Genomic DNA, 259,668 nt, shown 5'->3' with positions numbered 1-259,668 from the left:
GAGCAAGAGGCTAAATGCATATTAAATATTAAATATTTTTTTCTTTCTACACTTGATTTGCTGAGTTTGAGCCTCTGGGGAATATTTAGCTGTTTTTCTAAGTCTATCATCACAAGGGATGACAATTTCATTATTATTATTATTACCGTTATTACTATTAACATCAAAAGTCCACCTGAAGAACTCTGAGGATATTATGGCTCTAATAGTGGCATCAATAACACTTAATAAAGTACTGAGAGGTCATGAGGTTCTAAAGTGAGTGAGACTGAAAAGAAATGCTTGCCCTCAGCTTGCTTGTAGTCATTCTTCCTGAAGATAAATTGCCTAAGCAGGAAAATAGAGATTTGCTAAATTATTTCAGTATAAAATGTGTGGGGAAAATTACTGACACAGTATAGTTAAATACCCTATCAAGCAAGCGTAAGGACTTCAAGCCACCCTTCAACTGCAGAAATATCTTGGCTGGTGTTAGTCCAGTATAGCTGGGTTTTTGGTCAATAAAATTTTAAATGTTTCTTTTCTCTTTCTGCCACTCATGGTGCTAATACACAATAAGGATTAATGAGAATTATGTAATCTTCAAGAATTGAAAATGCCTCAAGGAAAGTATAATTCTGTTTCTTGGCTACATTCAGCTTTCTGTTGTGTGAGGGAGCCTAGGATTCTCCGTTCTGGTAGCATTACTGCCGTGTTCAGGTATTAGTAAATGAGAAGGGAGAGATTTTCAGAGGCATAAATAACAGTGGTAGATCCATTTCCCATGGGAGTTAAAACTACTCTTACCTCCTCATTTAAATAGCAAGCAGTTTAAAAGAAATCCATCTCCAAAACCAAATTTTTCCTATTTCAGATTTTAGAGATTTTATAGAGACGTCTCATGCTTTAGTTTTCCTAAATAAAAATCTTTTAATAGTTAGAAACACAATTTTAGCTGCCTTTCTACAATGTATAACATTTTCTTAACTGCTGCTAATATCTTCATCTTAAGCACAGGTCTTGGTAAGTCCAGTTCCCTGTCATTCTGTTAGAGCCCTGCACCCTCTGAGAGGGTTTGTCAGTCTTTTCTTCCAGCCTGGCACATTCTTCAGAGTGCCCCAAGCAGAAAGTGCTCTTGACTGAGACACAGAGTGATTCCCCAATACTGGTCACCAAAGCTCAAAGGTGAAAGCAGATGCAAATAAATCTAACATTAACATTCCTAGAGAATAGTATTCTCACATGTTTATCATAGCCCTCAGGTACCCTGCACTATCTGAGTGCCAATAATTGAAATTAAGTCATCAAATAGTTATTAAAAAAATGTAGAGCTACCATGCAAGAGAGGGTGGAGAGGTAAACTTCTTAGTACATGTATGACTTGAGCTGCTTTTCAGGGGCTCTTGCAGCTTTATTATTATTATAATTATTATAATTATAATAATAATTATTATTATTATTACTTTTTCCCCAGGTAGGTTGTACTTAAGTAATTAAAAATCTAGTGGTTACCCAGAAGATTGTCAAAGGAGACTCCAAGCAGAATGCATTCTCCAGAGCAGTAGTATGTACATGTACTCTCCATAGCTAAGCTTGGACATCCTCCAGAAATTCAAAGTGATGCACATGAAGATTTTTAGGCAGAAAGGCCTTTCTGACATTCACATTAGAGGAAATGTTTCGCCATCAATGTCATGTTCTTCACTCCCTTAACATGGCTGCTGATGTGCTCCTTACAGCAGCGTGCTTCTTCTAACAGTTCTTAATTATGCTAGGGGAGGGAGGGGGACAGTTGGTGTTGTTCATGAACAGCCACTTGCATCAGTGAGCCTGTGGTGATATACTGCCTTGAGTGACAGAGAGGAACTACACAGGGGTATGAATTTCCAAATTTTTAAACTACCTAGCTAACAAAACTCTCTGTAGAGTTGATCAATATTTTTTAATGTATTCTTGGTATTTCCTTGCAGTTCATTGAGGTTTTGGGGAGCAATGTTGAACCTTTGGACCAAAGCAAAGGAATGACAATGTGACTGAGTGAGTAAACTGGTGAATAGTCTTGTAAGCCTTTTCTCAGATTGAGCTTTGATGTGCATTCAACAGAAATCCCCCCAACAATTGTGGTGAAACACAGATTTCAGCTGCAACAGTTTCCAGATCTGGTTTGTGCTTGTGCTGCTGATGGAGACGAGGCAAAAGAGGGAAACAAGATGAACAGGTATGGGGTTAAGCAGTGCAGGGCTGGAGGGATTGTTATTTTTTTTATTTTGTATTTTTTGGTGGAGACCTTCCGTAACACCTGGTAAGCTACAGCCTCTGTTTTAGCTAGTGCTGTAGGGAGGGCTACTCTTCAGAGGGGACTCCGAAGAGAAGATACAGGCAGTTTTGAGCCAGTTATCCCCAGGAGACACACCAGTCAGGTCATGGTGGTCCTTGGGTGACCTCTGGCAGCCTGGCTTAGAAACTGGACAGAAACCAGGTCCTGAGACTGGAGCCTGACATCTGCGAGGATGCAGTCATGCCTGAGGATTGCATAGCTGAATTTAACTCACTCCTATAATTCCAGTGGTAAGGACTGGTGAGAAGTCTCTGCTCCTGACGCTTCCCACAGACTGTTTCTTGGCTGATCCTCTGGCAGTGGCCCAAAACCAACAGTGTATTCTAACACGTCGCCAGGGTTTGTCAGCAGAAATTTAGGGAAAAAAAAATAACCACCAGTGTTGCTCATTTTAATCTTTCAGAAGATTTCAGAGTGCTGAGCAATGAGGCTTAAAGAGTTAGACAAGGAGCAATAAGGAAAGAGTGATTATTAACCACGTCTGATGAGAATAACATTGCAGATTCTGTTCCGAGTTTCATGGATTTGTAGTAAGTCCCTGGCCTCATGGTTTTGCATATCATACTATTTCAAAATTCATGAGACCATTATTTTTTCTTCACTAAGCCCTATTTTTCATGGTGTCTACCACACAAACCACCCAGAAGCAGCTCATAATTTCCCAGGTCTCTGTGGTGACTAGGTCATGTAACCACACCTGCCTTCACTGCTACTCTCTGTCACTTTTCCTGTCTCTGCATTTGGCTTCTGCCTCTTTGCTGTATCTCAGATCATAAAATCTGTGGGGGAAAGTCAACTTCCATGTGAGCGATACACTGCTATTTGCCATGAGATTTACTTCTGGATGGGGTCTGCACACTATCCTATAACATTAGGGAAAAGAAAAGCACTATATAGGTCTATCTGAAGGGTTTAGGGACTATTAACACTTCCTAAAAGGTGAGCAGTACAGCCTGAAAGTCTGAAAATCTCCTTTATCTGCTCAGACAGCACTGCAAACTGTTTCAGAGTGGCTGGACCGTGGGGAGCAAGGACCTGGAAAGCAAAGCAGTCTCCCGTGTGTAGAGCCTGTACTGAGACCTTTATGCAATAAAGCAGGAGACTAAGCAAAAACCTATGCAGAGACCTAGCAGTAGTGCTGTAAGGGTGTATAATTCATATTCTGAGTTAAAACTGTGTAAGTAACCTTAAGTAACCTGGTTAAGAGCCATTGACAAAGCTGCTTTGAGAGTTACCATACATGGGTCTACAGCGTTGCCTAAGTAAACCAGACAGGAAAGAGCAATTGGACTCGGTCCTACCCCCTCAATGTCTTTCTTGGGGATGAGACTTATTCCTATCTTCTTTTGACTCCATGAGGTGAAAGGCCAAGTTGTGTGCCTGTCTTGGAGACATACGTCCTTGCTCCAGTGCCCTTGTGGTGGTTCTCAGAAAAGCCAACGCGTGATTTACTAGAAGGCATACTCTCTTTTCAGAGGGATCTTCCCCTAAAAACACCACAGAGGGTTGTGATGAGACAAGGTTTTCTTCCTCACATTTATTTTTCCTGTGGAAAAACAGAGGATCCAGGTTTGTGTTATTCTGGATTTATACGAGTGTGTATGCCCAAGGGCTCCTCTATTGTTGACCATCCTGTTTTGCTGGGAACACACCACAGGAGATGCTGTAGAAGATCAGCGCCAAAAAACACCTCACAAAAAGGGAAATAATGTCATCCAGTACTTTTATTTGTACCGTGCAGTCTGAATCCATGCTGACTACACAACACAGTGCGAGCTCTCTCGTTACCTGTGTAAGCCACTGCCTTGTTCCCAGGTGCATGTGTTATTAAATGAAGACTAAAGTGTTGGGTGAAGGGTGAGGGCAGCAGCCCAAATTCCAACTTTCCCTGACTCACTGCTACATCCCAGCCATGTTCTCATGTGGCTTCCAAGCAAGTAACTTTTTCTGCTGACTCACGGTCTTACAAAGTATTTTCATCTCATGATTAATCCTTTATTTATTTATTTATTTATTAATCCAGAAAAGAAATGGCAAACTCTCTTCTGATTTCTGCTCTCCTTTGCCCTGGGGAAAGTTGCTGGGTCATAGAAAATGTGGATTCTGCTCTGCTTTATATCACTTCCTGCTTTTTCTTAATTTCCTTTCATACCCAGTGTTATCTCTGGGATATGAGAACCTCCACAGCTGCCTTGGGGAACCTCCAGCTGTCTCACTTATTCTCTGTCCTGTTAACCACCCGTTACCCTGCCAGAGGACAGCTGTCAGTGCCTTTCGGGGATTTCATTCAGCACAAACTGCTGCAGTAAAAAGGCACTTGTAATATTCCTGCTGCCTTTCCTGCTCTTACTGTAAGTTGCAACAGCTTGCACAGCCTGTTTCCACACACAGTCACATGTTAAATCCCTCGTGACATCAGCGGATAAGCTTTCCAGAGCCTGCAGCCCAGCCCCAGCAGAGCTGGTGCAGGAACCCAGGACCTGAGCTGGGTTTTCTTGCCCCAGTGTTAGGGAACTCCTGGGATTTGTAGCACTTCTGGGGCAACCCCACTTCATCTGCAGAATGAAGCCTCTGAGATTTGCAGCTTGCTGCAGAGGCACCGTGCAAGAGGAATGTATTTTTGGCAGCATCAAACAGTATGCACTGAGGTAGGTTTGCATCAAAAACAAACTTTGAGGCTCAAATCCCACATATAATAATCCAGGTGCCCACATTGGGCAGTGATTTATTTTTCTATTTATCATGTGTTTCAAAGAGAAAAGTTGTTTTTACATCCAAAATTCTGTGGAAAGCCTCTCCAGCTAAACCCATGAGATTCCCCACAATAAAATAATGTAACTAATGCCACAGCACATCAGCTGTCAGCCACCTGAAGGTGCCACAGGTTGGCCAAGTGTTTAAGTCCAGAAGTCTGTATATGGAAGGTGTTGTCACTTTTTACGCTGGAGGGGGAAGGAAAAGTTACTTTTGGTTTTAGGCATGTGACTACATCTTGATTAAAAGTTAAAAAAAAAAAAAGCAAAACAATATGAGTACAAAACCACACTGCTATTGAAAAACAGGAGTTCGTATACATGCTGAGGAGCCATCACATTATAACTGTACTTGAAACACAATCCCTAATTTCCTCTGTACAAAGCTGGTGTCACAACTGCCTTTTGTCGTCTTTACTTCACCCCCCTCCTCCCTGCTCTCTGCCCAACCAGCCAGTCCTGACACAGCCCACAGCTGACACAACACTTATGCAAACAGAATATTCAGAAGAATGGGTGTCTTGATGTGAGCCCAATCTACTGTATGTTAGGTTGAGAGTAAAGCTGGCTGGTCAGGAAGGTGGGAGGAATGTGAATGGAATTTGGCAATTGTTGTTGTGTAATTTCCAAATACCCTAAACATGGACAGAAGAAGAAACTGACTTGATTTTTGGATTTTTTTTTCCTTCAGTTTAGATCACCCTTGCCAAACATTTGACGTCAGAAGCAATAACTTCAAAGCGGTGCACTAAGGTGAGGTGTCATTGGAAGAGGCGTGCGGGATGAGCAGAAGTTCCCTGGGCAGTGTGGCATTGCAGCAAGATGCGTGTTCACTCCTTGTGGAGCCCTGCACAAAGCACTGCTGTTTTCACATCCTGTTACATTTCAGGAAGCCTCTCTCAGTCTCCCTGAAAGAGAATGAAGTGGTTTCATTCTCATTGCTTTGCAGATGCCAACGGTTTGCTTGGTTTCAATGGAAAAAGGGAAGAGCAAGCACCATCCGTTGACTAGAAATCAGATGTACCTGCTGAGACAGAAAAGAAGCTGCAAGTCTTGCTGGCTGAAATAAGTTTACCTTATTTCCTGGGAAACCTGTGAGGAGAAAAAAAGGAATGTTAACCCCCTTATCTCTTCCCAAGTTCCTAAGCCCTATTATCTGATTTTCACAGTCTCAGGATGACTCACTCATCTGAAGCTTAGTGTTCAGTGCCTCTTGAGAGCCATGGTCAGTATAGCATAAGTGTGCTAAAGGAGATATGCAAGAGGGAATGGTTGTGATTTCTCGAGAGCGAGAGCTGGAGCTGTTGTTCAAAGCTTTCCAAGATTGTGCAGGGTCCTCTCCTGCTTCCTTTTTCTATGAAAGAAACTGTGATGAGCTGTGCTGAATCCTGAGCATGAAGAAGCAGTGATCCCTGGCTGACTCAGTGGCTGCTAGCAGTAGCAATATCACTGTAATTAATCAAACAGGCAGTCCCCAGTAGATTAGCTACAGTCATTCTCTTTGTTGTGCAGGCAGGGAATTCAAAGTGCAGGGAAGCTGCTTTGTCCAAAGACATAAGGAATGAATGTCAAAGCCCCCATGAAAATCCTTGAGGCCAAATGTTATTTTCAAAAGTACACATTACAAGTTATTTACATCTTAGAAATTATTTAACTGATGTTTCACGCTCATCTTTACTGATTTTTCAAGCCATGTGACAATTTAAATTTTGATGTCTAATGTCAGAATTAAAGGTAAGAAAACACGAGGCCTGGAAGTTAATCATAAAGTGCAATGAACCTGAACCGAAGGGTAACTTGCTGCCTGCTTTCTACAAATGGTGTTTCAATGACTAGAGTTTCTTAAAGAAATAACCATACTCTGATGTTTCATCTGCTAGATGAATAAGTAGATTTTGCCCTGGTAGCACAGACTAAGAGAGACCCCAGCTCGCTCTAATCAGAGGAAAATCAGAGCACATTGCCACTACATATCAGATTTTTCTCAGCATCACCAAAAGCTGGACTCATTACAACTGTCTTGTTACAAAACCACTCTTCTTAATATTCACTCTATTACAATTGAGTGACAGGTGTTTGGAGTTTAAACACATATTCATTTGGACTGTAATAAGCCTTTTGTCACAGAACTAAATTGTTATGCTCCATTCTTCCAACTCTAGAATTTGCTACAAGCCACACTTCATGCCTACAGCTTTTAAAGGATACCAAGCTTTGTGAATTTTCTCTGTTAGCATAGACTCTATCTCAAACAAATGGAATTTTAATATTTATTGTTTACAGGTCTTGTGGGCTAGAGCAGAAGTGGAGATGGCACTCTCTGAAAGATGTTATAGGAGTTACAGTTGGAAGATATTTAGGCTATACTGCAGCCTGCAAGTACCATATATATTCTTCCCTACAGCTGTGTTTTCAGAAGCCTGTCAGCACAGCTCTGATCTTCCCTTTAAAAAAAAGTAATAATATTTTGCAGCAATTTAACAGACAGCAACTGAAACTGGACAGGACCCTAATACAGTTGTTTTTTTTTTTGTTTTTTTTTTTTAAGAAGGTGCAATATGGCTATTTCCTATGAGTGTGGCTGATGGCTTCATCCCAATACCACTTCACCCTGCACATTAGGTAACCACGGCTTTTGAGACTGGTTTTGGGGCTTTGGGACATTCAAAAGGAAAGTTGTCCTGTTTCTTCATATTTTTCCATGCAGCCAGGAGTGCCACATGTTTACACTGGCTGATCTCATGTCACACTGCTGGTCTTTGCTGCTGAATTCTTAACATTTCGGTCTTTGCTGCTGAATTCTTAACATTTATGCCCTAGTGGGAAATTATCATTGAGAAAAACCAAGCTTCTCTGTCATGTCCAACAGCAAGGGTTAACTGAAAAATAATTTCAGAAAGGCATGTTCTGGATTGAGAATGATGGGATCATGCTGGTTCCCTAGCACTGTGTGGTGGTGTTAAACTCCCCCAGTTCTCATGTTGGCTTGGCCACGCTCAGCCAGGGTTTTGATAGCTCTGCGGGCACCACCAGCAAAAATTTCTGAGGAAAACTGGCCTGGCTTGCTGCCACCTCTTCGTCTGTTGATGTTGTTTCTGAATTTCCTTAGTCAGTGAGATCACAGCCTCTAAACACTACAGCTTCCCAGCAGTATGCTGGAGGAAAGGACCCGGTCACTAATTATTTTATAATGTTTGGCTTAATATCTGTTGAAATTAAAAACAAATTCCATCTATCATCATCCCCTCTGAAATAGGATGACCTTTTTCTTCAGCGCTCCAGAAGCTGGGTATGCTTGTCACAGCTCCCTGTTTGACATCTGTGTTTGTTTTTTGGTAGCGATGTGGACTGCATTTTGGTGTCCTTACAAGTATCCTGTACATATATCTCAGGTATTGCTCTTGCTTTTTAGCGTTCTGACTCTGAAATAATAGTGCAAAATTTAGTGCACAAGATATGGTAACTCTCCCCTGGGATCTAGGTTTTGTGTAAGATTTATTATGCCAAAGAATATAACTGGCATAATGGACTTCAGTTTTGAAAACCTCACAGTGTCTCTTCCAGTGAATCCTACCCCTCAGAAATCATGTTTTCAGTGGCTCACTAAATTACCATGGAGTCACCCTCTTAGGAAAGACTTTCTCATTCCATTCTTCTGGAAATGGAGCCTTCAAATACTCTTCTGGAAATGGTAACCTACCAGAAGCAGATGTTACTGGTTCTCTGGACTCTCCCTAACAAGCAAGTCTTTTCACTCCTCAATGTGTTACAGTTTTTCTCTAGATTAAATTACACTCAGCTATTCCTGCTCAGTGTAACAGACATTGAGACAGCTGGCTGGTTTTGGCACCCAGCAAGCAGGTGAGTACGGCTGTATGCTGATAGGAAGCAAGTTGCTCCATCAGACACAGTGGAACAAATTGTGCACTGAGTCAGCACGTGGCCTAGAAGGACTTGTGAGCATTAGTAGAGTCCTCTTCTCACAAAGAGTAAAGTCTCAGTTACAGAGACAAGAAAATGCTGTCTAACAATGCTTGGTGGGTACCTTAGTCCCTGCATGTGTGCACTGTCTTTATTCTAAACTGTTTTATTTATTCTAAACTTTTTTTTTTTAATTTTCTTTCTCTTTTTTTCTTTTTCTTTTTCTTTCTTTTTCTTTTTCTTTTTCTTTTTCTTTTTCTTTTTCTTTTTCTTTTTCTTTTTCTTTTTCTTTTTCTTTTTCTTTTTCTTTTTTTTCTTTTTCTTTCTTTTTCTTTTTCTTTTTCTTTTTTTCTTTTTCTTTTTCTTTTTCTTTTTCTTTTTCTTTTTCTTTTTCTTTTTCTTTTTCTTTTTCTTTTTCTCTTTCTCTTTCTCTTTCTCTTTCTTTTTTTTTCTTTTTCTTTTTCTTTTTCTTTTTCTCTTTTTCTTTTTCTTTTTCTTTTTCTTTTTCTTTTTCTTTTTCTTTTTCTTTTTCTTTTTCTTTTTCTTTTTCTTTTTCTTTTTCTTTTTATTTTTCTCTTTTCCTTTTCCTTTTCCTTTTCCTTTTCCTTTTCCTTTTCCTTTTCCTTTTCCTTTTCCTTTTCCTTTTCCTTTTCCTTTTCCTTTCCTTTTTCTTTTTTTTTCTTTTCCTTTTCCTTTTCCTTTTCCTTTTCCTTTTCCTTTTCCTTTTCCTTTTCCTTTTCCTTTTCCTTTTCCTTTTCCTTTTCCTTTTCCTTTTCCTTTTCCTTTTCCTTTTTCTTTTTCTTTGTGTACCAGAATCAAATTGTAGCAAATAGTCTCTCTTTGACGGCCAAAAGTTTATGGGGGTAGCGAATGCTGTGATCTTTCTCTCTGCTTGTAGCCTTCCCCTGGGATTCACCACCCTGGGCCATGCTGGCAACAGGGGCAATGTGGGTGTGAATGCTCTGGTGCTTTTTTGCTGGCTCATCACAGTATTTTGGCTTCTGATGAATGATATAGTTGTATTCTGACGCTTATTCATTTATTTATTTAGTATTCTCTCTTCTAGTACTCTAAATATTGATGAAACTGTGACATAAAGTTGTGTGCTCAACTATCTGTCGCTCTTCCATGATTCATGTGCTAATGGTGTTCTGGTCATCCTGCACTGGCTGTGTCAGGCTGTGAAGTCAGATGTGAGCTATTTCCCAGAGAACAGTTTAAAGTGCTTCTAAAAGATCTGCATGTACTATCTGTGAGCAGCCTGACTCACCCTTTTCTTTGGCAAAAAAAATAATTTCCATGGCTTTAGAAAACAGACTCTTGAAAAGTATCTCCTCTTTTTAAAAGGAAAAAAGGCAACCCCCCCAAAAAAAAGTTGTTGGTGAGTGATATTGTTGCTACACTATCCCATGTCTGTGAGATAAAATAGAAAAAAAAAATCACTCCTGAGCTGACTGTGGAAAAATAATGAGAATAGAATAAAGAAATAGAAAAATTTGCATCACTGAACACAATAGTAGTCATCTAAAAGCATGCCGTGTGCATGCATGTTCTGGAAGGGGAGTTAGGCACTTTTTGTGAGGAACATGGGGGCTAAGGAGGCTGAAAGTTCACACACTAACCTATGGGCAGGCCAGGAGAGCACCAGACTGACCCCCTTTAACCTACATAGCACAGGTAAAAATCTGACAGTTCTTTGTCTTCAAGGTCTTGGAGATGTGAGGTTACGGGAAGCTGAAGGCAGTGACAAAAGAATTCCACCAGGACCCCATAGTAGTGATTTTTGGAGTAAATGTAGTGAGTGAGGTCATTGCCCCCTGAACTAGCTATCTTGTGCATCTTCTGGCAGCATATTCATGGTAACAGATGGTTCAGTATAGAATGCAAAGCTTTCCCAGGAAATTGGGGAGTTAATTGAGTGCTTATCCTAAACTTGGTATTGCCATGACTGGTTTAAAGCTTGGGTGTAGTTAGATACAGTGATCTAAACATAAGGACACTACCTTGCTGGGATTTAATGTCCAACTCTTGTCCTATACCTTGTGTTAAGAAAAAGCTGCTAGAACATAATAGCAGTACTGTACACAGCCTTGCCATTGAGCAGGGAAAGGAGAAGAACGTAGCAACATCCTTTTTGTGGGAATTTACAGTTGGTCTTCGAACTATAAGTACTTTGCATTCATGGACAAAATAAATGGATATGAAATGCACCAAAAAATAAACTGCTGTACAGAAAGACTACTGAAACCAGTAACCATCTTTGCACATAGCCTCCACACATTTAGTTTATACCTCTAGTAGAGAGGTGGGCAAATTGTCTTTGCAAGCAGTTTAGTTTCAGTTTCCGACAGAAAGGTATGGGGACCCATGGGAGATGGTGGCAATTTTGGGGGGCATGGGAAAGCTGTAGAAGGCTGCAGTAGACAAAGGGCATGGGATTAGAGTTCCAGTTTGGGGTAATGGTAAAACACCTGTAAGGTGGTGAGATTCCTAGCTGTACAAGAGTTGTACCTACAAGCACTAGGTAGCCTGTTAGGACCATCTGGAGTACAAGGAGTACAAAATGATCTCTGATATAATGCAAAAACAACTATCCTCAAATGAATTACTTGGAGTGAAAAATTACTTATTTTTTTTGGCAGTGGAAAACTGTTTGGAGAAAAACTCTCCCTCCCCCCCCCCCTCAAAAGTTTTATCAGGCTTTCAGAGTATTTTTCATTTCTTAGGAATGGTGTGGGTTTTTTGGATCAATGTAGAATTTTAAAAATAGCAACATGAACTCCTACCACTTTTAAAAAGCTAATCAGTAGTTTTTATGCCAGGATAAATTCTTCTTATCTAACTTATATGAAGTCCTCTTTGGCTGCTGAGATAACTGCCTAGGAAGTCCTAAGAATAAAGAAAACGTCCTGAGTCTTATTTAAATAGCAGAACTCTTTGTAGGCCAAAAATGGTAAAAACGTTTTTCTTACCTTAAGATATTTATGTTATTTTTACTCTTTTACCTTGTATAACATTGCTACAAAAGAGTCTTCAGTAAATATTCTTTAAAAATCTTGTGAATTCAGTGGCTGCTGCAAGATACATATATCTCACACTTACTCAGTCTTCATGCAAAGCCCTGCATATACATTTGTGCTTTGTTGTCCACCATTAGGTTCCAAGTTTAATAGACCTCTTATTACTCTTTCTGCTGCAACACCCACAAAAATCTTATGATGTCTCTAGAATAAGGTTCTCCAACTGATATATCATATTTCAAAGGTGTGATACTGTATATAGTAAATGCAGTCTCCAGCTTATGTTTCAAAAATAGTTTGATGTCCTTCTTAAGTTTTGTATAATATTCTCTCAAAACCTAGTTTAGACTGATCTTGGGTCTAATCCCTAAAATCTTACTAGCTGTGCCCTGACATAATTAAGGATATGATTTAGGAAGCATCAGAAAGCTGCTGCTTAATTTTAATTTATGCAAGCACTGCTGCAAACTAACAGGAAATGCACAGTGCTATGAGGATAACTTTGGATGCACTCCTATTTAGAGGTCAAAAAGAGTCCAGAGCAGAGGAGAAGGGGAAAATTCAGCCATTATTTGAGCCAGTGTAGTAACTGGTTAGTCTAGAAAGTTATGCAGAGATCAGTTTTAAGGTAGACATGGCAGCTGTGAATTGGATATTTGTTACCTATGTTCTTACTCTAGGGTGTGCGTTATTAGTCTTGTTCATCAGCTTGGAAAGTTAATAACTTGCGTAATCCATGCAATTTGTTCTTTTTAAATTCCCTCCCTTCAAGTCCTGATGATAGTGTGTTCCAGTAAATCAACAGCAAAGAATTTTTTCCTTCCTGGTATTTGTCTGAAACTTCAAATAATGTTGTTTTATCCCTTACAAATTGAGAGCGACCAATAAGAGTTGGACACATCTCTCATTTCAAAGTTGGCAGGAGACTCTGTGAAATCCCACACACATACCTCTGCCAAGTGGAAAGGGAAAGCAAAATGAGGGAAGGAGAGCCACCGCTGTACTGTACAGTCGGCTGACAGGAGGTGCGTCAGCAGAATGACTCTGGCTTGACATAGTCAAATAGGAGATCGTGGGGGGCCACGTACAAATAATTAGGTTTATTTCTCCTCAGGGTTTTATTCATTGCTGGAAATGAAACATAAAACGGATGAAATAGATTAGGAATGAAGTCTGAGAGGACGATGTTCAAAAGCGTGCTTTTACTGTAACTATCTTCACTGGAAAAGAGGTCCCTAATGGTGGGTTTGCTTCTGTAGATTGGTCTCAGTCTTTTTAAAAACAATGACACAATGTTGGAAACTCTTCTTTTTTTCCCTTCTTTATTATTTTGGTCTTCAAACTTCACCTTCCATGAAGTACTTTATAATCATTTCCATGCTAATTATACACTGCATATTAACGATGCAGCAGGTGTAGCGCATAAAATGAAGATATTCAAAATTAGCCCCTCCCAATCAAACTCTAAACCTAATTTTGAGAGAGATATTTAGCTCAAAGTGAAAAATAAATAAAATAATTTAGTCTGAAAAACTTGTAGAGACACATTAATTCCTGAAATTGCTCAAAGACTGTTTTTCTTTGCACTGGAAGTCACCACCAGTAGGGAAGGATTCAGGCATGGTCCTTTTCTTGCATACCATGCTACAGATGGTGAGCCACTGGCAATTTTTTGATGGCCATAAGCTCCTGTAGTCCACTGTTAAGCATCTGCCTTTAAAAGCTGAAACGCCAGTAATGTTCTTCATTTTCTAGATACCTAAAGCCAAAGCCATTGCAGCATTCATCATCTTAGCAAGGAATTTGTGATATCTGAAGGAATGGAGATAGCATTAGAAATGAGGAAGACCTGAGTCCCCTGACATCAGTTAATTTCTGAACTGAGGAAGCTATCTAGCTGAAGCTAAGTGTATGAAGCTATCTTGAAATGATTTTGAAAAAAATAATTCACAAATGAAACAACTTTTGTGAATGAAACATTGTTATGGAAAATGTCGCTATCTTTTTATCTGGTCTGTGGATAGCCTCAGGAAAATCTCTGTCTTCCAATGGTAGTAATATTAATGTCATCCTTTCCCTCAGATAAGTTCATACCTCTGATATGTTAGATGTCTGTGGTAGAAATCCTGTTGAGGTTAACACCTTTCCACTGTTCCTGGGGCAGAAAGTTTCAGGAAAGACCCAGAAGGTGATGGGTGAAAGAGGGATCATCTGTTGAACAAAGAGTGAAAATGCTGAGTGACTGTCTCCTCCCCTGAGCAGAACGCATCCTGGACACCCCATGAGGTGAGAATCTCTTGAAAATAGTTCATATTCCTGGAAGTAAAGACAATCTTACAGGGTCTGTATCCAGAAGGAAACAGTATGATCCCGGCCTGTTCATGTGCTTCATTGTAAGCAATTTCCTCCTAACCCACTTATTTTTAAAAGATATGTAATATTCATCAGGGAGAGTAACCACAGACTTGAAGCGGATGGACAATTATAATACCTCTATAAAGTACTTTCTAAAGGGTACATATGCATGTAATTCCACTTGAATAATCAAAGTCCTTTTACAAGTAAAGAAAGTGTTTTAAAAGCAGCTGATGCCTTTCCTTTCCTTTCCTTTCCTTTCCTTTCCTTTCCTTTCCTTTCCTTTCCTTTCCTTTCCTTTCCTTTCCTTTCCTTTCCTTTCCTTTCCTTTCCTTGCCTTGCCTTGCCTTGCCTTGCCTTGCCTTGCCTTGCCTTGCCTTGCCTTGCCTTGCCTTGCCTTGCCTTGCCTTTCAGAATCACAGAATCGTCTAGGTTGGAAGAGACCTCCAAGATCATCTAGTCCAACCTCTGTCCTAACACTAACAAGACCTCCACTAAACCATATCACTAAGGGCTACATCTAAACGTCTTTTAAAGACCTCCAGGGATGGCGACTCAACCACTTCCCTGGGCAGTCCATTCCAATGCCTAACAACCCTTTCAGTAAAGAAGTTCTTCCTGATATCCAACCTAAACCTCCCCTGGCGCAACTTTCGCCCGTTCCCCCTCGTCCTGTCACCAGGCACGTGGGAGAATAGACCAACCCCCACCTCTCTACAGCCTCCTTTAAGGTACCTATAGAGAGTGATGAGGTCTCCCCTGAGCCTCCTCTTCTCCAGGCTAAACAACCCTAGCTCCCTCAGCCGCTCCTCGTAAGACTTGTTCTCCAGACCCCACACCAGCTTCGTTGCCCTTCTCTGGACTCGCTCGAGCACCTCCATGTCCTTCTTGTAGCGAGGGGCCCAAACCTGAACACAGTACTCGAGGTGCGGCCTCACCAGAGCCGAGTACAGGGGGACAATCACCTCCCTAGACCTGCTGGCCACGCTGTTTCCGATACAAGCCAGGATGCTGTTGGCCTTCTTGGCCACCTGAGCACACTGCTGGCTCATATTCAGCTGCCTATATACAACCAGTATTTCCAGGTTCTTCTCTGCCAGGCAGCTTTCCAACCACTCATCTCCCAGCCTGTAGTGCTGCTTGGGGTTGTTGTGCCCCAGATGCAGGACCCGGCACTTGGCCTTGTTGAACTTCATACAGTTGACCTCAGCCCATCAGTCCAGCCTATCCAGATCCTCCTGCAGAGCCTTCCTGCCCTTGAGCAGATCGACACATGCACCTAACTTGGTGTCATCTGCCAACTTACTGAGGATGGACTTGATCCCCTCATTCAGATCATCGATAAAGAGATTAAAGAGGACTGGCCCCATTACTGAGCCCTGGGGGACTCCACTAGTAACCAGCCTCCAACTGGATTTGGCTCCATTCACCACAACTCTTTGGGCCCCGGCCATCCAGCCAGTTTTTAACCCAACGAAGCGTACACCAGTCCAAGCCACGAGCAGCCAGTTTCTTGAGGAGAATGTTGTGGGAAACGGTGTCAAAAGCCTTACTGAGGTCAAGGTAGACCACATCCACAGCCTTCCCGTCATCCACCAAGCGCGTCACTTGGTCATAGAAGGAGATCAGGTTCGTCAAGCAGAACCTACCTTTCCTAAACCATTTTCTTTCCTAAACCCTTTCCTTTCCTTGCCTTGCCTTGCCTTGCCTTGCCTTGCCTTGCCTTTCCTGCCTTGCCTTGCCTTGCCTTGCCTTGCCTTTTCCTTATAGAAAAAAATATTTCTGTTCAAATACTTCCATTTTAATCTGACTTCTTACCTTAACTCTATGAAGCAGGTTGGCCAGGATTTTTCCCATTTGATGGAGAATCTATTGATTGTCCCTGAGATCAGGCTTTGCAAGCTCTCACACCTCAGTTGAAGGGACGGAGATGCTGATTCATTGACCAAGATCACAGAATCACAGAATCATCTAGGTTGGGAGAGACCTCCAAGAGGTCTTGTTGAACTTGTTGAACAAGGCCTTGTTGAACTTCATACAGTTGGCCTCAGCCCATCAGTCCAGCCTATCCAGATCCTCCTGCAGAGCCTTCCTGCCCTTGAGCAGGTTGACACATGCACCTAACTTGGTGTCATCTGCAAACTTACTGAGGATGCACTTGATCCCCTCATTCAGATCATTGATAAAGATATTAAAGAGAACTGGTGATATTAAAGAGAACTGAATATGTTAAAGAGAACTGAAGATCTTTCTGTGCTTCTTCTAGACAAAAAGCTATCTAGCTAGTGAAGCTAAAAAGTTGGTATAATGAAAATTGCAAAATGAAAATCAAACTATCTCGAAGAGTCTTAGTTGCTCAACTTTCACTTGCAGTTCACTTGCAGTTGCTTTCAACTTTGCAGTGTCAGAACTTAGTTCCCTATATTAGTTCTTATCATAGTGGATTTTCCTAGAGCAAACAGGTCCTAAAATTCTACTCTGGGCACTTCCTTCCTTCCAAAATAAAACTATAATTTTGAATTGAAAATTGTTAAGAAATGAATATGTATACCAATTTTGTCACAGTAAGTCAGATATAACTGAAAAATCTCCTCAACAAAACAAAATTATTTTATAGCTCTCTCCATGATTTTTAGTCCATTTTTGTTACTAAAGACAATCCAACATAAACATTGAACTGTTAGCATTTTCTTTAAAATAGAAACTACTGTACTTCACTAACACACTTCTCATACTCTTTGCATGGATGACGCGAGGGTAGTCTGCCTAGTGGCACAGGAATAGGGGCACCCACAGCAGGTTTACAGGCTGGTTAAATCTGCTCTCACTAAAACTGAGTGTCACGGCAAAATGAGATAAAGTAAACAGTGTAATACTTATTATTTCTGCTGCTCTTCCTTTAAACTTAAACATATGACATCAAAGTAAGGGGAAGTAGGAAGTCCCACATTAGTCAACAAAAGCTTTATCCTCTTGCAATACAAAAGCTGCGAACTTCCTTTGACCACAATGTAATTTGCTGAATGCTTGTGCTCTTACCACATACAAATGAATGGTATTGCAAAAGGTAGGACAGAAATTCTGAAAGATGGATATCCTGTTTTACTTGGGGCAAGAAAAAACATGCTCATATAAGAAAATGAAAGCAAGCTATGTGGTAATGAATTCAGCCATTAGTTCAATAAAGCACTAGCAAATTAAAACCACAAGTCAGTCTAAAAAAGTTCTCTGCATTTTTTTTTGTTTGTTAAGATGTCTTATTGTAAATGTTTTCTTTCTTTCTCTCTTTTTATTTTTTTTTATTTTTTTATTTTTAATGTATAGTGTCTTGTTGCATACTTTATTATGGCTCAGTAGGTATACTGGTTTGACAGAATACGCTGGCTATCTCTAAGACTCCTAAACAAAACTGGATATTTTTCCAAGAATTTTGGCTGTCCTAATCTTTATGCTGTTTTAAAAATCTTTCACCATGAAACATTGTTTTAAAGTGCTTTTTCCTCTATTTTGGCCAATGGCATGATCCCCTGAAGTAAATTTTCTAATCCTGTGAAAATACAACTTTTTCATTTGCCATTCTGAGACAAGATTTTGATAGATCAGCCATAGTTAGAGGAACAATTTCTGTCTGCATCAGTGTAAAAATGGCACCAAGTGTTTGTGGAAGTATGCATAGGTACCGGAGACAGATTTCTCTGTATGGCAAACTCACAGTCATTGCAGTCTTCCCTTGGTGCGCTCTGTGCAGTGATAGCTTTGTGCATGATCTCTAGAAAACCTTCAGCATCTGTAGTCTCACAAGTCTCACTGGATTTGCACTAAACCATGTAGCAGAAGGAAGGGTTATTAGGTAGCATGTAAGAAGAGCCCAAGCATACATCCACGGTTCCCTGAGATATTCCTTCAGGTTCCAATGATCTTTGGCTCAGTGACTTCAGGAACCTGCTGTTTTGTCAAACTGAGAACCCTTGATGATCAAATTAATGAGAAAAAGATATTCAAACATATTTTGAATCCATCTAAGCTTTTAGCTGCCACAGCATCCTGTGGAAAGGAGTATCACAACCTCAGTATGTACTGTTTATTTTTAACTTTCAGCTTATTATTGTCTTTTTAAACTCTCCTCCCTTCTGAGTTTGTATGAAAAGAGACAATTTTTCACCTTTTCTGCACCATTGTATGGTTCTATAGACCTCTGAAGTTCCCTTTTCAACTATCCCCTCCCCAGGCTGAACAGTCCTAACATTTTTAATAATTTCATATTTAGAAGCTATCCCATACATTTGATTGTCCCTGTTAGTCCTTGCAGTACTCCTTTTTGGTTATTTCATCTCTTTTTAAAAATACTTGACTATGAAAGAATTTAAAATGCAGGCACACTTTAAATTTAATTGGTGAGATAATAATAGTTTCTGTCATACTCTTCTTGACGATTTTTTAAAAAAATTATTTTTATTTAACGCAGTCCTACTGGGTATTTAATGGATGTTTTCATAGCCCTTTCTGTTATAACCCCAAGATCTCATTCCTGAGCAATAATGTTTAGTTCAAAGCTCATCATTCTGTTTGTGAATTTAGGATTTTTATTCAAACAAATTTATCCACAAGCACTTTAATCTCCCAGCAATTCAGGACTGCTTCTGTAGTTTTTCATAATTAACCCATGTCTTTATTACTCTTAAAAAGTGTACATAAAATATATAGAAATGCTTTACTAAGTCAGAGAAATGGTCTGCCTAGTTCAGTGTTCCGTCTCTAACAAGGAATCTAGGTGATGACATGTCATTGCCTTGTCAATTCCCCTGTTGATTTAGAGATATATTGTCCCTGGATTTGCCTGACCCTTTTCTGCACCTGCTGATGCTCTCTGCCTCAGCAATTTTTCATGCCAACAATTTCCAGAGTGTCACTACTTTCAGCACGAAGAGTTAGAATAGTGTCATCAGCAAATATTGCTACTGAAGTATTTTGAAGCATTTGACCTTTTCCCCATAATGCTGGAATATATGACAAAGCGAAGGCTCTAACACAAATGAGTGGGATTCATTGGTGATTTCCTCCACTGAGAAAAAGACTATTCTTTGTGGTTTCTTATTGTTTAATCATTGCTTACCCATGCAGAATCCTTTATTTTTACCTTATTGAAACTTTGTTCCTTTAAAAGACCATGTCAAATGCCCTTTGGAAATGTAAGTGGACTATATCAACTGGATCTGCCTAGTTAGTCTACCTGCTCATAGACTTCTTCAAAGAACCCCAATAGATTTGTGAAGCATAACTTTCAATTTGGAAAGCATTTGTTGAGTCTTTCTTGGCATGACATATGTATCTGTTTTTACCCATTTATTTGACTTTTTTTTTTTATACCAGTTTCCCTAGCATGTGGATACTGTGACTTAAACTGACATTGCTCCAAATAATGTGGCTTCAAGAGATCAATGATAAACTGTACTGTATACGGATACATGATGTACATACACACACTACTACATACATATATATACATCAAATTGAATTCATTTTTATATACTTATATATACAAAATATATAAGAAAAATATTATACGTTATTATAGTTATTATAAAATATATGATATAATAATTATATATCTGTATAAATATATGTATTTTAACAAGGCATTTCCCCCTTTCTACTGTAACCAGATATCCTGCAATTGCAAAGATGATTTTAGAGAGTGACATGATTGACAATTTTATGAAACTTTTCATGGAATTATGAAATTCATACTGGAATAATTCTGATTTGGGGATTTCCCTAGGAAACATCAACTCTTAGTAAAACCCACTGGAGAATTTGCATACAGTTGTAGAGGAAGGAATAGTACCATGCAACAAGTATGACTCCAATGGCATTTCCATCATCACAATTTCCTTTTTTCCACAACTCATTAAAAAAACAACAACGAAGAGACTCTTTTTCACTGAACTGCCTCTAATCATTCATGAAGTTGAAATAGGCTTGTGTGTAAGGCATGTTTTAGCATTGATGAGGAGTACAGATGGATCATGTAGCACATGAACCCTTCCTGGCTAGCACATGTTCCCAGGAGCATTGGTATCTTAGAGTCCTCTGTTTTTTGTTGGAGGTGATGCCAGCACAGAACCTGTCCCCACATCACAGCTGAAAACAACGGGAGTGCCCACTTACAGTAATGCCGTAATATTAAGGACACACGTAACTCTCAGGAGGATCCAAGGCCACAGACTTTGTGAGGAAGAACATTTGGACGATAACAACTGCTCACACAAGAAGTAACAAGAGCATGTCCAGGAATCAGACGATCAACTGTATAGCACTGAATCTCAACTGAATCATGCTGGAACTTTGCAAGGAATGGTGTGCATGTCTTCAGTTTTAGATACAGCCTTATTATTTCTGTTCTGTAAAGTAGTGTATGTGTGAAACATTTTTCTTTGATAAGATTATCACTTACAAAATTAATTATAACTGTTTCCAATCCATTGAAATTTATCATTTTTGTTATTTAAATCATTTGCCATTTTGACGTGTATTGACTCTCACGTTTATGACGTGAATGTAAAAGAAATGTCACCATTTGAAATATTAACAAGAGGACTTTGTATTTTCTCCATTTTAGAGGATGTTGAAGCAAATACATAAGAAACTATAGTCTTTACAGTTTGAATAACGTTGTGGTTTGTGAAGAAAAAGATTTCATCACACTTGAGGAGTTGAGAAATGGTAGTATGTGAATAAGAAAAATAGTGTCTAGACATTACTTTTTTCTCCCTCAATGTAGTTATTCCATTAACCTAATTTATTTGTGTTTTATTTAGTGAATGCAGATCCCATTCCTTTAGCAAGGAGGCCACCCAACTTCATTGTTCATATGCACACTTTACAAAGGCACTTCTTGCATCCTCTTTTAACACATGGCTCCACTAAAGCTGCTCTAACATTGACCAGCATGCGCTAGAAGAGCAATTTAACTTGTTGATTTAATGCACTGTTTACCTCCAACAGATTTGGATCTGTGATGTAGTGGTCAGATTTAGAAATAGGTCTGGGAAAAGCTTCAGTACTCAGCGCAAAGCTGTGTGTAACAAAGAGGAACTTTGCTCTTGGAATCCCATTTGGGCTCATTCTGATGAGGGACTCCTTTGCTCATCAGTAGACCTGGACTCGTGGTCTAATCACCTGCTTCTGGGTACTTGTGTCTATCCAACTGACTTCAGTACTCCTTAGCTGTACCCTCCTCTCCTGTAGGTAACACTACATTCTGCCTAGGCCCTGAAGGCTCTAATAGGCTTAAATTACCTTGACAACCCTCATCTGGACCTCCACCCCACACACCCACTGCCCATGGGCCCAGGAGATCTATTTAAGCTCAGGCCCAGGCTTTCAATCCCTATCTTGAGCTATGTTGTGCTTTCAGGATATTTTTTTCAGTACTCTTTTTTTTGGTTATTTTTTGGATTTCTTGGTTTAACCTTGGATTTGACTTTCTACCTTGCCTTTGCCTGATGGTTGCTGGTGGGACCTGTGGCGGTCATGGCTCCTGCTCATAGGTCTGTGCTCTCTTGGTAAGTTCTCTGCCTGTGCTGACCTTACCCTTGACTCATGCTTCATGATAGAGCAGCTCTCTTCTTGCTGCCTCCCACAGACTAGGAGGCTTAGGAAAATGGGAGACCAGATAGCAGACCTTACTGGTGAAAGCTAAGGACAAAATAAAAGCCACTGAGTACTTCAGTCTACTTCATGTCTTCTGTAACTGGTTTCCTTGCCTCATTATGCAGCATGGCTGTGTCTTCCTTAGACTTCATTTTGTTACCAACGTGCTATAGAACTCCTTATTACTGACCTACATATGCCCTGCAAGTTCCAACCCAGAGGAGCTTTGGCCTTTCAACTTCACTCCTGTGAATTGAAGCAATATTCGTATATTCCTCCTGGGCAGCCTGTTTCTGCTTCAACCTTCTGCGTGCTTTTATTTTGCATTTGTGCTCAGCCAGGAATGGACTGAACTTTCTATGGGGCCTTTCTCCCACACTTGCTTTCTGCATGTCAGAATGGGCTGTGCTTTACTTTGAGGAGGCTGTTCTTGAAGACCAGCCATTTGTCCTTGCATCCTTTTTCCTTTAGGGTAGTCTCTCATGGAATGCTGACAAGATCCCTGAATAAACCGAAATCTGCTCTTCTGAAGTTAAGAGTTCTGATTCCACCACTTGTCTTGCACAATCTTTTCAGGATCTTAAACTGCAAAATCTCATGTCCTTTGTAAACTCCAATTGTATAATGTATCCTCTGTAACCCTAACGAGGCTGTATCTCTGGGTACTTGCACAGACTTGTGTTTATTTTCTAAGCTGTGTGGATCTGTATACAGACACCTGAAATTGTATGGGGTTAACCCTGCCACCAGAGATGTGGAGAATGGCACCACCTGCAGAAGTCCTGCTTGAGCTGAGATCTCTGCACTGGGTGCCAGGTGCTGCTTCTGTAGATGGTGAAGGTTGCCTCCAGTGGTGCATCACCACTACTGCTGCACAGTCCTGAGGGATCCTGAGCTTTTCTACACCTCTGCTCTGCCTGGTCTCGCTGACAAGGTGCTGGGGCTCTTGGACTAGAAGTCAGCTGGAGGCAGAGGTGTAGAGAGTCTCCAGCCAGGAAGCAGTCCGAGAATCCTGGCTGCTAGAGGTGACAAAAGGAAAAGGATTCAGAAACTACTAGCATCAGTAAGCTATCAAAAGATGATCCTAAATTGCTCTGAGTAGTCTTCATTTAAAGGTAAACTTAAAGCTTTGGGAGAAATAGCTTTATTATTTCAAGTGGCAGAAATTGTTTTACATCAGCAAAAAACACTAATACAAATGCAACATTCATTTGAAAAGTTATTTTTAATAAATGCCCTGCTTTTTCCCTCAAAGAGATCAAGTGCCTGTGAGCCACAGTGCCTTGTGTGGCTGCAGTCTGCATTTCTTCTGTGCATTAGAAGTCTGTTGATAGTTCTTACCAAAGACTGGGAAAGCTGGCTGTTACCATGTAGGAATGGGACACAGCTAACTTCTGGGATGGACTGTGCTAGCTCCAAACTCTCCTCCCCTGTTGCACCATTTCAGTGTAAATCAAATTTATTTCCAGGCTCTCCTGCAAAGCAGACGCTCCTTGCTGAGCAGAAACTGCAGCTTTTGAGACATCAGCTCACTGTAGGAGATATCCTAAGGGGGTAATGGAGTTAGCACTGGACAGAAATATGAATACCAAGTCAAAGTAGTATGTACTTCCAGTGTGAATCTACAGTTAAAATGTCAGTCCCTCACAGTGGTGCTGCCTCTTCTGATCTGTAAACAGAGCTTCAGTGTATGTTTTTATCTGCAGGAAAGATTGTAGGTTTTCAATATTTTAGTCCACTCATTTTCTAATGCAAAGCCAAATTCTATGAAATGGCCGTTAGCTACTATTCCTGCTTGGACATGAGCAGCGTTTTTGTCCTAGAATTCAGTCCTGGTCCCTGCTGTGCCATTGTGGGCCATGGTTTGCTGGACCACACCTCAGATGTCAGTTAGGTTGAACTGGGAATACTAAGAAGTTTTATAAGGCAGGTTTTGTGTGTGGAAGATAGATGATAAAGCAGCTGAAAATAAGGATAAAATAGCCCTAACTTCACAGAAGTAAAGTCCAAAATGCTTTAATTTGCCTTTGGTGAATTCCAGGAAAATATTTTTTTCATTTGGTGTTAACCTGACTTACGTGAATAACAGCTAAATAAAGAAAAAAACATAAACAGTCTTATAATAATCTAATAAAATAAAACAACATCCCCACAGCTCTCAGGAGATTTAAAGTACTAATATGTGTTTAATGGAGGGGCTAAAAAACATAGTTGCGTGTAATTATGGCAGGAAAACAATCCCAAAGCTGAATTGCAGAGCTTCCCTAAGGTGGCAGTCAGTATGGTATGCCTAGGGAGAAAGAGGAGAGCAGGCTTTGCACTGCATTCTTCATATGCCTTCTGACAGAACCTTTCCAGCCCCACCTCGCTTGGGGCCATAGGCTCTTTGAGCCCCGGCTATCCAGGTTACGAGGATCCCCAGAGGCTGCCCCTGAGCCAGAGCAGATGGTAAGTGCAGCCGGCATTTCCACTTACTGTCAGCACTGGCTCCCTGTGGCAGCTGCTTTCCAGCCCCAATTCACCTGGAGCTCTAGGCTTCTTCCCTCACCCTGAAGCTGTACAGTTGTCAAAGCCATCAGTCTTTCAATTAATTGCTTGGGGATTTCTTGCAAGTATTTTCCTCACGTCCCAGTTCTAAAAACATTTTTTTTCCTTTCACTTTAAGCATCTTAAAGCCAGTTTACTTCTCATCTGAAGTTTTTAAAAAACAATTTAAATAATGAATGTACGGGAAAAATCTCTGCGGTTTGAAGCTGCATCTTTGTGCTCCCCTGAGCTGCTCGTGTCGGAATGCCCCACAGCTGGCCCTGCCTAGGGCGAGCATCCTTCCCCTGCCCCTTCTCCCGGGAGCGCACACACGGCGTGCAGAGGCACCGGAGCCGCGGCGGACGCTAGGTGGTGCCAGATGCCCGAGCATCCCCGGCTCCGCTCTTCTCCGGGCTCCTCTCGGCCGCTGCAGGCGTTTCTGGTAGCGCCTTGGGAGCCCGTGGTTTGCTCCTCCAGCAGCGGGGGTCCGAGGAGTTTAATTAAAGCCAGAGCATGCCACTTATCACTCTCGCTTACCTTCAGCAATAAATGCTTAGGTCACAGGAAAGCAGATAGTGAGGTCACGGTAAGGAGATAGGAATCTAAATATTGATTAGTTATAAATAATCCTTTAGATACTATTATTGAAGTACTACCACAGCCCACAGCTGAATTTTTCATGGCAGCAAACTTTCAATAGCAGCGAATTGAGTTACTCGGCCAAACGTACCCTCAGGGTCAGCTTTGCAGAGGATGGCTGCTCAGTGGTGCAAAATACGTCCCCTTTAACCTGTTTAAGGTCAGGAACCAGAATCACATGTCTCATCAAAACAGGTTATCAAAGGTGATTAGTACAGCACAAGCATGGATTCCCAGAGTGAGCAGTAAGCAAGATAGCTCTCTGGTCCCATCCTGAAACACGAATGGGCCTTGGAAATCTTTCTCCTGGGAGACATCACTGGGTGACAAAATCTAGGCCAAAGCTCTTTACGCAAATAGGTAGAGGGGAGAGGAATTGATGGGGGTTGCAAGAAACCTTCTGGATTAATTTAAAACCATTTTTAGGAATAAGAAGATTCACTTGCCAAAAATGCCAAGTGGGCTGCATTAACAGAGACCAGTAGAAAGGCACAATGCAAATTAAATTAAGCAGAGAAAAATGCTAAGTTCCTCTTTTTCAGTCATGCCCTTTGGTCAAATAGTGAATCATTTTATGATTAGAGTTTGTGCTTTATTCTGTGGAGCACTCTGAGACGCTGAGCTCCCTGCATCACCATCAGCTAGGAGAAATTGCTAGAACTGGTGAGGAAAAAGAAAAGAATTTCAGATAGAGTATTAAAAAGTTCTGCATGAAATGCTATTTCTGTGTTAAAATGGAAAACTCCAAATACATTGGAGTATTATTGAGAATGCATCTGGTTTGTTCCTTTTGTGGCTGTGGATGGCAGAACCCCTGCCTTGTTGTCTGGCTCGGCCACCAAAGGAGTCCTATGTTGGCTGTGCTTGATGACAGGTGAAGTCTTGTGGCAATTTAAATTCAGCCACCCAAGCTATAAATCCTGCTTGGTATTGCAGCAAAGTTTTAACAACAGTTCTGTCTACCTCTTGGATTTGCTTCTTAGTTACATAATTCATTCTGTGCAAAAACTTAGGGAGAAAACATGAAATTACAGTATTTTCAAAGTTAGCTAAAACTGGAACAAGTCCATAGGTGACAGTAAAACAGATAATGTGTTTGAATTTAAATTAGCAAAACACAAAATGACACAATTATTTAACATTATTGCTAATTTAGTGTGTATACATATATTTATAAAAGATTGGCTAGGAGGGTGCAAAGCAGACAGTAAGGCTGGAATGGGGGCTGTAGGTTCTTGGGTGACTCAGGACAAGACTCCTTCCCTATCACAGCTAATAGGTGTGACTGTAAAAGATGACTGCTACAAACTGTAGCTGATCCATTGATTCCAGATGTGCTCAACAATTAGTAGGTAGATATGTTATTTACAATATACTACTCAAACTAAAGGAAATTGTTATGATACACTAATAGTTCCGAAAGATTGTTTTCTAGTTAGCAAAAAGGACAAAGTCAGACATTCAGTAGTGGCAAAGCTTTATTCGTCTGTAGTTTTGTGATGGTTCTGTAACAATTCTGTATTAATTTGAAATGGTTTATAATCCACCAGGACAAGATTTGAATAACCACGTGTCAAGGCAAAAATATTGTGGTGAAGCAACGAGCAAGCCAAATTAGGCACAAACTGTGAAGACGACCATGCAGGATATGAAGAAAAGAAATTAAGGTATGTTGGAAAGCTAAAGTGAGCAGTGGTAGGGGTTTAAGCGAATGCTTTAACTGGCAATTTGCAGTTGGAGCATGGGAAATGCCAGAATACTTCATAACGTAATGTTGCATAGTATAGTAATTAGTACGTATATTATATTGCATGTTATAATTATGCAACATTATGATACCAATTTTATGTAATGTAATATGGCTGTAACTCTATAATTGCAGTAAATTATAATATTCCATACACTAACACATAAGTCAATAAGATTCTAAAGCATGTGGAGCAGGGCTGCACAAATGTGTTTTTCCTTTCTAATGGGCTTCTTGGAATATTTGGGCGATCCCAAAGTAATGGGACCAAAATCCAAAAATGAATTCCTTGTCACTTCACCTCACATTTCTCATCAGTTTTACATCAGCTTCTATCTGTGGCAATGTTTAGCAGTAGATGTACATCACAGAATGATCTGCTGCCGAAGCTGCCAGCTAATGCCACTAGTTACCCATGATAGTCTCACATACCTAGTATTTACAGGCCTGAGCTCCAGACACAAGGCTGCGTCTAGACTGGCTGAAAGGGCAGAAAAAAAGAGGCATTTTGTTACTATGTCCCATTATTTTTCAGAGCTGGTAAACTCTTGGTTCTTAGCTCCAGTAAGCCTCCTCCTAAGGAAAGTATGCTTTGCTCTAGGCACTTTGAATGCATGAATCACTTTTACTGTATGCCTTACATGTAAAAATATTATTATTTAAATCTAAGATGGCTTATTAGTAAAATTGTTCAATAAACACTGCTGCATAATTCATTTCATACACTGGAAGCTTTTAAGTCTAATGTGCTACACAATGTACTGCGTGCCTTCAGTGGAATACAAATACAGGCAGTTGTTCTTGTCTTCAGTAGTGTTGGGCAGGTCTTTAAAACATCACAGTTACTGCTGTCCCAAGCTCTCAGCTCTTGGTGTGCAGTTACCCACCTGCAGTTCCCTGCCAGGCTCTCAAATATCTGGAGAAAATGCAGGTGGAAGTTTGCAGCTGTCAGAAATGCTTACTCAGAGCATCATTATGTCTATGAGGTCCTTGGTTGGGTTCTACTGATGTGTTTACAGATCCTGAAAGAATGTTTGTCATTGGCATCATTTGCTTTCAATAAATGTTCTTAAGGTTATATGTTGAGCTGTTTCAGGAAATAATTAAATTTTTATGTTTCTTACGTAAGTTGGCAGCTACCTCTCCTACATCCCTCCTCATCAAATACAATAAAATAGAGATTGTTTCTGCTTTCTCCATATTTTGTGTCGTCTTTCAGATAATTCTTAAAGGTTAGAAGCTTAAATGGTGTGTGATTGTGCTAGAACTTATTTTGATATTGAGATGACAATACTGAGTAAATGAGGATTTACATCAGCAATGTTACTGATGGTCACTGCATTACAAAAGGGAGTTGCTGTACATGATTTTTTTAAAAAAACAATTTTGACATGGAGAGTATATTCATTTTTTCAGATGTCAAAACTGGCACACCTTGCCCTCTGCAGACTGGAATGCTCATTTTCTTTTTGCAGGTGCCCATTTTTATACATGGTAATACAGACAAAGTGCGGGAACAAGAATAACTCAGCACTTACTAGTCTGTGCAACTGAGGAATTCAATTACTAGGAATGTTGATTAACAACACTCCTACAAAGTTCCTTAATTCTTGGTCTTGCTCAGCATCTGCATAGCCTGTACCAGGTAGTTTCACAGCTTAATCATGCTTTGCTTTGCACCCATTATCTCCTCTTATTTTTCAGGTAGTCACTTCTTCTTGTGTTGGAAGACTGTGAGCAACCATTCACTTTCTTTATGCCACTTATGATTTTAGAGGGTTTATCTCATTGTTTATGAGTCCTTTCTCTTCCAGACTGAGGAATACAAAGACATCAGATCAAGATCTCTGACTTTTTTTTAATGCATGTGCCTGTAACTTGCAGCTGTGTGAGGCAAGCACTGAAGAGAACTCACTCTGTCAAGATATCACAAAAAAACAAACTATGAACAGCATTGGAAAAACATCTCTGGAATATTAGAATTTTGCAGTAAATTTCATAAGAAGTCTGATCTTGGGAAACTGACTTAACTTTGATTAGAATTAAATGAGCAATTTCATGCTGATGGGATGTAGGCAATGGTTATTAATTATTCATTTGATCTGTTTCAGAGTGCTTTGATCCTTGCAGAAGCAGAGTTGCATCAGTAAGGCCTCAGCCATATAGGTATTGGATATTTATGATATTCTGTGGTGTTGGATAGTTACGGCTGCATTACTGAATACTGATTTCTTAGTTAAGTATGTTGCTGCTTCAGCTGCATACAGGGAAAGAGAGCCAGACTGCAGCCTTTTGTATTTTGGTTCAATTTCTTTGATTGCCTCTCTTCACCTTTCAGAAGAGCAATGCGTTGGCTGAATGACTTGTATTTGAAATCTGTCTTTATGTTGTTGCTAAAGAACCTAAGCTGCTGCTGTGCTGAAACCTGGCAGTCTTACATTTGTCAGCAGCATGAGGAAAGACATGAGAGAGGCATGGAGAACAAGGTGGAACTGGAGCCTGTGGTAGAAACAGTCACTGTCCTCTTCAATAATTGGAAAGGGATGAGGTCCTACAAAAGCAAAAAGACAGATTCAAATGATGTTCAATGGCTGTCAAGTTTTATAGCCTTAAGAGCAGTTAATGGATCCCTCCTGCTTTGCCTTTGATTGATCTCTGCATGGTCCACACTTGTTCCAGGCATTGGCACCTCCAACGCCTTTGGGTTCTGTTGGGGAACCTTGCCATAGCAGCTCTGCTACTCAGAATCTTGCTCCCTTTTCCTTGTCTCTCCTATACTTGGTTTAGTGTCTCCTACACTTGGTTTATATCCATTATTTTTAAAACATCACCAGTTTAAAACCTTTGTCAGTGCTTTCATTTTAGATGTCCTGATGTTAACTTGGTACAACACCCAGAAGAGCACACTGAGCAAACTCTGCTCTATGTGCATGGTTGCTTAAAGCAAGCATAACATGGCACAGCTATCAGAGGTGGTGATTTCACCCTCCTTTTTCATTCCTTTCATGGCAGCAGTATTCCCCTGACACGAGCAAAAGCCATTTGTGTGGTCACACTGTGCTGGAGGGGGGAACTGGTTACTGGTCTGATTGTTTTAGCTAATTTTCAGCTGGATCAGTTTTTCATCCTGATTCTCTATAAGCAACAGAGAGGCAAGGATGTGGGCCAAGAACAGTGCCCCAGGAGGTGGAGAATTTGACTTTCCTTTCATGGAGATCCAACTTATGTCACGATAAAGAGTTTGTGAGCCTGTAAGAGTATGCTTCTGACGGTCACAGGCAAGCTAACCTTGCATTAAAAACATTACATATGCCCTGCCAAGTCATTGTAGTATCTAACTACATATAATGACTCTGTACCTAATTACAACAGCACAACTGTGTATTCAGAAAGGTAGTAATTGAAATAGGCTATGGTAAGAATTGTTCAGATTTATTTTCTAAATTTCCTTTTCACCTCTTATACAGAGTGGAGAATCACTTTAATCTGATATTGCTTTTTACAGGAGTAAAGGTGCCCAAGAAGGTCTGAAAAAGGAAAATACTAATTTTCTCCCTATGCTTTGACAAATGAATTAAAGTGGAAATACCATTTGGAGGTCAAACATAAGAACTAACTGACATTTTTTAACTGCTTTGGAAAATGCAAAACAGCAGTACAGCAGTTCAGGAATCTTCCCTCTTGCAACCTTCCTCCCCCAAAAAAGTTCCAATAGGTTTTGGAGGGTTGGGAAGAATTTCTATGGTCAGACAAAAATGATTTAGGTGCCTTAAAGAATTGCCTACCTTGTCTGTACTGTTGGTGCATTTTGCTTGAATGGTATTTTTTTATGCTCCTGTTTTTATTATGGCATTTCCTACTGAGTTCATTCTAGACTGTAGAAGTTGTTTAGCCCATAACTGCAGGTTTTAGGGGTGTTTTTAGATATCATTAGCCTATACTAAGGACTGCTTTCAAGGTAAACATAAAATTCTTGTAGTCGGCTGAATAGCCTTTGGGGCTTGTTATAAAGAAATTTCTGTTTAAAGACTGGTACTCTATATTTTAATAACCAGGTCAAGCAGAAGTAAAACAGTGTGTTTTTTTTTCTTGGATGTTTTTTAAACCACAGTTGTGATATCACTCATTATTCACTTGAGATGACATTAGAATAAGTTAATATTAAAATATTTAAATGTAGAAAAAAGAGTTTGAAAATTTACAAAAATTGATCACCCAAGATACAACGTTGGTGTTTCATTATTCACAGATCTCTGAGTTGCTGGACTGAGGTACCTCATTACCAATTTTTCTTTAATGCTGACTGGACTGTATTCAGGCAGCATTGTGTACAAACTATTTAATAACAACTTTTATCAATAGCCTAAGTTGCATGTGCAAACTGGAATACCCTTCACCTGCAAACTATAGCAATTTAGGCTTCCTAGAGATGTGGTTGATGCCCTAAGCCTGGCAGTGTTTAAGAGGCATTTAGGTAACAATCTTAATATGCTCTACCTTTTGGTTAGCTCCGAAGTGATAAGGTAGGTGGACTTGATTTTTCTAGGTCCTTTAAAACTGGAACCAATCTGTTCTAGAATTTTATTAAGAAACCAAACAAACATAGAAGAGAGAGGATCAGTTTTTCTTGAAATGTGTGACCTGAAGAGTGATCGCAAGTGTAATAAAAAGGATATTTAATTTTTTTCAGCATTTTTTGGTGTTGACCTCAGCCCATATGCAGAGGGAGGTTTCTCAGCCCCTTGAGGAGCTTGACTCATCCTGAATAAATAAATGGTGCCCCAGCCAGTTCCCCTTGCTCACAGCCCTGAGGTGTGGGGTAGAGAAATCCCTTTGCAACCAGGGATGTGCCCTGCTCCAGCATGCAGTGGCTGAGCTGGGTTATGGACAGGCACAGAACGGGTGCCGATAGCCCAGCAGATGGCTGAAAGTCTTTAATCTGAGCAATAATGCTAACACAGCCATATGGTCCAGAGCTGTAGGAGAAATCATTTTTCTAATAGCAGGCAATATCCAGAATTTAGCTGGGGGGGAAAAATGGAAAGCTTTCTAGTGATTTAAGTCCATTGACAACTGCAGCATGGAGGAAGAGCTGTGCAGCTATTCTGGACCATTTACATCTTGACAAGAACAAATCCATCAGCTCAATTACAGACAATTGTGCTTTTTGTGCAGAAATCTTGGTCTCCATCTAATCTGGGCAATGTTGTCCTGTAGATGGCTGTCAAAAGCAGACCTTGTTCGGTGCAGACAAGGCAGGGAAGTGCTCAGCCCATAGGGTATGTTAGCTGGGCAGGGATCCCAGCATCACTGTACAGAGGGTGAGAGAGTTCCGAAGGGGAATGTGGTCCTAATGCTGTCAGGGGTGGTGTCACCCAAGCCAGATTTCAGCAAAAGACAACACAGGAGAACTAAAGCCCCTTGATGATGGGCTGAGAGCTGGGGAGGGCAGGGGTCTTTGGTGGTGATATGGCACAGGTTGATGTGTGTTGGCCTAACCAATGTTGCTCTTACAAGTGTTTGGAGTTTCCCCTTATTCTTAGGACCACTTGATCTTTGGTCTGTAAGTGCTTTTAGAATATAAGTCTCAAAAAATACCCTTACCTTTGTTTTTTAAAAAAATCTTCTGTATTAGGAATTGTCGCATCCATTATATTTATTTACTTACCCTCTTTAAATCCCTAGCAGAGAAGCTTAAGATTTTGCATTTGCAACTGTGTTATGTTAATGAAAAGACAGCTTTAAAATGGATTAAAAGCAGGCAGAAGATTGAATGACCTTTAGTGCACAGACACTAAAGAGATGTAGGTTTCAGCAAGTGGGCCTGATTTTGCGTGTGTAGGCCTCACGGGGTTCATGGTGTTGTAAGGTACTGCAGGTGCTGTAGGCCCATTTTAACTCCTGTCTGATGCAATGCATCGAGGGTGCTCGAATCTACCAATACAACAGCACAGCACGTGCCCTCCTGGTTCATGAAATGCTCCTGTGGCCTCTGTATTGTACTGGAAAGTGCAAGGTAAAGCTGGGGTTGGCACATCAAGCCAGGGAATTCAGTAGGTTAATGATTTGTGTGGTACTAAGGATTAAGATAAAGAGGAGGAAGGCGCCTTTCTGGGGTTCCAGGCGTGTGGTCTCAGATCTGAGCCTGTGAGGGAAAAAAAACCTTACTGGAAAGTGGTATCTCATGGGAAAAGTCTTCTGTTCCACACAGCTCCGTGGTCTAACGGGAATAGAACCAAATCTTTGGTATTAGCTACTGCCCAAGAAACAGTTTGATGCTGTCTCAGTGGACTCTGTCACCCAGACATTAAAAAGACAATTTAAAATGAGCTTTAACTACTTTTTTCCTTTTTTTTTTTCCCTCTCCTTTTCCCCCCTGGGGAAAGTTTCCTATTCCCAGGCATCAGTTCAGCCAATGCAGAATTGCCTGGGGGATTAATGAATGCAGGGAGAGCAGCAAGATTTAGAGAAGACGCAGGTGGGCGGAGGAGAACTGCTGAGATGAATGTTTCTAGGGGACAAACTATGTTAAATTTTCTGCTTGCATGAGGGAAAGCTTGTACTGGTTGCACAGGCATGGTGGTGGAGATCACAGGAGTAGCGGGAGTGACCCAGGATCAAGCTGTGAAGCCAAAAGGAAACGTGCTTGAGGGGAGGAGGGAGTCTTCAGATCCTTCCAGCATGACAATGTCTTCACATATGTTCCTTATCAACCCCCTGAATGAGCAGTATGGGGTCAGTACACTCTGTGTGCGTGCACTTGTCTGTCTTAGGTATCCTGCAGGCTAACTTGATTCAGATACTCTGCTTTTCCACACCCCTGGGGACAGAGTAAAAGTATTTCATGCCTTAAATGTGACAACAACAAACCTGAGAGTCATCTTGCATAGACTCCTATGTGTCCGTTTTGTGCCATGGTCTTATCAAAGTCTCATGGGTAACGTTTGTTTGGGAGACATGCTAAAAAAAAATTGGCAGCATGTTACTGACTAATTGCTTCATTTAAACTGGTGAAACAAAGAAGCTCAAATTCAAAGCAGAGGGACTCTCAAAGAGCTGCAGGTGTTTCCCTCTGACAGCCTGCTGGTTTGTTTTTTTTTCTTTAAATTTATGCTAGTTGGCAGAAGTAATAAGTATAGAATAAAAATCCAGTTGGTTTCTACACCATCCCCTTCACCCCTCATTTATCAAGGTTTTTCACAGATTCATTGTACTGTATCCTTATTTCCTGAGCTGCTAACCAAAGTCCTGCAGGGCAGAACATGCTGCTCTGGACAAGGAAGACCCTGGAAAAGCTGCAGCTGAAAGCCCTTCAAGCCTCTTCCTGAGAAGTGGATCTGAAGTACATTGCTACCCCCCTCCTGTCTTTCTCTTCAACACTGAAAACATTTGGAAACTTTTCTTGTAATGTCAATTAAAAAGGTTTGATAGCCTGTTCCAGATCTTCCTTTGGCAGTTGTGAGAGGGCTTCCCTGTTCCTCAGGATGGGGTCTGTATCTTGCCAGCATCTTTAGGGAATGTAGTAGAAATGCTAAGCACATTGGAGGACATGGGAAAGTGGGAGCGTGCAGGTCATTGCATAAAGGTTGCAAATAAGCTGCAGAGGGGCTGAAAGACAGCCGGTTTCAAGTACACTAGTCCTAGACTGGGGTATGGAGTAGGACAGGAGGAAGTTATCTGTGGTCATCTCTTCACATTCCTAGGTAAAGGCCAAAATGTTATTTGCTGAGGCAGTAGCTGGAGAGGAGATGTGGAAGGGCTGGGAGGGTGCAGCCTGAAGTCAGAGATTGTCTGTGGAAGCGCCCTCTGTGCTAAGCTGCTCCACCTCGAGAAAATCTGGAAATATTTCACTTGTCTTGCACTGATACTGTGTATTTAACACTCTTTTCTTGCTGCGAATGGGCCCAGTCTTGCCTAAGGATAGATTAAATCCATGAGACTCCCTGGATAAGATGCTGTTTTGCAAGCACCAGTGTCAGTCTTGGGAGTTTAGCAGCCTTCCTATATGAACACAATGTTTAAAAAAAAAAGTCTTGAATTACTGGAAGTGTCCCCAAAGGATGCAAGGGGAGAGCTGTCGTATGGCAGAGGACAGATTTTCTCTAGAAGCTTTCCTTAACAAAACAAATGATTTGGGTTTCTGCTAAACCATGGGATTTGCCCTCTTTTCACCTCTACTATGATTTCTGGCTGGCAGGAATCAGCAGAGGCTTGGCTCAGGCTGGGGGCCACCATCCTGCCAAGAGGAGCATTGTGGCACTCAGAAAGTCCAAAGATTGCTGGCAGTGTCTGGAAATTGATGTGCACTGCCACAGTGCTGGGGCTTTACAGCATGGGAAAGGCTTGAATGGAATGGAAGTGAGTGCTGGTGTTGAAGGAGAGACACCAAACTATGGGAGGAGGTGGTAGAAAAGCCTAGAGGCTGAGGGCTAAAAAGCACCCTCTGCAGGAATTAGTCCAAAATATCACCTAAATCATTTTGTCAAATCTGGGAGGGAAGTCTCTTAAGAAAAGCAAAAAAAAAATTTAAGCAAGCTAGTATTTCTTTAACAAACCTCAGGAAAAAAGAAAAAGCCAGTAGAAGAAAATGCATAACAAACTTGCTCCCCCTCCCCTCCCCCCTTTTTTTCCCTTCTCCAAAATTGAGAGTGCTGAATTTTGGGTCATTTTTAGAGTTTCAAAGTCTCATCTTACCTAAGACAACTTGAGCACAGATGATGAGGCTGATTTTTATCTAAATGTGCATTGTTTATTGTTGCGTGCTTCACTATCCAAAAAACTTTTAAAACCATACTGAAGGAAAATAACTGCTTTCGTTTTGTGAATATCTACAAGTTTGTGAGAACTTCATCTGAATGAGTCCTGAAGAATCACATTTGTACACTGTAAACGCTCTGGATCAAACAATTCTTTACACTATGGGTGCTTTTTGTTGTAAGATTAAGGTTTATGCTTTTATTTTTAGTCACAGGCCTGACCTAGAACTAAGGATCTCTGAACTTTGGGGCTGTTTCCACCTGAATCTCTAGACCGAGAAATGCCTATGTGGCCTTGCATGTCCATGGAAAAGAGCATGCTCTGTTCTTCCACTGTAAGCAGGTAAATGTACCTGTTTTAAGAACTGGTTTGGAGTTTAATTATTAATAATCTTTCTGTTTAGGATACACCTTTACCATAAAGCCTGGGCATTATGCAGAAATTATTCAGCAGGGATCTGAACAAGGTCATTAGGTGTCTGTGTGTGCTTTTAAAGGAATTAAAGCTGTATTGAGCCCCATATGTGGAGAGCAAACTTGAAAATGTGTATAATGCAGAGCTCTTTTAGAGGATCTTAACAGCTGATGACAAAAGGCACAGAGGAGTTATGTTGCTCTGCACAGAGGATGTGATACTGCTGTGTTCTGATCGTGCAAAGCAGACAATGACCACTGCCCATCAGCCTCTGCAGTGCAGTCCCAGTGTTTGCTGGTATTCCCAGAGTCCCTCAGCCACTGCTGGCTTGTGTAGTCCCTCAGCTCGCACGTTCTCTGGCCCTGGTCTGGACCAGGGCACGGAGAAAGCCTTGGGGCTGCCAGGGGCAGCTCTGCACTTGCCTCTTGCCACAGGATGGGTTGGTCTGTGGGACAAAGGCTGGCTTTTTAACTTCAGAGGTGCTCACGGGATGGGGTGTTTTGGTAGCCAGTCTAGCTATCATCACACAAGATGGGTGTTGCCAGCTATGGATGGCTCTCCTCCTCATCTGCTTTTGCCACAGAAGCATTGCAATGTTTTGGCTATTTTCATTATTACTTTACAGAGGAGAGATGCCCTGTAACGAGTATGGTAGCATCCACAGTTCTTCCTTTCTTTTTGTCCTTGATTATTTCCTTGCAGGGTCTAATTGGGAAGGGAAAACTTCAGGAGATCAAGCTGTACAGTAATTAAACTCATGCTAAAGATTAAATGAAAGTGTTTAACCCTTTTTGAATGCAATATTCTAAATTTTGTGGGACTAAATTTTCATTTGGGAAGGAAACTCGATGAGATTTGTTGAAGCCTTTGGGCTCTGTAAGAACAGCAGGGACCTGACTCCAGGCTCACATAAAGCAAATAAATCCAGGAAAACATTTTCACCATGTCTTTGATGGTAGCAATATGTACTAGACCTATTTTGTTAAACTGTATTTAAAAATGCATTTATCTTAACTTGCTTATCAAGACGCATTTCACATGCTTCATCATGGTGATCGGACTTTAACAGGAATTTCTCAGTTGATAATCTGCTGTGCCACAGGAATGGCAGGTTAGAAGTCAAGACTCTGGGGACTAAATTGTGGTCCCTTTGAAATCAGTAGGCATCTTGCCAATCATGTTGGATTCTGCTCTGTTTTGCTGTTTCACATAGATTCTGTTCTTGATTCTTATCAGCAACTTGCTCTGGGACCTCAGCAAGTTATTTAACTCTTCCAGTCTCTTACTTGCTCCAGCAGCATTTTACAACCCTTCATTTTATTTGTAATATAGCGTGATCAACACATAAATACATTAGAGAGGTGTGTGATACTCAAAACAGAAGGATGATCAAATATTCCTCATGTTATCACTGATTTCCTGTTCAGGAAAGGCCAAAGATATTTCCTATGTTGAGAATTAAAAATTGTGTAGGAGAATATTTTCCATTCTGTGGGTAACTTTCTGATCCCCTATCTCCATATGTCTTCCAGGCAAAACTGCTTTCGAGGTAAGTGGCAGGGCTGTGTGAGTGGAGTTGAAAGATTTTATTTGGCACTTGGCACGCATGTAGGCAGGGTGCTGATGGAGCAAGTGGGAGTGATGAAGCTATACAGGGGCATGTTTTCTCCAGTGTTGTAGGGACACAGCAAGCAACACTGGTGCAGAGAAGAGAAGCAGCCATATTATTCCTCAGAAACTGCAAATCTCAATATTTCTCTAGTTTAACTTCTTACACCTGAAATAATTAATCTTTCACCTGCTGCAGAAAGGAGAATCCTATCTGTGGCTGTGTGCCATGTTGCTTCCATGGCTGGGCCCACAGTGATCAGGCCATTGCTCAGTGAGTTGATTGGCATGATGGAAAACCAAGCCACCAAACAGGCAGAGGATGGGGCAAGGGTGGAGAACACTAAATCATGCTCCTAGCATTATGGTAGAATTCAGCCTCTATTTACTAAGGTATTTTTGTGCCTGAAATCAAAGGAAACTGAGCTCTTGAATACTTTTGGCTACATCTATGCTGCTAGAGACATCTACCTGCAGGAACAACCCCTTTTCCCAGGTGAAGTGTCTCATGTCCAGAAAACAGCACCAGGGGATATCTCCTCTAACACTTGCGTGGTGACCCTGCTGGGCAAATAAAATGGGCCAGGTCCCGGCCACCCTGAGGGGATGCTACACAGCTGATGTCTATGGATAAGCTCTCTTCCTCTCCAGAACAAGGCAGTCTTGACCATCTTCTTTGTTAAGAACAGTCACCAGCTCATGGTGTTCTCTGAAGTCAGCCTGGACAGTGCCTGGGAGGTGAAACCAGGCCAGGCAGCCTGTTAGAGATTCAGCAGTGTGGGCAGTGCTCAAGTGGGTGTCCTGGCCCCATTTAGCTCGCTAGTATGTGTGTTTCGTTTGTGACCCAAGACCTCATTTTTATTTTGTGGTACTTCTGCAGTTGTCTGTGTGAGCGCTGGGTCTCAACCTCCCAGATGTTTTTGCAGCATGACACTAGGCTGTATGGCAAGAGGGCATCTGTGAGGTGTCTTCAGTTTGCAAAGCCAGCTAAGGTAGTCTTGAAAGATTGATGTAGGTGGAAGGAGCCAAATTGGTGATGGTCTCTTATTCTTTCAGTGGGGAGTGGACTGTGGGATGAATGTCAGCTGGACAGAGCCAACTTTTGATGCAGTTATCAGAAGATCAAAGAAGTGAGCCATAAAATGACATTACCTGCAGCATAGGTGCCCCCAGCTTTGTGTTGCTGGGTCTCGGGTGCTTTGGGATCCCTGGGTGGGCAGAAAGAGCTATGGTAAGGGCAAGGTACTAAGGTGTAAGGAAGCGGGACCGCCTGCTCTGCCATAAGGTCGTGGGGCTGCCCGTGGCCATCTGCTTGCTCGCCTGACCTATTTGGCTCCCTTTGTTCAAACCGAGCCGTGCCGCCCTCTGCCAGGCCCTGCAGGTGCTGCTCTGAAACCCAGACCGGGGAAAGAAGTATGCATTTACGGAAAGTCCTCTTCCCTCCCTTTCCTTTCCCTTTTAAGGCTCTTGGCCAAGCTGTGTGATTCTTATCTGGTCTCTGCAGGGCCGTTAAGTGAGGTCATTCAGGAAGTTTAATCCTGTACAATTGTCGCTACATCCTTGGCTGCACATTGTACTAGGGCCCAGCCCACTACTACAATGCATCTTACGACAGCTGAACATCTGTTTAAAAACTGATTGCCAAGATGAGGTACTTGCTAAGACTAGTTTTCCCTCCGGCTGTATGTATGCGGCTCAACACAATGTTGTGTAACATCGTTAAAAGAAAAAACAGAATTTCCCTCTGCTCGCAGGATCAACTGGTAAAGCAAACTAAAATAATCTGGGAAACGTCAGTTCCGAAATATCCATGGCAAAGAAATGGGCTGTCTGTTCATCTTCTTTCCCAGGCTGGTGCCATCTGGGGTGCTGGGTTGTGAGTGGGCACTGCACTACAAGGGTTTGTTGGGATGTTGGGGCAGATTCCCTGGGGGCTTCAGCCCCCGGCTGCTGCTGTCCCCCTGCCTCAGTCCTGTGGAGTACATTCTTCCATGCCATGCCCCCTTGGGCTGCAGGGAGGGATGATGCCTTTCTGATGCTCCTGAGAGCAGGGTGATGTTACACGCATGTGTAAGAACACATCTCAGTGCTTCTCAGTGCTTCCCAGCCTCCCAGGACAGCTTCAAGACGATGAAACTTTAGAAGAGGAAGCAAAGAAGAAACAGAATGATAATGAAAGGGGGGAATTGCAAGCCCTTTGCATGGGAGATGGAGAATGATAGCTGCTGGGAGAGAGGGAGCAGGGTGTCTGGGCACAGGCAGAAATGTGGGGCAAGCAGCACCTGAGGCCATAGGGCTGTAAGGAGGTTGGGACACATAAAGGCTTGGTGTCAGGATGTCCTCTTATCTGACAGAATAGTAAAGTATCCTTGCAGTCTTTTAATGTCCTTTTCCTTTATTTATTCCTATCCCTCACTGAGTTTGCTCCAAACATCCTAGTGAGACAAGAATATGAAGAAGTCTAGGCGAAAGTCCCACAAGGAATTGCTTTGTGTATAGGCAGACGTGTGCTGAACCTGAAACACGGTGACCAAGAGGCCACTAACTGGGATAACTGAGCTGGTTCAAGCAAAGTGCAGCCCCTCATCCCCAGCACAAACCAGTGCTGAGTGAGTCACCCTGTCCCCTGGCTGCTACAGCTTTTCCAGGAGCAACCTGACACCAAAAATGGCTAATTTGGCATCCTTGTTAAATAATGGATGGAGATAGCTAGTGCAGTAAAAGAAAGACTTTTTGAGTCTCCCAAGGTAATTAACCATGCTTCCAATTTCCTGAACAGTGCTGCCTTTTTGTTCAGTAACTAAATCTGGTTTTCATAGTTTGGCCTTTTTTGAATTGTTTGATTGGTTTAACTCTTTACATTGGTTTAAAATTAAAAAAAAAAATAAAGGGCATTTTGCTTTTTTTGAGGTTTTGCTGTGATTACACTGTTGGATGGACAGAGGTGTATTTAGGTGAATGTAGCATCTTCAGGATTATTGATCCAGGGATATTCCATATGTGGCCGGTCTTTTATTCTGGAATCAGCACACTGGTTTTTCTTGAAATAAATTCTTCTTTCTCCAATATCAGATTGTCCTTTCTTGGTGTTATCGGGGAATAGAATTTAAAACTTGCAACCTATCCTAATTAATTTTCTTAATTTAAGTACACATATTTTAAACACAGGCAAGCTTTAAGCAGTAAACTGTTGACATAACCTTCAAGATATTCGCTATAATTGTGGTATTTTTGTCACCTCAGAAGAGCTGAGGTCCATACTGAGTTTACTCACAGATGCATGCCACACAGAAATGTCAGAGGGCTGAGCTTTCTGAACGTTGTCTGCACGTGCTAAAAAGATGGCTTAGGAGGTGCTCTCTTCAGATGAATTGCAAAGCCTCTCTGCAGGGTAGGGGCAGAATTGTATGCCCCAGGATTGCTGCAGGGGAAACTGTGTTTGCCATTGGGAGGAATCTGTTCCCATCCCTACAACACCTTTCTGGGGGACAAAATCAATCCCTCTAGGGATGTATTACCTCTTTTGGACTTCAGGCATCCTGCTGTTTGGATATACTGGAGAGAGTTTTATACTCAAGTTTTTGTCTAAGAAACCTGTGAAAACCAACTTAAAGGAGGGCATAAATACTAAGGAGGACCAGAGGTGATATCTAACGTTCTCTCTCAAGGAGGGTTTAATTTATTGATAGCTTTCTAGACAGTATTTTCCTGCCTCAACACAATCCTCTCAAGTACACTTATGAGACTGTGTGCGTTGCATTTTAGGGTGTTTATCTGTCTTGTTTTTTTGACATTGGCACAGATGTGTCTAACTCTGAATTTTGTGAAGTACTGTTAAGAGCTGGGATAGCTGGTTATCCTGCTTTCATGGTGTAATAGCTCCCTGGTTGTCCATGCCTCTACTACAAAGTACTTCTGTTGTTTTTATGCTCTGCGTTTCTCAGAGCTGCCTGAGCTTTCTTCCCTCTCCAGGCACGGTGTGTTGGTTTATGACTTGTGAGGAAATTGTAAGCAAGGGAGAGCTGATTTCTGTGGGTGTAACATACCTCTCATTTGTGTAAGAATAGTTTATTTTATCTGTAGTGGGGTAGAATTTAAAGTCTGGAGAAGGTGGTAGATGGTAAAGGCAATGTTTTTAAAAATTAAAGGCTGGATTCTGTCCTGATCTTGCACCTCTTTATTCAGATCTCATGGCTGAAGCCAAAGGGGATTGTCACAGTTAGATGCAGAATATCCCCTGCTACCTCTCAAATAAATAACAGCTGGCACTGATATATACAATACCATATTTCTTCAAAAGGCTTAGCAGACATTAACTAATTAATCCAGTAGTGCTTTTATATAATAAGGTCTGAGTACCAGCATGCTCACGGAAGATGCCTATTCTTGAAACTGCCCTCGGAAGAATACGGCCTTTTGTTTTGAGCACCACATGCAGTAGTATTTTATTGATTACTGCTTTTCTCCTACAGTGCCGTAGGGTTTTCACGTAACAACATGCTGGAGAATCGGCTTCGTGCTGTATTGTTACATGGCATAATGCAGTTTGCAAGTATTGGAAATCTACATTTAAAGAGATTTGGAAACTCTGTGAATTCTCACAGAAATAAAAAAAAAAAAAAAAAAAGGAAAATAAGGAAAACATCAGCTCCATAAAATGTCCTGTCTCAGCTTGGATCGGTTTGCTACAGTTTGTCAGGTGTGTTAGCATGGTGTCATGTCTGCTTGAAATTCAGCTGGATTTAGCCCAGCTTTTGTTCCAGGTAGGATTTTTGTGCCTTCTTGGTGCTGCCCAGACCTGCGATGTTTGCACTTTACTGCACACAGCCCTGCTCAGCCCTGAAAATCACCACCCGTACCTGCCTGCAGCTCCCAATGCTAAGCGTACACCGCGCATCGCTGCTTGGGAGCATCACCTTGCTCGGGTGACAGTTTCATCCAGGCAAGAATCAGGCACAGCATATGCAGAAGGAGAAGCTTCTCCATGGGCATCCTATTTTAAGGACCTCTTGGAGGTGCATTTTTGTCTGGTATTTAGCTAGAGTTATCAGTAGTCTCCTCCAAGTAACTTGGGAGCAAGACAAATGAGAGGTTTCCACCAGGCAAATTAAATGGTGCGTCAGATCAGCTGGGATCCCATCATTTAGCAGTCAAGGTTTGGTTTACGAGGTTGCAGTGCCACTGACACACCTTGTGATTTATAGTTACAAAAGAATGTTTATTTATTTATTTATTTTTCCATCAATGAACTGCTAAGCATTTTAAAAGCTTTATAAATGTGTAATATAAGAGAGATTGATTAAAATGTTTCTGGATGCAAGCAGCATCGCATTCTCTGATAACACATTAGCTAATTATTGTTTATCCTTATTTCCCTTGTCTGTCATATCATGAATTCTCAAGCACGCTTCTCTGATATACCAAATGTATTGTCAGGGCTTGTTTTGCCTCCAGCAGTTGTGTTTTTATTTCATGGTTTCAGACTTTTCCCTAAGTGCCTTAGCAGCAGTGTTTACAGGATGCAACAGGTCCTACTTTGTGTCGCTAATCCCTCCTCCTTTTTGCTTGTTTTACTCTGAATTATGTGCCTTTGCAAGCCTTAAAGCACACTTTCTCTCTGCATTCCTGGCTCACAGCATCTGGTTGTTTCCTCTGAAAGCAACCTCCTCTATGCCAACCAAAACCCTTCCCCAAACACCACTGAAATGCACTATGTGAGGATGAGTGCAGGGCTGCACTGCTGCTCTGCATTCTGACCAAGGCCAAAACATGGATATACGTGCAGATCTAGCCAAGAGGGGCTGAATGATACTGCTTTTATGCTCAATACAAGCAGCAGGTTTCCTCAAGCTGAGGATAAAGTTGGCCTGAAATCACCAACCCATTTCTGCTGGACTAACCCCCACATCTCCCAGATCTCTGTGCTGTCATTTCTCCTCTCATAAAGGCTTCTTCCTCAAGCGTGAAGCGGATGTGTTAAGAATGAGATTTCTAAATGAATATTTGGAGAGAAAACAGGGGAACTGGAGGAGACATTGCTTCCTGCTTGTGTTGGAGAGCTGTGCCTCCTGCTCCTTCAGCCCACAGGGACAGCCCATGCCCCTGACCAATGGGCAGCGTTTCCCTGCTGAACATGCCTCTTCCGTTTTTTTGCCGGGTTGTGAGCTGGACATAAAAATATCCTAAACCACTTAGCAGAAACATAGCGGTTTCTCCACTGTCAGGGCCTGTTGGTCCTTCATCATCTCTGTGCCACCATCTGGTGGCCTTGAGAAGTCTTAAGATAGCCCCAGTCCTTCGCTGCATGGCAGAGACATGACCTGCCTTGGGAAGGAAGTGATCACTCGACCTGCTCTGCCCTTGTCTGGTCTGGAGCCAAAGACGTCATTTCACCACAAAGCCGGGAGGAAGGGGGAATGACCTCACCGGGATGCAGCACAGAGCACAAAGGCTGTGGGGCTGTTGGGGGCCAGCTTGGATGTTCTGGGAACTTCCCTTCCCCAGCATTTCTGGAGGCATCATCAGTATCTCCAACCCACCAGGCAATATTCTGCCAGATGCCTCCTGTCTGTGTCCACTCACCCACCTGTATGGCCTGGTCTAGCCTGCACAATGCATCTCCCAGGCTTCTTCCCCACTGCTCCTCTTCCATGGTCCGATACCGGCTGCCTTTGCTGCATCCCCCTGCATGCACGAGCCTTTGCTATGTCTGCTGCTGCTCTGCCCAGGCACAGCTCAGGGTCTTTGGGATGTGAGTAGGTCTTGGGATTGTCATGGGCCCATCCACCTGTGTTTTTTTGTTGTTGTTGTTATTGCTGTTTTTTGTTGCTGTCAGTGTTTTTAGTTTTTATTTTATTTTTTGGTTGGAAGGTGAAAGTTATCTTGGGGAAAGGTTGATGTAAAACAGTCAGTATCACACACACATTACTGGAGATAAGACAGCTCCCAGAATCCAGATGTTCTATGCTTTTTTTCTTTTTTTCAGTTGACCACTAAGAAATTAATGAAAACTATACTTATGACATTAAATTTTTAAGAACTTTCAGTCTACTTTGATGTAGGAAAAAAAAATAAAGGAAAGGCTTGGTTTTGGTAAAAATATTATCAGAACAATACATTCTACATCCAAAGGAATTAGAATCAAAGAGCTAATAGGTGAGCTATGGGACATATACGTGCTTTAGATGTAAAGGAGATCATCCCTTTTGATGTTTACTGCCTATTTTATGCCCATGGGTTTCCCAATTCCTTGATTCTGTTAACTTCCTTGGGTTTGTGAATGTTGGCAGGCTATCAGGTGTGCAAGTACCAAGAGATGAGCTCAGTTTTAACTGGGGGAACAAACAGTGGTAAGCAAATTTACCTTTTCTCTCTCTCTTTTTTTTTTTTTTTTTTTTTTCTGCAGTGGTGAAAAGGTTTGGGTTCTATTTTACTGGAACTAATTAACTTGGCTAATTGAAGACTGGGTTCATATTGTCCTGCTTGTGCATTAGTCAGCCAATGGGAATCAGAGCAGAGAGCCCTGGGCACAGAAAGGCTTATCAAATTCTTTCGTAATATCTCAATTGGCTTTTCTCTAATGCAAGGTGTGCAACAAGGTATAGTGACAACAAAAGTTTGAGGAAGTATGGTCAGTGATCTAAGACTCAGGAGTCATTTGCAAATTGCAGTTACTATGTCTTTGGGGGTACACGTTCTGGTTTCAGAAAATACTAAGATAAATTCAGGTACAGATTCCAAGGTATTCTTATTCTGTGAGATCAGATACCTCAACTTGCATCATTACAGCTGTCTATTTTTCTTCCTCCATCCTTTCCTTACTGCAGAAGAAAATTCTTTTTGAAGTCTCAGGACGTGGGGCTTCAAAGCAAAATTATAACTTTAAACATAAAGTTCCTGCAACTTGAATAGCCCTGTGTCTTCTCAAGGTGATGAATTCTAATGCTATCGTCACTAAAAGGATGATAAAAAAATAATAATGAGCTGTCGCTCTCATCAGCTCTTCTAGGGAAGTGATGAGATCAAGTGTAGAGTGCAGCGGTTAAAAGTTGGAATAAAAATACATTTATAACCTTTTTGAAATCAATGCATGCTCCACAAATGTACAGCAATAGACAACGTACTTTGGACAGAGCACTCTGCTGTTAGATTTCTGGCCCACTGAACTGGAATTTAAAGGTGAATATCTGTGTGGTAGGCTCCAGTAGGTGCCTGTAACAGCTAGGAAGGAATTGCTAGTGCTCATCTTCAAACATCACAAAAACCTGATCTGTATTTTCCTAAACGCTGATCCAGACCATTTGTGTGGTTTGATTCAGCATCTGTGGAGGCTTCTTCTCCTAAGAGGTGACGGAGAGAGTTAAAACAAATGATGGAATGCATTCATTCATCAGCAAAAATATTTGGAGCATAAGAATCCAAACCTCTTGCTCCCAATCAGTGCTTTAACACTGCTGTTTTGCTGTTCTAATTTTGATTCCAGCTTCCCCATTTAGATTATGTCAAAAGATGAAATTTCATACAACCTTTCTCCAGGCCATGTGTCTCTCTCCCTCATCTTGCCTAGCCCTCATGTAAGGACATATACACTGGACACCAGAAAGCTTGTGTTTTACTTCAAAATTTGTTTAATTCTCTGTTCACTAATGCTGAAAATTCACAGAGCCTCTATAGATCCCTTGGGTTCCAGATTCCATGTTTACATTTCCATGAAGGTAAAGTAAAATTGATGGGAAATACTCAGGAAAATAAGGTATTTTCTCTGCCATAAAAAATACCTTCCTCTGATAGCTGTAGAATCCCTGATTAGTCCGTCTTTCATGCCTTTTTTTTTTTTTTTTTTTGGGTGGGGGGGGGGATGTTATACATGCCTCTGTTGTGTATTTGTAGCAAGCTCTAGCCAGTGATTTATTTCCCACTGACTGTCACAAAGGAAGGATTATACCAAAGCACTGATTGCTGAAAGGTCCTGATTGCTTCATTACTGTGGTTTTGGAGAGAGCTGGGAGAGGAAGCCTGTGTGAGGGTAGCTTCAGGATTGACGCTCTCAAAACATCCTGAAAAGAACCGGGGAGAGAGAGGGACTTTCTTCCAGCAGGACAGGAAATGGGCAGTTCCTCTGGCAGCAAGCTGCTGCTGCAGACAAACTAGCAGGGCTTCCAGCATCTGCAGGACTTGCAAAAGGAGAAAGCCCTCTTGCAAGTTCTGCCTTCTCGCCAAGCTCATCTAAAGCTATTTTTGCTAGCTGGGTGACCACTTGAGAGCAGGCATGGCATTATAACTCAAGAGACCCCAGTGGGGGGCCTAGCTTGCAGTAGCCTGGATGTTGTTTCACCTCAGAGATGTTTAGTGCTGCTGAGAATTTTAGTGCTGCAAAATATCTCTAGAGGCAATAAGGTCCCAGTTACCCAGGAAAAGTCTGTTACTTGCAGCGAGGAAGATGTTGGTCTCTTTTCTCAGGTGATAAGTGATAGGATGCAAGGTCTCAGGTTGTGCCAGGGGAGGTTTAGATTTGACATTAGGAAGAATTTCTTCATGAAGATGGTGGATAACATTGGAACAGGCTGCCCAGTGAAATGGTGGAGTCCCCATCCCTGGAGGTATTTGAGATGTGTGGACGTGGCACTAAGCGACATGGTTTAGTGATGGGACTCGGTAGCTCAGTTTGGTGGTTGGACTCGATGTTGAAGGTCTTTTCCAGCCTAGATAATTCTGTGTACATGAGGCATGACTTGAGCCCTGCTGAACTACTGCAAGTGGGTGGAAGTAATGGCTTTGTGGAGGCCTGTGCCGACACAAATTGTGCCCACTGAAGGATGAGGAAAGCTTCCCTGTTTGTCACCAGCCTGGGTGAGTGCATGGGCTTTTCGCCTGCCATCTGCTGAACGTGGGAGCTGTGATCCATTACCTCCTTGCTCACACAATGGTGGCTCAAAATCTGCTTCTCTGCATAGGGTTGAGTTTCTCCTCAGTGTGTGTGGTCTGGAAATAAAAAAGCAGACACATATCAGTGTTATTCCTTATTACTATGCAAATAAACCACCTGATTTTTTGGACACTCTCCAGGGCTTAATTCTAAAGCTAAACCTGGCCAGTATGGGGGAGCAGGGCATGTGTGGGTAGGGCTAATCATGGGGGCAGAAGGCAAGATCTCCTTTTTGGGCCTGGGGAGGTGGGAGAAGAGCTGTCTAAGGAGTATAACACTGATGGAACAGTTCCCACAGTGTGGGCAGCCATGGAGGGAAGAAGAGCCTGCTGGGTTTTTGACATCTATTTTGGGAACTGGCTGTAATTTTAGCTGCCTTTAACGCAGCCCAGACTCCCGTCTTGAACGATCTGTTCCTTCACAACAGGAGGAAGGGATTGCTCTGCCTGATATGAAAAATATATCTTGTGCAAAGTTTTTTGGATGTAGCATTTTGATTAGTTGCAACCACTATGGGTAAATTGGCTTAAAATTGAAAATGGTGGATGTAGGTGTAATTGAATCTCTCTTTTCTTTGACATGAGATATGTAAACGTACATGATATCCAACTAGAACTGATCTGGGGTTGTTCAGATGAGGGTTATTAATGTTGTGCTATCTCTTAAGTCTAGCAATACCTGTAGCAACACAGCCATGGCTCAGCATCAACATTCCCTCTCTAAACACACCTATTTTCAGGCATTTATATAACTGCTGCTGGAATTTCCTCCTGACTGGTTGTCACTTGTCAGATGTATTGAAACCATTTCAGTAAATCAGGAGAAAAATGTTTTGTGTTGCCTAGAATGTGAAAGATTTGAGGCCTTTTTTTTTTTTTTTTTTTTTTAAAAGAGGAAAACTGAAAACAGTTATAGCTGAAGAGTTGCCTAGAGAAGCTGTGGAATCTGTGCCACTGAAAGTTTTCAGGACTTGACTGGGCAAAACCACGAGAAACTTCAGCAGGAGGCTGTCTAGGTGTCTCCTGAGGCCCCTTCCAGCCTCCATGGTTCTGTGATTCAATGAACTGTGAACACTGACAGTGTGCTGGCAATGTGCTTTTGAAAAATTGCTTTAAAAATACAGCACTGCGGATAACAATGCCTGCTCGAGATTGACAGTATGTCAAATGCTTGAGGTGAGAAGGGTTATTTATTTCCAACTTCTACACCATGTTGGAAAGAGTTGTTTTTTGATGGTAGTGCTGTTCACCTATGAAAGAAATACCACCATGTTGTTTACTGAATGTACGCTGCAGTACATCTGTAAAATGTATATTCGTGGTCTTAACAGAGTAATGTTCCTTTAGGCATTATCTGAACTCATCCTGATGTGGTAAGCTGCCCTGCGAAGCTGTGGCTCTCCCTCTGCCTACCCCTCCAGCAGAGCCTGCAGGATGCCGCAGAGATGTCAGGGGCCGTTCTCTCAATGGACAAAGTTCTACTTTTTCAGAAGAATTGCACCCGTGTTTGCCAGGATTCAATTTGTCAAAAGCTGTAGTAAATAATAGATGACATGATGGCTGTCTACTGGGTAATATGCAGAGGGAGACAGTAAAAGCTCTGCATACAGAATGAGCAAGCCTTTGTGCAAGTCAGTACATGGCAGCACACGCGCCAAGAGTTGATGCTGAGGTTAGTCCCTGCCAGCCTTAGCCCCGTGGCTTGGCTCTGTGGACCTTCCGATTTCAGCTGCTTCATCTCTCTATCAAAAACCTTCTTCAGTGTGTGGTGTTTGTCCACCAAGAATTAGTAGTGTGAGGAAAGGTTCCCCTGTGCCCATCTTCCCATTGCAAGGCACCTCACCGCATTCTTGGCTCCGGCTTCTTTGGAAACGTGTCATCCTCCTAGTGGTGGTGTGCCTTGCTGGTGATTGCTGCTGGAACAGCTGCTCTCAAGCACCCCTGCGACCAAGATTTCATTTCTGTGCATGTTCCTGCCATATCTGCCTGTAATTAAAACTGAGCAGGCAGAGCATCAGCATAAGTCTGTGAATACCAGTGCTGCAATATTCAGTTCCCTAAGTGAGGTGAAACAATAATTTTGAATATGTGAACCTTCTCCTGTGGTTTACTCGACACAGCATCAGTATCAGCTTGACTCTGTTGTTATCTCCTTCTAACATAATTCTGTTCCATGTGAAACTATGCAGCCTGGTCTGCAGAGTAGAGCCCCAGCAGCAGGTATTTGTAAGACCACGTCCCAGATAAACCCCCCAAATTCTGTTCTGTTTCTTCTCTTCCTCTTTCACTTGGCCTTCCCACACAACTTCTTGTCTACCCTCTCAGGACAGGAAATGTATCCTGTACTATCCTGTTTTGTGCTGTTCTAATATTTCTTTATTCCATTCTTATTCTTATGCCACCCACATCAGTTTAGTGTCTAACTATGTCATACAGTTTCAGGGGAGAAGATTAAAAAAATGGAAAAAAAGAAAAAACAAACCAAAAAAACAAAAACAAAAACAAAAAACAGCCCGGCTACTTAGCATTCCTCTAGTGGTGGGAGAGAAATTGTTCTGTTAGCATTTAATTTTTGAAAAGTGTTCAGTGTAAAGGTTTTGGGAGGAACTTTCTAAATACTTTGCTTAATAAAGCAGCAATTATGTGAAGATGAGAATAGACAATGATTGCAGAGACAATGGAATGTGATTTCAGGGGGAAAAAAAGCAACATGCCACACTACAAACTCAAGTCTTCTAACGACAAAGAGAATGGCATTGATGAACTACACTCAAAGAAAGTAAGATACTTGGTAATGGCTATCTGCCAGTCACTGCAGATTAAAAGATACATTTTGTTGTCTTTTGAAGTTGGAACAGAAAGGTGCTTTACTGAACAAGATTATAGAAGAACACACCCCAGGTAGTGAGACCTTAATGTGGTAGATATGGAAAGCAAAAGATATGTGGGTGAGCCATCCATCTATCTGTCTGCCTGTATGGTAGTCACTACTCAGCTGTGCGGTCAGAGTTTGTAGTAAATTAGCATGAGAAAATGAGAATGATTGTGGCATGAAGCTTCCAAAAATCATGTGGAGGTTCTTCATTATTTTCTGGAGAAGAAAATGAGATTTCAGGGATTTGGCAGGAACTAGATAGGCAAGATTAAAAACAAATGGTAAAACGAGATATTCAGTGCCACTCCTAAAGGCCTTTCTTGTGTCTCATTTTTATATTCCAAATAATTGTGGACAGAGGAAGAGAGAAAATATCTTTTCTCTCATTACAAACCTCCTGAAATTATCAGTAGCAGAACAAATAATTCATTTCAGGAGCACCTAGAAAGCATGAATGAACTCTGATCTTAGCTGTGTACTAATGTAAAAGTTTTCACAAGAACAGCCAGTACTGATACACTACAGAAATTGCTTCTGAACCCAGAGAAACAGGATGAAATAAAATAGGATACAGTGTGTACCAAGGCAGCATGGGAAGAAATGTAACATACTAGAACATGACATTGAACAATTTTTATCATCGGTTGTACATTTAGTTCTCTTTCCTTAAACTTGTATTTAGAAAACTGATTAGATTCAATGACTTCTGGTTCAGACAAAAAGCACTGGTATTACTTTTTCAGGTTTAATAAACTCACTGGCAGATACCTACAAGAAGCAATGATGAAAAATTATTCTAAGCACAATTTATATCTCATATGTGATGCCAGGTAAAAACAAAGCAACAACTGAGACACTGAAATACACTGAGTTACAGTATAAGGAAATGAGGGCTTTTCCCTGCTCTACCCATGAGTTTGTAATTGAAGTTTATACCTAAACAGTACAGGGAAGGGTTTATTTGAGGTAGAACAGGTATTTATAAAACTGAAAAATGTGTAAGGAAGGATTCCACGCTGGAAGTGTACAGTAAAGCAGGATTTGACTGTTGAACAGAGCCAGGCTTGCCTGCACAGGGATAAAAACAAATATTTGGATGATGGTACTGCAGCTTCTGTATTATCAAACATACCTACCATTTAGAAAAAATCTCTCTTCCATGGTGAAAGAGTCTGTTCTTCCTAGGGAATCCAGCTGAGTTTACTTCAATGTCTTCCTTGAACCTTGTTAGGGCAGATTTTTCTGTTACTACTGTTTGCAGTGAGCCTGGGACATTATGTTGTGGAGGGGGTAGACAGATCCTTTGAAGCCTCCTTTTTTGTTGTTTTTGGGCTTGAGGGGGTTGCTTTGAAGGCTGGTGCTAAATGCGTTTGCAAGCACGCACCCTTGTGAGCTGCATTGATCTGAGCTAGTCTTGCCTGGGCTGTATGAAAGTCAACAACTTAAGGAAAGAATGAAGCAATTCTTTCAGTGCTCAGACATCTGCACGACGGTGAGGAGCTGCAGAGATGCCTCCTATGGTATAGAGGATATTGTGCAAGATTTGGGGAAACAAGGTAGTACTTGTATATCCTCTGCCTTGTGGTTAGTGGGGGGCTCTTGTGCAGGTGGCAAATAGCTGGGGAGAAGGAAAAGGGCTGAGGAAGGAACATGCCCAATGTCAGGGAATCCGCTCATCTGTGGCTAGACAAATTGGTGCACGTCCATAAGCAACATCACATCAAATTTCCCCCATTTCCTAGAGCCATGAGAGGGGTACGCTATAGGGCTGAGGAAACTCCAGGAGGTGTTCATCCGAGGAGGACAGTCATGTCTTCCCAGGGGCACTTCCACTCACTCGTTGGGAGAGTGCGGGCACACAGCTGGGTCCTTGGGCCCAGCAATGCTGACCTTGGCCAACCATGCTGGCTTACTTCCCACCATGGCTAGTGATTTGGGTTGCTTCACTCTACCCACACTATTATGTGCCTGCTGCAGGATGAGTGATGTTACAGATGGTAGGCATAGGAGCTATGTGTGGAATACATATAGGGGTCTCATGGACCTCAAGAGGTACATGTTTTCTACCCTTACAGGACCATAGGGACCTTCAGGTCTTGTGGCCCATAAGAACATAGCATAAAGGACACTAACACAAATTCTTGTACCCTTCCATAAGTCCCATATTCAGCCCAAATATCGTGTGCAGCAGGGAGTAGAGAGCCATAACTGCAGAATTATTTCCTTCTGCCATTAAAAGAAATTTTAATGCACAGCAAGCTCTATTGAAGTGCAAGTGAAGGGCCCATTTCATAAAAGATTTAGGCACCATCTCGGTGCATACTTTTGATTTGTACAGCAGGGAGCTTGCACTTGGGAAGAAAAAGGAGGTGGTAGTGGGGGAGGAATTTGCTTTAAATGACAGCTTTTTTTCTCACTCATTTTGTATTCAAAAGCCCAAATATATTTTCTCTCTCACTAGCCTTGATTTATGACCTTATAAAAATGAGATAGAATCAACCCAGAAAGAAACAAAGGTTAGGTCTTCCCAGAGCCTGAAGCCTTTGTATAAGTCCCTGAAGAACAGCTGTGCAAATTACATTTGCGGCTATCAGATAAAGTGGAGACAGAGAGCAGTTTCTTTAGCAGGATCTGGACAAGATTCCATTTTATTTTGTCATTTTGAATGCAGGTTTGATTTTGTTTGTTGGTAATTGCAGCCTTTAATGTTACCTTGCTAAAAATGGCTATTGCAGGAGAACTCGCATCAATAGGATATCAGTACAGGCAGAAAGAGAAACATCCTGTTTATGTGAATGTCCCTAACAAAAGGAGTCAAGATCTAAATAGATAGAAGGGAATGCCAGTAACCATGAAACAAACTACATGCCAGATGTTATGCTGCTCAGAGCACTCCTAGAAGTTGATCAGATGTCATGTTGATAAGCACAGCTTAAGAACCTGTATAGAAGGAAAACACAGATGACATTTGCATGATTAAAGGCTCATGTAGTACTTCCACATTAAATCATAAATAAATTCATTTTACTTGATTGTATGAATTAAAAGGTTACATTTCAAGGATTTCACTTTCCTTTCTTTATAAATTCATACAAAGCATTTCACAGAACTGCTGAAAAGGACTTCTGGAGGTTGCCTGGTCCAAGTCCCTGCTCACCTCTGAAAAGAGGCTGGCCCCATCTTTGTAATTCCCCAAAGGCCCTGGCAAGCTGCTGTTAGGTCTGTCTCCATGAAGCCATATAATCTCTGGGCTGAATAAGCCCAGCTCCCTCAGCCTCTCCTCACTGGGCAAGTGCTCCAGCCCCTGTCATCTCAGTGGCTCTCTGTTGAGCTCACTCCAGTGTTTTGAGCTCACTGGGCAATGTAAAACTGGCCACAGTGGCTTCACAAACATCAATATGAAAAATTGTTTCTTTCAACTTGCTGACCATATTGGCTTGATCTATGCATTTCTTGAGAGTGTGCTCCACCCCACCATCCAGGTTGCTGATGAAAATGCTTCACAGTGCTAACATTGGTACTGCCATTCCTAACCAAATGCCAGTTAGACCAAATGTTGAATGCTGTCTTTTGAATCCAATGGTCCAGCTTTTCATCCATCTAGTATTCTGCCTCTCCAACCTGTAAATTCTCAGCTTGGGTACAAGGATACTGTGGGATGCCCTGTCAAAAGTCAAACTGAACAAAATCCATATTTGTACAGGAATATTCATGCATCTGTGACACTTCTTTCTTTTCTTTTTTTTTTTTTCAGTTAACATGGTATGATGTTTTCATCATCAGTGAGATTTCTCTTTTATTTTTTCTAATTCAGAACTACAAATAAGTTCTACTACTGATCCTCTCTCCTGTGATGTAGATAACTTGGAGCAGAATATTCAGGACTTGCAGAAGATAACAAGCTCTCTGAATAAAGACCAAATTCTGATTATTCAGCCTGTTTTCCACTTTGATATTCCTTGGAAAATAGTTGTGTTTCTCAAAGAGTAATAAAAGTTTATTTTTCTTGTTTAAATCTCTTTTGGGTTTCAAGACAACTCTGAGGAAGTGGAGTGTGGGAAAGACTAAGGCCTGAAGAGAAGGGACACAAGCCAAGACCAGCAAGACCACTGTGGATTTTTACAGAGGTGAGACCTGTATCATCACAAATGTATCTGTAGCTAGCAGATGCTCTAAGCACTGTTACTACTCAATATATATATTTTCACTCTTTGACTAAAGGAGGAGACAGTTCCCCTGCAGCAGTGCATTGATTTTTTTCAAATATTTTTTTCTTCTCAGAAACCTTCTCATTTTGATATAGCTTTTGATCTTGTTGAAAAACATTACCTGTCTTTGCTTGTTTCATCAAAATTAGGTATTTTTTCATCAAATAACTTGGTTCACTAAGTGAGTAAATGAACATTGGTTTTGTTTGTATTAAAGAATGCCAGGAAATATAGTAGTAGCAGCTTTACTGTAATCTAAAATCATAGTGTTTGATAAGCAGGGTCTGTATTCAAAATGGAACAATTTTACAATGTGGAAGCAAAAAGTAAAAAGTGGCGTTTCATGTTGGTCTTTTCAAAAGTCAAATTTCTGTTTCAGCCTTAAAACTTTCTGAAACTGCTGAGAGTTGTGGTGGACCGTGTACTTCTCAGACTCACAATTCATGACGGAGATTTCACTGCTCCACCCAGCCCAGGGTGGTGGAGATGCATTATGTCTCATTCCTTGTAGCAACATTTATGGGCAGTTCTTGATCCCTGCTCTTTTTCTGTACCTTAACCTAATGCAAATGAACAGCTCTTCTGGCTCCTTACAACGTGGCATGTGACAGTGGAAGATTTCAGGTTACACCAAGGGGACAATTAAGCCTGTCCTAAGATGTGGTAAGGTCTCCAGTAGCCACGTTGCAGCCTATTGACTATTTGAGGGTGGGGGCACCTTCACAGTGGTTTAAACTAACACATTTCACTCTGCAATTGGGGCATGCTAAGAACATGCTCATGGTCAATTATTGTCATTCAGCCGATGGACTGCCTGTGCCACAGGAGCTCAGTTGTTTTTAACTTAGTGTGTCTCTCCATACCAATTTGTACATAAAGCTTTGCAATGGACCACCTTTTAAAAAAAAGTTACTTGTAACAGAAGATTAATTGGATCCAATGACTTAATACAGCTTAATGCATATATAAGAGGCAGTGTCTTTATATAGTCTGTAGACACTTTATAGGGGCAGTAATGGGTAGTCTGCTCAGTGATTTAGAGACACTGCTGAGGAAGATACTCAATACCACTGCAAACTTGTATATATATGCACAATAGTGAGTTTACATAAAGGGACTTGCAAAAAACAAAACAAAACAAAAAAACAACCACAAAACAAGTAAGATTATGTAAATTTTAATGCACTACAATATGCATATGTTATGTGAGTGCATCTGTGCATTATCAGTGTGCACATTGCACGTTTTTCTCAGAAACTTCAGCCTCAAGAGCAAAGGTAAGGTGACATTGTAGTATAGCATGCTTTTCTAAATGCCTATCAATGAAGGTTTAGATTTTAACTCTTCTCCAAGTTGAAACTCACTTGAATACAAAATGGTTCCTGGCTGGGCTGTTTAAAAGATGCGTAAGGGAAGCCACATTCTTGTTGGTGATTCATTTATAAAATTTCAGGCAAGGGAAACAACAGCCTGTAAAGAATTTCCAGCAAGAAAGTGTATGTGAAAGGGTTAGAAAACTATTTCCTGTATTGACCAAAGCCTTCTGCATAGATGAGTGTAAATACTACAGCAGTACTCTGCACTGACTCGTGATCTGGTGTTTTACTACTGGCCGTATATTCAATAGAGCAGGCAAATGGTCAACATTGTGAACTTTATTTTTATTTATTTATTTATTTGAAAACCAGGATGTAGTATTCAATCTTTCAGAAAGCAAAACATTATCATTAAAAGGCAGTGATTGTGCTTTACGCCACCTGGGAACAGAGCAAGAACACATGCTCAATCACTCAGAAAGCCAAGACAGCCCCACTTTGTTCTGCTTCTGATTTTGTCAGTGGGATGTGAAACTGAAACGGTTGTGTTGTCTTTGGTACAGAGTAAAACCAAACAGTTGATTCATGGTGACTCCGAAAGCTTGCTCTGCCACTGAGGTCATTCTACCCAGTCCATTTTCTTCTGCTGAGCCTCATGCTGGAATAAAAGAAAATGACAAGGGAAAGGGAAGAGGGACCCAGCCATTACAGCAAGGTGGGAATCTCAGCAGCTTTTGAATGTCTCCTGGCTTGCCCAAGCATGCCAGCACAAGCTAGTGTTATGCTGCTAGGAGAAGATAGAAGCATCACACTTCTGGAGAGCAGTCTGTAAATCTGTCCCCGAATTGCACGTCACTGGATACGCTGGAGAACAGCTACAGGAAAGAACACAGCCCAGGTTTTATGCCTGGAAGAGTAGCCGCTGAAGTCAGTAGATGATGAATGTGAAACAAATATTTTGTAACACTAACTTTTGTCATGCAATAGTAGAGAGAAAATGAAGGATATGGGGATTTTGGTTGGTTGGATAGTTGTTTTGTTTTGCTTTTTAATCCAACACTCCTGATTGAGAGAAACTCTGGGAAAAGTGAATCAAACAAAGCCACTTGAACTCATTGCCCTGGAAGATGTGTTGGCACAGAAGTGGGAAAGATGTTTGTGACCCTTCCAAATGTTCCAGGAAACAAGGAATATTCTGAGGAAATCTGAGAAGCTGGAAATCCTCACACGGATGCGTGCCAGAGTCAAAAGCATTGTTATAACAGCTGAGATCTGTTTCTGCAGGCCCCATTGAGCAGGACATAAGTACGTACTTAAGCCTATCACAAGCTAGCAAAGTGCAGAAGTGTGGGCTGAAGTTCCAGCTGTGCTACTGATTGCATGTTGCCGTGTTATGATTCTCACTGCATTCACAGGCGGATTTGCTCTGCCTTAATGTTTCTCTGCTATATCAAAAGTAATTATGTGAAGGCGACGAACCTGAACTAGAACATGGCTTTAGGTTATCTTAAACTAACAAAGGCGAAGATAGATATTCACACTGTGTGATTTCGTGCATCTATTCAGGTGCTCTGAGCCATGTGCTCATATCTGTACCTTTCCCTTTGGACGTGCAGTCAACTTAGGCTCCCAGACTTACATATTCTGAATCACAGTTCAATTAGATGACTAAAATACTTGTTATAAATATCTTTCCGAAGAGCAAAGTTTTAACTGTGAGGGTAATTAACTGCTGGAATCAATTTCAAAAGTATTTTCTATGTGTCATCACTTGCAGTCTTTCAGCTGAGTGTGGATGTTCATAAATACACACGGCTCCCCACCTGCGTGGGGCTCTTACAGCGCAACTGCACTGCGCTTTCTTGCAAAGTGCTGAGAAAAACTAGTCAGGCCCATGGTGTGCTTTTGGTGTGTGTTATTCCAGAGGGGAGAGCTGTGTACAACAGAGCAGCTGCTTGTGGTAGCAAGGTTTGGCATGTTTGTGTTTCTGAGAAGATACTCAGCAGAATTTTATAGTAATTGCAGCCTCCTGCCAAGACATACTGCATGCTATAATCAGAAGGTGAATGATCAAGGCATGACTTACTAAAATCAATTATCATCTACCAGGAAGAAGTTTCCTAGCCAGCCAGGAATGACTATTAGGTGATGCTATGCAAGATCTTGATTTCAGCAAGATAACACAAGTGACTTTCCAAGTAACAAGTCTGCTTTGATGAAGTGTACGTGCTCCTCCAGCCACAGCTACTGAGCTGTGGCTGCAAACTCTCCAAATGCTTTCTCTTGCTCTCCCTTATCATCTCTGCCTTGCTTGTGTGCCATTTCCATGGGTCATTCTTCATTTATAAAGAGATCTCATCCAAGTACTGGTGGCTTTGGGGGTATCTGCTGGAGAATATGTAAAAGCTATGTGTCATTTATGTATTGTGGGAACTTAAGTCCTGGTTTTCCTACTGCTGTTATTTAGTGATTGATTATAGGTGTTGAAGAAAAGCTGTGTGAAAATTTGTGATAAAACTGCAGTTTTCTCACAGTACTTTTGGGTACTCTGCTCCAGAAAGAGCTCAGACCATCTCAGACAATCACTCTGGACCTTTCCTTTCTTACGGAAAGGGGCTGAGTGTCTGAGACATCAAATGCTTAAGGCAGCTCCAGGAGTCTGAGAAAGGATGTTTACTGTCTATCCACTGACTAGAGGAGATTTTGCATCTACTATAATGGTTTCACGTCTGTGTCCTGAATCTAAATATAGGCATTAAGATTTGATTATGTATTTGGTTATTTTCTTTGTGAGCTTGCTCAGAAATAGAGCGGAGAAGAGTTGACCATAGCCAATAGCAGGCCACTACCCATGCACCCGGGACACTTTGCATGCCAAATCATGCCTCTGAAGATGAGAGGTTTCTCCTATAGTTTCCACATCAGCTATTTTTTTCAAGTGGCACCTGCTTACCACGGTGGAGGAGAAGCAACTGTAGAGTTCATTGTTCTTGTCTCATGTCCTCTCCTGAGCATATGAAACTTTGTTCTGGTTGAAAGTACTGGGCCCTAGCAGCCTTGATGGGCTGCTGGGTATGGTTGTTACCTTTTCTCTGTGCCTTCCTTTTCTGGTGCTCATTCAGTCACAAGATCTATCTGTACAGGGCTGATTAAACCATCTGTGAATCACAGAGAGGTTTGGGGTGAGATTTGGCAGCGTCAGTAGAGGGAGGTGGGCAGGAAGGTTTTGTGGGAGTGTGGGACAGCCTCAGCTTTTATTTTCTTCCATTTGGCACTCATGTTTCGTGTCTCTGATAGCGGAACACATGCAGTGCCAGAAAGCTAGGGAGGTGTATGTAGATGGTAGGAAGACAGGGCCATATGGCAGTCAGTGTGCTGACTGTCAGAAGTGTCACTGGTAACGTCCCACGAGGCCCACAGACTTTCTTCCGGGGAAGAGAACACATGTATTTTGGCAACCCTTGGTGCCCCTTGAAGTCTTTGTGTTAAAGACAGAGGCCCTGGACTTATGCTCAGTGTCCTAACGAAACGATGATCTGTCAGTGTGATGGTTATGATGTCCATAATTTTGATAGTTGGGCTGCCAAGCAGGATCTGACCAGGTACATTGGCCAGAGATGATCTGTGACAGTCCCAAAGCAGAAAGAGGGAAGAATTTGGCAGCTTTACTTCAGCAGTCTCACCACAGTGTTGATGAAACTGGATGAACTGTTTGAACCATTTCATTGTCTTCAAAATCTCAGTGACTTCCTTCACGCACTCTGGAGTGCAAATGCATGACATATCCCCCCTTCCTCGCCTCCTCAGCTCTGTCCTTGGCTGCCTGTGCTTGGAAAATGCAGTGAGTCCGGGCACTGCCCTCAGACTGCACCCTGTTTATTCATCCATAGAAACACAGCCCTTGGGGAACAGATTAACCAGCACATAGCCTGCTTGTATATGGCTTTCCTGAGAGTTACTGTTTTCCCTGTGACAAAGAGGACGAGGGGTTCAGATCCGAGCCTGTCTTGTGGGTCCTACCAAAACCAAACAGTTTGCAGGCAGGTATTCTTGTGGTGTAACAAGAGATAAAGCCTGTTTTTTTAATTCAGGCATGCAACTGATATCCAAGATGATGAACTGGTAGGGCATGCATAGCATACATTTACCTGAGAGGTTTGTTTACTTTGGCTGAAGTTATTCAAACACTTTTTTTTTCATAAATAAGTCAATGACTGCTATCCTGATAAACTGGCAATCACAAGTATTGTACAATTTATATGAAATAAATACAGCTATTATTAGAAATAAATATTTGCGTATGTGTTTGTATTATGGAACACTCAGTGACAGGGAATTTGAGATATTATAAAGAAAAAAATCCCCAAAAAATAAAACAGCAGCACAGTTGGCTTCTGCTCTTTATACACCTGTGCAGCTTTAGGTAAGAATTGAATTACTCTAGAGCAGCCTATAATGCTCAGTTTTCAATTTTCTTGTACTGTATGTGATCAATCTGTATTTCCATAGGTAATGTAAATGTTCTGTCCCGGCTTAGTTACATTTTATGCCCATTTGCAGAAGTGTGAATAAAAACCCAGAGCAAAATTTAGGTGTCTGCAGTGCAGCTGTCTAGATTTGAGCTGCTTGCCTAAATTTGGTTTATAGTCAGTGGAGAAAAACAGTCATTTGGAAGACAGGCTCCATCCAAAATACAGTGGCTGAATCCAAACCTACAAACACCTGTTTCTCTGCATTGACAGTAAAGGGAGCCTGGCTGATCTCTTCACATGCAGACACACTGTAGATAAACAAAAACCAAAGGTGAAAAATCAATATAAGAAACATGGGAGGTCTCTGAAAATCAGGGGTGATCTGCAGGTGCCCTCCATGGATCAGGAGAGAGGTGTTAGGTGACATCATGTCATGAAGATATCAAATTGCATGTCAAAAACTGTTCCCTTCCTTCCCCCAGTAGTGTTGACAGGAAGGTTGTTCCTGTGCCCCTCTTTTTTAACGGTTACCTCCAGAGTGATCATTAGATTTCCTGCCTGAGAAATGGGGGCTTGGACATTTTTCTGCGTAGCTCTGAATGTTTGCATCCCTGGCTGCTCGGTCCTGTCCTTGTGCTATAAATAATTGAACTGATCCAGGGTAGAAATAACAGAAATAACTCACAATAAAATAAATAAATAAATAAATGTGTGTGTGTGTGTGTGTGTAGGAACTTAATCTCTGAAAGTTTTTCTCCATTGGGTGCAAATAGGAACTATCTGAAATACAGACTGGTTCTGTTCCGTTTTCCGTCACTTTTGAAATGCGTTGTGTATTTTTATTTTTATTTTTTTTTTAATGAGATCTGATGTGCTTAGAAGTTCTCAGAGTGAGAAGTTCTCAGACACTCTCAAAGTTGGCTCAGCTTTGTGGAGCTCACAGGACAAGTTGTGTGATTTTACATGACCCGTTTAGTTTTAATAACTTTGCATTCAGACAGCATTCTCACTTGCCAAAATAGAATTTTTCATGAATTACTTCATCAGTAATCAGTACTTACTGACTGGCAGCATCGGTGAAGTCTGATAGGAAGATTTTCTTAGTTTGCAGTGGAGGCCTAATATAAGTTTAGAGGGATGAGCTATATTTCATCGTGTTTTTGTCAGATTTCTTGAGGCACTTACATTCCTTTTTTTTTTTTTTTTTTTTTTTTTTTCCACCTCTTTCTTATTTTGTTGTATTTACTTGCTGAAAAATTGTGGGAAGAGAGACACTTGAACCTTTGAAAGATTCAAACAAGGTATTTACTCTTCTTTTCTAGCAAGTGGAACAACCAAACAATGCTAGAAACAGAACCACTGCAAGCCAGTAAGAGTAGTTTATTAGTCCATTAGTTTATCATTACCAGAAAGCTACCTATATCTTAACTAAACACTAAGTCAGTCTTCCTGAGATAAATGCTGTTTGGCAAGAACCAGGAAGCAGAAACTTAAATGTCTAATTAAATAATTTTCTGTTTGCTTTCTTCATGTCTGTTAGGGTTTTTTCAGGATCACTGCTGAGGACAATGTTTAACGGTAAGTGTCTGGCTGTAAACGTCTGATTATGTTGAGGAGGTCACATAAATGTACTTATCACATAAATGGGGAACTAACGTATTATTCTTGATTATTGTCTTGAAGTTTTGAGTGTTAATTGTGATGTAGGGTGCTAAGCTGGCTTTCAAGTTATATTCTTCACAAATTGTGTTGCCAATGAGTAAAAATACTAGAACAAAAGGCAAGAATTGCTATTGTCTAACCACAACAGTCTAGGCGGGCTGCCATAAGAGTATTGAAGCTCTATTTCAAAAATTAATCTCAGCTACAAATTTATTAGTTTAGCCAAGTCCTCTAGTCGGCAGAATGTCTATCTTGAATTTGCTTTGATACACACTGTTGTTTGGTCTATTAGCTAAATGCATCATTAGGTAGTCTAGGAATTGCTTGTCCATAAGCTAATAAGTTCAATGTCAACTTGTTAATTAGACTAATTTTATTTGGTATTTTCTTAGAAATAGTTTAACCTTTACATGACTTTATAATTTTATTTCATTACAATTACAGATATAACACTGTTTACAATGGTAGTGCTTCCAAGTCTCAGAAAACACTGTAAATGTCTTGCAGGCAGAGTACAAAAAAGGTCTTTTTTTCTGCAGCTTCAGTGACACTGAACATTTTTTTCTCATGGGCATAGAAAAATCATCTTATGTGTTTCTTGTGTGTAGGTCCAGAAAAATGCTGTGAGTTTGTTGTGAGTCTCCTCTGGCTGGTTTTGCAAGGCTGCTGATGTGGTTTTGTCAGGGGGCTGGCCTGTAGGTGTCCTCTTGTACAGTGCTGGGTGCTCCCAGGTGACCTGTGTACATTTCAGGCAGCTAAACCTGTGCACACCCCAGAGCTCAGTACTGTTGTGACATAGAAATACACCTGGCAAAATTGAAAATCATAAACATTTTCAGCCTCTGTAGCTGATGTTCTCACTGAAACCTGTCCCCCTTTACAAGCCAACATCCGTAACCTTCCATGAATGGTCTTTCTGTACTGGACTAACCAGTGTACATACTAGATCACACTGGTTTGCCACCATAATTTCTTTAACTCCCTGACTCCTTCTGCCTTTTCAGAAGTTTCCAGGCATGTCTGTAAGCAGTCAGAGCCTAAAAGACTGGAGAGACCAGGTTAACCAGGACAAAGCCAATTTCTTCTTTTTTCCCGGGTGTCCTGGATGTCTCGGCATGGGGAGAGCTGTTCTGGTCCATCACCTCTCCTTCCCTGCACCATCCATCTACTGCTTCCTTGAATAGGTCATTACAAAAATGATGAAAGATTATCCCACAAGGAAGCATTTTCCCCTACGGAGAGCTGAACAGTTGGAGCTTATGGGGAATGCTAGGAGAGCTGTTGGACTGAGACTTGAGGGAGCATCAAGGTGTAACTGTAGACACAGAGTTCAAAATGTCCTTTTGGGGTTCCATTCAAAAGCCACTTGTTAGACTACGGGTACACATGCACCTTGTGAGTGCTTGGCCTTCCTGAAGGTCTTACTGCCCCCCTGCTGTGCTGTAGCACTGGCAAATGTGGAGGACAAACATGATCATGGTTTGGCTGTGGACAGATAAGGACAGAGCCAGGGCCATTGCCACCTCGTCCCTGACTCCTGGTCACCAGGAGTGCCCAACCTCCTCGAAGCCACCACCCACTGACACCTGACAGCAGATTTGTTGAGGTGATCCCTCCTTCTCTACCACTGCCCAAAGGGAAAGGGCAAAGCTGCCTGGATTTCTCCATAGCCTTTTTACCTCTGCTGGTGCCACTCTGTCTGTATCTGTCCACCTCTACCAGGAGGAAATGTTATCCTTAATAAAACCAAAGAAGCCTATAAGGTCATTGAGCAAACCTACGGCATCCCTTGTACAGATGCAGACTCCTGTCTGAAGCCCCATCAGAGATTTTCTGTTCCAGTCATCTGCCTCACTGTTTCTGTTCAACAGCTGCTGTGCTCTTATTCAGCAGGAAAAATCAGGCACATTTAAAAGAAAACAAAAAACAGAATACAATGCAAACAAAGTAAATTAAAGAAAATTTTTGAAGCATTTCATTACTCACAAGATGTTGTGAGATGGCCTGGTGTTTAAAATTGCAATATTATTTCTGGCAACTGGTCTCATGCAATCCTTTTGTTGATTTTTCCAGCCTCTCAAGAAACTGGAATGAAAATATTTTACTGTTATTACTGTTCCTGGGAACAACTTGTCAACAGGGACCCAGGTTAATGCAGAAAACTCAAAATATTTGGCATGTGGCTTTGTATTTTTCCTTCATCAAAGAGATTATACGGGGTGAAGGCCTGTTCACATGAAGGCAGTGAGAGATACTGACACTGTACTTAGCAAAACAAGAGAGGCCCTTGCATAAATATGTGTGCATATAAGCAAATATCCTTTTGCAAACGACAATAGAATCATGAGAAAGTCATTACTGTTACACTAAGGTAGCTGGCTCATGTGAAAGCTGAGTGGATGCTGTAGGGATGCAAATACTGTGGGAACAAGTACATATACATCACAGCTCTGTAGCAGTGCTGTGAGCAGGGGAATCAATGAAGCCTGATTTTCTATGGATTTGTGTCCTGAGGTTATAACCCTATCTGGATTTTCTAATGTCTCATACGAGGTGCTGCACTTTTTACCTCAGTGAAGCATTAACCACAGCTCTTAACTGGCTGCCTACCTTCAGAATACTTTTATGACATGAGTGTTTTTTTTTGATTTCTATACTTCTCTCAAATGTGCTCAATATGGGCCTAAGCATTCAAAGATTCATAGAGGGCTGTCAGATGTACAGAGGCTGTGTCTTAAACCCAGTTTCTGCAAAATCAGGCTAAACATCCTCACACTTACAGCTATGGAAAAGAAAGAAACAAACAAACAAAAATAAATAAAATACAATACATGATTTTAAACATAAATATGGAATTTAAGAGCTCAGGAAGAAAAGATAAATATGCAGATTAACCATCAATCACACAGGAGATCTTCCACTGACTTTCAATGAGAATTTGGCTCCTAACTGCAATCTGTTTCTTTCAAAATTTCCTACACAATCTCTGCAGTAAATGTATGTGAAGCTTCTCACATTGGACATTAATAAATAAATAAATATCATGCATATGCTCAGGTGCCTGGGGGTAAATGAACCTGAATTTTGGTGGCAGCTGTCAGAAAAACTCCCAGCTTCCACGGGTCCATTTATAAGTGGTGGTTGTTTTTTTTTTGTTGTTGGTGGTGTTGGTGTTTTTTTTTTTTTTCAAATTTAAATTAAAAGGTACTGATTTGTCATTTTGAGATTTGTGTTTGGTTAAATAAAGAAAGAAATAAATAAACATTGAACAAACTCCTTTGAGAATCTTATTGGCTTTGGAGTTTAATTTTGTCCTGTAAGAGAAAGAGCAATAGCTCAATGACAACATTGTTTTGACAGAAAAGGCCAGACATGAGAGCTATAAGAGTTTTAATTTCCCTGAGGGGTCATAAGGTCCCCTGCTTCCAAGTATGCTAAAAGACAAATCAAACTGAAGAGTCGAGTCAGGTTCATTAGCTCTGACAATCACAATTACCAATGCAAACTCATTGCTCTTTTTATTCATACTAAAACAAAAGTTCGCTGTGTACCAAACAATGCTTTGGGTTGTATTTACATTAGCGTTGCCCCTGTCACCATGGTCCGGAGATTCTTAAAAAGAATGAAACAACTAAAGTAAATGCCAGCAGATATCTCTTTAGGATTGCCAACATCCCCACACCCCAGCCACCCATTCCCGTGGACAGAGCAGTAACTGGTTCCAACCACGGCAGGGACAAACCTCATGGCTCAGGATGCTCTGGAGCTCTCTCATTTTTGAGCGTTGAAGGGCTGCTAGCGGTGAGTATGGCCTGATTCCCTGTTTGATGACTGGCAGGACACAGGCTGAGCTGACATCTGAAGGCGCCTCGGGTTTTCAAGCCTGAACAAGGCACTGGGGGCAGAGGGGCAGGCAGCTGGCGGTGCAGAGTGGGAGAGGGTTGGATGCTGCGGTGAAGATGTTCACAGGCCATCAAGAGAAAGCTGGGGGTTGTATAAATGCCTTTCCAGCTCTGAGTCATCCAAATCATGAAACTACTTGAAATGTTTCACCTACTCATATGTCTCCTTTATCTTTCACCTCTTCCCTCCTTTTTTATGGTTATTCTCCTGTTCTGTTGTCTTTCAAGTCACACCCTGCACTGATCTCCTGCTTCCTCATCCCCCATTCCCATTTTGGTATCTTTCCATTGCTGAATGTTATGATTTGCAGGCCTTTCACATCTCTGAAATGCAGCAAGCAGTGATTCTGAGCTGAATTCACCAAATATTTGCTCTATGTGATAACAGGGCACTAAACGAAGTGGAAATTTGCTTTCCAAAAACAAAAACGCACTTTAGAAACTAAATCAAAGACTTCCAAACAAAACGTATACATGACCCACACACATGCCATTGATGCATACGGTTCTGATAATCAATTGTTGCTATTTATATCCACAGTAAGTATGCAATACAACCAACATTTAAAACATCACTGAGATCCCACTGATCAGGTGAAAGGGAGCTAGCAACTCAAAAGCCTGCAGCAAATTATTCAGAGAGGATTCCTAGTGGCCCTCAGTGATGAACAGCTTGGTTTTGAAGTCAGATGAACCAATGAAGGCTTTCCAAAGCAGAAGAGCGTGTTTCAGCGAGAGGTGTCCGGCCTCCTGCAGTGCATGTTCACAGCCTGCAATGCAGTGCTTGGATGCCCACCTGCCCACTTGTGCGGTGGGTGGAGAGGTGCACACATGCCTCAGAGGTGTTACGAGGAAAAGACTGCTGGCTTGCTTTGTGAAGAGATGGGAAGAAGAAAATGGACTCATTCTCTGCAATGGTAGAAAAGCATTGCCCCCCTCCAGCAGGAGCGACCGCCTGGGGAAGAGGAAGTGATGCTTGGCTGGTTATACAGCGGATGTTGTTGCTTTGGAAAATTTGCTTTCTTTTGAATGGCTCCCGACAGGTCAGGGAGAGCAAATATTCAGAAGACACTGCTGCAAGCAGCTGGCTCAGGATTGCTGTCTGTTGTGTGTGTTGCGTGGCTCCCTCACATCCAGCCCCTGTGCACTGATACTCCCCAGCTCTGCTTCTGCACTGTCTGCATGGCCGTAGGCAAAAACCTAAGTGGCACCCACTGCTTGTTGTGATGGGGTCAGGAACTCACTACACTTAAAGTCCAAAGTAAGTGTTTATTATGCTTCATTACAACCTGATTATACATTATTCTTTTTGTTATTATCCACTCAAAAAAAAAATGATATTAAACACATACAGGCATGAAACGGCTTGTATTGTTTTCACTGCATTTCTTTTGATTGTGCTAGACCATGAAAGAAAAACAAACATCCAAAAAAAGCAGACACTCCCAGGCCCCACATCTGTTAAGCTTCAGTAGATTTGCTTAGGTCTCCAGAGTCCATCCTGTACTGATTTAAACATACATGTTCCTAAATTTATGTGAAGTCTCTTGCAAGTGAGAGAACAAAACCCTATTCAGACTCTACTCTGGAAGGTATATCCATATATTCACTGAAATCAAGGTACTTTGAACACAATATTTTGGATACAACATATTGTCTTTTTTTTTTTTTTTAATAAAATGGTTTGTCAAATACTTCCTGACCAGATCTAGTTTTGATCTACCGTCCCCCTTTCCTGTAAGGAAAAAGAACAGGTATCAGGCTCATTCTCCAAGCTAAATCGTCTATGACATAACAAAAAAAGTGATGTAAGGTTTAATTTTAGAAAATTCCTATCATGATCTTCCAAAAAGATGGAATAATCCAAACTAGAAATAGAAAGACCTAACTACTATCCAGTCCACTTTAGTGACCATTGTTAGTCCAAATTATGTTACCCAGTAGATTATTGTTTTAAAATGTGCTGCAGAGCATATTAATTTCTATTCAGACACTGTAGACAAGGTACACTTACCTTGCTTGGTTTTAAAACAAAACAACAACTTCTGAGCATTGGCATAATTTTATCCTTTCTTTGCATAAACAAATTACTTCTGGTTATACCTCAGTCTGTCACATTAAGTCACACTTCACTGAGTTGTCTTATTGCTGTTTGCATTATAGCAGTGCCTAAAGACTTGGACAAAGACCATGGGCCTTTTGTGAAGGATGCATTATTCTTTTGGGTGCAGATACACCTCTCCTAGTAATTACATCCTGAGCTGTGACAGAGTGGCTGCCAGGCAACACAGCTGTCAAAAACACATTGCAGGGCAGTTGGAGAGCACAAGTCAGATGAAATAATAGAAGTGTTTGGGACACGAGGGGTTGCACAGAACAGCCAGTGCTCTTCATGTTCCTCATATCTGATTACACAGCACAGCCTTGGCTACAACATGTTTATGGCATAATCCCACTTGCCCTTTCAAAAGGGCTGGAGTTGATGTTGCAAACTGGGGCTCACAAATCTCCCTGGCATTTTGGGGTTGAGACATCTACAGGGCACTTGACCCAGTTAGAACTGTCACTGCATAGCACATTCCTGTCCCTTTTCTGTCTTTTGTGTCAGCTATAGGTTTTGTGTGATGGGCTGCATCAGCCAGCTAAAACAGCTGAACATTTTTTACAGTTACCTTTCAGGTGAATTAGTTCTGATTTGGCTCATGTCATGGCCAGCGACTGTTGGTACTAGCAGGAAAGAGGTGGCAGCAGAATGTGGCTGGACAAAACCAGCCCTTTTCAGGAGTACCTGGCTCAGCCTGCTTTGCACTGCTCATGAAGTCACATGCAGAGGATGCAGATGAGCTGATTTAATGATGGATGGCTGCAGAAAGGAGTAATTCTGCTTTCCCTCACTTCCAGGATGCTGCCTGCCCCAATCCTGCAGCTGTGTGGTCACAAGGTGGATCAATTCAGCTCTCTGGCCAATGGAAAACTCATTATTCTCTGAAGTGTAATTTTTCCACCAGATTGACCAGCTGACTAGAGTCAGATGGGTACCAGATCCAGTGTAAGGGGTGTGAGGGGAGTACAATTCTAGTGGCTGCGGGCAGGATCACCTTTCTCCAGCAGCCTGCTGTCAGGTCAGTGTAGGCAAAAGGCCAGGCTGCTGCTGTTGCATACAGAGGACAGACAACCCAATGCCACACTGGTGCCGGAAGTGGCTGTTATGCACCTCTGCACCCTGACATGGGCTGTGCACGTCTGCACATCTACTACCTCTGTGATCCCAGCTGAGTTGGTTTAAGAAGCACAAGTGAGGAAAAAAATATTTTATTTTTCTGTAAGGTTAGTTACATGGTTAAGACAGCTCCTTGTGAGGGTGGATGAGTGGTGGAGCTGGTCCCTGAGACATCTGGACCTCACAGGTGGGACAGGGGGACAGCTTTCTGCAATGTCTCCGTGAGAGTGGCTTGGCTATAATGCCATTTATTGAGACTTTTAGGCACTGGTGAATTCAACCTGGAAGAGCAGGTCAGCGTTTTTTGTAGCTCTGAGGCAGAAGATGTGTGCAAGCGGAGCCCCACCTTACACTGAGGGCTCTGAAGGACACAGACAAGAAGAGTCTGGCAGCAAGGGAGCGACACCTGCACCACTGTGAGGGATCAGGCAGGGGTGAAACACAGCGCCAGTAATTGAAGGCGCTGGGTTCTCGATGCCTGCCTCCTCCCTGCACCAAGAGTGAACGGATCGGCTTCTGGCACCGAAGGCTCCCTCCTCAGCTCTTCCAGGGATTACCTGAAGGACTGCAAGCCAGCCGCCCCCCGGGACGTGCCGCCTGCTCAGCAGCGCGGAGGCGAAGGGACGGCCACCTCGGCCACCTCGGGTCCCCCGGCAGGACGTGAGGGGACCCCCTGGCCCCTCGCAGCCCACCTCCGACCCCAGCCGGTCCCAACCCGGCGCCGGACCTGAGCGCAAAGGAGTTAACAGGACTTTCTGCCTCTTCCTGCCCGCTCCTCCTCCTCCTCCTCCCCATTACCTGCACTTTATCACCGCCGGAGCCGCGGCGCGGGGCGGGGGCGGTGAAGGTGGAGGGGGGCCGGCGGCTCCCCCAGCTCCTGCCGGGGCTTTGCCGCCCGGCCGGCGGGGCCGAGGCGTGCGGGGGCCGCGGGGCTCCGCGCTCCGCTCCGCTCGGTGGGCGGGGGGCAGGCGGAGCGGGGCTGCGCGCCGTGAGCCCGGCCGGGATGCGGCATGGCTGGGGGCTCCGTGAGGATGCCGCCGCCCCCGCCGTGTGAGGCTGCGGAGCCGGCCCGCGGCTGGAGGAGCCCCGGCGGGGGAGCCCCCGACCCGCCGCCGCCGCCGCCGCCCGTGCAGCTGCGGCAGAAGCTGCGGGAGCTGCCGGCGCTGCTGCGGAGCGGGCTGACGCTGCGCAGGAAGAGCGCGGCCGCCGCCGGCCACCGGGTGAGCGGCTGAGGGAGGATGGAGGGAGGGATGCGGGGAGGAAGGGAGGGATGGAGGGAGCCCGCGGGGTGCGCCCCCGCCGCGGCCTGCCCACCGGGGCCGGCCCGTGGGGCCCGGGGCGGTGCCGTGCCCGCGGGGCCCCGGCGGGGCCGTGGGGATGCGGCGGGGGCGCTCCGCGGGGGGATGCGGGGGGTCCCCGGGCGGCGGTGACGGCCCCCTGCCGATAAACGGAGTAGCGCCCGCCGCTGCCCCCCGCGGCCGTGCTCGTCCCTCCTTCCCCTCCCGGCCTGGCAGGACTCGCGTGGGCCGGGCACGTGTGGGAGCCTCGGGGCTGAGGTCGTGGCCTCGAGCGCTCGAAGCTCGGGTGGGTTCTGGGCCCCCACTGGCAGTGAGCGGGGCCGTGGGGATGGGGGCTGCGTGGGGATCCCCGGTGTGGGCTCATTTGGTTTGGGGAAGGCTGATGGAACGGCTTTACTGGGCTGTAAAACCAACCCGCTTGTGCTTGGAGATCTATTGGGTGGGACTGGCGTCAAGTCACCGCAAAACTTACACAAACCTGGCCTCAACCCCCCCGTCTGGTAGCCGAACTGAAGGGGTTGGCGTCATCCCCACGGCCTTGGCTTCATCTGCGTGGAGAAGCGGGCGAGCTGCCGTGGGGCTGCGGTGCACCAACAGCCACCTCTGTAGGCAGCGGGGAGAAGTCATTACGATGTGTGTCTGCACCCGAATCAACATTGCAGCACTCTACCCGTGTAAATAAATGCTTTCTCTGCACGGGGAAGTTGTGAAATCTAGCAGGGTGTGAATTTAAAATGAAACTTGCTGTGTGACTGCTTTGTTGTAAGAAGATGTATGTGTAGGGAAGATAAACAGGATTAAGATAGTACGTATTTTTACAGGAAAAGAACTATTTCTGAGCAATGTTTTGTTTCAGAGCCTTCTTCTAGAGTAAGTTTCTTTCCTCAGGTGAGTTTAACCCACAGAATAAAGACTAGTCTGTATGGAGATGCCTGATGATTTTTATTGTTCGGGTTAAATTTTAATCCACTTGGCAAGTGTCCATCCAAACACAGGGCTAAGGGGATTCAGTGAATGTTACATGGCCAAGTCCTTTCTGCCCTAACAGGAAGTTTACTACAGGTGTCCATCTTCCAGAGAAGATGAGACCTTTTCTGAATTCTGCGTTGAGCTTAATTTATTCTAAAGGACCCCAGGAGAGCAGTGGAGTGAGCCCTCCTGTGAGGAGAAGAGAAGCAGTGCCCAGCAGCTGTGCTCATTTGGAGCAGGTCTAAAACACCTTTTTAGCACAAGGGATTTGTACCACTTCAGGGAGATGTCGTGCAGAGCAGGCCTAGGCTGATCATCGTGGTTACTCTTCACTGCTACCGAAAGCATTTGATAAGTGATCACTATGAGCATTTGCTCTGTAAATATTTGGAGTGGGTGAGCTAACACCTCCATGAGAAGCTTGGGTGGCTCCTGGGTCATGCAGTTCCTCAGTTGTCCTTGATGAAGCCTTGCTCCTGCCTTGCTTCCTAACAGCTGAGGTTCTGCCCTTCTGTGCTGATGTGCCCTGTTATGGGCTGGCAAATTTACTGGTGGTATCATCCGTAGGTTTGCTTTGCCCCGTGGTTCACCTTGCAAAGTTTTTCTTCACCTGTCTATCCTGACAGGAGGATAGCTGGAGAGAGTATGGCAAGTTTGTGAGCTTGCCTGGAGTCAATCCAGCAGATCTTGGATCAGTGGGCAGTGCTGCACGGAGATCCCGCGTGGCTCCAGCGGGACCTTCTGGCTGGTGGCTTAGTGCCATGTGGAGGACAGGACTGCTGTGCTCTGCCAGCTCTGGGCTTCCAGGGATTCTCCTACCTCTCCCCAGGACTCAGCTGGAATTACTCAGTGATGCAGGTCTCTAGTGGTGTGTCATGGGGTGCAGGCAGGGCTGGCAGCCCAGTAGGGGATGTCAGTGTTGCTTGTTCCCTTCTGAAACAGGGTGAACACTTGTGGTGCACGGACGATCTCTTCCACACACGTGATTCCCCAGGGAGAAGTCTGGCTCCGTTAGTAGTGCCCGTGTTGATTCCTGCCTAAACCCTTCTCCACGTGCCTTTTCCCCCCAGAGATGAAATTTTAGGGGGATGGCACTTTCCATGTATTTCCACTTCATTTGGAGAATAAGTTCAACCCTGAAAATGTCAATATTTGGGACAGGGAATAGATATGTTAAATTAATAAAATAAAGCGCTTTTTTTTTTCTTTTTTCTTTTTTTTTTTTTTAATTATTCTTTTCCTTTTAAACCTGACTGTCAAATTGGAAAAGCCTTAAAATAAGGTTGGGAAAGGGTTGAATAAAACAAACATGCAACAAAGATTTATAATTCCACCTCAGCAAAGTATTCCAGGTTAATCCAAAGTTCATTTTCAGAGGGTTTTCTTTTGCTTGTTTATGAAATATCCATTCTTCCCCCACCCCCAAAAATTTTTTTTTAGTCTGATCTTAGTCTCTCGTGACTTTTTCTTTGTGCCTTTTTTTTTGTTTGCTCAACCACCAAGCTGAGAGTCTTATTTGTCCAGCTGGATTCATCAGGAATGTTGCTCACTTAGGTGAGCTGTTTTCAAATAAATGCTGACCAGCTGAAATTCTGGTTTGTTTAATTTCCTAGAAAAATATTATGACCTGAAGAGGGGGGGTCTCTTTCTGATGCTGACTTGCTGAGGGACCGCCTGCAGTGCAGTTTGCTTCCTCATCTATAACACAAGGATAATCTACATGCATGCATGCTTGAAGGGCATGGATAATAAAGTATAATGGAAGTGTTAAGGGTGCTATAATTATTTTAAGGATGTACTTCACTGCATGCTGTTAGAATACTTCCTGTGGTGCAGGGGAGGGGGAGAGCGCTGAGTAGTGTACAAAAAATGGAATAAATTTTGCAAACCAGTATGGGGTGGAATAGCATTTTTTAAATCTGTTTAGGCCTCTCAGTCCTTGGCACCAGGCTGTTTGACAACTTGTGACCAGAGATGGGGATAATTGAACAATGTGGAATAAAATAGAGATAAAATAAAGCAGGCATTCTTCTCTCAGTTCAGTGAACCCCAAAACCAAAGTACAGGAGGGCGTTTTTGGCTTTCTGTGTCAGAATGTGTCCGATTTTAATACACTTGAAGAACTTTGAGGTGGAAAAGCACCTTGTAGAAAAGCTGCAGCAACCATCCTGCTTGCACTTTCCCAGGTAAATGGGAAATGTGGACCCAGGTAAACACCAATGCTCTATAGTACTCTAGTCATTTAGATAAAGCTAACCTCGAATCCCTCTGTTGGGGAAGCCCAATGCTTGTTTTAAAGCTCCTGAACTTTGCAGTGGATGTTGGCGTTGTCCTTGACTGTGGATGTTGTTAAATTAGGTCTAAGGGCAGGTCTAGCACAGATGTCTGAGATGGCATTGGAGGTTTGGTTGCAGTTTCACGGGGAGCTGAAAGAGGGGTGGGTTTTACTCCTCTTCCTCTGCTTGGTGCTTTGTTGTTTCTGCTGGATAAAATGGCAGAAAATCGTCCAGTCTTTTGCTGTGTTAGTTTTATTCCTATATATATATATATATATGAATATTTATTTATTTATTTATTTATTTATTTTTTGGTGGGGTGGGTGGATTCAGCTGGGTTCCTTGCCTAGTAGACACGTTGCAACACACCAGAGCTTGTGCAGAGGCAGAGGAGGGATGCGTTATGTTGGCTCAGTGTGTCCTACGGAGCTGTTTCCCTCTGCCACATGCTTTCTGAAAATCTTTGGTAAGGAGGAGCCTTCTGTTTTTCCAGTTTGCCTCCTTCAAGCATGTGTTACGTGTACAAGCAGTAAGCATGCGTACACAAGTCATGAACTGGCCTTGCTGTCTTTTCTGGTGCTCAGAAGTCAGAGGGATAGTTACCCTGCACACATACACAGACACATACACATTTTAAATGACCTCTTCTGCTTTCTAGGTTTACATTCACACACAACCAAAACAGCATTGTTATATGTGAGTGGTGTAGATGTTTTTTGTCACAGTAGTGCTGCTGGAAAATCTTCTGTACATCATGGTGCTACTCTGATACAGTGTTTCTTTGATACTGCGAAATTTTCACCATGGACCATGCTGTTTGACTTGCTTGAAATTGAAGAAACACCATGACTATTTCCTCTTCTGAGATCCTGTAATGACTTTTGTGAGGTTCCCAGAGGTCTTCAGCCAGGCATATGTTCTCAGATGCCCCTCACATTAAGAGACCCTAGCTCTGTTCTGAGTGACAGCTTTGCCCTATGTGTATATCAACATGTAAACTGGATGTAAGGCTACAGATTGAAAATAAACTAAGGAGTTAGGGTATGAAAGCTAAGAGTTTACAAGAGTTCAGGGGAGACTAGGGAAGCTCATCGAAGTTTATTGAACATAAATAATCCTCATCAGGCACAGAAAGTTCCCAAGCTGAAAATAGTTGGAGGTTTGGAGGGTATTAGAGAGATCTGTCATATATTCTGGCACTGGCAGCTGTCGTGCTATTGCAGAGAACTCTTCTTTGGCAGGGAAAAACATCAAATTATATGCAATCTGTTTTAATTAAGTGAAGTATCCTAACCCCTCTTAGCCTACATTTTCGTAAACTTTTATTTGTCTCTTGTAAGAAGCTTTCAGTTGCTTACCTCATTCAAGTTATTTTCCTTGAATCAGTTCATGCTGCAATTGGGGAAACCATAATGTTGTAAATGGGGTTTTGCTAGGACATTAGAAATCCCCTGCTGGAAATATTCAGAATTTCCAGTGCTTCTTTTCGTGGTTACATTGTATTGGTAGTTCATAGTTACCCTTTGATTGAGACAAGCATACAGATTTGCCTCGTATTCAGTTAATCTCTCATCAATGACTGACATTTATAGCAGTCCATATTCTTCTTCTTTGAAGCTCTTCATCTTGTTATTGCCAGTGACCTTGTATCTCAGGCTGCTGAAGTATATCCTTCTCCTAATATTTTGGTCCTCAAAGTCACCTCATCTACCTGTATGCCATCCTGTTTACATTTGTTTTGACAACGCCTCCTGTTTTATGTGATCAACACATTTCATTAGAACATTTATCCTTGTTTGACCAGGCTTGTTAATGAGAAGAGTAGGAAAAAATTAGGAGAACAATTGTGCTGGTACCTATATTTACACGTGCTACAGATGCTTTACTTTTGGAGTTTCTCCTGCATTAAAAAGATGTGGTGTTGTGGTACTGATTGAAATCAGTGCACAGAAATAATGAATTGGCTCAGTGAATCGAAAGTTTTACTGTCACAGCTATTATTGAAGTGGGCTGATTGATATTGGTGACATTTTGCTTTAAAGCCTGCCATAAGAGTTCTACTCAGTAGCTTAATACCCTGATCATTTTGGCAGTTATTATGGGGCTAAAAATAGTTTCAGTAAGTAGTCTTGAATTTTTTCTATTGTAATCAGGCTTATTATGTATTCCTACTAAATGTATTTGATTAAGATAACTGTCTTTCACAGTATCCTTTAGCCTGTCAGGTCTGTGACTGGTGACACATGAAATGTTGAGTAATGAGTAAAACATCTTAGCGACAGTGACCACAGTAGCTGACAGGGAATTTCAGTGTCTCTTGTGTTTATTTGCATAGTAATTTGTTTCATAGTCACTGTTCAGTGAATTACTAAATTGAGAATACTTCTTAATTAGCCCATGTGTTATGACGTGAGAAATTGCGCCTGGCCTTTATTAACTACAGCTGAATGAGACCTAAGGCAAGCCCGTTCCTCTGCCCTACAGAGTAACCCAGGAAGCTTTGCAGAACCCAAAGTTATGCTGCCTGTGGCTGCCCTGGTACTGGAGGTGCAGCTGGGAGTGTCAGGGCTGGCATTTCAGCTGCTTTCTGGCACCCCTGATGGGTGCAGGTGCTGCTGCCCACATACAGGGAAGAGGTGCCATCGTGTGGCTTTTGCTCGTGGAAGATGCGCAAAATTTCTGCTGAAGCAGAAAATGCATCAGCTTGTTATAGGGTAGGTTCCTACCTAGTTTCCTTTCTCTGTTTTGGCCAGATTGTATTCTGGCGAGTCCCTCTTTGATCCATAGTCAGCTGCTATAAAACATGGTCTTGTCTTTAACCCCTGCTGCAAATCGAACTCAAGCTGAAAGCACCTGGAGTAAATTTTGCCCATGCTCAGTCTTTAAGTGCTGCTTTTTTGTGTTAGTAATAAATTTTTCAGTCAGGGACTGATGAAAGTATGGATTGGTCATGCATGTTTTTGTAATTCTGGTTCAACAAGGATATCCCTACTTTTACTTTCAGCTTTGCCCCTGTTTCTGCAGGACATGGCCTGTAGATTCTCGTGTGGGATGCTGCATTGTGTGGCTTGCAAATCCATCACGAAAATTTCTGTATAAAATAAGATCAGCTCAGTTGAAATTAAAAGGAAAGTATTCAAGTATTTGGAAAATTTCCATTAGTGTTGCATCTTGAAGAGAGGAAGATTTGATTTATAAGTGAGCCGACTCTCCTCTTACTTATATATTTAAACAGAACTAAACAAAATTCACTTTGTGGAATAGTATACTTTAGTTTGCTTGGTTGCAAACCTGCATTATTGGATAATCCACACTAGATTTCCTAGACAGTGAGGTGAGTGAACAAGCACAGCACTGTACAATTATGACAAACTATGTTAAGGTTTGTATTCAACTGTTGTTACTTGTGGCCCCAGTGATTTGAATGCCTTTCTGTACCGGGAGAAAATAACAAAACAAGCCATGCATTTCATTTTTATGCTAATGAAAATGCTGAAAATAGGAGGCAATGGCTTTTTAGAAGGGGAAAATAACAGAAAAGCAGAATATGCCATCTTTTCAACATAACTCATGGAAAGCCATTGCAATAAAACAGATGTTTTATCCTTAATGTGAAATGTTACTGTAATTTTTTACATACTGGAAAGGAAGTCGATCACTTTTTATGTAAACTTATACTTAAGATTCCATATCTCTAAGATGGTTTATGTTTTCCTTTTGTGCTCATTAAACCCAGTTTTCTCAGAGAAACTTGTAAAGCTGGCCATCAAGAGGTGGAGTACTTACTGCTGCAGAGTTACTGCGCCAGTAGGCCCAAGAAGTGGACAGAGGTTGCCTACGTGGCTATATCTGAAGTGTTCCTGTCCATCCATGGTTTCTGACCTTTCCTCAGGCAGGTAATGAGCGTTGCAGTCACAGTATGAAACAATGGGGTTCAGAACATGGACTTCTGGCCTGATTCCTCCCAACTCCTCAAGACCCTAGATGGGTTCTCTCCATGTTTCTGTGTTGGATCCCCAGGCCAACAGATGTTGTAGTCACTTGGGGATGGGAGACACAAGTATTGGTTGGGGCTCAGGATGGTGCTGTAGTACAGGAAATAAAATGGTGCACCCTCTAACCCTGGGCACTGTGAGACTGCCCTGTTTTCAGTAGACCTAGGGCTGTCTTAGGCAGGTTGCCCATGACCTTGCTCTGCCGAAGGTGGCTGATTGCAATTCTTCATGCACAAAACCTAAAACCTCTTTTTCCTTAAGTCTTGCAGATCTCTTAGGATCCATACACATGGATTGATTTCACTGGAGTGTTTTATGTTAGTTTTTAGTATTTGCTGCATAAATGTTATCTATGGACCACCTTTTGATTTAAATATTTTTCATTGTATCTGTGCTTTTGGCAAGAGTTTAAGGATAAAAATGAAGTCACCGAGGCTCTAAAATTAAAAGCCATGGAAGCAGGATCTGAATATTATCCTTTCAATTTTCCAGGTGTAAAAGACAGTGCCTATTCATAATTGTCATGATGTCTTTTATCTTGGTTAACTTACAGTTTGACTTGGGTTAGTCTGACCTTGTAAAATGATCTACATATGGCTGTTGTATTAAGCTATGGTCAATTATTAGTATTTAAATCCTATGGTATACTTTTTATTTTGATGAATTCCTTTTTCACGAGATATTTTCCTGGAGAGGACACAGCAGGCTAACTGATTAAAAGTCAATATATTTTTTTTATAGTGCTAAAAGAAAATATCCTGCTGATTTAGGAGAAAATCCTTCAGTATATATAAATATACACCAGTAGAGATGCATTCATAGTATCAGTAATGATTTTTTGAGTTCAGTTTTTAGAACTGAATTAACCCAATAAATCTTAAAGTACAGAACAATTTCTAGTTTGCCCTTTTAATTGGTTGGTTATGAGGAATGAAACTTTCTTTTTCTCCCCCTTAATTTGGCTTCTGACTTGAACTCTTCACACTTACCATGCATCACCAGAACACAACAGTTGGATTTTTTTGAGCACAAATATCTAATAATAATTTTATTTTCAAAATAATTTTATTAGTTAATATTTATTGTAATGCTAATAACTTATACATCTATAACTTAACTTCCTGATTGCTTATGCATATTTTTTAACAAATCAGAATGGAGTTGTCAATGTGTGAAAATACTTGGAATGCTACCAAAAAAGTCATGACAACACACCAAGATTAAGATGCCACAGCTTGTGTTGTGCAGTTTAGATACTCTCTCAGTAAACTGAATGCTAAGTACTCCATCCTTCTTGGATTTCTGTTCACTCTGTACATCTAATTCCTTTTCAGAAGCAGTCTGTTTCTCCATGGATTGTACTATCTAAGCAGGTAGATGCTGGAAAGATGGCATCAGATGTTTGGAGAGGAAGAGAGAGGCTGTCCAGTTTTGAGAGTGCTCTTTGGTTTCCTTTGATCAAAGTGGGCTGCCTTTCTGTCCTTGCTTCCTGAATCTCCTACCGCAGCCCTTGCATGACTGTGAGACAGATGGATTGGGAGAAGTAAGGAAAGAAATAGTTCAGAGGCCAGAAGCTTCATTGATGCTTCATTATGGAGTGAGTTTTATATTTGTGTGTGCTTCATCTGCTGGTAGCTTCTCCTACTGCTGTTTTTTCTGAGCATCTCTGCAGGTTGCTTGTCAGCATTGTTACTGGGACAGTGGAACAAGCAGCACCAAGGAAAGGGCAGTGGCTGTTTGCAAAGATATTACTGTATGTATGGCAAACCATAGCCTTGCAGTAGATAGTATGGGGTCCACAGGTCAGTGATGAGGAGCAGCCAATCAGTGGAAGTACTGCATTTCTTTGAATTAAAAACAAACAGAAAATTAAGGTCCAGACCACTTTTGAGCATTAAGAGTTTTTGATGTTGCTTTGTTGGTGGAGAGGGAAGCAGAGCAGGTGTTTGGGTTTTGCTTGTTTACTTTTTTTAAGAAGTTAAGCATTTAATTGTGGTTTTCTGGCCAAGTCTGGCTTAGGTAGTTACTCAGTGATCCTAAAACACTTTGTGATTTCAGTTGAATGTGGTAATTGTTTACTGTCATAGACTGCTACTGCACACTGTTAAGCAAATGGTATATTCATCCCATAGGTGAATGCACTTTGATGATGCATAAATTGATCTTTTTAAATATGGAAAGAATGGGAGAAAAAACAATACGTATGCATGGTTGGCTCTGAAAGTCATAGGACAGCTATTTGTTTACTGGCTGGCTGAAGGAGTGAGCTGGAAGAATCCATTAGATCTGATGGGGATCCCAGCTCGTGTGCATCCCAGCGCTTTGTTGCAGTGTGTCATTTCTGCATCTCCTGAAGCCACTTGGCAGAGAAAGCAAATCTGGGGTGAGTGGGCTGCCAGGCTCCTGCTGAATCTGTGTTAAGGGATGAACTGAGGCTTGCATTGTTTGTCAAGATAGGCCAAGCTCATGGGAGATGCAAGTCCTAAATGAACAAAATCAGAATCCAGCAGTTAGCTGCCAAAGAGGAAAGGTGAGAGCACATGTATCCCATGCTTCCAGTTTTGGCTTAACTGGTAAACTGTAACATCTGTCTGTGCCAGCGCTGAATTGCGCTCACTGTAATCATGACACAGGAATTCTGCTAAGTAGTCTTCTTCAGCACTTTGAAGAAATCACTTAAAAAAATATAATAATCCTGCTGATTTGTTATAAACACATTGAAAACTTAACCAGAATTTGACTTCTGTTCACAAAGAATGGCATTAGCATGTCCAGAGATGGAGCCTAGATACTTTAAAAACTTATCCTATATGTGCCTTCATAAAACTGTAATCTGTTTTCTTGAAGAGTATTTAAAAGTGATGAAAAGACCAGTTCTCTTTATACCTCGGTATCCATGTGTATGAAAGAGATTGATAGAACTGGTCAGCCTGTTAGAGTGTAGTCATTCATAAGCTTTGTCTCTGTAATTGTCTTTGACAGCGATTGCTGGAACAAAATACATAAAATGCAAAAATAATAATGGCAGTTAAATGAGTACATCTATTTATATTTTTTTATTGTGTTCAAGAATATGAAGAAGAACATTCAACAGATATTTAATTTCTAGTTTTATCTCATTAAACAGACAGTCCCAAAACAAATGAGTTTCAGATTAGTTTTACCAAAGCTATTTATCTAATTATGGCTTTCACTGCACTTGAATGAATGGCTGCAAATCAATAGGTCTCTTAGGTTGCCAGGACATGCATTAGGACTGGTAAGTCTCCGAGCTGAATAGCAGGAGTGATGTCTCTTGTTTTGTTTATTTCCATTGAGATGTCTGTTCTCAGTTCATACAGTGTATGCATTAACTGAGAATTTATCTGAAATCCTGCTTAAAAAGTCTCAGTTATTATTTGCATTTCAATGTGGTGATAAATATTTACATAATGCTGGTAGAAGTTTTATTTAAATAAAATATGATTATTTCAAAGGAAGCTAGTGTAGATATGAAATATAGTAGTGGGTCAAGATGATGGCTCATCTGATTGTACATCCGCAAATTTTAAAGTTACTCTAACAGGTAACAATAGCCACAGATAAAAGTTTTTTTCTCTCTCATGCAAGTATTTGGGGCAAATGTTATATAGTCTGCCTGATATGTTGTCTTTTTCTGGACTCTAGTAGCTGGAGATACCTTATATTCTGATGGTGGCTGTTACTGTGAACTGCTGTAGTTACAGCTGTTCATGTTACTCATAGAAATCCAGCCTTTTAATGAATCTGGTTGGTATTTTGGCTTCAGGCTCATCTTGAAATTCACGGTTTCAGAGCTTGAGTGAAGGGTTTGGTGATAGTGACATTACAGGGGAAGGAAAATTAGCTTTTGTTTTCTTGTGTTAATGAAAACGTTTATTTTTGATTGGTTTTGAATATCCCACCTTTAATTTCAGTGACCATTTTGTTCATTTCTCCTGACTTCTGCACACTTTGTTAAGTATTCTTTTTTACAACTGTCTTTTAAAGATAGCAATCCCAGTCTCTCTAGATGACTATCTGAAAAAAAAAATCTCCTTTTCAGAGGTGTTTTTGTTACCTTGTTTTGAACTCTCTGGTTTGGCAATGTCCCCTTGAACTTGTGATGGCTTGTGCTGAATGTAATCTAGATGAGACTGCACTGCTGATTTATACACATTGTGCAGTTTTCTCCCTCTCTCCATCATGTGTGCTTTTCATCCTAAAAATTTGTTATCTTTGTAGAATTCCTGGTGGCATAGATTAGTCCTGCACTGAAATGTCTTCACAGCCATTCAGATTGCTTTCTTTACATTGATACATTTTAATTTAAAACCACAGAAGGTGTCAGCATTTTTTCCATTCAGTGGGCATTTGCATTTGATGATGATGAACATAATTTAATGTGGAGTTGTCCACATACCTACCTTGATTAGGGCCACATTAAGTTGTTTATAGACTTCTGATTGCGACTGACCAAAATAATATGAGCAAAATTTGCTTATCTTGCTACTATGTTTTATTAAACAGCATTCACCCTAAGATGTAACATTGAGACATCTTCGTATTTTCCTGTTCAGAATTGTTTAATCCTGTTCTTGTCCTCCGTTACTTTGCTATTGCTTGATCAATTACAGTATTTTGTCTCTTTAGAATCGACTGCTGTATCTTCATTAGGGGAATTCTCTGTGTTAGCATGAATCTGTGCTATCTCTTGAAGCTGAGGTACAATAGGGTATTGCTACGTAGACTGGCTCTGAACATATGACAAAAACAGCTAATTTCATATCAGTCTTAACCTTGTTACAAAGTACTGTGTCAAAGACTCTATTGTTGTTTAAAAATAATAACAAAAGAAGACTTTGTGAATGGTGAAACTCCTATGAAATGAATGCTTGGAAGGTGCTATGCAGACTGCTAACCAAAAACTTTGTCAAATAATCACTGAGCAGGGCTCTGCAAGAGTATGTTTTGGCTCTGCTACTATCAGTATTTTCTTTAAAAGCTGCAGTGATGGACTAGAGAATAGTGATGGACTAGAGAATATGCTTACTAATATGATTACTATGCTTACTAAGACAAAATGTCTCTGTAGTGGACTGTGGCATCTAAGCACAAAAGGTGGCTAACATAGCTACATTGCTATTAAAATTTGTGCTCTTATTAAACTTAAGGTCTTTGAAAACCCATTTGTCAAGGCTGGGTAAAAGGACCTACTTCATTTTCTTATTAATAGCAAAACACATTACAGGAAAATTTGCGGCAGGATGATGGGAGTGGAGAAGGAAATATTACATTCTTTTGTTCTGTAAATAAAATTAATTTCAAAGAAGCTATCCAGAGACAATAATTACTCTTTATAAACCTGAGTTAAAAACTGTCATATGGCATTTAAGAGGTAACAATAAGGTTAGCAAGACTTCCCAAACCAAAAACTTGCTTTATTTCTGTATTTGTTATTTACCTTGAGTTAAGGAAGAAAACTGACTGACTCTTCACTCCTTGTTGTAGCATTTTCTGGTGTTATCTGACTTTTAGAAACAAAGCTAAATACTGTGGGTCTGTGAGTCATCTTCTGTTCAGCCTGAGCCAGCTAACTCCAGTTTCAGTGTGTATGCTTGTTTCTTTATACCATGACTTTTTCCCTCGTGAGTCAGTCATTGTTATCTCTTGGCACAAATGGAGAAGTTATAAACGTCAACAAGCATGAGGCACGTGAAGAACATGCAAACAAACCTCCCATGTAATCTCCCAAACCCTGGAGTGTTCCCGTTTCTATTGCTTTGTTGTTGATGAACCCATCTGATCTTTTGGTCGTATCCTGGTGGATGGAGCAGGGATGTGAATTCCAAGGCAAAAGTTTGCTTACCAGAAATGATGTCGTCGAGGCCCTGCAGCTAACTTCTGCTGTTGTGTCCAGTGCTGCTAATAGACTAGCAAAACCTGTGGGTTTCAGCATAGCAAATCCAAACCCAAGGAACACCAGGAATGTCTTGATCTCCTCTCTTCGGTGAGAGGAAAAGCGTCTTGATGAGGTGCTCACAAGATGAGGATGATGATCACATCTGTTCTGTACACAACATTTCCCAAATTCCTGCATCTTAATTTTCCATCCCTGTTCTCTTCATTCCTTGTCTCCACGTCAGAAGCATCTGTGTATGTATACCAGTACCAAGAAGGTGCTGAAACTATTTATTTTGCTAATTTCTTTTGACAACTGGGAGGTGACCAAATAGATATCATACTGCTGGCTTAGGTGAAATTGGTGAAGCCCATGTGGTTGGTGGTATTGAAACAACAACTGGTTTGAAGTCATCCCCAAAAAGCTGGTGTGGGAAAGGGTGGAGCAGTGAGCAAACTGATTAAAGATGGTGTATCTCAAAATGATGATCTCTTACAGTATGTTTGGCAGTTTGCCATCAATCTGCCCTAGCACCAGAGATTAGCTGATGGCTTAGGTGTCTCTGCTACAAAATGAGTTGGACAGGTGTCTCTGCTACAAAACTGAGGTGGACAGGCTTTTGAGATTGTCATGGTGAAAGGGCTGGAAGAGGCTAAACAGGTGTTACCTACTAGTAGGTGTAACCTACTAACACTAGTAGGTGTTACTTCCTTTGGTAGGGCATGAGGCTGGCCCAGGCTCATTTGGTGAATTGATTAGGGCAAGCTGTTAAGATGTCACTGACGTCTTGGGTTTTGTTAGTGTTTATGGAAACATCTGTAGAGTATGACTCCTAGTTTCGGACAGATCGATAACGGCAGTGGGGAGTTCTACAGTCTATTAATTTTTTGTATCATTTTGCTTTCCTTATTTCAGTCAAACTTCACTAACAAGTTAGCATTTTTGTGAACATATTGCCTGAAGCAACTTTTGAAGACAGCAGGCCCCCAGCAGCTCCTCTCTCTTTCTCTCCCACCTCCTGCTTTGTGTAGGTCAGAAAACATTTGTTGACTTAAAATGGTATTTATTACTGACTTTTAAATCTGGGTGGGCTGGTAACCAGGATACAGTGGGCAAGAGGAAGGAGGATAACAGCATATTGAAGAGATCAGAGTTGTAAGCGTGGGCTATGATGCAGAATATTAAAGAGTAGGAAAATTAATTCTCGTTGACCTTAGACCTGAAAAAATATGGTCAGTCTAATTCTTTAATTTCTAGGGGACAAAGCATCCTTTCAAGGATCTCACCATTCTATGATTTGTCACCCTCTACAGCTACCCAAAAGGAGGCTGCAGTAAGGAGGGTGTCATTCTCTTTTTTTCAGGTGACAAGCAGTAGGATGCAAGGAAGTGGTCTCAAGTTGTGCCAGAGAAGGCTTAGATTGGGTATTAGGAAGAATTTCTTCACAGAGAGGGTGGTTAAGCATTGGGACAGGCTATCCAGGGAAGTGGTGGAGTCCCCATCTTTGTACACACTTAAAAGATATGTGGGTGTGGCACTAAGGGACGTGATTTATTGATGGGACTCAGTATGTCAGGTTGATGGTTGGACTTGATGATCTTGAAGGTCTTTTCCAACCTAGATGATTCTACAATGTTGTGACTCCTTCTGGTGAAGCAGAAGAAGGTGGCTCAGGTCAGAGCTCCTACTTCATGTAGGATCCCGGAAGAGCCTTGGATAATTGTGCATGTGGTAGGGCGAGGAGGATGCAGCAACAAGCAGGACAGGGAATATTTGATCTGCTGCTTAGTCTGATGGTCAGAAGTTCCTCAAATGTGCTTTTCCTAGCACTGACCAGGCCTGACTGTCCTCAGGTGGTGGACATGTGACCCTGTAGAAAGGCGGTGATGTACAAGTTCTTTCCTCTGACTGTACTACAGCATCAGCAGACCGTTTTGCTGGCTCCTTGAGGATGTGTTGTTCAGGATATGTTCAGCTATACTTTGGCTGTGAGTAATGCAGAGGCTATTCTACTTTTGTTTTTTTTATGTGATGGCTTACACAATTGATAAGCATGCTTATGTTCACTTTATATTCTGCTTCTCTGTTATGTGCTCTAATGAGCACAATTTCCTTAAATATAGTTGTACTGCTACCACTGATGTTTTTAGTGGAGGAATGGGATACTCCTCTGAGCTGTAATTTCAGATTCTGTAAGTGCAGGCTCTGGTTATTTCCACATATATGTTTTGAAAAGGCCTTTAAAAGGTGAACCACAACTTGCAAGGCAAGAGACAAATGCGGATAAACAATTGAGTAGGAAGGCTACTCACTACAGTTTTCACTGGACTGTGCTAGTTTCAGTTAAACATTTACTGTGATCTTCCGATCCCTGCTCTGCTATCATATTCTGGACTTTTTTTTCACTGCACACACTTACCTCTTCTAATGCTAATTTAGACTGTAGCACTCTTCCTTTTTTTTTTTTCTTTTTACATATGCCTTTGAATATGGGAATAAGATTGACTAGGACGTACATAGACATCATATGGTAGGACTTCTGTTGGGATGCAAAACTAGATAATAATTGCAAATGCAGTTAAAGGTTAATGAATTCAGATCACTTAATCAGATGTAAAAATAGAAAAATCTTCTAATCCTTTTACTCTCAAACTGTTTTTTTTCCTCGTTAAGGAATGGAACCTTTCTTGTAAAGAGGGAAAAAAGTGCCTATATGTTTAAAGGGCTCCTAATACATATAAGAAATGAATTGAAGAGAGAGGAGCCCTGTGATCTAACTATCAGATCTTGGTTTTCTGGAGGTTTTTTTTTTTTTTCTTGTTTCTGTTTTGTTTTCCTGAGGGCTGGGAGATTGTCAGGTTTAATGACCTGCTGTGGGACCAGCTGAAGGAAGATATACGTATTTATTTAATCATTTAGGGTTTAGGCTTTGTAAAAATATATTTTGTATATATATATATATATACAGTCTCCAGAAATGGTTTAGTGCTCTACAGTTTCTTACTTTTCCTAAGAATTTGAGTGGGGCATTATTAGAGGGCATTAATCTCACGTGAGTAGTTTGTCAAATTTTGTGACTTTTTGCTTAAAGTCAGCTTGGTTGAACACCTGTGTTGTGAAGCCTGATGAGAGTGCTGGCCTTCTCTGATCTGGCTCATACTGTGTAGAAAATAAATGGTGAATGCAGAGAGCCCTCGTAAGGGTTCTTTAGGGAACCCTGGTAAGGAGTGTATCCCTTATCTTTTCAAATGTCTCTCAATGGAGCAAGGTCTTGCCCTTCAAAACTGCTGATTGAAAGGGGAAAACTTCAGGGTGTTGACTCCCTGCTATCAGCTGGAAAATCTCAAGAGGTTCCCAGCCCTCACGCAGAGAGAATGGAATTCCACAGCACCAAAAGGAAGGACTTTGTCTTTAAGATGTAATTGTGCATTACTGTGAGTAATTCAGAATAATGTAACATAGATAAATGACGTACCCATATGCTTTAGTAGTATGAAATGTGTGCAAGAAATTGTTATATGAATAAAAAATGAAAATAAAAATGTACTTCAGGAGAAAGGCAGGTAATTAAAGTTCAGGGTAAGGAGTATCATCAGGGAAATCTGCCTCTTTTGGGCAGAAATCTTGCCTAAGTTCAAATACCTTTTTTTTTTTTTTTTTTTTTTTTTTTTTTTTTTTTTGTCCTTTAACCTGTATTCTTGAAGGAGGTCCCAATCTAAAAATGCCTGAAATGTTTATGTGACATTATGGGGGTGCTGAGCACATCTTTTACTTTCATAACTTAATCAGCACAAGATATGTCACTTATATTGTTTGGATATGATCTTATCATACTTAACTAAAACTCATATCCATTAAGTACTTGGCATTTGAGCTGTTTTTTCCATGCTCAGAAATTTGCAAGACTCGTCTGTGTCTTTCATCTATGCTATTTTCTGGTCAAAGTCTACTGAAAGCTGAATTTACCTAAGCTGCTTTTAGTAGTTCATGTATGTTAAACTACTATTCATGTTCTAACCGTGTCCTAATGGTTATTGCACACTACATCCCATGTTACTCTAGATACTGTATGTTCAGGATTAAATTACAGGTGAACTGCCTTGTTTTTCAAGTCTCTCCTCATCTCAGTGTTAACAAGTCTCTCTTTGAAGATGGAGTGCACTTGAGTTTTCATTTGTTCCTGCTTCAACAGGACTGACAAACCAAAGGTTTTCAAGCACAAAAAATGATGTTATCAAGGTTAGTGTGATGAGGGTGTTTGAGGGTGCTAGTCACAGATCTCTAACAGCACAGGCTGTGCCGAGAGCAGGTGGGGAGTTCTTGGATCTACTTTGCGTAGAAATTGTGTGATTCAAGGGAACACTTCTTGTTTTACGTATTTGTTTTCCTTGTGTATTGGATGCTTTTTAAGCTTCTTGTATAGTGAAGCCTTGGCTGCCTTGTGAAACTAAAATAGTAGAACTTCAATAGTTTTTCGACAAACAAGTAAATTAGAGCTGTTCTTCTGGAAGTGGTTAAGAACTCCCACTATTCAGTCCATAGCAGGTTGGCACTGACTTGTGCCAAGAGCCACTGTCAGTGAAATTAATATTGTTCCCCAGAGGTCATGTAGCGGACTGTTGCCAACACAAACAACACAACTGCAGATTTTCCAACTGTTAAGATTATAATGTGAGCTCCTTTAATCATAGCTTGTTCACACAGCTTGGAGGCCGCTCCCACTCTTTGCAAATCTAAAAAGTAAGAAAAGCGAAAGCCGATAGTTTTATTCGAGCCTTCAGCACAGTTGATCTTGATCAGCATGTCTCAAAGTGCTTTGAAAAGCAAAGTGGTCATCGTTGTTTCCACAGCAAGTCATTTTTCCTTCCCATGCAGAAAGTTGGTACCAAAGCAGTGAGAGATGTAGGAATCAGGCAGAGATGCATCGAGCGGTCTGGTGCTTTGTCCAATAGGTCAGTCACTCTGCAAAATCAGAAAATCAGTTTTTGTTAGGAACAAGAAATAAAGAATGTCAGCGTTTTGTTCAGGTGTCTCAGCTAGCAAATGTAGAACATGCATCTTGTACCTGAAAGGAATAATTGCAATCTACTTAAAAAAAAAAAAAAAAAAAAAAAAGTTTGGGAAATTACTTTGAGACCTATGTATGCTGCAGGCAGCGGTAAATGCAGCGCTCTCTGAAATAGTGAAGAACAGGGCCATTAAAACATACTTCTATATGCTTGTAATGTAACTCATGGACTATTTATGTGCAGCTCATGGGGAAAAAAAATCACAGATATAGTAATTTTTCAAATAATAAGCTAAACTGATGCAATTTACTGCAAGTTATTTTCATAAATCATAATGAAAGCACAGAACTTTAACTTTGTCTTTTTGTATGTGAAACATTAAATATGCTGTAGTTATTGAAATCTATAAAATTGTTCCTTTATTTGTAAATTGCTTTTGAATAAATTAAGATTTTAATGGATTTTCTTATTCAATAATATATACTTTGTATTGACATTTTTGCTATTTATTCTGTCAGGATTGTTCACAGTTGATTTGCTGAATATTTGCTAGTATTTGAAGTTTTATTCCTGTGTCTGTGGACAGGCATTCACTGAAATAGCTGTAGCAATTTTAGATATTTTTGCCCTTCAGCTGTGTGTTACAACTCTTGTGGCAGAGGTGAGCATCCTTGCAGCAGGGTCATCAGGGCAATTCACAGGGATGCTCCTGAGTCTGAAATGAGGAGAATCGGCTACCTAACTCTGCCGACTTCATCAGATACCACCACAGAGGGAGCGTTAGAACTTACATCTGCATGATGGGTGTTGTAAGTGATGGGTGAGATGAATCACTTGTTTAATTGATTGTCTGCTTTAAATTTTTATTATATTTAATCTCTGACAAATGTGAGCTGCTGAGGGCGGAGTTCTGGCACCTATATCATCTGCAGCAGCATTGATAGCAGAGGTAGGTCCGTTTACAGTGACCCTCAGCATACCCAGCAGATGAGACCTGACACATTGGGTAGTGTATTGGGGAAAAGTGTTGGTGAAAGGCTAACATAAAAATGTGTCACTTCAGAACCCTTTTTCTAAACGCTGGCTGTGTCTAGGAAAGTGTTCACCTTTGAGAAAACTCTAGCTCTGTCTTCTCTGTAGCTCCTTTTGGATAGTGGAGGGTGGTATTAGATACCTCTTTGCATTCCCGTCTTCTGGCTGGACCAACCCAGTTCCCTCACACAACAAGTGCTCTGAAGGCTTTGCTCTTGGTAGTCAATGCATTCCAGTGCTAGAGTGCCCAAAATTACTCTGTGCCCCAGAGGTAGTCTCATGACCCACAAATAAGGGGGAATAATCACTTCCATCCACCTGTGGCTAACTTATTCTTTGCAGGGATACCCTACTGGTTTCAGTGCTCTTTGTCCACTGGGATTACAAGGCCTTGGTACCAGACAGAGACCGCGAGAGACAGAAACCCAGTAGTGCAGGACAGTGGAGAGAGTCAGAGGGCTGTCATGTAGGAAGCTGTTAAGTTGTACATGGGTCTGGTGGCTCACTTTGTAATCTCAGAGAATGTCTTTCTGTAGGTCTCAGCTCTGCAAAACCAACATCTGCCAGCCTCATAGAATGGCTGCACCTTCCCAGACTTTCCCAGCATCCTCCAAGAACCACTAGGAAATTTAATGGGTTTTCTTGTTTTGGCAGGTTGGGCTGATGGCAGGAGAGGCTATGAATAGCAGTTATAATGACTGTATGAAATGCGTCAGCCCTCTCTGACTCTGAAATCCATCCCCCTGAGGAGGCAGGGGCATAGAGGTGACTGTTAGCAAGGCTTTTTTTCCCCTTTCCCCTTCTTCCCTGAAAATTTATTTGCAGGAACCTCTGTACTATTTGCACATGCAGCTGCTGACCTGCACAGCAATAGTCTGACTATTGTGAGCATGATGATTATTTTAATTTTCAGTCATTCTAAACTTTACCCATACTGCTGTGACAGGAAAGAACAAGGGGAACAAGTGTGACAGTTTAAGAAGTTATCAATGTATAAGCACGTGTTTGTTGGTTTTATCAAGTCAATAACCCGAGCAAGTATTTGCATTAATGAAAACTTTAGATAAGATTTGCATGTCTCAAGAGGTGATGGTATATGAGTTTTAATATAGCTGTTCTGAGAGAGAGGGGGAGCTTTGGGGAGGTAAGGAGCTTGCATATATTGTATGTATTTTTTGGGATACGCAGCTTTCCCTTGTTGTTTTTTTTGTAAGTGCATTAACTGAGTTTCTGAGTACTTACATTCTGCATGTTGTTAAGCCTTTGTCCTTCTCCCCCACCCCTGTTTATCCTAAATTTGAGAATAGAATAAATTCAACATTTTTATTATATGACTTGCATGTAGAGTAGTACACAGAGTGAGAACAAACTAGATAGATGCTTGTGTCTAAATGAGATGCTGTCTGAAGTCATTTGATTGAAAATAAGAGCTGTACAGAGGTAAAGTGCTTTCAGAGGATGCACCTCTGTAAAAGTGGGGGCCATGCAGTATTTTTGATAAGTGATCTTTATTTTTCTTCCACGATGCCATTTTTCCATACTAATGATTAAATCCTTTACCTTGTTTTTTTCCTAAATTTATTTTACTACTGTGTGCTTGTGAGTCAGGCTGCCTGGCTTGCAGAATTTCTTTGCCAAGCTGTTGTGCCATTTTGCCTTTTTTTGTTGTTATTTTTTATTTGGAAATGTCATGAGAAAGTATTTCACTGGCAGCACAAGAGATGTGCCAGCAGAGGTACTTTGTCTGCATATGTAGAGCTTTTCAATCTACATTTTCCCACTCCTGATCTTTATTTCAATGTTTTGCTGACATCTTCATTTAGATCTCTGTGAAGAGAAATTGGGAACATAGTTTATTTATAGTGTGAAATATCCAGTGTGCTTTCTTTTGGAGGCTTCAAATAATTTATTATTAAATTATAGCATGTACCACTTAAAAATATTAATTGTTGTATAATATTTTGAGAATCATGAAAACATACCCACCTGCTCTTTTGTGGTATACTCCAGATTGAAACCAAACCGGATGCTGATGGTCTGGAACATGATGGTAGATTACAAAGAACATCTACTCTGTTTATTAAGTGCTAAGGTTTAAAGATAAATAAATACAGTGATATTGCTCAATTTTTACTCTACAGCACCCGTTTTGTACTGAAAAAAGGGAGGATGCTGCTTTGCTGTAAAATGCTGACAGCCGGGAAGAGTGAAATGTACTGGGAAGATTTTAGGGAACATTAACGAATGGTATGACTGAAACTGAAAGCTGGAACACAAATGCTGCAATAAAGTTAGAATAATGAAGAAACACAAGTAGTCAGTTAAAGGTATTATGCATATTTTAACATGATTTTCTGCTTTTCGTATTTAAAAAAAAATGCTTATTGCAAGCATTGCATTAGCATATAAATTTAAAATATTCACTATGTTTTTATAAGAGAATATCAAGCGTTTAAGCTCTGTTTTTATGTTGTAAACTGTGCTTGTAGCATACTCAGTTTACAATAGCTTTATGGAGTTAGAGGTGAGTTTTTTGTTTTACTGAAATGATGTACTCGTGAATATACAGGTGGGAGGTAAAGTTCCCCATTACTAGTGCTGTGCTCTGACACATTTGAATTTTGTTCATGTTAACAGGGCAGAGACATTAAGGATTTATTAGATGTATTCCATGCCATAGTTCCTTGAACAGTTTTAATTCTGCATAAACAAGTGCTTCCTCTGAGCCCAGCTGTCCCTTCCTGCCTCCCTCCACATCCCACTGCTTTTGCCTGTGCTCCCTCTTGCCTGTCTTGCTAGGAACAGCAGAGTGAGGTAGTCGGGGTTAAAATCAATCATTACTCATTAAGCCAGTTTTAAGCTACCAGTACTTTGGCTTGTTTGAGTAAGTGGCTTCACAAACAGGAGGGGTAGCCCAAGGCAGAAGGGTGGCAGGGATGGGAAGAAGCAGCTGGAGGTGGAGGAGAGGCACACACAACCTGTTTGTCAGCAGCCTCGTTTTATGAACTGCATCATCACCAGGAGAGTGGTGGTCTCCTTTCTTGTAAGGAGCATAAAGTTTGTCAAGCCCAGCCATTCCCCACCAGTGGTTTAGCACTCTTCTCTTTCTCTTGAACTGATTTGGTTTCACTGTCAGCATCCTGCCACTGTAGTTGAGGCACAGGGTAGGTATAGAGGAAGTCTGGGCATTTATCAATGGCTTCCTGAATCTGGATTTATCCAGGGCTTTCCTCCCATGACAGGACTGGGCAAGAGGAAAGAGAACAACTGACCCATCCTTCTATGTTTTCTTCTGTCACCTTTTATACCTATTCATAATTTATTTTGGGTAAAGAAAAGGGCTTTGCAAAAAAAATTGGCTGTTGTGCAGTAAATTACAGTCCTTGCTAGGATATGGAGGCTTTAAAAGTTTTAAAATGTCTTGTGCAAAATTTTCTATGCTACAAACAAAATGTTTTTTAGTTACATTCAACCATACTTAGCTTTTTGGGTACTGGAAAATATAGAGGTGCTTCTAAACGTACTGCTATAATGACTTGTTGTCTCAGAAATAGGTCTGTAAACCTGAAGTGCATTGCTTGTCTTTATAAGTAATAGCCATTTTCTTCTCAGTTCCCTTTCATTTTTGAGGGACGCAAGAATGAACCAAGGTTAGTAGGCTTCCCTTTTGTGAAATAACTTATTCAGATTCATGCAAGCTTTTTATACAGAAAACAGGCGAGAAAGCACTCCTCTGTTTCCTTTCACTAATGACCCATTTGAGTGTCTCCAGAGAGTTCTTCGGTCTCACCTGGGAACCCTAAATTGCAAGCTCTGCTGAACATAGATGTCTCATTTGATAGCTTTTTGACCTTTTTATGATACACCTAAGTATAGGAAGTTTAAGAAGATCAAAGCAATTTCCTTTGTAAAGAATTTTATATTTCATCGTTAATATTAATGTGGGAAGTTGTTCCATCGGTTGTTCTTCATTATCCATGGATTCTGATGGTGGCTTTTGAGAAGAGCAGTGGGGAAGATTGTTTGCTATGATATTACTTGGCAGAAAGTCAGGCGTATTCTACATTTCCTATGAACGGTATCTGCTGAAAGTCAGCTAGCTGCAGAACCAACTCTGCTTGCTGTGCCTTAGCAACCACGAGTAAAAATCTGCTGCCACATGGAAACGGATTGGGATTCATGACAATACTTGCTATATGCAGCCACCGTCAAACAGCAGTAACATTTCATCTGTTAAACGCAATGCCTATGTCTAGTTTCTGCTCAGAAACCGTGTAGAAGTGAGTGATATCAAATGCAAAAATGTGAAGTTGGCCAAGAAATAACCCAAACTGTGCAGTGATTTTTCTTTCCCTTCCCCCCTCCTTGCCTGGAATGACCAAGCACTTGGATTAAATGAGCATTTTACTCGTGCAGAAATTGCTGCCTTCTTGTATTGCACATTGGGGATGGATTGTCAGGAAGGTATAGCCCAGCTTTCTGCCAGAATTCATTTTCATATCAGGGCTGGAATGGAAATTCACTTATTATTTAGGTGCTTGCTTTGAGCAAATCAAACAATGTTTTGAAGGAAAAAAAATACCAACTTCCATCAGTTGAATGTTTACAGTCCTTTCTATTGTTATTAGGATATTATCATTTTCAGGGTACATAATGAGAGAAATAATTCTATGTAGGAAAAAAATAATTACTTTTTGAATTGTGTAGAGTGGGAGAGAAGCCTGAGGGAAATTAATAAATACCCCTGGTGGATTTTTTTTATTTTTTTTCCTGAGCAGCAGTGTTAGATTTGAATGATTAGTGGAGAGAGAAAAGCACAAATGTATATTTGTTTTTGAAAGTGAATTTGGATTCAGCTATGTGGTCTTTTTATATACACTATCTCTCATGGTTGGAACGTGAGAACTTTCCAGTGTGAATACTTGTGAAAGTGTATTTTAGGCTTGGATGCTTAAACGCTTTTTGGAAATCCATCTGAATGTATAATTTCCTTTGTGGTCACATTATTCAATTTAGGATTCAGGTTTTTGAGCAGTTGCAGAAATCCCCCTCTTAGGGAATAGAAATGATCTCATTACCAGGTAGTCTGGGCTACACCACGTGTTTCCAAATTTGATGTTTTTTTCTTTTTTTTTTTTTCCAGGCTATTTATATTTAGGGAAATAAGTTCTGATAGAGCACAGTACTGAAGCATTTATTTAATTTTAAGCACACCGAGTAATCTAATTTGGAATGTGCAAAGTACTATTTTAAATTCTTTAGGGACATAGTGATAGTGCCCTGAAACTATGAACACTCAATTTCTTACATTTATACACAAAAATGTTCTTAGAACTGCTTATCAGCATGAGGATGATCATGGGCATGTTCGCAAATTAAGGCCTGATCAAACAGACAAATATATATGAATGTTTTAAGCTGCAAACTGTTAAAATTTGATTGTGTACTGCAAACTTTTAATCCAGATTTTAGTAATACAACTAGTTGAAAAGCTAATTACTTTAAAAACTTGAAATGGAAGTTTAAGCAATTTGCTGGGGGGGAATAACACTGATTCTGCCTGTTCTTATTTCTTTGAGGTTTAAAGGTGCTTAAAGGTTTAAATCCCCTTATTCCTTCTTCTAAATATTTTACAATCTTAATTAATAATAAAAAAAATCCTTAATAATAATAAAAAAGCTTTATTTTCTTGCTAACTTGAGAATACCAGAATAGAAGAAAGGCCAAACTCTTGAATCCTGTATTTGAAATTATTTCCCTACAATTTCCAAGGCCTCTTCTGTAGTGTTAGTGTGACTTCTAGTGTAGACAGGTTGCTGGCTGCTACCACTGTACTAAATCCCAGCAGAGGAAAGCACTTGAATTGGAGTTCCAAGCGCTGTTGCTTTGTGTCTTTCTGAGCATGATGGGGATTAAATTGCTAGCAGATGTATGGAGCATCGCTGATGCTACTGTGACTGCATTGCTGGCAATGGCAGAAATATCAGCAGTTGTTGGAACAGCTTGGGCAGGAGGGAAAGCACAAGCAGCTAGTAGACAACATCATCTGAAGTAGAGATGAAGCCAAATCAAAATCCCAGATTTAAAAACTAGGAGAAAATTCAAATGTGTCCCCAAAAGGCATGACTGAGAACATGCTCTGTAGTATCTTTATCCCATGGTTAGAACGTTAACCAGTTTCTAGGAAATAAATAGGGAATTGCTGTCATAGAGCCAGTTCAATACTCTGTCATATAAAGAACTAACACAAAGTCTCACAGTGATGCAATGCCTGATCTTTCAAATGAAGACTGAAACGTGCCCTCTTTAGTACACTTTATCTTGTATGATATGCTGTGGGGGAATTTTTTTCCAAACCCTTCAAAAATCAGATTGTGCTCATATATTAAACTATTTTCATCAATAGCTTTACGTGTTTAGCTTTATGTAATGGGAGAGATTCTCAGCTTGTTTGAAAATAATCGTCCAATTGAAGTGGTATAATAAACCCAGGTATAGGCCATACTTGGTAACATCAGTCATTTAATTAGCTACTGCTTTTAAAAATCTAGCTGGAATTTTAAAAATCTGCTCTGCTCCCTGTGTTTCTAGTGGTTTTAAATATCACAGCAACAACCTTTATAACGTTGCCCAATTTCAGACCACATTATCTGTGGTGTACAAAGGTGTGGATCCTAGCAGTGCTATTCCAAAACATTTCCTGAGCCACCTGTCCCAGCTGTGACATCCTATCCCACGTAGGCCGTGTCCCCAAGCTGGGCTGCCAGCCCCATGCCCTGTTTGTACTTCATAATCACGTAGTCCAAGGTGCATCTCCCTGTACCCTCCTTCTTGCTTCCCCTATGGGGAACCTGAAGCCCCCCCGTGTATACCTGCTCATGTATTATAGTAGAGCCCTCCCAGTGGGCACCCAGCACTCTGGGCCTGCTCCTTCCCCATCACAGGACCAAAGGTGCCACCACATCCCCATCTCTTCCCCACCTCGTGGCTTGGCGCAGATTCTCCTTGAGCTGGCAGAGCGTCTTGGCACAGGCCCTGGTGCCTCTTCCAAGGTGGTTGTCACTAGGGACAAGTTGTTCGCTTGACGGCTAATGAATTTGCTTTAAAAGCATGTTTTGGCTCATTCTAAGAGTTATTTGCAAATGTGTTTTGAATTGGTGGTGGTGGTGGGGAGTCATTTGGGAAAAGCAGCCTGTATTTACTAAATACCTTCAGGGAGGAGTGGTGCTTCCTCCTTGCTAGCATCAACGGGAGAGATTACTTTTCTTTATTCTATTCCGGAACACCACTTCTTTGGGGGTCTTGTGGCTCTCCTACGCAACTTCTATTTTCTTTGTAGAATTTCAGGTATGTAGGTTCCTGCCTGACATGCATATATGTACTCTCTTAGGCTCTGTTTTTATGCTTGCTCTGGGCTGATCTGGGTTCAGGCTACCACCAAAAGAAGCCGTTGTCCTGTCTCTCCCTCTCCTCTTTCAGGGCTGTGAATTCCTTCTCTCTCCCCTGCACCAAAACTAGCACCATGTGGTTTGAAGGGTAAATTAGAAAACTTTTTTGCTCTATTAGTTTTCAACCTGAGTCACCTTTTACAGATTCTTTAGAAGTAATTAATAGCTCCAGCCATCTTCTGACAGCTGAGTACATGCCAAAGTGGGCAACGTGATTTCAATTTTCATGATGTTGTAGGTCTTCTGTGGTTTGGTGGAAAAAGGGAAAATGCCCTCATGGCCATTTTCTCTGTTTTGTGAACCGACTCTTTTTGTTGCGTGTAGTGGCTTAGTAAGTGCAACCCAAAAGAATGTCTGACTTTGAATTGGAAGTCAAAGTTTTACTGCCTGATGCTTTTTCACTTCATAGGATGTAATTAGTGCCTACTGATGTGTGCTGCATAAACAAGACTAGTTATCTCGGTGTTAGGGCAGCAAGCTCTAGAAAGTGACAAATTTGGACCTAGTTCAGCCTCTTAAAACAGATATGAAGCAGGAACTGTAAAGGTACCAGTTTCACTTGAAATTAGCCCAGAGAGAGCAACTGCAGGTCCAGATGAAACACGACTGGACACACATTGTGTCTGAGGTACTGGGGTGCGTGCAGACCCAGCTTGGGGGTCCCCCGGCTCCTGAGTGAGTCAGGCTCCCTGCTGCCAGACAGGGGAGCTCTTGCTGCCCTTCTCTGTTCTCCTTCCCCTCATCTCTACTGACCCTCCTATGCAGCCTTACACTGGCTCTGGAGCTCACCCAACACTTTGAGAGCTGCTCCAACTTACTGAAATGCCATACCTTTATTTCCAGTCTTTTTTTACTGAGTTTTTGCCCTCCTCTTTAGTAAGCTGGACTGACAAGTGACATGGGTGGCACGAGGTCAGTGGTGAGAGCCCAGCAGAGGCAGGGGATCTCAACTCACTTCACCTCACAAAACCAGACCGCTGGGTTGTCGTTCTCACCAGAATCACTGGAATTGGCTTGCGGATGATAACAGCGTTAGCGCCAGCCTGCAGGGAGGGGTGAAATCGATGTCTGAACTTGGACCGTGCTGCTGTAATGAGGCTTGTTGAATGAAAAGCTTGGACACAAATCAATTGAAGCCTCGGTATGTAAAGCTGCTGCAGCATCGAGGTGTTAATGACGTGCCTGCTAGAAAGAGTAAGTGGGGCCAGAGGCAACGTTGCGGTCTTATGACACATTTGTTCGGTATGGGCAAGGGGAATGAGGCTTTTATGTTACAGTATTTCCGTATGGGTCTGCTGTTATGCATGGAACTACACTCGCATTTTTGATGGGCATGGAAGGGTAAACACTGTTTGATACTTCTGTGGTTCCTTGTCACTTCCCTTCCCTTTCTAAAAATACGGTACTATGAATACGGGGGGAAGGGTGGAAAGCAGGTGGCCTTACTGAAATACGGATTCTGTAATTCTTATGGTGTGTGAAGGATGATTTTCCTGTGATTATAATGTACCATGTGTGAATTGGATCCTTCTCAAAGTGAGGAATTAATTATCTTGCCTGCAAGTTGGAATAATGTAAGCAAGCACCACACAATCCTCCTATTGTTCTGCCAGTGCACCTGCACGATTTCTTCTGTTCCAGTTCCAGGCTTCTTTTAGGCAGTGTTTATTTGTGTGTTGTACGGCTCGTAGTGAGATAGAAATTATCGGTAAGCATCAGAGTAGGCCAGGTCACGTCTTTCAACACTGACAAGATATGGAAGTACCATGGTGAATATGGATGAGATAACCTGACTCTTGTATGGATGTTTATCTCCAGAATTCCACTGTTAATTTTATAACTTTGAATCAACAGTCTTTACTGGACATCAGTAAGATTTTGGCACTTGCATTTCCCAGCAGTAAAGAGTTGTCATTTTTCTTTCTATCTCCAAATATGAAACCTCTCTAATTTCACAGAGTGATCTGTTATTCTCACATTATATAAAACAGGGAACAGAAAATTTGTCTTTTCTCTGTGCTATTTCATTATTTTTTATAATGGCATTATTTCTCTTGTAATTAATCTCTCCTTTTTAAGGTTACTAATCATAATCTTTTCTTTCTCTTCTAATCTTATATTTAATCCAAATCCTTTATTATTCCCAGTAATATCATTGTCTGAATCCCCTCTAACTTTGGAGCATCCATTTCTGAGATGCTGTTACCAGTGCAACACGTGGTATGACAAAGGTAATGCTAATGTCCATTAGAGCAACGATACATTCCTAGTAGTCACCTTTTAATTCCTCATTTATCCCAATACAAGGTAATATTTTTTCCCTGTAATTAAGAATTTCATTTAAGAAGAATGGTGTTCCTTGAGAAGTTCTATGACCCTAAGGTGTCTTTAGTGAATTGTTAGTTTGTTTTAAGAGGTATTAGGGCCCACATAATTACATTTTCCCTCCTCTAGTACACGCTGCTTTCATGATACTGTTTTTTCACTTCACATTTTGTAGGTTTATCTTGAAACTCTTCATTTTCATTTCTGTCCCTTCCTCACCCAAATAATTCTTCAGAATTTGCCTTATTGCTAATCTCCTTTTCTAGATCCAGAGTAAATGTAGCAAACAACTCAGAAGTGAGTTTACCAAGCTTTTTTTTCCTAATGTGAAATGTTTTAGTTGGAGACTTACCTAGACTACTCAGATGACTTGATAAATTCTTCTTACTTATATCGAATAGCTAAAAGACCTAGATTGCAGCTATTTTATTTTATTTTATTTTATTTTTTTAATACAAAAAAACAGAACAAAACTAAAGCTCTACCAAACTGTCTTACAGACCCTGTCCAGAAGAATTTCAAATCCATACCTGGAAACTCCTTCAAACAAGGTACATGTCAAGCTTCATTTTAATTCCATTTCATATAGCAGCATATTAGGAACATCTTTGCTTTATTTCAACCCCTTAGTCATAGTTTTGAAGACACTTCTAGATGTGGCCTGCAGTTAAATCCAGTTAACAAATTACAATCTCTGTGTTAGAAATTGTTAATTTCTGTTACTGAATTTGCCAGCAAAATTGTTGTGAAGTCTGATGTGAACTTGCTTCCTATCCATTTACACTATTTTCACAGTTTAATTTATTTTTTCAGTATTTCAGAGTGTGAGAACTCTATTTTTGTACCTCATGTGACTTCACTGTCTCAGGATTATTTTTTTTATTCCTTGAAAGATTCAGAAACAAAAGAACCAAAAGAGGTGAAACTGTGGCATGCTTTTTCTTTCAAATTAGTTGTTCGTGTTACTGCTGTGTTTTGTTGGTATTGGGAAGAAATGTGAAAATGTACGCCTGAGTTAAACTTGTCAGTAAGTAATCTGTGGAACCCAGGTGGAACACCTTTTTAGGAAAGATGGAATTATGTCCTGTTTTGATAGACCCATCTGCAGCCTTAAGGTGTAAAGTACAGATAGGCATGGGGGAACCAAAACCTGTAGCCATTCTCCCAGCAGGGTGCAAATGATCTGACCTGTAGCTGTTACAGAATACCCACAAAGTTCCTAAACAAAATGGAAAAAAACCCTATAAAATGGCATTTTAGCATGTATTCAATTATTTAACACAAATACACGTGGAATAATTTTGGTTTCAACTCTCTTTATGGTTTTGCAATGTTAAGTCTTTCTTTTTCAATAGAATAATTTTTGTTTTAATTTTGGTGCATCTGTTGTTCAAAGGTAAAATTGACAGACAGTAAAATCTCTGCTTTTCTAGGCAGACATAAAGTCATCTGGCCCATGGAGGCAATCAGTGATGACAATAGGTATGGCAGAAGTTGGGGTGCATTTTCCATGAGGCTTTGACAGTTTGCTAGTCATTTATCAGGGGAGAAGTCATAGCTCAGAGGGAGGGAGGGGACAGTGGCAGGGCAATTTATTGCAATGGGAATAAATCCCTGTTTGTTAGTTTTCTATTTCTCTTTTCATTCAGATTTATGGAGAAAGTTCCTCCTGTGCTGGAAGAGCTCTCAGGAATATTTTCACACTACAAGCTTCTGACCTGATTAAAGACCGGGTGTACCTTACTGGAATTTGCAGGTAACCCAAGATCATTCATTTTAATCAACTGGATGGGTTTTATTTGTATTTGTCTATCTCCTTATTTGAAAAGAGACTAAATTCTAAGTAAGATCTTGTGTGTGTTACTAAGAAACTAAAATATTTGCTTAAAAAAATTAAAAACCTCATGTATTTTAATATTTTTTCTTATGTCACCTTGTCGGTTTTTAGAAAGCAGTGATGGCCTGCCTGTCTGTATGTCCATTAATTTAATTCCTTACAGTTTCATATAAAATGGTGTTTATTTTGCTGAAAAGAATGGTGAATTCAGTCCTGGTCTGGAGTTATAGAAGAGGTTAATTGGATTCCTAGGATTTAGTTACACAGTGACTTTATTTTTGCATGTAATTTATGGAATATTTCAGTAATGAAGTGATTTTCGATTTGTTACACTACAGAATAAATGCTATTTTTAGTTATACCAAAATAAGTGGGTCTCGATTGTAACACCATTTATTTATATCCACATTTGAGGAAGAAGTTACAATTTTTTTTAAGAATTAAAAAGAAAAGTTTAACAATCATGTGCAAGATGAAGTATATCCTAGAGCAACACTCAAGATCTTGCATGTATGTTGTGTAGCTGTGTTGCTTATGCCTATGAGCTGAAAGGAGATAAAATCCTGAGGCTAAAAGCTGGATTTTATTTAGTTCTTATGTGTCTCCGGATGACTATATGCAGCACAAAGTGATAAAAATATTTTATATTGTGAAGTGTGTTACATGAATTAGGTATGTAAGGGAACTTACTCATCTAACATGAGTTTCCTTGTTGTAAGTAGGGGCATGCCCCTGAGACTTGCCAGAATAATTCCTTTCCTTGAAATGAATAGGGTTACCTAAAACAGTAATTGAGACAAAGGGTTTGTTCTGCTGAACAAAAGGATTACCTCTTTAAAATCTAACACACAAACAAAACTACAAAAAAACTGTTTTATAAAATTTGCATTTTAACTTTAATTGCATCTTATACTACAGAAATGCTTTGTCTATTTTCAGGAGAAGCTGTGTTGGATCAGAACTGGTAGACTGGCTCTTGGAGCACTGCCCATTTGTTAAGTGCAGATCTACAGCAGTTGGAGTGTGGCAGCTGCTTCTGGATATGGGCATTATATTATCAGGTCAGTGTTGATAGCATAAGGAAGGCTATCAGTTTCTTCTGCATGTGGTAATATTCTTTTTTTTTTTATGGGAGAGGAAGAAGGGGGGGGGGAAGCAAGTTGATCCATTTTTAGTTACACTTGTTTATTTTACTACCTCTTTGGTAGGTTTACCTCTGTGACCTTTCATTTCATAAATGTCAAAGATGAATCTCTCTTTTTAGGCAAGTTCCTTCCGTTTGCTTTTGCAAATGCAATTGCCTACCGCCAAGTTACAGATAGTGTGTCTCTTCGAGCCTTTTTTTCCCTCTCCTCAACCTCTCAGTTTTTTCAGAAGACAGCAGCTGTTTAGTCACTGCAGATCACAGATTCGCCAGATGACTTCTCTAGCAATTAGCGATTTCCCCTTCCTCTCTCTGTTTTCCATAGTTTTAGAACACAATGGATTGCGAGACCATTCTGCTCCTTGAAGTGGCTGTCATGCCAGGTTCTTCCCAGCTGCCTCCCCTTCCACCCCAGGTTTAAGGGTTTGGTCCAAATGATGTCATTGGTGATAACCACACAGATAACCAACATCTGAAAACCTGAGGGACTACAGTAGCACTGTAGCTGTTACTACTTGCATAGCTTAACTCAGTGCATTCCCAGCCCTGGGGTCTGTGTTACACAATTCCCTTTCCTCCTTGTGAGACTGTGAGATGCTGTGGGAGACTTCTCTGTGTGCAAGCTGACACTGAGTATACTTCAAGATTTTCTGCTGCTACAGCTACACTGATGGTGTGCCTGATAATGCGGCATCAGCAAGGATTCAGTGACTCCCCCAGTAGGAACTTGTGCTTTTGGCTTTGGAACCTGTTGTTTGAACCCAGTTCAATCCCAGTTATGCCAGAGAAGATGAGGGCTCTTCATAACACTACATTGTCTTACCTGGCTTTATTCTACAGAACCAGTATCCTTGAATTTGTGCAGAGGCTGGGATAAAGATGTGCTAAGCATCAGCTGAGTGGCTTTAAAAGTGGTGAATCTCTGAGTGTGCTATGAATACAATGTTAGACATGAAACTGTTCTAACTCTTTTTCAAACTAGAAAAATTCTATTGTTTTTTTTAGCCTGGTGTACCCTTTTAATCTGCATTATTGAACTTTGTTCACCAGTGCCTGGCCGTTAGCAAGAACAGATTAGAAACTAATGGAAATCAAAGCTCAGAAATTTGACGAGGGAAAGTTTTTTTCTTTTCCAGCCAAACCCCCTAATTCCAAACTGATTTCAAAATTGATTACTCAGCAATCTTAATGCTTGAATCTCAGGAACCTGGAGATCTTCACACTGCGTTTTTGGTATTGTTCTGTTTGGATGCATTGAATTAATACTAGAGGGCAGGATTGCTTCTATACTGTTTGTGATTCTTTTGCCCTGTGTGGTGGTGCAACTCAGAATTAAAGTCGGATGCAATACAGAAGGTGTTAGGGACACAGAGCCTTCAAATGTAAAAGGTTTAAAGGACATCTTTTTCTTTCTTTCTTTCTTTCTTTTTTTTTTTTTTTTTAACAGTGGACAGACAACTCTATTTTCAAGATGCTCATGCTTTCTACCAGTTCTCAGCAGATGAATGTACCTACCTTTTCTGTGAATTTGAGAAAGAGGAAGGCTGGAAGAATGGTGTAAAGCTCCTACTTCAACTACTGCCATTGGCTCCTCCCAGGATTGACATGTGCAATCTGTAAGTAGGCATCTGCAGCTGTTTTAAACTTTTGCTGACTGTTTTGTAAGTGGCTGGCTTATAATGACACTGTTTATGCCCCAGCTACCATGCAAATGAGTCAGCTTTCTTTACAAGGTTGCCAAACTTTGAAGAGATGGGCTTTTCTGTGATCTGCACTGTGACTAGTATCTGAGAAAGTCAGGGGTGCTAGATAAATGAGGGCACTCAGCTTGGGGTTGTTGAGATACTGTGGTTCTTATGTACTAGTTTGCTGCCTGTGGCTTGCTCTTTTACCTGGGCAAGTTGCTTTATTTTTTGGGGGTCTCCTCTTGCATTTGGAGGTTTGGCACTAATTTGGCAGCAGACATGCTGCATAGCTGATTGACTAGTAGACCAGATACCCTTTTCCTGGGTGAAGGTCAGCGATCAGATGGATAGAAAGGGTGACTAGGAATGTGGTAGCTTCAGTTGTCTGATTTTTAGTTTGCTGTTGTGTGTTTGTCAGAGCCCTGTAGTCTCTCATTGCTATTCCTCATGCAGAATATGCCATTTAAGAATTTTCCTTCCCATATATCTGCTCTTATATCCGACTCTTGGTTGTTAACGTACCCTCTGTGCTGATACAGCTGCACTCTAAACATTGTCTATTTAGAGCAGCTAGAAAGAAACCATACTTGCTTGTTCCACAGTGAGAGGCCAAAATACAGAGGAAAAAAAAGACATCAGTGAGGTCTGGAGGCTTGTGACCTCTCATGCCTTGGCAAAGCTGCAGAAGCTGGCCAGCACAGACAAGTTGGGTTAAATTCTTTCATTGTCACTAGCGTGATGAAGCCTTAAACATGATACTTATGTTGTGGAGAATTATTACTCTGGCAGCAGGAGGATTATTTTTTCTTTGATGCCAAAGACAAAACTTTTTTCTGCCTGTATTTTTCTTCTCTACACAGTAGATTTAAAAAACCACATTCTCTCAAATATATGTCTAACAGAAATCTTTTAAAGGAGTATAAAGGCAAAGTCGCTGAAGTGTCTTAATTCCAGTTACTTAAATTCAGATGTTCAGTCTGAATCTTAAGTGTGGTGAGCTGGCTGAAAAAAATCTCAGTGACTTCTCTATGTGGCTCAGGTCAGAAACTTGATCCCTACCTGCAAGTCAGGGATCATCCCTGATCTCTTGCTGACTGCCCTTACCAACAGGAAATGGGCAGTTCTGGTGTGGGGGTTCCCTTGAAAATACATTTATTTGGTCAGCTTGAGTGAGTGTAGACAAGTGACAAGGCTCTCAAATTGGCAAAAACAGGGGGTTGAACGTGATCTTCTAAGCAGATGACTCATATGGGACAAAATCTTTGAATATTTTTGGAAATAGAAATTCTTGTCTTCCAGCCTACTATGGCATTAAACAGTTTGGCCTTTCCTTAAATATTGGTGCGATTTCATCCTTATTTCTGTGGGAATTTGTGGTTTTCCTCATTTTCACTGCAAATCAGGTCACTTTTCATGGTTCATGACTACCTGTACAAAGGCTTTGCATCAAAAACACAAACCAGATAGTTTGTATTGATTTGTTACATGAAGGATGCTGACTGGGTAAGAGAGTAGATTGAAGACTTTTCAGGTTCTGAGTTAAAAATGTGTCATGCATGGTGACCTTGGCCAGAGAGTTCCCCTATTTTACAGTCTGCTTTGCTATTTCATTGTTCCAGTGAAACTGTCATTTCGAGTGGAGGCTGCTCCCTGCTACATGAAACGAACAATTATTCATTAATGTACCTTTCCAGCTCCTTCCTGCTCACATTATTCAAATTTTAGTCAAAGTTGGATTCCTTTTGGGAACATTGTCACTGAAGAATTATTTTTTTGGAGATTGTGAGGGTGCCTTTTTAAAAATACATATTGAAGGAGCTGAATTTTAAGTAATGTTATAGTCTCCAGGGAAAGCAATATTAAAGGCAAAGGAGGCTTTTCCAGTTTCAAAATTCTCTATGCCTGATGCAAGTAATGAACTGCTAAAACACTATCTGAAAGGAAATAGATGTGATGAAGTGTGTGTTAGTTATCTCACCAAGTTAAAATAAACCCATATATTCTTTCTTCATGAAGAAAGAAGCGATTCTAAAAACCCTTCCTTGCAATGAGTGTTCATCCTCTCAGATAAATTTATAAGTTGTTTTTCGTACCATTAGATGATTTGTCTTCCTTGTACTTTGATATTTTTGTATTCATTTTTCTGTTGCGTTTTCTAATAGTCTGTACTGTTAGCATTAATTCCAAATGTACTGTTAGCATTAATTCCAAATGTACACAGGGACAGAGAAATTCTTAACGCATTAATTAGTTTTCCTTCTTCATCAGAAGTAACCGCCTGCTTGTGTACCAGGAGGCAATGTTGGGCATCTCACAGAATGCCCAGGTACTCGATGAGCTGTCTCCCCTGCAGCTGGCGGGCAGTAGTCCTGCACTTGCCTGGGCTTCTGGGTGCATTGGTGGGTCCCTGGAGTACCATGCACCTGCTCACCCAGCAGTTGCCTGTAGACTTGATTAGACAGCAGCAGCTCTGGAGACTTCCTTCAGCACTTCTTCTGGAAAGAGGCAGGGCTCTGGTCCTGCCTTGCTGTGTAAATTTTTTTTTTTTTTAAATTTTTATTTTTTGAATGGATTTGTGTTTTTTCTGGGCAGTATTAACAGTATTTCCAAATAATGCTGGACTAAGTTCAGCAATTAAAATAGTACTCTGCATGCTGAGGTGTGCTTGCAGTTCCCGAGGAAATGCTTCCTGTTGCCCTTTGACAGTGTCAAATTGCCTGTATTAAACATGGCATTGGGCAGGAATCTCCCATGGAAAACAAGACAGGTCTGGAGGATATTTCAGTAGCTTGTGCTAAACTGAGGGCTGATGTTATTATCTGTATTTCACAACACAGAGCCACTGTAGATGTTGCCAGATGAGGTGGGACTGATGCTGAGGCCTCTTGGGGTCATTAAACACCCGATGGTAATCACAGCCAAATTCTACTTGAATAGAAAAGAAGTGAACATTGGCTTAGCATGGGAACAAAAGATCTGTATTCAGAGCCCTGCCATGGACTTCCTTGCAGCCTTGAGCAGTCACTTAGGCTCTCATCCAATGCCTCCTGAATTCTTTCCCAGTGACTGCAATGGCATTGTATCAGACATTTAATCTTTATGTGCTTCTAGTTCCTTCTTAGTAAATGGGGGTGTTTATACCAACACCTGATTCCCAGTGCTACATTTCTAGAATGCATTGGGTGCCCAGGCTACTGGAATATATCCAACGATTTTTGTAATTATTTGAAGGAATGTTAATAGGGGACTCTTTGTCCTTTATATTATATTGTTTATTTTCTTTCCAGAAGTTTTATACTATATTTTGTATCTTCTGTCTGAAAATAATACACATTTATTTAGATAAGTAACCTCTTTTTCTAAGTAAATTGTTTTTAATGCAAATGTTCAGGATGGGATATTTATTTAGTCAGTGTCTTTTGAAGTTCCTGGAAAGCTTTTGCTGAATGCGAATTGCCCTCAGATATCCTTGGGTCTCTTATTTGCATTGTAGGTGGATTGTAAAGCCAGCGTACAGTACATGTGGCCCTACATCGGTTATTGGAGGTGCTGTCTGGGCACGGGACTGTGGGCACAGCTGTATTGCTTCCTCTGTCAGCAGGTCAGGAAGCAATGTATTTGATTTCAGGTGTCACATAGTAATAATTGTGCCTACCTGTCCTGCCTGCCTGAAGATCTAAGGCAAGCATCTCTGCATTTTGCTCTGCTCAAGTGTGCCTATACTGAGCCGTACAGGTATTAGGCTTGTTTGTCTGGGCTTTGTATCCCTTGTTCAGTACTAGCCCTACTAATCTTGGTTGGTCCCTTTAAATAAAAAATTGCTAACTGTCCTGATTCTGTTTCTCAGTATCCATTCTGTCTTATTTTTTCCATTAGCTTGGTTATCAAAATACACTTCCTCTCTGATTCTGGAAAGCTTACTATAGTTTTTAGTACATTAGTGTTTCCATAAGTGTTTGATGCGCATATGCAGATGAATACTGGGAGTATTTTAAAATAGAAGATGAAGTGATTAAAAGCCCAAGATGGAAATAGCTGTGCTGTATGCTGTTCTGGGCTTATGGCTTATAGCTGTGTCTGTGTACCAAGCTGCTGCCTTTTGCCTCCAATTCAGAAGAACCTGGTCTTCTCCTGGTTCTGAGAGATCAAAGAGATCAGATGTGTAGGTAAATGTAGGCATCTAAAGAGGTCAGCTATTTTCATCTCATTCCAAATTATAGAGAGACCGAATCAGACTCTGCAAACAGAACTGTTTATTTCTTTTGGGTAGTTTATAACACTTAAAATGTTAAATCACATTTTCCTTCAAATAGGATGGGCAGTTGTGAAAGTAATTGTGATTTCTAATCCAAATTACCATTGTGTTTTGAATATGCTTGCCCCCAAACAAATAAATGTGTCATTCTTTGCTTTCTGACCTTAATTTTTTAATCTGGTAAAGAAAATTTTGGACATGGGATGTAAGAACCACAAATACACCAGCTGTATATTCCAGACATTACCAGCTCTCTCCCTAAACACATCAAGTCATGTGAACAATTAAATAATTTAGCCAAAGATAGAAGCTTCTGTTAATACCTGGGATTTATACTTATTACAGCAGCTGGAGTTTTGCATATCTGCTTGGTTTCCTGGCACACCACACTTCTTGAAAATCATGAAAAGTAAAAATCTCAAGAGTTTTTTCTTTTTCTTTCCATAGTAATAATCCTATCATATTGGTATCTTTCTTCCGATTGTTCTGTTTTGTTCTGAAAGGCTCACAAGTGGTTTACTGCTGGAAATTAGACTGTTTTAAAGAAAAACAGTTCTATCCCACAGCAGCTTTAGTGTGGCTTACTCCATGTGGGCCAGAGTTCTATAACAGCTTCTAGAAGGGTTCTTCCTGCAGTGCCCCATTTTTGTAAAGACACAAAGTCCCTCTGTCTCGTGAATTAATGTCAGTGCAACCTAATAGTGTTCTCAGGTGTTGCTTTAGTTTGCTAATTTATAGCTTCTTACATGTATTCTTTTCATGTGTTTTTTTTAAATATCAAACTTCATATGTCCTGTATTGATTTTGATGTTGCCCGCTTTTATCTACGTGAGCATGCATTCTATTGAAGGTGTTGCTCCACAGCTGAGCAAAGCTCGTTAGCAGGCAGATGGAAAACTCTTTGCTCTGTTGATGGTGTACATTTTAGCAGAGCAAAATATGCATTCAAATAAGCAATGATGAGTCAAAAAGGTCCCGCGTTCTTCAGTTCTTCGTCATGTTTTTGTAGCTGAAGAATTCTCTCACTGTTTTAACAATTCAATCAAAAGAGTTCTTGACAGCAAGGGACAAAGAGTATACTCTGTCATTCCTGACACAATTAATTATTGTCATGTTGCAGTCATCTTTTTGATGCAGAACCTCAAAAGCCCTTTTACATTAGTGCCCGTGGCCACATAGTTCTGTGCTTTCCAGGAATCAAAAGATGTTGAAACAGAATGAAAGAAATAATATAATCTTATTTTTATTTTTAAGGCCTGATCAAAAAATAGAAGATACGGCAGAAACCAATGCTGAAATTCTTGCTCGTCTCACTTCTGCGGTAAGGTCACTGCATCAAAGTTTGTACTGATCATGTTTGAAACATTATCATGTTTTGGATCCTTTCAAATTAAAGAGCCAAGTCTTAGTGAGCAGGTGTTTATAATGCAAACTACTATTTTTTGGCACTGAAATGAGGAAGCTTTACGTCTTAGCGTGTAACTCTACAGCTATTAAAATCAGTCCAAGGAAGGATCACTGCTGTCTGTTTTTTTATAATAAGAACTGGAAATATAACTGGGAAATACCAGTTTAGAGGATCACGATGATTTTTCTGCCAGCTAGCTTGCACTCAGATCCTTTTGGTCAAGTGAACATCGGTGTGAACACAATGATGAGCTGGGGGACAAGGGGAGAGTCATAAGTTCTGAGGAATCTCAGCTGGGTTATTTTGGGATTTGGCTTCCCAACCGTGTTTAGCCTCAGTAAACTCCATCATAATAAATGACACATTTTCCTTTCTGTGCGGGAGTTTGGTGCATCTTGCTTATCATGTAAAATCATTGTTCTAAGAAGAAGACTGGACTTCAGAAAGTTAAACTAGATTCACTTGATCTCATGTAATATGATGACCTAGATGATGGGAGAGAGCGTATCATCAGTAAGTCTGCAGGTGATGCAAAACTGGGAGGAATGGTTGATACAGCAGAGGAGTGTGCTGCTATTCAGAAGGGTCTTGGTAGGCTGTAGAGATGGGCCAACAGGAATCTCTTTTCACCAAAGGGCAATGCAAAGTCCTGCATCAGGGGAGAAATAACCTTGTGGCCCTGTACAGGCTGGGGGCTGACTGGCTGAAAACCAGCTTTTCAGAAAAGGGTTTGTGGTGGACAGTAAGTTGAATACGAGCTAGCAATGTGCCATCATAGCCAAGAAAGTCAACTGCCTCCTGGGCTGCATTAGGATAAGTGTTAGCCTTCAGCTTAAGGAAGGTTATCCTTCCCCTCCTGTCAGCACTGGTGAGACACATCTGGAGTGCTGGGTCCAGTTTTGGACTCCTAGTACAAGAAACACATGGACATACTGGGATGCATGCTACAAATGACCATGAAAATGATAAAATGATAAATGGGTTAGAGTATCAGACATAAGAGGAAAAGCTGAGAGAACTAGGAGAGACTGGAGAAGGCTCTAGGAGGATCTTATCAGTGGGTATAAATGCCTGATGAAACAGAATAAAGACAGAGCTACCTCTTCTCAGCGGTGTACTGTAACAGGACAAGAAGCAGTGGGTACAAATTGAAATTCAAGTAATTCCACTTAGACATAAGAAGAAAATTCCTTACTCTGAAGGTAATTGAACATCCGAAGAGGTTGCCCAGAGAGGTTGTGGACTCTCCATCCTTGGAATTACTCAGAACTCGACCGGCCATGGTCCTGTGCAACCTGTTCTAGTTGACCCTGCTTTGAGCAGGGGAGCAGATCAGATGACCTACAGAGGTGCCTTTCAGTCTCAGCCAATTCTGTGATCATAAGGTTCAACAAACATCACACCTCTAAATCATAATATTAACAAAACTTAGAATTAGTGCTAGTTCTGTTTTCTGTACCTGAGAAGGTACTGAGATGACAGTGAACCAGGCAGGGTGAAGAAGTTTCCATGAAGAAAAACATGAGGAAAAGAGCTATTTTAAGTAAAGTGAATAAAGTAATATGATGAAACTCTGAAAAAGGGAAAGGAAGGCGAAGTTGTACTAAGTTTCATAAAGATAAGTGGTTTTGAATGCTCAATACACTATGAAAAATAATGTAAAATGTAAGATTAGAAAATTCTGTGGCCTGTAAATTCTTTATTTTTTAAATTTTCTTTACATTCAAATTCCTTTTTTCTACCTTTTTTTTTTTTTTTTTTACCCTGACACTGAGAGAAGAAAGAACTCAGAACCTTGGTTTCCTCCCTTTTTAATTTCCTCCATTTTTAGCTTTAATGGAAGATAAAATAGAAAAATACTTATTGCAAAGTCATATCTTTAAAACAAAAAAAACATAAAAAAAAAACTCACTCAAAACCCACCAACTCTATAAAACATTGTCACTGTACCTCAAAAACATCACCTCTCAAAACTCAAATAATGTATTTTTATCAGTTTAAGAAAAAGAAGTACTCAACAAAACACATTGACTTGCTGAGTTTAAGCACTGGATCTAACTGTTGCTGGATACACTTGAGGAAAATGCATATCCCTAAACATGTGAGTAATTGACAGTGAGTTCAGAGTACTTCGCATCTATCTTGCAAGGTCAAAACTTTGAACTACATCCTTGGTGATTTCCAGCAACAGGGCACATGTTCAGTTTAGTTTTATTTTTAATGAGCTGTTTTGTGACTGTAGCTAACTAACTGAAGAAAAATTAGGCAGTTGCATTTCCAGATGGCCTGAGGCCCATTCATTGCCACGGTGGTGTCAAAAAGACTGATCTTTTTTTCCTGCATTTTCTGTCTTTTCAGAAAACTCTACAAGCTCTCATGATTTTCTAGTCCAACCCTAGGAAGGAAAAAAAAAACCACCACCCACACAAAAAAATTGAGATCGGAGCAGAATCCTTCAAATATTAACATTTGTATATGACGTTCTCCCTCTAAGAGAAAATGGCATATAATATGGAATATTGCTCTCCCCCTTTTCCTCCATCCAATTGGGTGGGATCTGAAATACTCTCTAAGACTTTATGGAGAGTCTTCATGTTTCTCAAGACATTTTGAACCCTCAACTTTCACTGTTCCACAGAGTGCTGTCCTCACCAATGTATAGGTTCTCAATATTTTTAGCTGACAGCCTTAGAATTTGTGTTGGGGGGAAAAAAGAGGTCCCGTGAGGAGGAACAGGAAACCAAACATGAGGTTCTTAGCCATGACTGAAAACTTGTTCACACTGTCTTGCTTTTTGGCTCACTGAATATCTTTGTATTTTCTGTAGAATCAAACCACTCTTACTTGAAGAATCCATACTTCCGAATCCTGCTCACAATACTCTTCAGACTATCATTTCAGAAGTGAAAAACCTTATCTACAGACCAACACTAAAGCAGCTGGAGATTAGATTTGACTTTTTAATGTATTTCTAGGTATGGAGGTTCAAATCCCAACAGGGAACAGGGCATACCAGCCTGTTGATACTACTGTTTCTCCTAATTTCTCTTTGTTTTTCTTCTAATGGACTGCAACACTCTGTATCAGGTCAGGAGGATGCCTCTGTGTCAGGTTTTCTCTTTTGCAGATCAAATTCCCAAACTTGCAAAACTAAACTGATTGTGAGGATACACCCTGAGCAACATTGGAAGTATCTGTGTGCCTAAAATAGAAATCACTGTTTTAGCGTCTGAAAGGGCAGGGAGAACTTGTAAGCATGCATGCGTGTAAGGTCTAATTTTTATTTCTGTATCCCTGTAGAAGCTTTTGCTGTTGTAAAATGTGGAACTCACTTCACCTAAATATGTGTGACCATATGGCAGACATCTACATCTGATCTAGTTTTCCAAGGCACTCCATACAGTCAGTAGAAATAGGTGTTTTTAGGATGCTGAATGTGTAATTCATTTTGGAAGTCTGCTTCTGTGAATAATACTCATATCTTAGGCTGCAATGGTAATGTATTTACTCTGTATAAAGGGTGTATAGCGTGACTAGCACAGACACAGGCACTTGCACAAGTTTGGCAAATTCCTTATTCCACCTTTTTTTCTTTACTGTGGTCTGTCTTTCTTTGTTGGCCTTTCTCTAATTACTTACTCCCTAGTGTTCTTTGTTACCAGGTGTTGTTTCTTTTGTATAACTCCACTTTTTGCATTCACTGCACAATTTGACATTTTTTTTGATGATTCAGCCTGTCTCAAATGATTAGTTAGGGAAATGCACTTTTGGTTTCAAACAATGGCTACTGAGATCATAGAAGATAATAGCGATAGCTGTGGCAAATGATGCCAAGTCAGTAAGGCTGTAGGAAAAAAACTGCAGAGGTTTCTTTCTCATCTTAATTTGTGCATAAAACATGCAATACAGCTCTTTGAAGAGCAGAGTATGATACAAAAGACAAGAAATTAACTAGGTGGGCTCTCATTTTTTCTTTACGCTTTGTTCTGCAGTGGAAGAAGCAGAGTCAGTGAAGGTAACTGAATGGAGCCCATCAAATTTTATGCTCGTATCATATGCTCCATTACAATGAGGCACTGACAACATCAAACTTAACCTCCAAGGACAGTTGACATGCAAGCAGTGTAAAATGCCATTTGAAATAGGTTTGCATTGGATAATCTTCTGAACAATGAATTTTTAAGAAAAAATACTGATTGTTCCTGGGTTTAAAGGAGCATTCCAGAGCTGTCATGCATCCCATGTCACGTCCCAAAAAGCAGCTTCATATTCAACATCTTGTTGCACTGTCTGTTAAAACCAGAGCACTTTGGGATGGCTATGAATGTTTCTCTGCAATGCTGTTACATCACCCTGTGATAGTATAGAAAAGAATATCAGGGTGTTAATGCAGTGCACCTGGGAAATACAGTTTCCTGGTACTTTAGATAGTCACCCGGGTACTACATTTGTTTAGAGTCCACCAAACTTTTGTTTCTTAAGGTGCAAAGAGTGAATTAAACTCTTTTTCAAAACCCCACTGCTGAGAGCTTTCTCTTGCAGGATTTCATTTTGAGATTCTCTAAGGATTGCCACTTTGTATCTAGATCTGAAGCACACTGAGGTATGGAATACTTTCACAAAAGACTGCTCTAGACAGAAAAAAGTAGAGGTGGTATGCACTCTCCACTAGATGCAAAAATATGCACTCTATGATAAAACGACCAGATTCCTGGATAAGAGAAGAACAGTATAGAATCACCATAGAATGGCTCAGGTTGGAAGGGACCTCAAAGACCATCTAGTTCCAACCACCCTGCCATAGGCAGGGACACCTCCCACTGGATCAGGTTGTTCAGGGCCCCATCCAACCTGGCCTTGAACACCTCCAGGGATGGAGCATCCACAGCCTCTGTGGACAACCTGTTCCAGTGCCTCACCACCCTCTGAGTGAAGAATTTGCTCCTAAACTTTAATCTAAATCTCCCCTAAATCTTTTAGTTTAAAACCATTCCCCCTTGTCCTGTCATTATCTGATTGAGCAAAGAGCTGTAGTCTGAATGGCTGGACAACCAGACAGGTTTAAATCTGCTTCTGTGGTGTGGCTCAGAGGTTCACAGCTGACAAACTGTACTCTATCTGGAGGCTGGCAACCAGAGGGTTGCTGCAGGGCTAGTGTTTGTCCTGTTAAGTGTCAATGACCTGGAAGAGGTGATGAAGTCTTGCTTGCTCATTGAGTTTGCAGAGGAGACCAAGTTGGGGACTGTATGCTGGAAAGCAGGGCTGCCATCCAGAGAGAGCTGGACATGCTGGAGAAATGGACCAACAGGAACCTCATGAATTTCAGCAAGAGCAAATGCTGAGTCCTGCACCTGGAGCAAGCTAACCCCTTGCGCAAGTTCAGGTCAGGGTCTGCCTGACTGGGGAGCAACTTTGCTGGAAAGGATATGGGAGTCCTGGCGGATACCAGTGAGCCAGCTGTGAGCCCTGGCACCAAAGACAGCCAAACAGCATCCTGGGGTGTACTAACAGGAGCATAGCTAGTAAAGTGATGAAAGTGATTATCCTTCTTTAAATGGCATTCCTTAGACCACGTTGAGATACTGCATGCAGTTCTGGGGTCTCAATACAAGAGACACTGATAACCTAGAGCAAGTCCATTGAAGGTTCGCCAAGGTGTTTAGGGTTGGAACACTTGTGTAGTTAGGAGAGGCTGAGGGAGCTGGACTTCTTCAGCCTGGAGAAGAAGGGTTCAAGAGGACCTAACAACAGCCTGCCAGGGCCTTTAGGGAGCATATCAAAGATATGAAGCTGGGCTTTTGGCTTGATTGAAATGAGAGATTCGGACTGGATGCAAGGAAAGAAAACTTCTCATTGTGAGGACACTACAACAGTGTAACAGACTTTCAAGAGAGATTGCATCCTCATTGTTGGAGGCTTTCAAGATTAGACTGAGAAAATCCTGAGCAACCTGGTCTGTTCTCATAGCTGCCCCTGCTTCAAACTAGTGATTGGACTAGAGACCTCCTTAACTCCCTCCCAACCTGAATTATCATATGATCCCTATGAAAACATCACCCCAGCTCCCCAGGTTTCACACTTGTGTGACTTTTTTATTATTACTTTTTTATATATATATATTTTTAAGAAATCTCCATCTGCCATTTAAAGGTAGGAAGATTCACCGTATAAAATATAATTTGTATTTAATCAAGCAAACATGAGTGGGTACTTATGTGAATACTTTTGCTCTTTCTTATTGCAAAAAGAAAACTTAGCAGGATGTGGTAATATGATTACAGCATATACACAATGTTCTCTTTTTGACTGGTATAATATGTCTGTAAACATGTTTTGGTAAACTAGCATTTAAGCTGAATCAGTCTTGACATCTGCATTGCTACTCAAAACGGGATGCTATTTAGACAGTGTTTGCTTTGTAGCAACAAGCTACATGTATAAACCATTTTTTTTGTATTTAATATCTCAATTTATTATGGTAGGCATAGCTCTTGTTTGAATATATGTTTTACTTTCAGTCTAGATTATTATCTGCAATGTGACGCGCAACTATCGATTTTGTCAAACAGGCAGTAACTGAAATCCTATTAGGAAGAAGTATGATAATGTGTGGCATGTGTGCAGTGAGGAATGAATGTTGTACGCAGATTTCCATCAGTGTAATGATGCATGGGAATTGCATGTCCAGCAGAGATGCCAAATATGCTTACGCTAAAACAGACAAAAGCACATAGATTATGAAATCTAGGGGCACCAGGCAAAAACAGAAGGATGTTCATCAGCACCAATTCTTTGTGATTTGGGTGAATCGTATGAGAGGGAGCTCAGACAGACAGGATGAAACCCTTTGGTGAAGGAACATTTGCTTAATATTAAGACTAGAGGGACATTTTTTCCTACTGTTCCAACTTAATGTTTTTGCTCAGATCAAATTCAGTGCTAGCTGCACACTTGGCATACAGCAAAAAATTAGATATTTTGAATATTGTGGAGAAAATACAGAAAAATTGTATTATTGCATGTGATATTAGCACTGTCTTTCAAACACTTAGAATGTACTATGTTATAAGCAAAAGTAATATTGTAAATATAATCGCTGGATGGCACAATGCTATTTTTTCTTCTGTTTTTGAGAAGAGGGCATTTTTCCAATTCTATTTGATTGGATTAATTGGAATGTTTATAACTGTTGCAGATTGTAGTGTCTCCCAAGGCTAATCTTGAGATAACGTATTTTTAAAACACTAAAAGATAAAGAAGAGACATCAGTGCACTGTTTTGTACTGTCAGTAACCTGAGAGAATAGACCAGGATTGGGGCATTGACGTTGGTACCTCCTGCTGAGTTTAATGAAGGGAGAGATGTCTGAGCAGTTTAGCCAAGAGATATTCTGGTGTTGTTATTCAGAAACAACTTGGGCTTTTATTGAAAATCCCACTCTAACTGTGGATAGCATGCATATATCATTACTAGTGTATATTAATTGCTGCAAGTAAGCACACAATTTGTTTTGCCAAAAAAAAAACAAATGTTCTTTCCCATTATACTTGCAGTTTATGCTTACATTAAACATGATTAACAGTTCTCCAGACATGGGAATGAGTGTACAGGAAGGAAGGAAGGGAAGGTAATACTGCCAGCTTGCACAATTGTGCTGGAAACAGGACGACATTTAAGAAATCTGTGGCACTGCCTTCATATTTTCCTGCTTGGAATGGCAGAAAACTCCATCCCTCTCCAAGGGGTAGTATCAAGGAGTAGAAAATATCCTTGTACCTTGCAAAGGCAGCAAAAAACCTCCCTTGTCCTTTGCCATAAGGGAAGGAAGTATGCAAGTAGAGGAAGGATGTGGCCTCTGGTATGACTGCTTTCTGCTCCATGTAGAGCATGTTCCTGGGTGGCTGCTGTGTATCTGATCAGCAGACGCAGGGGTTACCATTGTACTGAGAGGTCCTGGGCAATTTTGTCTTCTCCTAGTAACCACTGCACTCTGTCTTTTTGCTCAGAGCAATGTAAGATTAACTGTTCTGGGTTCATGTTTTCAAACTTTTCTTCTGAGTGGTGAGAGCGGGATGCTGCCAGTTGTTAGTGATTGTATTACTACAAGGACTCTTCGTGGGACTAATGCCTTATTCTGACCATACCCAATGTCTTGCAAATGATGTTTTAAATTTCAGATGCACTCAGAAACTGTATGCCAAAACTTCTGCTTCAGAATAGCATTGAGCTGTGCATAGGTCTGCTAGGCAAGATGGCTGGTATGCAGTGCAGGAGACTTTGTACAGAGAGATAAGACAGTCCCTAGAAAAACAGTTGGAGGGTCCCAAAGTTATTTTGTTAGACTAAGGACAGGCTGCCTTGGGGAATGTGGGAAGGTGAAAGAAGCTGCTAGGTGTACAAAAGAGCCTGAGAGTATGGATAGGGCAGAGGAAGGGAAGAGTTGTGGTGTGTGCAGGAGAGTATCTGGGGTGCTGCAGGTCAGATGTAGAACACTTGAGGCAGCTGCAGGGGGGATAGACGATGGCAGCGAGAAGTGCAAAGCATAAAATTAATGCATACTGTGGAACTTTACTGATAGAAGAAGGAACAGACCTACAGAGGGAAGTGGGTGTAGGGCTGAGCTGGGTAATGAGACTGTCTGACAGTGTAGAGATTATAGAGAAAATAAAGTGAATGCAGAGGCAGGAGGCTGAGGAAAGGATCTGGCTAGCAAGGCAGGGTTATTTCATCACAGTCTAGTAAGATAACCTGTAGATGTGGAAACATTATAGCTCCTATTTCTGCCCGTTCATTTGAAGTTAAATATTGGTCCTGAAATACTCAGTCATGCTATTAGGAGAGGTTGTTCCCTCCTGAAGGCTCCAAAAATGAACTTTGGTTATATCCACAAACCTCAGCATGGAAAATGCACCTATGTTGGAGTTGCACAAAAGTCCAGCATTACAAACGTGCTCAGTAGAGGTAGAGCAAACATTTAACAAGGCAAGGAAGAAGCTTTAACTGTGTGCTTGTGAAGGAGATATGCTGCACAAATAAATTGCAGGTCAGACTACTGAATTGCCCACCTCCCTAAGGAATGTGAAGTATTTACATTAAATTAAAGTTTAAAAAAAAAAAAAAAAAAAGACACAGAATTCCCATCTGAAGAAGAAATAGATTTGCTAGAAAAAGTGATTTAGTTTCAAAACTATCTGCATAATTCTGTGTGCAGTTTACTGCTCCAAAAGCTTGATAGCCTGTATCTTACCAATATTGCCTTTTTTTTTTTTTTTTTTTTTTTGTGTGTGTGTCTGTTTGTTTTACTATGTATCAGTAACAATAACCATCATTTCCTTTCCTGGTATTTTAGGTACAGAGGGAGCTGGCTGCTGTCATTGCCTTGAAAGCAAGGAAGTCAGGTGAGTCAGATTGGACTTTAGAGGGGTTTTTATAACATTGTTCCCTTTTGTTATTGAAGTATTTGAATTTTCACTGCTGTCTCATTAACATTGGGAAGCAAAGATAGCAGACCTCGTTCCTCTCTCACTGGAGAGTCTGTGTACACAGCACAGTGCAATTACTGTGAAGTTTTACTTCCCCTCACTTGTCACATCTAATGGCCTAGTTGATAAAATCTGAACATTATGGTTGAATTGAACTTGGGTCTCTTTCTGGCCAACGTCATCTTTATCTCTGGGTTTCCACTTTATAAAAGACCAAAAAAAAAAAAAAAAGAGATAATTTTCCTGTGTTTGCTTTTATGGCCCTGTATCTCATGCCATCTTTGCAGTATTTTACCTGCCCAGTCAGGTGAGTTTATTTATCCTAAAGCAAAAGGCCAACTTTATGTGTTGAGAACATGCTTTCCTGAAGACTCATCTGGTACATATGGAGGGCTGTAAAGGCAATTCTCTGTTGTCAAGGCAGTAGAAGGGAAAAGGCAAATAGATTACTGAAAATCTCTCAGAATATAAGCACTACAGCACATGTTGGTGATACAGTGTAAAGAAATACTGAGATACATGGTCATCTCAGCTATGTCAGGGTTTATCAGCACAGCCACTTGCTTGTCTGTGCCTGAGAGTTTAAAACAAACAAACAAACAAAAAAAACCACTACTTCACCAGAGTAAAGAAACCTACTTGAGTCAATACAGAGTTAACTCTCCAGTGTCTACACCTGTAGGATAGTTAATCTGCAGAGAGGGCGAAATGCCTATGGCAAAGGGAGAGTTGAATGTATTACTAGAGTAAAGCAGAGGTGGAGTCGACTTAAATTATCGGCATGTTTCCAAAGCTGTTGAGATCTCTGGGACTATTTTTATGAAGTATCTCTTGTGACTTCAGTGATTTTGCTAGAAGTTGAGATCGTGGATCTTGGACTTCGAGCTATTTTCTGACTTGTAACCAATATGGTGTCATACGATCTGTATGCCTGTCTATCTGCTGCTTGCAAGTACAGCACAGAAGTTATTATACACAACACACTCTCTACACACAAAATATCTTAAACTAAAGACACCAGAAGATGTGGTTGGCATATGTGAAAATATTTCCTTATGCAAATGTAAGTATTACAAAAATATTCCAGACAGTGTGATGCCTGTTGGTCTTGAAATAGAAGTACCCATAGGTTACATCCATTGTCATTTGTAAATGTAAATCCACAGAAGGTAATCATAAATCGAAGCATGAATTCAGACCTGAGCTGCTTCTGTGAGTGTCACAGCTTTGCTTCCGGGGCTGCAAGTAGTCCACAACATCAACACCCCTCACCTGCTTACCCTCACCTTGTGTCACCCCAGTCCCACCTGAATGTTAATGGCTGAACACGGAAATACTTCTGCTCTGGTTTAGTGCAGAGCAGAACAGGTTATTTTAAGGAAGGATTGGAAGATTCCTTTTGTTTTGCCATAAAATGTGTTAAGAGAGTGGTTCCACGTACCTTGCAGTTAGCCATTATACAGCTCCAAGAAATCTCTGTCCCTACTTCTCATCTTCAGTTGTGTCGGCAAACATTATTACTGCTACTGTTAACAAACAAAACCTTATTCCCCAAATGAGTTGTCTTTAACCTGAATTAGCATCTCATTTCCTTTCGGTGGATGGCTCCATAAGCAGTTTTGTCAGTACAAAATGGGATGGGGGCAGGTGGATCGGGAATGAGCTGCAGGAGAGTAGGTAGAACACAGTGAGCAGGTAGAAATATTTTAGTTAAGAATCACAGCCTTAAATAAACAAAGATCCCTGTAGAGCTGGGAAGTGCTGACCAGACTTTCCTAACACATTAATGTAAACACCAGCAATATCGGTTTAGATCTGAACAAAAGATACCTCTTTAGTCAGTTTAACTAGCACATGCTTGTTTTTGAAATTTGCATTTCTTTATGCCTCATCTTGGACGACTGTAAAAAAAAATATATGGCTGCTTGAGCAGGCATAACTGTAAGGACTAATTTAAGTTAATGCCTTTACTACAGTAGGAGTGAAGTAAATTAGGGTGGTTGATTATGCTTATTTGTTTTATTGCTGATGGTTAAGTTCACAGCATAGCTGTTATTTTGAGCAATCAGGTTATAGTATGCCGTGCCTGGTGAAGTGAAGCATATTTCACAGAAAGTACTTCTGGAGCTAAAAGCCACAGTATCTTTCTAAGATATTGTTCTTCTAACCTTGTCCAAGACTCCATATAATTCCAGGAAATAAACCAACACAGATCAGACAGTTGATTTTGGCATTAAAAGAGCGGCACATGGCTATTGGGCCAGCTGCCTTGGTTTGCTTCCAGGCTGGTGTGAATGATGTGGGTGCCAGACTTGTATGCCCTGGGTTTGATGAGGGCAGGCTGTGGGCATCGTCCTACCTGGCTGGGTGGAACCTGAGTGCTGTTTTTTTCAGCATCCGAAAGCTTTCCTAGAGGTCTGCAGCAAGAAAACCAAAGCTGTTGTGCAGAAATTCCTGTACTGCATTTTGATGGCTTGGTGTTTTTTAAATTACAGTGTTTCAAAATGTTTTCCCTGGACAGCTGCTTAGCACTACCAGTAAGAGCAAAAAAAAAAATGAGTATTTTCCTTCTTAATATAAAGACTGTGTAATTTGTTTCTAAATTACTTTAATTTCTGAATATACCTCTGCCCTTAGAGAGGCACTTTTCAGTGATTTAATTGCATTAGAAAAACTGGCTGATACAAGTTTTAATATTGCACGTCAAGGACTATTGTAGTAATCACCGGGTTGCATGGCACAAAAAGTGCTATACAAGCACCTCAGCTTCCTCTGCAAGAGGTGAATAGGGTCCAACCACTAACGTCTGCTGTGCTTGGAAACATTGCCTTTGGTTATCAGGGTGAAACAAGCAGTTTGTTTTTATTGAAATGAAGTTTGGGCTGCTACACAGTGCTAGAAGAGATTTGGTGTATGAGAAGCAGTAATTACAGCTATTTAAGTTCTTGGGTCAGAATGGCTGCTTCAGCTCAGAGATTTAGATGCTGTCTGTATCTACTGACAAAATGCTTTGAAAAACAAGGCAGAGCCACGAGCCTGATGTGGGGTAGGGCAGAGTATCAAATTCATGCTAGCACAGGATCTGGCTTGATGGAGAATGTCAGCCAGCAGAAAATGAAGCCTGTAGGGCGTGGAGGAGAATGCTTTTCCTCCAGAGGTGTTCTTTAGTCTTTATTGTGGGGTGGGAGAAGAAGAGAAAAACATAAAACTGACAGGCGGCTGAAGGAAAAATGCAGAACCTGAGGAATGAAAAACTTGTAAGCTGTGAAAAAGACTTCCTTTTTCTTATTTCAGATGAACACTGCACATATACCACTCCAATAGCAAGGTGAAAGCAGATGGATAGGTACTTGAGAGCCCTCACGCAGAGGGAAATCAGCATCAGTATTTCCTTTGTAAATAGAACTAAAAAGTTGGGTAAAATTCATGTCTGTAATCCTGAAGCCTTGATGGAACTCAGTAACACTGTTGACCAGAAAGCACATTTATATTTCACTAGAATAAAGCTCTCATGATAAGGCTGACCTAAGAGGGGAAAATGAGCTTGTGCACTTCTCTGTGGCTTATAAAAAATGCATTAAAAATGTTCTTGGTTAACATCAGAAATAAATAGATTAAATGCTGTCAACCTCAATTTGGTAACAGGTATTGGGGAAGCAAATAACTGGAGCAGAAGAGAACTTTGTTTTCAGTTGCAGGCACTTGGCATTCGAATTGCTTTGTTTACTTACACCTTGCTGGTTTCTGATCGCTTCCACGAGTGTGCTGGAACACATGTAGCCTCTGTTCTGAAGGTTTACAAGGGTTGGCATTTATCTCAATTGCTTGTCATGGCTCATGACATGTTCCTTATGTGTTACAGACGGTGGCTAAAACAAGGAGAAAATGCAGCAGACAGCCTAAGGCTGGAGACTCTAGCCAGTGGTGTAGCTACACAGGTACATCAGAGCTGATCAAAGTCTGTCAGGTGGATGCTCTGAGCTCCAGTTAATCCTGTCAACAAGCAGGAAGCCTTGCATCTCTGTGCATGAGCCTAGCTGCACTCCTGGCATTGCCCAGCAAATTCCTTTATATCTAAAGGAAGCAGCCGGCAGGGGGTCGCTTCTCCCTTCCCTGCAGGGCAACCACAAAAGCCCTTGCTCTTGCGTGCATTTTTGCTTCCTCTTAAGAACGTGATTCAGTTTTGCGTAACGTAGTTAGATACTTTTTGGTCATACCATTCTTAAATTGACAAGCAATATTGATATTTTTATTTTTTTTACTTTTGTTTATAATAATATGACTTTGTAATATATTAACTCTGTTGAGATCTCGTGGATTGCCTCCCCCTTAATTCAGATTTACATCTATGCGTATCCACCCTTCCCCTTTATTTTTGTATTGCTTCTGTCAGAACTTGGTTGTCTATGTGGTGTGGTTAGTATTTTTATATTGGGGCAGGCAATTCAATGCGAACCAGTCACTGGGCTTGAGCTTTGCTGACATGAATGGAGAGCAAGCTGTGAACAGCTCTTCCTTTCTCTAGCCGCAGTGCCACCTCTTGAGCATGGCTGTCAGAGCTGTTTGCACGGCTGTACTCGAATGCACTCCAGGCAATGTCAGCCTGGTGAAAAACATGCAAGCAGCCAGGCTGGGTCAGGTTAAAAGTCCATCCAGCTCTGATCCTGCTGCGAGTGATGACTCAAGGATGCTTAGGGCAGGGAAACAGAACAAGTACAAGCAGTCCTTCTGATGTGCTCATTCAGCATCCACCAGGCTGTGGTAGAGGTATCTTGCTGTACCCACACTGTTGTGATGGGCAGCCCTTGGTGGACCTTCTTTCCACTAATTTGTCAAATTGCTTTTTGAACCCACTTATACTTCAGACCTTTTTCACATCTTGTGGCGGTGAGTCCCACAGTTCACGTGTGCAGCATGTGAAAGCATATTTTTTCTTAATTGTTTTGAGCACATTCCCCATGACCCTCAATGTGTTCTGATACAACTCTTTGGTTATGTAAAATGATGAATAATCCATTCCCAGTCTATCGTCATACCGTTTGCTATTTTGTGCCCTTCTGTCATAACCCCGATGAGCTGTCTCATTTCCAGCCTAAAGCACTAGTCATTCCTTATAGTAAATCTCTTCCATTAAAACTGATAATCTTTGCGTTGTCTTTTGTTATATTATTTTGAGATGGGGCAACAAGAGCAGCATGCAGTATTTAACATGTGGAAGCACCCCAGCTTATGCAGGCAGGAGTTAATACTGGTGTTAAAATGGTATTATGGCATTGTATTTTGCAACATTTCAATTAATTACTAATCCTCTTCATTTTTTTCATTTTTTTTTGATCCCTACTAAGTGTTGAGCTAATATGTTTTACAAAATCAAACTGTTCAAAGTTGTGATTGAGCACTGCTTGTTGCCCTCATACAGTTACATCTGATTTTTCCAACAGGCATTATTCTCCATTTGTCAGTATTGGATTTTATGTGTGATTTTTCCTCCCAGGTACCCAGCATCTTTAGATCCTCTTGGCAGTTCTGCACAGATGGCTTTAGACTTGACTACACTGAGAAGCCTGTGTGCCGCCAAGCCATGTTGATTTGATGTGTGGCTTTGCAGCAGAGCAAATTGGACAGCTTGGTGCTTCCAGAAGGGGTGCTCCTGCTCACCTTGCCCTGAATGTGGGTGTGAAGAGCTCACACTTTGTCAGATGTGTGTAGTGCTGTTCTGCAGGGCTGAGAGGTGCTGGAGTTGGCGCAAAGCAAGTGTGGCAGCTTCTTATCAACGGGGTGGGGAGGTGGATGTGGGAAGGAGCCCTGTAAAGCGCCTTTTGGCAGCATTGAGCTGTTTTATCAGCTTACTTAACTCAGGAAGCTGTGTCTTGACCACTTAGCCCTTTTCATAAAGTAGCACATATCACTGTGAGACTTCCTAGTAACTTTCCTCCACAATAATTAGAAAAAAAAAGTCTGTTTATTCTGTATGAATGTTCTATGTTGTCATTATTTGCTTGTAGAAGAGTTGTTATATAGATGCAGAAATCCTTAAGAATTTGAATTAGAGTGGTACACATACTTGAAAATGATGTTAAAATACATCATCCAAGGTCACCAAAGAGTGGAGAAGTTCCGTATTGTGTTTAAATCTGGAACAAGTTAAGTACCCTTTGAAGACACAGGTCTTGTAAACAAGTAAGATATACAGTACCTCTGGTGTGAAATGGGCACAGTTTATTATCACTTTTTTTCTGCCATTGAAAAACCTCGGGGACTGGAGGAACTTTTTCCCATTCACAGAACAAAATGGCAGTCATGTGCCACAGATGTGTGCATTTTCCCTTGTGGAAAAAATGAGAGAGAGTTTGAAAGGTAGGGAAAGGTTAGCACACAACATTGATATCAAAAATATCATGCTGCTTTTGTGTCCCCTTAGGTCTGTTGCCAGTGGGTTCATTTACCTGATTTTAGTAAGACTTTATTTCCTTACAACTTTCAATTCCACTAACCATCAACTTCTTGAAAGCAAGGGTCAAACTTAGCAAAATATGTAGAATAAGATGGAGTTCTTCTGCAACTGTTGTTAGGCTGGATATTAGGAGAAATTTCTTTACTGAAAGGGTTGTGTGGAATTGAAATGGGCTGCCCAGGGAAGTCATTGAGTCACCATCCCTGGAGGTCTTCAAGAAACGTGTACATGTAGAACTTAGTAGCATGGTTTAGTGGTGGACTTTAGTTAAACGTTGGACTAGATGCTCTTAGAGGTCTTTCCAACCTGAATGATTCTATGGTTCTGTAATTTATCCTGGAGAAATAGCTGCTCAAAATCAAAGTGCACGAGTGTTGACCTTTAGATTGGGCTCAGTAACTTTACCTTTACTTTTCCCACTCAGCCTAAAAGTTGTACCTGAAAACATAGTCAGTGATATTTTTCAAGTTACATTGTGTTTTTAGGATTTTGTGCCTTGAAGGGAAGTAATCATGTAGGCAGGCAGCGCTTCAAGAAGATGGAGTCAGGCTCCCTCTAACACTGGTAAGTGGTGCTCTTTGTGCTCTGCACCCAGGAGCAGAGTGTGGGACACGCATAGACCGTGGGTCAGTGACCACCTGGTTTGTACCACCCAGTGATTTCTGGCTTTTGTAGTTTCAGAATTTGGGACATCATTATTTCTGCATGATTTATAAGGTGCATGCGTGAAAATGAGCAATGCAAAAAAGCTGCATAGATGATTGATGTTTTGCAAATGCACGGTAAGAGATTGCACAGTAAGGTCAAAATGAAAATAATCGTGCAAAAAACAATTCCCAGGTGAATGTTGGTTTTTTTTTTTTTTTTTTTTTCAGTCCATTGGGAGAGGCATTTACAGAGTTCACAGAATGTATTTGTTCAGAGTCCTCTTTGTTTCCTGTTCATTTCCTGGCCATGCCCGTAGGTTATTTCCATGGAATAGAGAGTGAAGTTTCACTTCACGCCAGCCTGCTCTGTCACTCTCCCTCTGTGTGTGCTCGTATCTCCTTGTTTGAACAGTTCCCAGCTCCCTTTCTCTCCATGCCTGTTTATCATGTGATGGACTCTCCTCCACCCTTCCAGCATCTCATTTCAGGCAACATTGTTAGAGATGCACTTGTTGATGCTTGATTTTTTTAAAATTAATTTTAAATATGTTGATGAGAATAAATGTCTAAAAACACTGGGTAAAATCTTTGTGCATTCGGCTGTTGAATGGTTTTCCTTGAGCTGCTATTTCTACAAAGAACATCGCTTACGTAATCCTACATTGTTTGCAACTCATTTTCTTCTTCTTTTCTCCTTGGTAAAAAAATGAGGTCATATGTTCACAAAGCATGTGTGAAATGTGGCTTTTCCTCTGTATGTGTTACAACATGCCAGGAAATGGAAACCAAACCTCCCCGGCCAGGTGAATCAATGGTGGCTCGTTGTCTAGCAGGAAATGCCCATCTTGTTTAGCCAATTGTTTTACAAATCACAGTCTTCTAACACAGCACAATCTTGGATGACATATGGACCTTCAAAGTCAGATGAAAGGGTTCAGTTCTGATAAATAAAATAAACAGAAATTTCTAATAAAGACATTGTACTAGAATGTGAAAAGAATAGCAGCAAAGGCTTATGGCCATATAGCTTGACTTGGAAAATACTGGTTGCTCTACTTGGTGCACTCATTCTTTAATTTACAATGGCTATATAACATAGGAGGGAGGAAGTCTCATTTAAACTGAGGTTTGTCCTCCCATGGTCATTCAGATGCAGTGAAAAGGGACCGTGACTTAATGATGTGTGGTTCAGAAAGATCAAATCTACATCTGTCAGCCTCTGTTCTTACCAGTCTGGCTTTGCTCTGTTTAGATTTGATTCCTACCCTTGCTGTTATCTGTTCCTTTTGATAAACTCTGCAATGAGAGGAAATGTTTTTTTACATAATTTTCAGGAGTCCTGTTTCCTATTTCAGATCTGAGAAATGGCTTGTAGCACTAAGACCCTTGGGAACTTACTTTTCTGGGTGGAAACTAGATGAGCATAATGAGCCTCTCTGCAAATTCAATATTAGTTCTATACCTAAGGTCAAGGAGAAGTTAATGACCATTTTTTACATACTGAAATCAGTTATGAAGCTGACATTACATTTCATGTTTCTGTCATTTAAAAAAAAAAATGAATTAATTTATATGAAATTGATTTAAACTACAAAGCATAAATATCATGACTCCCAGATTAGTATTTGAGAGAAACTGGCATCATTGTCACTTTTGCAATAGTTCATTCCCAAATTTATAAGCGCCTTTATTCCATTCCATGCTTGCTGTGCCTTTTTAGGTACAAAGGTGATGAACAAGGTTGTAAGCTGGAGACTCTTTAATAATTTTTGCATTTTCTTTGTTTCTTTAATTAGCTGATTTACTCAGCTGATTGCACAGCTGTCTGGGCAACACCCCCCCAAGGGCCTGCCAACTGTTTCAGAGATATGTAGTGTACTCAAAAAAGGGAAATCTGTACAATGATTTGCATATATATATATGCAGAAATAGTGGGAAGGAATGAGAAAGCTCAAAGGCAATTTTTGTATTGCTAATAAAAGAAATCATGTTAAGGATGAGCTTAAAGAGCTTTCTCTTTTCAGTAATTTCTGGGAAAAGATTACAGTTTCATGGTAAATAAGGAACCAATTCTCAGTTGGAGTGTTTTATTCCTGGGATTATCGCTGTGTTTTATACGCAGCTTTTGGAGATTTCAGAGTTGTTCAGTGCTTGTTGTTTTTCCCCCTTTTATTTGGCAATAAGACTAGGAAAATACAGCAGTATGTATGAAGATCTGGTCTGGCTTAAAACGGTCCCCCAGACCTGAGATTTGTAAAATGCTTACTTGCTGCTCATCTCCTTCCCACCACTCTAGTGCCATGTGTAAGCTAGAGGACTTGTCTTTTATTTTCCCCAGTTGTATCAGTTGGAGCTATTCATTTTTTCCCCACTCTGATAAATTAATAAACATCAGCAAACTTGACACTGTCAAACAGCCCAGAGCTGCCATAGTAACCAACCTCTGTAGAACCCACTCTATACCCTCCATGAAGAACAACAAAGGATATCACAAGCTCCATTGTTCAAAATAATAAAGTTTTCAAAAAACATGAAATGGGCTTAGAATCATGTTATTTTAAAAAATGCCTTTTTTTTTTTTTTTTTTTTTTTTTTTTTTCCTGAGAAGCTTCATGCTAGAAACTTCCTTTGGAGAAAAAGAGGAAAAAAAAAAAAAGAGAGAGAGAGAGAAAAACAGAAAGAGAAGAAACATGCCTCTAAAAACTTTGGGATATAAGAAGAATGCTAGAAGTTGTGAACTTCCCAAGAGCTGATGATAAATCAACTGGTGCAGGCTGCTGGCAATTCAGAGCATTGGCTTTTCCCCTGGGGAATTTTCTTGCAGATTCTTGAGGTCTTTTCAGCAGTGATGGCTTGACAGGGCTGGAAAAACAGCCTATAACTATCCAGCAGGGATGAGATGGTGAAAATCTGGTGGCTTGTCAAATAAACAATTCTTCTCTTCAGTAGTAGGCTCTTTACCAACTGCCCAGGTGTTGCCTGCCACCCATCTGCAGAGGGTATGTAGGTGCCCTTTGTTTATCAGCTAGGAAAAAAGGATCCTGGTCCCGTGGTTGGGCAGACACTGATTTTGGGGGCTGAAGCTGTTGGTCACAGTGATTTTGGGGGCTGAAGCTGTGGCAATGCCAGCTTGCATGATGTCCCCTTCGCTGCCTGCTGCCAAGGTGCTCCATTCTCAACCAGGGCATCAAACCCAGACTAGTTTAAGGTTGTGGACGCAGGCTTATGGCTGTTCAGAGAGGGAGCAGCAAGGGTGACAGGGTGCGGGACAGCCAGCAGTGATGTGGAGCTGAGTGTAGGACGAAGAACAGATGTCCCTGCCTGCTATGTCGTGCTGTCCAGCAGCAAAATGGTTAATGGCGGTGGCGTCCCTTCTGCAGCGTTTAAATAATTAGCTCTCGGAGTTCACACCCTATTAAGCCAAAGGGAGGAAGTTCACACCTCTCCTGGTGGTATTGTTCTGGTGGGGCTGGCTGCAGCGCCGATAGCGCAGGGGTTTGTCTGGGGAAGGTTATCTGCGCTGCCAGAAGGGGTAGAAAGAAGAAACTTCATTTGTGGCAGAGGAAGAAAGCCGTGCGGCTGCACAATAGAGCAAAGCCTCTGGGAAGATTGTAACGCAGTGGGTTCCAGGAGTTTTTTTTATGGATGGATTTTTTATTATTTTTTTAACTGTCCTGTCTACTTTCACTCAGGCAAAAGATTCTGCTGTTTTGCGTAGCACAAGTACGCGTTGTATGATGTTACTTCTGAAGATCTTGTGCATCAAACACAATTTACCTTCAAGTCTGGGGTGTACAGAGCAGCATCTTGGGGGGCAGCACACTGTGCAACGCTGAATCCCCTGGCAGTGATGCTTCTGTAGGCACAAGAAGGCGTTGGGGGTGGCTTTTGGGACCCCGCTGCACGCCAGGTAGGTTAGCAGGGAGCCCTTTGGCATGCCTGCGATTCTCCATGCTGCTGAGGGAGATGAATCTTAAACCTGCTTTAAACTCTGTAGCATGGCCATAAAAGCAGGGGAGCACTGTGGGTCAGAAATGTTGACACAAAGGATGTGCTCGGTTCCCGTGTCAGCGATGGTTGTGTTCCCTTTCCCTTCTAATCCCCTTGTGATGGCTGACTTTGCTGACATAGCTAGTACATGATTTACTTTTCCTTCTTATTTCTTTGTTATTTTTTTCTGCTGATTTAATGAGCTGAAATCAGATTGCTAAAGGATAAAGCTCTCTCCTACAAGAACTCTGTATTCCAATGTTAGTTTTATAGAAGAGTCCTCTAGCTAGACCTCAGCTGTGGTCCACAGGGACTCAAGGAACTCAGATCAGATGATGCCCCTTGTGATCCTGAAGTGACCATAGAAAAGTCAACATCCTGTATTCCCTAGGCTAAATTGCAAAAAGACACATTTGAGCTGCACATTAACAAGCTAGTGCTCATTTAACATCTTTTTCTTTCATTCATGGTGACCTTTCCCGTAGACAAAAGGAGGAGAAATGCTGCAGGTAGAAAAGGGGGCTGGTCACTATACGTTTGTATACAGATCAGGGTAGACCACCTCTGCCTTTCCCTGGTGTTGCTGCTTTGTCAGATGTGCTGGAGCATTCGTATCATAAGGAGAGAAGCAGGGTTTATGCTGGCAGCGAAGGCAGTGGATGGCCCAGCTCCAAAATTCACAGCTTTTTTGCATGTACGCATTACAGTTTTAGGGAGCTGTCCCAGAATCAACACTTGCCTGGGAAATAATTTCCCATCCCACCCTAACCTTCCTGTCGCTTTTCCTACAGTAGAATTTGCAACGCCAAGTCTTTTTAGTCAAAAATTTAAGACCAACTGAGATTAAGTGGGAAGTTATCCTTAAATTCTTATACTTCATGGCTGAACACTTACTGCATGCACAAGAGCCCGTTAGGGCAATGCTGAGGCCGCAGCTACAGGTTGATTTCCTGTGTGGGAATTCTTGTACACATAAATTTGTGTACGTCTCATGTCATGGGATAGCTGTGAGTTGACACTGGGTTAGGATGCAGGCTGTGTACAGAGATGCAGCAGTTTGTATCGTGTGTGTGTGATGACCTATGGAATAGGAATATGATATTCCTATAGGAATATTTTAAGAGATTTTTTTTTTTTTTTTTAGAGATAAAACATGTAATAACCTTTCCACACAGAAACCATGAGAATATAATTAAGGCTTGTTATTTGCTAATGTGGCCACCTCAGTTCTCAAGGGACTGTATTCTTGTGGTGGAAAACAAGGTATTAGATGGTGTGATTCCTTCAGTATTACTCCCTGGATGTAGCTAAAGGATTCAAACTGTGGTTGGTTCTTATGTGTTTGGGTAAGAGACAGGGAGGACACAACAATGAGGTCTGTGATGGAAATTTCATGAAAAAGAGGCTGACTCTGCTCCCTCCTGCCCAAGAGGGCTAGGAGCACATCACTGTGAGGTCTAGGATTATTTTTTTTTCCTTTATGAAAATATTTACTGGTTCTTTTCTACATTCCTTACGCAGTCTAAACAACACTGAAGCCAAGGAGAGCTGGGTTTGGATTATGAACTTTTTCAGCTTTTTTAGAGCTGAGCTGTGAAATTGCTGGTTAAAAAACAAAACAAAACAAAAACTTTTTTTATTTTATTTTTTTTTTTAAATCATGGGTTCATTTAGGGTATGTCTAAACTGAGGCCATTTTCTCATCAGCTGTAAAATTTCTCATGCTAAAATTGTTCAGCTCCTGAGGCTATCTGTAACTGTGGAGGCTGTGGACATGCACCCTCCTCTTCTTTGGGTAGCTGAAAGATGTGATTCCCCACAGCCATTGGTGCTTGCTGTTGTCACCAGTACTGTCCCCTCTCTATTCACCAGCCAAGGTAGCAGCTGTGTGCTCTTTCTCTAAGGTCGGCTGGTTCATTTTGGTTGAAGTGAGTCTGGGCACTGGCCCTGGCACTGGGCAAGGGCGGGGACACCCGCAGCAGAGCGACAAGCAGCTCTTTATCAGCCACCAACCTTTTCCCTATCACAGCTGGTTGCAGCATCCCCACCTGCTCAGGCTTGTCGGAGAAGCTGCCTAGACCCATGGAGATCACCTGGTCCCTTAAAATGCCATGACTAGCAGCCAGCGTCTGAGGGGATGCTTTGGCCATCAGTGGCTAGAGCAAAGTGATTTTAGGAGAAATCAGGAAAGTGAAAGGAGAGTTGGGGAAATGTGTTTCTTCTGACACAGCCACAGATTTGAGCAATTCACAGTTGCTCAAACAAATGTATTTTTAGCATTCATTACTGCCTTCTGGCATTGCAACATTCCTGCCTCACGCCTGTTGTTCTGAGTCACGTTCAGCACATCCATACCCTGAATGCTTCATGCCCTGCAGCTCTGGGAGGAGGAAGGCTGGGGCTACAAGGGAAGGGGCTGCACAGAGCCCCTGGCATTGGCATGGCTGCACGGAGTAGGTTGACTTGAGAAACCATGGGATAGGAAAACAGGGGCCAAACAAGGATTTTGAGGCTGGAACCCCAGTTATGGCTTCACTGGGTTGTTACTTTTCTAGCAGTGTCACAATCATGTTTTGGTTTCATCTGGCTTTAAAGACTACTGTGATTTAACCCCAATTATAAGTGCTTTGTGTTACAACTAGAGATTAACCCAGTGTTTTCAGCATTCACCCTGAATTTTAGAGGTTGGCTGGTGAAATGGTGTCACCAAAGCCACTAGTCCAAATTTGTATCAGACTTCTGTTTTCTTTTGATAGTGGATTAAAAAAACATCCTTGAATAGAATATACGGTGTTGACAAAATGACTTTTTTTCTCTTTTTATAATTGCATCTGTATTACTTTTTAAAATTATTTTATAATGGTATAACCATGCAGGGAGAAAGAAGAAATGCAACCTCTATGGCATAGCAAAATCAACAGATACCTTGCAGCAAAAAGAAAATAAATCCATATCCTTAGAGTTCAAGAAGAGTCTAAAGGTACTTTTCGTTTAAGCTGCTGGATACTGCTTGAGGTTTAGACTGATTTTACCTCCTGTCTGCAGCAGACTGAACAAGCCAGATCTCATGGCTCCAGTTACCTGCATCAGCTCAGCCATGGTAACCTGGCTGTGTCTAAAGGTTCAGGGTGAGAGCTCAGGACAGCTTCAGTGAGGGTGGCTGATGAAGCTGGGATTGCTACCTGTCAGCCCTTCTGCTGCTGCCTGCACAGTGACTGTGTTCATCAGCCACATCCTGGATGCTCAATTTGCAGACGCAATTTTAAGGCAAAACAGGACCAGTGATGCTTGTCCTCAGATGCAGTGCCACAAGGGGTGACAGCAGGTTGATGACCAGCACAGATAGCTGGGGGTGAAGGAGGGAGGAGGTGAACAGGAGGCAGCACACAAGTGAAGTCCTCCTGCCCATCCCTCAAACCCTCGCAGTGCTCAGGAAATGGATCCGCAAGCTCTGCCACTTCAGGGATGCTTTTGTTGTTACAGCTATTATGGACAAGTCATTTAGTGTGTAGAAAAAGGACAATGGTATTTGAGAGTGGCGGTTGTAAGAAAAGTCACTTCTCACATGTTTCATCGAGTTTTACCTGACTTCCCTGTCGTGTGTCACATTTCAGAATGGCTGAGGCTTGCTGTCCCCCCACCAAAATATTGCAGGTGGGAGTGTTGACTGGAAGGGCTTCTACTTGGGCTCTGTAGGTAGGTTTACAACCTATAGATACATCTGTTTACAATATGAAAGTCCGATGTGTCCCTCCAAAAGTGGTCCATGTTTCTTCAGCTATAGATAAGCTGATATCTCTGATTCAGGCCCTTCCACAGTTTACATGTCTGATCTAAAACTTTTTTCTTCAAAGTCTGGCAAAACTCGCTGGTGTTAAGTGGTGTTAATTGAGCTAAGCTACAGATTTCTCTTATTGTGCTAGCAGCAAATAATCTTCAATAGCCAGTCTTCTGTTACCATTTGTTTTTGGAGATGATTTTCATGGATAGTGGTGGTATTTGAGATTGAGATCACTGCTTACGTAGAATTTTCCAAGGTTGAGATGAGGGATAAATCCGGTTATTTTGTTTAGTCTGAATTAACCTTCTGCAATAAAATGAAAATAAAGGGATGTCTGTTTTTCATTCTTCATGAGTCATCAAGTCTTGTTGTAAGATACAGAAAAGATGGGAGTTTCCTTAAATTGCACTTTTTTATCAGGAATAATGTAGCAGCAGGAATATACCTATTCAATACAACATTTTAGTGCTTTGGTAAAATAAGTTGTATAGGCGTCTGTCTAAAACCACTCAATGACTTAATTAGAAAGCTAAATTTGGAACCATGTTTGTTGAATGGTCATTGTGTTGATCTAGCCTGGGCCGTGCTGCTTTGGGCTTCTTGTGATTAGAACATACCCACTTCTAATATGTTCTTTCTTTCTTATTTTAGCAATTCATCAAAATGAAGAAAACAACAGTCAAGGAAAAAGAGGGCTAGAAGACCTCAAGGATACCTCTGATGCTCAGGTAAATGTATAAGTTTAACAGCATCTCAGAGACTTTTTCAGATCTACAAGTTGAAGGATCTGTTTCTGATAGCTCTTTAGCACTGGGAAATGGATTTCCCTCAATGTTCTGAGTGGGGAGCCCATAGGAAGCAGAAAGTCTGCTGGATCATGTCATATGTGACTATTTAGAATAAGATTGATGATCACCCTGGGAATTAATCCCATGATGTTGAAATCGGACAGCATTTTTAAACTCTCTCTGCTCTTTCTAGATAATACGCATAGCATATACCAGATGTGAAAATAAAATGAGATGTGTTTAAGAGGCAAGGGCATATGACATTTTGATTGAAATTTAATCACTGTAAGTAGACATGCAATAAAATGAGGATACTTAAGAGTCACTTGAGTATAAGCAACAACCTTTTTTCTTTCCTTCCCTAACTGCCCTCATTTACAACCAAAGCATGCTTCTAGACATTGCTCAGAAGAAATTTAACTACATTCTTGAGTATTTTACTGTGGGATTTCTTACCCCTTTTGATTCTGTGAATCTTTTTTGATTAATCTTCACTTCATTCAGTCATTCAGTTCATGCATTCAAACTGTGCAAGTGTAACTGTATTAATCATTGTACTGGTACTGATTATTGTTTCTAATTTAAAATTGATTTCTTCCATTTCTGACTTTTTTTTTTTTCTTCTGTGCCTCTTGAAAATCTTATATTTCCCACCAGTTGTCACCTTTTCTTCTCCTGACACATACAGCTTGTTGTTCCTGCCTCTGATTTCTCTCTTTACATTTTGCCAGCTATGAGGATACATGTGAGAGGCAGGATTTGCACTGATGTCTGAGTAACACCATTCTAATAGGTACAAGCCCTGCACCCATGTCAGCGATACCTGTATCTTTCTAGAGGTACAGTCTCTCTTGAGCACTGTGAGTGCAGAAGAGACTGCAGACACCTTCTGTAGCAGACCTGGATCGTGGCAGACACCTTGAGGATGCAGGCACAAGAGCTGGGGACTATGTGGACATACCTCTTGTATCAGCCTGGAACTGGGACTTTTAGCATAGTCTTCACAGTAATACTTGAGCAACGTGTTCGGAAATGACCTTTGCTTTTCTGTTCTTAATTGCAGCAAGTCACTAATCTGTTTTGAAAAGAAAAGTGTAGGAGCCCTAAGGCATGAAAATTTTGTTACCTGACTTTGGTTCCTAAATGACATCAGTGTGACAAAGAGGGTCAGTCCTCTTAAGCTTGTGTGTGCACTGATATTACTGCAAAAACATCTGGCTTACCATTTTCTTTTACGTGTTTCATAAATGCTCTGTTTTACTTGATTTTTGTAATGATTATTTTAGGGAAACACTTGTTTGCATTTATATAAGAGATATTAAAGGAAAGACTACAATGTGCATTCAAAGCTCATGAGGAGACAGCTAGTAAGTTTGCACAGGCAGATGACCGAAAAACCATAAGAAATAATTGTTGGTATTACTTTGCTCAGCTCTTATTTGGTTGTAAATCAGCTTCTAAAATTTGCAAGAATTTGAAACACATTTAAAATTAATTATTAATTGAGCAGTTAACAAAAGTGTTGAAGAGCTCAACTGGGAGGAGAGCAGTGGCATTGTCAAAGCAACTGTAACTCTAATTTTTTCGTCAGTCCGATAAAAATGACATTCTGCAAACACTGAATACAGTTTGTGTTAAGGGTGTGGATGATTTTTTTCTCTTTAGCGAGACCATGCAAGTGACTTGGAGCGAAACAAATGATCTGTCTAGACAGTGGTGTATGGTTTTTAGTTTTCAGGTTGATCAAAGGTGAAGCCTCTAATAATTGCATTGTTTTCAAAAGATGCAGGCAAAGACAGAGGTACAGTGGGGAAAAAAAATCTCTTCTGTTAGCAAAGTTTCAGGGTGTGGTGCCTGCTCTAAACTCTACTCTGTTAAGCATAGAATTGTCGTGCCTTGGAGTTAGGTTACAAAACTGTTTGAAATGTGGAGAAAATTCAGTACAGGGATTTTTGAAAGTGAGCATGCTATAAACAGTGTGCCATCCTGTCATCATGGGGATGTCTTAATTCACCTCCATATCGCTACCAACATATTCATTTATGGTTTTTGCAGAGGAAGTATTTTCCAAGGGATATGCTGAAAAAGGAAGTGTATTGTCAGCATCTTTCCTTTCTCAACCTCAGTAGCGACTAATTCATCTTCTTTACATTATTCCATTTCAAATATTCCATAAACACCTTTAATTATAGTAGTTTTGTGTTGTGAATGGTAGTAATGCCTCACTATAAAGCTTCTACATTCTTCTATCATTCAGGAAGTTAAAGCCAGTTAAAATATGCAACTTCATAATTTTCACCTTCACATAGGTTAGTACTTGCATCTCTGCTGATACACATGAATCAGAGGACTAAGCACAAACATTTGAGCATGCAGGATTTTGGGGGTTGTGTGCCTGCACAAAATACAGATTGCAATTGCATTTTACAAGTAGGATTTCTGGTCTTTACCCTTTTGCCTAACAGCTTTAGAGGTATTGCTTGAAAATTAAATTTATATGGACAAGTGAAAATGACCAGTAATATGAGACTAACGGTATCTTCCCAACCAGCTTTTAGAAGCTGTCATCAATTAATTAGTTGAGCTGGATGGTTTCTTATATTATTAAGCAGAAAGATTTATAGTGGAAAGTCAGTATAATTGAGGAAAATGGAATTAAGAGGGATTTGTATTTTCGTTCTTAATTATGAAAAAGCTTATTTAGACTTTTGTGTTTTAAGTGTTATTTACTCCCAGAGCCAAATATGTATACTTAACTTGATATTACCCTAGCTTTCTCAGAAAATTGTAGTTGACTTTTTATCCTCCAGCAGCCCAATATAATAAATGTATTTTTCCCATTCTTTACAATTCTTTAAAATAAAAAATAGCTGGGGGAGTAGGCACATGCTAAAAAGCAATGTCTCTACTTGGTGGTTATTTGAAGCAGGAGGATAACAGGATTCTTTAAAGAAATTCTCAGTTTGAATACAGGCAATATTTGTGGCAGGGATAATGGGCTTGTGTCTAGTGTTACTTCTTCTGTGGGATGCTCATCTGTGTATAAAAAGCAATAGTATGTTCTGCCTGAACACACAGTGAAGGGGGGTGAGGACCACGTGCTCAAAAAGTAGCCTTTCTCCAGGATGTTTCTTCCAGTTGAACATCCGGAAGCCAGTTGCTCCCTCCAAAGTGAAATCCCTCCTCCTCAGCTTAAAATAAGAGTTTTAGCCTTTAGGCTTTGCTTCGCAGGCTGGAGATCAATACTTCAGCAGACTGAGCGGGGCATTCCTGTTGGATATCTGACATTTGAAGAATGGGAACCTGTAACCATCCATGCCTCTTGTAGATCATGGTCTGACTTCTCTGGGTGCAACGTAAAGGTGTGAAAAGTGCCCCTGCAGTAGTTATAGCCCAGATCCAGAGAGGCTGCAAATCTTTATAGTCCCAAAGCCATAACACTTTGAGTTGTCCTTAGCCTACAAGCCTGCGGGGATTACAGCACACAAATGTTACACTCTGCTAGAAGCATCCATAAGCCATGAAATAAGCAGGCTTGGCTCTAGCTATGTCCCCACATCAGCCAAATCTGTGATAACGGCCTAGGCTCCCTGTGTATATTACTGGAGAAAAATGTGAGTTTTAGGAAACAAATCATTTGTCTATTTTTAAACATACTGTAAAGTTAAATAAATAACACTATTGCCCTTCATAGGTACCTCTTCTATATTGATTAAAGAGAGTCTGGGCAACTAGTTCATTGTATTCTTCTACATTTGATAAAATCCATCTCACTCCTGATCTGCAGGTGATAAGTGTGTCAAAGCTGGCTAATAAATCCATATCTTTGATTTGGGAGATCAGGAGTTAATCTCATAGAAAATATAAGGATCTTCAAGTCTGGCACTGCAATTCCTTATTTTTTTGGTGTATTTCAGACCTTTGCACCAGTGCTTAGGTTCCTTATGTGAAAAGGTTGCATGCCTCAGGAGGTTGGGAATGAAGCATAGAACATGTGAAATACAGGCTGTATCCCAAATTCTTTCCTTCTCCAGAACACAAGTCACTGATGCAGCCTTATGAGGAGATTCATCCGGACTGGAGGAATGTAGGCATGTAAATTTTTTCTTTCAAATAATTTAGTAAGGATTACTCTCTGGATTCAGTAGGAGAACCTATTTATTTATTTATTTTTTCCATCAGCATTAAGGCAGTTACTCAGAAAGTGAGTTCATTACCCTCCCCAGCTGAAGAACTTTTAATCCACGTTTCCCTCTTCCCCGGAAAAAACAGTGGACTGTAGGATCAATAGCTTGGATGGGCAATCACACACTTACAGCTGTCATAGACAGGAGTTTCTCATGGCTGGAGGACCAGGGACTGCGTGGCACTATGGGATGGTGGTCAGTACATCCTTGGGTTTTGGTCCTGACTGGCAAGACGTTTTATGAATTTTTGAGCAAACACTGATTCAGTAAAACTCAGGATGAGTAGTAGAAAGACAAGCGTGGAGGATAAAGATTTATTTGCAGATTGCCTCTGAAGTCACATAGCAATAGCATAGCTGTACCACATGCCAAGGCATATGCAGTGCTATCAGGAAACATCTGGGCTAATAAAAACCGTGCAGTATCATTGATCCAGGTCTTAATGCAGAGGCTATATCCACGACCAAATCATGGATAGTAATGTTAGCCACTGACTTTGCAGTGAGCAATTTAGCCTGTCAGCTGACTTTCTAAGGCATGGGTCTGGTATACCTGTGTGTAAGCATGAATCTGAATTTATATATACAACATTGTTATAAAACAACCAGTGTTGTATGTTATGGTGAAATGCTATCAGCATAGCTTTTATAACTGGCAGAATATTAGCTAAAAAATAGTTCTAGCATAGTTTTAAAATTAAATCTCATTTTCCTTCCTAAACAGAATTGGACTATATAATTTGGTTTAAGTAGAATAAATAAACGTGGCGCAACTTTCTTTTAACTCTTACAGCTTGCATACATGAAAAATTGGTGGAGCTGGAGCGATGGGAGTTGCAGCCTGTTATTTTTAGGAGTGACTGTGTTGCGCTTCATTCTTTTTCCAGGGCTGTTCCTGGCTAACTTTCCCATGAGTTTTTAACCTCTTGCGCCTGTTCTCTGATGTAACAGGAAACAGGCTGACAGGAACAAACAAAACACAGCATATCAGTCGCACACATAGTAGCACTTGATTTAGTTAGCCCTGCCTTCGTTCCTCCAAAGTAGACACATTTGGAGGTTCAGATGTGCCTCAGCTCTTCTTGAGTTGTTTCCCAGGGAGCAGCGACCCATTCGTGTTCAGCGAGCAGCACGGAGTTGCAGCAAATATGATCAAACAGATGCATTTCTTTTAAAGTTGAAATTTTGTGGCAGTGCCATGTCCTGGGATTGTGGATTTAAGTATCTGTTTGCTCTTTCTCCCACCCTTAAGGCAGGGGTTTTGTGCAAGCTTCAGGAAAGAGATGACATTGGACGGATTGAGCTAGTCCAGAAGCTGGCACGAGAAAACTGTCAGTTTTTGCAGGCGGATAGAAAACAACCAGAGAAGGCTGAACAAGTAAGACATTTCTTGTTTGGGTTTTCTTGTTTGTTTCTGGTTGGGGAGGGCGATTTAGGTCAATAAACTGAAATAGCAAAGCTGATGGTCAGATTCCAGGACACACATTAGTCATGGGGCTACAGCTGTTCTCTTCTGTCATTTACATTTCTCTGAAGTGCATTGAATTCAATAATTGTCAGCACACTTAAATTATTATGTTGTCAGTAATAGTCAGTTACTATTATTAATATCTTATATGTAATGAAAAAGCAGATTATTTCAGGATGCTTAACACCAAATTGTTGTTAGTGATTATGAAATTCTTGTCCTTTTTAGGATGTGTTTATATAACACATAAGGTATATGAATGCTTAAAAGTATTTAATTTGTCTTAAAGAAAATTGCTTTGCTGCCTTGGAAAGAAGCATTGGCTGGAGCTTTTCAGTGTGAATTAAAAAGGATAGGGAATTCAGCAGTTTCATTAAAAAAAAAAAAAGTGCTTTCAACCAAAAGTTATACTAAAGAAAGCAGTATTCTCTTTAATGCTCCTGAAAGTACTTATGCAAATGTTAATAACTGGATTTGAAAATGCACGAAAACATGACTACTCTGCTTATAGCACAATGTATCCTAATTTTTTTCTCCTGCTAAAGATTTCTATTCTGATTGCATATTCAGCTAAAGGTGCCCAGGCTAATAACTGCAAGAAACAACAAAAATCCTACCTTGTCCTCACGTATCTTGCTGTAATATATATGTAATTTCTTCCATTTTCTACTTGCTGGACAGCAGAAGAAAGACCTATGCTTTAGAAAAGAATTACTTTTCAGCTCCTCTGCAAGCTCCTTCCTACTGAAGTAAGGCTGTACAAAGGAAAAAGAGAAAGATGAAATCGTATTTCGGAGCTTCACGCAGTTCTGTTCAGCAGTGCATAAGGTCTAGTCTCATGTAGTTAAATATGTAATTGTATCAGTAGGTGCGGACAAGGGAGGAGAGTAATTAGCCAGGTGCAAATCTCTGAGATTGAATTGTTCCTCAGCTGATTCACTGGCCGTGGACAGCTGGCAGAATTTCCATATATCTATAAACCGTATCAGCAAAGTGCAATTAAAAGTTTAGGAGCTTAAGCAAAGAAGATTTTAAACCCGGAAAGGTTCCTAATTGTGTTTTGGGATTTTGAAGCAAGATTACAGGCTTTGTGGGCATAGGGGAGAAGGGTATGTTGGGACGGATAGTCCGAAAATTCAGTAGTGTTTTTACTGCTTACTCCAGTCACTGCAGAGGGTGGTGGGGTGTCAGCTGTGGTTTTGCAGCTATGCAGATTACAGCACAGCTCTAAAAATGGAAAAGAAAGAGGCGCTCAGCTTTTCTTCTCATTTGAAAAGTATGATGCTTCGCAATAGCTGCTATTTAGGACATGAATGGCTCCAGTTTAGTAGCAGCTCGAGCAAGCTGCTTGTATTCTTACTGGGTGGTATAACGCAGCAGTTATTGCTCTTGGGCAACGATATGCCTTCAGACCTTTGGGTGCAAGGAAATACAAAAGTTGCCTGAGAGTCTTTGCAGCCCAAGCACAGGTCATTCCTCATATGCCCTTTATTTCTAGCTGGGCAGCTTCTTACAGCTAGCACTGGCAATAACAAGTTTCGGAGTGCTTCCCCCCATTCCTTTCTGCACTTTGCTGGCTGTGGGGTAGGTGGTGATGTGACTGTTACCTACTGGCCTGGCAGCCCATGCCCAGCTGTAAGAGAGGCTTGCAGCCCTCAGAGTGGGGGCTAAACCCCCAGCTCACTGATTTCATTAGGAATATACACCAGAAAGGCACTTTTGAATGCGTCACAGGCTTCTCAATTTAGCTTACTCAAGTAATTTACTGCTGCTGGGAGAAAAAAAAAAAAAAAAAAAAAGCCTTGCTGTGGTGGGGGCAGTGGGAGCTCAGGTCATGGACGTTCAGGAAGATGTGAGCGTCCATCCCTTCCTCTCCCTCCCTTCCCATCCAAGAGCTGCTCTGGCGCATATGGCAGAATTTAGCTCTGGGCAGAGTTTGCTCCTGCAGGCAGCTGTTCCTGCTCTTCTCTGAAGAGAGAAGCAGCAGGTTATTGCTGGGAGTGCTGCCTGTCCATGGGCTTCTGGAACTCCCCCCCAGTCCTGCTGGTGTAGGAGTGATGGCAGATTCATCACTGGCATCAGCTTACTGCCCAATCCCTGGTGCTCAGTCGAAATGTTAGAGGAACAACATTTTCAGGGTGTGGTGTCCTTACAAACTGATGTGTAGCGTGCCCATCTTTTTTTCTTTCTTTTTTTCTTTTTCTCTTTTTAAAAAGTGTTTAGCTTTCTCTTAGATTGCTTTCTCAGAAACACAGGGTAATGTGCACTCTCTATAGGCAGTAAAACGGAGCCTCTTGGCGTGTTCTCCACAGGACCCTCATTTCTCAGCAAGCATCTCTGCACTAAAGCTTTCACCAGCATTCCCTCCTGGTGAGCTCAAGCTGTGCTTTCACGGATGGTCTGCCTTCCTCAGAGGGCTGCCATTCGCTCCGTTAATGCAATGCACGAGCATCCCGCGGGGCCCCTTGTTCAGGATGGCAGGAGCCGGCCGGCTAGGCCTGGGCCTAAAACTGCTGTTTCCTAGATGGCCGAGGGGGAATTGGGGCTCAAAATGGAGTTTTGATTTGTTGTCCACTGGGAATATGGAATAGAATAATATAATTACTTTGGTTGGAAAAGACCTTAAGATCACCAAGTCCAACCATCTGCCTAACACTACCAAGTCCATCACTAAACCATGCCCCTTAGTGCCACATCCACACATCTCTTAAACGCCTCCAGGGAAAGTGACTCCACCGCTTCCCTGGGCAGCCTGTTCCAGTGCCTAACCACCCTTCCCGTGAAGAAGTTCTTCCTGATATCTAATCTAAACCTTCCCTAGCATAACTTCAGGCCATTTCCACATGTCATAAAGTGAAAAGGAAATGTCTGATGTGAAAAGGAGAAAATAAAAAACAAACAACCTTGAATGGACTGTTAAAATTCTGAATATGCATACTTCAAGTCTAAGTGGACTGTATTCCACCCCTTTCACTCATGTAAAAATGTCAGGAAGATGGAATTGTGGCTCCTCTCTTGCTATCCACTGTGTTTCTAAAACAAGTCTTTTCAGACTAGTACAACTTCTCACATTTTTCTGTCAACTGAAAAATGTGGTACCCAACGAACCCCATAGCTTTTTCCTATAAAATGGATGAGGTGCTGAGCTGCTTGGGGAAATTAACTTTGTCTGTCTTTGTAGCGCTGAGTGTGATGGTGATCTAGTGTGTGGCAGGGCTGGTAAGCCCTCCTGTGGCTCCAGTAACTAATGACCAACTTCACCTGAATTTGGGAACAGAGCTTCTTGAGTCATGTAGGGAAGGTAAATGACAAGTGGGGAGTCAAAAGAGCCTAGTCTTCATACAGTGCAGAGGTTTTGGGTCAGATATACCTAACTGTCTTTTTCAAGCTATGATGCTGGGGGCTGTGGTCTGTGGCCTACAAGTGGGCAGGTGAAGCTTGGATGGTTTTGGGCTACTGGTTCAGAATGAGGTGAAATACAATTACCTTTTCTCAGAAAAAGCAGATGATCTGGGAGAGGGGAAATGTGTCAGCTGGGTGGTTCACAGGAGGAAACAGCTCATTTAGGAATTAGAGTGGCAGAGATAAGATTTCTTGGGCTCGGATGTGTTCTGGAGGGCATAAAATGGGGTGTATATATCTGCTGATTTTGTACATGCTTACATTTTTACTTCATAATTTAAACATACAAGTCAGAAAGTTCATACTACTTTAGTTTCAGGTTTGTGGTATGTGCTATCTTTTTTTTTTTTTCTCTATAATTTAAAAAGTTTTGTCCACAAGCTCTATTGTATGTGAACTGCTTATTTGTTTCTGGCACTGCAAGCTTGTTATGACCAGGTTAGACAGGTGTATTGGAATTTGAGACACTTCTGCAGCACAGTGCCAAACTCCTCTTTGGTGAATATACTGTTTGCAAAACTCTCTAACTGTAATAGTGCTTACAGACTTGTTGAGTAAAACAAAAACTAATTTATAGTGATTTTTTCCCATTCTCACTTGTTAACGTGTTAGAATAAGGTTCTTAATTAAGGCAATGAACCTACCATATGTGTTAGGTTTCCTAAACTTCAGTTTTGCTAATGAGTAAACAGTAGTAAATAAGCTTCTAAATAGGCAGATCAGCTTCTTCTCTGAGATGTCTCATTCCTACAGGGTAAAACTGTTGATAACCATTTTATTTTATTTTATTTTATTTACTTGCCTAAGATGCACAGAAGTTATTTTAATTTCAAATGTGGGCTAGACTAAAAATAACTATGCAAGCTTGCAGTTGTAATTTTATCATTACAAGCAAATTGCGCTCATAAGCCTGGGAAAAAAGAAAATGGGATATTTGTATTTTTATGTTATCTAAATATTTCATTCCTTTAAAATGATTGCTTTGACAGAAAATAGATGAAAAATCTGTATTGAAATATTCAGCTACAAAAAGTCTACTTTTTTTTTGAGAAGTTTACTTCTGTGTTAGTATCAGTTATAATATAGAAAACAAGCTCTGTACATAAAGCTATTTGAAATAATTTGTCATTGCTTTTTTGGTCAAGTGTACATTTGAGATGCATATGCATCTACATTATATCTTCTTTTGGACCTTCTTTTAAGCAACTACAGCTCACTTAAATAATGCCTTTGTAAGGGACTTGATGCTATTTTTACAGTATTTCCAGTTATTAATTCAATGAAGTGTTGAACTGATTAAGAAAATCCCATTCGTTTATAAAGTCATTGTCTTAACAAAACTGTAGAAGTGTTGTAAAAGTCTTTTCACCTCAGCAACACGAGGAAAATATTCTCTAGGTTATACTGTTGTTTTCGTAGTCAGATGAGAATTGCAAATTGACACTAATGTTCAAAGAAAATTGATGATTCTCTAATGTGTAGAGACCAACTGAAGAATAAAAATCCATTTATTCAACTGCATAAATTATATTCTTATCTGGGGCTATTTCAGTACCTCAGTGCATTGGTGGGGAGGGAAGTGTTTCCTAAATCTGGTAATCCCTTTACAGAGTAATGTATGTATTAATAAGAGTTACACGCTGTTTAAAAGTATGAACGTACATACAGCTTGAAAGCATTGATTCTGTGACCAATTCAAGATGAAGGAGCTATATCATAGCAAGGCAGGTACATTTTCAGAAGGACAACAGATATTTAAGGACAGTTTTGTTAATTTACTGGGCACTAACTTTTGTAATCAGTGGTCTCATTAAGAAGACGGATGATTTGCTCACTGAAGCAGGTTCGTGGTCGTGCTGAGGCTGTTAAAAGGCTTACAAAAGAAGATTAACGATTTAGAGCCTGGGGTTGTACAGATTACTCACAACTGAAGAATTTCTTGAGGAAATTCCAGCCATGAGACATCAAGGTTATTTTAGGGTGCACCTATCTGTCCAGCTGGACGCCTGCAAAGCATGGAGAATGAATGTCAGGACATGCCCAGAGCGGCAGTGGTCATTAGCTTGGCAAAGCAACGTTCTCGCGCTGATGCAGTCATTGGTTTGGTTGTCAGTATTCAGGGCTTGGAAGAAAAATATTCTTTAAAACAATATATCCAATGATGTCTGAATGCAGAAGGTGACTGAAATCTGTGCTTTACTTTTTTAAAAAAATCATCACTGCTTTTGTTACGTCTTCTCTGGCTGGGGTAGATCGATTAGGTGCCTTGAGTGTAGATTTACTGCTTTTGGCTCTCTCTTATTATAATGGAGGTTATTTTGTATCTGCAGTAGAACTGTGGATCAAATGGACGTAACAGTGATAGCACAGTCTGTGTTTGTGGGAACTTTTCTGGCTTAAATAGAGATGAGATTGTATAGATATCTGAAATCATTGAAACGGAAGGAATTTAGCCCTTTTCCTTCATATCTCTTTGGTCCTACAGCGTTAGCAGAGGCAACTGTAGCAGGGAAAGATGTTTGCAATTTTGACTTTGTAGACTTCAACTAAAAGCCAAGAAAAACAAAAAAAAAGTCAAACAGTGAGTCAGTTTATCACTCAGTCAGTTTATCGCTCTGATTAAGAGTAAGTAGTTAAGAGATAGGTGCATGCTTGCCGTGGAGGTAACCAGAAGTTCAAGTCTCTAGTCTGAATGAAGAGGAACAGGGACACGGATTAGTTCTGTCATGTTCCAGAGCATGTCCTGTTCCTGAAGGTTGATCCTTCATCTGCTGGAATGAATATGTAGCCCCAGGTGATCACCTGCTCTGGGTAAGCCAACCTCTTTATCTTTTGAGAAGAAAGGACTTCTGCATGTCCTAGGATCTTTTCAGGGTGGAACAGGCACAGGCATCTTTTTGAAACAGAAAAAGGTGAACAAAGATAAGGAAACTGCTCAGATGTAGAACGGGGATTGCTTGGCTGCTAGAAAAAGTTTTGTTTCAGCCTCTTGAAAGGCTTTTTTTTTTAATAAAAGTATTTTTATATTTTTATTTACTATATGTTTTTAAGAGAACTTACTATTCCTTTTGTTGAGTCTGCTTAATGCGGCCCACATTTTGGATGATAATGCCCAATTGCCAGCTGTGCAAAGAGACAGTGAGGTGGTAAGGTCCTTCCTCCTGTAAAAATCTCACAATGAGGGGATTCACGCTTGTGCTCACATGATGTGCTGTGCGTGTAGGATGGGAGCATGTACAGGATACTGGGAAACTCACTCTTTTACTTTGACTCAGGTTCTGTATTCCCATAATACTTTCTTTCCTCCAGATGCTTGGCCTAGTGTTTAAAAGAAAAGAAAGCCTAATTTGTGTTTCTTTGATTTATTCTGTAACATTAAAGGACTTTGTATAGAAGGAAATTCCACACGCACATTTTGCCTGCTGGGCTTTCTTTGGTGCGGGGCGATGACTCACTCCTGCATGTGACAATAGCTTAGCTAATGGGGCGGAGGGGGTAAAAAGGGCAAGTGGTATCCCACAGGCTAAAACTGAATGCTGGGAGTCCCAACACTTGGATTTTATTTTTGACCCTATTGGTTATTTAATATGTAACCTTCTCCAGGTCCTGTCCCTTCTCCACCTTTGTTTACCCAGATATAAAATGGGGTCCTGAACAGCAGGACCTTGAAGGGGTGCTATAAAACCTGCAGTAGTTAGTGTTGATGGATTGCTTTGAGATCCTTGAGATAGGGTTTGGGCACCCCAGCAAGCTGAAGGTGGGCTGGACTTTGAGCTGCTGAGGGCCAGGGAGGATACATCTTACAAACCCGAGCAGGACAGCAGCGAGGCCAGCAGCCGCAGTCACTGCACAGCCTGGGGTTCCTTAGGCATCGCTCCAGTGGCGGTGCCATCACCAGCAGTCCTGCCCCACACCTCATTCCCAGCCCTTTCTGGTGCTGCTTCGTGAACAGGCATGGGGAATAACCCTGCTGAAAAATAAAATACATGAACCTCCCTGGTGGGGTTGTTTTTCAATCAGATCAGTTTCCTACATGGCACAGGGATGGGGGTACGGGGTGGGAGCAAGATGAAGTGACCGAGACGACCCTCCCTGGTGAAAGCTGCCCCACTGCTGATGGCAGCCTCTTCATGACACAGAGCTTGAATACATTCATACTGTTTGGGTTTGTGCCCTCTTGTTATGCACCCTGGAACTTTTCCTTTTTGTGAACTGTTTTGAAGTTTTATCCGTCTGCATAATTTCCAAATCTTTTGCCAGCCCAAAGCTTTGTAGTGGCTGGCCATATTAGCTCTTATCCTTTTCTTTATTTTGTTCCCAAGACTCATTATTACTCATTTGTGTAGAAACAAATTGCATGAACCACTTACCTGCTTATGTTTCTAGACCGTCCAAACACATAAAATCAATGTCATTTCTTTTCCTTTAGAAAAGTAGAGACTACTAGTTTATGAATTCAGAGCACCCGCTGTAATGTTTTCCACATCTAAATTTACTGTTTTGTCCGTTTGTTTTTATGATTAGTGCATCTGATGACATTCCAAATGTTTTCTCCATTTTTCTGACTCCTGACATAGATAAATTCCCAGTTATGCTGATAATACAGTGGGTGTATCCTGCCATCTACTTCTCTACAATTAATTCTACGCTTGTCCTGGGAACTCTACATAGGAGAAGTGCCTGGATTTCTCAGTCAGATTAAGGGGGTTTGTTATCTAAATTCAGGAAGACTAAAACAAAAAGTTGCTAGTGCTTTGTATATGTACCATGCAAACTTAAATCAGAAATTCCCAGCAGTTTTTGAAGTTCAGGAGTAGTAGTTTTTCCTTCACCTTTCAGTGATGCAGAGCTTTTGAGTCACTCATTGCTTTACTCTGTTTTCTCATGGAATTGAAACCAATCAAGGACATCTGGCTTTGGCTCACCGGCTCACAGTGTGGACCTGGCTGAGACAAAACAGTGAAGGTAACTGGAAAACTGTTGTCAAGCCAGAAGTTGATGGCTGTTCACCACATCCTCCTCTCTGGAGAGCATCTGAGATTTGGTAGCCTGTCCAGAAAACATTCATTTAAAAGGATTCAGGACTTCTAGTCTCCTTTAAAAAAAAAAAAAAAAGTATATATATATATTATTTATTTTTCCCTCCCTCTTATTCTCACAAATATATTCAAGAATAACCTTCAGCTTCACTGACATGGAGATTTGGGCCAATAATGCTAGTGTCATTAAACAGGTAAACATGTTTCCTGCAGACTGACAATGTTTGTACATGTCAGTCTGCTCCTGTTTTGAACAGAAATTGCACCAGAACACATTCTGCAGTAAGAGCTGCCCTCGCAGAAGTCAGTGTGGTTCCAGTGGCAGGATGCCCCAGCCTAGGTGAGGTCTCCTTTGATTGCAGGTACTGCTGTGCTGGCACCACAACCCTTCCCAGCTACCAGAGCAACCTATTTTTCTGCAGACATCTGACAGCCTGTGTCACGACCTCACTGGAATAAATGCCATCAGCATTTGTTCCTGTAGGCAAGATCACCTGGAGCATGCGGGTGTGAAGACTCAGCCTTTCCATTTCATTCAGCTGCCTCCCCTTTACCAGAAGTCAGCTTATTTGCATCAAGGGCTTTTTGGAAAAAGGGCAGCTCAAAAGTGTATGTCATTGCTTCCGTTGCTGAAGCCTCCTCCCTCCTCCAGAGCAAGAAAGGAAAGACAACTTGACCTTGCATTTTTTGCATTTTTTTTTCTACAGGATTTATTTATTTGAATCATGATACAACCCTAAAATCTGCAAATCTTATCCTTTTGCTATAGCTCTTCTGTCACTCACTGTGCCTGTCTGCATTATAAAACTTAATTCAGCTCCTGCTGATGTTAATAGGTATTTTTCAGTGAGAGCGGGGAATAGCCCTTGGGGTATAATGCTCCCATCGCCTTGTAGCCTTGGAAGGTGGTGGCATTTTGCAATATGTGCTTGACACGGTCACCTGTGGAGAATGCTGATTTGGTAGCAGTTAATACACCGCTTGCATTCATTTTTCTTGGTTGTATGTGGCAGCTCAAAGAGCAAAGGAATGAAAACCCAGGCGATTAGTGGTATTTTTGCTGACTGTCCTCCTTTAAATCAAAGCAGGTATTCCCCTCTCCTTCCTTGATTAGTGTTCCTATTGCTGTGTGCAGCACCTTCTGTATTCTAATTCACAGCATGTAAAAATGAGGTCTCAAGTGCATATGCATGGGTTTCATCTTAACTACCCAGTGAAAAATTTAAATTAGATGTTTCATCTGGAAACATGAAATAGGGTTTGAAATTAGCAATGACCTTGCAGCCTTCCTCGAGTTTACTTTCTGATACCACGTGGCAAGCAGTTCCCAGCTTTTTAGTTGCTCAGTGGAAGGTGCACATCAGCGTAGGGAATACTGCAACATGTGGGAGCGACAGGCAGTGCTGCTTGAAGGAAAAAGTACTTTAGCCTCATTTGGTGACTTGGAAAATAATAGAATGACCTAACACAGGAAGATCATGAATAGCATCAGGTATTTCCTTTAAAGGCTTACTGGAGAGCAAGCCTTAGATGGATTTCCAAGCTCTCTTCTGAGGTAAGCCCTGAACAGGTGATGATAGTGATTTATACAGCTTTGCTTGGTCAAGGAAGAGGCATAGAGCCCAAACCCCTTTGTTGGCTGTGCATCAGCTCTGTCCCCTACACATCTGGCTGACTCTGCTGTCTCACTTGGAGCAGCAGATGGAGAGCACCAGCCCTTCATTCTTCACCATTTTCTCTGGGAGGTGATGGGAGCAGTCCTGGGCATGCTCTGTCAGGAGCAGCAGTTCTGTTTTGGCAAGTGCTGGGAAGAACCAAGGAGAATCTGCTCTTTTGTTAGGGTAGGGAACTAGCACTGAGTGTGAATGTGCATTACCTTTTTGGTTTGGTTGAAATATCACAGTTTCTCTTCCCTTTTCAGATGTGCTAATACAATATCACTTCAGACTTTTTTAGCAAACACTTTTGTTATGGAAAATAAGGGATTGTTCACCACAGGAATCTTAAAAATATATACGTGTATAAAACTACAATAGTTATATCAATTAAGTGTTTGTAAAATATGTTGTTCAGCCATATTTAGCAGGCTAATGGAGAGAACAAATGTGGTCAGGGTCAGGGGAAAAGACCCTAATCAGAGTTGGATGGAGTGAAGAGGACAGAGTTTTAATTCTCACATGCAAAGCATTGCTGTTTAGGTTTCATGCTAAAAAGCAGACACATTCAGGTTTCCTCGTGTGGATGGCACGTGGCTGGAAAATATACTGACACTCTGGCTTTGTCTCCCCATCTGTGCAATTTGAATCTTTTCAGTGGAATCAACAGACTGATTATTTAGACAGACTGAATCAATCTGTACACAGTACCTTTAGTGAGCTAATCATTGTGTTATATTGATTTTTTGGGCTCCCTAGATTCAATGAACTTGTTTAAAATAAGTAGGTAGCTTCTAAACAAAACTCCCTTTGCAGTAAGTTCTTTAGTCCCATTCCCCACAGAGGCAGAAGCAAGCCTGGGGTGGAGGGTGAGGAATGTCCTGCCTGCTTTATTCCTGGCATCAGAAGATTTTCCAGAGGAGTTTGAGCAGTGCCGGATGCCCTACTGGGAACCCAGATAATTGCAGATGATGGCATCCTGCATCTGGGACCTTTCCTAGGATTCCATTAAGGATGTGGCAGTCTTCCTCCACCAAGGAACTTAGGGTGCTCATGGTCCCCGGTTCTCTCTTCTGTAGAGATGTGTGCCAATGTTTGCACATGCTGTCCATATTTATTCATTAAATAGACTGCAGACCTTGCCAAAAGCAAAGCTGATTGCCTACAAGGAGTACTTATGGAACCTTTTTATTCACACTATAGAGATAACCAATTATTTCCCACAGTCTCAGTTTAACACAAAGAAGCTGCTTTCTCCTTGTGATCTGTCTGTTGTGACATCCCTATCTTCTTTATCTCATCAGATCATACCATTTTTTCCTCTAGGAGTTTCTGAAAAGTTTCAATCTCCTTTCCAGTTCTTCAGAGCAAACCTGAATCTCAGGCATTGCGTTTGAGACCTGCACAGACCTTTGTGCCCCTACCTCAGGGACGTCAGGGCTGTGAATGTCACCTTTCCCTGCTCTCTCCATCCAGTGCCTGCTGCTGGAAGAAGCGCTATGTGCAGGCTGTCCACTGGGCTGCCTTGCAGATAACCCTTTGTAGGTACACAGGGCCATAGCTGGCTCCCTGAGGAGGAAGGGCTGGTGGTGGAGCCTGGCCACCAGGGGCTAGGACTTTAATCAGGTACTTCCTTAAAGGTGGCCTTGTGTTTTTTTTTTTTTTTTTTTTTTTTTTTTCAGAGGAACAGCCACAGCCTTCATTGCAGGAGACCTCTAAAAGTCGACTGCTTTTATTCAATTTTGGACATTTGCCTTGCAGTAACCTATGCTGGCACTGGAGGAACACATTCCAGTCTTACAGCAGACAGGTGGGCACCTGCACTAGTTTGTGAGGGACCCGTAGCCATTCATAAAAGAGAATTGCTCTGTTTTTGCAGAGCCCTGGGTGGCTTTGTGCTCCCAGTAACTCCTCTGCTCCCAGTAACTCCTCTGCTCTCACTCTTGCACCCTTGGCTGTTACAGATGCCCTTATGTATTCATACAGATATGTCTCTCCCATGTTACAAAAGTTAGTTTTCTACTGTGCAGGGAAAAAGGGTATAATTCTACTTCACCATTTGCTCTGCCAGCAGCTGTTAAACTCCAGCTAATATTTACCCATTAATCAATTGACATGTACTGTTTTCATTGCAGTGACATGAAAATAGTAAATATTTGTATTAGACAAAAGCTACATAGTAAATCATGCATATGTCTTGTTCTAAAATGTTATTAGTTTTTAATTTGTGTGATGTTCAATATGTAGTAAGGATCCCATAAGAACGGAAATAAAAATTACAATAATAATAAAAAAGCAATTTAGTCATCAATTATTGTAGAAAATCATGTCTTACCTGCAGTAAGAAGAAATGAAGGTTTGGCTTTCCAGCAGAAATACCAACAAGCTGTAAAAGTTGGCTGACCATTATAATGTGAAAATTAACTATAATCTCACAAAAAATTGCATTTGCAATTTTCCTTGTAATTCATTAAAGCTGCGGTTTCCTGTGTTCCAATTCTCTCGTGCATGGAAAAGATCTGCGTCATATAGTTGGGTGCCCAGCCTCCTTGAAAAAAGATCCTATTGATTAAGAACCTAATAATACTTCCCATTGTGGCTAGGCTTCATTTTGGCAATTTTGCTAATGCAGCACAATTTGTAGTATCAAAATACCCGTATCACTTTTGCTTTTGTAGCAAATAATTTGTTCCAATCCTTTTTAATGTTTTTTTTTTTTCCCTTCTGATTTTCCATGCGCATGTTAAGTGCTTGCTATAGCAAAATTTCTCTTTGCTACCTTAGACAATATATTTAATGAACTTTATCTGTATTGCATTGTTAAGGGCAAGGAGCTAACTCTAAATAGACTGGGGCTTTTATGAAAATGAAAGCCACGAAGAGTTGCTTCATCATGGGAAATTGCTGCCAAATGCCGTGTGAGCTCTTGCTTTCCTGGCAAACACAAAGTAGAGAAACATTTTCATTTATAGACCCTATCATCTTGACATTCAGCATCTTGACTTCTATTGCTTTACCACTTTTTAGTATATGAATGTTTTCCATCAAAATGGATTGTTATGAATACACATATTTAAATAACAAATGAGATAATATAAAGATACAGATAATTAGAGGCTTAGATAATGCTGTATAGAAACATTTTAATCAGATCAAAGAAAAAAATGCATTTTACTTTTAGCATAGTCTGTTTTTTAATAAGCCAAAGCCTGAAATCTGATGAATTGGCAATGATTTTGTGATATGATATTCAGAAAGAATGCATCCTGAATACCAAATGAATGAAAGTTACTGTGGACTATCACTGCTGTTTTTCATTTTGACCTTGAAAACTGGGTTAGCTTTGTATTCTGCACATTGCTAACCTTGAAGCACAAGCAATTGGAAAAACAGTGCTGAAGGTTAGCAATACTTTTGCTACAGTTATCATGGGGGAACAGTTTATGGCACTGGAGGGGAATTGTCTTCAAGGTCTCCAAACAGCCTGAAAGTTCTGGTGATGACAGCACTTTCAATTATCATTATCCTAAAAATGTCCTTCCGTTCCAGTGAAGCCTCACGTAGCTAAAAGGAAAGGTGACTAGAGGCCGGCATTAAGTAATGTCACAAGGATGGAGACTCCTGAGAAGCTGCTAATCAAACCCTTTTGTTGCTGTGCAAACATATCCACATTCAGCACAGATGTATGACAGCATGAAATATTCTTTGGTACAGCATTGTTATGGTAGGGCAAGTGAGTAGCTATGTGTAAAGGTTATAACTCATATGCCAAATAACTGCCCAGAAGACGAAGGTCTTGCACTGGCCCAGTGCAAATTCTGAGTGTAGATGAAGAAATGGGTTTGCAGAGGGATACTTTCCTCTGGGATAAATAGAGGTATAAGACAGAGGGAAAAAAAAAAGTCCTAGTAGATCTTTACGAACGTTAGACTGTGATCACTTGCATGTGATCACTTGCATTTCAAGGGAGCAGAGGAAACTGTAAACCACTTCTGTTTCAAATCATCTGAAATTACGATTCATTTTATTAAGAATCTAATGTAAGCCTAATGTTTTAGATACATAAGATTTTATAAACTTTGTCATTTATTTTTTTGTTGTTGTTGAATTATTGTGGGCTCTGTCTTTATGACTGCAATCTCCTAATCCTCCTATGGCTACGTTAAAATTTAAGGCATCCATAAGGCACAAGTCCTTCTGACCTAGTGCTGTAGTTATGATGATGCATAAAATAAATCATTGCAATTACTGAGGCAGTCTCAAGCACTTAGTAAGTCAGGCAATTGCTTCTTGAAACATGACTGAATTGAAGAAAGGATCATTAGTTATTTCCCTGGAGTACTTGGATATTGTAACCCTCTTCACAGGGTTCTATTAGAAAGTTAAGACCTGGTCATTTGTTCACACATCTCATTTTATCTTTCTTTTACTCAAATCCTCTCTGACAGCTGATGAATTCCAGAGCATGTCTCTTCTTCACCCGTGGCATCTCCTTACCTGTCAAAGTTCAGGTCAAACAGCAAATGGCTAACCGGATGGGAAGAAGAGCCCAGCAACGGCAAAGAAAACAGGTTTAAGAAGTTATTACTCGCATGACTTAGGACATAGGGTGACTTTCTGAGACATACAACTATAAAAATAATTTCCTGAATAAGGAGGAAGATGTTAGGTGAGATATCAAGTTTATACACAAAAAGAGTGTAAAACTGTATAAAGATATATAACTTTTATAAAGCTATGGAAGTCAGGAAGGAGTCTAATCCAGTAATGGGGAAAGAGGGGTCAGGATCAGAGGTACATGAGAGCTTCAGTATTTCTTGGGTGCTGTCATAGGTATTGGCAGTGTCTGGGGACTTTGTGCTATGCTGTCTGGTGGCGATGGCATGTGCTGTGAGGAGGAGAATGGGATCAGGAGAAGATATTTGTCAGTGGACATTTGCAGAAGCTAGCAAGTGGCATTGTGCTATTGCTCTCTGTCTCTTCTTAAGGGTGACGCAACTCCAGGTTGCTCAGGAGGTCAAGAAGAAGGAGATATTTTGAGGGAGGAGAAAGGAGGAGAAATCCAAGGGAGATTGCTCAGGAATCTGGTGGATTAAAAGGATGCAGAGGGAGCCTTTTTGGGGCACAATAGTGGTTGGAGAAACCACAATTGGAGCCCAGAGACTGATGGATATTTAGGTGTTTTGTGGATGTGACTGGCCGTAGAGGAATATAGTTTGAGGGGATTGTTCTGGAGAGAGCTATCTTTGTCAAGGGTTGAGAGGAGAGGAGGCCCCCTCAGGGAGAGGCTGTATGTTAGCTGCTGATAATATCAGAGCCTGGAAAAGCAGGCAGCAGCGTGGTTCAGGACTGATTCAAGGGTAGTTCAGATGTACTTGTTTTGGGGGTGGCAACATCCACAAGAAGGGTGGGGCAGATGGCTGGAGGCAGTAACAGCTTCAGCTGCCCAAGTGGGATGTGCTGATGCTTGTCTGTGAGCTCTTCACTCCATCAGGAAGACTTTTTTCTAGTGCTATTGTGAATGGTCTCCTGGTGCTAAGGACCAAAGTGATGTTGAGAGGTACACTCCACCATTTTTCAAGCTTTCACAGTTTTGACTGAGGTGCATCCTAGCGAAATATTATTTTTTTTTTTTCCCAGTATTCCTTTCAATTCTAATGACTGATCCAGTTAAATTATCCCATGCAAAAATAACATTTTGAATTACTTGTACCAACTTTTTGCAGGAGGGACAGTGCAATCTAGACCCCGGGGTTTCCATGCATGTTCCTCAACAAAGGAACATTGTGAGGACACACGGGCAGTCGTATGAGTGTTTACTCAAGATGCCTTGCATCTCATTGCAGATACCATGTGATTTACCAGTTGCCATGGTAACTATGCATTTTTCCATTCCATAACTTGAATAAATGTTGAGATTGCCTTCGGTATAACTAACTTACCTTCCTCCTATAGTTGGACACAATTGTATTATCTAAAGGAAGCAGGGAGGAGACTCCCAACATTCATACTGAAACACATTTTTAGAACATATAGTTAGTTAAGAAGCAGATGCATTATTCTGTCTGGAACAAAATAAAAATAACTTAATATCTGATTATTTAAAATCGTAAAACAGGAGAAATATAAAATGTTACCTCAGTGGGATGACTAGTATTGTTCTATATTTTTCTGTGATTGTTATTTTTTGTGATGTTTTAGATTTTTTCAATACTTTAAAATTTAATTAATTGTATCATTTTAAAGTATTATTCTTTACATAGGCATACAAGAAAGCATTTTTTCTCCTTTTCTTTGTTGTAAACTTGCAACAAAAATTCTTGCTTGTGTGTTGTAACCTTCACTTTTGAATGAATTATTGCTCACAACAGCTGGTTAATTGTTAACCTGCTCTTACTCCCCCTCCCCTCCCAATTCTTTTATTTTATGCTCTTTGCTAAATGTGGACAACAAATCTTCTAGCAAAGGAAAAGAAAATAAAAAACAAAACCTTTCTTTTGCTCTTGTTCATGTATGTAACATTTTTTTTTAGATCTTACATAGAAGCAGCATGATTTCTCTCATTTCTGTAGTAGACTGTGTTGAAGTCAGTGAGCATTTTATCCCATGTAATAGATGCAGAATCAAATCTCCTGTTATTAGATGGAAGGATTGAGCTTTATTTTTCCTTCTACCCCATTTTTCCTTTCTTTTTGACAGCCTCCTTGTGTGCTCTACACATTGCTGTCTACTTAGGATACATTATCAAGTCTGCAAGTGATTAGAGGCTTATCTATTTTTGAATGATTTAGATGCATGAATTAATTAAGCAAGAAAAGAACTATTAGAAAGCATTAATAAAAAGAGTGGCCATTCCAGGCTATTTTGGGGGGAGCTGAAACCATCATCCAAACCCAAGAAAACTATATTCATGGTGATTCATCCTTTTTTTTGAAATCATAGCGTTATATCCAACTTAGTTGGAAAAAACACCAAAACACAGGATATAAACTCTAGTTTGTAACTTTTACTGTTTGGCTGGAAGTTAAATAAATTGGTTTTATTTTCAATGTTAGCTTTGAATTCTTCTTTTTTTTTTTTTTTTTTTAACTGCCTTAGTGCTTTTTCACGCTCTCTGTTAGATGCTCCTGTTAAATGTCAGTGAATTTGAGAGAATTTTGAAGTTGATGAAAATGAGCTCAAGCTTTATTTAGTATTCTCATTTTTAGAGATTATCTTTTGCAAGGTCTGAACCAGGTACTTTCCTTTGCTGAGTATTCGACTGTGAGAAATCAGCTGCTTCCTTCTGTGAGCATAGGGGCTTCAGAAAAGGATATGTGCTTTACAGTGATAAATGTAACAAACAGCACCTCAGTGTAGTAGGCAAGTTGTAATCTTCCACGTTTGGATTTCTGGCTTACAATGTGGATAGCATATATATTTATTTTTAATAAAAAAAATAAATCACATCTTTTTAATATTATTATTATTAGAATAATAACATTGTCAGCATTGAGATGTGCTATGGACCTAAGGTAAGAGAGGAAGGTTTCTCTGGTAGACAGTGACAGGATGTCAGGTTTTTAAAACAATATTTTAATTCACACCAAGTATAAATTGGAGTGATAGGCAAAGAAAGAGATTAACAATCTTGTCTGTTTGACTTAGAAGCTGTAGGTACCCAACACTGGTAATTAGAGCACCATAAAGCTGACAGCATCATATATTTACTGCTATATCTCCTCCATTCCTTCAGGAGACCTTATTTATTGCTACTCCCATTATAAAGGCTGTAAAGCCTTTGCACATGTGTCCTTACCAAGGTGAATATTAGTCTACAGTAATAAATGCAATCAACTAATATTAGTTATCTTCTGCAGTTTTCATGGCTGTGTGAAAGTTGCATGTGGACTGCCTTAGGAGCTAAGTTCCACCTCTTCTGGATGTTAATCAGTTTGTTATCTAGTTCCCCTTATACCTCAGTAATTCGTAGAATTTCACCCTTCTGACGTCAATATTATTCTCAAGTAGAGCTTCTGTATATCAGTTGTCTTTGTTTTTTCTTTTCCTAAGGCACATGGTAATAGCAGTACATAGTATGAATCTTGGGCTATCTGGGTGAGTTCTGCAGTTCTTCCCTCTTCCTAGACAAGCAGTACTTCAGTCAATATGTTATTTTCCTTATGCATTTCACTGCAGCTCTAAGGCTTAAGCATCTGCTGCTACAGAACTGGAAGACACTCGTGTCAGCAGCTGGTGGGTTGAACTTTTGCTTCAACTCTAAATGCAAGGGAGAGATTGCATCTGGTGCTAGGATTTTTGTCCTGTAGGAAGCCTTACATTCTCTGGGGAAAAAAAAAAATCTGATTCAGGTGAAAATAATACAGTTGCAAAATTAGAGGAGAAATAGAGATTTAATTCTCATGCCATGTACTCTGGAAGCCTTGGGACCAGGTCATACAGGCTCCAGCTCCAGGAGCACTGAGCGGCTGGGGAACCCAAAGCCCTGCCTGCCTGGGGCATGTGGCACGCGTGCTGGGAGACTGGCAGCTTGGTTTCTCTTCAAACTGACATGTCCTGGCAGAGTTTCAGTTCTCGGGAATCCACATTTTTTTCAGTCAGAAAAAAAAGTTGTGCTGGAAAATGTCCAGCCAGCTCCACACCACCACATTCATCGCAAGGCAACTGGAAGAGATAGTTGGCATCTGCCCCTTTTGTTCTCAAGTCACATTAATTTGTCCTGCTATATTGCAAGGTGTTTTTTTTTTTTTTTGGTTTGTTTATTAGTTTGTTTACAAATACACGTGCTCTCAGCCTCCAGCCTCCAATTCTTCCATATCCTGGTGTTTTTGAAATAAGTGCTGCCCTGCTGTCTGTGAGAGAATGATAACAATATAAATACTGTCTAATGCCTTTTTTCTTTCTCTCAGTTCCCCCCTCCTCCTTCTACTTTTTTTTCCCCCTCATCTTTTGTATGGTTACAGAGGGAAGGTCTCCTAGGTTGTCCTTGCCGAGGTGGCAGCACTCTGTCAGGCTGTCAAACTTATCTCCTAATAGCTATGAAGAGTGTGCGCTCAAAGAAAGGGAAAACAGAAATGCATAGCCTTCAGTTGTCTCAAAAACACATTTTTCATTACCCAGCAAAGAGGTGTGGAGGGTAAGGCTATGGTATCATTACTTTGGTGGTTGTGACACCAGTAATGCTTTCTTTCATGTTGTTTTAGTAGGTATGCTCTTTTTCCTGCATTAGAGGTATTGCTTCTTTGCGTTGAACCCCAATCCATAAATATGTTTTAGCCTCAAATGGCAATAGTCTGAGGTAACAGGGGCCAGACAAGGGTACAGAGAACTCAGTTTGGACTTGTTGTTGCTAACCTGCTGTGGAAGGCACCTTTTCTATTGCTCCTTTTGTCTTTCCTGAACTGTACAGATTTTTATGTTTTAAAGTGGCCTACACGATGAAGCCCCAATATTGCTTGCAGTGGGACCACTGATTGAGCTTGGGAACATAGGCGACTGAGGCTTTTTTGCCCCAGGACCTTCCTGCTCACATAAGGACTTGCATTTAGCAGTGCCCTATCCCCATGAGCGGTTTCTTTCTTCTCAGTGATAGGAAAAGCAGAAATAATCCTACTCTCAGCAGTTTTGGGATTACAGGCAAAAAATGAGTTCCTTGATGTATGACTGTGTAGGGATATTAATCTTTTCCCTGATGCCTGTTGTCTGTCATCTCTGTTTTACCAGCAATATCCTTTTGACCCCGCTACAAGGGTAACTTGTTATTAACATTGTCTTTGCAGCAGACACTCAGTATGCAGATGACAGCTCCAACAATTTTTTTTACAGGGCTTATTCGGGGTGTTATTGAATGTGATACTCAAAATTAGTTTCAGCAGCAAAGGATTTTTTTTTATTATTTTTTATTTTTGTAAAGATGTGCCTCGTGCTTGTTTCCCCATCACTTGCAAAGTGGAGAAATTCAGAGCAGGTTCTGTTCAGCAGAGTATGGGCTCTTTGTTGTGCATTGTTGAGACAGATAGCTCAGCATGAGGCCACCAGGAAGTTTTGATATGATCCCTTTGCTGGGCAGATGGTGTTTGAATCATTTCAAGTGTTTTGTAGTTTTACAGACTGGTCAGAAGTTGCCGAGAGCTAATATGAAATCACTGTATAAGCCATTTTAATTTTTTATTAGTGGATTTCTGTTTCTCCCAGTATGCTATGGGTTAGCACATGGTTTCAAAAGCAGATTTAACACCTGCACAAAGAAACAAAAATATTAGAGTACAAAGAAGAATGGGAGAAAAGTTCATGAGATGACAAAAATAATAAAATGCAATGTGAGTATTCTATGAGCTATACTTTAGAGTGAAATAACATAACCTTTTGTGCATTTTTTTATTTGTAAAAATGGTTATATGAAAAGCTGCTTTTGATATTCCTGCAGTCCTATGAGGCAGTTTTTCCCTTGAAATTTGGAAAAAGTGGCGGTCATACAACTGACTACAAAATAGGCAGTCCCATTTAAAATGTTTCCTGCTGTGATATTTTAAGTAGAGGTGGAACAGTAGCTATGTTTTATTTCTATCTTTCGAGAATAAAGAAAGACTGCAGAGAAAATATTTACTGGTCTCCTCCTTATATAGCTCAGTTAAGATGTGCTGGTGACTTTGAAATGCTTTTCTCCTGCTGTAGTTGAAAGTGAATCAAGCCTATTAATGGGGATATTGGTCTCTCGAAACTCAGTGACATACTGCAACACGTTCTGAGATGTATTATCCGCACAGATCAGAGATACTGTAGTCCATCTCCACTTTAATTGTGATGTGTTCATTTCCATTTTCCTGTCAGACAACAAGGGATATCCTGTAAAGAATAGGGCCATTTTTGTACATCTATTTGTACTTTGGTGACTTTAAATCTAAATCTGCACTCTCCACAATAACAGATTCAAGGGAAAAACATAACAAAGTGTAAGCAGGCTTTGGTCTTTGATAGATGCTGTCTGAAAGAGTGTCTCTTATAGGAGAAGCTGTTAATAGGATGGCCTTTTTTTTTCCTACTTTCTTCTATGTAGGTAATGTAAATATGTTCATATCTTATAGCTAGGACTAATTTCATTGTGTACTACTAGCATTTGCAAATGCCTCGCATTGTGAAAATCCATTTTCAGTTGTGTATGAGATTGTCAAACCTTATCTGCTTGTTCTAAAAGGTGTCTGCCTCAGATTTTAATGAAAAATGTAGCCAACATGGTTCAGCGGCTGCTAAGAGTGAAGTTAGATGTAAATACCATTTTGCTGTGCTTAAAAAAAAAAAGGCTGAAGTTTCTCTGAACAGCTCTTATGCCCTTGTACTTCTGAAGTGGGATTTGAAATCCCTTTGGGGAATAGTCTTTGGTGGTTTTGGTGGTGGTGGTGGTGATGGTTTTTTGCCATCTTCATGATTATCCACCCCAACTGGCCAAGTTAGAGGCCAAAACCCACAGTTTGTACATGCTCTGTAAGGAGTTTTAGAGCTTTGCAGGTTAATATCTGAAGGTTCAGTAAGCTCTGAGCATGCTTCAGCCTGAGCTGTGAAGGGTTTTCTTCATAGCCCTAGCTCTCAGCAGGTAAAGCCAGGACCTGCTCGTAGGATGTGACGAGCTAAAGCAGCTCCAACATTTTTGTGTCTGAGGTAGTCCTCAGGGAGTGGGTTTGGGGACTCCACGTCACACTGCAGAGATGTGCTTTCAGCCTTGGCACTGGGTAAAGCAGACAAGGGCATTTTGTCTGAGCTTTGACCCAGGACGACTCCTTACCATATGTTGAACAAGACAGAGCTGTAGTGTGGAACAGGGCAGAAGTGTTTTTTTTTTTTTACGTATTTTTCAAAGGAGCTAAATTAAAGAATAACAACTAGCGTTTCCCTGGTTTTGGACCTGATTTTTTTTTTGACCTTGTTCTGGTAACTTCTCTTTTGAATGGGTAATATGTGCCAGGAATTGATTACAACAACTAAGCAAAAACTACCTGTCCAGGAAAACCATCAGTCTGCTTACATGAGGATCTTGCTATTTGGTGGCTTTTGGCCTGCTTTTTCACCTACTTGAGCAGCTTCCCTGCACTTCAGTGGAACCTTCTTTACCCTTGTGTTTCCAAGCCCCTTCCAGCCTCCAACCGTGCATTTCACATGTCTCACACAGAGATATTTCCACGTGGGCATGGGACGTGCGTGCAGGGAAGCTCCACGGGTTTGCTGAGGGGGACTCCTCTTCAGAACACAAACAGCCCCGGGAATTCTTGGTGTTAGGCTTTTCCTGTGCCTCTCAAGGGCATGCCCAGGCACCAGCATCAAAAGAAAAGAGGCAGAAATGATCAGCATTATCTGATTGTGTTGAGTCAGTTTTACCAAACTGAGCTGTGAAAACAAAACGTTCCTGCCCTCCTAGAGAAGGCAGTATCTCTGTTATTTAATGTGATTTTGAAGCAGATAGTCTGTGTAAAGTTTGCTTTGTTGCTTATTGCCCAAAGATTCTTCTCTTTGCTTTTGCTCCCTTGTGTGGCAGCAGGAAAATCTGTACGCAGGCTGGATTTTTGGTGTTCCATTAATTTTATGGATGCCTTTATTCAGTTTCTTAATTTTTGTGTTACTTTACCCACTGAAATCAACAATGTGAGAGACTCTCTGGACCTGGGTAGCTCTGGATCAGGTCATTTTATTAAAAAAACAGGTGTAGAGATACTGAAGAAGTTATGTCATTGGGAAATGTGTATTTTGCCTTGCTAGCTGGTGGTGTTTCAATATAACAGGTGCTTCATTAATGGCTAAAATGAATAAAATATTTGTGCAGATGTCCTCTCCTGTGGAGGAGTTATGTCAAAATGAAATTTCTACTGAAAGGAGCAGGCTTCTGAACAGCCCGTGTCCGTTGTAGAGCACTGTTCTTTTTAAGAAGGAGTGGGCTGCCAAGAGCTGTTAGGAAGTACAGTAGCTTTCCAACTCTATTTCTAGCAGTGGATGTTTCTAGTAGCTAGAGGGGAGGCAGCACATTCTGTGTGTTGGTTCCTGTTTCGATTAATTACAAGTCCAAACTAAGGAATTTAAGAGACACAGAAATGTCCTTGACTGATATCCAAGTTATTGGCTGCTTTGGCCACAGATCAGGTTTTTCCATGCCAACTGCAGAAAACATGGAAGTCAAGAGTCTTCCCTGATGAAGCTGGCACACCAAGGTTATTTGCAACGCTGTCATAGGTACCTCTGCTTTCTTCTACTTCAGCGGTAATTCAGAGGGTCATACTCCTACCCATGCAAACCGTAACCTGCACAAGTTAAGGCCCGCTAAGCAAGAAGTCCCAGTGTTTCATTCCAGTAAGCGTATAAATATTTATACCACCCCAGGCTTCCTTTCATGCTGAAAAAAAAAGGTAGTGCTTGTCTGCTGTTAAAATATATTACCCGGGAGATAAATGGCCTATCTCCGTAGGAGAAAGATAGATGAGAGCACTGGAAACTTGACCGTAATAGTGGTCAAAAGATCTGCCAAGTCCAGAGGGCCTTCCTGCTTGCTCAAAGCGCCTGCCAGTAAGTAGCATAGAGGTTGACAGTGTTGTGTTTAGCTATCAAGAGGTGAGATGATTAATTAAAAACTGTAATAAATGTGAAATAAACATTCCTAGCATGTGTGTAGTGTAGGAGCAAATGGTGCTTTTGAAGAGAAAACTGAGGTATGGGAGAGTCTGGGCAAGTGACTTGCTCAAGGCCACGTACAGAGGGAGACAACGATTAACCTCTACAACACCTCTGGTGTTCTTCACTCTACTGACGTGCCTCTGCAAACCCACAAATGCAAACATACAAATCCAAAGTAAAGTAAATGCCAAGTAGGCAGCATCAGGAGGCTCTGAGCTGAGGTGCCAGTGTCACCCATCTGAGCCTGAGCTGTGATTCTGCCACTGAACTGCAGCAGTGCCCTGGGGTGGCCTCTCATCTTCCCACTGGTAAAGGGGGAGAGATGGCAACCCTGAGCTCCTGTGCTCCTTCGAGGCTGGTGCAGGCTACTTAAGGCTGTGTAATGGTCTGGAAAAGTGCTGGCAGGTTTCATTGTTAATTGACAGTATGATGAAAATGTCACTTGAGTCAGCATGCTGACTTTTAGGGACTCAGCTAGGGTGCTGTCTTGCTCTTCGATACACGCTGCTGTCACTTGGGGGCCCCTGGCATCCTCGTCCTCATCTACCACTGGCTGTAGATGGAGCACACTGAGAGCAGCCTGGTTGTATTCCAGCAAGAATTAATTATTTCACAAACCGTTCAGGATTCCAATAAATGAAGCATGCCTTTATGTCATTTCAGAATAATATCGGTAGTGAAATCAGAACTTGTAAAACTGGGAGAATACATAGCACTTGTCTTTGTGCTTTGCTTTGTTCAGGTTAATTGTTGTTGCTTGCAGTATGATTAAAGGGCCTGACTGAACACAAAATTATGTCATGCATAAGTAGGGTTTTAATGAAGCAATAATTCTTCCCTTAAAGTGAAATTATTTATAACAGATGATAGCCAAATAAAGAAATTCCCTATCCCTCCCCTTTTATGGAAATAATTATTATAGGTAATGAAAATCCAAACTGAACCTGACTGGCCTTAGCACACTTTTTGTCCTTCCTGATAAAAGGGGTTGTTTTTTTAACTCTTCCTTGAAATTGATAAAATGGGTAAGGACAAAAAGAAGAGCCTTATGAAAATCTCACCACTGGGGTGCTGTATGTAATTAATTTGCATATAGTTATCCAAGAGGGATTTTTTGGGGAAATAATTCTGCTTGGTGGGATGTTAAAGCAGAAGCACTGTCTCCCAGAACAGACCATTGTAAATGTCCTTTCAGTACAATATAGCTTTCGCTCTCCCCATGCTCACTGTTGACTTGCAGCCAGCTGCTCCTGTATGTAAATGTATATGGATACGCTTAAAACCCATTCCCATATAGATGCTTTGTATGAACACAGCACCATCCTTTCACATGCGTGCCCCACACATGCTGCAGTTTGCCATGTCAGTGAGCACAGGGAGATGAGTATCGGGGCTGTCTTAGAGGATGCCAGAGGAAAGACAGAGAGAAATGGAGAGATGTATCTGTTTGTATAAACCCCCTTGTTACTGAATGGCTTTAATTCTCTGATTCTTGTTCTCGCACACCTCTTTCGCCGCCTCTTTCATTGCAGCTTTTCATATATGTAGGCAACAACAACAACAAAAAAAAACCACGGCTGGTGAAATGGAAGATTGCAATTATACATCAGTATTCCTGTACCGTGTCTTCTCAGTACTGTCCCCTGGGAGCATTACAATGAATATCTGACATTAATTGGCTCAGTACCTGTATGTCTGACCTTGCAGAAATTTAATAGATCAATTCTACATGTTGTTTACTGATAAAGAAAACTTCTTCAGGCCAGGGACTGCATCTTTGGACATGCCTGCACCCGCTGACAACCAGAGGTGGCAGTCAGACTAAACCGGGTCTCAGAAATAAAATGATCGAAAGGGGGGGGCAGTAAAGGGGTTTCTCTCCCTTGTGCTGCCAAGATGTGTTCCTCAGCAAATTTTAGGCTACTCGCAGTCTTCGTCGCTGCTGGGTACTGTGCACTTGACACGCACGTGCAGCAGCAGCCTCCTGCTCGGCAGGGCCAGCCGCTTTGGGTGCTGGGGGCAGAAGGGGCCGGGCCCTCAGCCGAGCCTCAGCGGGACCTGCTGCCGGGCGGCTGGTCCCCGAGTTAAAAAGTTGCCCTAAAAGAAGGAGGGAGGGTTGCCCACGAAGCGTTTGGAGAGGGGCTTTTGTTGCGTGCCTACCCCACCGCTTTTATTGCCTTTGTTTCAGGGCGGGAGGGAAGCTGTGCACAACGCACACAGCCGGCACCGGAGCGCCGGGCAGCCCTCGGGCTCCTGTCCCCTGCTGCATTGGGCCGCTGGAAAATTAAATTTACCCCACCTCGGGGGCACAGAAACCCCACATCCCCCTGGGAACCAGCGCAGGGCGCTGCCCCAAAGGGACCCCCCCCCCGTTAACCCCGTCCAGCCACAGGGGCCGAGCCCCTCGGGCGGGCGCTGACCGCGACCTTTCCCTTTTTTTTCTCTCTCTCCCCCCCCTTTTTTTCTCTCTGTGTCACGGCAGGCGGAGGATGGAGGCGGCGGCGAGCGGGCTCGGGAGGAGGCCGGCGCGGCGCTGGTGCTGCGGAAGGTGTGGTCACGCAGCCCGGCCCCCGAGCGGCGCGGGAGGTAAGGACGGGGCTGAGCCGGGCTCCGGGAGCGCTGTGCCGGGCCGGGCCGGGCCGGGCCGGGCTGAGCCGGGCTCCGCTCCGCTCCCAGGCGGCGGCGGCCCCCGGCCCGGGGCGCTGCGGGGCCGTGCGGGGCCGTGCGGGGCCATGGGCAGCGGCAGGGCGCGGGTGCCCGAGGCGCTGGCGGGGGAGCGGCCGCTGCCCACCTTCGACGTGCCCTACTTCAAGTACATCGACGAGGAGGACGAGGAGGACGAGTGGAGCAGCCGCTCGCAGTCCTCCACCGAGGATGACTCCGGGGATTCTCTGCTTTCCGACAGGTACGTGGTGGTGGCGGGGACGCCGGAGAAGATTTTGGAGCATCTCCTGAGCGACCTGCACCTGGAAGCGGCGCAGGACAAAGACACCGGTAAGGAGCGAGCCCCGACGGGACCCCCGGCCCTGGGGAGCGCTCCCGGGACGGGAACGGGGGGGAACGGACGGGGGGCGGCCCCGGGTACCCGCGGCTGGAAGCCGGCTGCAGCCTTTTGGGCACCCGCCGTGCAAACCGGGGGAGCAAAGAGAGGGCAACGAGAGCCTGCGGTCACCGGGAGGCGCAGCTCAGCAGCAGGCGGCTTGTGCGTAGCTTGCTGTTCGCGGCTGTAAGCGCACAAGATGTGTCCTGAGCCCTAAAGCGTCCCCCGGACCACTCGGTGAGCGCTGCAGCCTCGCTGTGCTCCCCCCGAGTGCTTCGGCACGTTTTCCGTTTCATAAAGGAGGCTTCTAAATTTTCTCATAAGCCAGGATAACGGCGTGTGCAGCCTGATGCTCTCTACTCGGGTGCCTTCAGCCGGAGCCTGTAATTTGTTCCAGCCTGGAGCAATTATTATATTGATCGGGCTACTTGACATGCAGTTTAATTTTCAGCTGGATCTCTTGGCTATACGCACAGCTTGCTGTCACCAGTGCTGCTGTGGCAGCTTGTCAGAAGTGCCTGCAACATGCAATTCCTAGCTAGTTTGAATGGAAGTGGCCGGGCTGCTGAGACTTGTAGAGGTCCCAAAATCACCAGGCTGGTGAGATTTGCAGAGATCCCAAATTCTGAAGAGCCAAGGAAGAACTGGCTGGAAATAGAGCCCGGCATTTGGCCGTTCCCAACAGGGTTAAAATGCATACTCCTGATGCCTGTATATCTCTCCCTCTACAAATGAGATTACCGAGAATAAACACAATTTAATCCTTTTAAGTGACTGAAAATATAAATAACATCTGTGATTCCCAGAGGAACGTCAGGACTGGGTCCTCAGAACAAGCCATTAGTTTAATGTGGGACAATAGGCATATTCCTGGCAAAGATGAATGGATGCCCCGAAGAAATATATGGAGTGTCTGGTGGCGATAATAATATGATATTCCTAGTGCTGCTTTTGTCTGCCTAGACATTAATATTTAGTGCAGAGAGAGGCTCTGATTGTTTCGCTTCCAGAGATGCGGTCAGTCCAGCTCTGTGATTTACTTGAGCCAGCCCTTTGCAGTGCAGTGAGGGTCCTTCGTTGACCCCTTAAGGTCAAATGTTGGATGCAGAATAAGTTCCCCCATGAATGTTTATCACCTGCACATTGACGAACATCAGCGACCCGCCCTTACGGACTGCTCCAGCTTCTTTTGTAAGCTCATAATCTTGCCGGAAAACAATGAGATTTTTACTAGTGTTCTACATTATATTTCAGGGGTTTAAAATACAAAGCGCTCCTTACAAAAAGCATTAGGTGCTGAACATATCCTCACGTTTACTACCTTTTCTTTTTTTCCCCTCTTTGCTCTCTCTCCCTCCCATCACCGGGAGGCAGTTCATAAACCTGTTCTTATTATTAGGGAGAGGGGCTGGTAAAGTGCCCTCCAAACAAATGCTAAAGCCACTACTTGACTGGTTGTTAGCAGATGGCAGTGTATTTAGAGGCTGATTGGCTTCTCCTCACCTCTTCTTGCCTTATCACATCTCCTTTGAGAAAGAAGCAATTAGTTCTGCTGTGTCCAGGATTAGCTGGATCCGAGGGATGCAACAAAGTAGTTGTGGTTTCATTTTTTTTTTGCCACCACAACGAAGTGTGGTAAACCTTGCCCGGTGGCCCTCCACTTTCTTGTGTAGTTCCTTTTTTTTTTTTTTTTTTTTTGTCTGACTTTATTCATCTGGTAATATAGAACGTCTTCAAAATAAAACCCTTCAGGAGTTATGTTTCCCAGCGTTTGTGAGGTGGGTGCCTCTGTGATGGTTTTGATCAGTCTGTTCTGCAGACTGGGTAGGAACTGATGTAAAGGGGTATGGGATATTGGCTGTATAGTGAGCACATGCACATCTTTGCACGTGCACCTGAAGGCATCCTTCTGCTGTTTATCTGCTTGGATTTGCTGTCCTTTGTAGGTAATTTTTGTAGTTCCAGGCAGGCCCATCTCAGAGGATGGTTGAGTTGCAGGGTCCTGTAAGTTTGTGTCTTCACAGGCATGGCTTTGTGGAACATAAAAGGACGATGTTGTTGTACCCAGCTGCTGCTCCCACTGTCGGTTTTCCAGTTGTAGGATGACTTCCTTGGCCTCCTGTTTTCCCTGCAGCCCCCAGCCGGGTTTGCTTATTTGTGCTGTATGGAATATGGGAAAGAGCAGTGGTCACATATGCTCGTGCATATGGGGCTGTTGTTCTGTTTGACCCTTTGCACTGATTCCCAGGGAGGGGTGTTCTGCATGTTTTCGTTCCCACCTTTTGTACAGCAAATGATAAGAGCAGCTCTCAGTGGTCATAACAGCAAATATCCGCTGTCCCCTGGGGCTAACGTGGTCACAGAGCACAGCTTTTTGTAAACACTGACATGGCTGAATGATGCTCCACGTATTGCTTCCAGTCACCCTCCATTTCCTAGGCCAAGTCAGCAGGTAGCTGTTTGTTTTTTGCTGGGAGATTAAAGGGGAGCTTTGGGGCTGGTCTGGAGCAAATTTAACTGTGGGCCAGCCCAGGCCTCAAGGCTCCCTTCAGCTGCCACTAAACCTGTAGTAAGATACCTTACGCATTCCTCTTTCACAAGAGCTGCCAAAATAAAGAGTTGGGGGCACCTTCTCTCACCCAGCCTGAAGAGATTGAACACTGTTAACAGCAACTGAGGATGCTAAAGGGACATTGCAGTGTGCACACCCAGACTAGCCTGTAGCTCGGATGACTTCTGCTGGCAAGGATGTCTTGAAAGCCTGAGGTTTGCAAAACTCCTCAAACTTTTGTACCTAATAACTGGTTAATGACAGGGGTTTTTGGAGATGTCTATATTAGGCTTATATGTGAGTTTCTCTAGCATCATCTTAAACTGAGACTTGTAGTTTAAGATGATGCCACAACAAACCTACAGTCCTCCATCTCAAAGGGAGAAGGTTTTCAGCTCGTTGAGTTGCTATAACCTGTCACGTACCCGCAAAGAAAGCTGTTCTTTTTGTTACCTACTGTGAGACGGCTGAAAATTTTTCTGTTTTTGTAACTAACAACTTTTTTGAATCATTTCTGATTGTTGGAGTCACTGGGGGTGTCTGCTGAGTGCATAGTTTAGAGGGCAGTTGGAAGTTTTAAGAGTTGAACAGTGAGGCCCTTCGTATATGTCAATATTCAGGCAGAAAATGCTAGGCATACCTCCTGGCTAATCCTCATCAAGGATGAGGATTTGAACGAGTAATCTCTGAGAGGCCAAATCTTAGTGTCTCGAGATCTCTAATCCCTTCCTGATAACTACAACACTTTAAAAATTGTTGTCTTTTCCTGCAAAAGCTTTTATTTCCTGGACATGAGCAGCATTTCCTTCCCTGGATATTATCTCATCTAGTCTTTGATTATCCTCTGGCTGGTCGCTATTCAAACATACCATCCTGCTTCAGAGTGATTGCATTCAATGTTTGATGGCCTCTGGAATGACCCAGTGCCGGTACTTCCCCAGGCCTGCCTGCATCCCACGGGCCATTTCCCTCCATCCACTGGACCATCTCTCTCAAGCAGCTTAAGCTGAACATTGCTGAAACAGAACATCATCTCCCCTCACCATGTCAAATGACACTACCTTCCTTTTAACTGCCTACCGTGGGATTCATTTTTGGAGAGTGAGTAGGGAGAAAAGACTGATTAGTGAAGGTCTTTGAGGGCAAGAAGCAGTGGGAGATCTGTAGAAAGGATGTAAAAGAGGAATGGTGTGACTGGAGCAACGTGATGGTGTCCATCTTAACTGATGGATCTTTTTAATGGACTCAGTGAAAGGGATTGTGGTGAGAGGAGAGGCATGATACTGTTGTCAGATAGGCTATTGCAGAAATTAGGATGGCAGGTGATGAAAACCTGGAGAAGGGTTAATGGGACAGAAAAAGAGGATGAATCCTCATGACCTAGCTCAAATAAGTGTGGAAAAGTGTAATCTGAATGTCTTCAGAATAGGAGAGAAAAAGAGTAATGACCTTCGTACCATGCTATGCCATTTTATTTGGGGCTGTAGATGGTCCTGGGATTAGTGGGAACTCTCCCTTCACACAGAAGCAGTTGTAGATTTCAGATCATAACCTAGCATGCAGGAGATGCTCTCAGACCATGCCTATTTGTACTGGAAGTGTTACCTTATTTAGGTTACCTTTGTTTAATCCATTGCTTCTACACTTGGACCAAATACAGATCTTTGACGTTGGGTAAGGCACCCTCTGAGGAACTGTATGTGACTTTTTAGGAGAATGGTACTGTCTTACACAAGCAGATGTAGTCAGAGAGCTGCTAAATGGTCCTGCCAAAAAGGGTTACAGCGCTGCCTCTCTTGGGTATTGTCATTTATTTAATAATCCTAGAAAAAATCTGATTGCTTGTTGTTTCTTTGTTGTAAAGAATGCTTTTGCTCACTATGCCTTGTTCTTTATGAGTAAAAGGTGTCGTAAAGCGTACTCCTGTGACTGCCACAAAATCAACATGAGTATATCTCATGCATGGGGGCTAATGTCAAGGAGAGTAAATATTTGCCTAACGGTTTGTGATCCGATTTTCCGGCTTTTAGGATGGAGAGAATAATAGTCTGCTGGCCATACCTCTCACTAGTCATTTGTACTGAAATGCTGTCTGTCATCATTCTGACTGATTTTGTAAACTTTTCCCCAAAGTATTGGGAAAAGTGGGTGAACTGAGGTGACTAAATACATATTACTGCCATGCCCATATTGAGGAACGGGAGTTTAGCAGAGTTAACGTACAAGGAGCAACATCAGTGTGACAAGAGCAGAAAGCTGAAGCAATCATTTATCTCGGTGTTCAGTGAGAGGGAACTCGGGGAGGTTCCCGGGCAGGACCATTTCTTCATGCACAATGAGTCTAAGCTGTCTCAAATTGAAGTGTCAGTAGAAGTAGGTTTAGAATAAATCAATAAAATGAATAGTTACAAATCACTGGGATCGGATGTTACTCCCCAAAGACTTCTAAAGGAACTCAGATATGAAATTGCTGAACTCCTAACAGTGCTGTGTAATCTATCATATAAATCAGCTTCAGTGGCAGAGGAAGGTGGGAAATGTGATGCCAATTAAAAGAAATGGTCCTATTTGCGGAGCATCTAAGCAATAAGGTTGTCATTTTACCAATCCATTATTCCAGCATAAACTGATGCTACAGCTGAAAGCAGCGGCTCAGCCTTCCGCAGCCACTCGTTCCTGCTGCCGCACTGATCCCTCTGCCGGTCCAGCCTGCTGTGGATCCTGGCTGACACCAACCCAGGAAATACTAAATTACTGGTTTTAAGACTGATCATTTTCCTGATCCACTGAATCTGTCAGAGGTACAACTTTTGTCCCTGCCACAAGGGAGAGAGCTGCACAGAGTGGGAAAGAGGTGAGGGCAGCAGGAGGGAAGGACCTGTCCCTCTAGCAGCCGTACTTACTTATAGGAGTTGAAATTATATGCCGAACTGCAGCCTCAGATTATGGCTTTCCGCTGGGAAAATGGGTAGCATTCCCATAAAAGCAGAAGGAAGAAATGCATGCAGGTTTATGGTGCTGAGGGAAAGGAAAGAGTAACTTGTCAGTGATCAAAATGGAGAGAAGTTGCTGCTGGAGACTGAGGTGCTGCTGAGTGTGAGGTGAAAACTGAGGTAACAGAATGCCCTAATAATGTTAACTGGTTGAGGATCTCATGATAAATGAAGCCATGGTTTCATCTTTGGTGGACATGCAAGGTTATGTACTTGTATGCCCTATTACCCCTGCCTCTGACTGCCTGTTTGAGCAGTCACATCCTACTGTAGTACTGACAAGCTTTGCTGGGGTGTTTCTGCAAGGTAGGTTAGATCAGGAAGCAGATCCAACTCAAAAATAGCCTCATGAAAGTAACAAGAATTGGGCAATGTGGCACTGGGAATACGAGTTTGGGAGTGGGCCCACTCAAACGAGCCCTGTGGCTGAAGAAAGATAAAAGGAGTAAAAGTCTGCACAACTGGGTGATGAAATTGCAGATGAGATTCAAGTTTGATAAATGCAAGGTAATGAATTCTCTAACATGGAGAAAAGGAAATCCTTATTATCCATATTCAGCGGAGGTGCTGAAATAGCAAGTACCATGCAGAAAATAGGTCTTTGGAGACAGTGTAGATAGTTCTTGGAAAATTTTGTTCAGCATTGATGAAAAAGGAAAATGATATTTGGGGCAATTAGGAAAGAAGACCAGCAAGAATCATAGTTACACTATTGTATAACTCTATGATATGTATAATATGGTTCCTTCTTCTCCCATGGCTCAGAAAGGTTGTAAATGAACTAGAAAAAGCATGAAAGGGCAGCAAGGGTGAGTAGAAGTATAGATTAAATGTATCAGAGACTAAATAGTCTAGGCCTGTTCAGAATAAGAAAGCAGTATCTGTAAAGGAGGGGGTATGGTGCAGTCTATAAGACCATGGTTTGTGTGGGGAAGGTGAATATGGAAAGATTATTCGTTGCTTCTTATAATTAGGAAGTGTTTTGTAATACAGTGAAATTTTTGGTTTTATAACTAGTAAGGAGCTTGTTGGTGGTGGTTGGTTTTTTGTTTTGTTTGTTCTTTAATATGCTGCACAACTAAACTGTGAAACTCATTGTTGCGAGTATTTTGTGGAAACCAAGGTTTGGAAGGGTTTGAAAACAAATAAGGCATAGTCATAGCAAAAAATCCCAAACTGCAATGATGTGAATATAACTTCTATTTGGGAAGTCTACACTGCCAGTTGCTGGAAGTTTGGAGGGTATAATGGAGAGAGAAAGACAACTTGGTATTTGTCATTTTTCTGTATTTTTTGTTGTTGTATTTTTCTTCCTCTGGACATCCTCTGTTGGCCCCTGTCCAAGACCTGTTTCTGTTTTTTGGGGATCCTTGATCTGACCAGGTGCTTTGCATGCAGCACGTTGCAGTTTGCAATCAGTGGATCAGAATTTAAGGTTATGTATACATTATAAGGCACTGGTTCCTGCAGCTGGATCAGCTGAGCAAGGTACCAGCTCAACTGGCAGCAGAGGGTGAGCAGTTTTCTGCTGAGTGTGCTGAATGGCCCATTGGTGCCTGGAGCTGGGACCAGGGAGGCAGTTGCCCTGGGTTGGGACCAAGGCACTGGCTTCTGCTCAAATGGGGAGACGTGACATCCTCCATTGGTCCACCTGGTCACCGTCATGTAGCCCATTCTCCTCTGATATTCTTGGTTTGACCTTGGGCCAAGTAGATATATCGTCATAGGAAACTATCTATTTCCCTTTTCTGGGGTTATTTTCTGTCACGTTAGTGAGCTGAATCAGCCTGCAGAAGGAGTGTCGTGTCTGGGATTCACTACAGACAGCGTGTCACACGCTGTGGTGCCTAGGCTAATAGGAAATGCCAGCAAGGGGAATGTGTCAAAGATACCGTCTCCTGGCAGGATTTCATGCAGTTATTTCTGGGAAGTGAGGATGCAGAGCCTGAAAAAGGTTGTTGCTTTTTTTGTTTGTGCTCAGGCACTAGTTTAGGGAATTCTCTTGGAAAGGCGGATAATGCTAAATGCTGCTCCTGGACTATTGCACCGTTGTATCCAGTGAGGTCTAAAATCCTCCGCCCTCTGCTCACACTGGGCAATGTCCTGCTCATGGTGCTGTGGGCAGACACTTCTGCCTGCTCCCTTCCTGCTGCACGGTTTCCTGAAGTCAGCCTGGGAATGATGCACATCCTGTTGTCTCAGCAGTCAGGGCTCTCTCTGTAGAAGCTGGTGGTATTTTACAGTTCATCACCTCAAACAATTTTCATAGGGTAAGCCTACCTAGCAAAGCAGACCCTTTCAAGGAAGGAAGGGAACTGAGGGTAGCCATCAAGCAAACACATGGTTTCAGCGTGCCCAGGAGCACCTAGGCACCTTTTGGCACCTCTTGCGCCTAAACAAACTTTTAGTACCCTGTGCACGAATAGCTCTGGTGGGAGACGGTAAGGCCGCAGCTGTTTCATGTATTTTGTGTTTGAGGTAAATTAGATCATAATATCCTTAGTTTCTCAGACTTTCCCCTCTAATTCTGTGGTTCATTATAGCTAGTTGTCACCTTTTGCTATGTGAGAAAGTGATAAGGAAATACCATGAAAGCCTAGTGTGAAATAATTTATTATGAAGATGTACATTATAAGTACTGTAAGGGGGCTTGATAATCTTTGCGATATAAGTAGAAAGGAATTGACAAGCACAGGTCTAGCAGGAGAACTTTTTAAGGGTGAATAATTTTCTTCCGACAGTGAAAGATGCTCTTTTTAAGTTGTAAAAGGCAGAATATGTTAACTCGTTGTACTGCGGAGTGGACTTGGATGATGTAAACATTTTGATGAGTTACCTGTGAGACAGGTTGCCTTGACACTGGGAATTTGGTAAGATTTCTGGAAAACCAAGTGTGGCCCTAAAGAGTTTTAATCAGATCATTTTTGCCCTAATGTCATTGGAAGTCTAGGTAATAGAAATGAATTACCAAACCAATGAGTAAATGTTTCATATGTATGGAAGGACATGTGGTCATATGTATCTTCAAATTAATATATGCATTACGTAGCTGAGACTGTAGAGAAACGTTTGTATATTTGAGAAATATTCTTTTGGAACTTTTTTTCAGAATAGTACTTTTGATCATTGTTGATTGTCTTGTGTTGTTAAGCCAAAAAGTGAGTATGAAAGGGATAGAAAAATTCTTGCACGATTTTATTTTATAAAAGTGCTTGTATTTTAGTGATGAAAGAGTAGTAGAGGTTGCCTCTTAATGTACTTCTTAGCTTGAGTCTTTTTCAAATAATTCAAGAGTGGCTGGTCAGAGTCAAACATAGCAGAAATAACTAGTGTTCTCAGATCTGATGGTTAAGACTGAGGGCCATATGGGCAAAAATGAAAACTGAATTGCTGCACAGTGTTGGTACCAAAGAGATCTCTCTTGACAAGGCAGATGTCTTAGGACGCCAGTCAGTTGGGTTGATTCCGTTTGGCTTAAATGCTGTACAGAAGGTCTGCTCAGTTTGACAGCTGCAAATTTGGAGGCAAAACATGCCAGATTTCTTCTGTTGCAACCCATGTCATGCCCTGCAGATGCAGACCAGAGTTCAGCCCCGTTAAGTACACAACACAGTGCAACATCATCTGCCGTGGCCATCCTCCATTATCTGTCAGCTGGAGGGAAGCATGAGCCTTGTCCCCTGGGAGGCTGGGCAGAAGGAGCAGAGGAGACAGGACCATGTCCTAGGGATCCATAAGGATGTCTAAACGAAGAAGGTCAATGCTGATGTGGACTTGATGCAAAGATGCAGCCAAATGGTGAGATGAGTCTAAACTGTGCTCTTACTAGTTTCCTGTCTACTTGGGCTCAGTTCCCCTGCAGCAATGGATTTAAACCACCAATGAGAAATATATGAAAGGAGGAGCGGACAATCCTTACAGTGAAGCTGACATGACTTTCTAGGTCCTCTCAGCCCCTACATACAACCCTGTCTTCAGGTTTTCCCAGAACGTGGCTCATGAAGTTGACTAGTTCTAAAACATACCCAGTTATCTCGAAGCTACTGTTTCCACTAGAGAAGAAGCGAGACATGATTAATAAGAGAATGTCTCTTATTGCAGCCACCGATTTGTCGGGGGTGGTGGAGGAGTGAAGTGTTTCTTTAAGTCTGAAATAAAATAAGTATTACTGACCCTTTAAAGAGCAGCAGCAGATTGTGTGCGGGTTGACAGGTTGTTTAACAGTGAGAGTAGGAACTGGAAAGGCAAAACCAAAATATCAGCATTGCTGCTTCTTGTGTTGTATCTGCACATCCTGTTCCTTCAACAGGAGCCACCGACTGTGCAGTTCTTTGGGAACCCCAGCCACGGTGCCCTTCACCACAGGTCCAGCATCTTCCTTCAGTATTTACTCATCCTCGCCACTTAGTGTTGTCCTCCTTTCCTTCCTTCCTCAGGCTTTTCATTCTCAAACCCTGATCTGCAGCCTCTCACTGCTGCAGACTGCTGAAAGCTGGATGATATTTTCAGTGCTCTCTTTGTGCGTTCCTCTCCCACATCACAGCGATTCACCGCCTGCCGACATAAGTAGGGGTGTTTGTACATTAATGACTCCTGTCGTGCTATTAGCACTTTGTGTGATGGCTGCTAAGTAGAAAGCTTGTCTGCAGAACAGAGCAAAGCCCTCCTTTCTGAGATCTGCCTCTGTGTAAAGTTGTAGATCTTGGATACGGTTCTCTGAAAGATTTTTTGGGGAAGATGACTGCATAGGTGGGGGAGTTTTCTTGTAGGAATGCTGAAAACATAAAATCTTGAAATGCTTGCTGCATCTTTGAGTCCAAGAATACAGTTCATGCACTGTCTTCAGGCTTTGAATTCCAGTGTTTCCAGTGCTCAATGTCACTACAACACAATGATTTTTTTGTGAGATTAACATTTTCTGAGGAATATAAAGAGCGTGTTCATTCCCCGCCCACAGGGTGGAAGGATGGATTCACTGGCAGACTGAAGACCTGTGCTTTGAGGTTGTGTGTGAAAAAGCTGAAAGAAATCTGTTATTCAAAGCTGCTTTTTTCCCCTTGTGAACTAAATTTACTCTCATGCTGTTAATTCCTCCTTCCCCCGCAATCCTCCTTAACATGCCCTCAGTTCAAACAGTTTCACAGTATTATGGAAGTAGCAGCCTTGGTCTTTTTGTGAGCAGGACCAGGGCTGTTTTGGACGATAGCCAAACTACAATTATCATTACTTTACTAAGCTACCTATCATACCCTCTGTTATTACCATTCGGTGATACTTTGTTGTACAGTATGCTGATGCAGTTGTTCTATTTCCAACCGTTCACTTTAGCATTTTCTGTAAATCTCTGTGCTCAGAGGACACCCAGAGAAATTAAGAACAAAAAGCCATGACCCAGGACCTATCTGTGAGCCATTAATTGGAACAGATTTCTGGTTATTTCCGTATGTGTAGTGCCTGATGAGGCTTTCTGCGGGCTCTTAAGACCTCCCTTAATAAGTGCTCCCCCCGAGCTGGATTACAGCAGCAAATGCCTGTGCTTGTTGTATAGTTGAATAAACACTATTGCAAGAGAACTCTTGTCTGTGGGATAGGCATGCTGGTGCCAGAAAAGTAGGTTTTCACCCCAAGTAACGCAGCTCCATAGTGGTGGCTGCAATGTCCTGATTCTGACTGCTGTTGCTTCTCTATTTCGTCCTCCACAAAGTTCTGTCCTTGCTCTTCCTATTTCCTTTGTAACATGCATTGGGTTATGAAGTGTGATGGAGCTCGGCTGTGCCTTGCGCTAGCTCTGGCTGGTGCTCTCTACCATGACTGAGTTAAAAAAAAAAAAAAAAGGGGAAAGAGCAGCTGTGACAACAGTTACTTACAGCCACATTGGCTCCATGCTGAATGTGGTTGGCTGGTATTCTGATCTGGTTTATGCTATCTTGCTGGTTTTTTGTTTTGTTTTGTTTTGTTTTAACGGGCAAGCCGGAAGATCAGCTATTGGATGTAGGACTAGATGGTTGTAATGGGAATAGTTTAGTGAAAGCTGAGGTGCCTGTCTAAACAGGAAATAATGGAACAAAAAGCACTTTGCATAAATTCAGAAACTTTACGAGCTTACAAGTTTCAGTTGATGCACAATGCAGGCTTTAAATTGCGACAGCTTTTTCAGAAGGAAAGGCTTGATCTGGCTTACTTGCAGGGTTATATAGCGCCTTTTAGGGGAGTCTATGTGGTTGGCATTGGAGACAGTTCTGCATGTTTTTTTAAGACAATTTTGATCCTTTCACAGGTTGAAATAGGAGTAGAATTACACCACTTTGGCAGCCAAAGGTTTCTCATGATGTGTCAGTTGTACTCATGGACTATAGCTGCTTCTGGCAGAAAGCTTTTCAGAATAGCATCAGTTACTGCAATAAAGTAAATTGGTATTCCCATCTCTCAGACGAGGTGAAAAATACCTATCCGAGTTGTAGCTGTGGCAGTAGCTCATATAATGTCTCCTGAGTCAGACTGAGATCGTGAGATGACCTTGTCTCAGTTAGAAATGCTTGCGAGGTCTTTCCGACACCAAATCAGTACTCTGTGTCTGAAGTAAAAATGTGATGGCTTGTTTTCAAGGGCACTGAGGGGAAAGAAATTGGGGGGTGGGAGGACTGGAAAAAATAGATCAATGCAAATAAAATGGAAGCATTGATGGATCTAATTTTGATGGAAGCTATAATATAAAACTTATGTTTTCTTGTGACAACAGTTGGGATGAATTGTGATTTTATTCCTTTGCTTGAACTTGAATTTTGATGGAGATATAAATTGCCAGAATTAGGGATGTAATCATGGAGAAATCATGCTGTCTAACCCAGGATTGCTGGAGGCCGTTATACCTCACCTTCTATTGCTTTTCAATTTCTGTCCTGTTTTCTGCACCCTGCGTCCCCCCATGCTGTTATCCCTCCTCCTCCTGCCCACCAGGCCCTACCGATTCAACAACCTGCTTTTCTTTAACCTCCCCCCACCCTCATTTCTTAGGATTTGTCTCTAGGAACCGCTACAGCTACAAACAGAAATCCAGATACTGGTTTTGTTCTTTCCCAGTCATGACTTCAGAGCCCCAGTATCAATACAATAATGAAGCCTTTGTTGGGTTTCATTCCCCACCCCAAAGCGAGCCTTGTCTGTACGATTTTGTTTGTTGTTACTGTTAGTACAGCATACGGGATGCACGGCCACAAGCTGGAAGCAGCAAACAAACAACGGCAGAAAACAGCCACAAACAAATAGCATTTGTAAGATCCTCTTGTCACGGGTTTTTCCTTCAAATCCTCAAAGCAGCAGTGAGTGTACAGTGATGTTTTGCGTGCCCCAAAGCACGGAAACCACAAATAACGGGCAAATGAAAATATTTAGCCTCTCCAGGTGACTACATTTTATCCCTGTACTCTGTTTCCTCCATCTCATTTCCATCCCGCTACGTGCTGCGCTGCAGGCCCCTTGCTGTCCTCTCTGCCCTCTGCGTCCCATGTTCTCCCTGCCCTTTGGCCACCTGAAGCTTGGCATGGGCAGAAGCCCCCAAGCACATACATGGAGTTTTTGGGGTCTGGATTGTCAGTCCTGGGAGGGTTAAGGAGGAAAGGACACTTTGCCTGCAGCTTCCTTGTGTAGCAGCAGCTTGAGTTTCAGGCTCTCCCTGACTCTGTGGGGACCAGGTTGCCTGCCCAGGCCTGCTGAACCGGAGGGCCTGCACCAGCAGAAGCACGGCCTCTCCCCATGTGTTCCCAACCCCTTCAGTAATCCCAAATATGTCTTTTCTCTTGCAAAGTGGCACAAAAGCATTTTCCTGAGTTCAATGTGGTGTTGCTGGCTTAAGGGAATTTTTCCTACTCTCTTCAGTCTAGTGGCCCCTCTCCCTAGGCAAAAGTTTCAGCACATTTCATGGGTTGCTTATGGAGCTTCTGTAAATATTTTGAACAGTGTTTTTTTTATTCTTTTTCTTTTTTTCTTTGATGTCTGCATGCAGATTCTGTTAGTGTTAATGAGTCTGATCTTCATATTCAGTTGAGGGTTTTGACATGCGGATAGGCCGTAGGGCATTTGATTTAACATCTCAGTTTAAAGGACTGGAAATCTGTTCTGGGAATCCAGGTTAGTAAGATGCAGTTTGGAAAGTGAGAACTATGTATTTGATTACAAAGAGTGATAAATATTCAATAATAGTTTTCTAAAAGCATCTGAAAGACATGAAAATGCCATCAGCTTTGGTGGAAACTGCTGTACTGGGTTTTCTTGACAAATGGAGAGAATTCAGTGCCTCCTAGAAAGTATTGTCATGTAGAACTTAACAGCAAAGGGCCAGAACAGTTGCCCAAAGCCCCGTTATTTGTGGGATTAGCAGAAGTGCCTGCTTCTTTTCTGAAGTCCTCCAGAAGAAGGGGAGTCCTAGGCATCAATCAGGGCAGAGAGGCTAGGGAGGTCCATCATTAGACCACTTACAAGCTCAGTTGAGGTCAATGTTTGTGAGGATTTGGCTTGTGGACTCCTGGGATATGTGAAAGGAGTTAGTGTAAAATAAGCCTGCTGTCTGTGTGCTGTAGGGGTATTGTCGCTTCCAATGGGAAATGCTTACAGTCACTGAAATGAAACCAAACCTGGTAACTTAGAACAACCACCAACATCAAGGCAGTGAAGAGCATTGGTTAGAAAACCCCCACTTTGTGTAACCAACTGCAGAAAAAGGCAGTCTACGTATTCAAACCCCAAACTGAACAGAAAAAGGGCAGCTTCTGTATTTGTCTTAAAATAATTAGGCGATGTTAATGGTTTTTGGATGTTCTTATTTCAAATGGGAAGTAAATGCACCACTTACCCTGCTAATCTGTGAATCCAGAGATTCACAGCTTTTGGTTTGACTACTCATGATTTATTTACTTTTTAAAATTCAGACATAGTTATGTGCGTGATGATTTATTCCTCCATGTAATTGGATACAGTGATTAAATGAGCTTGCATATTGTACTTCATTGTCCTTCTGGGATGTGGACTGCTGTGTCTTTGAAACAGCAGCTCCTAATAGAATTGACTCCAACTCCTGTATGTTTACTGTAACTGCTGATGTGTTTCTGAAAAATGATTTGGAAATATGCTTTTAAATGTATGTTTTTCTATAGGAGGTATTTAGCTAGCTGAAGAGATGTATGTAATCCTCAGAGTCTTCCTTTAAGATGCCTTGCTACCTTCTCCTGCAGAGACTTTCAATAAAAGTAAACACAGGCTCACTGCTATATAAGCTGAAAGAAGCTATCAGCTACCAGGTTGTGCCCGTGGACAAGTGCTTGCAGTCTTTTTAAGGAGACAGACATCATGTAACTGGTGATCTTCTGTAGAATAACTAAGAATGATATGGAAAGGATATTGCTTCTTAGTGGAAAAAAAATAAAAATGGATTTTTATAATTGGCCTTAATAACCAACTGAATAAGTAAAACAGTTTAATGAGGGAAACAACAACAACAACAAAACAACAAAAACAAACAAACAAACATAACCACAGCTATTTGCAGAAACAAATGCAGGAATATATTGAGTTGTCATTTTACATATATATGGGCATTCATTGTCTGTGGCTGGTGCTATGCAAGCATAAAGTAAGAGAGTGCTCTGCCCTGGGAATTTCTAGGCTGCAGTAAGGCAAGACACAGCAGCCTGGTGCAGCAGAGATGAGAATAGCAGCAACAGGCCGCCTTGTTAGAGAAACTGGGATGGACACAGTTTGCAGAATTTTAAATAAGGAGAATATCTCGGTGATGCTAGTAGTCCCAGTGCTGGAGATGGTATCTTTTAATCAAAGAAACAGCCCTACCAGGAGCAGCTTGAGGCAGTATGACTTCATCTCTTCTGACTGAGTTGTTTCATGTCTGAAAACATAGCTGTGCTTACGTGCAGCCTTTACTTGAATGAGAGAATAATTTGACTCCCTCTTTCTTCTACAGATGGACTTACTTTCATTATTTGTAGCAGGTTAGTATCTTTGAGAATTTGCTGCCTCTGTCCCAAATTTGGTTGAAATTTGTCAACAGATTCAAAAGTTACGGAGGTAGGGGAGAGCAAGACTGACAGAGAGCTGTACAGACAGCTCACTTGTGTGAGCCTTGATGATCCCTTAAAAAACAATGAAGAAAAAGATATTCTGAAGAAAATCATAATACATTTAATATGTTGTAAAGGTGTAGAAGTTGTGCTGTTTTTTGCCGATTTGATTTGAAAAAAGTTTGGAAATTTGAAATTGAAAGGCGCTTTGCATTGGGTTCACTGTCTGAATTTGATAAATTTGGTGTTGACAAGCAGGGCAGGAGTGAGGACCCTGGGTTTGTCATCTCGGCTTTGGCAAGTACCTCCTGCCACAGCTGGTGCTGCTGCTGAGCCCTTGCATGCCTCCCCTTCTCTGCACACTGGAAAAATAAGGCTTGTGTGTTTTGCAAAAACCATCCTGGCACTTCTGGACAAAAAGTGCTATAGAAACGAGAGATGGTAACAAATGCTAGTCACTGCCAGCTTTTGTGTGGTGGTGAAACATGGTCAATGAGCCCATGAGCAAAGAGGCCCAGTTTAATGCAATATCATATCTATTATTGTGGTTTATTATTTTTATCTTTATCCTAAACACTGCATTAGATTCAAGTATGCTTGTGCAGGAAGGTACAATTTCATCTCAGCCAAGGAGACTCCTTTGTACCCCATGAAAGTCCACAGAACAGCTGGCAGGGCGGATGAAGGGGGAAACTGAAAAATTTCTACAGGACAGATAATGTATCTCTTGTATTAGATGCTTTACAGGTTGTGCATGAAAGACAGTGTCTCAGAAGACTTGAAAAAGAAGGATACAATAGAAAAAACTGTCTTACAGGAGTGCAAAGTTGTGTTTATCTGAGAGTTGTTTTCTGTTTGTATTTTTTTATAACTAAGTTATTAAGTAGCACCAAAAAAATCTGAAATAATGGCAAAAGTGAGTATTCACCTTTAGAAAATCACCCCACTGGATTTTCGTCAAGTAATTGCTTAATATCCCCACTTTCTAACTTTGAAGAACCGTGTATGGAAGTAGCCAAAAGTTCATGTGCAGTAACACAGTTCTGCTGCTGCAGGGAATAAAGTAGCTGTGCAAGTATTTTAATGCTCACAAGCAGCTGTGCAGCAAATAATGTCTATTCTTCTTGTGTCTAACCTACCCCTGTGTGATCTTTAAACAGTGCAAGAGGGAACCTTTTCTTTTTCTTTCATTCTGCTGTCAGGACAAGGTTGTACTGACCAACTCTGTAGTTTGAAGTTGTTAGATATTCTTACTACACATACAGACTATGTACAAGGCTTTTTTATTTCTCTGTCTTTCATTATAATTGTCAGTAATAATAAGGAGAAAAGCTGTCTTTAATTACATGTTAACCACTCAATGGAATGATTTGGGTGTCTCAGTATTGCAAGTGCAATTTCAGGTTCATAATTTAAGGACATGTATCATGTATGCAAGCCTACAATTAATGTAAAATTATGGCTTAACACCACCATCATGACACATATTGGGGTTTTTTGGAACCCATTCACTGTGTGGGGAGGCAAACCATGGCTACCCTACGAGAGCTCTGACACTCATCGTTGGGGTTTTGTTCTGTGGAGATGTGTGCACACACCAGTCATGCGGCACCTTCGCTGTACCTTTTGCCTCCATATGGCAGAAGATGTTGGGATGTGGGTCACTGTGCCTGAGGCTGCGTGGCGGAGGACCACAGTTGCCAACGTGAGACCCTAACCTCATCTGAAACCCTATATGCCAAACATGTCATTTGACCCAGTGCATTGCTATTTGGCGCGCTGGAAGAAAAATCTGTGAGTTATCTGTCCGTTAGTCCCGTACATGTTATTGCCATTTTATGCGGAGGCTTGGACCAAATCCCGTGGTTCTCATTTGGATGCAAACACTATCATTCCCTTTCTATGCAGTTCTGCCAACTCTGTAGAAGCCAGGATCTTTTTGCCTGTGGAGGCTTTGTCGTTCTCCGCGTCCCTGAAGAGACATGGTGATGTTTATTGCACGTGCTCCTGTGCCACGTGTTGTGGAACTCGCACTGCTTAGCATATTTATGATAATTTGGGTCCCAGGGGCAAACAAGATTCCTCTTATATCTCCTTCCCCAGGCTGAAGCACAAAGAAATTTCCCCTTGCTTCTTTGTAGGGGGAAAATAATGGATCAAAGTTTCTTGCTAAACACTTTTCAAAATACACAGAGCAGATCTGTACATTTCTGTTCCCTCCAGGGACCTATTGCTCTAGTTGGTATGGAAAGCAGTTAGCAGCGGATGGTGGGGGTAAGGCTGCACGCTGAATTCTGGGCATTGCACCTGACCTGCAAAGCTTGAGAGGTGGCATTTCCACATGCCTTTCGGCTTGTTCTTTACCCATGTGATGCTCCAGTGTGGAATATATTCTGATCCCTATGTTTTACTTGTCATTCTAATTGACTCGACTGGATATTGTCCAAATGTAGTGGTGTTTAGAGCCTGTCATTAGATACTACATTTAAAAATTTAGGTGGCAGTAGTATTTGAAAATACTGCCAATTAGTATTTTTTTTTTAATTACTCATTTATTTTTATAGATGTTGTACTGGGGACATGAACAGAAAATTTGGGTTCTTATTCTGGGAAATGTCTTTGAAAATTAGGCCCTTTTAAAGTAGTTCAAGTTGCAGACTCAAAAATGAAGAACTCCCAATCTCGTTTTTAAGATGTGACAACATTTATGTATTTGATATGAGAGCAGATCTGAAGGTTACTTTTTCTGAGCAGTAGGTTTTCCAGTCTAGCTCTTGGCCCCCTGAGGCGGTGACAGTGGCACCTGGACATTGTGTCATTGAGGATTGGGGCTGGAGAGCCTGGCATCTCTTTGGGTGCCTGGAGGTGTGGGTGAGGGCAGGGATACAAAGAAATCCAGGTAAAAGAGAAAAAGTAGAAATTGTCTCACACTTGCTTGTCTGACTTTCACCAAGACAAGTGGGTGATGGGGGTGCCAGGCTGTGTGCCTGCTGGAGGTGAAGAACAAGCGAGGACCATCCAGTGTGCTGTGCTGTTAGTGCTGCATGCCCATCTCCCCTGCCCCATGAGGCAGCTGGCTGCAGGCAGAAAGATGAAAGGGAACTATTAAATCTTTTATCCTCCATCCTGCTGCTCCAGGCACTCCTGGCCTGGCTGGCTTATTAGAAACAATCAATGGAAGGAGAGGATGGTGTTTTTTTTTTCCTCAAGTACTTCAGGAGACTGGAGAGGCGAGCAAGGGCTGGCTGCTTTCTGCAGCTAGGCTGGTGGGAATACCTTGCACATGTTTTTAGATATCTCGGCCTGCTGTCAATTGAAGTTTCACTGCATGGAAGGCTTGAGTGGTTTAGTTACAATAGTTAAGGGCTTTTTCTTTAAAAAAAAAAAAAAAAGTAGCAATATCTTAGGATGAGAGCTATAGGCAATATTTCTAATACTTAAAAATGTATAAGGTGTAGTGGATTTGTTCAATAACTTCAAATAACCCAGACCATTATAGCTGCACATTAATCACCACGGCTCCATCCTACCTGGAGGGGGAGAAAAAAAATCTTCAGATTTCAGATGACTATGTGAAAAAAATTAGTGCCTCATTAAAGCTAGACAAGTCTGACATTTGCTCTGTGCCTGTGGTTTCAGGGCTTTTTGTCCCTCTAACAAAATATGAAGCTGCTCCAGTATGTATGATAGCAGCAACTGGAATGCAACTTCAGGAGGATCTTTGACCTTACCAGACAGAATGTGTTTGATTAATTCTGCAGATGTTAAAATACTGTCAGAAATCACTGGGAGGTGACCTTAGAAATTATTCCTAGTTCTGATTTTTGTGCTCTAATAAAAATTCTGGTTGTACAGGTTAAATATCTTGCCCTTACATATTTTCTTTTTCTAACCTAACGGCAGAAATAAATGCCTTGCTCTTTATTCCTTTGTGCATTGATTTCTCAGAGCTTCAGTGGTTATATGACATAACTACTATAATTGTTTTAATACATTAGCAGCAAATTATATATTGACCTTTATTTCTCAACGTGATTTTCATTTTTTGCTTCAAGCTGTGCCCTATGTCTGGCATAGCATTTCTGGAGTATTTGATTTTTGGATTAAGGGCTAATCCTGTGAGGTCCTGAGTGCCACTGCCATCTGTTGAAGGCAAGGGGGATTTGGGACTACTCAGCATCCTTGTCGTCATGAATGGTATCTTGCTAGATCAGATAGTAATGATAGCAGTTTGCATTTACTGTTTGTACTCAGGGACATCCTGACATTTTTAGTAAATTACTGTGGAATTACAGAATATTGAGAAACTTCTATCTTTAAAAGGAGTTGCCCTCAGATCGTTTTTCCATTTCTGCAGAACGAGCAACTTTCTGATTACTAGCTACAACTTGCTGGACATGCATTTGCATTGCTGAAAGGTTTCAGGGCATTACATAGTATTATGTGAACCAAAGAGACTACATGTAGCAGCTTCCACCTTGAGGTGTGATTATAATTTTTCACATTTTATGGAGGGGAGAAGAGGGGTGACAAAAAATTTGTCAAACTTAAGAGCTTTCAGCACTGAGAGGCATAAAAACTTGCAAATGCATTTCTGTGGCTCTCATCTAGTTTAATTTGAACTCAGTAAGTACATATTCAAAATAGCAAAAAATGTCTGTTCCCTACAGAACAGTAAGCAATCAGAATCCATTTTACTCAAGCATGGGGATTTCATCTGTCTGTTTGCCCAGCTGTAACCCTATCTCGTAGGGATGCTTTTCTACAATTGTGAGAAATACGAGTTTTAACTGTTTCTGAGCATTATGGTATTGCTAATCCCATCTATGAGTATTTTATTTAAAAAAAAATAATAATTTTTAAAATCCCACAATTTTCTGGTGTGTGTCTTGAGGTCACAAGATACATTAGCATTGTTGAGTCCAACATTTCAGTCATACATAGCAAGACAAAACACTGAAGGATTTTTTTTTTCTAATATACTCAGTAGGATGAGCCTCACTAAATGCTAAGGAAAAGTGGCTGGTCATGCAAGGTAGGGATGACACAGTGAATGCAAATGAGAACAAATTTTGAAGTTGTTGGTGATTTTTAAATTCAGAATTCTGGTTAACACTGATTAGTTCATTAACATAAGGAACTTGACAGGAGATGTCCATATGCTCATACCATTGTCTATATGCTCATACCATTGTCTTTGCCTGCCATAGTCACACATAAGAGATGGCATAGATGAAGGGTTACAGCTGCTGTAATTTCTTTTTTTTTGTGTGTGTGTGTGTACGTTATCTAAAACACATTCCCCCCCCAGTGTCCCCCACCCTGCCGCAACAAGCAGCAAAGAGGTGTAAATCCTGCATTAAATTTAAGAGTTTGCATTGATGTTTAAGAAATGTGTGTAACCCCAACTAAGAGTTTATGTTGCTGGAGTTCCTGTGCACTGCCCACCAAATACATCATACTCAGGTTTTAACATGCCTCAGGATGAAGAAGATCTTCTGATCTCTTCCTGTTTGATACATTTCTGAGAATGAGAGGTAAATTGAAGAGTAATAGCATTTAGCCATTTCCTTGGCTTGGAAAGCCGAGGGTTTGGAGAGTAATACTTTTAATCCAAGACATGAGTTCTTCACCTTTTTGCTTAGTTCTTCACATACTCATAGTGAAAGCCACAACTGCATGAGTAAGGGCTGTGAACTTGACACTGTAAAAACTCATTAAGAGTAGTTTTAACTTACGAATTAACTGTGAATTCCAGAAGCTTGTTCTTTCAGGCTTTTTGGCTTTTTTTTTTTCTTTTTTTTTTTTTTTCCCCTCTGCATTCTCCATCTAGGTTTGGTCTCCTCCACCGAATCCTCAGAGAAAGCTGAACACCCACTTTGCATAAAATGGAAAAAGACTTGCATTCCAGTACTTTATCTGTATTTTCTTGTAATCCAATTTAATGTGGAATACAGGTCTAAAAAACCCTTAAATCTTTCTATTATTCTTGCACAACCATTCACAATGGATTTGTACAGTGCAAAGTGAAAGAGATTTCTGTTCAGAATGGTGATAAACTTTACAAAAAACTACATTAGTTGTTTTTCTTTAGTTTAAGATTTCACTATTTCCCTCTTAATAACTAACAGTACGTGACAGACAATCTGCAGATAAAGGGATACAGAGTCTACAGGCACAGAGCCTGTATGTTTGTACCCCTTTATACAGAGCAAGTTACTTTTTGTAAACCATGTAATTATCAGAAACAAAATTATGCATTGTAATGTATATTACCTCACGAAGATTTTAGTTAACACATCATTTCCAAGCTTTAGGATTACTGCTCATGAGTATATTTCTGCAAAAAGATAAAAAGGAAAGATTTTTAACCATGATAAATCCAAGTAATACTGTGTTTTGATAAATTATTTCCTTCTCATTCTTTCTGCTTTTTCCTTAAAGTTTAATTACATACCACGCAGAGTGCTTCCATAAGAACTGCAGTCTTTAGCTATTCAAAAGCTAAAACTGTTTTTATTAAATAATTTGATAATACGCATTCACATACTTCACAGAAGACATAGCAAGACATTGCCATTGCCCCAATGAGTACATAGCCTACAGTCTGTGATGTATTTAAAACCTTGTTGGCCAGATGTTTTGCATAAATGTATTTTTTCTTAATATTTAAATAAGCATGTAATAACAAAGAAAGAAAAATGGAAACAGAAACACCATAGAGTAAGAAGAATGAGATGTGAATAGTTGCTTTGTAAGCTCAGATATGAAAAGAGAAGGGTTCTTGTCATCAGGGCAATTGGTTTGGTATGGAGATAGGAGGATGTGTTTGGTTTACTTTTCACCCATATTTTTTTCTTGGAAGCCACTGAGAAGCAGCAAAACAACAACTATTCAGGATGTAACAGGGTGATCAGAAAACCAGGACAAACTGTAGTTTGTCATCAGGTTATCTCTTCTTGTGGGTATAAAGCGATTAATGACTGACTCAGTGCTGGTATTAGGAGCAGTTATATCTGGCTTAGGTGGATAGGGTGTCTAATATTAGCAATAAGTGTACTCTGAATAGTTTGATCTATTGAACATATTCATAATGTTCATAATGTAAATATGTATAGAGTATATGTGTAGTGTTCTAGCTGTGATGAAGTGCACAAGTGTGTTTAAACGCATGCTAGTAAATAATATATGGACATACAAATTGATAAGGTAGTTAAGTGTAGCTATCTGTAACACTGGAATATTCCTCTGCTTCTCGTCCTTTACTCATTTTATGTGATAGATAAAATATTTAATTTAATAAAAATAATTTAACTTTTATTTCATTTGACAAAGACATTTCCTTTAGATTAAGTCTCTTTCCACATTTCTGTAACAAGTTATTAACATCATAATGCTCCCCTGATGCCTTTTACCACTATGCTAGCTTAAGAAAATGTCCAAGTTTGAGAATAGCTTATAGGTCTTGGACATGCCAAAGACATTAAGTATACTGCCTGTACTGGTTTGCTAAAGGTGTACCACGGAGGGTTTCTTACTACAGCCCTTTATTAATTTCTTTTCTAAGCCTTGGTAATTGATACCCTGTCTAGAGAAGACAGTGGAGAAGAGAGAATAAAATTTGGTGTGTGAGAAACCCATTCTACACTCCTGCCATTTAAAATTAAGCATATATAAAAAATATGCCCTCACACTGTGTTAAAATATGTAGAGTTGCCCCCTCAGAGAGAAAGCGTATGATCTGTTTAGGTAAGAGGGCACATGGAAAGCAGCAGGAAATCCTCTGATTTTTTGAAGGACATGGGAATGTACAATTGGGTGTTTATCCAAATATATGACCATTTACTGTCTCTGGGACTCAAGATCCCTGTTCCCAGCCAGATTGTTGTTGCCATTGAATCCCATCACTGTACACATGCAGTAATGCAGTACAGATGTAACTTCTCTTGTAGATGTCTTTTCTGGGTCCTCCAGTTGCCAACTTAAAGCGAATGTTCCTTGGGATATCCACGTGCATCAGGACATCCCATGTCTATATACTGCTCTCTCCATCCCTTACCCATCCTGAACGTATCTTGCAGAAGGACTTAGTGCAGAAAGTCTGGAAGAGGGGTAGTAAGAGCTGCCGGTAAAGTTGGTGTCTACGCTGCCTTTTTTCACTTGGGGAAAGACACACAGCCTGTAAGAACCTGTCTCAGCAGAAGCTAGTGTGAATTGACTATTTAATAACAAATGAGCACAGTGCACTTTTTGTTGTTGTTGTTATTTTTATGCCTATGGTAAGATGCTGAGAGCACATGTTCAGTGTGGTGAGATTTACTGCCTAAGGCTGCCCCCAAAGAGCTGCAAGAGCAGTAGCCCATTGAACGCATGCTGTTTCTGTTGCATGTCTCAATGAATCTTTAAAATGCTTGAAATTGTCTTTGAAATGAAATATTCCATAGCTGTAAACTGACTGCATACTTTGTAGTGATTGCTTAACCAAATAAAGGTAAATTGTGAGGAATAAAGAAAAATTAGATTGATGACTAAAAGAAAATGATTAAATAAAAAATTAATGAAGAAGAGAAATTAAAAAAATAGCATCACAGGCTTTTGTATGAAGAAAGACTTTTCTTCCAAAGGCAGCTTTTTTCTTTTTCAACTATTACTGTACATTTTATTCTCACTAGATGCTATAAATACCAGAAAAACTTCTTCTATGAGAAGAATAGGGAAGGTGGTCACAAATTTATGCAGAAACTGGGACACAGGAAAGTTTAAAAGCTGAGGTACTTCACTGCCATTCTGAGTGGGTGTATGGTGCACTGTAAATAATTAATGATGACTGGAATTGCTGTTTTTTTTTTTTTTTTTTTTTTTAACTCTTAAATCAACCATGACTAAAGAGGAAAAAACAGGAAGAATTCTGTTCAAAATTATTAGATCAACTTGTACACTTAAAGCCCTTCCTCTTGAAGTGTACTGTTCTAAGTGTCCATTAGGAGCACAGAACAAATAATTTGCTGTGAATAAATTGTCTCATGCTTAGACTTTCTCTCTGTTTGCAGGCTAAGACCAACAGATCAGTAACTGAGAGCACGTTAATCTTCAAAAAGTATTTGAGAAGTCTGCAATTGTTTGAGTTGAAGAGATTATTTTTGAAGAATCAGTGAACACTTAGATTTTGTGTCCTTGCTATGGCATATGAAACCATATTGGAATTATTTTAAATTACAGTGCATTTGGGAAGAAAATACAGAAGATAGGTACAGTGAACTGTACATATCTGTACTTCAGGGAAATACATGCAAGTTAGTACAGATGTTTTAAAATATGAATATTATTATAAAGTCCTTACGTGATGTCTGGTAATAGATATTTAATCTAGCAAAAGCACTTTCATTGCTTACTTGTTAAGGTAATTTAACAGATGAGTGGTGCTATTAATGGACCACATGTATAACCTAGACTTTTTTGTTCAAAACATTCCTTTAGGGTTTACATTTCTAAACAAGTTCAGAGGCAGTTTGAAGAGATGCAGCCTATACGCAAACTACAGAAATCATAATGTATTGACTTCTTAGCATTTCCTCTGTATTAAAAAAAAAAAAAAAAGTAATCACTGTGCCTTTGCGTTGGCTGAGTGGTATACCTTATTATGATAAAGTCATTAGAAGCTAGAGACTGAACAGATAGAGGTATGTCTGAGTTGAACAGAGGGCTTAAAAAGAGTTGTGGGACATCTGAAAAAATAAACAGTTTTAATTGTCACTTGTTTTAAAAAGAATTGCATTAGTAATATCTATAACACAGTTTGTGCAAAAAGTTTAAGCAAAAACTCAAGTCATAGCAAAACCAGCCTTTCTTCCTATCCTAACACTTTGGGATTGGAAAAGCATTGATAACAGACATCTGGAAAACACATGATCTGGTATTAAAAATAAATTTTTATATTGGTATTTTAACACCAGTTAGTATGATAAAGTCACACTATTTTGAACAATTCCTCAAGTTCACTGATAAGCATTAAAGTTTTCCTTCAGCTAGTACTTCATTTCTTTTCTGAATATATGGCTATGTATTGCTGAAGCTTTGGCATCACCTATATAGAAAAGACAGTTGTGGAAATAATCTGTTGTAGCTGCATCTTTGACTTCATGAGTATCACTGCACATAGTTTGATCAAGAACTAAAATGAGAGATTAGATGTGGTGGTTGGCTCCAGGAACAACAATTTCAAAATAAATGTTTGTGAAACCTCCAACTTTAGTAACTGCATTGTATCATCCAAAAGACATGCAACAGAATGATTAGATGGCCTTTTAGATAGAGAACAAGCTGTTCACAACAACTTTTTCATTTACTGAGAGAAAATTTTCGTTTTATACAGAGATAATACTTTCCACAGTTTTTAAACAATGTTGGTGAAATATAAAGAATCCACTTGTTTTATTAGTGAGTGCAAGGAGCTTTAGCTATGCATCTTCACATCAGGAGTCTTTTAAGAACTACTGGGCAAAAGGCATTGATCTAGTTACATTATTATTATCAGTTTTTTTTTTTTTTTTTTTTTTGAATCCTGTGCTGAAAGGGTGGGTTGTCATTAGCCATCCATTCGTGTGATATTCACATGGTATCTGGCTCTTAATGATACATGGATGAATTTTTCTTGCCATTCTGCACCTCATCTAAGAGGTCAATTTACTGACAAGGAGGTCCAAGGCAGCTGTGACTGAAATTGGCCTAAATTATTGTGAAATTACAGGCTTAGTATGAAAAGCTGCCGGGTTGCTCTGAGTTACATGCACACAAGCACTAGCTTGGACTGGACCAGATCACAAACAAATAGCTAGGAAACCAGCATATGGAAATGAGGGCACAGCCTTATCTTTGTCCTGTGAGGTGTGTTTTGTCCTTCAATCTTTACAGCTGTAAATCCACGACTTAAATCACAACTGAGTAACTGGTAACAATTAATAACAACTAGTATTAGTTGTTTTTTGCTCTACAATAAATACTTCATATATATATATATATATCAATAAAAAGTAACCGGAATTTCCTACGTTACCTGTCAGCCTCTGCATATGTTCTCATCTAGTAAAGCAGGTGGTGCAAAACTGATTTCTTGTTAAACGGAGCACAGGGTATTTGCTGGAAGTCAAAGAAATACAGTGAGCACAGACTCCTCAAGTTTCAAGAAAAATTGCATTTTTTTATCAAAAACAAACAAACAACAATGGTCATTTTTATTTTGGGTCTAAAATGACTGGCATAATTCTCACGTCTGTTTGCAGAAAATTAAAAGATTGTGTTGTTTGTGAACAAAATAAAAATTAAGTCTGAGATCACACATCATGTATGAGTGATTAACTAGCACTGGAAGCAAAGTTGTTTGAGTTATAGTGCAGTTTTCCTTGGAAGGGACCTCTGGAGGCCATCTGGTCTAACCCTTGCTTAAAGCAGCTTTAGTAAGACCAGGCTGTGGTGCCCCAGCAAGCTTTGAATATTGTTGATACTGGAGGTTCTGCAGTCTGTCTGGGCAACTTGTCCCTGTGGTTGTCCATCCTCAAAGGAAAAAAAAAATCCCTTTTATCTGTGTCTGATGGTTTCCTTTTATCATTACATTACATGCCCCTGGCACAAGTTAGGCTTTATCTCTACCCTGTCACTGAGTTGTTGAAGACTACCACAAGATTATCCCTGAGCCCTCTCATCTTAGAGGAAACCTAGTTCTTTCAGCTTTCCCTCTTGCGACTACTGTGTTCAGTAAAGGTTTGGAAAAATCCTAAAATTAGTGTGGCATAGGAATGAGGAATGGGAAAGCTGCTTTCAGGTCTGAATTGGCAGTACTGCTTGTCCTGACAACCTGAGGTCCTACACTGCAGTGGGTAGAAATGCTTTGTCAGCAAGTACCTTCAGGTCACTGTAGTAACACTGATAGAAACCATTTGGAGGAATGTCAGAAGCAAAAAATAACTTGAATAATGTAATTAAGTAAACCATAGAGAAAATGTCCCAGCACCTACAGTGATTCACAAAAGATTTAACCAGCTAAAGGTTTCAATATGCTTAGTTCATGCTTCTCAAACACTATGCCTACATGTTCATCACAGTACATGGCAATCACAGTTTTCCATCTTCTATTATTAAAAACTTGTCTTCTGAGATTTTAAAACAATTTATCTGGTGGAAAGATTGCTTGGCTGGAACCATCCAGCAGAACCAACCAGGGTGGTGGTGTTTATGATGAGGATTCTTAGTGCTGAACTGTGGCTTATTTTGTGCATATTCCTACTTGTTGGCTCTTTGAGAATTGAGGATGTGCTTGTTAAATAAGGATCTCATCTGCAGTGGAAACATACTGTTAACTGTGTGAAACAGTCTTCAAATCAGTGATGTATTCTGGTATTCTTTAGGCTTTTTTTTTTTTGGAGTTCCTGTTCCTGCCATGCACACAGGAATAGATAATAGATACTGTCTTCTTCCTTTCAACAGTATATTGTACCTTATTCTTTTTTGTCTTCCTCCACAGAAACTCTCCTGGATGACTTCCTTCTCACATACACAGTTTTCATGACGACTGATGACTTGTGCCAGGCACTTCTGAGGCAATATCCTTTTAAGTGCTGTATTAGCAGGCGTCACACAGTGACACCTATGTTTGTATACTGTCAGGCCTAATTCATAACAACAATGCAAATGCTGTTTTTGTTTAAGGCTATATAAATCTTCATAACTTTTACAAAATAACATTTAAGATCAGGTTAAAACATGCCCAGAACATAAATGTTAATTCTTAGAATACCTGTGTAATATACTTCAGAATATGTTAAGAGGAAAAAAAATGAAGAAGTATTCAACAATGTCTGTACCTTTTGTCATTTTCATACAACATATAAATCATTTTGAGAAAAAACATTTTTTTCTCCTATTTCCAATTATTTCCATAAGCTGTGGTGTATTGCTTGAATGATCTTGTAAATACAAGATGAACCTTCTTTTTTTCCTTTCTTTCCTTTTTGCCACGAAAGCATGATCTTTTCACTTAAAGAAAGAAAGAATAGTGGAGGGACAGGAACAATGTATAAAGTGAGTACCTTCTGTCATTTGGTATTTCTGCTTTGTGAATAGAGGACAATAGTGGAAATAGATTCTTTTACTCCACCCCCCCCCACCCCCACCCCCCTTTTTTTTTTTCTTAATAGTGTTATTTCTGCAGATAGTATAATTTGTGCAGGGAAAAAGAATTGACTTCCTCTGCTCAGTTTTTTTTGTTGTTGTAATGATGCATTGTCCTCCTTCATACAGACATTCACATTGCCATCTGTGTGCAGGACAAAGGTTCATTCCCACTTCTACAGGAAAGATATGACTCAACATTGTATAACTCCTTTTAAACTGTTTTTACTTTTTATAGACTTCTCTCTCTAGTATAGAAAGGAAAAAAAAATCATGTTGACACAGGGGATAAACTGACATTTCTATCACTGAGTATTTCATTCCAAAAAGTTGAAATTCCTAAAGTTTCAAAGAGGATAAATATGCATTTAAAACTGAATAGTTTAGTGAAAAAAAACTTCCATTACTAAACAACAAACAAGGTGATTATGAAGTCTTTTCTGTCACTTGATTTTTAAGTTTCAGTGAACCTTTAGTATATTTTTCCCTTAACCTACTGTACCTATTGTGCAAAGAACTATCAAGGGAAAGAAGATGACTCTGATGTATCCTGTAGGAAACGAAAAGTTTTGCATTTGGTTTCTCAGTGGACTTCTCTCTACAAAGACTGGTTACACGAAGATGAGCATTTAAAACAATTTTTAAAGGTATTGAAACACTTCCTGATGCATTTCAGTGTTGTTTAATTAGCATGTTTTGTCTAAAAAGACCCAACAGCAAAAATTAAAAAGCATAATTTTTTCATATTTAAATTTTGTTCTTAATATTTCTATATAAAGTGTTTTATGCGTGTCTTGCCTTAATGTCTTAGAGGTAGTCATGTTGAACATGCATCTGTTATTCATACATTCAATATGAAAAACATTACTTTCAGGTATGAAACTTATAAAAGTACATGCAGTCTAGAAAATGGGGAAAAATTAGGAAGGTAGGAAATAAAACTATGAAGTTGTGGAGGTTCCTTAGACACACTGGTCTGCCAGAACAGGGTCTACAGTCAGTATTCAGATGATCACGGATGAAGGGCAAGTTTTGTTGTCTTTGTCTGAGGTACTAGGAAGAGTATAATGCTATTACACAATGTTTGTATATTGAGAACAACGCAGCTTTATGCCTTTTTATTAAATAAGATTCTGCCCTTCTTAGCAAGGATCTGAGTACCAAAACTTTATAATTGCCTTGTGGATTTGCAAATAGCCATGTCTTCACTGGGCCAAGATCCATAAGATCTAGCTGATAGTTTGTTGTTTTTTTTCCTCTTCCTCTTCCTCTTCCTCTTCCTCTTCCCCTTCCTCTTCCCTCCCCCCCCCTTTTTTTTTTCCTGCTGATAAAAAAAAGAAAGTATTTTGAGAGAATTTGTAGGACTGATCTTTCACCTTTCTTGAAAACTCTGTCTTGTAACTGGAGATCTTGAGGGCCTTTTTGCTCTGTTCAGTCGTTCACTCAAGTAAAAAAATGAATATTGAACTAAATTTGAAGAAAGTCTTGACTCAATTTAAAATGTCTACAAACATGAGGAAAAGTGAAAGAGAACATTGAATTTGAAAGTCTAAGTCAAATTATTATCATTTTAGATGAGTGGTGATGGTGTGGTATGTTCTCAAGCTTCTGAATGGATTTTTCAGAAGTAATTCACATTTCATGTAACAGCCACAAGTGCCATTTTATCTTTCTGTTTGTAGATTACTGAGTTCAACATTTTACTTTTTCACTTGGTGTTGATAAAAAGAGTGCTTCTCTGAAGACAAACTGAGCATTGGACTAGCCTGAAAATTTAAATAGGGACATTCTCTGCTGACGGGTCTTGCATAAAAACGATGAAATTTATTTCAGTAGGCTAGTGCCTGAATTGATTTAGACTACTGATGTGACACCTTAGATTTATTTTTGAGTTATCAGATGTTTGCAGATACTATTTTATTTTGTAGACGATATACCGGAATGTGCTAGATGATGTGTATGAATATCCCGTTCTTGAGAAGGAACTGAAGGAATTTCAGAAGATACTTGGGATGCATCGTCGTCAGTAAGCATTGATTATATTTGTGATCAAGTCTCATTTTATATAGAGTGTAATTTATTTTTGTTGGCATCTTGCTGGAATTCAGCGAAGATAAGGGGATGAGTGATACAAGTACTGTATTCATTTTTACAATTCATCTTTTCTTTAAAGTAAAGCTAGGTTATTCCATTTTATCTGATGTTTGTTGGGTGACGTGTGTTGTTCTACAATCGCTCCCATCAATTTTGGTTGTGATGATTTCCAAGTAAAGCAATAGCATGTGGAAAAACTGGCAAAATGTAATTCAGAACCAGCAGTCTTTGACTTCAAATGATGCATTCTCTCTCCTTCTCTCCCCTGCAGTATTGAGAAGCAAATCTCTTTGCAATGGTTGTGTTAGCGTTATTGTTTTACTAATAATTACTGTATTTGTGAAAGATATTTCCTCAGCACCTTTTTCTAACAAATGGAATCATTTCTGTGATTTGTCCTTTTGGGAAATGGAAAGAGCTGTGACCCTGGCTGCCACTGGTATCAGTGTCCTCTGGGAACTCACAGACTTTTTTTTCTGCATTGACTTTGCAACTCACAGAAGAGTTTTCTGGTTGAGTCAGATGCCCTTAGCTTTCACTGAAGGAGCTCTGCAGCTGTTCTGTGGTGAACATTTAATGTTAAAAAAAGCTTTTTTGTGTTGTAAACTTAGATAACTAGGACTTCCTAATCTTTGGATGGAGAGAATGATTTGGATTTTCTTTTTTGTTTCAGCACTGTAGATGAATATTCACCACACCGAAAGGTAACACAAGCCTGATTCTTGCTGGTTGCTAGTTTACAATTTCACTTTCTCTCCCCCTCCCTACTTTCACATCTTTTCTTGGCATCTCAGTTGAAAGTGATGGGTGGCCAAAAACATGACAGGTTGCATCAGTGAGGCTAGACCTGCAACATTGCTTAAGGATTTTTTTTTTTCTGCCAGTGTAGCCTAGATATCAATTGTGTGAACTAACCTGCAGTGGCTGTGACAGTATTATCATTTTAACAACACGTCCTGAGATGTCAGTGTTGAATATTTCAAACAACAAAGGTCTGGGAGCACATTCTGCCTGGCTGGATAGATGCAACAAACCTGGGCAAACCAGCCTGAGCACAGGTGTTGACTGCAGGTGGCAAGCAAACAGAGTAAAGGGGGATTTGTTGTGACAGGGACAGAGAAAGAAAGAAAGAGAAGAACATGGATTTGTCTATTTAACCAGAGGTAAAAGATGCAACTGGAGAATGTTTATGTATGAACTGTGCAGAGGTGAACTGCTGAGCTAGTGAAGTCTTCTGGACTGAAGCTGTAGTGTGTAACAAGCTTAAAATGTTACTGTGCAAATGTAGAAGGCAGAACAGTGGAATTGCTAGCTAGGCTGATTGGTACATAGGAAATGTATATAAGAATAAGTGCATAAGAAATGAGCTCTGCGCGTGACTACAAATAACCTTGAAATGTCGAGGCTGCTAGGCCTAGGCACATCTCACTTCCTCAGAAATTCCCACCTTTGCCATTATTTAGTAAGGCAACTCCCAGATTACTGATCCAGGAAAGGGTGGGTGGATTTCCTATACAGAAACCTCTTGGACAGACGTATGTGCTGAATGCTATATTCTGTGAATAACTGCTTTGTAAAGGGCAGGAATGCAGAGAGTCATTGTTGTATCTTTTTTTTTTTTTCCTTTTCCTCCCCCACTCCCTCACAGAATAAAACCTTTTTCCACCAGTTCAGTCTAAAGGAGAGCTGGCTGCAACACAGAGGAACCATGAATGAAGCAGAAGAAAGTAAGTATGACTGAAAGAGTGGGGGGAAAAGCTTAGTGCACTGCCTTTAAATGTCAGGGCAAAATTGTTTCTGAGTAAGGGCTGCCTGTAAGGTACACTTTATGAGATGTATAACTTCTGAACAGGACCCTAGGGCCACAAAAGAATAAAGGTTTGGCTGTAGGAAGATTGCCCTTCTGCCTCCTGCTTTGCAGGGTTTCAGCGGTGGGATGATACCTCAAGGGCTTTCCCCCTGCCCAGTTCCTCCAGCGGCTCTGTGACAGGCCTGTGTGTCTCATGGGTGAGGCAGCCTATCCACCAGACTTTATTCCTGCTCTGTGTCATGGTTTTGGTCTCTTGACTGAGATGTTGGGTGCAGGAGGTAAATGAGCCTGTCAGGTTAAGTGGGGCAGGATCTGCTAACTCTGAGAACCGGTGTAAGTTCCTTCTCTCCTCAAAAAACTTTCCTTGTGGAGGGAGAGATGCCACTACACTTTAATGTCAACCATTTCAAAATACGACTTCCCTTCATCGTTGGTAATGCAATAACAAAGTGAAGCTGTCAGCGTCCCGTAATGCCTGCAAGAGGAAGGAGGCAGAGAGAATAACACCATGCACATGAGCAGAGAACAGGCAGAAAGACCCTCTCCTGGAAAACATTGCCCTTTAACAACAAATCTTTATTTCTCCTTGGGAACAAAACTCCACAAGCTCATGCTGAGTCAAGATATTTTTAGTGCTCATTTGTGACATGGCACAAAAACAGCTCCATTAGTGCCAAGTCTTTTTCTACACTATGTTCTGCTGATAGGTAGCCTCTTTCTGTGCCTTAAAGTCTTCTAAAGTTAATTTGAGGTTTAGGCTGACGAAGCTGCTTCTAAAAATGTAATTTCTAGATGAGAACACCCACATGCATTTTTCTTCTTAAAAAGTCTGACACAGCTCATGAGTAGGAAAGGTACTGGCACAAGAGAGGGGACAGACCCCATGGCCACAGGGACAGGAAGAATAGGACCCAGCAAGGGCATAAATTGCTTTGCTCTCTCTCTCTTTGTGAGGATGAGCCATGGAAGATGCTGGGACTGAGGGAATGAAATAGAAAAAGTGGGGCTGGGGAGAGGAGAGAGAGATGCCTGGGTGTGACAGAGGGAAATGGTATGGGCTGTGGAGAGCTGTCAAGAGATGGTGCTTGTAGAGGATGGGTTTGTCCAAGCCACACCATGCTTCTTGCCCTCAGGGGCAGAGGTCAGACCAGAAGCATTTTATCTCCTAATGTAAGTGTTACCTCTCAGGGTGGTTTACACCCCATGCCCACAACCTCCTGGTGGCATTCCCTCCTGCATCTCACTGAGGGGCAGCATAAGCTCCTGAAGGGATGACATGGTCCATGCCCATAAATATCATGGATTTGTGGAGGGGAAGAGGATCAGTACAATGGTTGTTCTCAAGGATCTGATTTTGTAGATTGGTTCAATGCTAAATAAAGGGTATGTCAACAGCTCAATTATAAGTTAATATATTGCTGTCACCTACCCCTCCCAAATGGCAGAGGTGGAGATTTCAAACAAATTCACTGTAGGCAATGGAGGCCAAATATTCCTGTCAGATTTATTTTTTTTCTACCTTGTAATTTAGAGTGCAGTTTGATGTATCTATCTTTTCACTAGTTTTATGCATTCTGAAGAGAGATTCTGACACACGATGAGCACCTGATTTACTGTCTGCCAGCAGATATAGGTTAAGAAAAAAATTATAAAATCAAATGACTTTTCTTCCCCAAGGTTAAATGTTAAGTTCCTCCTTCCTTCTTATCTTCGTTTTTCTTTTCTACAACACAAAAAAGATGCTCAATAAGATAGAGTTCTTAACCACTTCTGGCATGGTCTCAGTTAATGACAGTGCCTTGAAGCCATGAAGATTTGTACAACAGCCAAAATTGCTACATACATTTGTCAGTAAAAATACAACATTTCTGGAGAATAATATTGTCTTATACTGTCATGGTAGCAGTCTGCAATAAGCACTTAAGTAGAAGAAAATGAAAAGTTTAAGCACTTAAGTGAGTAAGGAATCCAGAGCTGTGGCAATTCTCATTAGCAGATGTCATTTTTGAAACATCTGTGCCAGTCTACAGGTCTGTTTCTTTTTAAGTATGGCAGCTGTATTTCAAATATCTGGCTACTGCAAACTCAGGGAAAAAAATAAAAAGTAAACCTTAAAATTCTGGGAAGCAGAGGGAGCGTACATCATTTTCATAGCAGAAACAAAGTATTGCTTGAGCTGACCACAGCATTACCAGTGGGAATCTCCCTCCCAGAGCCTAAACAACTCTTGGACTTCTGTGGAAGTTTTGAGCCCAGGGAATTTCTCCAAACCAATCCCTTTTATGTGTGCCGCAAGTGACTCAGGGAGAGAGTTTCGGAACAAATTGAAGTGCTGTTCAGGCAGCCTCTGCTGGTGTTAAAATACCCTGGCAGTGCATGTAGTTTAAATGTCTCTTGAGGAACCTACTGCTCCAGGTGAAAGTGGAGGGGCAAAATAGTTTCTGCAGCAGAAGAATGGTGATTTATCTGAACCTAAAAGGAAGGGGCAAAAGGTGGTAACAGCTGAGTTTGCAGAGAAAATAGACAACAGAGGAGGTTGCCTGCTATGCATCCTCATGGTAGGAGCTCTTGAGTAGGTGTTGCTGACATGCATCCATGGAGATGCATCTGTTTGTCCCTGTCATTTCCCAGGAAGAGGGGTTGGCAAGGGGGATAATGGTGATGTTTGGTTCTTAGTTTCACGTCGCTGTTGGGCAGGGAGAGGGAGCAGCCCTTCCTGCAGCTGGGGCATCACAGAGGCTGGGGCTGCAAGGTTCTCCCCCCTGTTCTGCTGGGGTCTCTGACTGCTGCTGATCCTGCCTTTCTTCCTTCATGCAGTGTTCTGCCGTGTGTATATAACGGAGCACTCGTACGTCAGCGTGAAAGCTCAAGTAACCACTTCAGCACAGGAGATACTGAAGATTATAGCGGAAAAGATTCAGTACCCAGAGGAGGAGCTGGCACTGGTTACAGTCACGTTCTCTGGCGGTAAATAACATTCCTTCATCCGATTGCTCACCTTGTAGTGCATCACCTTAAGGGAGGGCTGACATTTTCTGGTGCAAGGATACAGCTGTTCCTGCATGGGCCCACAGCTGGATGACCAGGGAACAATGAGGAGCTGCATCCCAGAGTCGTTCCCATGGCAACAGCTCATTCTTGGGTCCTGCCGGATGCGGCGTTTCCACGCTGGGAAGGGAGTGCAAAGGACTGTCCATATCTATCAGTATTACAAGATATTTTTTTTGTTCCCCACAGATAAATCTACTTTCACGTCTAAATTAATTTGGAAGGCAATGAGGCATGGTTTGCTTTTAAAATATAAAAAGGAATAGCAAATACTGTATGTGTGGCTGCTTTCTTATTTACAGCATGGGGAATGAATATTCTCCAGGAGAAAGGAGGGAGACATGTATTTGCACAGTCAAGATACTGAGAGCAATCTAGCAATATTTTGTAGGTAGTCTTGCTTATGACTGACATTTTTTGCCTGTTAGTTCAGTGTTTCTCATTTACCAGGAAAGGCTTATTGTCTTTCCGTGGAGGATCAGACTGCTTGTGGGCTTTGGGACCAGCCGAAAGCCAAGATTTCGTCTGGTGTCTGTCAGGCCTCAAAATCACTGGTTGGGTTGTTTTCCTCATTGTGGTAACTTTTCTTTGTCTCTTATTGAAAATAAAGGAAGCAATGTAACTGGATACATGGAAAGGACAAGCTGGACCGGCAAAGAAGGGCTAAGACTTGAGAATACCTGGGCCATACTCTCAGCCAGCATTAGCTGGTGTTGATTCCTTGAGACAAAGGGCAAACCTGTAAAGATATTGCATTCAGTCTTACTTCTTTGAAATATAGACAAATGCTCGCTTGTTCTGTTTATTTATCTGATTCAGAAGTGGAAGGTCACATTTTCCTCCCCCGTGTCAAACACAATTAAATAACCTTTTTTTGCAGTGTTTTGGTGTGGGTGGCAAGGAGATGGCGCCCTGCCCTGGCAATCAAGAGCCTGGGCGTGGAGCGGCCACACGGGAGCATTATATGTAGGCGTCCTGGCCGGCTGGGTTACATCACTTGCAGATGTACTCGTTTTACCCTTGTGTGTGCCCAAACTTGAGTCCACTGCATTTTACAGCACTGCTGCCATTATTCTTCAGGTGTTGTGCTCCCGGTCAGGAGCAGGGCAAGTTTTGCTCTGATAGTAATAAATCTGGTGCTAACTGCCTATTTATCTAAAGAAAACCAACAATTCATAAATAATGAAACGTGCTATTATCTCTAGACCACATTGTTTCCTAAGAAAGCCACAGAAAAGAAGTCATTGCCATTAGGCTGTTCAATAAGAAGTAATCATTAAAATGCAGGTACAATAGGACTGTCATTTGTACATGACCATTGTAATTTCCAAAATGCTGTTTGGTCACATGGAACAAATTAACTGGAGATAGCACAGTTTCAGTATCCTTGTTCCTATGCGTTCTCACTTGTGTGCTGTGTGCAATAAACAGCAGCCTGCCAATGCTTTATTTTTTCCTTTGTTTTTCACTGTTTGTGTGACTCAGAGCTGTCATCCACCATCCACTTGGAGGGCAGCAGGCTGAGCATTGACGAACGTGTTTTTATTGTACTCTTTAAATGAACAAGCAAGGTCTTTTTATTCAAAATTATCTTGAAAGGACATACTGGTAGTTCAGCATGAATGTTTCTGGCATCAGTGTGAGCATGGGAAGGGGAAAAATGAATTGTTAGTAATGATGTTTTGCACTTGGACTCCTGTTTCTACCCCTCCCTCATGGGCCATGAAAAGTCCAAGGTAGCTGTCAACATGCTTGTAGTGCTTTTGGATCTACATTAATACAGTGACTGTAATCAAATCTTATGTCAGGTCTCCAGAAGATTACTTGGAGCCTGCAGGAAGAGACAGTTTTCCTAGGGCATGAGTGTTTAGCTGTGTTCTGGGTCTTTTTTTTTTTTTCTTTTTTCCCACACACCTTTCTCTGGTGCATCCAAAATTGCCCAGAGCAGAACATTGCCCAGTGAGTGGAGAAGAAAAGTCCTTTCTCTTTGTGGCCTGTTTGGTGTGTCCTGCTGGTTACTAAATAAATTGCTATAGGTCTAGAGGAATAATTTCTCTACATAAATTCTCTACATAAATTAATTAACAAGGACCTTTTTTTCTGCTCTATGGGTTGAACTGCTACTGATGAGATTTCTACCCCTGTTATTTTCTGCCTGTGACACACAGCAGCTCAGTCTCTTGAGGGTGAGACATGTTGCTTTAACTGAAGTCACTGCATTTGTGGTAGAGCCACTGGGTTGAAATGAAACGTTCCCAAATGCACAGGAGGTTAGACTAGAAAATGTAAGGGTTTGTTTATGTTCTGTCCTGTGTGAAGTCCACACTGAAAGCAGGTTATGGAAGATTTTGTGTTCTAGTCCACCATCAGAGACATTTTTCTTTTATTATTCTGAATAGTGTGGAGATGATGAAACCATGCTTGGTATATGTGTGTTTAATGCTTAGTTATGTTCTAAAAAAAATATGTGGCTTTACAAATATGTTTGTAATGTTTTTTCTCATATTTATATGCAGCTTATACTCCTTTTTCTGAAGCTTGTGTGTTTTGTTTTCTATTCTTAAAGAAAAACATGAACTACAACCAAATGACTTGGCCATCTCAAAATCTTTTGAATCATCCAGTCGTATGTTTGTCTACCGAAAAGATCTGACTGATTCTTTGGTAAGGATGTGTATTTTTACTTCCAATTTTTTATGTGTCTGACTCCAGATCAAGGGCTTCCTATTCATTTAAGAATGTGTTTTCAGTACATGACTTATTTTTCAGTTCCTTAGTGAAGCTTACTAAGGTGTTCTATACCTGGAAAAAAAATCTTGAATTAACAGCAGTTATTTGACTGAACAGTAATGGAATTTGTTCATCAATTTCAAATATACCAAAGCTTCTATAGAGCTTAAATCTTTCAATCTACGTCAGCCTAGAAAAGCTGGCTTGTGCTTGTACAGGGCTGACTGAGATGAGGATTACTTCAAAGCTCATGACTCCATTTTTTACCCCTTGTGCTTTTACGATACATAAAATGGCTACTATAGAGTTACAGAAGGTGGAAGACAAACTCTACAAACCTACAAACGTGGAATTACCACATGTAGATATATATGTAGTGTGAGTTTTACCAAAATTACTAAGCATCAGTGTGACCACAGTGTTGTGGCATCCACATGGTTATTTTGCGTCTGGCGGCATCTCCTTTTCTTCCATTTTCTTCAGAAGGAAGCTTTTGTCTGTCTGTCTATCCATGTCTCTGGTGCTAGGGAGGGAAGCAGGTTGAAGAGTAGAAGTTCTTTCATTCCCCCTGTCCTCAGGAAATGGGATTGAAAAATCCCTCTCCCTGTGCTTTCCCAAAACCTCAGTGAGGCAGGAACTCCAAGATTTAATATTTTCTGCTAATTATTCATATGCTTTGAGGAAAGTGCGGGGACAGTATTGCATCTGACTTTTATTTGTTGTCAGCACAAGTATCTGTGCATTCATCCTAGCAATGAGAAATGTCTATTTACATTTTGTTGGATCAATGTGCCCTGAAGAGCTGACATGCTGATATCATTGTAATCTGTCATCCCCATTATCTCCAGCATTCTAGCTGCCTCTAAAAATGCTAATATTAAAGAAGGGTTTCTAGTACAGACAGGTGACAGCCAATCTAGTTTCATTAGTTGCATAATAAAAATTGCAAAACTTGCTGTAACTGTCAAAAATATAGCACCAAAGTAATGGCTTAACTGATAAGAATAATCTTTCATCTTGGCAGATGGTTCATGTGCCAGGTTTCAGACTGATGAGATAAAAAACCCAAGAGAAATACAAACCTTTGAAAATCAGAGCTAATAATGGAAATGTCAAGTGGCCCTTAATATTGGCAGTACCAGTGAACTCCACAGTGATAACCTAAGTAACTTTTATGAATCAGGACCTGCAGTGTTTTACTGTTTGTTGGCAACTGCACTTGGAGTAAATTATGTTGAATTTATGCTGTTTGTAAATGTATGTGGATTGGTGGCAAGTTTTGTATATTTATTCTGAAGCTGGTGAGTTTGCAGAATGATTCCTTTACCTTGTAATATAAAAATTTCCTGGCGTCAAAATTTACTTTCTTGATAATTTCATATGTTATATTTACATTATGTTCATTACCTGTTTGGTCAGTGTTCCACACTCAAAGTTTAGAGAGAATAAGAGAATGGGAGGGAGAAATCCTAATCCAATGGGAAATCATTGATCCTATTGACCAATTCTTGTTTCAGGCTATTTATTAAATAGGCTATAACTGGAAAAAAAAACCTCAGTGCACTTAGAAGATTACTTAGTCAGTCAGCTCTGTTTTGTACCTTGGTCTAACATCTGTTTCATTGTGAAGCTTTTGGCACTTGCTCAGAAATTTTTGTTCTTGTCAATTATTTAGAACCCATTTGCTGAAAACGAGGAGTTGCAGCAACGGTCTGTGAGAATTTTGGGAATCAACACTTGGGATCTTGCCTTAGAACTAACAAATTTTGACTGGAGCCTCTTCAACGCAATTCATGAGGTGAGGAGCACCATGCCCACTTCCAAGTACATTGTTTTCATGCAGCAGTATATTGCTTTGGTGTCTTGATATTGCACCAGGATTTTGGAGCATTGGTATTCCTTGGTTCTTGGTTCACTGTCATGACAATATGATGTCACAGTTCTCAGCAGTTGTGGTATTGAATCAGGTCCAAGAGATGTGTTGTAATCCTTGATACTGCAAAAGTTTGACAAAGGTTTGTAACTTCCCTGTGGTGGTGCATCTCAAGTTCCCTGTATACATAGTGGGTTTTATTGAAACTTGCCTCAAGAGAGTAAAAGATCACAATTATTCTCTAGAAACTATCTGTATGAATGTGTTGTGTATGCAAATTGTCCTTTGCACTCGACAATATTCCAGTAAATACAGGACTCTATGAATAAGTGACCTTGATATCGCTATAATCACAAAAATATATATATATAAAAAAATCACTATTTCAGCAACTTGGATGTTCACATTACTGCTCTGGTTAGGTTTCAATGAGATAAAAAACCACTGGGCAGGCTTTATAAAATGTCATAATATTCCATTTCAGTGCCCATTGGGTTGTTTCAATGACTTTGATCGGTTCTCCTGTGAGCTTCTGAGTAAAACACACAGTTAACAGTACAAAATGTCACTTGAAAATATCATTCAGTGAAAAGTGTGATGACTTTCTGAGAAAGTGACTGGGAAATTCCCTTGCCTCTTGATGCTTTCCTCGATCTTTCATTTCATGTTCTTTTACTCAGGTTAGACACTTTAAAACCAGAGCTAGTCAAGATTTTTTTTTTTTTTTTTTTTTTTTTTTTTGCACAGAAAGCAAGACCCATGCTTCTGTTCATAAAAATTTGGCCATTTTTAGCAAGAAATTGGAGTGGAAATTTTTCAAATTCTGCAGTGCTCTGGGATTTGGTTGCTTCTTCATGCTGGAAGATAAGTGAAGAAATTCAGAAAGAGACAGATTAGTTATGTCCTGTATCTTCCTGAAACTAGAAGTGGAACTGCAGGAAATCTTAAAAGAAAAGTACACCTTGCAGGACTTCCAATTCACCTGAATACTGTAATAAGCCTCTAGACTGCTAAGCCAAACCTGAAAACTGAATCATTTGTGATTGGCTCATGGACAATAAAAAATAGCCAGTTGTATCCAAGTCTTGTCTCAGAAATATTTGTCGTAATTTTAACTTATTTATACTTAAATCATTTTTGTATCCCTAATAATATTGACAATGTCTTCCAGCAAGAGCTCATATACTTCACATTCAGCAGACAGGGCAGTGCTGAAAACACTGAGAATCTCAGTCTTCTGCTTCAAAGATGCAACGAGGTCCAGCTTTGGGTTGCCACTGAGATACTCCTCTGCAGCCAGCTCTGCAAGCGTGTACAGCTGGTCAAAAAGTTCATCAAGATTGCTGCCCAGTAAGTTACTAAAGTTGCAACAAAAATCCTTGAATTCACATGCTTTATATATGTATATATATAGGGTGGCAAAAGAGAATGAGGTGCAAAGCAAAGACAAAAACCTAATTTGCCATCCTGAGTTCTAAGAGTGTAGTAACCATACCTAGATAAAACAGTCCATAAACAACAACAGCAAATACTGGCTAAAATTCGATGTGGTGGAGTGTATGATGTTCAAATCTTCCCCAGCTACTTAGCCAGTGTATTTGCAGCATCAACTGCAAAATCCCTGATGATGTAGGGATACCTCCTTTCTTAGCAGGGCTAACCTGAGGAAATGTGTTACAAAACTGTTTGAGCAGCCACACTCATTCTCCAAAGACTACAAGAAAACCAGAAAACTGTTTTAAAGGCCTACCTCTATAGAGGAAACTGGCTGCAGTAAGCTGTTGCCCCATGCAATTCTGTTTGGAATACTCTTTTAATTTGTTGGAACGGGTGGAGGGGAAGGGAAGAGGAGGGCAGAGGTTCTTCACTAATTAGATATGGCATTCTATTCTTGCACTATTAGTAAGTACTATTGGCATTTATTCTATGCCTTGGAACAAAATACAGATATACTATACACAGAGAGTTCTTCTCTCTGTAATTATTCTTATTTTGGTAACCAAGGGAATGGAGCAATTTAAATATGTGCAGCCATTCTTCTTGCCTCTTTCTCCACTTGTTGGTCTTTTGCAATATTTGAATATGCATGTTCATGGAAAATGTATAATTTGTTCCCCTCATCGACTGGGTTGATTTAATTTGCAAGGCAGTTACATACAAAAGGCTGTTCTCTACTGAAGCAGTGCCTTTGGTGAAATGAATTTTTCTAATTTAATCTAGTGTAACTCATAAATGTGATTTGATTTAGGTTGCACGTTCTGGGGTATACAGTAATGCTTTCATTTTCTGCCTTATCAATGGCCAAGTTTGGTCCAATTACGTCAAAACCGGTTGGCTCTGTGTGCCTTGCTTGCACCACAATAGCATTAATTTGCATTCCAAGAAAAGTTTCATATCTGTCCCACATGAATAGGGATATATTTGTCTCCAGACTAGAATGTTTCTCTATATGAATTAATTCTGTGTCTGTTAAGTGAATAGTCGAAGTTGTGGAAACTAAATACAGTTGTCAGTAAATGGAAGACAGGCTCTCCCAGTGCACTGGAGAAGCACTCATCAGATCAGTTATGTCAAAATCTGCATATTGCTATGCAAATAGGACAGTATCTAGTTCGCTGAGGTCTTGTTTTAATCCAAAAAGCATCTTTCTAAAAGAAAACATCATATCTCATAAATTCTGGACAAGTTGGGGTGGAGAAATAGTGTGCTATGCGCAGTCACAAGCCAAGCAGCCCTGCTGTTTTGTTTAAGACCAAGGCAGAGAGGTAGGGAGCTGAGAGCAGCTCTGACTGCTCCCTGTTTTCTCTTTTAACTTAGTTGAAGTTAAGTGAGAGATGTGCCATCTAGAGATGGTACGCCATGATGAGTGCAAACTTTATACAAACTTGTAACAAGTGCCAGAGAGTTTCCAGTCTATGGCCTTGGCATGTGCTTTTCAATGGTGATTAATCCAGTGAAGACAGTGGATTCACTCATACCTGAAATCATCTTAAGAGGATTCTCTCTTACACACACACGTCTTTTTATTTCAGGATTTAAAATTTCCTAATGGACTGGAAATAAGCAGGGGCCAACTGTATGTAGTGAAATGTCAAAGAATAGAGGTATCAAGCAAATTCCATAGGAACCACTATTGAAACCACTGCAAACTGCAACTAATTTATAGGGACATGTAAATTGAACATTAATCAGATTTTCAGACAATAAAAATGATGAGGGATTGCAAATGCATTGGAGGATTAAAAAAAAAAAGAAAGAATGATCTAAGGAGTCTAGTGGCATGTGCAAACAACAGTGGGATAAGATTTAATTTAGATAGATGCAAAGTAATTCAGCTAGGGAATGCTAATACTGAGCTGAAGAAATAACGGCGTGATTGTAAAGAACAGTGCTGTGACAAAGGTCTTCGGGTGATAATAGATGACAAATTAAAGACAAGGACAAAGTGTGACGCTGTTCCAAGTAAATATATTTTATATTTGCTTTATACTTGCATAGGAGAAAGATGTAAGAACTTAGAGGTAAAGCAGTAATTGTGCTTCTCCTTCCTTTCCCACTGTATCACACATCTCCTTGGTAAGAAGTAGAGCAGGGAGAAAAGTTAAAATAATTACAAAGAATTCAATGAAAAATAACAGCAATATGGAGAAATAGATTGCACTCCATGACCACAAAAAAAAAAATTGAAGGAACCAATGATGTACAATTTACAGAAAAGATGAAAGAGGGGATGAAAATATTTATAATACAACACAATAGAGGTCAAGGAATTATTCTGTATGGTAAAGGACAGCAGAGAGTAACTCGAACATTGAAAAGGGAAAATTACTTCTGACAGCAAAGGAAGAAAAATAACCTGCCAACAACAGGGTTGATGAGACAGTGGAACGTGTGCTAAAAAACTTCTTAGAGACCACATCACCTAGACTGCAGGTGGCCATGATAGGACATTTAATGAGTTCATTATGTGGAAGCTGATTGTATGTTAGTGCTGAGAGTTGAAATTGGGCTCAGTAACCTAGGATACCTGTGCATTCCATTTATCTCTTATTCTGAGGACAAAAAATCAGAATACAGCATTCATATTTTTATTCCACAGCTGTAAAGCCCAAAGAAATCTGAATTCATTCTTTGCTATTGTTATGGGTCTCAACACTGCGTCTGTCAGCCGGCTGTCTCAGACCTGGGAGGTAAGACACATCTTTGTATCTTTTAGATCCTGTCAAAAACATTTCTCATCTATGTTGTGTACTGGTGAATTACCTTTTCTTCCTAATTATTTGTTTTTCATGCTGAAATCTAACAGAGGACAAGTGCCACTAAAGAAACTTTACTGTGACCTGAAGCCGTAGGTACACAGCCATTCAAATAAAACGAAATGTACCTTTCCAGAGCTTTTAAATAAGAGCAAAGCAAGGAGATCTTACCCATTTGTGGAAGAGGGGTGTGCGTGTGGATGGGGGGGGAAGTCAGGTACATTATCTTAGCATTTTAAGCATATGTCAGAACAGAAAGTCTTATAAGATTGGTTCTAAACAAAGCATACCTTATTATGGAATAATTTCATTTATTCAAGGTATATATATCTTTGCTGATGAAACTAAAATGGAGGAAGAAGTCATTTAATGTAATATGCAGAGAAATCTTATCCCTTGCCACCCACCTAGCACCACAAGTGGGCAGTACTCAAAAAACATGAACCTGTAACACAAAGTAAAAAAGAATAGCTGTGATCTCCTTTGTTGCAGATGCCCTTGAGCACCAGCAGCTGAAACCCAGTGGCCGTTGAAGGGTCACAAAGCTATTTAACACAGTCCAGTGCAGTCTTTCCCTATTAGCTGAAATCATGCATGTGAAAACATCACCGTGTATGTCAGTGATGTTGGCATGTAGAGAAATGAGGGCAATGACTGCTGCTTTGGGATAGAGTTTACAGGGACTTGGATAAGCAAGGCTATTTTAAATAACATATAAAGCAAAAAATTTAGAAAAAGATACACACCTGAGGACAACAATACAGAAATCCCTTGTTTCTCCAGCTCCTAAAATGCCTTGCCCACCAGGGAACATTTGCCCTTGCCTGCTCTTATGGGTTGACTTCATCCCTTTTCTTTGGGCTTTGGTAAGAGTGTGGAAGGGACTAAATACAGGTGGCAGTGGTATAAGTGTCTCCAGCCTGCAAGCACACAGAGCTCTCTAGCGTGGTGAGACCCCTCTGAAAATCAGGCGCCACGGATGTTCTTCTCTGGGAAGAACAAAATGTATTGCTTGTCTGAACAGGGAGTGCCTCTGCATATGTATCATTGTAAATATGTCAAGTTCCTGTGTGTAAAATATTTATGAAGTTGCATGTGTTTTTTATAAAAATTTACTGCACTGGAAATTTCAAAAGCAGAAGGTTATTTGCATTAGTAATGTGACTTCTAAAAAGTAGAGCAATGTTTATAAATTAATTATAATTACTTACACATGTAAATGAAGCCACCTAAATTTAAGCAACAATTTACACACTAAACTATATTGGTTCTGCACTTGAATTCTTAAACAAGTAATATACCCTGAGCATATTCTACTTTTTTTCCACACTATGCAGTGTTTTAATGAGCCTAAGATTCACTGATTGAAGATATTAAAAATGTGCAATTGCAATTCCACATTCAGTTATCTTAGCATTTTAATCGTACAGCTCATCCACTTAATCTTAATTGTTCTAAATCTCTTTGGTAGTGTCATTGTGGCTGTTGGGGTTTAAGTACACAGGCAAGGCAGGATTTGTAGTAAGGGGATATCTGCTACTGGAGCTAACCAGTGTAGTTTGAAAAAAAAAAAAAAAAAACAAACATTCAGGTCCACACACCTTTCTTCAAGTCTGAAATACCAGCAGCAAAATTCAAATTGAACAACAACAATTGCTTTGAGTATGAGGTGAATCCATTGATGCATCTTAGATTGTGGATGCTTGTGGAATAGAGCAGGCATTAGCATATAGGGGATGAAGGAAGAAGTTATGTTGTACCTGAGCTCCCAAGGAGGGCATTTTGTGCAATTCCCTGTGGGATTAGGATGAGACCTCAGAGGTGGGGTACTCATTTTTTAAGGGAAGTTCTCGTTCTCTGAGAGCAGCATGGAATACCATGGGTAAGCACCAGGGCGGTGTATTGAACAGCACTGAGTGTTATGCCTATTCATTTCCAGAGCCCATAGTTTAGAGAGAGAGAGCAATTACAAAAAGAATATTTAACCTGGTTGTGATTACAGAATCTGAATCCTCAGTCAGTGCTACTATTTCTGTCTTGATAAATGCAACAGATATGAAGGCTGGGCAAGAAAATAAAAATGGCTACTAACATGCATTTTTTGTAGAAGAATGGTGAGGGTGTGGAAGTGAGGCTGCAGGCACAGGCGTTATGTTCAGGTCTGCAAGTAGGGTATTTGGAGCTGAGGAGCAGAGGCAACTGCCTGAGGAAGTGCAAAAAATCAGTCTCATGGAAAACAAAACAAAACAAAACATTTTTCTACCTTTTTAAATTCAAATTTTCTGTTTTTTCTCTGTGTTCCCCACTTCAGAAAATTCCTGGGAAGTTCAAGAAACTTTTCACTGAACTGGAAAGCTTGACAGTAAGTACAGTGATAACAGCCCAACAGAGTTGCTTGTCTTTACTTGCCATCCTTCTTTGTAATTTAAGACCTCCTGTCATTATCTGGAGCTGGAACTTGGTTATGTCACATCTGAGGTTTTCCATAGGCCACAAAGCTCTCCAGAGCTCAGAGGTGGTCTCCAAAAAAGAAACAGGCCCTGTTCCTGACAGCTGGAGGAAAGGCAGAGAGAGGCACATATTGCTAGTCCACCAGTACCAGTTTGGAAACTGTTCTGTTGCTCTGGTGGTTAATCGTCCTCTATCCAAAGAAATGTGCTGCAGATCAGGAGACAAGGAGGATAGCTTTAGAAAGTTAAAAAAATAAAAAATCAGAGGCTTGGGATCTTTGTCACCATTATCAAAGCTGAGTAAACAAGTGTTTCCTCTGGCTGCCAGGGAGCTGGATGCCTCGTGAGATCGCTGCCTAGTGCGGGGAGCATGAAATCCAGCCTTTAACAATTGTCATGCTTTTGCACTTTGAGTCCTTTATTAATTAACGTGTTTTCAAGATTGTCTGTGAGCTGGTGTACAAAACTGCTTGTTTATAGTGGAAATCTTGATGAGTTTTTGAATTACACAACACCGCTGAAACATAGTCTCTTATTTTCTTTGACAATGTCCAATATGTTCCTTTGATCCGAGATTAGGGAGTTTTGTTTCGTGGTTATTGGGGGGAGAGGGAGCAAGGAAGGAGGTGTTTTGCTTTTTAAGAAGAAATTAATCGGCAATACATTCCGAAGGTATATTCTATGCTGGAAAATAAGCTGCAGAGATTTTGATAATAGAAATTTGTGGGGAAATCATAGAGCAAAGCGAATCTGTTCTGCAGCTTACTCCATTTTTAGAACTGTTTCATCTGGAGGAACATAATTGCTTTTGTTGTTTTCATTGTTTACATTTCCTGTTCAGTTTAGTAAGTCACCTAATTTAGAAAACCTTTATCTACCTCGTTTCCCAAAGAAACCTTTTTATATCTAAGTCATGTTCAGATCGTAAGCCGATAATGTATTTAGAATTGCTCTTTTTATAGCCTATTGATTTTTCTCTCTATTACCCAAATGGTTTTGTAGGACCCTTCTCTGAATCACAAAGCTTACAGAGATGCATTCAAGAAAATGAAATCTCCGAAAATTCCCTTCATGCCCTTACTTCTGAAAGGTATTGTTGAAGCTTGTCTGCTCTTTTTTTTTTTTCTCATGCCAGTGCGTGTACAGAAATTTGTGACGGTTAGTTAATATAATTATAAGGTGATTTTTCCTTCACATGGGATTATGATGTGTGTGGCAGACACGAGGATACCTACAAGATAGCTCTCGGTCTTGATAATAATAAACACAGCTGCTTTTTAAGATGGGAAAAATGGCATTTTTCACACAGGTTTCCAAATGGCAGTGCTTTCCCCAGCAGGCATGGGCAGAGCAGCCTGCAGTGGCTGTGGTCGCGTCCCCTTGAGGCTAGCAGGCAGACAGCAGTGCCACGGGTCCTGCAGCCTGCATGCATGCAAGAAGCCGTGGTCACGCTGCTGTTGGAAGGGTTTGCCTGGCCTCCTTGAAGCAAAACTGGCTGGTGTTACTGATTTTGTAAAGCTACAGAGAACAGGATCTATCCCCTCCTTCTGTCCTGAGAGCAGAAGGTTGTCAAGCCTCCCATAGGTCTGAGAGATGTGATAAAACTGCTTGCTTAATGCAGTGAGATGGGCAGCTAATTCAGTGGCACGTATTTCAAATACTCCATTATCTCAGTGTCATTAATTATTAATCGTCTTGTCTTGAACATGACAAATTCATTTGATTAGTCCTGTATTCTGAAAGTGTTCTTGTTAGGCTGTTTATGCTAACCTGCTACTGCTGCAGGTTTAAAATATTTGAAGACAGTTCTCCAAACAAGCTGGTGACAGTTTGGGAGCCATAAGGCTCTTTGCACGCATCAAAGGAGTTTGCATAAATTCTGATAGATACAATTATCAAGACTTCAAAAGAAGGCAAACATAAACAAGTAACGTGTAGCAATGATGTTTGCTCAGCGCTGCAATACAGGGTATAAAAACGCACGGGTTTTTATAAGTGCATTCATGCAGAGTGCTCTCATGTCTCTAAAGTGTGTTGGATATAACAAGGCGACTGCAAAATGGTAAAGTAAGCTTCTTCAATACAGTGATCCATAAGGAAATGTTGCCCAGGTTGGTAATTCTCAATGCATTGTACAGTACCTATGACTATATTCTGTATCAAACATGTTTGGATTAAAATTATTTACAGGACCAATAAAATAAGCATCAATAGCACAGAAATCATTAATAAGTCAACAAATTACTGTATTTCAACACAGGAGGAAGAAAAGTAGTTTCAAGAAAAAAATTAAGATCAGTAAAAATCTTTCACTAATTATGAAAAATAACTTCAGAGTGTACTTTTAAAGTTAATTAAATTTAAATGCAGAGCTCTCTTACAGCACAGACAGCATTAGAAAATCAGGTAGATTTTTCAAATATGCAATAAAATGCTGTGTTGTACCATTACAACATAGCTCAGATGCAATTTTCTGCTCCACTGAATTTATCTAGACTCTTAGTTGTTGGCCGCAAAGCAAATTTCTGTTCCTTCCACCCTGAGAGATATCCATTGCAGTCACAGACTTAAAAAGCTGTCTGGAAATTTCTGCTTCCAGTAGAAGTTCCTCATTAGAAGTGACGTTTTTTCACTGCACTGATACAGAGACAAGTAATGCTTGCCTGCCAGCCTGTTCCTGAAGCTGTGTCCTTTCCCTGTCCTTTTTCCTGGGTGCCCCAAAAGTGGAGGAGGTGCAGATGGTCCTGTTCCCTCCTTCCCCTCTGATTTTTTAGGGTCCCACCCAGAAGCAGAGAGGAGCTGAAGGCATGCCCAGCGTACCCCCATGCTTGCCCCACTTGCTCAGGAGTCCCTGAGCAGATCCCAGCTCCCCATCACCCCTCAGGCAGAGCTCTGCTTAATGAGTCCCAGCCTCGGGTTTCCAACCTCATATTGAGCCATTAACATTTCATTCTAAGCAATTACAAAATCTCCCTCAGGCACAGAGCGAATCTTTGAAAGAAAAGGAAATAAATCCGGTTGGCTGTTTTGGGGTAGGATGGGGGAGATGGTAAAGCAACCCCCAGTGTCAGCTGCAGGTTCCTGTCCTAAACCCACCCAAAACTAGCACTCAGCTTGGGGACCAAGTGGACATGAGAAGGAGTCCTGGAGATGCACACAGGGAAATGCTGAGATGGGCAGTTACATTGGTGTACTGGAGGTTGGCACCTCAGCAGAGAGAGAGCTGTGACTTATGAAGTAATGGTGTCAGAGTCCCATCTTGTTAAATCAGTGCTGGCTGCTCCTGGTCCTCGTAGGTACATGTGCATCCATGCGGTGCGCAGCTAAAGCAGGAGGGAGGTGATAAGGGGGTATGGATGATGGTGGTGTCCCCGCTAGTACTTCTGTTACCCAGAGGATGCACCACTGGAGGCAGAGTTTCAGTCCCCATGGTGAGTCTGCCCATGACCTCGGGATTTCATGTCTGAGGCAGGTATTGCTTTGTGTCCTAGCAGGCATAAGAAAAATGGAAAAAAAAATGACCTCCGCTTACAGTTTTAATTGTAATCTTAACCTCACAATGTTTGTTTTACCTGATTTTTTAATTTTTATTTTTTTCTTCCCCGTCCAGTTCATTACAGTGTGTTCAGTTCCCTTCCTGGATACAAATATAGACCTTTTCCTTTTCCTCTCACTGACCTTTTTTTTACCTTTGCAAATTCTCTCCAACAATGCTGTGTAAGAGTCTTTTAACTCCCTAGGGTTTGCCTAGCCACAATGCTTACTCCAACCTAGGCTTTCAGCTCCAGTTTAGTCGCTTGTGTTTAACCTCACTGGCTGGCCACTGCTGTAGTCCACATCTCTGTGGGGACTTCAGAGTCATGGTGCCCAATGGAGAGAGATGAAGGGGTGTCAGAGCTGACCCCATGCCTGGTAGCTGTGCCCCTCTGGAGCTCTGGGCTCAGGGACCGGCCAGCCCCAGCCTGGGCACAGCTATGGGTAGTGTGGCTGGATAAATCCCGAGGGTGCAGAGAACAGGAAGAAATCTGGGCTCTCACTTGAAAATCCTCTTATTACCATATGTATGTAATGTCTCTAATTATGTCAAGCTTTTGTTCCCTTTTTGTAAGGTGTTGTGGCAATCCTTAGTGGGATATTTTCCTCTTTTTTTTTTCTTTTTCCTTTTAGTCATTTTATTTCTTCATATTGAACCACAAAGCCATGAAAAATAATTCTTTTCCCTTACTATTATTTTTTTTTCAGATGTAACATTCATCCATGAAGGAAATAAAACATTTCTGGATAACCTTGTTAATTTTGAAAAACTGGTAAGTTAATTTTGTCGTTCCTGTTTTTCATAGAAATTCTCATTCTCTTCTTCCCTTTCCCCCACTTATAAGACTAAAAGGTTTTCTTGTGAGTGAAAGAAGAGGAAGTAAACAGAGGTTAGCTCTGCTGCTTCAAAGAGCAAACAGGATAAAACAGCCAACAGTTGAACCGCCCTGCCTCCTTCCTCTGCTCCTCTTCTCATTCCTTCCTCCCTGCTTTTGTCCTGTAAAATAGTTAAGCCAGTGGTATCCAGCGTCAGTGCCACACAGGCCACTCAGTTCCTTCCCAAAGAGACCTGTTCCTTTACACCACCTTGTGGACTGTTTCTCCTCAGTTAAGTCCACCTGTTTGAGCTCTCTCTGAGTTGTTTTCTGTTTTCTCAAGGCACCATAGAAAATGTAGGTCTAGTTCAACACTAGTGCCTGGTACGCTAATTCCAGGGATCTCAAATTAAAGTAAAATTTTTGGTCTAGGTTAGATGATGAAGATACTAATGCCTAAAATGTGAATTAAACTGACTGTACATATCACTATATTAATTGTTATATAGAAGGCAACTTAATAGCTTTGTGTCTTTGTGTACATCTACTCTAGACATGACACCTATGCTGGCATGATATTCCAGATGGAGTTTTGATTTCTTTCATTTGCTCTAGTTCTTTGTTGATAACACTTCTGTAGCACTGAAAACCATAGCTTACACATCAGAGCAGTGTTGGCATGGAGAAGCTTTGATTTTGTTCGGCTGGCCTATTTGATCAAGAAACCAAAATGTTCTTCCTGGTTGCTCTAGATGTGCCATGGGACTACGAGTCCAGATGGTTGTTCCTGGGGAATTGTTGCTATGTATTTTCTCCATGTGTTTACACTTGTTCAAGAATGAACATGCAAACAGGGAGTTATTCATGAGCTAGATGTTGAACTTTTTTTTTTTTTTTTCACATCCTATCATAATATACATTGTCTTTCAACCTAAAAGCAGATGTAGGCTTTGTCTTTTGAACCTGAGATCCTCTTTTCTTGTTTTCTATTTGATTCTTGTACCTTTTCTTGTTGCAGAGTTTAGGAGACCACTGATTTGCATTTAATGAAAGGTTTCCTTGTCCCAAGTCCATTAACTGTTTGACCTTTAGGTGTTTGCATAAAACTCATTAGCATGTTCTTCTTCATTGCCTCTTGGAAGTACATCCAATTAACATGTAAATTAAACTAGCCCTTGATGCACAATAATTGTTACTGAAATCCCCCCACTGGCCCATATATTAATTTAGTGGATATGTAGGATATGATTCTTATTTCAGTCTTAGCCAGACCTTGTTGTTTGTTTGTTTGTTTGTTTAATGTCACGTATACATTTAATGCGTGCTGGGCTTGCTTGGTAAGATTTCTTATCCTTCCTGTCCCCACTGTGTCTCCAGAGGTGGTGGGATCTTTGCTAATTGACTTCAGTGAGCCAGGATTTCACCTTTTTGATGCAAAAGGATAAATGGGCATCTTAAATGGGGGAAGAGTCTGTGTGATGGTGGTGGGGTGAAGGTTGCTAACACTGACACTTCCTCCAAATTGTTAGTCAGATCACGCCCTGGGGAACGTGTTGTCTCATGGTTGTCCCAAGCCCTGTGTACATATGAATACAGACAATAGTGCAAGCTACAGAAGTGGAAGCTTAGAAGAAATTTAAATCGGGGTGTAGTGGAAACTCAGACAGTATATGTATCACACTGGTTCATTTGGATTCTAAGGTATTTAGTCTCTGGGCATGAATGTACTAACAAGACGCTTCACACATCACCATGTATATGTCCATGTTTCTTTTCTACTTGTAAAGGCTTTGTCCCAGTGAAGAAAGTCTTTTCTGGCGTTTTATTACTGTGCTGAGCACTTTCTGACTGCTTGAGAAAAATTAGTGTTGACATTGACTCCTGCTTAGTTTGGGTCAAGCTGCAGAACCTCACCTGCATATTTGCTGTTGCAGAAAAAGAAGAAAAGAATCATTCTACCATAGCAGATTACTGCTTTGGGGAAGGAACTTACTCACCGTCATAAATGTGTAGAGTTTCTGCTTATGAATTTCAAAGCAAAGACAGTTTATTATGTCTTCATTCGAGTCAGTACTTTTGAAATATTTCAGGTCTGCATTAAGCACTTGACCTGAAGTAAGACTTGTTAGTCTGAACCATTGTTTTTTCCAACAAAATCAGTAGGTTTAATAAAATATATAATCTCTTAGTACAGTCCCTGCTTATTTTATATTCTTAGGCCATCATGGCCACAAAATCCTACCATGACTGAACTTGATTTGACATGACATGATTGCAATGAAGACAAAGTTAATTCAAAATATAAAGAAAAGAATTTGCAAGGAGTAGAAAAAGAAATGATCTTTTGTCTTTGGAATGTTACCCAGTAATAGCAAAAGTTGAAAGGATTGCAGTGGTTTGTTTAACTTGATGTTGGGTAAACTCTACAATAGAGTTAGATCACTATTTAGTACCATACACTCTTCGTCTATAAATGAAAATACAGTCTTATACCGTTACATCTGAAGATTTACTGAGCTGTTTCACTGAATTGTGGCTTCAATTTTTGTTTTTTCAGTAAGGAGCCATCACCCATATTTTAACAATGACATGTCTTAGATACACTTCAACAAACTCTAATACACGTCAGTGGCCATTACCATTTTAGATAATGCCATCTTACATAGTATCTTCAGCAGTGAGAACTGTACATACAGCTGAAGAATTTCAACCTCCCCCACGCCCCAAATACATCTACAATTCCCAAGACTGAGCTTTTGCTATCATCAGTTAAAAGAGTGCTAATGATTCTAGGTAGCTGGGAGGCTGAAAACCCACAAGAAATGTGTTATTCATCACACTAATGGTACGCAAGCATCTGTTTAAACAGTCAGGAAATAGCATTTACTTTGCAGATGAATAAGCCGATTTTCTGTATTACAATTGGATCCCAGAGAGTTGGAAATGGACAGAGGCTCTAATTGGGCTAGTAAAGAAGAGAGATTTGGGATTCTGCTTTAATAGAGTGTTACACAAATAGGTTCTTCACCACCAGAGCATCACCTTCAGAAGCTATCTTGGGATGGACCCCACACTGACTGATAAAAGAAGCAGCAAAGAATGACAGTGTGTGTGTAACGGGGGTTTCTCTTACTTCTAGAAGCTAGATTCAAAGGGTAGCAGCTAAAAATTATGAAAAACATTCTATGTTTCTATGTTAAAAATATCAGAGCGGCAGCAGTGGTGGAAGTTGTAGCTTTCCCAATACTTGCACTATTGACCATGAAGGACATCTCTTGGGAACTTCATTATAATCGGTGCAAGAACATCAGCACAAGAGATTGCGTGATTGCATGGCAAATGAAGCACAACACGTAGCAAAAATATATTTTAAAAATTGATCCACTGAATATGAAGTTTCCATTAAAGCTGTTTTTCCTGTGATAAGCTTTCCTGCGGAGGAATTCTGTAAGCTACTCTCTCAGCGTTGAGAGATGAGCTGTTCTATGTTATTCTGATCTTAAACATATTTTGCCGAGGACAGGTAATCTGTTCCACCTCTGTTTATTTTTGAGGGAGATCTGAGAACACTATCAACAGTTTTGCAATGAGCAGTTAAGCAATTTGCTTAAATTAGTGATCAGATTTGGTGAGAAGTTGTTGGCCAAATTCTGTATGTTTTCACTTTTCTATCACTAAAGCAATTAAATAAATAAATAAGAGTAATGCCTCAACAAATTTATGGGTGAAATCTAGTGAAAATGTGTATACTTTGCTGACTTGTACTGAACAGTTCCAGTTTTCATAGGCTGAAGACCTGAGCCTGAATGTGAAACCAGACTTAAACCTTTTATTTCCTCTGCGTAATCTAAGTGAACATCCAAAATTTACTGTACCTCAGAAGAACAGTAAAATGGCAATGTTTTAAATAAATGCCGTATCAAAGTAAACCATATATCATGAGTTATGATTTGTTGGAACTGTAAAATGGATAGATATTTGTAACTCAGGGGAGGAAAAATACTTGCAGGAGTGTATTAAGAAGCACTGAAGAGAAATCTCCCATGTAGCCTGAATTTCCTACCTGCACTACCATGATATTCTTCCAGTGAATGGCCAAGGAAAGATGTTTCCAGTACTTGTGGCACTACCGTATGGCAGTTGCAGCAGTCTTTCAGATGAATTATGATTCTGTAACCAATGATACAAAGATGGCTTTAATTATTCTACCATGAGGGAATCTGAATATAAATAGCTGCTGAAACGTTGTACATGGCCCCACGCTAAATGGGAAGAAGTTGACAACTACAAATGCATCTTTCTTACTCTTTCTTACCTCTGATTTATGGATTAGAAAGAAGAATTAAAGTTCAAGTTTAAAGATATTTTTTGTTCCAGGATCAATTGAAGGTGAATTCTGGAGTCAAATCTTGAAGAACCATGCAAAGCCATCATTAATGCTTTGTTCAGACCAAAAGTCAAATTTTTTACAATGGTATTCTGACTTTACATTTCATTTTTCCAGGACTTCATTTTCTCAGAGCATTAAAATCTTTCTTCTTTGGTTGGAAAGCCCAGTAAATTAAAAAATACATCATTCTTAGAGGCACATAGGGGAAGACTGGTTCATTATTACTTATGTTCTTCCGCAATGCAACTTGCTGTTCTAATTACCTAGGAATGCTTTTTGTTCCCTATTCTATAGGCAGGTATCTTGTGAGTGTGGAAGGTTCCAAGTCATTTATTGTGCTTATACTTTGTTCTGGCGAAATGGGACAAAATTCTCCTTTTGGGGGGCAAGAGGATAATATATTCCTGTTAGCAACAGCTTTTTTTAAATGGTATGCCATTCTTTGGAAAACGTCTATGGAGATGTCAGGGTGCTTGCTCTATCTGGGAGGTAGGCTGTTATTTTTGTATGTTGGTTATCATACTACAGAAAACTGCCTAACTGATACTAGGACCTGCTCGTGCTAGGCAGTGTATGGATATATGCTGAGGTTTTGGCTGGGTGACAGAGAGCTTGCAGCCCAATTAAATAACACGTGGATACAGGAGAGGTTGCAGAATACTGGAAGCCGTGGACAGTGCACTAAAGACAGGAGTTGAATGCAGAAATACCCAGCTAATCCACACAACTTCCCTCCTGTAGCTTTTCAGTTTAATAAAAGTCACGGGAACAAAAAATAAGTAATTGTACGGCTGTTTTTCATTACTGCTTTCCATGGGCTCTTTGGGAGTTGTTCTCATTTAATCTGTGCAATACCAATAAAGACCTCCTCAACTAACCTTGTTTCATCATATATTACCACTGAGCCAGAGAGCAGGGTAGCCTTTCTGTTGTTCCCCCACTGTCCTCTTTTACTACTTTACTACAGTTGATTTTTGCTTTACATGGTAAGGCGAGGAGATTTTTCAGGATTTCCTAATAACAGAAGCCATCTCAGATTTTTGCACTGATGTTTTATCTGTCTTGTCTTTGCAGCACATGATTGCAGATACTGTTCGATCATTGAGACATTGCAGAAATAACCAGTTTGGTGAGTAGCCAGATTTCCTACTTGGTTTGCCTTTTTACAGACTTGAGGGTGATTGTTTTTTCTGTTTTGTTTGTTTTCGTTCTTTCTTTCCACTTGCTTTGCTTTATTTCAGCAGCAAAACATTATTGCCAGTTATTTAAGTAACTGGCAAGAGGGGATGTGATTTTTGGAAGGCCAAAGCAGCAGTAACCATAGTTGGATAAAGTTTTACTTTACAAAATGTTTGTAGAGCACTTCTAGATTTTTTTATAAAAATGATTTTCCTGCAAAAATTACTATCTTTCCAAAATACTGGGAACAGTAAAACAAGATACAAGTATAGATGTGCAAACTACACTTAATAAAGGAGGCTGCTGTTTCTCATTTTCCCAGCTATAACTCAGTTACCTCAGTCTGTTCTGAAGAGACTGACACCACAGAAGCATTAGACACCAGAGGATCAAACCCTAAGGGCCCATGTTAGAAGACCCCAGCTTGCTTTCCTCTGCTGCTAACAGAGGAGAAACCTTGTTTTTCTCCTTCTCAGCAGTTCTCATTCTCTGCAGAGAGGTTAAACACAAGAGGGGGACAAACACCACACTTCTTTAGGAAGTGGTTAGAGCCACTTTTAAGCCAAACACACTGAACATGTAATTTACTGGGGCCACTAAAACGTCTTTTCCAAAGAGCTTCAGAACTGTACTGTAGCATGAATGTGGGATTTTCATGGTTAAAGAGAAAGAGTTTGAATCGTCTTCTTTGCAGCTGTATTTTCAGCAGCTGGCAGCACAGACTCTGACAAAAAAAAAAAAAAAAAAGTGGATAAATACATTTACCTTGGAGAACTAAAGGTACTATTAAGATTTTTGAATACTTTTTTTTCTATAAAATTACTTGCATATGCACTGACTTTTTTAAAAAAGAAAGGTTGCTTACTGTTATGGGTTTTGTGTTATTTTAATACATACAGAGAGAAAGAATGGAAGAGGAAGAATGACACACTTTTTTGTTTTTCTTCTGTTAAACCAGAAACTGAAGGAAATAATGATTAATCCAACCCATATCTCTATAAGTTAGAATGCCTTTTATTTGGCATTATAAAATGATAGCATTGGTTCCTTATAATGAGGTGAATTTTTTTGCAGTTTCTTTGCAAAGCTTTCATCTCATCTTTGCTTTTTTTTATTTTATTTTTATGAGTGGTTTTGTAAGTGTTGCAACATAAATCTAAGGTTAATACCTGAGATTTATCATATAATCTGGTAGTTTGAAGTGCACGATTGTTATTTTATTTTACCACAGACTTGATTTATTGTGAAGCTGGCATTAAAAAGCAGCTTATACAGATATCCCTGTAGGCACACTTTTTTTTTTTTTTTTTTGTTAGATTCGTTTAGGCATGAAATGAATTCACTGAATATTTATTGAGACTTTATGGACAGTTTCCTTTTCTAGTGGGCTTATTTTGCTCTCAGGAATGTGAATCTTTCTACTGCATCAACTCCCAGATTGGCCTGAGAGCAGCAGGCATCTTACTGTAGGAAAGAATTCAAACAAAGCCAAGCAAGGAATATTATTGTTTATGAACTGTATCATGTCTAGTAAGTGTCTTTCTGGATCAGAAGCTGATTAGGTTTCAAGCAAGACTGAAATGCATTTTTAATGGAAATAATGCTTTTATATCCTGAAAACAAATAATAGCATTTCCAAAATCAGGCAAGGCAGCCTGAACAAATAACACAGTTGAAGCTTTTTGTAATTTCAGGTGTTAATGAGAAATACAAATGTTTCTCAATACATCCAGCACAGCTGCTGTGATCTATTCCCTAGGACCAGAAAGGTCACTGATATATTCTGACACAGATTTATCACATTGTCCTGTCCACATTTCTGAAGTCAGATAGGTGCTCAGAAATAGCTCCTAAAAATAGCTTCCCAGGAACACCATTAGCAGCTGCATGCAGAAGCTGCTGCTTTGACATCCCATGTTACTTGCATAGCATCAAATAGCGCTCAGTAGAAATGAGTCGGATGGTTGGTTCCTGGAAAGGTTCTCATGTAGCAGGGAAGTGTGGAAAAAAGGATGATAATGAAACAAAAGAGAGGGAGAGAGCGTGCAAGTTAAGCTGATTGGTTTGGGGAGTTTTGAGGGTTTTCTTCTTTAATTTATGGTAATGTTATTAAAAATTCCCTGAGGACAAGGAGTGGAACAGAGCTCTTCAGCCTTCACCAGTTTGTCAGCAGTCAGCAATGGAGGGCAATGTCTCGTTGTTTCCTCTGCCTGTCTCAGTAGCAATGGACTTAGCTTTTCCTTTTCTGCCTCTGCCGTCAATGTCACCAGCAATGCTGGAAGGTTTCACAGGCAGTGAGTTCCCAAAAGCTCATGCCAAGCTTAACAACTGTAGCAGAAAACACATGCTATTCAAGCCACCCTTGAACATGCAAGTTGTACAGCTAATTCCTCTTGCCATATAAGCTCCCATGAAAGAGCAGCAAGACTCTGTTATTAGGCAGAAATCAAAAGCATAACAGATGAAAACCCAGGGACCTGCCAGAGCAGCTTTGAAGAACTTCAGCATCCGTCTGCTGCACTGTTGCCTTTCACCTGCTCCAAAGGAAATGACTGAGGGGCCTGCTGTCTTACGTATTTGTGCTGAAACTGTGTAAGAGTTACAGGCTGGATCACCCACCCATGCTCGGGGTTACCTGTTGCTCTGCCAGAGCAGCACGAGGGAGTTCTTGCACAGCCCTGGCAGGGGATGTGCTGCCCATGCTCCCAGCAGGAGCACATCTTCCTCTTGGGAAGTTCAGTGTCTTGCCACCCGCTTACCCCTCCTGCTATGCCTAGATGTGTGCCAGCTGGCTGGTGTTGTCTACTTCTTCCTTCCTCCTCCCCTTTCCTGTATCTGTTACCTCACGGGTTGCACTGAAGTTGCAAGTCCTTTGGGTTGCTGGCACGCAGAAATGAGCAGCAGGCAAGGCTCAGCTCTCTGATTCCTTCCCTTTCTTTGTCCCATAGGCAATGAAGTTCCTTCGAAAGAGCACCATGAACTGAAGCCATACGTCCACCACCTGCATGTCATCGACAACCAGCAAGCTCTCTTCGAGCTTTCTCACAGGATAGAGCCGCGCGTGTGAGCGTACACAGCTTCGTATAACCTTGTAACTGCAGCACTTTGAATTAAGTGAATGTTTATGCCAAGCATGTTGCTTCCGTATATGAGAACAGTTTACTGAGTTTTATCAGTAACTCACACAACATGCACAGGAAAATCAGGCAGAGCAAGCAAAGAAGCTGCTCACAGAGCTGCAAGGCAAGCTTGGTGCCATCCCCGCTCGTCACCAAGCGGAGCAGTGTTCTTTGAGCTCAAGAGCTTGGTTTCTGTGAAAATATTGTTTGGTCCAGTGTAGCTTTCAATGCAGATTCTGCCAGTATTAGAAAGGAAGTGTCGTGTCACAGCAGCAAACCATTGCAGCAAGCAACATGAAGCAAGGGGGTTCGCAATTCTTCGCAGTGTGTACCTCACTGATTCAAGGTTGCCAAAAATACTGTGCAATCCAGGCAGCTCCCCTGCATCCACCGGAGCATTTTGTTCGGGATAACTGCGGACAGCCAAGGACTGGAATATAAAAAGGCAGCACACCATGTGAACTTCAAGAGTGTGTCACAATTTGGAGGTCAGTAAACAGTTGATACTATAATGGTCCCTTAAGAATCTGCTTTATAAAACACACTGTAGGAGCCAATCCACTTTTGTTGCAGTTTCTGGACACAATTGTTTGTACACAGAAAATGCGTTACTTTCTTCCTTTTCATTTATCTCAGATTTAGTACTAGCTTCTGCAGCTAAAGAGTTATAGACTGTTATGGCAGGAGCTACTTTTTTTCAGCTTGTATTACACCCTCCTTTGTGTCAATTCAGAGGCAATGCCTAGGCTCACCTACATTCCTAACTAACCTTTTGGAAATGCTCTGTTTCAGCAGGTAAAATTTCACCTAACTTGCACAAGCTTCCAGTTCCTACAGAAAAGCACTGTACACCCTTCAGGGTACCAGTGTAACGACCTGCATACACATCAGGCTGTCAGCATTTGGGTCCCTTCCTGCTTCCGTGCACCTCACATATTTTCCTTAGCCAATTTTCATGTAGTTAATAGTAGTACTTCTGGGCACATACTGAGGCAGCATTTCTAACGTCCTGTCTACAGCTGACCTAAATCTACACACCACTGTCACCATAGCTCCGGTTTTCAGCATGAAGAAGTTACACAAAATAATGTGTGCTGCTCTGCCTGGCACTCTCGTTCACACACAGACTTGCAGTAACAGTCCCTTTGCAGAGCAGGAAGGTGGATACGTTGCACCACTTTGCCCGTCTCTATCCTATGTTTTCCACATGAGGAAGATTTCCAAGAAGATGCTCCTTTACTGAAATGTGGATCTGCTGAAGTAGCATGCTCTTCATCATTGTGTTATCTCTGGTTTAAAGGGGTTTTTAAAAAGCAGCTTTAATAAGTAGTCTGTGGGGGAAATCTGTAGAATGCATTCAGTTTTCCCATCTGTGAAATATTGTATAGATCTATTGTAAAGGAAACAGATGTTTCAGAAATGTATTTGCTTGTACTTTGTTATTATCAAATACTATATGATTTTTTTTTTTTTTTTAAGAAAAAAAATCTTCTTTTTACCCAGTAAAAAGAAAGAAAAAAATAAACTCTTGCTGGCCATGGAGTAAAAATTTCCTATGTTCTTCTGTAGATGTGACTGCACATATTGTAAATAAGTCTTTTGTGCAAACAGACCAAAACTGTTCAGATGAGGATACTAGCTGCAGTGGACTCCCTTTTTGCAGTGTAAGAACACAAACCATGGGTTGAATTTGCTTCTTGTTCTGTTGCAGTTCTTCCTCTGGCTCCAGCACTCCCTGAATCCCCACCCTAGTTGCATTACCTGCATTGTCTGCTGGTTTTTGAGCTCCCCCTTGTGAAATCTCATTACTACGACATTATTTTTAAGAGCCTGCATGTAGACTTGACTGCATGCATTAGCACATATGTTATAATGTTATTCCACAAGTTGTTTTGTTGAAATCTGTGGGAGAGGGAGCATAAGAAAGTATTTGCGGTTCACTGCATTCAGCTCTGTGATAGTTCTGGTGGTTACTGCTGTTGAAGCAGCAGCAGTGCCAGAGAAGAATAAAGGAAATGAAAGAAGGGAGGGAAAAAAATAAAAAATATATATAAAAAAGACAACTGCTCTGGCTTTGATTTTAAAGTATGCTAAAGCCAGCTTGAAGGCTCCTCACTGCCAGTTCAAACTGGCTGAAGCAAATTGTTGGGTAACGTTGTACCTGTGGGCTTCGAGCCAGCCTGAGCATTTGCTTTCTGCACCACTGTAACTTCATACTGAATCGGGTGTTGTCTGTCCCTTACAGCTGGCATGAAAACAGTTTGAAGGCACAAAGCCAGCACTAAGCATGTTATCCAAGTTCTGGCTAACTGGACTATTTTTTAAAACTTTAAGAACTAGTGTTCATAGTGGCCTTTATTATTTGAATATGACTTAATGGTCTGAGGGGCCGACTTTGGTGCATCAATTTCACATTGAAAATATGGGTATTAAAACTGTTACCTTGAAGGAAAGGCAAGTAGCCCAAATAATATGTCTAACAAACAAAAAGGCCTGTCAAAGTCTTCCTTCAACACCTAAAGTATTGCAGAGCTGGGCTTCAGACTGGCAGGCACTTTGAAGGTGTGGTGGGAGGAGAAACAAACCCTGTGAAAATGCCAGGGGCACTACATAGCCTCTCCTGGGGTCCGGCACAGGTAAAACTGTGATTTTTAAACTGTTCATCCTTGCCCAATAGCACATTTATGTTACGTGGATAAAATCCATGAATCCCATAAGTTCAGTATATCACAGTCACACCTGAGGCTAAATATACCGCATATTTTCATGAGTAGCTAGGAAGAGTAATTAGACAAAACCAAGGAAAAAGCCAGGTCACTCTGTACCTCTGGTGTGTGATTTTGCTGCATCAAATGTAGATGCTTCCATTACTTGTTTGATTCTAGCCCCATTTCAGATAGAAGTTAACTGCATTTGCATGACACTGGCAAAAAAATAAAAATATATTGAAACAATAAGATATGTGGCTGTAAAATTACAAAGAAAGATGTAAATACTAAACATTTTAGCAGAGTAATATTTATTTGCATAGCCTATTTATTGTCATCTTATTACACTGTTAAGAAATACTGGGATGAAGTCAGTGAGCTGAGGTAAGAACACCTGCCTGTTATGTTCTCTCTGGGTGCCATAATGCTGTCAGCTTGCATTAAAAGTAATAAAACAGGAAACCCCAAATCAAGGTATTTACCTAACTTCTCAGGGACTACAGCTAGTAGTTATCCACCGCTATGAGACCTGGTATGTATGAAATAATCTGATTTACCAGAATCAATGTTGCCAATGTTTTCCTTTTCATATTTCATGCTTGTCTGCCTCTGTACATATTAATTGTGTTGTGTATTTATGAGAGCTAGTAAGCAATAATTTATATGTCAAAATGGCCAAGCAATACAAGGTTAAAACTTGTAGAAGCAACTGTTACATTTATCTTGCATTTTCCAGTGTTTTTTAATATTGCTTTTCAAAATATAAAAACTACCTTAATGAAGACTGGGCTCTGTGCCTTCCTGCCTATCACACATCCTTTTTATTCCTAACCAGAATATTTTATGCTCATACTTCTTCAGTTCTGCAGCCCCTCCCTGTGTTTGCGAGGTGTATGCAGTGTGCGCCTGGCTTGGGAACCTGGCTCCATTCAGAGCCACTGGTACCTCTCTGGTTGGTTGGTCTTGCTAATGCTGATAAATACTAGGTGATTTCAGAAGCGGAGATTATATTAATGGGGTCTCAGCTGTTCCTTATCATCACCGCACAGTCTAAGAGGGGCCTGGAGCCACGGTGAGAAGTCCCTGTGGGAGAGGGGAAGAGTACAACTATCTTCAAATTCCCAGGAGTCTGCTTATCAGCACTTGATCCTCTTAGTGAGGGGAGCAAATGCTCTCCCCTCGCATCATTTGTCCCTGCTGCTGCTTCTCTGGTTTCCTCTCCCTTCTCTCAGCTTGTCTGGAGTATGAAAGTCAGAGCCTGTGATGAGCAGTGAGTGCTCTGTAACACATCTGAGGCTTGTCTGCTCCTTCCATCCTTTCCACTCATAAACTGTAGGAACCACTAGGCCAAACCTGGCTATTTCACACACAAATAACACTTGGTACCTATGGTGTGATGTCTGTTTGAAGTGCTTTGTAAACAGGCAATACTGCATCCTCTAAGTGGCTGAACCTTACCTAAACTTAAACTTGATCAACAAAGTGTGTGCCAGTGTAATAGCTGAGAAGGGTGTGTAATAATTGCAACTGGAATAATTGAAACAGTACAAGCCCAAAATGTTGACACAGTTCTATAACAATGTTTAAAGACTTTTCCATGCTATCAGGACCATGGAGATGTGTAGGACCTGTAGGACAAGTGCCTCAGCTCCAGCTGTGCTAGAAGAGCCATAAGAAGAGGCTGCTGCACTCAGCAGCTGATCTCCAAATGTGGTTCCTTCAAACCATCTTGCTGAACTATTAAGGCAAGGGATTCCTTGTTCTTGTCAACCAAAAAAGTGCTTCATTGGCAAAAACTTGTAGTTTAAGATGCCGTGGGAAGGCAGGAGGAAGCAGGTGGGGGCAGTTTGCTGGGGTGAACTGTACAAAACAGGACTTATCTGCCCTGAGGTGATTCCCTCTTCTCTGTCTAAGAAAGAGCCAAGCCTGAAAAATAAACCTGAATATTTGTGCTGTTTCACATCTCAGCAGGTTTCCCTGCCACACTGGGCACCTGCCCTGGGTCACGCTCTCTTCTGCCGTGGGGAAGGCAGCTGAGCACACAAACAGCACAACCCAAAGCAGCAGGTTAAACGACACCTCCTCGGGCTCCAGCACTCTACCTTTACACCTCCTGCAGTGACCACCACGTCACACTGACAGCACCACACACAGGTAGCTATTGTAATACCGTGAAATACCCGTGGTTTTATCAGAGCTCAGAGAATCACACAGTGCAGTTAATATACCAGTGGAGGCCTGCAGACACAGAGCAAATAAACAATCTTTGAAGCAAGGGGAGAAATATTCTCCTCTGCTTTCCCTCCAGGCTGGGGGAAGGCTGGTGGACTGCATAAGACCTTTATAAAAGTCCTGAAAGCCTAGAAAAAGTGAGCTTTGGCATGTGCCTGGCCTCAGAGGTCAGGGATGATGCAGTCTGTATGCTGGCTTTTAGCTTTCACTGTCATTTTCACTCCACCACCTCGGAGGTCTGTACTGCCGGTGATTTGCAGAGGCACCATAGTTCACAAATCATCCCAGACTCTGCAATTTTGGGAACTGGCTGGGCTTCAGCATTATCTTCCATCCTTCTCCTATCCCGGGCAGACTATGGAAGGAGGGAAAGGGGCATCATCTTGAAAGCTTCAGAAAGCTTCCTTTGCTCTGCAGGGTGTTACTAACTCTTTCCTGGTCCTGCATCCTCAGGGGGAATCCTCAAGTTAGAGTAATTCTTGTCCTTACCATTGGTAAAAACACAGCAAGCAGAGAGAAAGCATTTAAGTCCCAGGATGAATTTAATTTGGGTCTCAGGAGAGAGAAGAGCCATTCAGGAGGCCACATAAACCCAACAGGTGAAGGGGAAGTTCTTTGTGATTGATTGCACCTGTATATTGGCCTGCTTAAGTTGTTACCTTGTAGGGAGAAGTGGAGAATGCAGGGTTTGTGTGTAAGCAGTTTGTCCTTGTGGGTGGACTAGCTGTGGTGTGCTATAAGGTCCTGGTGCTGTTAGTTCCTCTCCGTAAGGTTTCAGCTATCTCTGAAGGAAGGAGTCAGAGCAGTCCTGGGGGGGGGTGCTAAGAAATACTGATTCAGCAGGGATTAGAATAAAATTTGGTAGCAAAACCAAAGTTACTTGACCTTCTTTAACTTACAGAAGGTTAGAGAGGTACTTGTCTAAGATGAGTAAGAAATTAAGATTTTAATCAGAACCAAATGAGCAAAAGAACACCAAAGGACAGTTACTGTGGTAGCTTCCCTTGATCAACTTAAATGATGACTTCTGTGGGAAGATGGGATATAGACTGTATGAAGTTTGGAACAGGTTTTCTTTTTGTCTTGCACCTGAAGTCTTGCAGAAAATTGTCAAAGCTTCTAAAACTTGAGCAGGTGGGGCTCTTGTCTTGGCATCCTGCTGTTGCTCTGTCACAGGTGCAAGTCCTTTCCTCTCCACAGGAATATGGGTTTGATGGAGCGTTACTTATCATGGGGAAGTGACACTGGCAGAAGTCGCCCATTTAACCTAAGTGGTGAAGTGCCCCTTGAGAGAGGTTCCACCAGTTGTGACAGATGGCTTGAGAGCACAGAGCCATGCTTTGCTGGAGGGGAATTTACCAAGAAATGTAAATAGTGGTGATTCAAACTTAGGGATGACAACGGATGAGCATCAAACCCCACATCAAGCAATTCCACAGTAAGTTATATAAGCTTTTAACAAATGCTTGTGAGAGCTCTCTTTTTTTGCAAGGTTTATATTGCTTGATGAGTAATTAAACTGCTGCTGAGGCCACCTGGGCCTGATTCCTGCATAGGCTTGCTCCCACAAAGTGTGCTGTCGGTGGAGGTGGCTAGTACAGACTTCTGTTGAGGGATCTTTCCTGGCAAGAACTAGACAAGAAGCTGCCAGTGCCATGTTTTATGAAAAGACAGGCAGGGTCTTACAGGGAGCATCTCTGCAAGGAGCACATCATCATTTTGACCAAGCAGACGGCTTGATTGGCATGGTTGCTTCCAGCAAAAGCTGCTGCCAGCTTGAACAAACTTTTCCTGCAGCCAACCTGTTCATAGCTGTAGCTTCTCTTTCAAAAACTCAGATGCCATTGACATCTAGTGGTGAAATCCTGTGCCTGGAGAGCCAGTTTATTGCATTAAAACTGCCTGTGTGATCTCGAGGGACTGAAGGGCATAGTGCAGCCGTGAGAGGCTCTTCTGTCATCTGTGTGGTCCACTGACCTCCGTTTATTAGATCTGTTGACTCAGATTCCCATTTAAGTGGATTGATGTGATTATCTGTTCAGCCTTTTTGTGCACATTTCCCCTTGGATTTAGTTTCCAGTTTTTATGATGAGAGGGCACATTCACTTAGGACAGATGCTAATGGGAATAGAGACCTCTGCCTCCTCATCTGCCAGTAGCTCCCCAAGTCAGCATCTCACCCAAAGCTGTTGGCTGTAACATGAGCATTTGGTCTGGGCTAGCTTCTCCAAACACGCCACAGAGTTTTCTGCATGCATTTGACAGAAACAAGTAAATTCCCAACCTGCTGCGTTAGTAGCACAATGCTGAGTTTGCTGTTTCATGTAAGTAGTGGTTTTGTGAGCCCAAGGAGTGTTTTTGTTGTTGGTACTGGTGTTTTTTTGTTTGTATGTTTTTTGTTTTTGAGGAAGGTGCTGTTGTACATGTGCTCTGTTGGTGGTTGTTGGCAGCTATGTTCACCCAACCTTTGAAAAGGAGGAGGTTGAGCTGTTTTGTGTAGCAGTGCTGGGCTTTGATCCCAAATGCAATGTGCTGCAAACGTATCGTGCTGTGAAAGGAGAACAGGTTGCTCCTGATTTCAGATCTCTCAGGCATCTATGTCAGCAGGCCAGAAGGCACAGCCCTGCTGGGTTGTCCCCTGGAGCAGACATGGGGCAGTGCTGCACCTGGGGTTGTTGTTTGGGGTTGGTCTGCAATCTCTGTGCCATCATGGGTTATGTCCTCTTCATTCTGGGCACAGCACCCCAAACTCTCCATTTCTGTAGTGCCCCCATGTGCACAGCTGGGTGAGGGACTGAGCACAGCTGGGGCCAGCCAGCTGGAGCTGGCATATGGTGTCACAGGGAAGCTGCAAATATATAAGACAATGGAGCGTTTGGGAATCAGTTGTGTTACAAGTTGCTGGTTGGAAGCCAGTGACTACTAAAAGGAGTAAAACTCAGAAAATCTGAACATCTCTGCTGCCGGTCAGTGACAGCTGCAGGTTGTAGGGACTCTGGGAAAATCTGAATTTCCCCCAAAATAATAACCAGATTTTGGTGTGACTTGGGGACTGGGAGCACTGCAGTTTTATCATACGTTTATCATTTGGTTATGAAGAAGCACAATGCCACCGCTCCTGAGCCTGCGGGCTAAGCCAGATCATGAACCCGGGAGATGTCCTCATCTCAAGGCAATCCTCCTCCTCTATGTAGTAACCCTCTTATTAAAAAGACACACACAACTTGTTAACTCTATCCTACCACTAAAGCCTGCAGATCATTATGGGATCTCCCCAGGGACTAGCTGCTGTGCTGTTGTGACTGTGGTCACAGCGATTGTCACTGCTCAGCCTGGGGCGGTGACGGGCTGTTAACACTTGCTCTTCCCTGAGCTCAGGTGTTTGTGAACAGCAGATAAAAGAAATGTTAATAAATCTTATTCACTTAGTGCTATTTAGAGGGATCTGAAAGCACATAAAAATGCTACCTGGCTGAAGTCCCCCAGACAGCATCAGCAGACAGAAATTACTGTCCCTGTTTCACACACACAGCAACTTAAGAGAGCAGCAAAAAGGCTTGGCCAAGGTCTTACGGAAATCATGATCTAGGTTTAGGTTGGAAAAGATCCTTAAGATTATCACACACAACCATCAGCCTAACACTTCTAAGTACATCACTAAACCATGTCCCTAAACACCATGTCTACACACCTCTTCAATACCTCCAGGGATGGCATAGGTCTTCCCCTCGGGACTGGAAACTCAGCCAGTGTCCAGCCTGGCCAGTGAGCTTTCCACATCCGCTGCTTCTCCAAAACTCACTTCCACTTCCCGTGGCTGGCTGATGGTTGCTCAAGTAATGTACTCTGTGACAAGCCCAAGGAAACAAGTCATTCTGAGTGTAGGAAAGCTGATGTGCATAGAGCTAGATACCACAGTCAACAACCACAGGCCTGAGGGGACATTTTCGAAGCTGGAGAAAGGTGGAGCACCTTTCTCAGGCTCCTCAGAGCAACCCCTTTTTGCTCAACAAGGAGCCCCTCTTCCTGGAGACTGTTTCTTCTGTTTCTCCTTGCTTGCTACAGGCATGGCCCCAATCTTCACCCTGACACTTTTCTCAACAGGCTGCTACTAGCAGGAGTTTACTCCCTGGGCCTCCCACTCTGCCAAAACAGCAACCAGATCTTACTGGCTTGGGTTTCATTAGTATATAGTTTAATGGTTTTATTTTTTCTGTGAATATCTTTGTTAGGGGAGGTTGAAGAGAGGGTTACTTTTGTATTCCTTACATTGCAATATCTCAGGCTGCATGCCAGCAAGAGCATACTGTGACCAAAAAGCAGATAATTGGCTCTAGGAAAATCCTGTCCTGTCTTGTGCAGAGGATCACACCATCAGATGATTGGCAGAAGAAGGAACTATAAGACTAAATTCTGCTTGAGTTTTGTTCTCCTTTATGCCAGCAATCATGTTTGTAGTAACCTGAAGTGCTTGTGGGAGCAAGAATTTGCTGCTGATACAATTGAGGGAGAAGAGGAAGCATTTTTAACCTAGTTTCTAAAGAAAAAATGTCTCATTTGCTTGCTCTGTCTTATCCCTTGTTAACTTTCTAGTACTTGAGACTCATTCATCCAAATCTGAAAGTGTAATGAAGGCTTCAGAAATAATTATGTGCCCGTGGGGAACGTGGAGGGCAAATGGGAGAGATGCGAGGGAGTCAGGCAGGAGGGTGCAGCACCGCTCCCCAGCCCCTTGGCTCTGTGGCAGGCAGAAAGCCAGCTCGTGCCCAATGCTATGTTAGCTCGTGCTCGGTGGAAATTTTGCAGGTCACAGGAATTGGTGTGTGGGCACGTTCGAGCACCATTAGCACACCTTGCTTTTCATCCTGAAGGTTTAATGGCTGGTAGAGCTGGCAAGGCATTGATGAACCAGTTCCTGATTTTACCTAATGTTATTGCTGATGTCCTAATGTTAGTGTTGCCCCATTCCTAGCTGACTACTACCAGTAAAACAGCAGTGCCATTCAATATCTGTAATTGGGGTGTGTATGTCTTTTTTTTGCTTGCTTTCTTGCTTTTTATGTCTTTGGCTGTTGTATGGAGAAGTGGAAGAGGGAACAGAAATTGAACATCAGGGGAACAGAAATTGAACACCAGTCCTATTTCTACCCTGTTTTCACAGTTCAAAGACCAGTGTTTGACTGCCATACAGCATATTTTCTGACGGAGCACAAGTGCTTTAGGGCTCCCAAAAGGAAGGATCCATGGAGGTCTTAAACCTTGTCTGGCTCAGCAAGATGATACAATCTGAATATAACAGAGTGGCACCGATCTGAGGCAGAACAGTGGTTACGCAAAGCAGATAGTAGTGCAAGTATACTTTACTGCAACAACATTTTGTGCTGGCTTTTAATCAATAAAAGGACATTTCTAGTTGGAGCAGGTTGGATGGGAATCAGATCAAGTTTCCTGCCTTGTTTTCAAGTAGTAACATGGAATTGAGCTTAAGTAATGTGAACTGATATTTGGCTGGGGTTGTTTTGTATATATTTATTTATTATCTTCTCACCCTGTTGTATAAAAAAGAAACAAAAATAGGGAAAAATCTATTTTCAGGTAGCGCTCAGTGCTGCCAAGTGGAGAGGAGTCTCGCAGCGCCATCTAGGGGCTGCTGTGCTCAGGAGAGTGACGGGGAAGTTGCCACTAGCTGGAAGCTGGCAGTGTGTTTTAGCTGCTCTCACCTTGCCAAAAGTAGTCCCAACAATGGATAATAGTTTATTACTGAGCCCCCTCTCATAAGGGAGAGAGTCATAAAATATTGGAGAGATGTGCTGTCAAGGGGTATGGGCATATACCTGCAATCCCTGAGAGATCTTGGGTAAGATCACATCTGAAAAACATATGGATGAGTATTTACTATTTCCCTAATTTGTGTGCAAACAAGCAAAGAGTAATCTTAGTTGTGGCAGGCAACTTGATCCTCCTCTACTCAGTAGCAGGGTTTTGGTACTGAATGACACGTTTCTCTCCAGGAAAGGTAGTCCTCACCTCATTCTGCACTTGTTTCTACGTCCTGGTTTTTCAGTTGTTTTGCTAAGCACAAAATTCATTTGTGGGCTTTGCTGAGCACAAGGAGAGTCAAAAATCATTTATGGGTGAGGTGAGCATCTATGGCAGAATTTGATTTGGGGAAGTGGCATCATCACACTCAGTTCTTCTGAAGCGAAAGCGCTGGAACAAAGGTATCACATCAACTGTAACTACAGCAGCATTGGTGGCAGGGATGACTCTGGGTCATGTTGATAAGGCAGGAGTGCATAACAACACAGTAAGACACAGGCTTTTGGCATTCTAGGCCCTTCCTCTGCAACTGCAGAAGCTATTTTAGGCTCTCATTATTTTTACACATAAATGATTTTTCCTACTCTAGGTCTCCTTCAGAGAGGAATGGTGTTTGGGGTATTTTTGATAAGTGGTGCAATGTCTCTGAATAGGGGTAGCCAGCAGGTTCCTGAGGGCTGCTGGAGATGTTTCCCCTTTGTTTTCAGGAGCCTCGGTGTTCCCAGTGCCCATGTCATGATCAAAGTACTCCTGAATACAGGTGTGCTGGCCGTGGTAGGAGAATGCAGATAACATGTTATAATGAGTGTCACACTGGTTTCAACGTGCTTTTTATGGTTCAAGCAGAATTCCTATCATTACCAGAAATGTACGGCAACATTTTGTGAGGTTACACACCCTTGATTAATCTTAAGAGATGAATTGGAGAAGTAGCCTTCAGTGTCTATTCTGTGAGAGTCAAACTCCGTGAGAGGAAACATTTCATCTTGAGTTTGATGTGGGATAGACTGTAGCTGAATGAGAAGGAAAAAAAAGAAAGGTTCATTTTCTGAAGTGACTCGCTGCATGTGCTACTGAACAGTCAGAAGGAGTTTGTCAAACAGAGCAGCGCAACAATGACACCTTCTGTAAAACACTAGAAATGTCATGTCTTGCCATTCAGCTTCTGCCTTGGAAATTTCTAACCTAGATGTTGGCAGAGAGCTGCTGATGGAGCTTCTGAAGCAGACATCCCTACAGAGAATTGGCTTCTCCCTGCTGGGCTGCACAAATGTGCCCAGGTTGACAAGCCATAAGCTGAGGCTTGGTGGAAAAGAGAAACCTGCAAAAAAAGATTAGAAATGTTAGAACCTGTTCAGCATTCCTAACCCACTTTTTTTTTCTTTTTTTTTTCCTATCCCAAGACATGCTTAACCAAATGAGTGAGAAGCTGAACTCCTTACCTGAAGGATTTCCAGTTCACAGTGTTCATGAGTGCCCCAACCCCATGTTAGAGGCACTTGCAGACAACCTGTTAAAAATATTCCACTGCATTGTATTTCCCAAATTAATTCGTTAAAAGGACAGAGCACAAGAGGGAGCCAGACTCTGCATCCTGGTAAGCTCTTGGCTGTGTGCTGGGCCAGGGAAGCCTGGGCTTTGTTCCTGTGCTTGGAGTCCTTTCTGTGTTTGTCTGATCAGTGCCTTCAGCCTAAGGTGCACAAAGTCCTAAGATGGAGCCTCCAGGTGGCCAAGGGGACAGCCAGCACTGATGCTGGAGCTAACTTTGAAGCATCTGAGATTTTTAGGGATTTTAATTTTAGCTGGTGTGCCTGAAGTCACTGTTATAGCATATGGCACTTAGGGGTCGAACATCTACATCCTGAGCCTCAGTCCAGCATCTTTACCACCGATCAGCCCTTCTGCAGCACTGCTGCAGCTGAAGTGATCCTTCACACCCTCTGCTTTCTTGAACGGCATCATGGAAGTCCTTATCTGCCGCTTAGCATCTCTGCCATGTTACTGGACAAAGCATGAAGACCTCTGTTTAAGACTGGAAAATTAACTGGATTCCTACATATTTGGTGTGGTAGCTATCAGATATCACGAGCTTAATCTGAGGGTTTGATGCTTTAACAGCCACCTGCAGGCTGCTACAGCATGAACACAGCCCTCGATGTGATACGCAGTGCTTGTACAACAGGCGTGCAGTGCGCGTAGTTCTGGGTACACAAACGTTGCAGTGCAGCACCTCCACCGTGCAATGGGCATCAGAGCTGCAGGGACAGCCCTGCTCTGTTAATGCCAGTTCTTCCTTGTACACTTGCTAATAATGTTCAGCCCATAGTCACTAACTCTTCTGTCAAGGCAGTTAGGGTTTACCTAATTTCAGGAGAGCTAGACCAAGAACTAAGACTCCAGTCTATGTCATACATCCTCAGGAATTTTTGCAGTGTAACCTGACCAAGTACAGTGGTGCTAGGTCTTTATTTTATTTATTTATTTGTTTTTATCTGTTTACCTTCAAGATAATCCTTCTGAAACTGACAGGTTGGCACAATTGAAATGTAGATTATTTAATGATTTAACTCGTGTATTCAAATTCTTACCGACTGTGCTTCGTGGTGCCCCAAGTAACCGCGTGTCCCTTCACGCATCAAGCGGCATGAGTCAGATTTTAACTCTTCCTCCGTGACCTGACCTCCTTTCAGTGTGCCAGGTATTATTGGGGTTTAAGCTGAAATAAAGCAGAGAGGAGAGCATTGTTTGAGTGGTATGTTGTGTTTGGCACATCAGATGCAATGTCAGGAGATAGTTACTACAGCGCCTGCTCTCTGAAATTTAATATCGCATTGGCTTTAGGTACCGATCGTAGATATATAGTTGTGTAGGTGAGCTAAGTTGCTGGCCAAGCCTCTGTTGACATTGGTGACATTTGTATTCCAGTGCATTTCAGATTTTACCCTTTTACTGCAGAAATTTAACTTTTGAAACAGCTTATTTGCATCCTTTGGCTATATACCCATGCACCAGCCCATTGCCTCCGAGATTTTGTATTTCCCACACCTGGCAGTCGATGCTAGGCCACCCTGGGGGACAGGCGAGGTGGTGGGTGGCAGGTCTGACAACCCTCAGCATCAACAGAGAAGCAACATGAAGTTTTTTGGGGGCTTTCCATTTGTTTTAGTTTGGGGTGGTGGTGACCCTTCTTGAGAAACATTGTAGATATTGCACGCCCCAAATCCCTTTTAGGACCAAGTGATGTCTGTCACATTCTGAAATTTCCCCAAGACATACTATATTTCTGCCTAGATGTATATCTCTCCTCTCCAAATCCAGCACACACAGGCACTTGCACATCTCTTATCCTAATAAAGAAAGGGCAATCTATTCATAGGAGACAGCCGGGTTGGACACTGGGGCTTTTTGTTTGTGCCCTGCGGGGTGCCTGATTGCTCGGCAGGGGTACACATCCACTCCTGCATGTAATCCACAGTGTGCAGTGTCACCAAAAAAGAGCATTAATTAAAGGGTGTCAGGAAAGGAAAAAAAAAAAGATGGTATTTTTTTGGGGGAGGGAGAAAGCAGGGAGAATACATTTTTTAAGAAGGAGGAAATAAAAAGAGACATTTTGTGGCCTTTTCTAATTTTTGGAGGGATTTTTTCTTTTAGAATTGCATGTCCTATCTTCACATCTTCCATGCAATTTGCCAAGGCAATATTCTCAGGCAACAATGAAAATTGAACGCTTTCTTCTAGTTTATTTTCTGTATTAATTCAGCACAAATACTATTACACACTTTCAGATCCAACCTGCTACACTCTACAAATGTCAGGCACTGGCAGTAGGAAGCAGCAGCAATATCTGGGTAAAATTTTGCCTCTTTTCAGTAGAGATAATTGATTTGTGTTAATCAGATGCTGTGATACGAAAACTTGAATTTCATCTCACTGCATAACATACAAACATGTATACATCTTCAAGGGATAAAAGAATCAAATTAAACAAGTGCTTGCTTCTCATAATGTACCATGAGTAGTTTTTTACACAACACGGCAAGTTTGCTAAAGAGCAGTATCAACTCCACAAATTAGATTACCTACGAGTAAACCAGAAAGTTAAAATTACTGGGATTAGCTCCTTCCTTGAACAGTGAAAAACCCTAGTGCTCTCTGCATGGAATTACTCAGTAGGGTTGAGGTTCTCTCTCACACCCAGCTATGATCTGAGCTGCTTGGGCAGTCATCGGGCACCATTCCCCTGCCCTGGGGGAAGGAGGGCAGCAGGGGAAGAGTTATTTGTTTTGCTTTTACTGGTTTTTCTTTTCCTTCCCCTTCTGTGTGGTAGAGCCTCTCACGCTACCCTGAAACAGCAGATTTTCACCAAGAGATGTCAAAATACTCTGTGGGAGTGTGTCAGGATCACAGCCACTTTCTGCATTTTCTTTAAAACTTTTCAAAAGGTTTTCTTATTCTTGTTTCCAAGAGTTTTATTTTAACACAATATCTATACCATTGAATATTTGGGTTAAAGCTAGGTAATAATGCTACCTTTTACCTGCAGTTTCTGCACTGTGGACACAATTTCCTTAATAAATGTGGTTGCAGATTTCAGTGTTGCCAGCAACACTGACATCAGGTTTGCATTAGAAAAATACTTTTCTTTTTCAAAATCCACTTCTTTCCATTTTTCCCCAGCCCACCATTATAGTACCAATGAGATGCTGAATACCGATTTCTTTGTTAAACATATTGTTCTGTGAACAGTGAAATTAATGAAACCTGTTTTTAAATTGGTGATTTCTATGTTAATTTCTATGCTTTCTATCCCTCTGCATATCCACTGTGACAGACCCTGCTTTTCCCCCCATATATCAGTGTATTCTCAGCCTCTCTCCCCTCTCTCCAGCCTCAGCACTGACTCTCCTTCTGCCCATCTCCCCCAGGGCTCAGCACCCTCAGCTGTTTGCTCGGACAGCCACAGGCAACGTCCATCACAGCTCAGCCCTAGCTTGGCATGTCCTGCTGCTGATGAGGTGGACCTCACTTGACAGTTCTTCAGGGGAAAAGAGAAGATGTTATCTTGAATCTTTCCCTTCTCTTCAGTTGCAGCTCTTCAGAAAATGTATGAGAAATTTGTATATCAAGTTAAGTTGCAGTTGGCTGAAGAATTCATGAGTTAAGGCTGAGTAATTCAGCAGAAAATGGATGATAGGATTGCATCAGGCTCCTTTCTTTAGAAAACCGGGCTGAAGTGACATGGGAAGCCCAAGTCCAGAGGAGACATCGACATATGAAGAACATTTGAAGAACTGCCGGTGGCATGCTGAATGAAGAAAGTAGATGAGTAAACTGGGGGTTGATAGTGTCATACGTTGGTAATATAAGGAAAAATTACCATGCAGAATGCATAGTCCTTTCATGGTGGGAAAAGTGAGTGAAGTTGGGTTGGGTTGGATGGTTACAGACTCACTTTCGGGGGCTGCTGGCTTCAAAATCTGTTTCCTTTGTACGGACTCCTTTACGTCCTGAGCAGTCTGTGATCAAAGTGGTCAAATGGTTAGGAATAACTGAGTTTTTTTATTGCTATTCCCACTGAGAATTTGTGGGCATTTTTGTAAAATATTTCCTACAATTTCTGCGAGTCCAGTTTGCAATCATTTTGGGGAAGGCATCATTTCATCCAGGCACAATTTTGGCTGGTTGGAGGAGGTAGAAGCCAAGTTTTCTGTTGAAATTACTGTAAGAGAAGGATCTTTCCCATGTCAGACAGGCTAATTTTCATCCTTGAACCTCCTCATTTAGAAAGAGAGCATGGAGTAAGAGAGGCCAATCAACCTGGGACTTTCCCTCTTTGCTGTTTGCAGAATTATTTCATTAGTAACTCTGACAAAGCGTGCCAGAGCAGCTCTGCATGCAAATCCTCCAGAAAACCTCCATGGGCACTGCAGGCTTCATAACCATTATGAAGCAAGTAACGTGACATGCGTAGTCCCAGGTATACAGTCTGCGTTATTGCTTTTTCAACCTTCTTGCTATAATCTTGGTTTTGCACAGCACGCTCCAAGGATGCTGGTACAAAAGCAGTCATAAGTCACGATAGTTACATGTTTTATTCAAGTAGATGGACGGGCAGGAGGAATAATACCCAATGGACAGGAGGGGTGAGACTGGAAAGGTTAAAGCTTTACTATTAAAGCTGAAATTCACTGCTTACTTACACAACCTGATTTTGGTAGGGCTTTCCCAGAAAATATTTATTTCAACCCTAAAAACCCTAAACATTTCCTATTATATGCATTCATTAGTAACAATAAAACAAAAAAAAACTGTGGCAGACCTTTTTTTTTAATGTACTTAATTATGTAGCTGATGCAAGTTGCCTTAATTTCCAAATCTAATCTGCATAGATACAAAGATCATGGAACAATCTGGAGATTTGTTCTTTAACCAAGGGGAAAAAAACAACAAAGGGAGTAATTAAACCACAAAAACTATATACAAATAAGATAGTATCTGACAGAAAACAATGGGGAGCATCTTCCTTTGCATTTTTTTTTAATGGTGTTATTTAAAAGAAAGGAGAGAAAGAAACAAAAGTCACTAGGAAATATATGAGCATTGATTTTCAGCTTTCGATGCTAGCAAGGTTGTCTTTTTTATTTTTTATTTTTACCATGTGTTTTTCCATACTTTATCATTCTCTGTTCTTTAGCTATACTTAAAAAGGATTTAAAAGATTCTTCAGAGCTGCAGAATATGAAAAAGGTCCATCATTAATGCATCCTGGAATAGGCAACATTAGATGTGTAGATAAACATGTACTAATATAAGCACTAAATTATATTGAAGGTTATGTGGCCACCTGTGAAATACTGTATTTGTTGTAATTGGGATATTTATATCTTCATTTTCTCCGAAGAAAAAGAATCTGAGTGAGACATCTTATGAAAAAGACTTCTCAGTTACGGAATAGTGAGGAAAAAATGCAGTAGAAACAGGCAATATATTTTTTCGTCACTGTTGCAATATGGCTTAAACAATGAACAGAGCCCCTTGGGAAAACAAAACAAAACAGAGCAAACAAACATACAAAAAAAACCTGTTGCAGAAATGTTTGATTCTTAAAAGACATCAGAACATTGGTTAGAAAGCACTACCAAGGTACCATGTGGAAATTGTAGTGCTGGAGCGATGTTAATAAACAGGACCAAATCAGTATATCTTTAGCTCACATGGAGACTTCTGAGGTTATAATAACACAGTAAGCTATGATATGATATAAATGAAGAAGGCCTTTGCTATTTTTAAGAGTGCAATAATGTATGTCACTGAAGGTATAGTTTTTTTAATTTCCATAGAAGACTAATAGCAAGGTGTCTCTCAACTGTAAAAATAATAGTATTTGGAACAGCACATGGCCTATTGGTTGCCTAAACAGCCCTTTGAACTAGAGCAAGTTTTAAAATAAATTAATCAGCCGAAATGTTGTTATTGCTCTGCAATCCCCTCCAATCCTCGTTACACCATTCCAATCATTAATTAGCCCAACTGGGAAAACCAGGTGCTCCCCATACTAAATGTGTTGAGATTGTACTTCCAGCTTTTAGATCTCATTATTGTCTTTGATTGCTTGTTTGTTATCACAGTTCCACAGGGGACTGGACACATTCATGAAAGAGAAATCCATCGATGACTGTTACATGCATAGAAACAACACGAGCCGCCAAAAGTCCCTGAACTAAAAATGCTTTGGAGGTAGGAGAGCTTTAGAGAGAAGCATCACAAATTTGCTCTGTCATTATACTCTCTCTCATTTCTGGTGCTGCTAAAGAGATGATATTGGGCTCATCATTTTGCTTTGACACATTCTAGCTGCTCTCATAGTTTTTCTATAGTTTTTTTTTTTTTTTTTTTTTTTTTTTTAAATCTGATTTGCTGATTGAATATTTAGGCAGTGCTCTCTGGCAGATTTGACTAGATGGCACTTGGGCACTTCTTTGACCATTATGAATGCATCACTTCAGGTCTTGAATCTGGGAAAGCAGGACTGTAGGCAGTGTTTCAGTAAGAAAAACAGAATATAACTTCTCTAAAGGTATGTGACAACCCTTTCTTGGTATACTCAAAGCTCACACTGTCTTCCTATTACAGCTATCAGAGATAATTTTGCTTAGAACTGCATAAAATATGCATCTTAGGGGAACTTTATTTAAAGAGCTGTGTGTTCTCTCTTGATAAGCATTGTGTATGTTATGTATGTTTTGGGGTGGGTAATCCAGTAGTCATTTCTGTGATCCATACAAACAAAATACACAAACCAATAAGATAACTAAACCTTTAATTACTGTAATGTATGTACTGAGCATTTCTCCTCCTCCCCACTTCCCTTTGCCCAAACCATCCTTAGTTCCCTTGGGCATCATCTACCAGCTAAAGCATTGAATCTGTCACAGCACACTTAAACGGCTGCAGGAAATTTGTTTTACAAGGCTGGTTTTAACTGAACTACCTGCTGTGCACCACATTGCTACTGTTTGTGAAATGAATGATGGGAAAAGCAAGTCTGTGATTTCATTTGTTCAGACCGATTAGTCACACGTTGCATATGGTATCATTTGCTTGTCACTTAATGACTGACCAGCCTGCCTGAATCATTAGTGCGGCAGTGCAATGAAAGGAAGACATAAACATAATGATGAGCTCAAGGAAGTGGAGTGCTGTTTTACCTAAAAGAAATGGTGCGCAGAAATCCAGCACAGCTGCAGGTGCTCCGACGACAATGTGGGAAGCAGTTAGCTTCCAATTTAGCAGAAAATTAAGAGCGAAAAAACTGTTATTTGTGAGAGAAGATACTCATGGCAAGCAATCATCCATGCTCTATATCCACAAGATGAGCATTCAGCTGTCTTTGTCGTGACTTAAAACAATTGGTATCTTGGGCTGCATTCAACACCAGATTGGTGCTTATTATCTGCAGTTTATTCTTTCTTGGGATATTTTGTACCCCCCCTCCTTTATTTTATGGTTAATTTGCTTGCTTGAATGTAAAGCCATTTAAGCTGAAAAATCTGGATTGCGGTTCATCATTGTGCCAGTGCTCTGAGCTGTGTGATGCAACATAATTGGCAATTTTCAAATTCATAATCCATTTTGTTGCATGCATACATACACACGCACACACTGCCACCCCATCTTTTCAAATTGGTAAAAAATAAGATTAGAGCATGTAGATTCCTTCAGTCAAATAACATGAATCGACAAGAGGCATGTTTTTATAAAGTTAACTAATGAAATTCTGCTAGCCAAGACAACATCATTCCCAAAGAAGAACTAGTTTTCTTTTCCAAAACCTCCAAAGAATTCACGGGTCTGAAGTGTTCTTATCTTTCACCAGGCAAGGCTTCCACCAGCTTCAGCAGGGCTTCATATTGCACAACAAATCTCAAGTTTTTAATTATGTCATTTTTAGTGATTTTGGTAGCAGGTTACTGAGTTTTCTGGGAAGAAAAAAACATGTCAGACAGAAGGACTGGAATTTTGCATTGAAAAGGAAAATGTATACATTTCATACATATGTATACATTGTACATACATTTCTTAAATGTATGACAGTTTATGCTGATGCACATTGCTATTTGTTCAGCAGAACTTTAAATTCACTTTATGTAACAGATGCTAAAATACAAGACAGTGAGAATTCAGGCCCAGAGTCCTTCTGTAAATGCATTTTGCTTTTCCTCTTGTGTTTCATGCCTGCCCTTTTTCCTCAGAGAAACTTTCACTTCTCTGTGCTTGCTTACAGAATTTTGAGGCCAAGGGAGTTTCTTTCTCTCACCATCATAGCTTTAATATATAGTGCTGGCAGGCTTCTCTTTCCCCTTCCCCTTCCGTTTATTGCTTCAGGAGTAACTTGGGGTTCTAAACACAACTCTGTCCTGTCTGAGCTTTTGTTTTTTACTACTTCCTTGTGCTCCCTTTCTGTTCTCACCAGCTGGCCACGTGAATGCTCAGCTGCACTCTATTTCCCTCTGCCTAATAGCCAGCCGCTTCTTCTGCCAATTCTGTCCATGATCATTCCGGTTTCTCTCTATCCCTTTCCAACACTCCTGTCAGCTTGCGGCATCTACTTCATTAAGCTTCATATTCTCTGGTTTATCAGCACTGAAGGGGTCTTTATGGTGCTGTGGCAGAAATGTCCTTAGTCCACCAACCATTTGCACACAGTGTGGGATGTGCCAGATCTCCAGGATCTGCCAAATCGCCTACCTGGCAGGAGATCACACTGAACTGTTTTCCTGTGAGATATCTGTTCACCCCACTATGCAAACCTCTACATCTGAGGTTAGTTTCACCTAAAATTGATAATATCATTATATTTAAGCCAAAGTATTTCAGTAGGTTTCATAGATCCATACTTCCCTTGTTTGAAGACTTACAGGATTGCTCTGTTACCTTCAAATTCACAAGGCCCATCTACTACAAATTTCTCTGTTTTCTGGCTACCTCCCAATCTGTTCTTCATCATGAAGACACTGCAACCTTTAGACAAATGAAGGACACCCACAGTGACTAGTCCATGTCTTTCAATAGCTGAGTACTCAGAAGAGAAATAGAAAGTTAGCAATTGCTAGGGGAGGAACTGAGCACAAGCCAGAAAACATCATTTTGCTGCTCTGTAAACTACTGGTGTGCTTGTGTCTTGGGTACTAGTTAAAAATAGGAAGTGTAGAGAAGGGCAACAGAAATCCCAAACTTGAGACCAGGATTTCCATCTGAGAAAAGAGTCATCAGGACAGAAAACAGGAGTTCCATATGATTGTTAGCTATGCAGATTAGTCTGAATTTTGGTCTTTTAAAACAAATACAAGGCAATATATTTCAACCTAGCACATGGAACATTTTTAAGTAATTGCTGTGAAAATCAAAGCAAGAATACTTCGCAGGAAATATTAACGGAGGAAAAGGTTATTGCTGCTTATAGGTGATCAGGGTATGGCCCAAGGCTCTGGAAATTTGTGTTTACCACCAACTGGAAAGTTATGCTGGGAAATGACCACACTGTATGTACTTTCCCTACTTCCTCTGTTCTTTCTCTGGCCACCCCAATCACTGTCTGAGGCAAAACACTGAACTGGATGCGCCTTGGATCCCACCCAGTACACCAGGGTCTACATGCCCTTACTGCTGCACAGACCAAGCACAAATACTATCAGAGTTTAATTTTTCCCCTGAATTTTTGCATAAAGCAATGTGATGTGACCTGGCTGGCCCAGTGTCAGACTGGGGCTTATGACAGAGCTCAGCACAGAAAGAAAAGCTAGCTCTGCTCCTCAGTGTAGCTACCAGACTATCTTTTCTCTTGGGATTTCAGGGATGTAGATCCATGCACAGGGGGCATTCAAAGGATGGAGAGGTTATGAATCAGTTTTTTATGTCCGTTTTGATTTGGAGGGCATGATGGAAGTGTGTAACCATGGCTTTCCTAGCAAACTTCAGTTTCTTGCTTCAAGAAGTTTCATATAATGTGGATATGCATGCAATTGGTTGTGTCTCTACCTGTGGCTGGAGCAACATTTTACCAGACCGGTGCTCAGACGTGAAAAGAAGTACAGCACTGCACTCAGAAACAGCTCCTAAAACTGTTCAGCTATCCAAACTTAAAGGAAAAAATATGGCAATGTTGAAAATCTGTCTTTGTGATGAGCATTTGTAAATGTGGCAAGGTTAATTCTATTAAAAACTGGCTAACCAAATGGTTGTTTAACCCAGATGATATCGTTGTAGAAGTTGCAAAATATTTAATCGAAGTTGGCTCGTGCTGAGTTTGTGAGCTTTGTGTATTCGGATGGTGAGGTGCAGTCCCTGCATCCTAACTGGCAGCGACAAACTCTCACACTGGCAGCTGCCTGTGTACAATATCTCGTATTTAAGAAACGTTTTTACAGTTGATTTATTTACTCATTGCATTGAGAATATCTCCGGTGGCAGAGTTCCTTTTAAAAAACAAGTTATTTAAACAAGCAGCGGACTAAGCAAAAGAAACCCTGTAGGAACTACAGAGCATCTTCAAAATCTTCATGAGAGGCCCTTCTGATCTCCTCCCCCAAACCCAGGTAGGAAACAACAAAAGCTATCTGTAAACTTCCCACAAAATAACAAAGTGGATTCAAAAGAGAGAAATAAAAGTTTATGGTTTAAGTTTTTGGGGAAAGTATTTTGATGTTTTTGTTTCAAACTTTATTCAGAAGTGAATCTGAATGTAAATCAAAATAGTCAGCACATGGTCTCCCTTTCAAGTCCAATGGTACAAACCAATTAGTAGTTATCAAAGTAATTCTGGTTTGTTCTTTGTCCAGTTGGAAATGTCCACTACTCAAATGAGGACTTCTCCTCTCCATCCCCCCACCCCCATCCCCCAAATATTTCTGTATTAATCTCTGGTTTTGCCTTTAAAATCCATATCTTTATCTTCACTAAAATTGTTTGATTAACACATAAATAATTATTTGCCTGTCTCCAAGTCCTCAGGCCCTGGCTTTCAAGGAATACCAGACTCAATATCAAGAACACAGCGTGCCATAGCAGGTGTACCATTTCATATCCACTCGGATATGAAAAATAACCGGAAGTCTTAATGATGAGCATCTCTTGATCAAGACTTGTTCTTATGCCAATCAGGCAAGTAGTAACTTACGCTTTGTAATCTGTAAACAAAGATAGCTTGGAAATTCATTTCTTTCTCCAGTCCCTATCCCCATCCTCATGAGTGTAGTTCTGGGGCAGCCAGCCGAAGAAAGTGACCACATATAGGTCAGCTTTACATCTGATGAACTGATGTTCTAGAAGATGTTGCAGTCCTAATTTTTCTCTAAGGGTTTGTTAGTTTCATTACCTATGGATCTTCTGCTTTTAAAAGAAAGTCATTAAGATTTGTCATTAATGTTTCAGAGAAAGTGTCAAGGGAAGTAAATTGTCGATGTTAGAAATATCATTTAGTGATCAGGTAAGCTGGCTGTAATCTAAGTTGTAAAATTTATTAGATGATCTTTTATTATTAAATGATCCTTAAGGTCCCTTCCAAGCCAACCAAAAATTTGGAAATGCATTTCTTGATTGGGTCTGATTAAAGGGCTTAGCCTCTGAAATTGAGGAATATTCTTGTGGACACAGCCACACAGGAACTAATTGGCAGGTTTTCAGCTTCAGTTTCTAAGGAATCATGAAGAAGAGAAAAACTGTGAGAACAAGAAAATTAAACTGATAAAAATAATTAATTAGATTTTAAAGTTAGTGCAAAATAGAAGGACAGAAAAAAGAGCTTTAAAAAAAAAAAAAAAGATGACGTGGGGATGAATAAATGGAATGCAAGAGATGCCTAAGGGAATAAATGCACTTACCTCTGTACCAAACTAAATTGTGAGACAATGCAATTTCTCTTAATTTCAATTGCTGTAAATAAAACAATGAAAAGGCATACTTGTTTATCACAATGAAAATGATGGCAGCATTCAGCAACATTTGGGCCATCCAGTGGAAAAAAAAAAGTGTTTTCTTCTAATATGGTTACTGTGAACTTGTTTTTGCTTTCCTGACCAAGGAACTGTGAGTGACATTCTGTTCCCCTACTAGCAAGTAGTAGGAAAATAGCTTTGGATCAACTTTCAGTATATTACACACCCACATAACCCATCCTCCTCTCACATTTAGACAAAGAAACAAGTAAAATCAGTGTGTACATTTGGAGCTTTGTTTTTCTTTTATTTACTTGATTTTTTCAAAAAGTCATATGGAGATTAACACTGCGAGCCAGCATGAGGACCAAACAAAACTAGAAAAACAATTACACTGCTGCTGCTGGCATTCCTGTACAATGCTCAAATTGCATGGTTGTCAGTGCTTCCTGCCACATTTTGTTTTTTGTAAGCCACTTTTGTCTTCAGCTAAAAGCATTAGTATATTTTGCATCTATTCCATATTCTGTACCATTGTAATTGAAATCTTTTGTAAAATAAAAATTAGGTATTTGAATAAACCTCTCAAGCATTGAAAGTGCTATACAATAGGAAGTCATTATACATGTGTATTTCTATATTCAGTCTAATTCTATAGCTACATGGAAATATCTTACTGGGTAGCTCAGGGAAGTCTCAGTCCACCAGACACAGGGTAAAATGCCAGCAACACTGTAGCTATTCACCTCATAATATAGGAAAGTCCTTACTAACTGTGCAGTCTGGTCAGTAAGCCGTCCTCCCAAGAACCTGCAGAGCCCAAACTATTCATGGCCAAGACATCTGGATTCAAGAGCTATCCTGCTCTGGAGGCAAGGTGTTCATACAGTACCATCTGGAGGTACAAGGTAGTCCATGCACCTGTAGTGCTTATTAATAGTGTTTCTTTTTATTAGCTGAGAAACATGAATGAAGAATAAAAAAGTGGTAGGAGATTAAAAAAAAAAAAAAAAAAAAAGGATTGGCTAGTAGTGTATGGTTGTCCACTGTTATGTTCCAGAATAAAAAAGAAATGCCATGTTTATCTGGGACACAGGAAGACCCTGTTAGAAGTGGAGAACTCTAACTGGTATCTAATAAGACATCCCGTATTGACATTTCCTGTTCACCTATGTCAGTGTGAAGGTTGAAGCTTGCTCACCCATTTCCCAGGACTGCCTTAACCAGTGGGTTACAGCTACAGAGTTGTCGGAGCTGGGACTTGTACACTCTTTCCTTTCAGAGCTGTTCTGCTGTGCATAAACCAGCCATTGAATGAGAGAAGAGTGTGGTGCTCTGCCCCAGTGGCTAAGGGTGATGGGACAAACATATTTCAGTGTTTGCATGCCAGCAGGTAGGTGGTAAGAAAGAGTGATTACAACTTTCAACCCTCTGTAGCAGGTCACACTAGCACATGCCTTAAAGTTCCTGATAGTAACATGAAACAAACATTTCCTCCAAAAACAAACAAAAAATCAAAGAAGAACAAAACACAACCAATCAAAACAAAAATTAAAACAAAAACAAATAAAAACTTGCTTCTCCAAACTATGCAGTCTTAGGCCAGTGTAATGGAGCTTGAAGCCAAATCAACAGTTGTTACTCTTTTATTCATACAAATGTTTGTATTTATGCGGAGTGGTACAAAATATTTACATGCTCCCAGAATAATTTATAAATGTGTGGCTAATGCATGCTGCTACTAAGGATGAGAGAGGTAAGGGAAATCCCAGACTGAGGAGAAGGGCTTTAAATGAGAGTTTCCATTATTCTGGTGTTACTGCACCAGTGACTGACCTCCTGAGAAAAAGGAGAAGCTTTTTCCGCCTCTTATGTGAGCCCAGCATTTCTTTTCTTTCAGGAGTACCCAACGTGTTTCATTACAAGCTGAAGGGAATGTTTCAAGTCTGATGAAATTTTTGCCTGTTTGTTTCAGTGAGGAAAAATAAATAAACTTGAGCCAAACAGAAACAAGCTATTTACACTGCCCCAGCCCTGCATTTGCTCTGCTGCATTAGTTTACCTTCTCTCTTAGACATCTCCAGGAGTCAGCCTTTACATACATATTTCTGAAAACTAAATTGGTGTCGTGGAAGAAAAGAAAGTTCAATCAGCCTAGGAACCTTTCTGTGCTACAGAGTGATAGCATCCATTTCCACTTCTGCAGCCACATTCTCCTCATTTTCACAGGCAGAGCTGCAGTGAAGTAATTGAGAGGGAAAAGTTGCCCCTGCTGTGGCAAAGAAAAGTAAAACAAGGCTCCAGGAAAGAATAGTGGTTACAAGATAGGGATTTTCCCACTGAGTAAATTGGTTGTAGGAATCACATGGCTCCATTGTAATCGTCCCCAAGGCAGCACCCTTCCTGGTGGCTTGCTGTTGTGAGTCAGCCTAGTAGGAAAGTGAGCCTTGCAAGGAGAGGTGAGCTAAGCAGTCATTATACTCCTTAACTCTTGCTCATTAGTCAGAACTATGGGGATTTAATTCGACCTTCTTCTGTAGCTGTCTAAATTCTTACCTTTAAGAATTTTGTCTGAAGAAAAATCTCCCTTCCCCCCTTCTGAAGATAAAGTCACCAAAAATTGGTTAAAAAGTCTTTGTTCTGCTCTAATGTAGCTGTCTTGTGCATTCTCAATATTTGGTATCAAAGTGTCTTCAGACCTTTCTTGGTCCCTATGAGAGTCATCAGGAATTAAATTCTCCCTGCACTTTGTGGGAGTGTAAATTCAAGCTGGCTTTTACATCGCTGAAGATATTCTGGATTTAAAGCAGGGCCTTTTAGAGAAGGCTGTAATGACAGATCTTTGATTCATTGCTACAGATCCTACCTGATGAGCTGCAGACATTGTGAGTGTGGCTGGGACTCAGGAAACCTACATTTGCTCATAGCTCTGCCACCTCAGCTCAGCCTTCTAGGAGGTGGCTTATTTCATTTCATGTGACACACCTTGTGGAAGAAACGATGATACTTATCTCTTCTGTGAGGAGTACTGAGGTCTAGAGATAAGAGATAAAACATGTTATGTAGGTGCTGCTAAGAATACATGATGTTAGGTGGATGATGCGAAAGTTGTTAGTGAGACTTTCAGTGTAAATACTGGTTTATGTTCTTTCTCTTTTTAAATCTTCACATCAGAGGTCAGAGAGGAAGAAGAAAAGCAAATGAACTAAACTATTACAAGAACTTACTTTAGTTTAGCTAGTTATTTAGTTATATAGTCACTTATCTATTATGTCTGTCTGTCTGCCTATCTTTTAGTTATATTATATATATCTACCACTACACTGCCTCAGTGGTGTAGGTCTGTAATAGCAACAATATTGTTTTATGAAGCCATTGACGGTCATACTGCATGGCTTTCCATGAAAAAACATTATCTGACAGAAATTACGTAAAAGAAACAATGTATTTTGTACAAAGTCTTTACTATAGATAATGTGTCAAATATATGTAACGCAGTAGGACTATATAGAGCTAGACATGACTGATGAATTAAAAACTACCTATAAAATAATTTAAAAGTGAGTTGTCTTCCATATGACTAGACTAAAAATAGATCTAACCAATGCACTGAACTAAGGGAAGAATTAATTAGTAAAGTTGGTAAAACTTCAACAACAAAGGATGAAGGTGCCTGTAAAACAATAATGCAAGTGGTCATCTGAAATTGATACTGATACATCAAATGCTATATGTGTTGTAACAGATGGCACACCAAGTGCAGTTGATGTGAATGTAGGGTTAATTGCAGTATTTGAAAAAGCATTTGGACACCCATATTTGGCGTTTCATTACAATGGGCATCAACAAGCTCTGGGAATGAAAATAATCAAGCAAATTTGAAGAAATGAGAAAATAGCAGCAAAAATAGTAGACTTCGGTATCTCATGTGCACTGAGCAATCACCAGTTCCAAATACATTGGAAATAATCAAATTACTGTATTCAGGATTGGTGAAGCATAGCAGTATATGGTGGTTTAGCCTCTGGTGTGCAGCTCAATATGCCATTTATTGTTTGCAGAGAGACTGCACATGGCCTCCAAAGATTAGAATAATTCACAACTGCCTCATCATCAGAGGCTCATGACCTAATGGTTTTGTTTACTTTGATTTGCATTTGAAACACATACCAGAATTCTCAAGGATGTATGGATTTCGGGATATCGATATACTTACCCAAGCTGTGTTTGGAAAGCACTGAGTACTTCAGGACACTGTTGACAGTAATGGAAAATTGTAAAGGATAATAGTTTCTTTAATTCAATCTTTCTTCATAGATTTAATCTGTTTTGAAAGCAAATAATCTAGTTTACTGCAAATCTAAACACAATTGATTCAAAATATTTCAGAGCTTCATTTTCCTGAACATCTACAAGTTGAAGGTGGCTTCAATTTTCAGTCAAATTCAGTTTGCAAAACAAAATAATCAAACTCAGGAAATAAAAATGAGTGATCTGAGAACCTAGTTAGGAATTCTTAAATGGGAAGCACCAGTGGTGAAAAGGGTCAATCCTGAAAATAAAATTCAGAGCCTGAAAATCCCTGACAACTTGCTCTAAGACAATGAGATGTTTGTAACTTGCTATGTCATTATTTGTGGAGCACCATATCCCTGAGAAGTTATTCTTACCTATGCAGTGCATAAAATTTGATACAAGAAACTTTTAAAGCTGAAAGGTGTGTGGCACGTCTCACAGAAAACAGTCAAGATCAAGCCAACAATTACAACGCTTCCCACAGAAATGTGAAATGAAAAAATGTTCTCAGCCAGGGAGGGCATGCTGGTCTTATAGCATCACTTGATGTGTGCACAAACAAGTTTGTTCATTCAGAAGATCCTCCTGCTTTGAATTGTATCTTCCTGGTACTGATTGCAGCTGATTGGGAATTTTCATCAGAGGATACCAAGCTGTCAGGATATGACACCTTGAAACAGCACTTACCTCTGTGGCTAAGGGACACCCAGATGAGACTTCCGTCTCTGTCTCATTCAATAAGGTGACCTGACCTGATGTATGTCATGTGCCCTGTGAGTGCCCTTCTTACCTGGCTAACAGCTACTCCTCGGTATAGATAAAGCTGTTGAGGGAGAGGGCTGGTCTACTGAATGGGCAAGAATGACTCCAGAGCACCATCACATGGCACATGGAGAAGGAAACCACCTCTTTGGGCTGGTTTATTACACATATATATACTTAAACTGGTTTGTATGTTTTGATCACTTTGGGTTTTGTTCTATGGGCACAGCACAGAATGGGATCAGCAATTTTTTCCCTCTATGGAAAGAAAGTTCAAGAGGGGAAACAATCACGAGACTCATTTGTAAACCATTCCTTGTTCTAACCCTGCTGACTTTTAATTCACGAGAAGAATTTTTTCTTCCCAATTTTTTGTTTCTTATAGATTTTATTTATTTTTTAGATTGTACAGGAAATGGGTTTACAGCAAAAATCAGGCAAAGAAGGATTTCAAGATGCTGAACACCCTTGCAGGTCTCTTCCTGGCAGGTGATGATGAATAAAACAGGTAAGGCAGTCTAGATTCAGACTCACATGTGGGAGCAATCTCAAACAGCATATCCTTTTATGGCTACTAACTCAACCAAATCTTTATTTTTGATGGTGCTTCTGTTCCTAGATGATAAAAATCGATCAAAAGGATATAATTACTTAAAAAAAAAAGAAAAGCCTGGGACTGTAGTGTAGTTTGCAGTCAGAGCTATAGGACTATGCAACTTTGCTGTGACTAGTGACCACGTAGTTACTGCACCTGGCACTGTGATAGTAGCTAGTGGTGGGGACAGGAGTAGTGGTGGCTAGCTGGGGAATCCTGACAATGGAAGCCTTCATGAAGGCTCTTGGGAAAATCTCTATCTCCATGTACTTTGCTTTTCCAGTGGAGTTTGTCTTATTTCCTTTATGTCACTTCCTTTCCATAGTGACAGTCAGAGGCACATAACCTGTCATTATTTTTGAGGTCATTAAAGCAGTTTCAGCAGTATTAGGCAAATCTACCTACAAACAGTGACTTTATTTACCAGAAAAATGGTTTCTAGGGAAACCTCTTCTCTTTTCAAATGAGAGGGAAGAAAAACGTGCTGTTTATTAGAATGGCTCACAGCAGACCTGACACAGGTGAGGGTCTCCTGTGCATTTTCATTACAACCTTGCTACTCCAGAGGTGAAGACGGAGGCGTTCTGAACACTGTGCATGGTTTGAGGTGCTGCCCCTCAGCTTCATGATGGCTCTTTAAAGAGGTGCCATCCTGACCACAATCCTCTCTGGTTAATACAAGTCTTTTCAACAGTGATGAAAAGAGAGAAAAACATAAGACAAGAAAACAGCAGCATACACCTTGTTTACAAAGGATTTAACAATGGATTCAATAGTTAACTTTGGACTTTTTTTTTTTTTAATAGTTCTTATTTTGATGACTAAGCAGATTTTCAAAGCAATAGGATGACACATTCTCCATCCTGTCTCCTTCCCAGGTTCCTCACCACCCTTTTACTCAGTCAGAGATCTTTCTCTGCCTATTGCTGAGTCGAGGGAAGACATAGAGGGGTGAGAGGCATGTTGTGCCCAATTCTCCGTAGGACACGGGCACACAGCTGATGCCTTGTGAGTGCTCCTGGCTCTGCCTAACACCCTAACGTGCACATGGGGCAAACACACAGCCACTGTGTTCTTAATATCTCCTCCTACAACATGGGGCTCTCCTCAGACTCACCCCTACAGAGGAGCATAGGCAGCAGAGGCAGACTCCCTGGGCAGAGGCATGACCATAGCATCTCCTGGTTTCTGGATTTGACATCTCCCTGGCCCTGAATGCAAGGAGATTTTCAGCATGGAGAGCAGCAAGGCTCTGGGACAGCCACTCCCAGGCGCTGTGGGGCTGCAGAGCCAGACCTGAGTAGGGGCAGGGCTTGAGCACACTAAAGCAGGAAGGTTTGCTGGAAGATGGCAGAAATCAGTCATCACAAAGTCCTTTCCAAACCCACTGCCCCTGCCCTAGATCCAAAAGTGCCTGGAGCTCCTCAGCCAAGCTGGTTGAGTTAAGAACTGCTAAGCAATCCCAGCTCTATTTAGTTTGAGAGAGATTAAATTATGCTTCTCACTTTATTTTAATGTATTTAATGTTTATTTCTATATGTGCATGAGTACTTAATTTAGCATAATTATTGAGATGAATTGCAGCTAACATTACAAGAAAATTGTAACTTGTCATAAAACAAGTGGGCCATATTGTAACAGAGCTGTTACCACACAGAAATGCTCTGCTAGAATAGTTTAATAACACAAATAAATCCACACTCCCCAACATGATACTTCTTTAGGGATTTGATTAATTATTAGGAAGCAAAATGGCTAACAAAGTAGTATATATAAAAATATCTTCTCATATCAGTAAGATTGTAAATTTTAACTCTATTGCATGACAGCAAGTGTAAGCAAGAATTACACACAATGCAACTAGCTGAATGAATTAATATGCCTAGGCCCTTTGTTGCTAGAAATACTTTGCTCTGTATTATAATCAGCCATTGTAACCGTGCTCAGCTGCAATTTAGGTTTCTCCTCACAGTTTCATAAGTGACAGGCCAGTGCTTGAGCTCCCAACAACAAGCCTCTTCACAGCTTTCTCCATGTGTCCAGGTCCTGACCCTTGGGATCAGCATCTTTTCCACCTGGTAGGCATCTCTGGGTACAGAGGCTGATTTCACCTCTTCTCCAGCTCTAACTCCTGCCAACCACAGCCCTGCCCCTTTAGTCCTTAAGTCCCTATACGGTCCTTCCAAGTATAATTGAGCCACCCAGTTACATCTCCTCATGGAGTCTAAGGACCCAGAAGTTCTGACAGGGCTGTTGTGGTTTATGGAAGACTTTCCTACATGGATTTCCTTGGGG

The 259,668-nt window shown here is 41.0% G+C and overlaps 1 protein-coding gene and 1 long non-coding RNA gene across 7 annotated transcripts; both read left to right on the top strand.

Moving 5' to 3' along the window:
* Positions 1-13,979: 13,979 nt before the first annotated feature.
* Positions 13,980-31,190, top strand: LOC121065840. The gene is made up of 4 exons (XR_005817350.1): positions 13,980-14,297; positions 20,030-21,931; positions 26,735-26,851; positions 28,636-31,190. It is a non-coding gene; the product is annotated as an uncharacterized LOC121065840 (long non-coding RNA).
* A 37,906-nt stretch (positions 31,191-69,096) lies between these two features.
* On the top strand, positions 69,097-230,466 carry RAPGEF5 (Rap guanine nucleotide exchange factor 5). Of its 6 annotated transcripts, none has more exons than XM_040547900.1 (27): positions 69,097-70,509; positions 100,041-100,091; positions 101,190-101,296; positions 102,317-102,438; positions 103,969-104,137; positions 109,716-109,782; positions 119,219-119,267; positions 134,875-134,951; positions 140,450-140,575; positions 156,488-156,634; positions 166,897-167,000; positions 167,320-167,408; positions 195,583-195,661; positions 196,732-196,876; positions 198,158-198,255; positions 198,997-199,027; positions 199,972-200,050; positions 202,951-203,100; positions 205,748-205,845; positions 207,587-207,709; positions 208,956-209,134; positions 211,884-211,974; positions 214,352-214,402; positions 215,493-215,580; positions 218,733-218,797; positions 224,304-224,358; positions 227,357-230,466. In XM_040547900.1, the coding sequence occupies exons 1-27, from the start codon at positions 70,300-70,302 to the stop codon at positions 227,473-227,475; spliced, it is 2,769 nt and encodes a 922-aa protein (XP_040403834.1). In that variant the 5' UTR covers positions 69,097-70,299; the 3' UTR covers positions 227,476-230,466. The 6 variants fall into 6 exon arrangements, with proteins under 6 accessions (XP_040403834.1, XP_040403835.1, XP_040403836.1 ...); XM_040547903.1 differs by lacking the exon at positions 69,097-70,509 and adding an exon at positions 77,569-77,728; XM_040547901.1 differs by lacking the exon at positions 156,488-156,634 and having other exon boundaries at positions 69,150-70,509.
* The last annotated feature ends 29,202 nt before the right edge of the window (positions 230,467-259,668 follow it).

This window comes from Cygnus olor, chromosome 2 (assembly GCF_009769625.2).
Source record: "Cygnus olor isolate bCygOlo1 chromosome 2, bCygOlo1.pri.v2, whole genome shotgun sequence".
In the NCBI taxonomy this organism is placed as follows: Eukaryota; Metazoa; Chordata; class Aves; order Anseriformes; family Anatidae; genus Cygnus; species Cygnus olor.
Note: the sequence above shows the minus strand (reverse complement) of the source record. Positions and strands in the feature narration are given on the sequence as shown.

Excerpts from the sequence above, each read along its gene's own strand:
- RAPGEF5 (XM_040547900.1), top strand. The coding sequence starts at position 70,300 with ATGGCTGGGGGCTCCGTGAGGATGCCGCCGCCCCCGCCGTGTGAGGCT. Across the intron at positions 198,256-198,996 it reads CTTGGGATGCATCGTCGTCA|CACTGTAGATGAATATTCAC; the intron begins GTAAGCATTGAT and ends TTTTTGTTTCAG. Across the intron at positions 215,581-218,732 it reads CATGCCCTTACTTCTGAAAG|ATGTAACATTCATCCATGAA; the intron begins GTATTGTTGAAG and ends TTTTTTTTTCAG.